General features: G+C 44.6%; 3 protein-coding genes and 1 pseudogene across 18 annotated transcripts; 3 read left to right on the forward strand and 1 right to left on the reverse strand.

Annotated features, from left to right (window-relative positions):
• Nucleotides 1-7,627: 7,627 nt before the first annotated feature.
• LOC117185934 (heterogeneous nuclear ribonucleoprotein L-like) lies at nt 7,628-201,095 on the reverse strand. 15 transcript variants are annotated; one of them, XM_033398660.1, is made up of 11 exons: nt 200,851-201,095; nt 126,683-126,820; nt 94,517-94,699; nt 94,386-94,449; nt 69,952-70,002; nt 27,969-28,016; nt 17,479-17,660; nt 17,103-17,195; nt 10,260-10,541; nt 9,984-10,188; nt 7,628-8,416 (listed from the first exon to the last, which is right to left on the reverse strand). In XM_033398660.1, the coding sequence occupies exons 1-11, from the start codon at nt 200,995-200,997 to the stop codon at nt 8,280-8,282; spliced, it is 1,530 nt and encodes a 509-aa protein (XP_033254551.1). In that variant the 5' UTR covers nt 200,998-201,095; the 3' UTR covers nt 7,628-8,279. The 15 variants fall into 15 exon arrangements, with proteins under 15 accessions (XP_033254551.1, XP_033254549.1, XP_033254550.1 ...); XM_033398658.1 differs by having other exon boundaries at nt 69,931-70,002; XM_033398659.1 differs by having other exon boundaries at nt 94,371-94,449.
• Nucleotides 33,493-34,368, forward strand: LOC117194032 (protein TsetseEP-like). Its single transcript, XM_033398674.1, has 2 exons — nt 33,493-33,603; nt 33,657-34,368. The coding sequence occupies exons 1-2, from the start codon at nt 33,595-33,597 to the stop codon at nt 34,344-34,346; spliced, it is 699 nt and encodes a 232-aa protein (XP_033254565.1). The 5' UTR covers nt 33,493-33,594; the 3' UTR covers nt 34,347-34,368.
• LOC117194031 lies at nt 116,236-119,268 on the forward strand (annotated as a pseudogene).
• A 7,690-nt stretch (nt 201,096-208,785) lies between the features above and the next one.
• LOC117193755 (ubiquitin carboxyl-terminal hydrolase 32-like) lies at nt 208,786-209,353 on the forward strand. Of its 2 annotated transcripts, none has more exons than XM_033398486.1 (2): nt 208,786-208,922; nt 208,975-209,353. In XM_033398486.1, exon 2 carries the CDS (start codon nt 208,983-208,985, stop codon nt 209,163-209,165), a length of 183 nt encoding a protein of 60 aa, XP_033254377.1. In that variant the 5' UTR covers nt 208,786-208,922; nt 208,975-208,982; the 3' UTR covers nt 209,166-209,353. The 2 variants fall into 2 exon arrangements, with proteins under 2 accessions (XP_033254377.1, XP_033254376.1); XM_033398485.1 differs by having other exon boundaries at nt 208,788-208,922; nt 208,979-209,352.
• The last annotated feature ends 35,087 nt before the right edge of the window (nt 209,354-244,440 follow it).

The raw sequence follows: 244,440 nt of genomic DNA on the forward strand, positions 1-244,440 counted from the left end.
TTCCTCTTGTCGAGTGGCGTCAGCTTGGTGTCCTTGCCTGGGCCTTCCGCGCGCGCTCTTCTCCTCAGTTCGGGGTGTTGCCTCGCTCTTGTGGGCTCCTGATGCCGTTTGCGTCGCCTTAGTCGCACTGGGCTTGGTCATCCTGGGTAGGGGGCCAGTTGGGCCTGCAGTGTGATCATGGCACTGGCATCCTCCTGGCGCTGCCCTTTTATCCTCTGGCGCCTGCAGATGGGATTTGACTTCCACTTGCAACTCCTTCATGCGTGCTACCATCTTCTTGATGGCCATGTTGATCGACCTCTGGCCCTTCTCGTTCATCTGTTAGAGTAGGTCGTCCAGGATTGCGCCAATCTCGTCTATGTCCTGTAAGCAGTTCCTGCTTCGCTTGGGGTGGGTTTTTCTCCCGCTACTCGATGGTGTAGGGGGGTCCCTCGGCCTCTTCAGAGTATCAGTGCCCTTGCCGCCGTCCTGCGTGGCCCCACTGGCAAAGCTGTGCAACGAGCTCTGCTTCATTGGCGGTGTTAAAGCTGCTTGTGGCGGTGTTCGGGCCACCTTTGAGGCTTTTTGGAAAGCCATTGCTCCTTGGCTTGTAGCGAATTTTGCTTCGTCGGCCAAGTGTGCCACCGGCGAAGCAGGATTCGGGGGAACATCTCTCAGGGCCTCCAGGGTCCGCGCCCCGGCCCGGGATTCCTCCACGCGTGTGAATTTGGGATGGAACTTATGCGTAGGTGTGTGTGCGGTTTGCAAGTGATCCCGCCTAGGAGTTAGGCAGTACCTTCCCTCAGGTGCGGTCGCTGACAGAAGCTAGCTGCTGTGGGCGCAGTTATCTTCCGGAGCGGGCTCTGTCGAGGGCTGGATGCTTTGGCACCTAGTGCCCCTTCACCGCACTGCAGTCGATCAGCTGGTTAGTGGCCTGCACTATCCAGCCCTGGTACCCCAGTCGATCAGCTGCGAGGCCTGGAGTGAAGAAGAACGGGAGAATAGGCCCAAAGGAGAGAAAGGATGAAAAAAGGTGGGAATCTCCAAGTGACGAGTGAAAAGCGCCGTCCAAAGCACTCACGGTGGGCCCCAGCGCCCCTGCCCCCTTTGGGTGACCGTGGAAGTGCAACGCGCAGCCCGGATCAGAAGCCAGTCGGGGTGAGACTCGATCCTCCCAGGTGAGCACGCGGTGTCAGCAAGAGCTTGAGCTAATTTCGGGTATTTTTTTCCAGGTATCTTTCGCGATTTGTCTGTGTCTTGCAGAGCAGCTGTTTGGCGCGTCCGCACTCGAAAAATTCGCGGGTGTAACTCGCGTGTGTGTGTGTGTTTGTGTTGCCGTGTGTTGAAAGGTGAGTAGATATTGCGGCTTGTGGGATATTGGGAAACGCCTTCCGTCACACAACTCTAAATTAAAGTATAACTAACTAAACTAAACTAAACTAAATCGATCAACAGAAATTCAACTAAATTGCTTACTAACATTGCTATTACTATCAGATGAGAGCGTGTTAAATGAACACAGGTCAAATCATATTGCACACGGTTAACGAAACAACTTCCCGTCTGCCCAGCGCTTTGAATGTGTGTCTTGTGTGTGTGCGTTTCCGGTAATCGCTGTGGGTACCTGCTTCTGTGTGCTTACAACCGGTCATCGTTGAGTGGAAACTACATACTGTGGTGCTGTGCCGCAGACGTGGGCAGCTATCGGTATTGGTATCGGTATGTTCCTAAGCTGCTTTGGGTGGGCTCAAACTCTGAACCCAGAGCAAGGACAGTTGTGATTGCAGCAACAGAGAAACACAATACACCAACTAATTGGAGCGTAAATGTAGGAATCGTTCCGTAGAGGGGGGCTTAAAAATGCTAATCAATTATTTAGAGCCCTGTGATCCCAGGTCCCAGTGTCTCCTGGGCCTGTGCTGGTGTTGGGGCCATTGGGTGGGTGGATTATTTATGCTGCATGTCAGGAAACTAAATAATGTTTGCTAGATACAATGCCTAATTCAATAATACTCGAACACTGGTAAAATTATTTCATTTACTCGTAATTTCGTTTCTTGCATTTTCGTTAATGCTCCGCTGTGGCTTACATTTGTACAGACTGCACACTAAGACATTTATGTATGTTTGTTTGTTTAATAAGGAATCTTCAATATATATATATATATATATGTATGTATATCTACATAATAGACATCTATTGGAAATTCAAACGTGCTAGAATTTGCGTGTATTATTGCTCATACGAGCATTGATTTGTTTAGATTTTTTCAAAATTATCACCAGTAATTACGCGTACGACTACACTATGCAGTTGTCCGTTTGCCTTTAAAACTTGACTTCGTCCTTCGTCTCTCTGTATCTGTATCTGTCTGTGTCTGTAACTTTGTGTCTGTTGTTTAGTGTGTGTGTGTTTTTGGCTATGCCTGCCATCGCACTCCCCTGCTCTCATACGAGTAAAAGTAACCACAATACTCGTAATACTCATAGTCTCGGGTTCTGGTAAAGTACTTTTGTTTGTTTTTGGGGTTCGCTTGCATTTAAAATTGACTCACGCTGCTTCGTTTTATTCCTCCTATTAAAACTATATGTATATATGATGTATATGTGGATGAGTGGTGTCTTATCACCTCGTTATGCCCTCTGATATATATATAAATATTTATGTATATAAGTATTTGTAAGTGTGTATGTAAGTATAAACTATAAGCCTATAAGAATATAGTTGATCTTGAATTCGTTTTTATAGTTTTATTCTTTTTCCATTTTTAATTCATGTTCGATCTCAATATGCACATGCACTGTAGATAATTATGAATTCGTTTCGGTGTACAGAGTTCTTGGTTTTGTTTAGTGTTTCTCTTTAGCTTTTTGGGGAAATATATAACTCAAATCTTCGAAAAGGTTCGTAGCAACTAAAAAATATCTCTTGACCGTAGAAAATGTTTAGCAAATTGAGTATATCCTGTAATTGTTAGGCTTGTTAGGTGGTAGGCTTGTAGTTGTAACTCGTGTAAGCAGCATGGAAGGAAAATAGGTGGAAAAGCGGAATCCGGGTGCTCCGAAAAGTTGCAGTATAAAGCTCACTGAAAGACACATCGGAAACAAAAGGAACTGTTCTTCTGTTTCCTCCTTCTTTCCCCTATAAAGTATTCTTGTAGCCAGTTTTCAACTCGTGTGTGTGTGCTGTCGTATTGCTGTTCTTGTTTTTATTGGACGGTTTCACAAATTTTCATAATTTTGTTTTTGATTCTTGGTGGTTGTCAATTCAATACTGGATACTGAATAAACTTATCCATTTTGTGTTGCTGGTGTGTTCAGGCGAAGCGCATGAGACTACCATCAAATTCTGGGATAGACTCTGCCAATCGGCCTTCGTCAATCGAGCGCATTGCCATCCCAGACGAACAAATCATGGATTGGATACACAAGTGTGAACGAATCGGAAGAAATGCGCATTTCCTGGAGTTGAAAACTACAAGGCAATTGCAAACGCAGAAAACCAAAGCAATGGAACGGAAAACGAAACAAAACAAAGCAAAATAATTGGTACTCAACATTCAGTAGCATGCAAATACCGAAAGCCAGCGGACTATGCGGCCTTTCTTCTCGTAACAAGTTCTGGCCGCTAAAAGCCTTAAAGTGATTTACAATTTCAATTTACCACAAGTGGCTACGTAACGAAATTTGACTAATTTTCTTTGATTTGATTTTGAATGCGTTCAACTCAAGCTTAAATAATTGCTACTACAAAATAACTTTCCTGCTAAATTTCAATTTGAGAAAAATTATCAAATGAACTAAAAATAATTGTCCTAGTTTTTCATTTCTCTTAAATTTTGTTTTAAAATAATACTTTGAAGTAGTCGCTAATTACAACGTATGGCTTAGGCCCATAATGGTATTCCTTCGATTATTTGTTTAATTTGTTTGCTCTATATGCTTACTCGTATTTACAATTGTGGTTGGCGTTTTCATAAAGGATTGTTGCAAGGATTATGTTCGTTTGCCATTTTCCTGATTATTGGAAAATGTTTGGGTACCTTGGATTATCCTTTTAACATTTATAATGCCTAAAGTGTAAAATTGCCACTTGGGCCGTTCTCTCTGAAAACTTCTTCAAAATTTCGATATGTTAAAAATTCAGGATAGCTCGTTAAGTTATTTGGCATATCTTTTGGTTTTGGTTTAGGTATAGATATATTTCTTTAGTCGCTGATCGTAATGCTCGTGAATGAAGGGAAAAGGGCGTGAGGGATGTGCGTCTTGGTATGCCATGACTCTAACTTTCTTCTTTAACTGCATTGCGAGTGTTTTACAGTTTTTAACCAAATTATTTGTCACCTTCTTCTGTCACCGCTTCTGTAGCGGTGGTGGTTATCAAAATAAAAATGCAACTGCCAGATTCTTTTACATATATATTTATATCAAAAAATGAGCGCGCATGTTACAAACTCTGGGCTTAAAGGATACGCGTTAAAAAATAACAACAAAATTTAAATATTAAATAAAACAAATCATATATAGTACATATATCATATACGGACATATATGCAATATACACATATATATTTAACTATAGTTGCCGTTTCATTCGCAAACAGCAGCTAAATATATATCTTTTATTTTGTTTTGCTATTTCAAACTAAATGTACGATATTAAAAGCAATAAAATACGCAATAAAAATAAAACGCACAGACACTCCCTCTCGGGAGAAGCCGAATAAAACTATTAACAATTAAAAATCCATATTATCAGATGTGTGTTTATAAATTATATAGCTACCAAGTTTGTTATATATAGTTTGTTATATTTTATATTTTATATATTTAATATTAATTTATTTTTTATTGATTGGATTATTACCTAATAAGGAGCTTCAAGATCGTTGTTGCTTTATGTTCTTAAAAATTAATATTTATCAATTAATTATTAACGAGATTTTCTTTTTGTTTTGCAATTTTTTCTCTCTTTTTATTGTATTTAAGCTTGTCAATAAATCATGTTCGTATTTTAAATTAAGTACAATAATACTTAATCTTTACAAAAATATTGTACAATTAATGATTAAAAAACAATTTACATAATAACTAAGACTGTAAAGACACTTGAAATAATAACACGAACTAGATTTCGAAATGAGAGGGAGTTGCAATAAATAAATAGAAGGAAATAAAGTCTCGCTTAAAGCCCAAATTGCACATAGTTTGATTGTATTGTTGTTTAATGATGGATGAAACACAATCTGTATGGAAGCAAATGATTCCGTCAAGCGGTGAATGGTGAATGCTAAATGATAAATGGTGAATGTGGTTGGCGAAGTGTGCGGGAAGGGGGTGTTGAAGAAATTCGATTCGCGGCCGTGGCATAGTGTAAGTATTCGTATTCGTTGATTTGAATTTAGGATATATGGAACAACGCCCTGTATAATGTACAGACAGGCGCTGCCAGCTGAGACTAACCGGGTCTCGCATTGCCGCCTGTTCGGGTTCGAAATGATAAAATGATAAACGTAGGTGAACCGATTAGATTAGAATTTCTGGTTTATATTTAGTTAAATGTCATTATAGATAATTTAACATACGCCTTTGATATGGTGTTGTTGCTTTTGCTTTATTGCTGATATCGTTAATTAATTCTTTTCTTTTCCTTTCTTTCATTTTCTTTACTGTTATTTTCATTACCATTATCCGCATTTGCAATACGCCCTAATCCTCCTCTGCGCGTCGTCGTTGTCGCACTGCTTTTGCTAACTTTACTTGGAGTTCTGAAATGTTTGACTCTTTCTTCTCTTACTTTAAAACGCCTCAAAAATATGTTCATTTTTTATACCCGATACTCAAAATGAGTATTGGGGTATATTAGATTTGTGGTAAAAGTGCATGTGTGTAACGTCCAGAAGGAATCGTTTCCGACCCCATAAAGTATATATATTCTGGATCAGCATCAATAGCCGAGTCGATTGAGCCCTGTCTGTCTGTCCGTCTGTCCGTCCGTCCGTCTGTCCGTCCCCTTCAGCGCCTAGTGCTCAAAGACTATAAGAGCTAGAGCAACGATGTTTTGGATCCAGATTTCTGTGATATGTCACTGCTACAAAAATATTTCAAAACTTCGCCCCGCCCACTTCCGCCCCCACAAAGGACGAAAATCTGTGGCATCCACATTTTAAAAGATACGATAAAGCCAAAAACGCAGAATCGTAGAGGATGACTATATCTTCTAGAGTGCAAAATCTGAACCAGATCTTATAATTATTATAGCCAGAATCCAGAAAACAATTTCATTCTTTCTCGCTCTGTCTCTCTCTAACACACAGGTTTCATGGTCGGCTTTGCCAATTGCAAAATATGAGTTCAAGGATCTCAGAACCTATAAAAGCCAGAGCAACCAAATTTGGTATCCACACTCCTGTGATATCGGACCTTGACCGTTTCGTGTCCAAATTTCGCCACACCCCCTTCCGCCCCCGCAAAGGACGAAAATCTGGGGCATCCACAAATCTCAGAGACTATTAAAGCTAGAGTAACCAAATTTGGTATCCGCACTTCTGTTAGATCGCACTATAAAACGTATATCTCAGAATTTCGCCCCACCCCCTTCCGCCACCACAAAGGACGAAAATCTGTTGCATCCACAATATTGCAGATTCGAGAAAACTAAAAACGCAGAATCATAGATAATGACCATATCTATCAGACTGCTGAATCTGGATCAGATCGGATCATTTTTATACCCAAAAGGAACAAATCAATTTGCACTGGCTACGCAGCGCCCGACGTCACGCTCAGACTGATTTTCTGTCTCTCTCGCACGCACTCTTTGTCGTGTCGTTTAATATTAGCGGCGTCTGCCGGAGGAGAGCCATACTGACTTCGTATCGGGTATAACCGTAGAGTTGCGGTGTCCGCAGCAACTCACAACGTTCCCACTCGTTTTTGTTTTATGTCTGCGGTTGGCATGTCTGTCTCCCCACTTGCACTTAACTTAATTTCTGGTAGGTTTAATATTTTTGTTTTTGTTTTGTTTGTTTGTTGGTTTTTGTTTTTAGGTTTTTTTACATTTAGTGTAAAATTAATATTAATTTTAATGTAAATACAAATACAGCTCATACACATAAATTTATGCCTTTTTCAGCTTTGTAAATTAAGCACAAAAATTATGTTTATCGTCTTGTCTTTTCTTGTTTTGTTAATAGTTAAAACATTGGCTTGTGCAAGTTTTTCCTCTTCCCTCTGTGGTTTTCCTTTGTTTTCTTTCCTTTCCTTTTCTCTTCCATTCTTTTTTAATTCTTTTTGCTAAAGTAAGAAATTTAAAATGAACTGCAAGTGCTGCAGCAGCAGTGCGCAGTGTTTGCCTTTCTCATAACTAAAATTAATAAATTTCATTTAAATATGCTAAATTTTTGGATTAAATTTACACATTTATTTCGCTCTCAATAAATAGTTTTGTTAAGACTTTTTCTCACGCCCGAATACTTGTCGAAATATTGTTCAAGGAAATGTTTTTTATTTGTTGCATATTTAACCGTATCCGTATTCCGTTTCAAAATCTTGATATTAACTAAACAGATATCTGCCTGTGGGATAGGAGGTTTGTGAGAGGGATCGGATCATGGGATCGCGGGCAGGGGATCTCATTATTTTAACATTCATTTTATTATTTTTGTTTTATTCCGGTTTATATCGTTTCGTTAAACGTTACATATCATACAATTGGATAAAATGGATTCAAGTGTGAGAAACAGGAAGCAGTACAAAAAATGGTAAGTGTGCTTTCTGGCTTGCGTTTTGTTGTGTGAGAAAGTCGTCGTCTTCCATTTTTTGTAGCCCTATTAGCATTTTCATTTGTTTTCCAGTCGCCACGCAAACGCATGTAATGTCCTGTAATATTCTATATAGTGTGCATAGCGTGTTGGCTTTTTAACGAGTCCGTACCATACATAGGACGAAAAATAAAGGGTGTCTGAATCATTGAAGATGAGTTCAGTTGTTCTATGTAAGTGGCTCGTAAAAAAGTACATGCGTTTGCGCCCCCGTGGTCTTCTGGTTGGATTTGTCTGGTTCTGAGTTCAGTTTATCAATCAATTGGATGCCTCAGCATTTTCCCCTTTACTGCTGGCACTGGAGTGTTGTCGCGTGTATAAGACCTCTGAATGTTCTTGTTGTAGTTTTATAATTTTTGTAGTTTTGTAGTTTTTGTAGTATTGGTTGTCTTATGCCCTCTGCTTCTTGGTTGTTGTGTAGTGTGTTCTTGATGGGCCTGTTGTTGTTGGCCTCGCTTACACAATCGTTATCAAATCTCAATTGTAGATGTCCACCTTGGAGTCGACCGCATTCTCCTTCTCGATCATGCCCTCGTTGGTCGCATTGTTCCAGGCTCCGTTCATGCTTTTGGAGGAAGAAAAGCACAGCTTCATGATGAATGGGAATTTGGTGCCTATGTGGAAAGGATAAAAGAGATATAAAGCGATGTGGTTCCTTCACAAAAACATTGATTATAGCACATATATATTTAGATTTGGTGTGTATAAGTGTTGTATATTCTTGAATTTAGTTTTTCATTGATTTTGCTGGAGAAGTCTTCGATTGTGTGTTTCACGAATGGATGGATGGTCGGATGGATGGATGGATCGAAGGGAGGGTTGAATGAAATGTGATTATAGGCTGAAATATATATTAATTAACCCCCAACTGCCTCCTCAACCCTGCCCTGACCGATGCAATGCAATCAAGGCCTGAAGTCGTTGGGTACACAGCCCGCAGTTATGATCCCACAAATATACAATATGTGGGAGCACTGCCTAATATTAGTATATATGCCGCATATCAATGGAATCGAAATCACTCATATGTGAAAACTGTTACACAATGCACACACAAATACCTCACAGCATAATTCTGCTGCCTGAAAGTAGGCAATGTCCCTTGTTTGCACTCGGCATTTCCACTCTCGTTTCCATTTGCATTTGCATTTCCCCATTTGCTTCAGTACGATTGCGTGCGGCGTGTGGTGTGAGTCATGGGTGTGCATACGTGCACGAGTATTTGCATTATTTACACTTTTAATTACTGTTTGCGATGCACTCGAGCGGCACTCGGAGCAGCAGCAGCAGCGTCAACAGCAAATAACCAAACAAGGATATCGACAAAATTATGCGAAAGGGAATGCCACTCTACCAAGATGTTCCTAAGCGCTTTCCCCACAAGGTGTAAACAATGATAATACTGGAAAATGTATGCCAATGCCAAGCCCATACTCGACTGAACCAATTTTCTGGTGGCTGGGCTTGAAGAGACAGCCGATAGTGGCAGAAGAAGGCCGGCGGGGCAAGACTTTGGCATAGTTGATTTTCATTGCGGTCAAATGATGTTGCCACATTTATATTGCCCATGTATACAAGGCTAATAACAAACGATAGAGTGGCGGGGGCAAATCTGCAGCCCCAGTCGTATGCGGGAACTGGTGCTGGTGAAATTTGTATGTGAAAACTTTTATTGGTCGTCCCGGGTCTCGGGACTAATTGTTGGAGTAACGCCTCCAGCGAGCGACCCATTTATGAATAACTGCCAACTGGAATTGTTTAACTTAATGACCAAATTAAAATTAAAATTTTCATCGCGGGCAACGAAACTGGAAAGTTTGCTGGCCAGAAATCAGCCAAAGAAACATGAAAGGTAAAAGTTTGCATTGCGTGGAATGGGGCTGGGGCAGGAGCAGGGGCTTGGGGTGGAGGTGGGATGGTGTAGAGGGGACGCGGCTGCACAACAGTTGAAAGTCAAAAGGCCATGCGAAATAGCTGGCAAAACTTTTGACTGTCGAGCAGGAGGTGAAGGACTAAAAGAGGAGTACAAAATAAAACAAAAATTCATGTTGCCTACTTATTGAGGCGTGTTTTTGGAGGTTTTGATGAAAAAAATTTCGTGTAACTTTTGGATTCTGGGGTGGCCATATAAATTTGACTTTCTTTCTTTTAAAAAAACACTTAAACACAAAACTATCTCACCTTTACCCTCAATAGGCAGATGGTTGCACTTCATGATGGCCAGGACCGCCTGCGAGATGTTGGGGAACTCGATCAGTCCCGACGACGAGCGCTCGGTCTTCAAGGGGAACAGGCGCACCGATGTGGCGGGCACATCCTTGATGTTGAAGATTCCAATCAACTGGTCCGCGGTCAGACCGGGCGGTGTGTTGAAGAAGTGCAAGATCTGTGGAGAATTAAAGGGGAATCAATGAGTTTGCGATATGGGCACATATGGAGGTATATTGCGGGTCTTACCTTGCTCGGTGGTTGAATGCGATTCTTACTGGCCTGGGCCGGCGATAGGAAACGATTGTTTTTGGAGCCAGTATACTCTTTGAAACTGGGTGTGTGATCCGGCAGCAAGAATGGGTTGATCACCTCGGATAGGAAGTTTTGCTTGGAGAAAGCAATCTGTATTTTGCCGCCAGCAAAAATTCCAACGGGAATGTTATTCAAGTGCTGTACGCAACGCTCAACGGCCACTGAATCGCCCATCTGGACCATGGCTGTGCCCTCTTTGGTCTTTAAGAACTTGATCTGCAAGGTGGAGAAATACGAGTATGTGAGGTTAAATTTCCGTCAATATGGAACGAGTTTCTCCCTGCAAGCGATGTCACCTCAATGCAAATAAATTCAATTATAGTGTATAAGCGTGTGTGCACCCCACCCCCATGTGTTCTCCGTCCGTGCCACAGTTGACCTTTGGCTATGGCTTCTCCCTGGCTGATTGAATTGCCACTCTTGTCGCTGCCCTCTCCCCGTTCCTGCCTCGTTTAAGCCAAGCTACGTTCCAAGCAATACACTTTCATTGAATTCAATTTAAAATTTTTTTTCAAATGCAATTACATGACAGAATGGTGCCCTTAATTCTCCGCTCATTGTGAGGGGTCTTTCCCTCTTACATATATGTTTGGGGCGGGATGCCCGTCCACCCCCCCCACCACCACACCATTATGTCATATCCGACTCTCCCTTATTGGGTCATCAAATTCTATCGTACGTGCCCAATTGCCAGAAATAGCTGAAAATATTTTCATTGCCTGTAATTTTTACTTGACAAATATTCGATGTCAGTCGACACTCTCGTTGGAGTCTGTCAGATATGGATAACGCTGAGCACTAGCCGCTGAAGGGGACGGACAGACGGACGGACGGACGGACAGACGGACAGACAGACAGGGCTCAATCGACTCGGCTATTGATGCTGATCAAGAATATATATACTTTATGGGGTCGGAAACGATTCCTTTTGGACGTTACACACATCCACTTTTACCACAAATCTAATATACCCCAATACTCATTTTGAGTATCGGGTATAAAAATGGTGGAGCCCCCTCTGCCGTCTTTTGGTTGTGCAACTAAAATGTTTTATTGTTGGCTAAGAGTTGCATGCATTGTTTAATTCTTGAGAACTAGATCACATCATGTGTTTGCATGGCCCCTTTTTAATTGTCAATAGTCCAATCGACTGGTAAATATTTAAAACTAAATAAATGCCCGAATGTGGTTTCATGTGTGAGGCCTGCTACAAGTCTCAAGGGGTCGCAATCGAAACAAATACGCTCGAATCGAGTTTAGGCCTGAACAGAGGGATGGCCCAAAGTATATAAAACGCAAATGGGGCTTATCGAACACGAAACACAAAAGCGAGAAACGAAACGAATCATAAAAGTAAAACAATGTATAAAAGTAAATATAGACCATAAATCAGTCAAGCAGAAAGCGGGCAGATTGCCTCTGGACTCGCCCCCCCCATTCCCAGTCGGCGTCCCGGAAAAACAAAGGGATAATGAAATTACAAACATGCAAACAGAAGGCTAACACAGACACACACCAAACACACATAGGCAAACAGCAGTACATCAGGACATCAGGACCAGAGCCACGGCCACTGCCAGGACTCTGGGCAAATCAAAGAGAGCTTCATGCCTGGATGTCCATTGCTGGTCAGCGGTGGCAAACATTCTGTGCGTGTCTAATGAGCTGTGCTGTTGCGTGGTGCCACCCGTTCCTGGCCCTCCTGGCGCTGCTTTTGCCACCCCCGCGTTGCGTTAATTAAAATGCGACCCGCTCCCCCGGTGACCCCATCGCTTTGTTGTGCAATGTTGCATGGTGTCTGCTCTGCCATTTGATTTAATTGCTCACGCGCTGGTCGGCATTAGAGGAACCAGCCGCGATGCCTGACTTCTGGCCCCGCCATCAGCCTCAACCCCAGCCCCAACGCCATTTACACTTCCGTTTCCCCCCAGAATCTATCCAAATGTTTTTTTAATGCGCATTTAATTGGGTGCGTTGTGTGTGTGTGTGTGTGGGAGTTCGTCTTTAAAGACTTCCTCGATTTTGCTTTCGTAGCTTTTGGCCCTGTCAGCACCGACCTATTTGTGTCATGCCATTTAACCTGAAAATCAATTTGATGATGACTTCATCGCCCAGCTCCAAAAATAATTACCCAGCTTGCCGCTCCTTCAGCTCGAATGGCAACGGCCTCAAGAATATGCTCCAAATACCAGCGGAATACCGATACACCCGCCCGATACACATCGTCTAGAGGCCTCCATCAAATTGTAAATCACAAAATGCAAACACAATCCAATTTTGTCGCCTCTCCTTCTCCGCCCATGGCCGTACCTGGGTCTCGGTCTGGGTCTGGTCTGTCACATTTGACAGCTATCTTGCCAAGCTTCGACAGGTTGAAATTCCATCTACGGCCTACGTTTTTCGGCAGGTTAATGCCAAACCCTGTTAGGACTCTTTCGCTTCTTGAAATCGAATACTTTCTGGCGTCGCTACAACATCCGCTATGGCAGGGATGTTTTCTTTTAGCCAACACCATTCGAAATGAATTCCTCTGCTTATATAAGGGTAAGGATATGCTGGCTTCGGTTAGGCGCTATCCCTAATTTACAGAAGGTCTCATCCCGAATACTTTCCCATGGCATTCCCATTAACACCGACCCATCGGGGGTCGGACAAAAGAGAGGAGAAGGAAACTCACTTTGATCGAGTGGCCATCAATTCATCATTCGCAATTCAAACATGTCGGACCATAAACCGACACACACGCGGGCGACCACCCTCACACACACGCCGCAGATTTTATAATGAGACAGCGGCCCACCCCCTTGCTGAGGCGTGTGGGTGGACCGACTCTGTGTGGGTGCATCGATGCGATGAGAGAGGGAGGCAGAAATGGCGAGAGACAAGCCAGAGAAAAGAGACCAGGAGAGAAATGTATGTGTTTGCGGCTTAGCCGGCCAGTGAATAATGTTTGCGCATAATCATTTTTAATGGCTAATGAGTAGTTTCCGTCTTGGACAGGAAGTTGGCAATAAATTTCCACCACTCCCTCGCCCACCCAGTCCAGGTCAAGTGTCAGAGCCAGAGCCAGAGCCAGAGCCCAGAAATAAACCGAGCTAAATGGCCGTGTCCTGAATTATCGCCCCCCCACCCCACACATAATGGCCGGAGAAGAGCCCTGTCTTGAGAGTGGGCATAGTATTTGCATGGATAATTTATCTAATGCCGAGGTCCGCCAGATAAGGACTTCGATCGGGCATTCTCAAGGTGATTTTCTCTGGAGTCGAATGGAATTTAGAATGTATATGAAATTCTGACTGAAAAACCCCCGCTACGAAAATGCTTTGCCCTCAGCCACTTCAGTGTTTGGTGAAAGTCATTCCTGTGGTCCCCAGTCGCCTTGACTCGCTTTATCGCAGACATAAAGAAAACAAAACATGTAATGGGGACCGACGAAGAGAACCCACGTCGGTGTGTCCTTGGTGAGCGCAATTGTCAAAGGACGCACACCCACACTCCAGATCCCCTCTTCTGGCAAAAAAACAAGGAGGGGCGGAAGCTATAGTAGCTATAAACTGAAAGCAGTGGCAGTGGCAGTGGTACAACCCAAGAAAGTTTTTAGCATTTGACTTTGATGTCAGTGGCGGGCGGGGGGTAGGGGGTTGGATTCCGCCAGGCACATGGCACATGGCACATGGCAAAGGCGCTCCATTTTTCCACTAAACGCTCCCCAAGCGAGTATTCCTTTTGGCTTCCTTTTCGACTCACAATGAGAACATTTTGAATTGTCATTTGGCAAAGCTATTAAATGGATTCCTTTTTGGCCGTCATCGTGTTTTGATTTACAGCGACTACCAATCGTTTTCGCATTGTTGGAGGAAAAGCCGCCGGACTTTAGGATCCCAGTACCCCAGTACCCCTAGCAATCCCTAGCACTTAGCCCGCGTCCCCATACCGCCTTCAGATAAAGCTGATGACGCTGCACTGATTGTTGTCCCGAGGCATGCCACACACACATGTCCCTGCCGATCCGGCTGGCCAGAAGCAGTACCCTGCTAGTGCCATTGCCTCTCCAGGCGGTGGCCTGGCCTCGTCCTTTTATTGCCTTTCGTTTTATTTGCGCATTTGCAAATGGACCACAGACACAAAAAGTGTCTTGCGGTTCTCCATCCGCTCCGTCATCAAATCATCAAAGGCTCTGCTCTATTGAGTATTGTCATTGTGTTTCACTCTTTTTTGGGTTGGACATCACTGCATCGCTTGCGCGGTAATATATGTATGTAGGAAACGAAGGAAAGAGAGAGACACGAAGCGGTCGTGTTTTCGTCGTGTCGTCGGGATAGAGCAGTAATCGGCTCTGAGAGAGCCGATAGCAAGAGAGAGAGATTAGTCAGTTGTCAGTTCAGCCACGCATCAGACGTACACGCATATAATTAGTCACAAACATACTTGTAAAACTTGGAGCTGTTATAATTTTAAGTCCAACATACTTATCAAATAAATGTTACTCGTTGCCATCAAGCAACTTAAACTACTACAAATTGGGGGCTCGTCCGGGATAAGCCCAAGACAACAACATTTGCAAGTGAGATTTGTGCGTGTATTTGGAAATTTTGGCGAACACGAGGCTAGAGCTACAAGGAGACATGCGGCACAGAGACGACAATCTGAGCGCGTTCGTTCCAAAGAGAGCAGAAGCGACAAAACGACGGCAGACGGCAGCAAACACAGCAAGAATCAAAACCTTCGTTGTTGTTGTTGTGCATTGCGTCTGAGAGGCTAGAGCTACAAGGAGACAAGCGGCACAGAGACGACAATCTGAGCGCGTTCGTTCCAAAGAGAGCAGAAGCGACAAAACGACGGCAGACGGCAGCAAACACAGCAAGAATCAAAACCTTCGTTGTTGTTGTTGTGCATTGCGTCTGAGAGGCTAGAGCTACAAGGAGACAAGCGGCACAGAGACGACAATCTGAGCGCGTTCGTTCCAAAGAGAGCAGAAGCGACAAAACGACGGCAGACGGCAGCAAACACAGCAAGAATCAAAACCTTCGTTGTTGTTGTTGTGCATTGCGTCTGAGAGGCTAGAGCTACAAGGAGACAAGCGGCACAGAGACGACAATCTGAGTGCGTTCGTTCCAAAGGAAGCAGAAGCGACAAAACGACGGCAGCAAACAGCAAGAATCAAAGAACATTGATTGTTGTTGTGTTGCACTGCGTCGGACGAAGACTACAACTACAAGAAAAGACAAGCAGCAGTTCATTTTGTAACAGCAGAAGCAGCGACGATTCGGGAAGCGACAAAGAGTTATCGGCGAACGGCGAGAGCAAGGCAAGGCAACAAAGAGAGGACGGCAACAGCGACATCGACAGGCAAGCGAGATCTGGATGTGGTGGTGTGTGTGCGTCAAATTTGGAGTCTGGAAAGTTCTGCGCAGAAGCGAGAGTTAACAAGGGTAAACCCATAGTAAGGTGAGCGTTAACAGAGAGAGAGAAGCGATCGTTAACAGTGACGACTTTAAAGGCGTTTTCGGAGTCGATGTTAACTGGAAAATTGTTAACAGGCCAGCAGTAATAAGGTTGTTTAAGTTGATTTAATTACATTTTCTTAGATATAAGCTAATATCAATTATTTTGTATTTAAATCGTCACGATGCAAGTTGAAGAGATAATGACACTGAGAGTCGCACATTTGCGAGAGAAGTTAAGAGAGCTTGCGTTGCAGACGACGGGACGAAAGCGCGATTTGCAAGATAGACTATTAATACATCACGGCTTTCCAGTTGAGGATGAAGAAGAGTCAGAGAATGAGTCCGTAGTAACAGCAGTGGATGATACCGTAGCAGTTCAACCAGGTACGCGACAGGCAGAGTATAAATCTTGGTTTACGCTAAAAGACGTGGAAGGTAGTGTGTCACAATTTTCTGGTTCTAATAACCCCGACATCAATCAATGGATAGAGGAATTAGAAGAATGCGCAGCTACTGTTCAATGGAGTCAATTACAATTATTCATTTATGCCAAGCAGTTGTTAGTTGGTGCAGCAAAATCTTTCGTTCGTAGTTTGCGTGATATTCGTAACTGGAATTCGTTGAAGGCAGCTCTGTTGGATGAGTTTAGTGTTAAACTGTCGTCCGTAGAAGTACATAGAATGTTGCAAAAGCGCCAGCAGAAAAAAGGAGAGTCGTTGCATGAGTTTTTGTATGCGTTAATGGAGATAGCCAAGCCAATTAAACTAGATGATGAGAGTTTAATCGAATATTTTGTGGATGGTATACCAGACGCTAGGGCAAGTAAGGCAATGCTGTACCAAGCTAGAAACTTAAAGGAGCTTGAATTTCAGATCGATGTTTACCAGAAAGCTAGAGGCGGATCCAAGCCGATGAGTAAGAATTGGCCGCTGAGTAATAAAAGTGAGAGTTCGGTGAAAGGGTCGATGGCAGAGAATTTTAGGAAATGTTTTAAGTGTGGAGACAAATCGCATTTGAGGAAAGATTGTCCCAAAAATGATTTTTGTTGTTTCAAATGTGGCCAACCAGGACACCGTGCTGCAAGCTGTAATGTCAAGGTCGAAACCAGACAAGAAAAGAGATCGAATACGAACATTATTCGAGATAAGGAAGTTGTCAGTTCAGCCACGCATCAGACGTACACGCATATAATTATTCACAAACATACTTGTAAAACTTGGAGCTGTTATAATTTTAAGTCCAACATACTTATCAAATAAATGTTACTCGTTGCCATCAAGCAACTTAAACTACTACATGTATTTCGTAGTAAAGGTATATTCCGACTTACCCGGGCCACGTTGCCGTACAGGCACACCAAATTGAAGAGCTTATCCGTGTTCGAAGTATTATGGTCCAGGCCATAGACCATCATGACAGCGCCCTGCATCAGCGACATCCAGGAAGAAAAAGAAGAAAAAAGGGAAAAAACGGGAGAGAACGGGAAGGTAATTAAAATTGTGTCTGGCAGGGAGGATCCGGCTTTGATCCGGCTCCGTTCGATGGCAGCGTGCGCCCAGAGATTGCCGGAAATTCAAATAATATCCGTGTGATGCAATTCGTGGAAGTGCCACTTCAGGGGTGCACGCTGTCTTCGACACCAATGTGTGTGTGTGTGTGTGAGTGAGTGTACATACTTCCTCCTGCCACCGGCGGCGAGCACTCACCTGAGCCTGTCCCTGAGGTGTGAAGGCGACGGGAGCATTGCGTCCGGGCACCATGCCGGTGGGCTCCTTCATGAGTCCAGTGGGATGGATGGAGGCGCCCTTCCAGTTGTCCGGAGTAGTGGGATGATATTCGGGGGCTCCGAATGGCGGGAAGGCGGCGCCTGGTCCCAATAGCGGTGGCTCTTTAAATTGACAAAGATTGTGCGATTGAGCTGGGGCAACTAGTTGATGGTGTTGGTGGTGATGATATGGTTGTTGTTGTTGGTGGTGGTGTTGTTGTTGTTGTGGTGTTGCATGTTGCTGTTGTTGTTGTGGTACAACTGCGTTTTTGTTCATTGATTTGTATTGTAAGTTTTGCAACCGATTGCATGCAACAACAATAAACGTTAGGCAAATCAACAAAATGAAACGAAACAGAAAAGGAAACGTATTCGGATTTAAGCCAGAATTAACTTTAAGACTTAACGTAAAAGGATGGATGGATTTACGTTTGATTTTGTTTTGGTTTTGTTTATTATTGTTGCATGCCACGATAATGATTCTGTCGTAGTTCTTCTGAAGCGTTCTTCTAATGCCAAACCCAACCAGACCTCGAAAACCACGAGCCAGAGCTCACAGACAGGACACACAGAGATGCCCAGCCGCCTCGGCGGCATGGGTGTGTGTGGGTCTGATATTTTTGGCCGTGGTCAGATGAGCTTTTGGGTGGGTTTTCGAAGCGGTTTTGCCCCTCCTTATTGGCTATGTAAGTTAATTGAATTTTTAGGCTGGGAGGGAAAAAATGTAGCGAATACGAGGATACGCCACCAAATTGGTGTGGGCTTTTCTTCGATCTGCCATTTTGTTTTGCTTTATGGCGGCTGCATTGGATTTGTGTTTATGTTTGTGTGTGCGGAGACCGGAAATGGCCGAAAATAGCCCATAGCTCTGGCACTGAACGAGAGTCGCCTGGTTGATCTACAATCCAATTTTCGCCCCACTGTGCAGAAATAACAATAAACATTTCCGCAACGTCGACTTCTGTCAGAGCCATCGACAGGGCCCCATTCCAGCAGAGGCGCAACCACAGCCACAGCCGCAGTCGGGTAAATCTCCCACACACAACCCACTTATAATTAAAGCGGAAACGGCTACAAACTGACAAAATGTCGCGGAAAATATGGCGGCGGAAGCCCTGGAAGACATTAAATTAACTTTAAAAGTGTCGCACATGTGGCAAGAGCTGTTGCAAACAGCAAAGTAAATGCCGCGCACAGGAACGGCTGGAGGGGGAGGGACTGCTGGGAAAGGCGTCCCACAGAGTCACGTCAGGAACTGAATTTGCATGTTATGGTCTTGTTATGGCAGAGCAGAGCTGCACCAGGACTCCATTCTAGAGAGCTGGGTTTTTTCTTGTTTTGATTTGATTTAGTTGCAGCGCTCGCTGTCTCTCGCTCTGGCTCTGACTCTCCTCTGGTTATGCAACAGAGAATCCGAGCCCCGACACGGCTAGTTTGTTTTTGGACTTTGGGGCTACCTGACAAAATATTTGCATAAAAATCCACAACCCACACGCCCACTCGCGACGAATACTTCGACAGGCAACCATTTTTATGTTGCTTGTTAGTTTTCAGCTTTTCCATAGTTGTTTTTCGCAGGAGGGCGGAGGGGAGGGGAGAGCACACGGCACAAACAAACGTAAATTGATGCAATTTTTCACTCGCCCTTAATCCGTTTGAATTTGGGTGAAAATTTTAAAGCGTTTGCCACCCGAAAAGTTGGATCGGCACGTTTCAATTCAGCAAAGTTTTGCCCAAGTAAATAATCCCCAATGAAGTTCAAGCGGTTTGTTGGTCGGAGGGTGGCGGGCGGCGGTCGGACAGGCAAATGAATGAAATGTTGCTTAGGCCGTTCTCCTTTCTGCTTCTGGCTCTGACATGCATGCTAGTCCTCCGTGTCACCTCCAGAGCGATGGCCGAGAGTCAATAACAGCCAGAATAAACTGTAATAAGTTTCAAGGGCCAACAACATTGTGTCCATGGCCTGAAGCCGCCCATTCGGACCCAGACCCAGGGCCAGACATAGTCATTCATTTCAAGTGGGTGGCGTTGCCTGCTGCTTTGGCATTAATTGAAATTCACAGCCCTCGCTGATTTGCCGCTGCAACACGGGGCATATGCGTGACGCCAGCCAAGCGAACCTGCCAACAACTCCAGCTTCCGCCTCCGCCTTTCAGCTGGTCCGTCCGACGCTCCAGTTCTAGCTCCAGCTCCAGCGCCCGGGGGGGCAGGAGGTGGCACAAGGTACAAGGCACAAGGCACAAGAAGAAAATAAAATTCTCGCCCTGGGCTGAACGACGGTGTCGGAAGCGTGCCTAAAATGTTTAAGCATTTCGGGAATTGTTGCATGCAATTGCTGGAAAATGTTTCGCACGCAAGGCGTCGTCGACACCATCCCAGAATGGCGGCAAGTCCGAGCAGGTGTAAATTTTCAGTGCGCACAAATTATTTTAGATTATGTGCTGCCGCATCGGGCACGGGACGGGAGAGTGCGAGTCGGAAGTCGGAGTTTAGTTCTGTTTTATGGAGCGCTAAGTGTGTGTGGCCGCCATTTGCATATAGAAATGTTTCCATGCGGCTTACTTAAAGGACATGTGTGCCACAATTAAGCACTTTGTTGGTTTGCAATTAGAGAAAGTTGTGAAAGCGTATGCCAACGCAAACGCAAGCGCCAAGACATATACATCCGAGAGTATATGTTGGGGTTTGAAAGCCAACAATTTGTGGAATTCAGAGGAAAACGGGAAAACTTTTAGAAAACTCCAACAAAGAACCCCTTTCCCCGAACCCATTTCCCTGTAAAAACCCATAAAAGCTCTGTGTGTGGGTGTAGCCTAACCCTAACCCCAACCCACTCCACATACATACACATACTCGTGCATATTTGACGTTTAATGACAGCAAGGGGGGGGCAGGCTCTCAAAGTATTTGTGCTGCAAATTGTTGCATACATTGTGGCGTAGCCGATGGGAACTGGAACGGGAAAGCGATCCGCATCAACTGTTGCCTTTCGCTGGTCCACTGAGCAGGACAAACAAAACTGGCTCTGGAAGCAGCAGTATATTCCTTTGAATTCACCCTCCACTGTGCCCCTTAATTGCAATTTGCTTAAATGTGTGGGACAATATCTTTCAGTGAACCGCCCCCTCCACCACATATTCGGTTGTTTACAAGCCAACAAAATGCAGTGCATCCCTCAGCGGTTGCAGAGTTGCTTAGGCGAGCTTTTAAACCCATCGCCTCCCCACGCACCATCCACCCATATGCACCATCTCTGTTCAATGATTTTCAATTTGTTTGCGTCAAAGGGGAGCAGCGACGGCAACGGCAACGGCAGCAGCAGAACGAAACTGTACCGAGCTGCAAAATATGCCAAGCGTCATGACAACCCCCATCGGGGCTGTTGTACCGTTTATCTGGGGCGCCATGCACGGCCACGCCCTGGTCCGTACTCGCACTGGTGCAGCCTCCAAGCCCCTCTCTAGCTCCAACTACCCCTTGCCTTCTTCCTACAGCAGCAACAGCAGTGCTGTTTTTGCGACTCGTGCGCCCCCGTCCTGTCATGTGACATTAATTTTCCCCATCGCAGTTTTCCTCAACGTTCTCTGGAATATCCTTCCCGGCTATGGGCCCCCAAACAGTTGGCGTTCACGTCTCGCATAAACATTTCCATAAGCAGCTTCAAAATTGAATTTGTTTTCATAAGCAAAACTATTATGCTGACAAAGAGTTGTCCCTGGATGTGACATGAAACGAGAACGAACCTTCCTCCCCTCCCGCCCTCTGCTCCTGGTGGAAAAGAGTGTGAGGAAAGTGCCGCTGCTGTATGCCAGGGAAAAGCGTAGGGCAGGGGTCTGGTCTGATGAGCTGTGGGTTGATTATGTGACAACGCGCCTGATTGGTTTTTAATGCGCCCAAACTCTCTCCCTATCTGACTGGCAGTTTTCAGGCGGCAGGGCAGGATAGCGGATGGTTTCAGTGCAGTTTTTCAGAAACTTTTCCAGAACTAAACTGAAATTCAATGCGCTTTATCCAGGAGAGGAAATGCCATTGCTTATCAGAAAGAAATCGCAGGGTGGCGCAGAGCCACCTCCGGGCAATGAGCCAATTTATATGCGATACGTTCCGCACTCCCTCCCCAGCTACACTCCTCGAACCCGTTCTAGTAGGAGAAATTAGCCTAGAGACCCGATAAGCAGGGTTAGCAGAAACCGCCAAGGCGCAAAATGAGGGAAAAGGATTGCGGAACTGCTGGCCGGAGTGGGTGCTGGTGCCGGCTGCAAATAAATTTACGCTTAATTCCCATGAGCTTAATTACATTTACGGCGGATTTGAATAATACAAACGCATGTAATTGCTGTGTGCTGTGCTTCTGCATCCTTCTGCGCGGGCGCGGCACTTCTTTCCGGCTTCCCTCTGTCTGGGCCTGGGGTTATGGCCAAGTGCAAACATGGGCGAAAAACAGGCAACAGACAACAGGAATAACTGCCAGGAAGAACAAATACGCAGAACGTTGACGCCGGGCAAGGACAAGTAGTAGAACGGGGACGAGCACGAGCACGAGCACGAGCACGTGCACGAGCATGAGGTGGAGGTGGAGGTATAATTAGTATAACAATAGTCTCTAACATAATTAGAGACGCCAAATGGCATTTAAGTTGTGTGCCACTGTGTGCCATGGGCCCACAACGGCGCACCGATAAGGCCATGTGTATAAGGATTTATAATATAATTCATAATCACACACACCCCCCATGCTGTTGTGTGTGTGTGTTCTTTGCAAATTGAAGCTGGCGTTGGCCGGACCCAGACTTGGCCTCAGTCTGAGGTTTGCTCTTGGCCTCGCCTAATTATCGCATTGGTCAACATTTCGAAGCTTTTCTTTAATGGCATGCAAACACACACACACACGCCCACACATGCAATCAGACAGAATGTTCGCGAGTAATATGCTCGACGGATTTGATTTTAGTGGACTGTATTTATTTTGTTCTTGTCCAGTTCGATGTCTATTTGGTACATAGTTGAAAGTGCTTGATTGGATCGGTTGGATCTTCCCTCCAAACGATTCTCTGAAAATCTCGATGCTTATTGTAGACCCATATTTGGCGGAACATTTTCACAATATCCTCTGAGAATACAGCAAACAGATCGCGTTGAATGCTCGGCCCTGTAAAGAGAGTGTCGTTCAAAGTCTTACCATTGGCGTCGCGGAATGACCCGTCGAAAACTACTCGGAGTTTTCGACCCAACACAGTACAGACACCCACTTATAGGATCCGGTCATCTGGTCAGCAAAGAGTAACTGGGAATGCACTCAAATTCTTGGACAATCCACAAGCTTCTTGAGTTACTCAATCCCAGAACTACATATGTAGTGCCCTTCAACGTACATATGCACATATAAACACATATATTCTGTGTGGCTACATTTGCTGAAGAGAAAATATTACGGGGAGGCTGGCACTTGCTCGAGCGTTATGTCGTGAGGGCCATCGATATCCCTCAACTTTATTGGCTGGTTGGATCCTTGTTGTTTGTTGAGCAACGACTGGATGACGACGAGTGTATTCACTTTATGGGAAAGCAGGTTGCTGCTCCTCCCCCATACGACATTTTGAAGCGTTTTTCTAGTTAATGGCTCTCCTTCGTCTGCAAACAAATGCCATGGACATATCTACAGTGGAATTACCACTGAATATTTATGATTTCCACTGAAACTTCCCAACTAACTGGCGACCCATTAATCAAAGTTCCGCCCGTCGAAGTTATACTGTACGTACATTCATACATAAGTGGAATAAATATACTACATACATACAAACTCTTTTATCATATTAAACAAAGTGCCCCAGCAATGCGCAGGCTACGCCGCTCTCATAACGAATTCGTTCACGTTACTTAGTTTCTGCTTTGATAAAGTTTCTGGCTTTTTGTTCGACTGCCCCGCTGCTGGCGATACGATACGATAGATAGATGTGGCCCCGGATTTTCCCTAGTTGTACTTTATTATAATAAGTCTTTATTTATGAATATTATTTAAGATTAGTTATGATTACAACGGTCGCTGTGCTTTAAGTATATTTTGATTAATACAGATATTTGCGCTCGTAATTTGCGTGTGGCTGAGTGCATGATGCAATTATACAAGGTGGTCTCGTCGGCAAAAGTTAGTCCCTTAACGTATGCTAGCAATAAGTGCGAGTGAAGGGCACATAGTATAGTGAGTGTGAGTGAGACGGTATATGTTGATGTTGATTAACCCGTGGGTTTTAAAATTTTAAAATAAAATGATTTTACTGATATATTAATATTTAAATTTTATGCAGCTATTAATAATTTTTCTTCAACATTTTTAGTTATATTAAAATGTTCTTTTACATAATATATAAAGATTACTTCTAATTCTGTGGTATTTTTTTTATATGCTTTTATAATTTTGTTGTTGTCGGGACATAAGGGTTAAGAATATATCAAAAAATTCGTCCGTGAACAACCTTCATCATCAACAAGGAAGCATGTACTGACGATAAGGGACAACACGAACGAACTTCGGCTCCCGACGAGACCACCTTGTATAATTGCATCATGGCTGAGTGAGACTTTGGCACCGAATTAAATGGCGTCGATCGTTGAGGCTGTGTTCTCTCCTCTCTTTGTTCGACGGCCGCTTCTAGTCTCTCTCTCTGTTACTTCCTCTGTTATCTCTACAGACTCTGTTGCTCTCCCACCAAATCCCACATAGATAAGTGGGGAAAAGCGAAAATCGATAGTGCCATAAAAAATACAACAAACAGCAGCAAAGAAAAGCGAACGAAGCAAGGCTAAGTACAGAGTGCAGCAGCTGGGGGACAGTTTTGATATTGTAATTTGCGAAATTGCACGATTCTGGGCGGGCGCTGAAGTTGGGGCTGGCAAAAAATGCTAGTGGCAGACGCATTAGCAAAATTTACAATTAATTGCTGTGGAAAATTATACAAAAGTACGAAGCGGCGGACAAAAAGGCGGCCACCAAGCCAAACCGCCTTTTGCCGTCAGCCAGATGCACAAATTAATTACAAATTATTAGGAGTCGAAGCGAGAGGCCAAAAAAGCTGCAGAGCCACCAGCCAATGTCCTGCATAAATTAACCAAATTAGTTACAAAGTGGAGCTGGCTTATCGCCCTTCGCTCAAAATTATGCCAAGGAACGTTACACACAAAAAACTGTTCAACATAAAGCTTTTTATAGAAGAAAATTAAAGAGGGAAAGCCAGTATTGCTTTAGACGGTAATCTGGTCCTATCTCAGGCGAGGGGGGATTACGAGCCAGCGAACCAATTGAGAATGCAATCAAAACGGCAAACAATAAAGCCTTCAATAATACCGCAGACGCTGCTGAATTGCCTGGCATTTCTGGGCACCGACTTCGGGGAAGGAAGTTGGGCGGAAGTTTAAAGCAGCGCGGTGCGAGTACGCCTGTGGCCAGTGCTCTGCGATCTAACAGTGTCTTCCGCGCAAGCCAGCCCGTCTTCGGGCTCGTGATTGAAGATAATCGACGCAATATTGCGTGGAGTGGCAAAGTTTCCATATCCCTGGTCCACCTCCCACTCCTACCTACCACTGCCACTGCCACCACCCTGAAGCAGCAACTACATTGAAACATTTTTGGTTCAATAGTTTCCATTCGGACTATTGGACTGGTGTCCATTAGCGCTCGTTAGTGGGTCAGCAGTGGAGCCCTGGAGCGGTTCACCCATCCGGCGACAGCGACATTGTTCTTGTTCGACACGCCATCTAGCGACAGCCATATCATCGCCTTCGCATCCTCCACCGCCGTAGTCGTTAGCTGCGTGCGCCGTATGCCCCGCTGTTGACAACAATTTGATTGATCGTCCTTGATTGATTGATGCGCGCAGGATGCGGAAACGGAGGAGATGCTTCCTCTTAGGGATGCGGAGACGGACAGTCGGACAGACGGCAACTTTAAAACCATTTGCAACTTTTATTGATACTCGACGTGGATTTAATTATGCCCAGCATTCGATTCCCGCAAGAGCCGCTGGGCTTCGAGTGGGTTTTTCTGGCGTGCCATCCCAATGACCGCAACATGACACAATTTGACATTTTCAATTTATTGAATTTATTGAATTACCATAAACTACAAGCGACACAATTTATATTTTTGGTCATTCGGAATGCGGTTGCCTGGTTATTCTTGTTATTCTTGTTGTGCTGACTACCCCGATCTCCGAACCTCTCTCGACGGCTTTCCCGGTATTGTTATTGGATTTCACCATGAATTTATGGTGGGAAAGATGCTGTGTTTTTGTCGGTTGGCACATCTAGATTTACGGCCCGACAGTCACGAAACAGCAAAAGGTTTATGGGTGAAAATGTTACGAAAAAAACGTTAATTAAATTAAGTTTGGCTACCGCAGAACGGAGCAATAATGAAACCATCAAAAAGTGCATTAGGCGAACAAATATTGGGGAAAATGGGCAAAAGGCAAGGGAAAAGCAAACGAAATGCGCTGTCAATCAGGAAAAGTAAGGCACAACAATCGGGCCAGAAGATAAATAAAATGCGGAGGACCGTCGTTGTAATGCCACGAAATTAAGCCACTCCACGGGCCAGAGGCCATATGCATACTATATTTTGTATACCCGACTGTGTGTTTTTTTTGGGCATACAGCGGCGTTGGCCAGGGCAGGCATAAATGCAAACAAACGAAGTCGAGCACCCCATCGCAGCATTCGCATCGCCATATCTTTGAATGAGTATGAGTACTTATGCAAATATTCATTCGTTCCCAAATGACTCCGAGGGAGTGTGTGTCGTATTAACTAAGTGATTGGCCGTCTTTGCCCGTGGATGAGGATGTGGATGGCCCGAGGACGGATGTGCGTTTAATGAACGCCCACATAAATCTTTGAGTGACTCGGATCCGCTGATCCCATGGAAAACAGTCTTTGGGACAAGGGGCCATAAATATGTCAAGTGAAACGCTTCCCCCTCCCCTCGCATAAAATGCATACACACACATATGTACATCCCCATTGGTATTTTTATGTATTTTTAAGTGCTTCGCCATCATACTGCCACTTGCAAATATACCACAAAAGTGTAATACTATGTCGTGCGGCACGACATCTGCTGCGAGTGGTGCTGCCTCTGATGCTGCTGCTGCTGCTCGTGGGCGTGGCACGGCTCGTATTGGAGAGTCAGAAGCGGAACATTTAAAAATAAAATGCGCACACGGTCGAAGAAGGCGAAGAAGGAGGAGGCCCATGCGCACATTTTATTTTAGCCACTTTTGAAATATATTTTTAGCCACCCGCACCACCGCCACAGCCGACAGCCGACCTGCAATTAAAATTAATTTATTTGTCAATTATTGGCCATTGAAAGCATTTATTTTAATTATGGTGCAAATTTGTTCGGCTTCGTCGTGTGCTCTGCCGAGAGCAGAAATTATTCAAATGGCCATTTCATATTTTTATGACACTCTCTGACGGTGTGGGTGGGTTGTCATAATCTGCTGCCTTGTTGCTCGATTAAGAAAACGAGCCATAATTTAAATTGCTGCAGGTGGGGACAACATTAGCAAAGTACTCTATTAAAAGGCTCTTTGGGTCGATCCAAAGATCGCCACAGGCAGCTCTACCACAAGGATGCACTAAAAACAAAAGACCCCAACCCCCCGCACTCACAATGATTTTACTCGTATTTCTCCCCTGCCCGACCGGCTTCGACGATTACAATGAAAATTGCGTTCATTGAAAATTATGCAAATCGCCGGGCAATAACAAGACAATGGGAAAAGCAGAAAAAAAAAAACGTCGATAAACGAAACGTCAAGGGGAAACGTCAAGGGGAAACGTCAAGGGAAAACGTGAAAATCTTGCCAGATACAGCTGGTCTGTTCACGTCATCAACGTTACCCACTTTATGGAAATGTTAATGGAGCGCCGTGGAGATACGCGCCGCGAGAAAACGCAATTGAAAATTCATGCAAGACAAAAAATTTAAATTGCTTTTTGGTTGGAAAACAGAACCGAAATTGATAAATCCCTCGCAAAATATTTTCCACATTGAGATGCAAATATGGCCAGGCAGGCCGCTTTTGATCTATTTTGTTGCACGAGCGCGGCCACCAAGCCATTGTATTATTTTGTAATTGAACTTGGGCCGCCGCTACCCCATTCCGATGGTAATTAATTTTATAGTTTGCATTTCATCAAAAACTGCTTTTCATCCCCGCCGCCCCGACCAATTTCCACACGAACACAATGATTGATTCGTACGTCCGAATTTGATTTGTGTTCGGTTTTGCAGTCGTGTTTCTGCTTCGTATATGTGTGCTCGGCTTCGGTGCTTGTATTCGTGTTCAGTAAAAGCTGTGTGTGTTTGTGCTGGGAATCGTGTTTGGATTAGTGTTGGTAAACGGTTGTAGTTTCAAATGTACTTACGGCTATCAAGCATAACAACATTTTCGGGTATAGAAAACAGCGACTTACCTGCAAGTAAGAAGTAAGAAAATATATAGTTAATGATCTGTGCAACAGTCGCCAGCGGCACACAAAAATATTTAACAATTCGAACAGTGAGTGAGTAGTACAAGAATTCAATTTGAACAGTGCTTAGTGACAAATGTTGACTCGGGGGAAAATGTGAACTGGGAATTGTACAACACTGGAGGCAGGCAGTCAGCTGTCAGTTGTGAAAAAACGACTATGATGTCATCACTTTTTTCTGCCAACTCATGACTACCGAAATTTTACTTGTCGATGTGTGCGTGTCCCCTTTGCACTGCAAAAGACGCGATAAGCTGATTATTCCACTTGCTTACCGTTCGATTGGAAACCGCAGCCATTATAGGCCTGGTTCATCGGCTGCCGCTTGCGGTAGGCAATCGGAGTGGGCCCCATGTGGCCCCCGCCGGCGCCGCCGCCGCCGGCACCCATCAAGGGGCCGGCAGCGATGTGGGTCTGCACGTAATTGAAGTTGCCCTTGTTGCCGCCGAACTTGCGCAGCTGCGGCACGACAGCGCCATGCACCAGCTGCACGTGTTGCGGCTGCTGCAGCGGCTGGGCCGGCAGCAGCTGAGACTGCTGCTGCAACTGAGCCGACTGCCACAGGAAGGCAGTGGCATTGGCGTTCAAGTTATTCATGACTCCCGACACAAAAAACGCAAGCCGAACGAAAGAAAATAACGTAAAGAACGAAAAGTCCACAAAATCGGCGATCAAAAAAAAAAACTTTACAAAAAAGTTCACAACCGAAAAAAAAAATCAAGCAGCAAAACAGTTTCACTAACACAATCTCAACACAAATTTTTTCTTTACGGTTTTTTGTTCGTTTTTTCGATTTTTTTTGGTTTTCTTTTTATTTCGTTAGTTTGTTTTCCGAGTTAAATCCGTTCACCTCGACGATTTGGAGTCTAATGATTTCGGAGCTCGTATTTCCTTGACTAGAAAACCAATCCGGCCTACTATGTGTTTTATCAAATTTTGAAACTGTTCTATGTGTTCTGCCCCCCCCTCCCGACAAAAGCAATCGTGAAGTAAATATCGATATGCAGCCTGAGACAGTAATACTCGCATTCGATAGAAAGCGAAGAAGAAGTTGCCGGGTCGGAGGGTGGTAACTCTTTTCGTCGCAAAGCGAACGAAAGATTGAGAGGAAACGGGTTGTTGTGAATAATGGAAATTCGTGAAAATTGATGGCCATCGCAGGAATATCAAGGAGGCATTGCCGTTTGCTGTCACAAAGAGTTAATTCGGAGTGTTGTTGGTGGAAGGGGCAAATTCCTTAAAGCTGTTTTCCCCATTTGCAGTTCTTAAACAAAAGACACTTTGTCGCCGCGGCACAGTTGCCGGGCGAGAAAGAAATATGGCACATGACAAAGCAAAAAAGTTGCTGTTGCCAAAAAGCCGTAGCGTGGCCATCCCCACACCCCGCTCGGTTGCAAACGCAGCCCTTCGTTCCTCTGTCCCGCTGCCTTGGAAGAGTGCGCACCCAGAATGACTCGACAAGGAATGCATTTGTGTCTGCCTCGGCTTTTGTCGGTGTGCATGTGTGCGTGTACGTGTGAGTGGCAGTGTGTGAGTGCGGAACGTGGCCATTGTGGCAAGTGCCAGGGAATGCCATACGAATGAGAAGTCCATTTGGTGGATGCGGCAAGCTGTGGATGAGTGCGAGACCGGGACGAATACTTTTGGTGCAACAGCAACCCAAACAAAGGCGGCGGACAAAACTTTAACCGCAAAAGTTTTTATTTACTGGCTGTAGGGATTTTCCTCTCGGAGAATCCGCAGCAGGTGAAGCAACTTCTTGCTCGGTGCGTGGCCAGAAAAACATCAAAGTTGCATTAAGTGGCAGCCTGGAAGGCACATTAGGCAAAACACGAAAAAGACAACAAAAAACCCTTTCATTGTGTTTGCCAGCCAAATGAAATGCCTTAAATGTACCTACAACTGACAGCTACCTAGAGAAAACTGTCATTTTGATGGAAGCATTTATTGAAATAATTTAACCATTTGGTGCCCTCCTACATATATGTATGTGTGCTTTGAGTCCATCACTCTCGAGAGGTGGAAAGCGCTCGTGTAGAATCGCAAAATGGATTGCCTAATGAGAGCAGAAGTGCATTTCATTAAGCCTAGTCTAAGAGCAGGGACCGAGCTTCGCTCTTAGCCCCACTTGACCCAATTCCCCGTCCTCTTGGCCCTGGGGTTAGAGTGCGTTAATTGCTGGCACTGCCAAAGCTTCGAATGGGTTGACAGAAAGACGCGACTGACTCGGGCTCAAGGCTCAAGTGTTTTGGGCACTAACCGATTTACTGAATTATGCAACTGTCTGGTGAAAGGAGGGGGATGGGAATTGGAGCCTTTCGACCATAGATCTCTTACAAGCCATTAGGTATGCATGGGCCGGCCATCTATTTCTGTTGCAGATCCCATCAGCATCCGAGGCGCATTTGTGCTGCTCAATCATTGAATTCCTTTCGATTGCCAAGAATAGAACACAACAATGGGCCCACATTCGACAATGCAATGGCACAGTGGACACAAACACACAGAACAGGAATTTTTAATGAAGTGTATCTAATATTGAAATTAATTAAACCCAGCAACAGCAAACGACAGCAGTTCGGGCAGTTCAGCATCAGCCTCAGCAACAGCACCACCAGGGAGGGATCTGCCGTGGCGGTGGCGGTTGGGGGATTTCCCTCATCGTTGCCTTCACAGGTGACAGCACAAGTTCAAGGCGTTGAGGAAAAACAGCAACTCAGCTGGTTGCCACTTGCCCCCATTCATTTGCTCCTTCGTTCATTCATTCATTATGCTTATTAGGTTTTGCTGTCAGCGGGTGTCGGAAGACACGGAGGGAGCAAGAGGAAAGGAGAGGAGAGAGTTTTGTGTATTGTTTTTCTGGCATATTTATGGCATACCATACCCATACCTACATACCACATACAGACACAAAGCAGACAAAATCATCAGTCTGCGTTTAAAATTAATTACATTAAAATGTCGTCCACATTCTCGCGGCTATCTCAAGGCTATCCCCTCGGTGTCTGTGTCGTATATCATAGATTCTACATATTAATTACTGAATGAAAATCCTAGAAATCCGCCTAGAACGACACCATTTCGCATCTCTACTTCCTCCTGCGAGTACGAATATGTGTACTGGCCGCGGCTCAACAATTTCCGCAAAGAAAATTTCACTTTTCTGCCTGACATGTGACGACTATGGACATAAATGGGGGACGCGGAAAGGAGATGCGGGTGCTTCACCTCCAAAGACAGCGCCAAAAATGTGTGAAAGTTGCCCGAGAGTTTGTCGTGCAATTAGAGCAACATGCAACTGCGACTGCGACGACGACGACGTCCAAAAGTGGACGACGACAGCTCTAGGAAACTGGCGATTTGGCTGGGAAATGCGTTTTCCGCTGGCGATGGCACAACTTGAAAATCAAGTTTTACAATCTTGTTGCTGATGCTTCTGCTGTTGCTGGAGGGGAGTAGAATGCCCATGGTCAGGCCAGGCCAGGAAATGGTACAGCAACAATCAGGCGGCCAAAAGCGGTTTCCACCAACTCAACGTGTTTTTCGCTGCCTTTTCTTCTACTATTCGGTTTCTCTTCCTTTCTGACGACGATGCTGGTGCTGATGCCGATACAAGCAAATCGAACGAAATCGAAATCAATTTCGGAATGTGCGTGGTGGCCATGGAGCCATTGAACCGCGCTCATCAGGAGCCATTGGCCATTGGCCATCATCGCTATCATATCGTATCGGATCGTCGTGGAGAATAGCGCGTTATGTAAGCATCGGAAAACCCGTCGAGGCACATCTAGTGCGACGTTTATTTGTTTGTTTTCCATTGAAGCAGCGCCAATACGAATGCTACACATACGTATAGACGAGTGCGTGAGTGGGGAAACATTGTTGCGGCGAAAGTTTTCATCTGGCTCTGGCTTCAAACTCCAGTTGCGCGTGCCACCAGACACTGGGGAGGACATGGTGCCTGACCATCGTATTTGATAGCTCTTGGCCAACATGAGCCATCAAAACTGGAGCACAACTGCCAACCGCCGCATGTTTCTTTGGCTGTGGCTGTGGCAGTGGCACTGGCACTGGCATCCGAAGGAAGAATGTGGCCAACAGGAAGTACAGCAGTAATGCGGTGCGAAAACGGCAAAATTGGCGAAATAGGAAATGGAAAATGGAATATTGCGAGCACAAGTGGATGGAGAGATGGAAATTCGATTTGACCACAACTCCTTGAAAGCGCATTCAAAACTGATGAAATGAACCTCTTCCACTCCGCCGAACAAAGAACAAGGAAAGGCATTGGTAGTGGGGCAGTCGGAAGATATAACGATCCTAAGTATGACTGGACTATTCCAAGTATTCGACGACTAATTGAGTTCCCATGCCTTGGGTAAATGGTGCTATTTCAAATGAACAAATCCGCAGATAATCTAATAATCTAATAAGCCGCGAACATAAATCTGCACATAAATATTCGGGCCGTCATCTTTCTGTCAGCTGAAATGAATGCATTAATTGTCGAGCACCGGGCCAGAATGTGAAATATGCCTCAGAGAGACATATACACATGTACATATATACTCGTGGACAGATTTCAACGCCACGGCGAAAGAAATTGCACAGAAAAGATCTCTCTGCAGCGTTGAAATATCGTAAACAAATTCAGATTCGGATTGGGATTCTGATTCAGAATCCGATTCTGCTATATACAGATACAGATGCGGAGATGAAGGTGCATTTATAGAACACTAAGCATAGATCATTGCGATTTAAGTGCCCGAATATTTGCCAGCAGCCTCAAGCCAAAAGTAAACAAATAAACCAGAGAGAGAGGGACAGAGAGACACAATTGAGAAGCAGCGAGCAACCATATGCATATTTTTGCCAATTTTATTCGCCATGAATTCCATTCTAAAGAATTTCATTGAAAACAGCCACACGCAATCAAAAAGGAGAAAGATAGAATATCGTGTGCTATATGTGGGGAAACGGGAATAATGAAAATGGAAAATGTATACAGACAGTTTGGACTCCGGAGAGAAGCGGAGAGAGTCCGACACCTCAATTATCAGTTTTCATTAATTGCATTTCGCATCGAGTGTTGCTCCCCAATTTGTTCGCTCTGTTGTCTGGCTCTGTGTGGGGGATGATGGCCATTTTCCGGCAATCCGGTTTTCAAGTGCGAGGCAAGGTCAATGCCAGCCAATGGAGGATCGGATCGGATTGGGAAGTGTAATGCCATTTGAGGATCGGAATCGTTGTATAATCGTTTGCTGGTGGGTGCTGTAATTGTGGCAGTGGGACCGTGACCGCTCTCACAGGAGTATTTGCTTATGGGGCTTATGTAAGTCGCAGAATGCCCAACGCTTGCTTGATTATAGGTAAGCCTAAGGCGTGTCTAAGCGTTTCTTTCCACAACGAATCGAATCGGAGCATAGACCGATACAGTCAACAGCACAGCAAATATTCATTCCATTTCTAATTCCATTCTATACTCCAAACGTGAAGGTGAATGCCATAGGAGGATTGGTAAATGGAAATGGTAAAATATATTGGAAAAGTCTAGAGAATTGTGTGACATGATCTCCATTGCAGAAGCAATCTCTGTGGCTGCTGCTCCTTCTGGGCACAACAACTGGACTGCTGGACGTGGAGGCTAGAAGCCACCGTAGTCGCACTCGCATTCAACGGCGAGATGAAGGTGGTGTAGACCCCCCAATCGACGTAGCGACAATTCCGAAACCTAATGTTATTAAGCACTCGGGGGAACTGTGTGCGCCAGAAGTTACCAAGGACGAGCTGATGGAGGTAACAATTTTGGGAGCCACCAAGGTGATCATCAAGCAGGTGGAAAAGCACAGCTTAGATCAGCCGATGAGCACGGATGTGGTGACCTCCATCAGTGAATTGGTGATGAAGGAACTCTTGGCCGGTGGTGCCATCCAGAACATGATTGACAAGCTGCACGTGTGGTGTACTGTCAACAGGCCACCATTTGTTCCGCAACCCACGGAGGAACCAACGACACCAGACCCAGAAGGCCCGTATGTCCCTCCTGCTGAGCCTGAACCGGAGCCTGAACCGGAGCCTGAACCTGAGCCTGAACCTGAGCCTGAGCCAGAACCTGAACCTGAGCCTGAACCTGAGCCAGAACCTGAGCCTGAACCTGAGCCTGAACCAGAGCCTGAACCGGAGCCTGAACCGGAGCCTGAACCTGAACCAACAGGCGTAAATTCGGACTACGACATCTTTGGCAGTAAGTCTTGCCAGGGAGAGGCTTGCTAGGTAGACTCTCCAGCGTCAACCGCGAATTGGCATGACATCAGCTGGCTGTGCCTGATCGAAAATGGGAAGGTCAAGTGCTATTCGTACCACTACGATGCCAATAAGGAGATATCTGTGGAGGAAGTGGAGTTTTACGATGTGAATGGCCGGACGCTCGCCAGACATCGGTAACAGGTCGCGCGCCCGCCTTCACAGGAGGTCAAAGCACAAGAACCGGAAGCTGAAGCACGGCTCGCGCCGGAACAAGGCCAGGCTCGGCAAGCGTCGGGCCAAGCCCGGCCACCGTCGGTACAAGCACGGCAAACGCCGGACCAAGACCAGCAACCGTCGGAAAAGGGCCAAGACAGCCAAAGTAGCAGCCGAATCTCAAGTGCTGCATTCAATAAAGTAAACCTGATGTGAGCGTGGCTTTGTGGGCTTCTCTCCACAGCACACTGGGCGGAATTCCCAAATAAGTGGCATAAAGTCGAATAAAGCAGATATCGGGCTCAAACTTGGTGTATTTAATAAATATAGCACTCTAAATATTTGAACAAAATTTTAAGTTCATCTGACCACGCCTACCGCAATAGCCCATATATGGCAACAAGGCGAATACGTGATCACAAAGGAACGTCATGAGAGCTATAAAAAAGTACTACAATTTTAAGGGAATTTATTATTCTGTTGTAATTTTGATGTAATAGTGGTAAATATAAAAATATAAAACAAATATTTTTATAAACAATTCTTATTATGATCAAATTCTTATTCTACTATTTAACTATTTCTAATAATTTAGCTGATCTAAAAGTTCAAAGTACCGCAAGAGCCGCAAAAAGCCGCAAACCGGATTATTACTTACTTTTAATACACACTTTCTACTTTATTTTAACATACATTACATAACGCACAAACACGCAGAAGGTAAGTTTTTACTCCACACAAAACGAACACATTGGTTTGGTTTTCTTTTTTTTTTTTTGGACAATACAAAACAATTAATGACGGAGCTGACCCTGCCCGTAGTTTGGCCACCTTCATTATGCTGATATGCGAGTGGCCCTTCTTCCTCGGAACATGGTCTGCCACGATGGGTGATGAGCGGGAAGGTCGCAAACAATGGAGATTACCCCCTAAGCCTTCGTCGTCATGGGTAACAGCTTTCGAGAGCAGCGCGTCTAGACCACCTCAACTACCATTATGGAATAAACAACATTGCGGCAGCAATGGCAGATGTGTCTGTGATGCTAACCCAGCGTAACCCCCCCTTGTTTTTTGTTATTCAATCTACATACCCGGGCCTTTAAAATCCATATTTCACAATATTTTATTTTTGCAATGTGTGAATTTGCCAAGCGCTCAAAGTGAATAAAAATTTTCCGCCAATTTTGTCGCAGGAATCAGCTGACTAATCAACTGACTTTGAAGTTTGATCAGAATGACAGGGTTGCATTTTTAGCAACAAAATTTATTGATTTGTAATATATAGGGATTCTACTTTCAATATATTGAAATATAATTAATATTTGCTTCGACAAAATTTTCGACTTTATGCCACTTATTTGGGAATTCCGCCCAGTGTGCACAGGCCAATCAGCAAATTGAAAACTGTGCTAGCATTGGGGGATCGTTGATATAGCCACAGAATGCTCCTCGATGGGACCGTATATTAAAATCGGCAACAAATGAGAACCTATGGCAGATAAGCAAGAGAGGTGGCGAGATGGTGGGTTTGGGTGTCGGTTTGGGTCTGGGTATGGGTGGGGGTGGGTGGGCAGAGCCGTGACTAGTAGAGCAAAAATATTTCATAAACATTCCATTCCGAGAACGATGCAATTAAATGTCAAAGCGCAGCGAAGCCATTTTGGAACAGGACAGCAATAAATTGCGGCAGCCCGTTGAGGGTTTTGAGGGACATTGATTTATGTTCGCTCAGATATTTCCGTCCAATTTTTAAGTTACTTTTATTATGACAAACGCAGCTTCGGATGGCTTCCCTGCTCGCTTGCGTCCTTCCACCTTTCTGTTTTCATTATTCATGATTTTTGCTGCCAACTGTGAACAGCCAACAGTCCTGGCGTTTTCCTCAACATTTGGCAGCATCGACGGAGGAATTGATAAATGGCCCGCTATTAAATGAACACTTAATGGTGCATAACGTGTGATATACTGTCGGCAGGCAGGCAGAGGCAATGTGTCTGGCAAGGAATCGAATGAGCTAAGAAATGAGTCAATTAAGAGCCAGCTGGTTGGGCTCTAGATTCGGCTTTCGTTTCAGCTCCAGCTGTACATCCAGTCGCCTCTTGCCGTGTACCGGAAAACCCCAATCGCATTTCCCTACATCGCTTAAGCCGATGCAAAAGGCTCATCGCAAATTTGCTTTCGCAAAAATTATTACCACTTTTGTTGGCCTGCTGCAAATTGAATTGATTTTAATCTCCAACTCCATCTCCATGCGCACACATGCCGAGGGGGAACACGAACGGGGCCCCCAATGAAATTTGCATTCGAAATCGCTTTTCAAAAAACTTGCACAGGAACCTTCCAGTCTCAGTCCAGGGCCTCGCCTTCCTTTTGCGAGGAAGTGAATGTGCTGCGAATTTAATTCGAGACCCAATAAAAAAAAGTTGGAGGGAAAGGAAAAATTCGCATACACTCGGCCAACTTTGGTGCGTGTGCGAGGGATGATAAGACTCAGCAGCAGCAGCAGAAGGAGCAGCAGCAGAGGCTGACAGCACAGATACAGATACGGAGCTGGAGACAAGTGGCAGTGGCAGGGCAGGGCAGGGCGGGGCTGGGCTGGGCCGTGTGTCTACCCACAATCTGCCTGGTCGCAAATAAACTCGAAAGACATATGAAAATCAGTTTTTGAATATTGGCGAATGGCAAACACGAAGGCTGGAGGACCGTTCTGTTGCGTGCGAGTATCCTGCTGGAGCAGCACTTTGCCCTGGCACACAGCCAGTGGATGGTATGTCATGCCAGGGGATGGAGCCCAAGCCCAGGCCCCATCCCATCCCCTCGGGCATAGCATTAGGCCAGATATATATGTATGTTGTACGTTGTATGTAAATGCGGCCCAGAGGTTGTTCTGGCATACTATCTGCCCTTCGGCGTCGGCGGTCAGCATTAGGAGCAAATGTAGCAAGAGAAATTTAGATTTTTGGGTCATTACTTGCCAAAGGATACGCTGAAACAGAGCCAGAACTGCACGCATACGTAAAGCAGTAATCCAATGGAATATCCTGCATTCCCTGGCTCTCTGTTTTCGAGAATCGACGGATAGTCCAAGTCTCTAATGGCCAGCAATCACATTACTGATGCCGATCCATTCATGAGGCCAACTGCCACTTGCAGCACAATTACCGCATCATCAACACCACAAATGCCAGCCAAATGCCCAGACTTTGGTGTGAAAATCATCATAGCCTCTGGCTGCAGAAACAGTCAATCCACAAAGCACAAGAACAGGCAAAACATGTACGAGTACCGAAGAGAGATGCCAAATGCATGCACTCATACTGAATGCAAATTGCGGGCCCACAAACGAGGAACGACCCACAAATCCACATGGAGAAAATTAGTGTGGAAATGCAGGAACGAAGGAATGCCAAGGTAGGAGGATTTGCCCATGAAAAGGAGGTTACATTCATCATTGATATGAGCATACATATCTATGTTAATTATGATCATGTGCTGTCGTTTCTGGGGCTCTTGGAGTATTGAGTGGCCTTTCAACCAATGAAAGGGCAAATCTTCAAGCATTAAATAAAATCAATCGCTAAAAGGCTTTCAGACCAATTGAATCAAATGCTCAAAGCATTTGTATTAAATTCAGCAAAAAACATTCAATTCCTAAAACACTTTATTGATTTAAGTGCTCGAATTTTCCTGCCTAACTTCAAATGAAATTCAATTCACTGGAACCGCCGAGTAGTTTGGTGGTAAACAAGTTCTTCCGCGAGCAGCAGGAGCATCAATTAAAAAACCTTTTTGCCAAAATTAGTTCACTCAATTAATTTGAAAATGGTTCTCCCGAGCTGCGCTTCAGCTCGGTCCTTGCCAGCGTCCCTCCAACTCCCAGCTGGTTGCTGGCACGCCCACACAAGCAACCTTTTTGGGCAACCCCGAACACAGAAACACAAATACAAATACAAACACAAACACACGTAGTACACCTTGACAGTGAGTGAAATTTCAATTAATGAAGAGGTGAAAAGGAAAGGAGAGGATCCCTCTGGTCACGAACGGGTTAAGCCTTGTCTGCGCAGAGCCACTAGATTCGACCCAGACAGCGATAGAGTTCCCACAAGAGGAGGGAAAGGGGTCACGAAATTTCCCCACCAGAGAATCGAGGGAGAAAGATAGAGAGAAAGAGCTGGCACACCTTTCCCTTTAGCTTGCTGCTGCTGCTAGTGCATTAGTCATTATTTATTTTAAAATCAATTAGTTTGCCTGACATGAGAGGGCAGAGGTGGGAGAGGAGAACTGAACTGAGCGGGAGAGGACCATAAAAGTTCACGTCTCATTGGCAGGGAAAAACATTTTTGCACACAACTTTTGGCTTTGTGCTGAGTAATTGGGGAAATATTCGGCATAGGTTCTACCCTTTCCGAGGGCACTATGATTATTTCAAAGCACACCCTGCACAGAAAATAGAGAATCCATTAATATATGAATCTGCGAGGGTATCTAACGGCTCGGCAGGTTTCTTTGCTTTTGGCTTGATTGCCAAACGGATTTCACAAGCACTTTCGACCATTTCCATAGGCTGGCCATAACAATAAAGTCGTGAAAATGCACTTACATGTCCAAGGACTAGCCATCAATTAGTATGCCAAGGGCAGACCTCACCATAAAGGATATGATTGCCATTGTGTCGGGAAAAATTTGGAAAATCAATTAACTTTTGAAAGTTGTTGCAGGGGAGGACTTTGCAAATGATTCACTATTTGAACGTCGAATGAGGAAATGAATTCTGCATAGCTGATGGGCAATGAGGGCATCATCTTCTCGTTCATCGCCCGCCTGCCAAAAATGCAAAGCCAACAAGAGCAAAAGTCAGAGCGAGCGAAATGACCAGAAATGTAAAGCAGGAAATTAAATTTACAAGAAATTGCACATCCATATGCGAGAGCAGCCCAAGCTGAATGTTATTAGAAAGGATTCGACTCGGAGGATGTAAGGACGAGCCGTCGACATCTGGGATTAGTTCGACCAGCCTTACTTACGGCTTACGGAAGACGATGGCCAGTCCATTGCTGGACCAAGAGAACAGAAACTGAAGCAGAGATTGCATATATTTTATGAATGTTAAATGACTCAGAAATGAATAAGAAGACCAATTATTCATGCTGCCTTGGAAGGACCACAATAAAGCGAAACTATTAAAGAGCAACTACTGCCAGAGGATTGCCAGACAATATTCCTTGAACGTGTGGCACACTATGAACTTCTCCCTGCGGTCTCTGGCTTATGTGAGCTGAGCAAACGGCTCGGATTTCCTTTGCCCCAATAAGCTGGTCAATCTCTTTAAGCCCTTCAAGTGTTTGCCACACACAACAATGTTCCTGGCAAACAAATAAAGCTCACACACAAGTGACATGTGACTCTCCCTGCTGGCTGGAGAGCTCCTGGAATGTTGTCCTTTTTGTGACGTAATTGCTGGCAGGCGGTGGCAGGCGGGACGGGAGACAGGCAGCGGCACAACGAAGCTTATGAAATTAATCAAACAATATGACTGGCTGGATGGATGGGCGGTGGGGCAAAGGACTCATGTGGCAGCAGAACATGCATAAATCAGAGAGTTTTCACAGGGAAATAGTTTTGTTCAAACAACGTCCCCAGAGATTCGGATCAAGTTGGGGCTGTGCCTGTCGTCGGGGACTGGAGCCAAAAAATCAAATGCTTTCAACGTCAGCAACTGTCGTCCTCGAGAGAGACGGTGGAGCAGGAGCAGCAGGAGGAGCAGCCGGAGGAGGCGGAGTATGGGGCGGGTTGCGTGCCGCACAATTCCCATTCATCAGAGCCCCTTAGCCCGATTGCAGTGCAATATAATAACGCTCTAATTTGCATGCAGCAGCTGCAAGCTGCACAGATGCTGCATAGCAACCAGCCAACAGTCACCAGTCGCCACTCGGAGGCAGCAAGGATCAAGAGAAAAATGTATTTAAACGCATGCCACATGTGCCACGCCCCCTGTCCTTTGGAACACACCATGTCACCATGTGGGGGGCACCCGATGAAGCTTGGCCTCTGTCTCCGAGCAAATATTATATTTTAATGAATTTTCATTTAGAACCAAAGTTATTCTGTCCCCAAACCACCTATCACAGTCGGCGGTTGTGGCGACTGTCCAAGGCTGCCACCGTCAGAAGCACATTTCCCATTACGAGCACCAGCCAGGAAATGGCAAAAGTTTAATTGAATAAGTTCCCTTTCTCTCCTGCAAAGGAGATAAGGTTGATATCTTTTCGCTGTCTGCAATTAATTCGAGAAGTGCATAATTCACGAGGCCCTCTAAGGGTATCTCGCGGTATCCCCCACCAGAGCCAGTCCCAGCGTCCATTGTAACCACTTTCAAGCACTTGACTAATTCAATTTCCCGGCCATCAGTGACATCGCGACGTCTGCAAGTCGGATTCCCACTCGCATTCGCAGTCGCAGTCGCATTCGGATTTGCCCGGTTCGCATTCATTGTGTTTTGGACAAGTTGCCTTGTCTTTTGTTACAGTCACTCGTTAAATTTCTCAACGTCAACAGTTAACAGCAGTTTGTATCGGGTAAGGGCCAGGGGGCTCGACTCTGGGCCGCCATCATCCTCCTTCGGGCCTCGCTAAAATTGTCGCTGGCTGGGCTAAAATTAAATGCTTAGTTGGCCGACAACCGTCGATGACAGTTTCACAATGTCCCTGTCACTCCATTGTTTCCACTTGCATCCACTTGTGTGTGCTGCTGTATGCCTCATGAATCTCCTTGTCCATGTGCCTCTTTGTGTGCTCCACGCGTGTGGAGATGTGGCGATGCCAATTTAAGCTCCATGCATCTTTGAGCACTGACAGTGGCAGTGGCAGGCGACGGCCAATGACTGATGAAGACAAAACCAGGCCCCCAGGGACAAGACTCCCTAAAACTTTGGCCGGCCACCAGGGCAAAGTTTTCCCTTTTGGAAAATGATATAAAACTGGAGCAGACATCTAATAGAAAAGAGTCCATCACATGTACATAAAATAGCTTGAATATGAACTCCTATAAATTGATCAAAAGTCAAACCCTTGGTCTTCCTTCAGTCTGTAACCGACTGAATATCTGTGTGTCTGTGTGGTGGCACGCTTCATCACAATTAGCTGGCGAAAGAGGCATCTCTGTCAGAACGTGCAATTACACACAATGAAGATGACGATGATGGGATGCCAGTGATGATGGACAAATTGCTGGCCATATTGTGCCACCACGGGGGGACAAAAGTTGACAATGGATTGTCAGATTTATATTCGGATCGAGATGACCCTGGGATGGCTGCGAGTGTCAAAATGCGCCAATTATCTTCACCTAGCCACACCAGACGGCCAGGCAGACAAGTGCAGCAGCAGCAGCAGCACTTACACACACACACACACACACACACACACACACACGCACCCGTGTGGTGAGCGGGCAGTAGAATACCACCACAGCATGTCACAGCTTGTCGTATGAGGCGACTAAGAAGACACGGGGATGTTCTGCTCCCTCTAAAGAGCACTAAAGCAACTCGTAACCGCCGGCACAAGCCAGGTATCCCCCGGATAGGTCTAACACACTTGTGAAACACCTAGCTAATACGAGAAGGCGACTAAGACGGAGACCAGTAAAGTCTTAGGATAGGAACTGGACCCCCCTTTTTTTGGATTGATGACGCGACTGTACAACAGACAAGGACAACGGCTAACGAGTTGGGACCCAACAAAATGAGTAAAAGTATCACACCCATAACGACGAACGACTCAGAAGGCTTCAATAAAAGCAAAAAAATGGCGAGAACGCCAACTGGTGAGCGGACCGACGCCCCGCTGCCGGCCCTCCCTGGCCCGGAGCAGCACCAAAAAGCTCAGGGCAGCACAGCGCTGCGCGATCTAGGACGAGAGATCACGCAGCTAGTGGAGATGCTCGAGGATGGCAAGAGGCGATCCATACACCAACCCATGCGGGACTCGATCGAGAGCATAAGGGTGCTGTATGAGCTGGTTGCTATCCAGCTGCACGACGAAGGAGCTAAGGCGGTGATCAGGACCAACCAGTCCTCTCAGACGTCACCGATTTTCAGACCTCTCCCGGAGCCTAAGAGGAAACAGGCTGCAGGTGCACCAACACCCCGGACAAAGAGGACCAAGGCAGCGGTCGAGGTCCAGACCACACCAAGAGTAGCAGTTGAAAAGGACGCCCACGCTGAAAGGGAGAGAAAGGAGCCGGAGGAGACCCCATTTCTGACGGTGACCAACCGGCGCAGAAGGAAGAGGCCGCAAAAGCCGACTGGAGCGCTCGCGGACAAGACGCGACCAGACGCCATCGTCATTGCCACCAAAGGTGAAAAGACCTATGCAGAGATACTGCGCAAGGTTAGGACGGACGAAACCCTGCGTGGACTCGGTGATGCGGTCGCCAGGATCAGGAGGACCCAAAAAGGAGAGCTACTTCTACAGCTCAACAAGTCGGGAGAGGAGACGGAGACGTTTAAAGGCCTGGTAGCCAATACGCTGAAGGAGCACGCAGAAGTCCGTAGCCTGTCGCACCGGGTGACCGTAGAGTGCAAGGACCTGGACGAAATAACCGCCACGGAGGATATATGCGAGGCTCTGAGAAGCCAGGTGGAATTGGCGGAGCTGTCTGCGGATGACATCCAGCTGAGAAAGGCATACGGCGGAACCCAGACGGCCACAATCAGGCTGCCAGCGGAGAACGCTCAAAAGGCTCTGAAAATAGGAGTCCTAAAAGTAGGCTGGGTAAGATGCAGACTGCGTGAGCGAATCAGCGTCACCAAATGCTTCAGATGTCTCGAGTTTGGGCATATGGCACGACAGTGCAGTAGCAAAGTAGATAGGTCCAAGCTGTGTAGAAGATGTGGAAAGGAGAACCACCTGGCAAAGGACTGTAGCCTGGAACCACAGTGCATGCTCTGCAAGGGAACGAGCGCAGACTGGAAGCACGTGGCCGGCAGCGGTAGATGCCCCCAGTTTAGGAACGCCCTGACTAAAAGATCAGCATGAGGTGTACTCAGCTGAACTTAAACCATTGCGAAGCTGCTCAGTCTCTCCTGAGACAAGCAGTCAGGGAGAGGAAGACCGAAGTCGTGCTCATCTGCGAGCCATTCAGGGCGATACCAGGAAGCGGTTGAACCAGCAGCAGTTGCGGCAAGGCGGCCATCTGGGCCGTACAAATCCACCCCCAGGAGATATGCGCAGCCAACGAAGGATTTGTTAGAGCGAGGCTTAGAGAGGTAACCTTCTATAGCTGCTATGCCCCGCCGAGCTGGGACCTAGCGCGCTTCCAAAGTATGCTAGCGCATATAGCGGAAGACGCGCGCGGAAGAGCCCCCGTAATAATAGCGGGAGACTTTAATGCGTGGTCCGTAGAGTGGGGCAGTAAGGAAACCAAAGCCAGAGGCACGTGTCTGCTCGAGGAATTTGCGTCCTTGGACGTAATACTCGCAAACGATGGCAGGAAGCTAACCTACTTCAAGGCGGGTCGAGGGTCCATTATCGACCTAACCTTCATGAGCGTCTCACTCCATAGGGGAGCTACGTGGAGAGTAAGCGAGGAGTTTACGTTCAGCGACCACCACGCGATCCACTTCGAATGCGGAGCAGCAACGAAAAGACAGCTAGCCAAAGTTACCGGACCTAAATGGAAGGGCGACCACCTGGATGTGGAAACCTTCACGGAATATCTGCGCAACGCCAGCTGGAGCCCTGCGCGAGAAACGTCAGAGGGCCTGGCTCAGAAACTGGCGAAGCTCATGGAGGAGGTATGTGATGTGGCAATGCCAAGAAGGAAGCCTTGCAAAAGAGGAGCGCCCTGCTACTGGTGGAATGCGGAGGTTAACCAGCTAAGGAAAGCCTGCCTACGAGCAAGACGGTGCTACCAGAGAGCACGAGGTCGGCCTGAGTTCGAAACCAGGGGAGAGGAACCCCGATCAGCGAAAAGAGCCCTTAAACGTGCCATAAAGGAGAGCAAGTCAGCCTGCTTTAGGCAGATATGCGAGGAGGCGGACGTCAACCCTTGGGGGACGGCATATAAGGTCGTCACCAAGAGGATAAGAAGCCAGTCAACACCGGAAGTGACCTGCCCGATCCTGCTTCGTAGCATCGTGGAGGCCCTATTCCCACAGCACCCGTATAGGGAGGAAAGCGTCTCGAGCCAAGACTCCGAGCTGTGGCAACAGATTTCTGTTGAGGAGGTGATAGCGGCTACCAGGAGAATTGGGGATAAAAAGGCACCAGGACCGGACGGTATCCCAAACAAGGCATTGAAGCTTGGAGCAACCACCAGACCAGAAGTATTTGTTGACACGTTCAACAAATGCCTACGGGAAGGAGTGTTTCCAGAGCAGTGGAAAGTGCAGCGGCTAATACTTCTACCCAAAGGAAATAAGTCCCCGGAGGAACCATCAGGATACCGCCCAATATGTTTGCTGGATACGGTCGGCAAAACCCTGGAGAGAATCGTCTACAGGAGATCCAGGAGAAGGAGGCCTAATCGGAGTCCCAGTACGGATTCCGGATGGCCAAATCAACGGTCGACGCCATCAAGGCACTCACCGACATTGCATCCAGAGCGATCGAGGGAATAAGATGGAGATTCGGCACAAAGGAGTACTGCGCGGTGGTGACCCTGGATATCCGTAACGCGTTTAACTCAGCGAACTGGTCTCGGATAAACGAGGCGCTCGGGAGAATTGGAGTTCCCACCTACCTGCTTCGGATAATAGCCAGCTACCTGTCGGGTAGGGTACTGAGGTACGAGACGGAGGAGGGACCAAAGCTCTACAGGGTGACAGCCGGAGTTCCACAGGGATCAGTCTTAGGACCTCTACTGTGGAACATAATGTACGACGACGTCCTGAGACTCCAGCTCCCGCAGGGATGCACGCTTGTCGGTTTCGCTGACGATCTCGCCCTGGTCGTGGTAGCCAAAGAGCTCCGAGATGTCGAGGCGACGGCCAACGAGGCAATCCGGATCGTATCCAACTGGATGGAAAACGCGGGATTGGACCTGGCTGGCCACAAAACGGAGGCTGTACTCATCACGAGTCGGAAGAAGGTGGAGTACGCGACGTTTCGCGTGGGTAATGCGACTATTAAGACGCAGGAGTCAATCCGGTACCTAGGCGTGATGCTGGATAACCGATTGACCTACCGGGCCCACATCGAGTACGTGAGTCAAAAAGCCTCCCGGATGCAGGCAGCACTTGCAAGGATGCTTCCCAATATTGGTGGACCCAAGGCAGGTCGTCGCATACTCCTGGCGAGAGTAGTGGCCTCGATCCTACTGTACGCTGCGCCGGTGTGGTCTTCAACCCTATCCGGCAACATGAGTCTAAGAAGAAAGATGTCAGTGCCATATCGGCTCTGCGCTCTTCGAGTAGTGTCTGGATATAAGACGGTGTCGGATAACGCAGCCCTGGTCCTCGCGGCCATGATACCGGTGGATATACTAGCGCTCGAGATGACGCATGTATATGAAGCGCGCGCAGGGATGCGAACTAATGCATCGCTAGAGACCATCCGTGCGTCGGAAAGGCGGGCGTCGATAGAAAAATGGCAGGCAAGATGGGACACGGCCACAAATGGACGGTGGACCCATAGACTAATCCCGGACATTGAATCATGGATAGGGCGGAGAAGCGGAGAGATGAACTACCACCTCACCCAATTCCTGACGGGTCACGGAGGATACAGGAAGTATCTACATAGGTTCAAACACGAGGATACTCCCGAGTGTCCTGAGTGTTCGAATGAGAGCGAGGATCCGGAGCATGTGATCTACCACTGCACGAGGTACCGCTCAAGTGCAGAGTATTTCCCACGACCAGAGGAGCTAATGGCGTTCATGACGTAGTCCGACGAGAACTGGCAGCGCGTTAGCAACACCCTAATAGCACAGAGCGATCTGAGAAGATGCGAAAGGGAGCGACGCGTAGAGGAGAGTGCCTAACGTAGGCAACCCATCCCCCCGAAGTAATACTTTGCGGTGAGCCCGCGGGGAATGAGGTGTGCAGCTGTGCGTGGTGGTGAGTTTAGCTGGGAAGCCCCGAAGGGGTAGTCCAGTTCGTTGACTGGTACGGGCCGGTCGCGTCTCTTAGAGATTCTCACCCGCCGTGGCGTATCCATGGAAAAAAAAAAAAAACACACACACACTCGGGACCGGCTTCCCGTGTCCCTTCTCGAAGCTAGGAGAAGTAGCCGGAACAAGAGGATGGAAGTGATCCAGCTCAATCTGAATCACTGTAGGGCCGTACAGGACCTGCTCCTGCAGACGGTGAGAGAACTCAAATCGGACCTGGCCATACTCAGCGAGCCGTACAAATCAGGGGACAACGAATCCTGGGCGACCGACAGAACAGGGAAGGCATCCCTGTGGGCATGTGGAGGCGATCCCTGCAAACTCAGCAATGTGCTGGCAACCTATGGGTATACAGCTGCTACCTAGCGCCCAGTCTACCCCTCGAGTCCTTCGCCCGAATCAATTAGGAACTAGCTGAAGACGCAAGAAACCGCGGGGCAGTCCTAATCGCCGGGGACTTCAACGCGTGGGCACACGAGTGGGGCTGTCAAGTCACCAACGCAAGAGGCCGAATCCTGCTAGAAATTTTAGCATCGCTAGACCTAGCGCTGCTGAACGAGGGCTCCCAGCAAACCTTCTGCGGGGGTAGCGCTGGGTCAATCATTGACCTAACGTTCGCGAGCCCTTCGCAGCTGCGCAATGCAAGGTGGCGAATAGGAGACGTGTACACCGGAAGCGACCACGAAGCCATAGTATGCACCATTGGCGAACGCCCCAGACCCAGCAGATCAAGCGCGAGGAGCAAAGCCTACATCGTGGACACGCTCAACACCAGCGCTCTGGCTAGAAGCTTCGAGACGTGGGAGGCCCTCGGGGACACAAGTGCCAACGAATCGGCCAACCAGCTCGCCTTGCGAATGGAGGAGGCCTGTGACAGGAGCATGAGACAGCGGAAGCCATTCATGCGGCATCACGAGCCAATCGTGTGGTGGAACGCCGACATCGACAGGCTCCGGACAACGTGTCTAAGGGCCAGACGAGCTAGGCAGAGAGCGCGACGCACGACTCGGTTCGTCACATCGCATGAGGAGTATAGGACCGCCAGGAAGGCACTGAAGCATGCAATTCAGAGCAGCAAGCGGGAATGCTTTCTCCAGCTCTGCGACACAGCGGAACAAGACCCCTGGGGCAGGGCTTACAACATCGTTATGAAGCGGCTAAGTGCCGGGAGCAAGGCGCCAACGGACCCCAGCACCCTCGAGGACATAGTGCACACCCTGTTCCCCAGCGAGCAACAGAGGCGTCCAGGCCCCTTAGAAAGCGACGCACCGATCACGGGCATCGAAATGATCACGGAAGCGGAGATCCTGGAAGCCGGTAGGAGCCTGCCCAGTAAAAAAGCCCCAGGCCCGGATGCAATCCCAAATAGGGCTTTAAAACTGGCATTGGCACTACAGCCATCCGCCTTCGCCGAGGTCTTCAATAAGTGTCTGCTAGAAGGTACCTTCCCCGATAGGTGGCCAGGGAAACCACCAGGCGAGCCTTCCTCGTACAGACCAATTTGTCTCCTGGACAACGCGGGGAAGGTATGCGAAAAGCTCATTGCACGTAGGCTCAGCCGTGCCATTGAAGATGCCGGCGGCTTGTCGCCCAACCAGTATGGCTTCCGGAAAGGCAGATCAACCCTGGATGCCATTGGCATAGTCACCAACATAGCGGAGAATGCAATAAGTGGGACCCGCTGGAGAGCGGGCCAAAAGCAGTACTGCCTGCTGGTTACCCTGGATATAAAAAACGCTTTCAACTCTGCTAGCTCAACTCTTCAACGATGGAAGCCCTACGGAGGCTACGGATCCCGGAATACCTCCTGAGAATAGTGGACAGCTACCTCAGTGATCGGGTTTGCCGATGACGTCGCCATCGTAGTGGTAGCCAAGGACCTTGCAGCAGTTGAAACAGCTGCAAACGGGGCAATCCGTGCCGTGGAGACGTGGCTCGCCATAGCGGGATTACAGCTGGCGGCCCACAAGACCGAGGCTGTTCTGATTAGCAGCACGAAGAAGGTGGAGACGGCCCGAGTGTCGGTCGGCGGACACGACATTACTTCGCAAAGGGCTCTTAAATACCTAGGAGTAATGCTGGACACTAGGCTTTCATTTAGAGAGCACTTGGAGTACGCCAACACAAAGGCCGCACAGACTTGCCGAGCACTCTCGCGAATCCTGCGCAACACCAGGGGGCCAAAGCAAGCAAGGAGGAAGCTGATCACCAGCGTCGTCTCCTCTCAGCTCCTGTATGCTGCCGCAGTGTGGTCCAAAGCGACGAAGGTGCCGAGCTATATGCGAGGAGTCGAAGCAACGCACCGCTTATGTGCCATCAGGATCGCCTGCGCATTTAGAACCATATCTGACGACGCAGCACTGGTCATCGCGGAACTAGTCCCAATAGCAGAGCAAGCGAGGGAAAGGGCCGAGGTGTACGAGCTATCTCGCAGGGACACCCACAATCCTCCCACCGGAGTCGAGAGAGAATCACCCAGTCACGAGACCGTCAGGAGGTGGCAGATGAAGTGGGATTCCTCGACTAAAGGACGCTGGACCCACCAGCTGATTCCGGATATCAAGCTGTGGTTGGAGAGGAAGCACGGACAGGTGGACTTCCACCTAACTCAGATGCTGAGCGGCCACGGATGCTTCAGATCGTACCTGAAGCGGTTTGGACACGAAACGGAGGACTGGTGCCCATCATGTGGTCGAGGTATCGTGGAGGACGCTTACCACGTCTTCTTTGAATGCCACCGTTTCGAGTACGAGAGGCGCCAGCTAGAGGATGAGCTAGCCACCAGCACTAGCGTCAGAGGGATCGTGCCGCTCATGGTAGCGAATCCCAAGGCGTGGGATGCCATCACTAGGTTCGCCGCCACTATAATGCGGGAACTACGGAGAGCGGAGTGGGATAGGAAAGTGTCGGAGGAGTAAGGAGGAACGGCTGTGCGAAGCAATGCTTTGCGGCCGTACCGCATAGCTACGCCCCATTACCGCATTAACAAACCACAGTCCCAGACCCCCACAACTAGTTGCTAACCTTATATAAGAACTAGTATTAAAGCATAATAAAAGTAATAGAATACAAAAAACGCACATATCCAGAAAGGAGAGACGACTCCGACTAAGGCCACAAAATAATAAAGCAAAATTATTATCTGGCCAGAAATGTTTCAATACCAGAGACAGAGACAGAGAAAGACAGCTCCGACAACAATGGCAGCACACCACACACAAGATGGGGACGATAATGTGTGGGGGATGTGTGTGGGGCGGGGGGTGGCAGTACACGTTTGGCTTCCTCAATTTTTGGCAGACTGTTGCCAATAGTTTGTAATAAAAAAAACCCCGCCCCTTGGGAGCCCACAATCCATCCCAAAAAAGGTGCACAAGATGATGTGTTGATGGCAGATACGACGGCAGATGTGAGTGCTCGTGCTGTGGCATGCAACGTGGCATACGAGTGTACGATTAACAATTGGAAAACACTCAACAACTGAAATCGAGCTCTCTTTCCTTCACAATTGTCGGATAACGGCGGTGGTGTGGGGGAAAATTATGCCATTCCGCAGCAGCAGCAGCCGCAGCAGGGAGTTTTCTTTTGGATAGTTTTTCCGCTCCTCTGTTTTTCTGCTGATAACTTTAAAATGCAATGCCGCAGGCTGTTGTGGCAGGGAAATAATGCAAAACACAGCAGCGGAAGGAGCGGCAGAAGGAGCAGCAGGAACAGCAGCAGCCGCAGCCAACGAGCAGAGGCAGGCTCCGATGTTCAATTTCTCATAAAAGTTTCCCTTGACAGCTGAGCCAACATGGGAAAAATCAGAAGAAAAAAACAAAGGAAAACCAAAGAAATATATGACACACAATTCAAATCGGAAATGAATGGTAGCAGAACCCCTTAAATATTTCAGAGAATTCCTGAAGTCCTGAATGGCAAATGGCAAAGTGACCCCGATCCCTAGAGAGCAGCAACCGAAAGAGCGCCAGAAACAGCACTTGCATTAAAATTAAACAAATTTTCTACTGCGGCGGAAACGGCAGTAAAAAAACGAGTCGTAGTTACAGTTATGCCAGCCATCGCCGCAGCCGCCGAAGCCGCCACCGCCATTGCCAGAAGCACCACAACTTCCGGTCCGTGGGATGTTGGCCATTTTGTATTTACAGGCATTACGAGCACTGGTCGGATTTGCGGCTCATTGGAGTCTCCATGGGGGCTCGATGCTTTAACGCGTTTCGCCCAACGCCCACGGGACCAGGGACCAGGGACCAGAGACGGCTGTTGGCAGGCCCGACCCGTCCCGGCTTAGAGGTGTGAATGATTGCCAAGGAGCGTGGAACGTTCCCACAGGCTGGGGACAAAAGAGGTACAGCCCCGAGGCCATAAATATGTTAATCACAAAGAATTGCAATTGGGATTGCATGGGGTCGAGTGGAACGAGTCCCAGGTTCATTCCGTTAGCTTAGCATACTTTTCTGGAGCAGCTCTAAAGATCGCCTTGCTCCGGTCGCCTGCTAATTAACACAGTTTTAGGGACAGCCCTTCGTTAAATGCCTGCCTTCCGTGCTTCCTCATTCCTCAGCAAAAAAAATTTTATTTTAATTTTAATGAACCCCGCTGGCATATGCTAGAAGACAAACCACAGAGCAGAAAATTATGCAAAAAAAAAACAAAAGGCCACACAGAAGAGCTAAAAAAAAAAACAAAACAAAAAAATAAAGTTGGGGCACATCAGATTAAAAAGTAAACTTTTTAATAAAAATCACTTTAGCATTTCATTTGCTTACAGAGCAGCAGAAAGAAGAGCGAAAAAAAACTTTGTGGTAAAATTAAAAATACTTTTTTATGCAGCAGCAAAGAATAATCAAATAATAAAAGGAAAGGCAAAGGTTTTTCACAGCAAATAATGAAAAGCGCTCATTGTGGTTAAAGAAAAAACGAAGACCCACAGAGAAGGAGAGGGATGCGAATGCAGCCAAGATACAGCGATAAAACATTTAAATTAATTTTTTTAATAATATAGGAGCAAAGCCAAAACAAAGGAACCAACCCAACATATTTGCATTTTTGTGAGCGGGTCACGAAAGCTTGACGAAAATGGCTCGGAAATATGAAAACTTGGCCAGGCCTAAACAAAGACGGAAAGGGGGTTGAAAGAAGCGGCTGCTTCCACCCATGTATACATATGTAAGATATTATTTAGAGTATTGTTTATTCGTATTATTATCGCGGTGGCCTGGTATGTGTGCTTACAAAAGTTCTTAATGTTACGGTTTATTTCTGCTGATTTTCTGCTGCTGCTTGAGTCGCGTCCGTATGCTGCTGTTCTCTCCTTTTCACTGCTTCGCTCGGTTCCTCTTCTTCTCTGTCCGCTGTTGATCTGCTTCTGTTACTACTGCTGTTGCTGCTGCTGTTACTACTGCTGTTGCTGCTAATCAGCTGTTCCTCTGCTGCTGTTATTACTGCTGTTGCTTATCTCCGCTGCCCCCTCAATAGGCCAGCTGGCCCACTCCTTCTTACACTCGGTCATCCTGATGCGTCCTCGTTTTCTACAGAGAAGCTCCATAGTTTCATGTTATCATTGCTTGTGGTCGTATTGCTTGGTCCTTCGACGTCTGCTGCCTTCCGAACATTATAGCGTCCGCCTCGTTTCACGTTGGTTATTTCGTATGGTCCTAAGAATTCGCTGGCCATCTTTCTTCCGGTTACAAATTGTGTTCTACGTATGGCTACGAGATCTCCGACCTTGTATCCGTATTCGCATTTCCGCTTTTTATCGAATTGTTCCTTGTATCTGTCCTGGGCCTGCTGAATATTTTCTTTTGCCTCTTGTCGCATCTTTTGCCTCTCGTCTTCAAAATTATCAACCATCTCTTTTTCTATTAGCTGAAGTATGTCGCTATCCGGTCCACAACGCATTTTTACCCCGATCATCAGCTCAAATGGACAACGCTTTGTAGACACATGAACAGTGCTGTTAATAGCCCTCTGAACTCGCGGTACGAACTTATACCATCTTCCAGGTTCCTCCGACGACAACTTGGAAATGATGCTCAGAATAGATCGGTTTACGCGTTCAATTTGTCCGTTTCCTCTTGTGGTGCTCCATATGTGTTCGATGTTCTTTTCCTTGACAAACTCCTCAAAGCTTGAAGATGTAAATGCTGCTCCACGATCGCTTACTATGCGTGCCGGATTACCAAATACATCAGACCACTCCCTTAACTTCTTGAGAACTTCGTCTGCTCCTGTTGTTTTTGTGGGATACATCCATACGAACTTACTGAAGCTATCAACCATTGCGAAGATGTACTTGTACTGCTTTGAAGTAGCATCCATAGGCCCAAGGTGATCCACGTGTATAATATACAGCGGCTGTGATCCTTTGTCAATTTGAGGAAGAAATCCCTCTTTTTTGCCAAGCTTTTTGTTGTAGATTATACATTTCATACAGTTTCCTATGATCGGCATTACTTTTCCTTCCAGATGTGGAATCCAATAGCTCTGCTGTACGGTATGCATTGTTTTTTGAGCGGCAAAGTGTCCTGCGTTGTGAGCGTCGGTTATTATTTCTTTTTCTAATGACTTCGGTATTGCCAGCAAGTCCGTGCCTTGCACCACTTTGTATACGAGACCAGCTTTCAACTTGTCATATGGTTTACTTTTCAAAATTTCGGAAACTGCTTTGATCATCGTATCCTCCTGCTGGGCTTTCTTAATTCTTGCTGTGACTTCCGAAGATACCATCATGACATCAATTGGGTACTATCAGGCAATCCACATGCTTCAGCCGTTCTCCTGGTCTGTGTTCCACTTCAAAATCGTAGTCCTGCAAGTACAGGACCCATTGGGCTACCTCCCGCGGAACGTCCTTCATGCTTAACGTTTACTTGAAAGCAGCGCAATCCGTTACGAGCTTAAAGTTGGTTCCAAGTATGTACTGACGAAATTTTTTGCACGCTAGGAAAATTGCTTTGGCTTCCTGTATATAGCTATGCTGTCGTGCTTCAGACTCCGAGGTTTTCTTACTCCAGAATAAGATAGGATGCAATTGTCCTTCGTGCCATTGTAACAACGCCGCTGCAAACCCGTCCTTTGACGCATCAGTGTGTATCTCGGTTTTTGCATTCCTGCGATAAAGTTTCAAGACCGGCTCTTTCACCAATGCTTCCTTTAATGTAGCGAACGCCTGCTGCTCCTCCAGACTCATTTTAAATGGGACATCTTTTCGCAGCAGATTGGTCAGTGGTTTGGCGATTAGCGAATAGTTTCTTATGAATTTACGGAAAAACCCAGTTAATCCTAAAAACGACTGCACAGCCTTTATGTTTTTCGGCATCGGGAACTTGCTGACGGCTTTGGTTTTCTCCAATCCAGGCTTGATTTCCCCTCCTCCAACTTGATGACCCAAAAATGTAATGGTCGACTGCAGAAATTGGCACTTCTTCCACTTCATCTTCAGCCCGTATTCAGCTGCAGCATCAAAAACCTTCTTCAGCTTTCCCAGGCATTCGTCGGCGGTTTCAGCGTGTATAACGATAATGTCCATGTACAGGTCAAGAATGTTTTCATTTTTAAGGTTTTGAAATACAAAACTTATAAAACGGATGAAAAACCGAAAGGCGCACGGTTGAACTCAAAGAGGCCTTCCTTCGTTATGAACGCCGTATATTTTTTGCTGCTTTCTTCCACAGGAACGTGGCAAACCCATTTTCTAAGTGCATGATGGTGAACACCTTAGCATTTTCCAGTTTTTCCAGCACCTCTTCAACGATTGGAACGGGAAAGCAATCTTTCAAGACCATCTTGTTCAACTGATGATAGTCCACGCAGACCCGGCTGCTCCCATCCTTTTTCTTGACAATTACAGTCCGACTAGCGAAATTTGATGAAGAGCGTCGTATTATCCCAGCGTTGGCCCATTCATCGATCTGCTGCTTGACAACGTCGGTTTCGCTGTTGGCCACTCGACTTGGCGAATGTCGAAACGGCGCTATTTTCTCGTCCGGTACGATCTTCAGCATGATCGGGCACACTGCAGTCTGCTTCTTTTCAGTAAAGTCCTGAATCATTGATTGGACGGCATCTCTGAACTGCGATGGAATGTTTATGTCAGTATTTGCTTCGACCACGTTGTAAATACTTATCTGTTTGGTGTCCTCAGTTTCCTCCCCTGGAAGGGGGACATGTGTCCAGTCTGATTGCAGCGGAAACACTTTAATGCAGCTCGGCAATCCTTGCGTAGATGCTCCTGGGATCCACAATTGTAGCAGTCTTGCTTCCTTTCATATTTGGTGAAATTGGACTTCTTTCCGAACGGCTGTGAGTCTTTTTGTTTCGGGGCCAAACCCCCATCAACCGCGAGCGTTCTTTCGTAGATTTCGTACTTCTCTCGCAGCTGCTTGTATGAGCTGCATCCATACAAGGTGTACTTATAATCCGTTTTTAAATTGAGTCCGTCGACGATGTATCGAATCACCGACTCCGTGTCTGTTGTCCCACGTGCAGCAATGCGTTTCATCTGTAGTATATATTCGTGAAAACTTTCGCCGGCCATCTTCACTCGCATAGACAATTGATTGTGAATTTGCGCACTGCATAAACGCTCACACTCAAACTCCTGTAAAAGTTGGTGACGCAAATGGCCGTACTCATACACTGCTGTGGACTCGAGAAAAAGAGCGGCTGTACCTGTCATTTTTGCTCGGGCTTGCACGTATTTTTATACCCGATACTCAAAATGAGTATTGGGGTATATTAGATTTGTGGTAAAAGTAGATGTGTGTAACGTCCAGAAGGAATCGTTTCCGACCCCATAAAGTATATATATTCTTGATCAGCATCAATAGCCGAGTCGATTGAGCCATGTCTGTCTGTCCGTCTGTCCGTCCGTCTGTCCGTCCCCTTCAGCGCCTAGTGCTCAAAGACTATAAGAGCTGGAGCAACGATGTTTTGGATCCAGACGTCTGTGATATGTCACTGCTACAAAAATATTTCAAAACTTCGCCCCGCCCACTTCCGCTCCCACAAAGGGCGAAAATCTGAGGCATCCACATTTTTAAAGATACGATAAAACCAAAAACGCAGAATCGTAGAAGATGACTATATGTTTTAGAATGTAAAATCTCAACTAGATCGTATAATTATTATAGCCAGAATCAAGAAAACGATTTCATTTTTTCTCGCTCTGTCTCTCTCTAACACACAGGTTTCATGGTCGGTTTTGCCAATTGCAAAATATGAGTTCTTGAACTTGGATCCTTGGATCTCAGAACCTATAAGAGCCAGAGCAACCAAATTTGGTATCCACACTCCTGTGATATCGGACCTTGACCGTTTCGTGTCCAAATTTCGCCACCCCCCCTTCCGCCCCCGCAAAGGACGAAAATCTGGGGCATCCACAAATCTCAGCGACTATTAAGGCTAGAGTAACCAAATTTGGTATCCGCACTTCTGTTAGATCTCACTATAAAACGTATATCTCAGAATTTCGGCCCAACCCCTTTCCGCCCCCACAAAGGACGAAAATCTGTTGCATCCACAATATTGCACATTTGAGAAAACTAAAAACGCAGAATCATAGATAACGACCATATCTATCAGATTGCTGAATCTGGACCAGATCAGATAATTTTTATAGCCAAAAGGAACAAATAAATTTGCACTGGCTACGCAGCGCCCGACGTCACGCTCAGACTGATTTTCTGTCTCTCTCGCACGCACTCTTTGTCGTGTCGTTTAATATTAGCAGCGTCTGCCGGAGGAGAGCCATACTGACTTAGTATCGGGTATAACTGTAGAGTTGCGGTGTCCGCAGCAACTCACAACGTTCCCCCTCGTTTTTGTTTGTCATTTAGTCCGTATGCTTCAGCGTTTAGCTCGAAGTTAATAAACCACTGTGTAATGTGCCAGAAATTCATATTCGTAGAGGTGTGTGATTGTATGTACGGATGGAGGTTGTACATACTTTTTTTGACGGTCAGACACCAATAGTATAGCAGGATTTCGGAACGTGTACCTCTAGCTATGCTCTAACTAGCTCGCCGGAATGTCGTGGGATCTTTCCTACTCTCCTATCTGCTATACGAACACATTCGCAAAGATGTTTTAGGTACACTTGATTTAATGTTCAAAAGGAACTCTACAAAAGAAATCAAAAAAGAAAAGAATGTGAATTTTAACTAACTGTTTAACCGACTACCGACAAATAGTCAGGCTATATTCCGTCGCTCTTGGGGAACTCAGATGACTTTGACCCCTTCTCTACCCTCCCTACCTTTGTATGCCGTTTAATCGACAGCATAACCCTAATCGAGCGCATCTCTATTTGATCATCGGACTTCCTCAGGCTCTACTCAGGACAAACACGAAAGGTTTAATGTTCCATTATTATCTACTAATTATTATTTAATAATTCAAAATTTAAGGGTTTGGACTTCATGGTTTTCCAGATAAGTATAAACTTAGCATAAAGTAATTAAATAAAGAAGGAGGAAATAGTATCCAGTTATACCTAGTTATATGTATATATGTATATAGGACTTATGTGTAGAGAATATGGCGTAAAAGAAATTAAATTGGAAAGAAGAGAAAAATATGATAATTATATAACTAGAAGGCAAACGTGAAAGAAAAATTAGTAGCCGATCCGCTTTAAATTATGGCACGGATATGGTTGTTTTATGTACCGGAATAGAAGTTTTATAAGACAGATATATATTTCGAAAATACTCGAGAATTCCGTTTAAGGAAGTTTCGTAACTCACTCATACTTTATACGAATTATCCGGCGTGTCCGTTGAGCTCAAGGGGCGACGTAGGAACATATTCTGAGGAAGGGAGAAAAATTATGAATATACAGGTCTTCACTTCTAATTCGGATGAAACACCGATTTTCTTTCCATTTCCATACCCGTACGATGACGATTTGCCACTCAACGGCGTATCTTAAAAAAATATGGTTTTCATTTGCGCTAATTTCTAATTATGGGTAATTATATACATTATTGGTTTTTTTTTCTTTTTAAATCTAGACAATACAAAAATAGTTAGTGCGTAGCCTAATCTTTAATAAATGGAAAATCTCATGACGAGACTCAAGACTAATACTTTGGTACATTTTCACACGACGACTATTAAACGGCAGTGTGGATCGCCGCAGAATAATGTTTTATTTTCACAGTTTGAGAGCCACTCCACACATTGCGAAGAACTACATGCGAAAGCCTTAGCCGCGCGCTTAATTCATAAGCGAGAAGGGTGACGAGTGCGGCATATTAGTTTCTCCGAATTTGCAAGAAAACTATTCTTCTCGTCTTACTCCAAAATGTACTTCAGCTCAAGTATGCCTCCACATAACTTCGGGTTTCACTCTAGTATATCTTCGGACGGCTCTTTCTGGTTTATTTGGTTGTAGTTATCGTTGGTTTATGTAGATGCTGGTTCCTGGGAAATCCGAGGTCTTTCCCAGATCTACTAAGAAATCGATGGACTTTGACGACCTCGTTCTTGGAGGGGGGGTCAATTGGTTTTTCTTTCCCAGTGTCGAACGTAGTAAGATTTCCAGCCCTATGATACGAGACTGTTAAAGCTGTGTCCCGATTGTAAGGTCCAAATACCTTTTATTTTTTCTTAATCCAAAAGGAATAATGTAGTCCACCAGAACGTTGATTGCACAACGTTTTCAAATTCACTTGGATCTATATATTTGTATAAAAAGACACATCCGAATTCGCACAGCTTCACTATAGCAATGATCTAGCCAGAAGTTCTATTACTTGCATTAGCCCTTACGATCGGAACTTTACCTTCCACAACCAACGGGGTAATCGTACGATTTTAGACAAAGCTTACACCTTGCTTCCCTAGATAACGGAGTAATCGTACGATGCTAAGCAAAGCTTACACATAGCTTCCACGACTAACGGAGTAATCGTATGATTTCTAGTAAAGCTTTAAAACATAACTCCCACAGATCCACGCTGCTTCTCTAAATTAGACATTAAGCTCTTCAATGGAAGCTTTAACTACTGCTCTCTTGTAATTGATCTCTTATCTTGGGTTTGTAAAGAGCAGAGTTAATGTTAAACGCGAGGGCCGTACTTCCCAAGCTGTTCTCTGGAGTTTTAGAGTCACAACTGGCCACTACACCACAGTTGAGGAAGCGCTAGTTTTAACTGGCGAAGCCTAAACGGAAAAAGGACAGTTGCCTAGTGTTTCACTTGTATGTCTTTGAGGTGAAATATTCCTAAGTTTTTACCCTGTTCGTTCTTCAGTTGATAATAGGATGAGCCAACTCGTCTAGATACCACGGCTGAAATAAAAACCGGCGCTAACTTTGCATTGAACTTTTTAATAGCATTGCTTTGGCAGAAATTGCGGGCAAGTACTGGCTCTCCAACCTTACACTCTACTTTCCGACAGCGTAGATTATATCGCCTAGCATTTTGTTCATGTGACTCTTTCACCTTTTTCTTTGCCGATTCGCGAATAATTTGTAGTGCTTCCGGATAACTAATGCGGCTATCCTCCGATAAGAGTCTTAAGTGGCGAAGCAACTCATAGTCTTTGCCAATGAGCTACATACTCACGTATTTGCTTGTTCATTTTTGGCCAAAACAAATATCTTTTAATCTTTTCGATGGTTTTCCCTCCTCCACTGTGAGCGGCATTGGGCGGATCATGAGCCCGCGAGATTACACCTTGGGTGAGTTCCCTAGGAATCCACAATTTCCAAGATAGATTATCTACACCATTATTTCCCTGATCAGGTTCGGTTCTTTTGTAGACAAAATCATTGAGAATCTTCAAGTCTGGTAATTTGTCTTGCTTAGCGCGAATGTTATCAATTAAGGTCATATATTCTGGTGATTTAAATTCTGCGGCAGACAGATCAACCATCGGACCCTGCTCTTCCATTTCAGAAACAGTAATTTCCTCTTTACGCGATAGGGCATCCGCTACCACGTTTAGTGAGCCCTTCCGGTGCGTTATCTCAAAAGAGAATCCCTGTAGTTTTATGGCCCATCGAGCTAATCTACCAGACAACTCCTTCTGACGCATAAGCCATTGTAATGAGGCATGATCGGTTATCACCTCGAATGCCTGACCTTCTACATAAGCACGAAACTTTTTAATTCCCTTTATCACCGCTAAACATTCTAATTCCGTGACTGAGTAGTTTTTCTGAGCTTTAGATAGCTTCTCGGACATGAATGCTACGGGTAATTCTTCTCCTTCTTCGTTTTTCTGAGCTAACACACAACCAATTCCTACAGTACTAGCATCACATAACAGCAAAAAGGGTTTTGAGAAATCAGGAGTAGACAAAATGGGAGCTGACGTCAGGCACTGTTTAAGTTTTTCAAATGCCTGATTGGCCAAAGGGTTCCACGCATACGCTTTCGGTTTCTTTAATAGTTCTGTGAGGGCGCAACTTACCGTTGCATAATTGTCAACGAAACGACGGTACCACCCAGCAAGACCAAGGAATCGTCGCAATTGTTTTACCGTCTTGGGAACGGGGAATTCTTTAATAGCTTCGATTTTACTCGGATCCGTCTTTACCTGTCCGTATCCAATGATGAACCCCAGATACTTAATCTCACGCATGCAAAAGTGCGACTTGGCAATGTTTATCGTAAGATTAGCCTTTCGTAAGTGTACTGCAACTTCTCTCAGTAACATTAAATGGGATTCGAAATCGTCTGATAAAATTAGTAAGTCATCGAGGTAAACAAACACTCTCGTACGCAAGTTAGCAGGTATTACCTTATCCATTAAACGACAGAGGGTTTGTGAGGCATTGGTTAGACCAAAAGGCATAACTTTGTATTGATACAGCGGTCGGTTAGGTATGGTAAACGCGGTGTATTGGCGTGAAGACTCCTCTAGGGGAATTTGCCAATAAGCATGCTTCATATCGAGTCCCGTTATGTATTTGGCAGGTGGCAATCGACTGAGTATCCCATCTATATGGGGAAGGGGGTATGCATCTTTTCGGGTATATTTGTTGATCTCTCGAGAATCAAGGCATAACCTATTCTTGTTCCCTTTCTTTACTAGGACGCAATTGCTACTCCATGGACTATTTGAAGGTTCTATCACGCCCAGCTTAATCATCTTCTCTACTTCTTCGAACATCACTTTCTCTTTCGCGGGGGAAATGGGCCAATGTCGTTGTTTGACGGGTACTTCGGCATTGATTACCATAGAATGTTGTATTAGGTGTGTACGACCTAGTCCGTCGCATTCATATGACGGGAAGGTTCTTATTACCGCCTCTAATTGGTTCCTTTGTTCTTCATTTAGGGAATGCATTTTAGGCGTTTCCTTCATAATCGTGTCGTCTCTATTCTCCAAACAGCTCACAGTTCCTTCTCGGGTCAATAATTGGGATAGAAGACCGAAATCTTTCCAAAAGTCAACTCCTAAATAAACATCTTGCTTTAAATCTGGTATGATAAAGAACTCTACTTCCTTAACTATTTTACGGAATTCAATCGGGACCACCAATTTGGACACTACGGTACAAGCTTCGTTGCTGGCAGTGCGTATGGTTCCCAAACACTTCTGAGACTGTGGGTGATGTGCTAAAAAGGTTGCTGCTCTTCCACCCAAACAACTAATAGTTGCTCCTGAATCCAGCAAAGCCTTATAAGTTTGCCCTTCGATCATTACCTCCGTGTACAATCGGTTATCTGAACTCAGAATAACTGCTGAGACTAAACGTTTTCGAACAGATTGGACCTTTTTCCAGAACGCTCGTCTCCGGACCGTTGATCGTTTGGGCTTAACTAACAATTTAAACCACGTATTCACATTTTCTGAATCTAACTCTTTGCTCTCCATCGTTTGAGTCGCTACATCTATACCTGTACAAATTTGGTGTAGTATCATATCCGGTTTTACGTCAACTACCCCTTCGGAAAGCCCTCTTAAGGTAGTTGGTTTACTTTCGTTTAGTTGCTGTTCTTGGTCGGATGTACTGACTGGGCTCCGGTCGGTACATCCCGTTTCAAGTTTTTCGCTGGGTTACATTTGACGCATCGAGGTTTATAAATATCCTTAGCACCACACCCATAGCAGAAAATTCGCCTTTCTCCTAAACAATCATCAAAACGATGCCCTTCCTGGTCGCAGTTCCAGCATACCAGTTTCTTACGATAAATCTGCGAAACGTTTTCTTCCTCCATATCTTCATTGTCCGTAAGTATTTCTGCTACATTCGGTTTGCTGAATTTACCTCGTGGAAAAGGGTTATGGTTGTCTTTACAGAAGTTTTCATGCTTGCGAACTTCTTCTCTCAGGCCAGTTCGATCGCTGATTTTGAGATGCAAGAGTTCATATCTGAGGGCCGTTTTTGCGTTACGTTTTAAAATGTCTACTAACTTATTTTCGCTAACCTCGTGTGAGAGCCTGGACACTAATTCTTCGACGGCCGTCTGGTAATCGTCAAACGATTCACCCTCTCTCTGACGGCGTTTTCTAATCAACTCCCACAAGTCGAAATCATCTTTAGCATCATCGAATCGTTGTCTAAATGAGGCAGAAAAAGTTTGCCAAGAAAACTGTGGGTTCTTTCTATGGAAGTTCCAAAACCAATCGCTGGCTTTAGACGAGAAAAGCAGATGCATATTGTCACAGAGTAATTCGTAATCGTTATTTAAAGTGGAGGATGTAAGTGAACGAACCCTGTACAGGAATTCGTCGACGTGCATAGCGTCTTTGGATCCGTCAAACTTTAGTCGCCAACTGGCTAAGATATTAGCGGCCTTCCCAGGAGCTATTGCCCTGTTAGAGACATTTGGATGTGGTAATCCCCTTTCCCTTTCATTTTCTGAAGACAACGAGTTTCCTGTTATATTAGGCTCGTGATTTTGCCTTGTCGCTTGCACAGGCGTGCTATCTGAAGCTATAGTCATCCTACCTAATTGTCCGCGTAGATTTTCTTCGATCAAATTCTTAACGAATGAACTTAGCTCCACCATCATATCTTTCTGCTCACCTTTTATCAGGGCTTGTATAACCTCAAGGGTTCTTTCCGACATATCTCCTTCGCCCGACCTATGGCTGATACTGCCCAAAGAATTATCCCGAAATTGTTGAGACTGCAACCTAGTATGCATCCCTCTGCGCGATGTAGTTCCTCGTTCCTGTTTAGGCCTAGCCCCTCTTGACTTTTGAAGTCCTCTCCCTGAAGCGTTTGACTCCGGGTTGGATCCCCCTTCTAACGGCACTATACCCGAACACATGTCGGGTGGTAATTCGGCTGCTAGAGTATTCTCATCAAACGAAAGTTCCTCCGGATTCAACTCCGCCCTACATACGGGGCAATTTCTGTTATTTTTCACGAATTCTTTCATGCAAGTATCATGATACCTGTGCCCACAAGATGCAGTACATATTAGTTGACTTCTTCTTATGGCTTCTTGACATATACCACAGATCTGGGCGTCCACGTCACCCGACGCCTTGCCCCCTGGGGTACGTTGTACTGGTGACATGTTAAGGTAACCCAGTAATACGAGTTCTGATCACTAAATGTGGAAATCTCTAATTATAGGACCAAAGCTTCAATAAATTCTACCAAATTTTCCTAAATACCCAATATTTGTCCTTTTCGAGCTTGACTCCGTCCGATATACGCTTTCTCTTGTCGCCGGAATATAACCTCAATGAAATCTAATTTGGTCTATGGTATGTTTATGTGGTCAGTAACCTTGGCAATGGCTAATTTCCAAATCTATATCTAGAAAATTAGACTTCCGAAAGCCATCGATACTCTTCCCTCATAAACTCTTTTGGGGTTATCCTATTATAATTTGGCCGACCTATCCGCCGTTGTGAATAGCTGTCGTATATTCGCAAATTAATTCTGGTGACAAAAAAAAAATCAGTTTCCATCCCTTGCTACCTGGCGGATTCTATTTGGTTAGGTATTCCGAAACTCAGAATCTTAAACCCAAAATTCCATCAATATCCTCCGTTACAGTAGTTGGACGGGAAGTATTAATTTTAATGTGGAATTTAAAATTGCAACGAGCAAAGTTTTTGGGGGTTTTAACCAGTAGTAACTCGTACTCTGGCCCCACGTTGGGCGCCAATCTATGTAATGTGCCAGAAATTCATATTCGTAGAGGTGTGTGATTGTATGTACGGATGGAGGTTGTACATGCTTTTTTTGACGGTCAGACACCAATAGTATAGCAGGATTTCGGAACGTGTACCTCTAGCTATGCTCTAACTAGCTCGCCGGAATGTCGTGGGATCTTTCCTACTCTCCTATCTGCTATACGAACACATTCGCAAAGATGTTTTAGGTACACTTGATTTAATGTTCAAAAGGAACTCTACAAAAGAAATCAAAAAAGAAAAGAATGTGAATTTTAACTAACTGTTTAACCGACTACCGACAAATAGTCAGGCTATATTCCGTCGCTCTTGGGGAACTCAGATGACTTTGACCCCTTCTCTACCCTCCCTACCTTTGTATGCCGTTTAATCGACAGCATAACCCTAATCGAGCGCATCTCTATTTGATCATCGGACTTCCTCAGGCTCTACTCAGGACAAACACGAAAGGTTTAATGTTCCATTATTATCTACTAATTATTATTTAATAATTCAAAATTTAAGGGTTTGGACTTCATGGTTTTCCAGATAAGTATAAACTTAGCATAAAGTAATTAAATAAAGAAGGAGGAAATAGTATCCAGTTATACCTAGTTATATGTATATATGTATATAGGACTTATGTGTAGAGAATATGGCGTAAAAGAAATTAAATTGGAAAGAAGAGAAAAATATGATAATTATGTAACTAGAAGGCAAACGTGAAAGAAAAATTAGTAGCCGATCCGCTTTAAATTATGGCACGGATATGGTTGTTTTATATACCGGAATAGAAGTTTTATAAGACAGATATATATTTCGAAAATACTCGAGAATTCCGTTTAAGGAAGTTTCGTAACTCACTCATACTTTATACGAATTATCCGGCGTGTCCGTTGAGCTCAAGGGGCGACGTAGGAACATATTCTGAGGAAGGGAGAAAAATTATGAATATACAGGTCTTCACTTCTAATTCGGATGAAACACCGATTTTCTTTCCATTTCCATACCCGTACGATGACGATTTGCCACTCAACGGCGGATCTTAAAAAAATGTGGTTTTCATTTGCGCTAATTTCTAATTATGGGTAATTATATACATTATTGGTTTTTTTTTCTTTTTAAATCTAGACAATACAAAAATAGTTAGTGCGTAGCCTAATCTTTAATAAATGGAAAATCTCATGACGAGACTCAAGACTAATACTTTGGTACATTTTCACACGACGACTATTAAACGGCAGTGTGGATCGCCGCAGAATAATGTTTTATTTTCACAGTTTGAGAGCCACTCCACACATTGCGAAGAACTACATGCGAAAGCCTTAGCCGCGCGCTTAATTCATAAGCGAGAAGGGTGACGAGTGCGGCATATTAGTTTCTCCGAATTTGCAAGAAAACTATTCTTCTCGTCTTACTCCAAAATGTACTTCAGCTCAAGTATGCCTCCACATAACTTCGGGTTTCACTCTAGTATATCTTCGGACGGCTCTTTCTGGTTTATTTGGTTGTAGTTATCGTTGGTTTATGTAGATGCTGGTTCCTGGGAAATCCGAGGTCTTTCCCAGATCTACTAAGAAATCGATGGACTTTGACGACCTCGTTCTTGGAGGGGGGGTCAATTGGTTTTTCTTTCCCAGTGTCGAACGAAGTAAGATTTCCAGCCCTATGATACGAGACTGTTAAAGCTGTGTCACTATTGTAAGGTCCAAATACCTTTTATTTTTTCTTAATCCAAAAGGAATAATGTAGTCCACCAGAACTTCAATTTACTTGGCACGTGTTTGATTGCACAACGTTTTCAAATTCACTTGGATCTATATATTTGTATAAAAAGACACATCCGAATTCGCACAGCTTCACTATAGCACTAAGCCAGAAGTTCTATTACTTGCATTAGCCCTTACGATCGGAACTTTACCTTCCACAACCAACGGGGTAATCGTACGATTTTAGACAAAGCTTACACCTTGCTTCCCTAGATAACGGAGGAATCGTACGATGCTAAGCAAAGCTTACACATAGCTTCCACGACTAACGGAGTAATCGTATGATTTCTAGTAAAGCTTTAAAACATAACTCCCACAGATCCACGCTGCTTCTCTAAATTAGACATTAAGCTCTTCAATGGAGGCTTTAACTACTGCTCTCTTGTAATTGATCTCTTATCTTGTTTTTGTAAAGAGCAGAGTTAATGTTAAACGCGAGGGCCGTACTTCCCAAGCTGTTCTCTGGAGTTTTAGAGTCACAGCTGGCCACTACAACTGCTGTACCGACATATTTTCTCCGTTGAATTCTGGAATAATTTTGGCAAAATTTTCCACTACCAGCTTTGCATCATTTTTCTTGTCTATTTCATCAGCATTTATTTTCATCGAGAGCAGTTGAACCAGCTGTTGGAGCGTCTGTGTGTTTTCTTTTAGGAGTGTTGACCTCATCGCTTCCTCGTTCGCGTTTTGCTGGCGATTGATCCTGTTTTCTTCTGATCCACTTGGGCCTTCGTTTTGCTGCATATTCTCGTCTGGTGGTCCACTTGTATTTTCCATTATAATTCTACTGCGCAATACTCTTGTGGGCAGCCGGCTTGAAACAACCCTTTTTTCTCGGTTTTTCTTTTCACCCACTCGCTGTCTCGCTTCCTCTGCTTGCGACTTCTGAGAGTCTAATGCGCAGTTTTTTTGCACCGAATTGTTTATTTTTTCCACTTTACACAGGCAGTACGCGACTGGTTGAGCCTCCAAATGTAAGATATTATTTAGAGTATTGTTTATTCGTATTATTATCGCGGTGGCCTAGTATGTGTGCTTACAAAAGTTCTTAATGTTACGGTTTATTTCTGCTGATTTTCTGCTGCTGCTTGAGTCGCGGCCGTATGCTGCTGTTCTCTCCTTTTGACTGCTTCGCTCGGTTCCTCTTCTTCTCTGTCCGCTGTTGATCTGCTTCTGTTACTACTGCTGTTGCTGCTGCTGTTACTACTGCTGTTGCTGCTAATCAGCTGTTCCTCTGCTGCTGTTATTACTGCTGTTTCTTATCTCCGCTGCCCCCACAATAGGCCAGCTGGCCCACTCCTTCTTACATATATATTATTTTTTTCTTGCAGAAATCCCAACTAAAGTGAGTCCGAGTCCGAGAACAAGAACGATACGGATTCGATGCAAATTTAACACGAAATTGAATTCTGCTCATCATAATTTCCCCAAGGATGCTTATTAGGCAGCAGGCCAAGCAAAACTGGCTACAAAAAAAGCCCCAATGAATTGAATCGTCGAGGACTCCACTCAACTCCACTCCACTCCATCCTGCTCTGCGTCTCCGGCGTTTCCATAAGTGCAGCTGAGATGCGATTGCTGTTATTTTCTGATTATGCATGGGAGGAGACCCGTAAGCCAGGAGGAAATTGACAAAGGGAAAACCAGCGCCTGATCAACTATGCATAAACTCATTTGGCAGGACAGCGCAAACCTTGAGGGGAAAGCGATGGAGAAATGTTAAATGTAGACACGGTGAAGGTGAAATAACAAATCCTACAGTTCAATTCCATTTACCATTAAAATAACTTTGAAAAGAACGAACCGAAGCAACAAATTGCACAAAAAGCCAAGTAAAATAAAACAAGAGCTGTGGCATAGGAAAATATTTGGCAACACGAAGCATACAATATTCACGTGTATTTTGTATGTTGTGCTTAACCACATTTATTTGGCCGGAGGCATGCCAACAACCAACAACCGACCACCAACAACCGACAAACATGCAACCAACAAAAGAAGAGGGTAAAAATTACAATAAAAATAGAATAAAACAGAAAACAAACCCAATGAATCCATTACACTTTGAACTCTCCCTTTATCTACACTTGGTCCTCGTGGTATCTGTCTCTGCCCCCTCTCGAATCAATTGAATTTCGACTTTCGACTTTTCAGCTGGAGGCAAAGGAAAACTTTATCCCAGCGAAACAGGATTGCCAACCAGGGGTGAATTACAATGCCGAATGCCTCGGCCATGGCCAATTATCAAACAAACAGTGAACGGTGAATAGTGAACAGTGAACAGTAAAGAAAATTTGGTTGTGAAAGTTTCTCCTGCTCGGAATGGGGGAGAATGCGGGACTCCCGAGCAGAGTCCGATAGTACTCGAAAATCAACGAAATAACTCCCAAGAATATATCAAGAAATAAAAGAAAACGGAGGGGTAGCTACACTGCTCGAAGCCTTAGATACCCTGGCACATCAATCGATTAAGGCTCGGTAAGGTTTTGCCCCTTCTGGGTGACAAAGTACTGACCCAAAATACTAATGCCCCCGGAAATGCCAGTGTATAACCACTAAAAGAAGCAGCTGGCGAATCGCTAAAAGTTTTTCCAACTCGCCACCGTATTTGCTGTAAGGAAACTTCGCATAGGGGTGGGGGGTTGGGCTGGCGAAAGATAGCAGCCAACCCCCAAGACCCTAATTGAAACCTAGGCAACGAAGAGAACTTAAACTTTTGCGTAAAATGCAATTAAAAGCAGCAGCCAAGCATCAGTTAGAGACGGATTTTTACTTAATCTTCTGCATCAGTTTGTCCCCAAAGCCTCAACCAGACAGCTCCGGCAAAGGGAATTGCAACAGCCGAGGCACCACAGCCAAGTTCCAGCAATTGTTGTTTCGGTGTGGAAAACTTTATGCCTGGCCTAATGCAAAAGCAAAGCAAAAGCGAAACAATTTCAAATCTTATTTACGCAGAAAATTAAACATCAACTCGGGGCAGGCCACAGAGATTTTGGTCTTGCTAAAGCAGAGTCTCGAGCAAGGTTACATAAGTTTTGATAACCAGAAGGCCGGGAAGCAGCAGGCAGCAGCAGACAGGAGGCAGTTTTTTAGTTTATAGTTTGCTGTTTTTAGATAATGCAAAAGTTGTAACTAGATGCGTCCTCGAGGCGTTCAGTTTCCTTCAGTTCGCTCCTGGGTGGCCGGGTACGTAGGTAGGAAAAAGTTTTACGTAAAAGATCGATAAGTAATAAAGTTTAGGGTGGTGGTGGTGGGAACAAAAGTCCGTTCTGATTTGGCCAGAGAAACGGCGGCTCCGGCTGAAAGGCCTTAATTAAGGGATTAATTTTATCTCTCTGCGATGGATCCTTTCTTCTGAATTGTGGCAGCCGACATTTATCATTATGGCCAAGAAGAGAACTTTCTTTGCCATCCGGCTAATTGAAGCAAACGGTGAGAATTTCACACTTGGATTCTCGCAATTGAACTTGAAATGCTGCAAATACTGGAAATGCCATAAAAAATCAATTAATTTTCCACTTCGCAAAGAGTGGGGCAGGAAAACGAATCGATTGGGGGGTTTGGGCAGGCCACAAAGTCGACAACGAAATGAAGACACATGTTCTTTGAATAATATTGAGCCAGGGTCTCCAGCCATTTCCCACTTCCCACTTCTTACATATTTCATTTCCTTTGCAGGTCTCTGGCGTTGACACCAGCCAATTTTCTGCAAGGCAATCGGAAAACACTCAAGACTGTGGATGCTGGGCACTTTCCACATCCACATCCACATCTACATCCAGTCACGTTTTAGGGCCCGGGCCTGGACTCCTCTAGCATTAGATTATTTGTTGACTCAAAAGTTGTCTGTTCCCCCCCGCCCACAGGCTCTCGTTTCTGTTAATGGAATAGGCAGACCCACGAAATGGGGTCGAGAGTGTGTCGGTCTCATAACCTAGTTAATTAGGATGAGATTTTTTCTTCTTCTGCTGGTAATTGCGCATATGTCGCCAGGAAGCAATGGCTGTGATGATTGCTCCGTAAGTGGCAGCAATTAGAGAAACTTTTCACCAGCCAGGTCTTCGGCGAATGCTCTGTGCTGCACTGCACTGCATAAATGAGAGGAGAGAGAAGAGGAGGAGCTGGGTAAAGGTCAGGTCAGACTGATTTTCTAGAGATATTCCAGCCGGCTTTTCGTGTAGAAACAAACAACAAGCAACGAAACGTACAAATAATTGAAATATTTAAGAACATAGAAACACACACCAAAATCATTTGGGTTTTTAGATAACATAACGAATATCGGGGTTGATGTGAAAGTTTGTGGTGGGCTGTAGGGCTGGGCTAGATGGATAGATAGTTTCGGTTGGGTGATAGGGGGAAGTACAACATTTGTCAGCTAAACAGAAACTACAAATGAATAGGAGCCTTCTACTCACTGTAGGGCTGAGGTCGTGTACCGTATAGGGGCTCCTGCAGTAATGGCGAGCGACCATTTCCGATATCCTTAACTGAAATGAGACAAGAGCAAATGGCAAACAGATTGCGCGTGATAAATGTTTCCACAAATTTGTTGAATTTCTGTTTGGGTTTGGTTGCTGGGTGGTTGTAGTTGGTTGTAGATTGGTTGTTGTTTGATTGTTGTTTGGTTGTTGATTGGTTGTTGTTTGGTTGTTGATTGCTTGCTTTTTATCGTTGTTGTTTTTGTTGTTGTTGTTGTTGTTGTGGTGTGTGTATATGTGGCGATCTTTCTTCCTCAACATTCTCCTCCTCTCGGTTGTGATTTCTTTCGTTTGCTAAACGCTAACTTTTGCTCAACACACTATTGTTCTCAGTGTACGTAGGTGTCTGAGTGTGTGTGTGTGTGTGTGCTTAACTTCACAGACATAACAAAAACGAAAACAAAATGAGAACAAAACGAAGATCTTCGGGTACCGGGAATCGAATACCGGGCATAGACCATATGGGACCACTGAAAGGTCTGTTTGCCGCACTCCATTCCCGGAAAGAGAAAAAGCCTGCACAGAGGGGCAGGAGGAGGGCAGAGAAGGGAATAAATTCAAATTCACGCTAATGGTCCCGCCTGTTCAGCTGCTCCCTCCTGGTTCATTGCCTCGAATGCCAGTGAATCAGTTTTTATACACACATAAAATATAGTAAAGTAAGGTAGAGAGGAGACAAACCAGACAACAAAGTGGATTTCAGAGTTGGGGCAGGTCAGAGTCACGCTTGGCTACAGGGAACGAGCAAACAGGAATACATAGTCGGAACGCGTCGCGTTCGAATAATAATATTCATTCAAAAATATATAAGAGAGAAATGCCGAAATTCTTATTTAATACTACATCTAAAGTGGATTAATTTATGACAGCAAACAGTTTTAGCGAAATGAAGAGAGCACCCATCCCCCATCCCCAGCACATACGTCACCAGCTGAGATAAAAGGCGACAGCCACATAAATCAAGAGCTTTTTGAACAAGATTATCGAGCTATTTACGAGAGACAAAGAAATATACACAAATATGTAGAAGGAGAATGGCAGAGAGTGCCATCTAGCGTGGAATAGATCACGATAGCATAGTGTATGGCCAGGTTCTGGCACACTTTCGCTAGACCGTTCACACGCTCGGTCCGAGTTGGTGCACTGTCAGTGTTTCAGGGCCAACTTCTAGTCCAAATCGAAGCAGTAGTAGCAGCAGCAGCAGCAGCAGCCAATCATTCAATGGCGACCCCAATAGCCGCATACTCGTATAACGGCTAAAAGTCCGACGACTTGTTCAGAACCTGTTTCAAATATTTATTTACTTATTTTCGCTGTTGTTTGCCCCCAGCGCCCACCCCAACACCAACCCCCAACCCCTGCCATTGCCAAACTGTTATGTTTCGGCGTGGTTCAATTAATTTTTAGGTGTGGCATTTGCGTTTGTTTTATTGAGTTTTTATGGCTAAATGGGCTAATGATTTACATCGATTGTCGATTTTCGATGACCGATTCGGGAGATGGAATAAAAACATATATCCATCCATCCCCACATGAACCACAAAAGGATCCCAATCGATGAATGGAATAGTCATTCTAGTCTAATACAGTACATATATGGTATATAACGAGTCCGAGAGTATTTACAGACATTTGTTCTGGGATCGCATCGGATCGCTTTGGCACTTACAAGCTATGAAATTGTATGGTACTTAGACATAGAGTTAGATTAGAGTGCTTCACCTGCCTCACCTCCGGCACAGTCGCTGCGTAGTTGAGACGCCGACGCCTGTCTTCTCCGTACCACCACTCGTCTGATACGATACGATACATGTATGGCCGGCCAGCCAGGCCCCGCGGGTCACAACTGGGAGGCTTGTGCCCGGCGGAGGCAGAGGCGTTGGCGGTGGCGGTGGCAGAGGCGGAGGCGGAGGCAGAGGCGGAGGGAACGGGAACTACTCGTACAGACATGACATACACTCGTATACCGACCGACTAATACCACTCACTATACTATACACAGTACATGTCCCGGAATCAGTAGCAATAATAACACGAGAATGGTACAAGGCTAGGGCTTACATAGCTTTGAACAGATCCCAATGGTAAAATTGTGATTAAACTAAACAAAATTCAAGTTTGAATTGAAATGTTGTGGTTCATGGTATGACAAATAGAACAAAAATATATATGTATATATATATTATATACCATATAGCATATATAATATATGGATTTAGCAAATAGTTCTATTTTGATTTTGTTTGATTTATCTCATGGGGGTACTCTCTCATTTTATACGTCGGATTGTCAGTCAACACATCAGGAACAGCAACAACCACATTTGCCAACATCTATGCATTTCAAGGAGTATATCATGGTACTCCAGTGATATCGGTTATCAATTGTTTTTCAGATTTATGCAACAAAACTCAAAAACTTTTGGCGTTCCGCCTCAGCCGGCAGGCAAACAACATTTCAAGGATCTGTTCAAATACGATTTCGGCTTATAAAGACTACTAATTTCTGGGGCTGTAATGACAGTAGTAGTAGTAGTAGTAGTAGTAGTAGTAGAAGTAGTGGATAGTAGGATGGTAAAAGTGGAGAATCTAAGCTTTGATATTGATCCCGCGATGCATCGCTGCCTCTGCTCCTCCTTATCCTCTTCGATATTCTCCATATCCATATTCTCAACATCTTTATCCTCATCATCCTCATTATCCTTATCAACAACAACCATTCTGGATTTGTCGGAGTCGCTGCCCGTGCCATGCATCTGCATCTGCATCTCTCCTGCACACAGACAAACACAAGCGAGATAGAGATAGATAGTAGATAGTGTGTTGGTTGTGATATTTTACTGATTTTTTTTTTTTTACTTAGTTTTTTTTAAACTTATTTTGAGTGAGAGAGAGAGGTAGACAGATAGAGAGAAGAAGAGAGAGAGAGAGAGAGACAGTGAGAATTCTTGCAAAGTTTCGGTATTTGTTGTGATGCTTTTGGTCCTGCCCAAAGAGTTTTATTTATATATAAATATCTATATATTTTCATGTTTTTTTTTTGTATCATTTTCGTGGTTTTTTAATTTGAGTTTTACCTTTTTTTTTTGTCTATATATATTTATATTGATTTGTTGTAAAGATTGCATAAAATTGAATGATTTTTTCAAAAGAATTTTCAAACTTTGAATTTTTCTTGAATTTCTTGTTTTGGTGCGTTCTTGCAGAGATATATATTATTGTTGTTGGTTGCATTCTGTTGTTGTTGTTGCTGTTGTTGTTGTAGTTGGAGTTGTAAGTAGTAGTTTTTGTTGTAGTTGTACTGGTTTTAATACTTTGGTGGACAATATCTATATATACATATAATGGGTGTATGGTGTAATTCCCCACATCCCATACACATTATGTTTATGTACAATTCATCCACCCCATCCACACAAGTAACAGGACCCCACTCAAGAATCAATAACTGTTTCTTCCCATACTCCAAGCTAGGGCCCCCCATAATATAAACAATGGACCACATTGTTTCATCAACATTAGAATCACGCCACTCTCGAGAAATCGATTCTTTAGAATCACGCCACTCATGAGGACCAATCAAAGCTAGACATAAAACCAAGGAGTATCACATTCCTAGCTCCGTCATGTAATGCAACACCGATCGCCAGCAGGCCAGATCATCAAAGCCGACGCATCCCCAAGTATCGATCCAGACACGTACGCCACCGACACGAAGATGCAGCCGAGGAAAGCAACGCCCGAAGCCAGAGTCGGGAGTTCCAAGAGAAGGGCTCATTGAAACTAGCCAGCAGCAGAGAGATCAGTTCCGTTTGAGACAAGCAGACGTAAAGTTAAGTCGGGGAATTCAACCAATCTTGTGACATAAAGAAATTAAGTACTAAAAATAAAATCTTTTTTAAAAACTAAATTTCGAGTTGCGGATATTTAACTGGCGCAGTCGGTAGGATTTCGTTTAAAATTAACTCCTATATTTCGGTAATGGTCAGCTTGTGTAATTTCTAATTACTGTGATCACGTAATCCCGGAATCGTTAATAAAATTGTGAAATCCGCCAAAGAACCTATGTGTTACGAGCACATACGATTTGCAAAACTAAAATTAAGTGATTTGAAGTAAGCGGAGATAGTGATCCACCAAGAACAGTGAAACACTAAATACAAAATCAAACGAGGGGGAACGTTGTGAGTTGCTGCGGAGACCGCAACTCTACAGTTATACCCAATACTAAGTCAGTATGGCTCTCCTCCGGCAGACGCCGCTAATATTAAATGACACGACAAGGAGTGCGTGCGAGAGAGACAGAAAATCAGTCTGAGCGTGACGTCGGGTGCTGCGTAGCCAGTGCAAATTGATTTGTTCCTTTTGGCTATAAAAATGATCTGATCTGATCCAGATTCAGCAATCTGATATATATGATCATTATCTATGATTCTGCGTTTTTAGTTTTCTCGTATCCTCAATATTGTGGATGCAACAGATTTTCGTCTTTTGTGGGGGCGGAAGGGGGTGGGGCGAAATTTTGAGATATACGTTTTATAGTGAGATCTAACAGGAGTGCGGATACCAAATTTGGTTACTCTAGCCCTAATAGTCTCTGAGATTTGTGAATATCCCCAGATTTTCATCCTTTGCGGGGGCGGAAGGGGGTGTGGCGAAATTTTGAAGTGTGGATACCAAATTTGGTCACTCTAGCTTTTATAGTCTCTGAGATCTAGGCGCTAATGTTTTACTCTAAGCAAAGCCGGCTATGCTACGTGTGTGTTAGAGAGAGACAGGGCGAGAAAAATTGAAATTGTTTTCTTGATTCTGGCTATAATAATTATACGATCTGGTTCAGATTTTGCACTCTAGAAGATATAGTCATCTTCTACGATTCTGCGTTTTTAGTTTTCTCGTATCGTCGAAATTGTGGATGCCACAGATTTTCGCTCTTTGTGGGGCGGAAGTGGGCGGGGCAAAGTTTTGAAATATTCTTGTAGCAGTGACATATCACAGAAGTCTGGATCCAAAACATCATTGCTCTCGCTCTTATAGTCTTTGAGCACTAGGCGCTGAAGGGGACGGACAGACGGACGGACGGACAGACGGACAGACAGACAGGGTTCAATCGACTCGGCTATTGATGCTGATCAAGAATATATATACTTTATGGGGTCGGAAACGATTCCTTCTGGACCTTACACACATCCACTTTTACCACAAATCTAATATACCCCAATACTCATTTTGAGTATCGGGTATAAAAACTTACAAGTGAACCAAAATAAAGTTAAAAACTACTGAAAACAAAACAAAACCCAATCAACACCAACAACATGGCGTTACTACCACTATCATTGAGCGAAATCCACTTGAACCAGGCACTGCTGTCGATCAGACAAATACCTGCCTATGACGGTTCATCTGGACAGCTAAGCTCACTTATCAAACGAATCGAATATGTATGCGGATTATATCCAACTGAAGATCTTCGCCAACAAAGGATCCTATTTGGAGCGACCGAGATCCAACTGTCAGGAGAGTCACAACGCATATCGCAAATGATACAACCCAACACGTGGCTCGAACTGAAGACGGCGCTGATCAACGAGTTCAAAAATCACACACCATATGAAGAACTATACACCACCAGATTCAACGGCAGTCTTCGTAAGTTTATAGAAGAATTAGAGATAAAAGCATTATTAATAAACAATAAGCTAAACTTAGAAAACATACCAGAAAATAATGTCATTTATAAAAACGCTTTGAACAACACAATTAAAGATGTCATTACTCGAAAACTTCCTGACAGAATGTTCATGACCTTAGCAAGAAAAGATATTACCACATTGTCTAATCTTAAGAAGGCAGCACAAGAAGAAGGATTGTACGAAGCTAGTACAACAGATTCAGGTACAAATAAAGTTCAATCGAAATCGTCTCAATCAAATCGAAAGAATGTTGGAAACTATTATCCAAATTATAATACTACTAACTATCACAATCAAACTCAGAGTTCATCTGGAACAGGTCAGACTAATCGAACAAATCAAAATCAAAATTCCCAAAATCCTGGATTATACAATGAGTTAAAAAATTCCTTGAATCAAGGTAGGGCTCAGAATCCATTCAATCAGCAAATATCTCAAAACCAAGCTAGTGGGAGTGGACCCAACCAACCTACTAAAAGAGGGAGGGAGAGCCAGAGTGGCCAAACGAAGATGGACGTAAATTTTCATCAAGCCGCCTCGGAAGAAACCGAGGAGGACCCTATATAAACATTACCATTAATAAAAGAATATTAAGGTGTGTCGCTGACTCGGGATCATCGATCAACATCATGAAAGAAAATTATACAGATTCCGAGATAAAAGACGATAACCTTACGGTCCATACCATCAATGGACCTGTCCGTTTAACTAAGAGTATAATGAGGAATGCGAACAAAACATGTCCGTCCGAACAAAAGTTCTACATACATAACTTTTCCGAAAATTATGATATTTTATTAGGAAGAGAATACTTGATGGCAAGTAAAGCCGTCATCGATTACAGAAATGACACTGTAACACAAGGAGCTAAGTCGTACCCAATCATTCAGAGTGGAGAAGCTATTAAAGCCGGCAAGACCGCACAGAAGTGCACTGATCCCTCTACAAAAGAAGAGAAGAGCGCTCCTAGGTGCCTTGACCCATCTCCAGAGGGAGATCGATACTTCGCTTCCGCTCTAGACAGTGAATTAAGGGAATGTAATCAATTAAGATTGGAACACTTAAACACTTCCACTTCATTGGAAGAACACTTGTTGTCACTAAGGAGAGTATTTGGAAAGTTGAGAGACGCCAACTTGAAGCTACAAATGGATAAATGTGAATTCATGAAAAAGGAAACTGAATTCCTAGGTCATGTAGTCACTACTGAAGGAATAGTACCAAATCCAGGCAAAATCTCTGCCATTGTCAAATTTTCCAATACCAGAAACGACTAAGCAAATAAAGTCATTCTTAGGTCTGTGCGGGTTCTACAGGAAATTCATTCCTAATTTTGCAAACATAGCAAAACCCATGACACTCAAACTAAAGAAAGGAGCTGTCATAGACCCCAAGGAAGAAAAGCACGTCGAGGCATTTGAGAGACTAAAAGTACTCATCACCTCAGACCCTATCCTTGCGTTCCCAGACTTTGACAAAATGTTCACGGTAACAACCGACGCTAGTAACATAGCATTGGGAGCGGTTTTGTCACAAGAACACAAACCGATCTGCTACGCTAGCAGAACCCTAAATGAACATGAAATAAACTATTCAGCCATCGAAAAGGAATTATTAGCGATCGTATGGGCAACCAAGTATTTCCGTTCATACCTGTTCGGTAGAACATTCGAGATACAAAGCGATCATAAACCCTTGATTTGGTTGAACAACCTCAAGGAGCTAAATATGAAATTACAAAGGTGGAAAATAAAACTGAATGAGTTTGATTTTAAAATGAAATATCTCCCAGGCAAAGAAAATCATGTAGCTGATGCCTTATCAAGGGTAAAGATTAATGAAAATCTTTTTGGAGAAGCTTCCAATAGCGTTGGTGCAACTGTACATAGCGCACAGGAAGACAATCTAAATCACATTGCTATCACGGAAAGACCAATTAACTATTACAATCGGCAAATTGAGCTAATAAAAGGCAATGAAGATAAGGTAGAAACAATTCGTTATTTTCACAAGCTAATCATCAAGATCACGTATAAGGAAATGACTAACACCTTAGCGAAGGATATAATAAAGGAATATCTATGCACCAAAAAGAGCGCATTATATTTTCATAACGAAATAGATTTTCCTCCATTCCAAAAAGCCTATTTAGAAATCATTAATTCTAACAATATAACCAAAGCTATTAAATCAAGCACGAAACTCCTAGATATTCAGAATTACGCTGAATTTAAAGAAACCATATTAAAGAATCATAAAGGCTTACTCCATCCAGGGATAGAGAAAACCGTCAATTGGTTTAGGGGAAAATACTATTACCCGGATTATCAAAAAATAATCCAAAACATCATAAACGAATGTCCTACTTGTAATATTGCCAAAACAGAGCATAGAAATACGAAGTTGGCATTCGAAACTACACCGGAAATACTCAACATCAGAGAGAAATACGTCATAGATTTCTATATGGTTGGTAACCAACAGTTCCTATCATGTATTGACGTATACTCGAAGTTTGCCACTCTTGTAGAAGTAAAAAGTCGTGACTGGTTAGAAGCAAAAAGAGCCATCATGAAAGTTTTTAACGAGATGGGCAAACCAATTGAAATCAAAGCCGATAAAGATTCAGCTTTTATGTGCACAGCATTGCAAGCATGGCTGAATGCGGAAAACGTCAAAATAGAGATCACTTCCAGCAAAAATGGAATATCTGACGTAAAAAGATTTCATAAAACAGTAAATGAAAAATTAAGAATAATATCTAGCGAGGATAACCCAGAAGATAGATTCACGAAGTTTGAATTAATTCTTTATACTTATAATCATAAAACCAAACATAATACCACAAATAGGACACCAGCTGATATATTCATTTATGCAGGCTCACCTGATTATGACACCCAACTAAATAAAGTGAATAAAATCACTCAATTAAATAAAAACCGCATAGAGTATGAAGTAGATACCCGCTATAAACTATCACCTCTAGTTAAGTCTAAGGTAACAAATCCTTTCAAAAGGACGGTTGAAATTAGACAGGTAGACGAAAAACATTATGAAGAAAAGAATAGGGGTAGGAAAATAACTCATTATAAATCAAAATTCAAGAAAAAGAAGAAATCTAATAGAAGCAAATATAATAATTCCAGAGAAACCAAGGAAGTTAATGGAATCGGCGAACTTCAACACAATTAAAATCCTCATCTTCCTCATAATTACCATCGTAATGGCACAGGGCCAAAACATAGAAATAAATCCTATAAAATCCCGAACGGATATATGATATTCAAAACTGGATCGATTAACATACCTATCAATTACGAATACCATTATCTAACTGTTAATGTAACTAAAACCGAAGAACTATACTAAAATTTATTAATGCAAGCCACTAAAATCCAGGACATAATCCAAATAAAATATCTAGTAGACAAATTGCAAAGAGAAATGAACGGGCTAAAAATAACCAAAAGAAATAAAAGAGGCCTAATCAATATAGTAGGAACAGCCTACAAATATCTCTTTGGCACACTAGATCAGGAAGATAAAGTCGATTTGGAACAAAAAATAGAAAATTTAGCCAGCCATAGCATTCAAATGAATGAACTAAATTTGGTAATAGATGCAGTTAATAGCGGAATAAACGTTATAAACAAACTAAATGAAGAAAAAGACAGGAATCAACAAATAGAAATTTTGATATTCAATCTACAACATTTCACAGAATATATCGAGGATATAGAACTAGGTATGCAATTAACTAGGCTCGGTATATTTAATCCAAAATTATTAAAACAAGACTACCTGGAACAAATAAATTCTGAGAAAATACTAAATATAGAAACCTCCACATGGCTAAAATCCGATACCAACGAAATTCTAATAATTTTCAACATTCCCAAAGACATTACAAAAGTACCAATCTATAACATCGTTCCGTATCCAGACGAATTAAATAACATGTTAACAGATATGACATACGACAAGTACTATATAAAAAATGAAGAAGTATTTGTTAAAGAAACTAGATTGAAAACCAATGACAATTGTATAAAAGGAATTTTAATGCAAATTCCCACTAAATGTCCATATTCCAAAACTTTTCAAAACTTTGAAATAAACTTTATTGAACCCAATATACTAATCACATGGAATCTTCCAAAAACAACGCTAAGCCAGAATTGTGTAAACCAAGAAATTATAGCGGAAGGAAATACCATTATAAAAATCTACAACTGTTCAATCCAGTTAAATGAATTTACAATATCAAACACAATGTTAGATTTTGCCCAGAATGTTTATGTCAACAACAACATAACTAAAATAAAACCACTGTCGTATGTCCAAACTAATGAAATAAATTTGCAATACACCAAATATAGTAACCTATTACAAATAAGTCTACTAATTTCATTTGTCATAATTATATTAGTACTACTAAGTTATGTAGCTGTTGAATTTAAGAAAACTTCTAAAAGAGTCACGGTTAAATGTATTAACCCTATAATAGAAGCAGAAGAGGAACCAACCTCAGCCACCGCACTTGACACCCCGTCACTATACCCGAGGGTAATCGCCTAGGGACAGGCTAATAACAAACGTTGGGGGAGTGCATATCCATAATTCCCCACATCCCATACACATTATGTTTATGTACAATTCATCCACCCCATCCACACAAGTAACAGGACCCCACTCAAGAATCAATAACTGTTTCTTCCCATACTCCAAGCTAGGGCCCCCAATAATATAAACAATGGACCACATTGTTTCATCAACATTAGAATCACGCCACTCTCGAGAATTAGATTCTTTAGAATCACGCCACTCATGAGGACCAATCAAAGCTAGACATAAAACCAAGGAGTATCACATTCCTAGCTCCGTCATGTAATGCAACACCGATCGCCAGCAGTGGATGCCTTTCATCAAAGCCGACGCATCCCCAAATATCGATCCAGGCACGTACGCCACCGACACGAAGATGCAGCCGAGGAAAGCAACGCCCGAAGCCAGAGTCGGGAGTTCCAAGAGAAGGGCTCATGGAAACTAGCCAGCAGCAGAGAGATCAGTTCCGTTTGAGACAAGCAGACGTAAAGTTAAGTCGGGGAATGTAACCAATCTTGTGACATAAAGAAATTAAGTACTAAAAATAAAATCTTTTTTAAAAACTAAATTTCGAGTTGCGGATATTTAACTATATATATATAGTAGTAATATATAGTTCTGGTTCTGGAACTTTCAACGCACACAGAGACGCACACAAACACAACAAAAAGGTATTAGTAAGTATAATGTTACGGCTACGGGCTGGTTAAATCTTGTTGGCAATGCAGCCTCAGCAGGAAAGGGAATCGGGGTTAGTGCACTATACTGCGCTCTGGGCTCAGCTCGCCGGATGGGGTCGGGGTCTTTCCTATCCCTATACTTCCTTGTTCTCGCCAGATTATAAAAATTTAAGTGCACTGACACAGAATCTACTTTGATCAAAACAAAAAAGATCAAAACAAAACAAAAACAAATGTAATCAATCCCCGGTCGGCCTAGATGGCAAGAAGGAATCCGGTAGTCACGTATTTAATTTAGTGATCCTAGGTGTAGGAGATCACTAGTTCCTCTATACCCTCCCTACCTTCGGCAATGCGTGGAACGATGTTGGCATGGCCCCTAACGTAACTACCGCTGCATTATTACACTCGATGCATCATTGGCATTATGTACTTAGACAGAATGGTTGTTATTTATTCCAAATTCATGTTAATTCAAAATAGTTCTATTAATCAAGATTCAAAAGATTCATATATACCAAAAGGTTCATTAACTTAAGAATATAAAATACAATTCATAGCAAAACTGAGCCTTTTTACTCACGAAGGTCAATATTTCCATTCAATACGAAATTAATGATCATTACCAAATTCAAACACTTTCCTTGACGAGCTCGTTGGGCCCAATGAACTGCTTCGGTAGCTGTGGAACACTATTAATTATATAAAAATAGTAAAGAATTAAAGAATGATATTTTGGCCGACATTGCCAGAGTGAATCAAGGCTTAACATTGAGTTGATTAGGAAAGGACTTAAGACATATGATAAAGAAATTAATTCTATAGGAAAGATATTCCTTAATATAACTGTATATTTTTATATGATTTTACATTTAAAGTCAAATTTAATTGAAGTGCAAACACAAGAATGCAAGCAAAAGAAAAGAACAAGACAAAGCAAAGAGAATGTCGATGATCAAATTAATGCACGTTTATATGTGTGTGCATACGCACGCATATGTCCGAATTCTCTTCGAACGAAAGCTCGCTCTTGGCGTGTGAGCTATCACGCTCTCCCTTTCATTACGCTGCACCGCTGCTATACCCTGCTATTTCGCGGGTATGTTCGTACTCACGAATCGATGATCACATGTTGTCCACGACCCAGGTCACCCTAAATTCCGATTCCTGATCTTGTATTCACATCTTCTGCACAATTTTAGCTGACATAAATTTCCACTTTAATTCCTAGGCGTTGTCGATTCCGCATCAAGGATGTTGAGTTGCATCTCGCAAGATACGCTTAAAGGGCATTCAAAGGTCGATACAGATCGTCCGTACAACGGAAACGCTGGTAATTCGAAGCGGCCAAAAATAAGACACTGGAGGTTGCGTGGGGGGTTAGGCGTGAGAGCGCCAAAGCACGGCAGACCTCCAGTGACCAAGAGATTCTGTAATAGATTCGGAATTCAGTGAATGTACCAAACCTGCTTTCCTCTATAATCACCTTCTTTTTCTCTACGTAGCACTTTGCACTTTCACCACACAATATAGCTTGATCTTGCTTTTTAGTCGATTCTCCGCCGACTTGCAGTTATGTAATTTGGTATGTATTATGTAATACAGGGACACGTGAACTTCCACTAGAGTTTGCCACTATTGGCACAGGCACAACCGAAGTGTTTTGGGAGAAAAATGGAATTGATCCGCGTGTTCCCCGTCGCTGTCGGCTTAAGCGGCATAGACGAGCTTCAACGGGACCCTTCCATGGAATTCGGTCTCGAGAGACGAAAAAGAACATTCGAGCAATTAAAGCTCCATATTCGAAGTAGCTGTTTTTAAAGCCTTGGTGTTGGAACTAATCAAGTTGGCGCGTGATTTGAATCTGCTTTATATCTGGGAAATTATTAGGGAATTTAATCTGGGTTTGCTTCACTGGCCACTACACTCTCCACCACCAGATTATGTTCCGGAGTGATCGACAGGGATCGTAATCGAAAAGAAAAGAAGGACAGTGAATTAGCGGTTTTGAATATCTTTTACGTGGTATACTCCCATTTTCTTTCCTTTCTCGTTCGATAATTTTTAATAAACAGGACTTAGCTTTTTCGTTACTGTTGCTGTCACAAACACCTGCGCTAATTTATGGCTGAATTGTTTAGACGCGTTGCTTTGGGAGAAATTGCGAACGTAAACCTGATCTCCGACGTTGAATTGTATGTTTCTACTCCTCAAATTGTATACCCTCGCGTTGGTTGCATGAGCCTTTGCATTGTTGACCTTTGCTGCATACCTTGCCAACTGCAGAGCATCGGGGTAATTAACTCTAGAATCATCTGATAGCAAGTTAAGTTTCCTGAGCAATTCGTAATCCTTGCCATTCAAAATCATGTTTTGCCCAAACGTAAGGAAGTAAGGAGAATATCCGGTGGTTGTATGTAGACTGGATCGAATAGCACCGTTAATCTCATTCAGTCGTTGATCCCAGGTAGTGTGATCTTTCCCCACGTTCGCACGGATCGCCGCCAAAACCGATCGGTTTAAGCGCTCGCTTGCATTCGCTTGAGGCGAATAAAAAGCGGTACAAATATGTTTAATTGAAAATCGAGTTAGAAAAGCCTCAAAGAATCCTGATCGAAATTGAGAACCATTGTCCGTTAAGATGGATTCCGGCACTCCAAACGTAAAGAAAATGGAATTTTCTAAGTACTCGCAAATCTTTCTGGAAGTGAATCGTTTCAATGGACAGAGGACATGGAATTTTGTACAATGATCCCCGATTATTAATAATCCGATATTCCCTGCCTTTGAACGAGGGTATGGACCTAACAGATCCATGTAGAGTCGTTGAAACGGTCTCTCTGATTGCATTGGCTTTCCCAATGGTGGTCGTAATACAATATTGGGACTTTTGGTCTGTTTACAAATGACACAATTATTCACATACTCTCGGATTTGAACCAACATCTTGGGCCAGAACAGGTATCTCTTAAGTTTTTCAACGGTTTTACCCATCCCGCCATGTGATGCGCTAGGAGAATCATGGGCTTGTTTGATAACACTACTGACTAGGCCAGAGGGTACCCATAATTTCCACGACTGGTGGTCAGATTCAGAATCTCCAATCGAAACTTCGGTGCGTTTGTATACATAGCCATCTGTTATTTTTAAATCTGGAAGTTTCTCTTGGTTCTGCTGAATGCGTTCAATTAAATCCAGATATTCCAACGAAGTGAAATGCTCGGACTCTAAGTCGATGATCGGCCCTAGATCTATAAACTCATCTACTGACGATTCATTTTGCCTTGACAGAGTGTCAGCAATAACATTTTGTGAACCCTTCCGGTGTTCAATGCGAAAATCAAAACCCTGTAACTGTATAGCCCATTGCGCGAGCCTTCCAGACAAATCCTTTTGTCGCATCAACCACTGCAATGCTGCATGGTCGGTTATTACTAAGAATTCCTGGCCTTCTATGTAAGCTCGAAATTTCTTAATTCCCTTAATAACTGCTAGACATTCTAGTTCTGTAACGGAATAATTCCGTTGAGCTTTGAATAACTTAACCGACATGTATCCAATTGGCATTTCGAAGCCTTCTTCATTCTCTTGAGCTAGGACGCACCCGAGACCAAAAGAACTAGCATCACACAATAAGATGAATTTCTTAGAAAAATCAGGAGTTCTGAGGATTGGAGCTGATGTTAATCGTCGTTTCAATTCTTCAAAAGCATTGGTTGCGGTTTCATTCCATATTAAGGAAGTATTCTGTTTCTTAAGCATCTCGGTCAATGGATAGCTCACGGAGGCATAATTCTCGACGAAACGTCGATACCATCCGGATAAACCGAGAAACCGTCGTAACTGCTTTACCGTTAATCTTAAATGAATCAGTCTTGATCTGACCATCCGAAATTATGAAACCGAGATATTTAATCTCTCTCATGCAGAATTTAGATTTTCGAACGTTGATGGTGATATTCGCTTTTCTTAAGCATAGTGCGATTTCTTGCAAAAGAATCAAGTGCGAATCAAAGTCATCCGATAGAACAAGCAAGTCATCGAGATATACAAAAACTCGATTCCGTAAATGTGGGGGTATGACATGGTCCATTAAGCGGCATAAGGTCTGAGGTGCATTTGTCAGACCAAATGGCATGACCTTATATTGGTACAGTGGACGATTCGGAACGGTAAACGCAGTATACGGTCGTGATGGCTCGTCCAATGGTATTTGCCAGAAAGCATGTTTCATATCAAGACCAGTTATATACCGCGCTGGAGGTAAGCGGCTTAAGATCCCGTCAATATGTGGTAAGGGGTAAGCATCCTTCCTCGTGTATTTATTGATCTCGCGAGAGTCTAAACACAACCGAACCTTATCACCTTTTTGAACAAGAACACAATTACTACTCCAAGGACTGCAAGAAGGTTCTATGATATCGAGAGCTAACATGGTATCTACCTCAGCAAACATAAGTTTTTCGCGCGCAGGGGAGATTGGCCAGTGTCTTTGTTTAATCGCCTTAGCATCACCTACGTCGATCGAGTGCGAAATAATGCTGGTTCTGCCCAATCCGTCTCGTTCGTACGAAGGAAAAATTTCGACGACACCTTGCAGTCTCTCCTGCTCTTTACTAGAAAGTTTGTGTAACTTGGGTGAGCTTTCCTCATCCTCCGTGGGACCTATATCTAACTCAGACACACTTTCGCTCATGAGTCGATCAGCAAGTTTAAATTTCCTAAAAAAGTCAATTCCTAAGTAAACCTCTTGGGTTAAGTTTGGTATGATGAAAAAATCTATACTTTCCGTGAGACTACGATATGTAATAGTCGCTGTGAAAATGCCCTCAACCGAGCATTTGGTTCCGCTGGCTGTTTTAACCCTTCCCGAACACTTACGTGATTTCGGATGGTTAAGGAGAGCACGGGCGGCATTGTTGCCAACGCAACTAACCGACGCTCCAGAATCTAACAAGGCGTTGTAAACCTTGTCTTCAATCGTGATGGGTGTGTACAGACGGTTATCTCCCGTACTGAATATGGAAGCAATTAAGCATTGTCGAGTGCTAACAACTGTTTTCCAAAATTTGCGTAATCGAAGGGTAGATCTTTTAGATTTTGTCGTAGTTGATATGGTACAAAGATCGCCAAATATCCTATTTCTAGCTTTCTTGTAATTTGACAGTCTTACATGTAAGGGTAAATATCTAGTTGGTCGTTTATCCGATAAAAATCCTGAGTCCATAGCGGTTTTAGCTAAACCCTCATCTATAGTCTGACTGATGCTTTCGCTATGTTTTGGTACGGATGTGCCTACAGGGGGTTCGTTGACACATCCCGCAGCCGGTTTTCCGAAGGATGGCACTTAGAGCAACGTGGCTTGTAAACATTCTTGGTTCCACAACCGTAACAAAATATGCTTCTAGGTTCCACACAATCATCCCATCTATGCCCTATCTTATCACAATTCCAGCAGGACATCTTATTACGCATGATCGCTGATATTATTGGTTCAGGCTCCTCAAGGTGTTCCCTCTCCGGAGAGATCTCGGAGATGTTGCGCCGGTTTACAAAAGGCGTTTTGTAAGAAGGGTTTCGAAGTTCCGAATAAAATTGTTCGTGCTTTTTAACCTCTAAAAGTAATTTCTTTATCGAAGTGATATTCAAATGTAGTAACTCGTGATGAAGTGTACTTTTCGAATTGTCAATCAACAGCTTAACAAGGTCGCATTCTGGTAGGCTACGCTCGAGTCTATTCACCAACTCTTCTATACTATTCTGATAGGAATCAAAAGGTTCATTTTCCCCTTGCTTTCGTTTCGCGATTCTACGCCATATGTCGACATCAGTGGCAGCATCGTCATATTTATTCCTAAATGCCAGACAAAAAGTCTCCCACGCGAACTCTTCATGTTTACGATGGAACTGCCAGAACCAATCACCTGCTTTTGCGGATAACAATAAGTGCAAATGATCGCAAACCAGCTGGAAATTGTTTCCCAGGGTCTGTGCCGTCAAGGAACGTACCCGGTAAATAAATTCTGTGGCCGATAGACCGTCCTTACTACCGTCAAACTTTACTTTCCAGTTTTGAATAACATGTCCTACCTTTTCTGGTGAAATTGAAACTGAAGAGCGATTGCTAGTATTCCTTAAGTCTGCCTCTTGGCTTGCTCTACTCCTAACGTCTGCTGGTACATGCTGATAATTCGAAGCCTGCTCCGCAAGTCCCGATCTCAATTGAAACGAACTCAGCTGATGGCTCAATGCTGTCTCTATATGAGCGGTTAGCTTCTCCAACAACGTCTTTTGTTGGGTGCCCATCATTGACCTTACCAAATTAACAATTTCACTTTTATCCATGGCGTTAGATGAATTCAGCGATTGGCTAGTTGGGTCTGTAGGGGTAGGATTTCCCTCCCTTTGCTAGATCTCGTTACTATATTTGACTTGGGAATAGCGCCTCTGCCTCTACCTCGAAATCTACTTCCACTTGGCCCTGGCGCATCGAGGGGAATTCCTTCAGTGTTCGAATCTCCTACCTCTGCAAGGTCCGCGTTATTTAATTCCGTCGCCAAATCAACATTTCCCCGAACTAACAATTCTGTAGTGCATAGTCCGCGACAGGTTGGACAACTCGGTGAACTCTTAAGCCAATCGGTCAAACAGGAATGGTGAAATTGATGTTGACACGGTGTCGTGGCAAACAATTGATCTTTCTCAAGTTTATCGTGGCAAATGCGACAATAGCCATGCTGATTTAATGCAGTTTCAAAGCTATTATCTTTACTGGCCATATTTCCTCTTAATTTTTTTTTTTCCAATCAGCAAAATATTTTCTGTCTTTTCCACAAATGCCAATTCTACATCGATGTGTAACTCCTCTCTTCTGCCTCTATGATTATTGAATTAAATGGATATTAAAGGTTCCTATTAGACTATGTCTGATACTCGTCGGGAACTCAAAGTTTCTCGAAGACCCGCCATTCCAAGTACCGAACAAGTCATGTTCCTATAAAGTTGAAAGTGGTCGTGCGTCTGGTTGGGTCGATCAATACAAAATCCTGAATTGCAATCGCAAATACCACAGCTCAGATACACGGCACTAACATCTTTATTCTACTAAAATATTTTCTTCAGACATCTATACAGTTCACGCCGTCATTTCTTGGTAGACCAATCCCTACTCAGTCGAATTGAAATCTCCATTCCAAAAGCTGACTACACGTCTACACGATATACCGAATTTTCTAATTAACAGGCTAATGGATGTATTAACAGAGCTTAACCGTGAAGCACGAAGGTTACTCCAACCGTTCGGAATTATCCTCATCTGGAAATAATCGTATCTTTTCTACACTTCGGCCCCACGTTGGGCGCCATTTTATAATGTTACGGCTACGGGCTGGTTAAATCTTGTTGGCAATGCAGCCTCAGCAGGAAAGGGAATCGGGGTTAGTGCACTATACTGCGCTCTGGGCTCAGCTCGCCGGATGGGGTCGGGGTCTTTCCTATCCCTATACTTCCTTGTTCTCGCCATATTATAAAAATTTAAGTGCACTGACACAGAATCTACTTTGATCAAAACCAAAAAAAACAAATGTAATCAATCCCCGGTCGGCATAGATGGCAAGAAGGAATCCGGTAGTCGCGTATTTAATTTAGTGATCCTAGGTGTAGGAGATCACTAGTTCCTCTATACCCTCCCTACCTTCGGCAATGCGTGGAACGATGTTGGCATGGCCCCTAACGTAACTACCGCTGCATTATTACACTCGATGCATCATTGGCATTATGTACTTAGACAGAATGGTTGTTATTTATTCCAAATTCATGCTAATTCAAAATAGTTCTATTAATCAAGATTCAAACGATTCATATATAACAAAAGGTTCATTAACTTAAGAATATAAAATACACTTCATAGCAAAACTGAGCCTTTTTACTCACGAAGGTCAACACTCCCATTCAATACGTAATTAATGATCATTACCAAATTCAAACACTTTCCTTGACGAGCTCGTTGGGCCCAATGAACTGCTTCGGTAGCTGTGGAACAATATTAATTATATAAAAATAGTAAAGAATTTTGGCCGACATTGCCAGAGTGAATCAAGGCTTAACATTGAGTTGATTAGGAAAGGACTTAAGACATATGATAAAGAAATTAATTCTATAGGAAAGATATTCCTTAATATAACTGTATATGTTCATATGATTTTACATTTAAAGTCAAATTTAATTGAAGTGCAAACACAACAATGCAAGCAAAAGAAAAGAACAAGACAAAGCAAAGAGAATGTCGATGATCAAATTAATGCACGTTTATATGTGTGTGCATACGCACGCATATGTCCGAATTCTCTTCGAACGAAAGCTCGCTCTTGGCGTGTGAGCTATCACGCTCTCCCTTTCATTACGCTGCACCGCTGTTATACCCTGCTATTTCGCGGGTATGTTCGTACTCACGAATCGATGATCACATGTTGTCCACGACCCAGGTCACCCTAAATTCCGATTCCTGATCTTGTATTCACATCTTCTGCACAATTTTAGCTGACATAAATTTCCACTTTAATTCCTAGGCGTTGTCGATTCCGCATCAAGGATGTTGAGTGGCATCTCGCAAGATACGCTTATAGGGCATTCAAAGGTCGATACAGATCGTCCGTACAACGGAAACGCTGGTAATTCGAAGCGGCCAAAAATAAGACACTGGAGGTTGCGTGGGGGGTTAGGCGTGAGAGCGCCAAAGCACGGCAGACCTCCAGTGACCAAGAGATTCTGTAATAGATTCGGAATTCAGTGAATGTACCAAACCTGCTTTCCTCTATAATCACCTTCTTTTTCTCTACGTAGCACTTTGCACTTTCACCACACAATATAGCTTGATCTTGCTTTTTAGTCGATTCTCCGCCGACTTGCAGTTATGTAATTTGGTATGTATTATGTAATACAGGGACACGTGAACTTCCACTAGAGTTTGCCACTATTGGCACAGGCACAACCGAAGTGTTTTGGGAGAAAAATGGAATTGATCCGCGTGTTCCCCGTCGCTGTCGGCTTAAGCGGCATAGACGAGCTTCAACGGGACCCTTCCATGGAATTCGGTCTCGAGAGACGAAAAAGAACATTCGAGCAATTAAAGCTCCATATTCGAAGTAGCTGTTTTTAAAGCCTTGGTGTTCGAACTAATCAAGTTGGCGCGTGATTTGAATCTGCTTTATATCTGGGAAATTATTAGGGAATTTAATCTGGGTTTGCTTCACTGGCCACTACATAAGTTAGCAAAGAGTATATACATATATATAGTGGGTGGTTTTTTCTCTCTCAATCGATAACTGCTGTACTGCTTTCACTCGGTTCTGATTCTGGGGGTTAGTATTGTACGAGTATATTTAGTGGGATCGAGATAAGTTCGGATGGCGTGGCAGGCAAGGCAGGCAGGGGTTTGCACGGGTTACAAATGGTGCAGGGGTGTATCTGGTTTCTGGTTTCTTTTTTCTGATTATTAATGTTTTCTGTTGCATATTGATATGGCTGTATTTTCTTGTTGAATTCTCCTTTTTTGGTTAAGCAGAAAATCTTTTTTGGTAGCGTGGCGTGGCTGTTGTTGCTGGCTTTGATGTGGTTGTTTTGGTGATTCTTGGTCGTATGTTGCACTATGTTGCAATGTTGTGTTCTTTTGCATATATATAATGTATTTTACAAGTGTGTTTCATATTTAAGGTTTTAGTAGTTTTAGCAGTGATTACTATATATTTTTGTTAATTTTTCCTATTCGGGGGGTTGGTGTTTTTCTTTGTTTTGTTCTTGTTGTTATTGTTGTTGCAGGTTTAGTAAGACGCTTTTCATGTGTTGGAATTGTAGTTGTTGCTGCAGTTGTGCTGAGATCTTTGAGGCTTGAGCTGATTTTCTGATGGTTTTTTCTTTTTTTGAAACACTTTAATCACTGAATCAGAGACATTTTGAAGGCAAACAAATGAAAAATGAAAACTCAACGAAAAGAAACCCCATTCAAGAAATTACATTGTGTTTTCACTAAAAGCAATATATATATATTGTATATTGTATATTGTAGAATATTTTCCCATGGATTGTCAAAGATATGTGGATATGTGAGTGAAGTAGTAGCATTCGTTTATTCCTATGTATAGCTTAGCTTAGATATTACATACATACTTATATATTTATCTAGACCCTCTATCAAGGCCATGTATGCGTATGAGAGTGTGAGTGTGCGTGATGGGTGTGTGGGTGACGCTGTGCGGTAATAATGATTTACTCTTGAGATCAGGCACATAAATAGGCTGCGGCGGGGATTGAGTGCTGTGGAGAAAGCTCTGGCAATGCAAATGTTTTCCTATGTGGTTATTTACGGCCAAGTTCCTGCGGCTATCGGGATACCCAATCAGGGGACATTAATTTGGTAAATGGGCAACCGTTTTGGCCAGCTCTGAACATAACCAGATGTAAGCTGCTATATGCTGCACCATTCCCCCTTCAGTAAATCGTCTCGAATCAATTTCAAGCGCAGACTATTCCTCAGCAGAAGCCAAATTAACTCGGAGACAAACTATTCGGTAAAACGAAACTGTCACTTTGCATCAGGTCGACGGGCGAACGGAAGGGGAGAATCGCAGTCCCTAAACGTATGAAAATACACGAAGTTTTGCCAAGTCGCTGGCTCCACATTTAGCAGGGGCAAAAATGCAGAAAAAGAAAGAACGTCCTTGGGCCAAAAGAGAACCCAAAAGAAGGGCGAGGGCAAAGGATGAGCAAAAACAATTTGCAATCAAATAAAGAACAACGGGGCGGCGATGGGTGATGCGGTATGGAGGATGGAGGAGGGGTAACCTAGCAAGAGAACATCGCGTGACAACACGAAGCAAAATGCGACTCCTGATGAGCATGAATCCATCTGAAGGCGGGGCAAGGATAACCGCAACCACAGCCGCAAGACGCAGCCCGAGAGGATGACAGCAAAATGAGTAGAAAACGCGAATAGACAGAAACAGGGACTGAGACAGAGTGCAGGATAGATGATAAGCCACCACTGAAAATATCTCTCAGATATGCAGCAGGACGACGATGCAGGACGACGATGCAGGACGACGATGCAGGACGAGGACGAGGACTAGGACGAACCGCATCGGTGGCAACTGTGGCAGCCACGCGGTTGTCAAATGCAAATGCAAATACAAATTTTCGGTGTGCACTTAATGAAGTTTTGAGCTGCAGCATGAGCTGGAAGCCACTGCAGAAGTTTCCTCCAAGCTTCCTTCTATCCTTGCGACGGGCAGTGAATGGGTGAATGGGTGGTTGGGTGGCTGGGTGTTTGGGCACTCAAGTCAACTTGTTAAAAACTTCTTTGCTACTTTGGACGGTTTCGGCCAGTGCCAGTCATTTCGAATGCTTTTTTGACCAAGCGGAACAGAACGGAGGGAGAGCGAGAGGGAGGAGCCTTGTTTACCCAAGGCGGTGGTTCAGTCAGGAGGACACTGCCATTACCAGTGGCACTGCCTTCACGTGCTGGCATTTTGTATCGATTTCCAGGAAAAGGTAAGAAAAGCGACAGCTACAGAAAAGGATAGAAGGACGAAAGGCGACAGAGAAAGACAGAGTGCTGAGGATTTACAGAGGGCGAGTGAAAATCTTATGCAAATATAAGGTTTGCATTTTCCACTTTATATTTAACTTTCTTCACTTCACTTTTTGTTTTCCCCCTCTCCACTCTGTCCACTGTCCCCTGTCTCCTGCCCCCGTCCGTTGTTCGCTTTGTCCGCTTGTTATTATTGTTAAGACAATAGTTTAGGACGAAATCGACGTACAGCCCAAGTTGTGGGCCTCCGGCATTGGAGAGGCGTGGATTGTCACATGACTACCATGATTTTTAATGAACTCTATTGATTTTCGTGGATAAATATCCACAGCCATCGAATGGTTAGAGGGTTATGGTAAGCAATTTGCATTTGCCGATCGATTGAAAGGACAGGAACTCTGCCAGCCCCCTTATCCGTTCAATTAGCCAACCACAAGGATTGCGGCTAGCACACAGTGGCAGAGAGGGAATTGGTGGATGTGGCATGCAAATGCATCGGAGAATCAGGAGGAACACCAGCAACAGTAGCCAAACTTTGTGTCTGTCGGTCCATTGAACAGAGCGTGGCTGTGGCTGTCTGAGTTATTGTGGCTTTGGTCATCCTGCTTTTTCCCCTCAGTCGCAGCCAGGGACAGTTCCTGCCACGTTGCTGTGGCAGTGGTTGCGGCAACGTTGACACTTTTCCACAGCAGCAACAGCACAACAACAGCATTAATAGTGCGTTGGCCTGGACGGGACAGGATCCGCTGGTGGCTCAGTTTGTCGGCCTTTTGATGTTGCCCGTCTGTCGACCTCTTCCAGCTACAAATTGCCAAACAACAACGACAAGGATGACAACACTGACAGTGTCGCCTCGCTGTCTGCCCCAGACGAGAGTCGGAGTCGAGAGAACAAGAGAGCGGAAAACCGGGGCAAAAGCATTTAATTTCATTTTTATTCAAAGTGAAATATACAAATTAAAAATGGCATTTAATGCGCAACTTTGTCGCCTGTCATAAGCACAGAGAACATGTGAAATGCGCAGTGGAGGGGCAAGTTGGGAGCAAGAGGAGTGGAGTGGCACTAGCGGTGACAGTGGGAGTGGCACTGGCACTGGCAGTGGCTGGGGCTGTGGCGGTGTCTGTGTCTGTGGGATTGTGGAGGCCACACTGTGACTCGCAAACAGGTGGCACTATTGCTTGGACGTAGGCGACTTTGCTGGTGTTCGTGGCGGTGGTGGCAATGTTGTGTATCTTAAATGCCAGCTGCCACATGCCAGATGATGATGGTGATGCGGTCTCCTCTTTGTGTCTGAGTGTGCGTTAAGACATTAAGTATACGCCCGGGGGGTGTCTACGGTTAGAACTTTGAAGCGTCGAAAATTGTTAATAAAAGGATTACGGCAATGCTTCGGGAAACAACGTAATATGAAGTAGAATGAGAAGTTGTGCATACGCCACGTGTGTCAGCCAACTAGAGTAAGGAGCAAGGAATATGTGGGAAGGGTGGGGTTTTGGCCAATTAAAATGTGGATAACCAAAAAGAGTTCAGCACAGCAAGCCGGCAACTGGGGATATTTCTACAGTTTATTTTGGACTCGGTCTCAAGTGTGTCACAATCATCTCTCCGTGTTCGTGTGCGTGCGACAGAGAGTGTGTGTACTTCCGTGTGTTTGTGAGTGTGTGTGTGTGGTTTTGGGCAATGCAAGTGTCTATGACAGAGTGTGGGTGTGTTTGTGTGTGTGGGTGCTGCAGTATGTGGATGTATAGGTGCATCACTTAGAGGCTATTTCTTTTTAGGGGGAAAAAAGTAGTAAAAAATGTGAACGCACTTAGTAGAATCTCACCTGTGCTCAGCGTATAGTCCCAGCTGGTATCGGGCTCGTTCTTGTACACATTCAATTTCTCTGGCTGCAAAACGGTCACAGAATATATCACGATATACATACGAGCCTGTAGAGGCCGGGATCAATCTTACCTTGGCATAATCAATTTTCAATGTGCAGCAGCCGGCATAGATGTCGGCCCCATTCAGATTCTCGCGCGCCCTTGTGGCCGCATCGAGGTTGTCGAACTCTACCATGGCCTGGACGCCGTTCTTTTTGAAGATGACAATGCGCAGCACTTGGCCATGTGGATGACAGATTTTGTGCAAGACATCCTGCAAGAAAATTCAAAGATTCGAGTTAGTAATCGTTAATCGTTTTAAAAGGCCACAGAAGTGAGTGACGACTAATTGACAGAAGAGGCTACGAGAGACACAATTGAAACGAACTGCTTGCCCTTGCCACTGCCATGTCCTTTCACTTTCCGTGGCTTTGTTCTGCTGACGACCCTGCCACAGGCCAGACGGCTGTTGACAACTTCCCAGCGTTTACGGTCTCAGTTTCATTTGTTTTCGCTTTTTTGTCAGAAATAATTGGAATTTCTCATTTGTCTGGCCCACACCGCATAATCCGAAGAAAGTTCCTTCCAAGCTCCATCCAGGACAGCTGTGTAAGCTGTGTGTGTGAGGCTCAGGAACTCATTAGCATAATTTAATAAGCACTTTGCTCGGCTCCACTATGCCAAAGAAATTTCCCAATTAACATTCATAAATTTTCGAAAATTACGTTAATGAGTTTCGAGTGTGCTGAGGAGGCGGCCAAAGCCAAGGCGTGCCAGGTCTAGCCCAACAGGAATGGGGGCAGCAAAATAAAGAATACCTCTTCGTGGAGACAGAGGGGGGAGTGGGAAAAAGTCTGGCTGGTTGCTATTTTGAGAATTAATGCCAAATTATAATGAGCATTGGTCGTTGCCATGGAAATTTATGGAAAATTTAAGCTGCCAAAAATTTCTTGTTCCCATCATCCGCCCTCCTTCCCCACCATCACTCACTCTCGCTATCTCTGACTTCCGTTTATTTATTTCACAGGCAAAATAGTCCAGAAATTTGATGATGGAAGGCTTTTCGGGGAGCTTGCATTACAAAAGCAACTTTCTGGGGTAGCAACTTCATTAAGCCGGACTTTTAGCCTATGCAAATTTTCCATTTCCGAAAATTATTGGACTGAAGACAAACACGGGGGGAGGGGGGGATTTATACGGCTCACCAAGGAGTACGTAGAGAAAGGTGCCGTCACTGGTACTGACACACTTACGAGTTCTCTTTACGTTTTTCCCGTTTTTCCTGCTGTGCTGCAACTCCTCTTACATGAATCATTTTCTCACTTTTGCGCCCCATCGCCCCATCACCCCATCGTCTCGTTCTGCTCTATAATTGTGGATGTCTGTGTGTGTACTATTACTTAATTATTAATGCAGCTGCTTTCTTTTTTGCCCCCCTTCTGCACACACTTAACGCTTTCCGACGACTCTGGCTCTGCCTCTGTCTCTGGCTCTGGCTCTGCCACTGCCTCTATCAACCGCAAAAGTTTTCTAATTAGTTTTTGTGTGCACACTGCGCTTTATAGTTGGATGGTGCGCCATTCTACTCCATTGAAATGTGCTACTCCATTGACATTTAACAATTCGTTTCTGAAGCTGCATTTAATGCGATTTGCACAAGGTCCTAAAGCAGGACAAGGACAGCACAGGAAGACGGAGCGAGAGGTAGGGGCAAAGTTAGAAAAAGAACGAGATAGCGAGAGGGAGAGGAAGAGGGTGCACGATGGAGCTGGAAATGTCTGCAATTATTGTAAATAGCGCAATCATCGAGCAAGCCAATAGCGTCACCAAGCACCAAGTCAAGGAGCGAAAACGGGAGGTGGGGCCCAGAAAAATTACTCTTGTTTATGAGAGCCGCTTATTGAATAAATGAGGCGCGTGCCCTCCGATGGCAGCTGGGGGAGACCTCCTCGAACCTCGAAAAGGATACGATACGGATACTCGCCGCTGTTCAGTCATTGTTGGCTGGTAATTCGAGCCCATTAGGCGAATGGCGAGTCAGAGAGTCACAGAGGATGAGTGGGTGCGGCACAGCGATCCCTGAATGATTGTGTGCTGATTAGACCAAGCCCAGGGGGAAAAGCGGATGTGCCAGGGTATCCTCCAGAGTATCCTCTAATAAAGTACAGTTGTGCCCGAGCCTCTTAAATTCCTGAGACTGATTGAGGGCTTTAATCAACATGTAGATACCCCAAACTTGTGATTTGCTCAACAGAATTTCGCCATAAAATCTCCTAACTCCCAAGTGCTCTTAAATCCTGAAAGAGATGCAGTGCATCAGCTGGCGTGCATATCAAAAGGTTCAACATTTCACGAGATGTTGAAATTAAAAACTAATCCACAAGAAGGCGAGAAATAAACGAGAGGAAAACAGAGGGGGAAAGAGGAGAAACAAATAAACCGCATCCAAAATGAAAGTATTAATAAAACACAAGAGGGGGCTGGGTTTTCCTGGGGGCTGGTGGTGGTGAAACAGTTATTTAAAATATAAGAGCCGTGCTTTCCAGCGATTCATATCGTACGAGTACGTGGCATTTTATGAGGCACTATAGCTTGTTCGCACTGGCCGCGGGACAAGGGGCGTCCCCACCACCCAAAAGAAGGCTGGGGAAAAGGACAAGCTAACAACACGGCGAGGGGAGGAGGGAAAAATAAATTAATATTTTATCTAGAGCAGAGATTCGCATTGCATGCCGCCACCCTCCGTCCCCCCGCACCCACCGCCACCGCCACCGCCATGCATTTTGTTTTGCCATTTTATGGCCATCATCAAAAGCGCATTAAAATTTTACTAAGGCCTCATGGCCGAGGGGGTGGAGAGATGGAGCTTTTGCCCAGGAGGTGGGGAGTGTCCAGGCGTGCCAAATATGAAATCAGCGAAATGCCACCAGCAACAGGGCGGGAATGAAAGCACAGGCAAACAACAAACAACAAACATCTCCGCTGCATCTCCGTGTGGCAGGGAAATATTTTAAGCGGCTTTCCCCAGGTCCATCAGCTGACCAGGTCCCACATCATTCGCCCTCATGAAGCGGACAATGGGGCCTGGCAGCAGTCCGGCAAATCGCATTAAATATTAATAACGTTGTGTACTCGGTGGCGTTATCAACAATTTTGTGGTCAGCCATTGTTTTGTGATTTGAGATGACATTTTCTCAGCGTAATGCGTACTCCCTCTCCAATGAGTACTCCCTAATTCTTACAAGACTTACAAATAGTCTCCAGTCTACCACAAATAAATTATGAGCATATATGGTTGCTCGGTTTTGTGGTTTCATCAGAATAGACAGAAGGCAGAGCAAAGCACATCGGATCAAATCAAAGCCATATTTGTGGCTTCACAGCCTTCCGCTTGGATACTCTCTTGGCCCTGGCTTCGGTTGCAACATCTGCTGGGCCCTGCAGTTCGATTGATTGATCGAACCGGAGAGAAGTCATTGAACCGACCGCAAATTGAGCAGGAAACAAACCGAGAACGGAGTTCATTCCCCCGCCAGCAGTTCCCTTGTTTTAGTCTGGTTCTTCGCAAAAAAAAACGAGGGGGAACGTTGTGAGTTGCTGCGGACACCGCAACTCTACAGTTATACCCGATACTAAGTCAGTATGGCTCTCCTCCGGCAGACGCTGCTAATATTAGACGACACGACAAAGAGTGCGTGCGAGAGAGACAGAAAATCAGTCTGAGCGTGACGTCGGGTGCTGCGTAGCCAGTGCAAATTGATTTGTTCCTTTTGGCTATAAAAATTATCTGATCTGGTCCAGATTCAGCAATCTGATAGATATGGTCGTTATCTATGATTCTGCGTTTTTAGTTTTCTCAAATGTGCAATATTGTGGATGCAACAGATTTTCGTTCTTTGTGGGGGCGGAAGGGGGTGGGGCGAAATTCTGAGATATAAGTTTTATAGTGAGATCTAACAGAAGTGCGGATACCAAATTTGGTTACTCTAGCCTTAATAGTCTCTGAGATTTGTGGATGCCCCAGATTTTCGTCCTTTGGGGGGGCGGAAGGGGGTGTGGCGAAATTTGGACACGAAACGGTCAAGGTCCGATATCACAGGAGTGTGGATACCAAATTTGGTTGCTCTGGCTCTTATAGGTTATAAAATCCTTGAACTCATATTTTGCAATTTGCAAAACCGACCATGAAACCTGTGTGTTAGAGAGAGACAGAGCGAGAAAGAATGAAATTGTTTTCTTGATTCTGGCTATAATAATTATACGATCTGGTTGAGATCTTACATTCTAAAACATATAGTCATCCTCTACGATTCTGCGTTTTTGGTTTTATCGTATCTTTAAAAATGTGGATGCCACAGATTTTCGTCCTTTGTGGGGGCGGAAGTGGGCGGGGCGAAGTTTTGAAATATTTTTGTAGCAGTGACATATCACAGAAGTCTGGAAACAAAAAAAAAAGCTCTTATAGTCTTTGAGCACTAGGCGCTGAAGGGGACGGACAGACGGACAGACGGACGGACGGACAGACCGACAGACGGACAGACAGGCATGGCTCAATCGACTCGGCTATTGATGCTGATCAAGAATATATATACTTTATGGGGTCGGAAACGATTCCTTCGGGACGTTACACACATCCACTTTTACCACAAATCTAATATACCCCAATACTTATTTTGAGTATCGGGTATAAAAAACCTCAACAAGTTTTTTTAGCATTTGAATTTTCTTATTGACCCATTTCTTCGGGGCAACACCAAAAGCACAAGCCCAAACAGAGCCAGAACCCGAACCCGAACACGAACCCGAACCCGAACACGAACCCGAACCCGAGTCCGAACCCCAATCGCAATCGCAATCCGAGCAAAGCCCATTCAAACCCGTTTCAAGTCATTTGCAACACTTTCGGGGCTGCAGCTGCAGGGGAAAGGGAAGCGAGGTAGAGACCAGTGAGTAACTGCATTTTGGCCTGGCTCTCGCCATGTGCCGTTAGCTGCTGGCCCAAAGCGGGGCAAGGCAGCGAGGCAGAATCGGCAACGCGGCCCTTGAGTGCAAAAGTAAATTTCAACAACTGGAAAGACGGGTTTGCTTCCTCGTTTCTTTTCCCATTTGAAGGCACACGACTTTGTGGATTTGTTAGAGCCGAAAGTGAAGCCCAGCGAAAGAGATTGAGTCCTCGCGAAAGCAAAATAAACACCAACTTAAGCCAGCAGCTTGCTGCACAGTTGTGTTCCGTGCTGGCATCGATTCAATTTATTCGATGGCAAATATTTGCGGCCACTGATTGGCCGATCACTGTGGAAGCGCTAACAAACTTAACACATTCGCAGGGTCCATAAATCAACAAAATGCTATATATTTTTAATAGGTCTGTAAATATAACATTAAATTTATGCTGCAGGCGATCGCCCGGACCCAGCCCCAGCCCCGGGGCGACTCCGAGTGGCAGCAAACAAATCATAATGCACAGGAAAAAGTGTGCACAAATATTTTCCTATCATTACGATTTCCAGTTCATTCTCATTTTCCCCTGACATGTACACACGGCTGACTTCCCCCCTTATCGGAACGATCTCTGAGGGAATGGCAAAATTAGCACAATACAAATTATCAAAATTGGAAAATGGCAGGGCCGTAAAATATGCATCCACTCGATGGGAGGATGGTAGGATGGGCGGAGCGGTGGCCAGGCAAAAAATGGTAATAGAAACCTAGCTTCGGGTCGAAACTTGAGATACCGGGCAGTTACGGATTGAACTCTGTGAGCCGCGGCAAGGCCCGAAGCTCAACATTTATACTCCGCCAGAGGACGCACACTGCATGAGGAAGAGTGTGTGAAAGAAAGAAAAGCGGGTAGACGGGGTAGCATGGTCACAGCGATATCACAGAAGTCTGGATACAAACTTTGGTTGCTCTAACTCCTATAGTCTCTGAGATCTAGGCGCTCATCGGGACGGACAGACAGACATGGCTATATTGACTCGGCAATTGATTATGATAAAGAATATATAAACTGTATGTGGTCGGAGACGCTTCCTTCTGGGTGTTACACCCATCCACTTCCATCACAAATCATATCTACCCCAATACTCTTTGAGTATCGGATGTAACTAAAAGAATTATGTTGTAAGATCAGGAATATCAGAAATATATATAAGTACACACTATATTTAATGTATTAAATCGAATGAGCCTCCTCTTCTATCCAAAATCATACGAGTAATCCGAGTGAATTCCTTTGCAAGGGTATAAAAATGCATAGAGAAAATGTATGTGAAAGTAAGTGACTGTACGATGCATGCAACCACATTGTTTTTTCTTTTGTTGTTGTTTTGGTGAATATTAAAAGACGAAAAGGAAAATAGCCGAGACAGAGGCGAGCTGTTAAGACACTTTCGGTGGCAGTGGCGGTGGCGGCTGTTTGCTGCTTCTTCTGCCTCTGCGATGTAGTTGAAAATGTGGGCAAAATGTAAATGAGGCTCTCAAAGATGCAGAGACTGAGATGGGGCCGAGTGTTGGCAATAAAATATTCCCATGGAAACTCTCGAGTTGGCCGGAAAGTGGTTTGTTTTGTGGGCGTGAGAGGGCGTCAAACTGTGAAATTGAGAATGGCATAGAGTCATTGAGGAGCCCATGGATGCCCCAATTAAATGGAATGCTAATGGCAGACAAATCTGCGAATTTGAGCAGATAGAAATTATCTTCAGCTCAGTAGAATTTTTATTCACTTTTCCGATTCAATTACAAAGGTAAAACTTGGCAAACTCCCCCCGACATTGATATACAGATTCTGGTAAGCAATTTGGGGACAAATATTCTGTAAGTGGCAGCATCTCTTATCGCACCTTAACGCGGCTCTTAAGTGGCTATTGGCCGGGCCAGCAAGAGGCTGCTAATTTTTTCCAAGAGCCCATTGTGCTCCACCCACCGCGCCCCAGCAGTCCCCCAGCCTACCGCTGTCCGTCCTTCTCCCTCTCCCTCTGCCGCTGCAGCTCTTCAGTTTCAGTTTTACAACCAATAAAAAGAATTTTATGACCACAAATATTAAATGTTCATATTGAAAATAAGCGCAAAACCAAAAGCGACATGAAAGGAGGGATAGGCAGTGGCTGCTGCTCCAGGGTACGCAAGGGGCAGCCACGAGAGAGAGCATGAAATACATTTTACAGCAAAAATTTATGTCTCACAAAGGTAGCGATTAAAGCAGAAAGGGGAAACGGAAGCTGGAGAAAGGAAAGAGAGCTGAGGCAGAGAGCCGGAGGAGAGGTTACCAGGGGCTAGTCTCCTGTCAGTGGCACACAGAAAAGTCCAGAGTCAGAGCCCGCTTAATGTGTTTGTTTGAAGTTGGCCAAAAGGAGAGCAGCAGCAACAGCAGGGGCATCAGGTAGAGACGAAGGCCAGGACGGAAGACAATGGAAATTACGAAAGCACAAGAGCCAATTCGAGCATGAAAATGTAAACAAGCAGAGCTCGGGGAAAGACGACAGAGAAAATGAAATCCAAGAGAATGAAAATACCCTCATGGAGGGTCGCAAAATGTGTGCCGGAAAGTGGGGGTAGAGCAGAACACGCAACATGACAACAAAATCAACAGTTAGCCAATGAGCCAGAAAGGACCGAACGGGCCGAAATGGAGGCCAGCCATCGAGCAAACCCGTTAACGTGACAGAGCTAAAGGTAAGCAGAAAACGGGCCAAAAGAGAAAGAAAAAGAGCAAAAGAAAGAGAGGCACATGTACCCATCTCAAAAGAGCGACTGAGGGAGAGAGAGAGAGAGAGAGATCCATGTCTCTGGCCACCTAACGACTTGGGTGGCGCCATGTGGTGGTGTTGCTGTTGCTCTTTCTGCTGCTGGCAGGTGGCGGTGCGTCCTGGTGGTGCGTGGGTGAGAAGGTGCCACAGCGGCAACGGGAGCTGCCAGAAGTTGCACAAGACAATTATAAACGTAATGGCAACAACAGCTAGCCGAATGGGCAGAATGAAAAGGACGGGGGAAGGCCAGGACAGGAAGTGAACAGGGGAAAAAGAGAAAAAGGAAGAAAAAGTATCGTTAGCTAGAAGGAGCAGCAGCTGAACGCATAAATTCTGGTTAACAATGCGACGGACAAGAGGGCGGACGGGGAGGGTGGCCCCGGACTGGTCGAGGGCCGTCAGAGCAATCGCGTAGGTGTTGCGTCGTTCTTGCTCGTTTGGCTAAAAAGCCAAGGGAGATAATGTTCAGCCAATTCTCCATCTCCATTCGCCTCTCGCTCTCTTTGTGTATATGCCACTGAATGTTGCATTAGACTTTACCTTTGTAAAGGAGGAGGGCTGCCCCTGTATCCATAACAGGGTTGCAAAGGATTGCAGAGGAAATTAAAAAGTGATAAGAAAAGATGATGGTGGAAAAGACCGCCGTTACAGCCCTGGAGGGAAATGGAAAAAACTTAATCAGTTATAGCGTTGGGAAAAATTGAAAAATATCCGAAATTGTTTTCCGCCATTATCGCCAAAACAAACGAGGGGGAACGTTGTGAGTTGCAGCGGACACCGCAACTCTACAGTTATACCCGATACTAAGTCAGTATGGCTCTCCTCCGGCAAACGCCTGAGGATGGCTGCCAATGGCTGCGTAGCCATTGCAAATTGATTTGTTCCTTTTGGCTATAAAAATGATCTGATCTGATCCAGATTCAGCAATCTGATAGATATGATCATTATCTATGATTCTGCGTTTTTAGTTTTCTCGTATCCTCAATATTGTGGATGCAACAGATTTTCGTCCTTTGTGGGAGCGGAAGGGGGTGGGGCGAAATTTTGAGATATACGTTTCAAAGTGAGATCAAACAGGAGTGCGGATACCAAATTTGGTTACTCTAGCCTTAATAGTCTCTGAGATTTGTGAATATCGCCAGATTTTCATCCTTTGCGGGGGCGAAAGGGGGTGTGGCGAAATTTTGAAGCAAACTCGTCTTGGTCCGATATATTAGGAGTGTGGATACCAAATTTGGTTGCTCTAGCTTTTATAGTCTCTGAGATCTAGGCGCTAATGTTTTACTCTAAGCAAAGCCGGCTATGCTACGTGTGTGTTAGAGAGAGACAGGGCGAGAAAAAATGAAATTGTTTTCTTGATGCTGGCTATAATAATAATACGATCTTATTCAAATTCTGCAATCTAAAAGATATGGTCATTCTCTACGACTCTGCGTTTTTGGTTTTATCGTATCTTTAAAATTGTGGATGCCACAGATTTTCGTCTTTTCTGGGGGCGGCAGTGGGCGGGGCGAAGTTTTGAAATATTTTTGTAGCAGTGACATATCACAGAAGTCTGGATCCAAAACATCGTTGCTCTAGCTCTTATAGTCTTTGAGCACTAGGCGCTGAAGGGGACGGACAGACAGACATGGCTCAATCGACTCGGCTATTGATGCTGATCAAGAATATATATACTTTATGGGGTCGGAAACGATTCCTTTTGGACGTTTCACACATCCACTTTTACCACAAATCTAATATACCCCAAAACTCATTTTGAGTATCGGGTATAATAATAACGATGCCAATCATGAGATAAGAAAGGTAATGGAGAATGGAGGCACTCTAATGGAAAGAAAACCTTCAGCATATAGACAAAAAACATCAATTATTCAGGGTTTTCTTATTGCAGAAGAAAAGTCCACAGACTCGACAACCCTGCTTCTCTAAGGCAGCATTTTTTACTGTCTTCCTGCACCTTATGCAAGTGCTGTGGTGGGGGGAGGGGAGGTTACTTCCTGCCCGGCAGTAACTCCGCCAGTAAGTTCCTTCTCCTCCTCCCCCGACTACCCTTACGCAAAGAGAGCAAAGAAATTAGCAGGCAAACACGAGCGAAAGAAATAAATAAGACGAACGACGGCCAGGCACGAAGGCGAAGCGAAAGGATGGCAATCCCGGCAGTAAAAAAGGATAAACTGCGTCGCCCACTCCACGAGAGAGAGAGAGTTCCTATGCGAGATGTGATGGGATGTCCTGGAACGGAAAGGAATGGAAGGTACAGCCAGTATCCTGGCAGCCACACACAGGCGACGTGCTCCCAACACTTCTTGAGTAATTAATAGAAAGGTCGTAAAAGTCGAGTCAAAGTAATTATGCGAGAGCCGGCGCAAAAAAAAAACACACAAAGAAAAATGGATAGGGGTCGAGGGGAAACAGGAGTAAGCAAGCCAAGATCCAGGACCTGGGTCCGGGGTGCCGGGTCCCGGGACCCGCTTTCAGGCCAGAGCCATTTAGATTGTATGCAAGAGTTGTTAAGCCAAATACAAGTAGAAGTGCGCACACAGACACAACTACGACACACCCCGCTCCCCCCTTTCACCCTCTGATGACATGCGTTAATTGAGTGTGCCGTGTGCCTGTGGCCGGGTGGCTGCTTCGGTGGCGTTGAGAAGACGGCAAGGATGGACGGGGCGTGGCAGCGCCGCACGGCCTGAGCGCGTTAAAGTGGCAGCCGCGCTGAAGCCGCCGCACAAAAGTATGCAACAATTTTCAAGCCACACCCACGCCCCCTCTAACGAGAGACCAGCTGCGGGCCGTGGATGGTGCGGGGTGGGGCTGTCGCTCTATAAGGAATTACAATGCGGCTTTAATTGCTGAAAGGCCACAAATTACTGAGAAAGACGTTGGAGCTAATGAAACATGTGGGTGAAACGTGAACGGAAGCAGGCCCCTCCACCCACCCGCCACAACTCAAAGATTGCGAACGGAATTAAGCGAAACTGAAAGCTCTCTGATTCGAGTTGCATATAAAGTGGAATAACGAGAAACAGGACTCAAGAGCTTACACCAGACAGACAGCAGAACAGAGCTCATTCTCGTTTAAGGATATCGACAATAATACGACAGCCGGTTCCCAGCTGTAAATCTACTGCAAGGGCAATTCTCAATCTGGATGCGGTAAACAGAGATTTCAATTACGGCTCGTCCCATTACCCTTTGGGTATTAATTGCTTTTTATGCCATTACGCCATGTCATTTCGCTCAAGGATACCATCCCCATGCACGTCAATAAATGCACTTCAAGGGCAGTCTATTGGCATTAACTGAAACCCTCCCAAGCTCACTTGGACCTGTAGAAGGTCCGTTGTGGTGCCGCATGGGCGTGTGCCCCTTCCCAGTGCCTAAAAAACCGTGGAGAAACAGGCTGTTGCAAATTAAGGGCAGTCCCATCCGGAGGCTTGGATGAATCTGGACAAGGTCCCCGGTTTGATTTCGGACAGGTCCGAAATGTCTGCGAGGAAAGCGGCCCCGAGAATACGAAGACGACGATTTCCAAGGGCCGGGCAGTGGCAGAAGAAGTGGGGGACCGATTCCTCCTCTTCCTCGTCGCGACAACTCCTGCAGAAGTCGTTATGAGGGATTGACAGTCTAGAGGCATGAGTGCCAATCTGCCAGTGTTCCGTAATGGCTCGAGTAACTGCAGAGCACTGTGCTCTGCTGAGCCTATACAGCTCGGCTGAGCGCTTCTTCGATCGATATGGCCATATCAATCTTGAGATTTTACAGGAAACGGTTTGCTGCCATCTCCTATTGGCATTTTGCTCGAACAATTCGTGCGTGAGGAGCCTGCACGTAGCCAGAGGCATCGCTACCTGCTCCCTCTCCATAAGGAGAGGAATTGTAGTACCCTGCCTTGCTAGCTCGTCGGCGGCGTCGTTCCCCTCGATGTTCCTGTGGCCTAGGACCCATATAAGGAAAAGGTCTAACTGATCTGCGATCTCGTGCAGAGACCTGCGGCAGTCATTTACAGTCGCTGAGTTCGACGATATTGAGCCTAGAGCTTTAATAGCTGCTTGGCTGTCCGAGAAAACGCACACTAAGTGCGTGTCTAGAAGTAGTTTGGAGACGATGGAAATGGCCTCCTCGATGGCTACAACCTCCGCTTGGAACACACTGCAGTGGTCCGGGAGCGTGAAGCAATGACTGATGTTCAGCTCGCTGCAGTAGACTCCGCCTCCCACGCGGCCGTCTAACTTTGAGCCATCAGTGTTCGCCCATCTCCCAGTCCTCCCTAAGTGGGATTGATACCTGGAAAGGCGTCGAGAGGTGATCACTAGGGACACAATAATCTGTCCTCTCTGGTAATTGCGGGTGTCTCGTCAGGATTCCCGAGTGCCCAACCGCGGACGCTTTCCACAATCTGGCTTCTCTCATTCTGAGTGCGGAAAGTGTTCCCACTTTCTTTCCCATGAGATCTATGGGGAGGAGGTCCAGCACAGTATCCAGGGCTTCCCCTGGAGTAGTGCGTAGCCCGCCAGTTATGCATAGCTCTGCCGTGCGTTGAACTCTGCTGAGTTTATTGAGGCATGTCCTTTTGTCTAAGGCTGGCCACCATACTACCGCTCCATAGAGCATGATCGGTCGTATGATGGTGGTGTAAAGCCACCGAACTATATAGGGGGTCATTCCCCATCTTAGTCCGATGGCTTTCCTGCAAGTATAGAGGGCTACTGTGGCCTTCTTTACTCTATCCTCTATGCTCAATTTCCAATCGAGCTTTCTATCGTTCACTGCCACGTTCCATAGGAGGAGCGAGAGGCCCCGCCCTGCGGGGTGCCTCTACTGACAAATCTGGTGGACGTTGACGTCCCCAGTGATGCCTCAACCGTCCTGCATTGTAGCATCTGATCGATCAGGCTCACCGTCCGGGAGTCAACCCCCAGGTCCGTCAGTGCACCCGTGATGGCGGTCGGGAGGATGTTATTAAAGGCGCCTTCTATGTCGAGGAAGGCCACCAGGGTGTACTCCTTACAGTTGAGGGACGCTTCTATGATCGATGTGATCGTGTGTAGGGCCGTTTCGGTGGATCTTCCTTTCCGATAGGCATGCTGGGAGTCTGAGAATAGACTAGGCGGAATATTTACCGTGAGATGCATCCCCAAAAGCCGTTCCATCGTCTTCAGAAGGAAGGACGATAGACTTATGGGTCTGAAATCTTTGGGGGCAGTGTGCGAGGGCTTGCCTGCCTTTGGGATGAAGACGACTTTGGTGTGAAGCCAGGTTTCCGGGATATATCCATGGGAGAAGATTCCCTCGTATATCCTTTTGAGCCAATTAGTGGCTTTTTGTCCAGCGTGAATCAGTTGGGCAGGGATGATGCCATCTGGTCCCGCGGATTTGTATGGTTTGAAGCTTTTTATTGCCCAGGAAATGTTCTCCTGGCTTAGCAGGTTCATGATAACACTTGAGGCAACGGAGGGAGCCGCGATGTAGTGTGGTCTGTTTTCATCGCAGCCGGGAAAGTGGGTGTTAAGGAGAAGATTTAGCGACTCATTGCTGGACGTTGTCCATGATTGGTCGGCGTTCTTCAGGTAGCCCAGAGTGGGTGTAGTCTTCGAGAGAACTTTGCGCAAGCGCGAGGCTTCCGAGTTATTCTCAATGTCGCTACAGAACTTACGCCATGAGGCGCGTTTGGCTTTCCTCAGCTGACAGACTGGCCTTGTAATCGGCCCAGTTCTGCTCAGCGTTTTCAGCCTTAGCTTTATTGAAGAGTCTTCGGGAGGCTTTCCGGAGTTCCCTCAGTTTCGGATTCCACCAATTCAGGTCAAAGGAACTTAAATTATCAGACCAAGGCCCAAGAGGCGGCAGTACCGTGTTGTCCTGTGTCCTGCGGCCTGTTCCCTGTCCTGTGCGTGGGGCACAAAAGGTTGGTTTCCAAGAGATTAATTGCGTGAATAATCACTCTTTGTTGAAGGGTTTCCTCCGACTCTCCGACTGTCTGGCTGTCTGGCATCTTGGCTGATTTACGTTGCGTATGCGCTATATTTATGGCACCTTCAATTAATTGTCCGTTAGATTATTAAACACGAGCACACACTTTATGTGGGGCCTCCTGCGGGCCCTTGAATTATTAGGAGGCATTAATTTTTCAGGCGCCTGGCTTAGCCATAAGCATAAACTTTTCCCATTTCCCATTTGCCATTTGCCATTTCGCCCCGCTCGCGTGTGTGGGTGTTTGTTCTTTAGCTGGTTAGCAGTGACAGTTTAAGCCCTTCACGTTGATTGACTGGAACTCTGTGTGTGCCCCCTCAACGGGGCTTTATTGTTGCCCCTGTGGCAATGATTCCCAGGCAAACAATGGCTGTGGTGAGAGGGGAGAGCTGAGCGGTGGTGTCCTGGCAGATAGGATTCATGGGAGGATTGGGACATACATACATTCTCCTGCAAGATGGAACGAAATTTATATGCTCTGATAATCATTCGTTTTCCATATTTCCTTCACGTCTCTGGCTCCCATTTGATATGGTTTTTCAGATTCAAAGCAAATGTTATTTTCTTCACTGGATTATCTTTCGGAGGGTAGGGGCGAGGAATGGAATCATTCGCATCATTTATTCCAATCAGTTGCTGGTGCAGGCTGCAGCACCTGCCACATGGCTCATGTGCACCAGCTCTCCGCTCAATTCCATCCGCAAATCCACTCGCATTGTTCTACAAATGCGGGCTGGACATAATTAAACCCACAACTAGTGATGCTCGTAATGCCCCATCATCATCATTATCATCATCATCATAATCATGATTATCGTTGGCCATGGCCGGGCAGGGCAGGGCCTGCACATCCGAGTAACAATGAGCAGCGATGGTCAGACATTGTCTATCCTGCTGAGGCAGCATATCCATTTCCACTGCCACTGCCCACTGCCCACTGCCCACTGCCCATGGAATCACTAGCCACGGCTGACATACGAGCCGGAGACACACAATGCGCCTTTCTTTTCTGCATGCCGCTTGCCACTCCCGCAAGCAAACATATGCCACATTTACTGCGTACATATCCGAATTTTAATTATGCGTTCTGTGTGCCGCTGGCAGTTAATTACACTGCACGAAAATGCGTTAAATCAACATGGCAAACCGCACATTGCGTATACGCTCCGTTAAACCGGTTATTTGTATCGGATTTTCATTTCATGATTTCGGCCTCGGACTGATCCCCTGGCTGCTGGCTCCTGGCTGCTGGCTCCTGGCTAACAAAACCATTCTATCAATTAGCAAAATTATAATATTCGCCCCGCAGCCACGACCCCCTGCGGCGGGATTTCCCATCTATGGTGGATGGTCCCAGTGGCGGCAGTTGCACATTTTCCCAGTTAATATGGTTGGGGGTTTTCGGCTAAGAGGATTTGTGGTGTGGGTGTGTCGACACCAAAGCAAATGAGTTTTACAGTTATATTGTATAAGCAGTATCTCGCGACTAAACGATTTCCCGCTTCACGAATCAATTTTTGAAGCTATTGCGGCTCTTTGGCGCTTGAAACATTTGCTTATTTTGAGATGAAGTTCCCTTCGGTGCCTGTGAGCATCTACTAATGCTCGTATCATCCGCCATCGCCGAGGAATTACATGGTAAGATCAGTGGGGGTTTCTCTTCTACATTCGATTCCATTCCATTCCCTCGTCTAGAGTGTGTCTGCAATGACGTGAGGGTCAAGTGTGTCCGCTCCTGCCAAAAGCTGTGCGTGGATAAACTTTATATACGCAAATGCAGGTACGTCCAATGCAAAAGGGGCTGTGCCTGTGCCCCCGGAATGGTGCGGAAGCGCGACATCACTGGCATGTGTATTCATCGAAAGGATTGCCACCGCTGGATCATCTAGTCGTTTCTCAATAAAGACGAACAATATAAATAACTTGAATTTCGTATGCCAATGCGTCGGATGGGTTCTTTCCCATCTGTCAGCGACAGGTCGGGTTCTGCTGTTCCAATTTTAGACCTGATTTTATATGGTTTTCAATGACCTTTCATGAGCGAATTGCTCTCAGCAGTTGTCTCATTGTCTGTCCCCCAGTCCCCCATCCCTCTGGTTGTTCGATTTTCCGCTTTTCCGCATTTTCTTTTCTCTTTTCCCTGGCTTGTACGCAGTGAAAATGTCATGTCCATGTCAAAATCTTGTATTGTGTTGACTTGCATTTGACAACTTAATGAATTTAGCTTTTCCACTCGGCGCATAAATCATTCACGCCACTGGCGCCCTTTACTCTACAGATCTTTATGCACCCGCCCCCGCCCCCGGAATTATCTTTTTGGCAAGAATACGTGCCGATATTTGCCCAACCCAACCCGATATTCCATAAGCCCCACCACATCATTGTCGCGTATTATAAGAAAAGTTTCTCAAAAGCGAGAAATATAACCCAAAAAAATGTCCGAACCGAAATATTTCTATACCTACACATATTTTAGTGGCCGCAATTTCCCTCTTCTTTGCTTCTATTTTTGACAATGTACAAGTTTTTCTTTTTTGGTGGAAAAACTTTTTCATTTTTGTGTTGTAGCGGCAGCAGCAGCACGAACAAGAATACCACTAACTAGGTACAGCAGCGGCGGCGGCGGCGGCAACAGCAATGCGGCATGTGGCAGCCAGGAGCTCAAGTGTTCGTCTCGGAAGTCCTGAAAGGGCCCGAGTTGTATGTAATTTGGTTTTATGCTTTATCGCTTGCTTGATTTTTATTATGATTACCGTGGGAATTACGATGCAACTTTTGGGTTACACCCACCTCATTGCCCCTGCCCCTTGGCCCTACTACCACCCCTCTACCCACGTAGCATCTAGCATCCTACCATCCCGAAGGAAAGTTTTTTTTGTGATTGCTGCTGGGGTCCCCATATTGGGGCTTCCTGGAAATTTCCAACTGATTTATTGAGCTTTTCTAAGCCCACACTGCCCTGCCCTGCCCCGCCCCGCCCTGCCCTGTCGGTGGATGGAGGATGATTAGGATGATGATAGGCCCTGTGTATGAGTACTTGATGTCTTGATGTGACTTTGATTGGCTTCAGGCTTCAGCACACACGGCAGCACTACATCTGCTGGAAAAGCTGTTTAATGGGTCACGAATAAAGGGGGTGAAAGGTGAATCTTCAACCACAAAGGACTCGAAACCGAACGCAAAACAAAACATTAGAGCGGCACTGAAAGCAGCACAGAGTGGAGGGCACTAGGTGGGGTGGGGAGTGTGGAGTGGAGCGGGTAAAGCAAAACTGATGTTGAAAGAGGGGGCAGGACATTTTCCACCTGCCCTTCTTTCCCTTCTAGCTTTTCTTCTTGATCTCCTCAAGCGTATATGCAAAATGCCTTGCCAACAATGGTGGCAGGTTTAAGCCACATCGGAGGGGCAGTGGGGACAAAAGCTGAGGAGCACAAAAAGGCCACTAAAGAGATGTAGCACATGTGTGTGTGTGTGTGTGTATGTCCTGCTGTGTGTTTGTATGTATTTAAGAGCAGAGTCAAGCGCTTGTGATATGCACAGCGCAAAATCCAAATTTAATGACCAAGGAAAATAGACAGCAAACGAGAGGCTAGAGCCAGGACTACTAACAGGCCCACAGGACACCTACCCCTACCCCGCACGTGTGGGTGTGTGTTTTTGTGTGCATGGGGGCGTGGCACTAATGTTAGTTGAATGTTTGCCGAGCCTTTGTTATCGGCATGCGTCTTTTTGCAATTGGATATGCCTTTTATGCCTCTGGGCTGTGTTAATGTTGACAATGCTCGACAGAGCCAAGGACATGACATGAGCTGGCCCCCACAGCCCCACCCGCACCCCTTTTCCAACCCCACTGCTGATATGAAGTGTTGTCATGGCCCCGGACGAGTGACCGAGACCAGCACAAGGACCCTGTCGACCACGCCCTCGGGCAAAACAGCATCAACATCGACATCAGGGCAGCAGGGCATTCTCCTCCTCCTCGACATCTATTGATGCCTGTCCAACTACTCCTCCACTAGTCCATAGCCATCGCCATCGTCATCTTCATCTCCATCTCAATCCCGTCCTCTGCCTCTTGCCTTGTCCCCACCCACTATGGCAAATTATGACATTGACAAGCGGCCCAGGAGCTGGCCAGGAGGGGTCACATTTCCCAGTCGGCCCTTTCTGCCTGCCAGCAATTTGTTGCCGGCCTGTCGGTCACACACGAACTATGTGATACCGTACCGCCTTCCCGACCAGCCATAAAACTTCTTGGCAAAATACTAACTCTAATTTTAAGAGATCACTCTTACATCTAAATCTGAGTATCTGCCAGAGGATCTGTCTTGTGGGGAGACTGGCTTTCCATAGTTTAGCTTCCATCTTTCTCAAGGGTCTCGTAAGTGCAGTAGCCGCCAAAAGTGCTGCATACTTTGCAGCGTCTTCTACTTGGTCTTGTCCTTGCTGTTAAATTGTATTTCCATTACGACTGTGTGTGTTTTTTGTTTATACACCCCAAATACACACACACACACACCACCCACCACTATTTTTCTCAATGTTTTTGTTGTCGTTTTTTGCATTACAAATAACTTTTCTGTGTGCTGCCGTGGAACGTGCGAGCACTTTTAACATTTCAACATTTTCATTGCGTCTCTGGCAAGGGGCAAGGGCAGAGGGGGAAAGACGGCGAAAGAGGGCTAAAATGTATGTGCATATATGTATGTTGTTTTTGGGGGTTGTGGGGGAGGGGGGAGGCGCATCCATTCAAGCGTTGCTTGTGATTCATGCATAATTACGGCAGGGGGGGTGGGGGGGGAGGGGAGGGATACGTGAGTGACAAGAACCAGAAAACAGATTTCTATGACAGGCATACTATAGTATAGATATCTATATTTAAATCCAAAATAGAATTCGAAATGGCGTTCCACACGAGCATAACTCGAATTGATAGGCATTGCAGGCATTAAAAGCTTTGTCGGAGGGATTGAAGGCTTCAAGGAATTGGAATATAAATTGGAAATGAAATGGAAAGTCATCAAAAGTTTTCCGGAGAAATATGTTTAATCGCGGGATAAAATGACCGAGAACTAGGACCTATAGATATTCAAATTTAAATTAAAGCAAAAACTTATGCCTCAAAATGTAAATTGAATTCAAATGTGGGTGCAAGATTGGTCCACTTGACCCTGCCGTCTTTTGGTCACTTGAAAGCAATTAAAATGGGAGTTTTTGGCACTAGGAAAAGTTGCAGAGCCGGAAAATATGTTGAAGCGGCAGCAGAAGGAGGTGGAAGCAAAGTGGGTGGGTGTGGGTTCAACAATGAAGCATAAAGTGGAATTAGGGCATGAATGGAGATTCTTATGGGAAGAGACAGCGTGGAGAGGTGCCACAAGATGATGATGATGTTGTTACGCGCACTGTCCTGTTTCTGGTTTCTTGTGGATCTTCTTAAGGATTTATGAGGTTTCCGAAGTGCGCAACAGGGGAGGCAACAGCAGCAGCATTAGCCCTGCCCTGTGCCTTGAGGCTTCAGCTGCAACCCCCTGAGCTTTGAGCATTGAGCATTGCTCTTGCGTAAACTTAAAGTCATCCGCAAAATGGCTGCCAATGCAAATACAAAATGGCTGCCAGCCAATGCCTCGTTTATCCTCTTATGAACAATAATAGTTACACTGCCGCCGCCGCCGCCGCTGCCACTGACTCTTGCCACACACATACAATGTGTTTGTATTTACTTCTCCCACCCCGGGATGCCTGGCTGCCTGCCAGTAATTAAAAGATTAATTTTTAATGTGCGCTTAGTCAAAATGCGACTGTAACCATGTGTGTGTGTTTTTTTTTTTTTTTTGTTTTTATTCATAGTAAAAATAAAATTTATATTCATTCCGCAGAGCAGGTACCACATCCATCATAGACCTCACCTACATAAGTACTCGACTTGCAGCGAGCACGTTATGGCAGATCAGCGAACAGTACACCGCGAGCGACCACAACGCTATCCTCTGCAGTATCCAGACCAGAAGAGCCACCCAGAGTATCGCTACGAGGGGGCACTACAAAGAAAACACGCTGAACACACCAGCCTTCAGGGCAGCCCTAGCAGGACTAGCCGACGTGGAAGGCGAAGACGATCTAGTAGCTAGGTGTTTCACAGGTGTGTTAGACCTATCCGGGGGATACCTGGCATGTGCCGGCGGTTACAAGTTGCTTTAGTGCTCTTTAGAGGGAGCAGAACATCCCCGTGTCTTCTTAGTCGCCTCATACGACAAGCTATGACGGGTGTGTGTGTGTCTGTGTGTGTGTGTTCGTGGGTGTGTGGGATCCTTAAAAATAAAAAAATAAACACACTCTCGTTCCACACACATTGTAATTTATATGCTGGGACTGGGGGTTTTCCCGGGCTTTCCATCATCATCAGCAGTCGGCAGCAGTCAGTTTTATGAGCCATTTTCACTGCTGATCGGAAAACTCCGCATCCCATTCCCCATAAGATTTATTATTGTAGCTCCTGCCGATGCCGGTTTTTCTTATTTTCCTTTTGTTTAATTTTTTATTATTACACTCTCGGGGTTTCCCCTTTTTTCTCTCCTTTTTATTCTTTTTTTGCTTTTGCCTTTGCTGCAACTGCAAATGAAACGTGCCACACGTGGCACACCTTTAAATTATTAATATTCGTACAGTTTGTCGAACGCCCCCGATTTTGCACTCATTTCATTTTCGCTGGCTTTATTAGGAGCGGGGGGAGGGGATGTCAATTGAGAATTCAACAAGAGATGGAAAAATATTTATCTGTTGATAAATCTGCAACCGTCACAAAAGTGTCAAATATTCAATCGGTTGCCAACGATTTAATATTTACATAAATTATTTCTTTCATTGATGCGAAATAATTTGCGCATTTCTTTTTTTTTTTTGCATAAAAAATCAGCTTTTAAATAAATAAATAAAGTAGCCCAGAGTTTTCCTCATTAATTGGAATTTTCCTTTAGTTTCCCAGCCGCTTATCGGCTGCAAGCTGGATGCTGCCCTTTCTCGTGTCAACAGGACGCCACCCCTGGCCCTGCCCCTGTCCCTCCCCGTACCTTTTTGTTGACGGTTCGTGTACTATCATTAATATTTCAAATGTAGAAAACTTTGGGCTGCTGCTGTTTTTCCGTTTGCTGTTGTTCCTCGTCTGTTTACCCGTGTATCTGCAACTCTTTACACGACAAAGCGTCCGCATAATTAGCTGCAGAACAGGAACAACAAAAGAAAGCATGTAATGGACAGACAGACGGACAGACAGACAATTAGAGAAGGAGTGGACTCTAAATGGAAGCTGGAGATAAGTGAAACCAAAAGCGTTACTCAACCAAATAAACTTGATATATTTCATGGTTAGCTGCCATCCGATCAGATACTATTTCAGGCGCAACAATGGGAATAATCGGAATTGCATTGCATTTCTACAGGGAAAGAGGGAGAGAGAGAGAGAGCAAGGGAGAGTGATTCTTGACCCGCATGGATCACTCACTTGGGTCTCCAGCTCCAACTCCATTCTCGGGTTAACCAAGCGTGTGATTCACTGGCATTTACATACCATACCATACCATACCATATACTCTGGAGCCGGCTGGAGGTGTACTTATTGCTGTCACTGTAATGATTACATACTCAACAGTAGTGGCTGTTTGTGTGTCTTTTGACATTCGACTGCCTGAACTAATAACCGCATGGGGTCTAGAGCCAGATTAAGCTGCGGTTAATGAGCCACACCTCCAGACACAGCCACAGCCACAGCACCAGCCACATCAATCTAGCAATTCCAGCCTACACTAAGAGAAAAAACACTTCTTCTGCCTGGCTTGGCGAGAACTTTCCCTCAGTGTGTCGTTACGCATGCATCTTGTGGGGAAATGTATCTCTGAGCCGAGGCACTTGTATCTCGCATGCGGTGGCAAGGTGATGTTGCATAAGTTTTCCTCGCGGTTGGTAATCGATTTGGTGGCATATCAAATGTCAAACAGAGCGCAGCGCAGCGCACTTGACATTGTCACCGAAGATGACGACGATGGTTGAGGTCGCCCTGAGGTCTACGGGGGAGGCTGTGTGTTCAATGGAAATCACAATAGATATATCAAAACTCAATGTTACGAGTGTCTCCAATCATCAGGATTTTTATTTCCCAAATTAGAGAGCCCACGCGGAACAGGAACGGAGTAGAGACAATTAGAGATCACAAATGCCTCCGAAGCAGAATGCAAGGACGCGTCGCAAGCTCGTCAATCAGTACACGCGCTTCTTCGATGCCCAGAAGAACCTACCCCTGGACCCCAATCGATCGCATCCGACCCTCTACCGGCGCGAGAGCGTCTACGTTCTGCCCAAGCAGCGCCGGCGCCTCCTGCAGCAGCAGCTTCAGCCGCCCCACCAGGGGCAGATCAGGCAGCTCGAGCTCGTGCCCGACTGCGGCCCAAAGGCGAAGGGCAGACCCGCCTGGCGCCCCCGCAACGATGTGGATCACTTCATGGTCGTCACGGAGGACCACACACAGGGCGACCAGCAGCTGGGCAATAGCCAGCCCCACCTGGACGCCATCTGCTACGATGTGATGCTGGAGCCGCTGCCGCAGGTCCACATCGAAGGCACCGACATAGTGCCCACCATTAGGGGCACACGCCTCAGCCTGTGTGCGGAGCACACCCACTTCCCCCTGGTGGCGAGGATCGCGCGCAGCATGGGCTTCCAGCAGGTGCCCGAGCATCGTCTGTGGAACGTCCAGTGGACCGACTGCACGCCCCACCATGATATGCTGCGGAGTATGAAGCGCTTCCAGCAGATCAACCATTTCCCAGGGATGATGGAGATCTGCCGCAAGGATCTACTCTCCAGGAATCTCAATCGCATGTTGAAGATGTACCCGGGCGACTACCGCATCTTCCCCAAGACCTGGCTCATGCCCACCGAGTAGGTTTCTTCCCCGATCCGATCACTGGTTCATCCTTGTACATGCTTGCATGCTCCTCCTTGCAGTGCCTACGACGTGGCCACCTATGCCAGCAAGCACAAGCGCACCTACATCCTCAAGCCGTACTCCTCCGGACGGGGACGCGGCATCTGGATAACCCCCGATCTGAGGACCGTCAGCAAGCGGGAGAAGCTCATCTGCCAGACGTACATCGAGCGGGTGAGTCTTGGACCAGTCCACCCACCAGTCCAGCCCTTCAGTGGCACTTCCTTAAGCGTGCCGTGCCTTCCCCCCGCAGCCCCTCCTCATCGATGGCTTCAAGTTCGATCTGCGCGTTTACACGCTGATCACCTCCGTGGATCCGCTCCGGATTTTCGTGTACAACGAAGGCCTGGCCCGCTTCGCCACCCACAAGTACGTGGCGCCCACTCTCGGCAACAGCCACAACGTGTACATGCACCTCACGAACTACTGCCTGAATCGCCGCAACTCCAACTACAATGTGGGCGAAGGCACGGACGGGGGCTCCAAGCGGAAGCTGAGCGCGTTCAACAAGTGGCTGACGGTTCTGGGCCTCCGTGGACGATGCCATCGTCAAGACGATCATCAGTGCCTGGCCGGTGCTGAAGCACGACTTCCACGTGTGCTTCCCGCGGCACGACAAGATCCAGGGCTGCTTCCAGCTACTGGGCTTCGACATTCTGGTCGACTGGAAGCTGAAGCCCTTCATCCTGGAGGTGAACCACCAGCCCAGCCTGAGCGCGGACGAGGTGGTGGACAAGGAGGTGAAGCGACCGCTCATTCGGGACACTCTCAATCTGCTCACCACGGCGCTGGTGGACATGGAGCAGATCGTACGCGACGATCGCATCGAGCACTGGACCCGCCTGCTGCGGAAGGTGTACAACAAGAAGAGGCCCCAGACGCCCAGCTCCTTTCCCAGCCCTGGCAGGGAGGCGGGCGGCAGCGAGATGAGGATGGGACAGGCATGCTCCATCGGTGCCCTGGCCCAGCAGATCGCCTGGGAGGAGAGTCACCTGGGCAACTATCGGCGCATCATGCCGCCCATGGACTCGGAGAAGGTCCACTACTACTGCAAGTTCTACGACCAGACCAAGCAGCAGTTGCTCTTCGCCAACACGGAGTCGAGTCGGCGGCGGCAGCAGCTCGCTCACAACGCCATGGAGCAGCACTACAAGGAGCAGCAGCAGGAGATGCTCCGGCCGCAGCGCTCAATGAAGAGTTCGCAGTGGCCCGGCGCAGCGCTGGAACCTCTGCTGTCCGTCAGCCCCGTCGTGCTGCAGTCGCGGCGCCGCAAGGAGGAGGCCGAGGAGCAGAGGCGCAAGCATCGTGCGCTCATTGCCAGGGAGATCTACCGCCAAAGGGAGCTGCTGCTGGCCCCCACCTGCGCCAAGGAGCACCTCGGCATCTGGCAGTCTGTGCAGCGGGACCACAAAAAGGAGGCTCTATCGAAACTCAGGCCCAGTGTCCGGATCGTAAAGTGCACTAGCGGCGCCCCCAAGCCCCTCCGGCGAAAGCAGCATCGCCACGTCACCCTTCGGGTGCGCCACCAGCGGATGCTCGAGCGGGAGGCCCTGGACGACAAGCGGTTCGTGGAGCATGCCATAGAGCAGAGTCCTCGCCTCAGGGGCGGCAGCTTCAAGCTGGCAGGGCAGAAGCCCCGCAAGAACAGCCAGAGGGAGGTGTCGGAGCTGCCCGGTGTCGCTCTGGACTCTGGACGATTAATGGGGCTTTGGAGCCCGGAGCCCATCAGCGATGGCGAGCAGGAGGAGTACAGCAGCTGGCTGCAGGAGCGCACCAAGGAGCTGAATGGCTCCAATCTCCGGGAAATGGTACGAAGTATTCTGCTGGCCTTTTGGCTATCATTTTTAATCTCCTTCTCCTGCAGATCTTTTCGAAAATGTATCAGCAAGGACATCTGACCAAGAATGACATCAAGTGCTTCCCGGATCTGCTGTATAACCTGCTCAGCTCTGGTTCGCCCGAGACCGAGCCAAAAACCGAGCCCGAGCCCGAACCCGATACTCCCGATTGCGAATTCTGAGCCAGGATCTGTTGCTGTATCTGCATCTGTAAGTGTATCTGTAGCTGTGGTGCATTTTCTCTCACTATCGCAACAATTCGCAATAAAGTCCACGTGTGTATATTTCTCAAGGAACTCTGAGCACCATTCTATTCAGAATATGATACCAATCAATACGGAATCTGTATCGTCATCGGGAGCGGAGCCTCTCCTCATCCTTTGACGGCATCTCGTTATCTATTCCCTGGAATATTCCCACATAAAATCCATAAGCTTTATGTGCGATATTCTCTCTGTCACAAACGGCACCGACACCGACACCGTCGACCGTAAAAAGAGCACTCACCCACACACACAGGCATAAAAAATAATGGTGGCAAACACCAGGACGAAACCCCATCTCATCGATTTGTCAAAAGTTCTAGGCGGAAACCTGGAGCCACACCCACTCGCAGCCCCAACCGCCACTCGAGTCGCTCCTTTTTCTGGGATCTTTGTGGCATATACAGCCAATACAATACGCGGGGCGATGGCTGCGGCTTCGGCTGGGGCTCGGGCTGTGGGGAGCCTTCAACCCTTCATTATTGAAATCCACAGTTGGCCCAGCAGAAGAGGCGCCACAAGAAGGAGGTGGGTTTTTTTATCTTGGACGTTGACATGCAATGACTGCATCTTTCAAGAGGCGATGCAGTTACTGCACCGTCAAGTGGCCCGTGTGAAACCAGCAGAAGACTGTTACGCGCGGATCCCAGGCAAAACGCAGCCCTCCTCCCGCCCAACCGACCGAGGGGCGCTGCCGCATGACGAACGGTTCGTAGTCGAATCGAACGCGAACATGCAAGAAAGATAGCTATTAGACTAACATTCGAGGAAAATTAGCACTAAACTTACTAAGAAACTAAGCATGCAATCAAAATACAAATACCACTACAATTACTAATTACTAGAAAGGTGTGTAAGGATTAGTAATTTAAGAAGAGGAAAAGAATTAGTGGTGGATATAATATGGTAGAGGGAACTATAATCCGAGCATAAGACCCTAAACGGTTCATGCAAGGAATAATTCGATCTACAAAGTGGAAGGAACAACGGTATAAAATTTCTAGTCAGTCTAATAGGAATCGTGAAGTTTATGCGGCTCAACAGCTCAGGGCTGTCTATGTCACCCCTGATCAAGTTGTGCATAAATATCACACCAAGCATTTTTCTACGGTTAACTAAGGATGGGAGGTTTACTAATAGTAGTCTACTAGAGTAAGATGGGAGTCTTACACCCGCATCCCAGCTAAGGCCCCGCAGAGCAAAAAGTAAAAAGTTTTTCTGTACTGATTCTATACGGTCCTGGTGTACTTTGTACTGAGGGCACCATACACAGGAGCCGTATTCTAAGATCGCACGAACAAGCGAGGTATAGAGAGTCTTTGTTATATAGGGGTCGTCACATTCCTTTAACCACCTCTTTATAAACCCAAGCACGCCCATGGCCTTATTTGCCATGGTAGAAATGTGTTCGGAAAACTTTAACTTGGGGTCCAACATAACACCCAGATCATCCACCAGGGTAATTCTCTCAAGAGAACCACCAAATAGGGTATAGGGAGCCAACAAAGGGCTAAAACGATGAAATGTCATAACTTTGCATTTCGAGGCATTAAGGTGTAACAAGTTTGAACAACACCATGACTGAAACTTATTGAGATCTGATTGCAAGCGAGAATGAAATGAGATGTCCTTGTACTGGACACAGAGTTTAACATCATCCGCATACATAAGTACTAATACTGAAGGCAAGTCATTAATAAAGAGTGTGAAGAGTAAGGGGCCTAGATGGCTGCCCTGTGGTACTCCCGAAGAAACCTTTACTGGTAAAGAGAGGGAGTTTTTGAAGAAGACTCTTTGAGACCTGGAACAAAGATTTCAAGTTACCTTGAAAGCCTTTAATAATGAAAGAGGTAAACTCTAACAAGTTCGTGGTGGTTGATCGCCGCCTTATAAATCCATGCTGAGTTGGAGATATAAGTGACTTGCAGAGATGTTGCAAGTGCGGAGTTAAAAGCTTCTCAAACATTTTAGGAATAGCGGATAACTTTGCTATACCTCTATAATTTTTTGCATCAGACTTGCTACCTTTTTTATGGAGAGGAATTATAAACGATTCCTTCCAGATCGGGGGGAAGCAAAAAGAATCAATGGACAGGGTGAATAGTTTAAGCAAAGGTCCACACCGAGCCTCGGCACAGTACCTGAGTACACAACCTGGAACCCCGTCTGGACCCGGTGAAAACACCGGCTTAACTAGTCGAAGATCATGAAGTAGGGAACATTCATTTAACAAGGGACTGAAAATGCTGTTCGACCTCGGTAAGCCGTATGGGTACGGATGACCAGAGTAGCTTTCCTCAGAATAGGTGGTTTGGAAAAATTGGGCAAAAAGATCGGCAGTTGCCTGATCATTATTTTCCGACGTATTACAAAATGATAGCGAGGATGGCGGACGTCCTACGCTTACTGTTTACGAAGCAGTAAAACTGTTTAGGGTCCTGAGAAAAACGTATCCTGCATCGAGATAGGTAGTTCTTATAGCATTGAGCATTAAAAACTGAAAAGTTTGACCGAGCTATTACATAGCGAGAGTGAGAAGTAGGAGAACCCACTTCTTGAAATTTTTTATAAAGTCTTGATTTTAAGTTTTTTAGACTGGATAACTCTTTGGTAAACCAAGGGGGTTTTCCAGATCTAGTCGGAAAAGAAAGCGGGACACAAGAATCGAAAAATGTGCCAAGAGCATTGTAAAAAATGTTTGTGCCTTTTATGACATCAGTGCACAAGTACAAAGCGGACCAATAAAAATCCCTAATGAGGTTATTAAGCTTCGCAAACTCGGCTTTACGAAAGCAGCGGACACGTTCGGGTAGCCTACTCGACCGATCCAATACAGTTGGTCCTATATCTAGCGACACCTCGAAAGTAGGGTGGTAGGCGTCTTCAGGGATAGTGAGCGGAAGGGCTCGGGTTAACAACACTATGGTCGGATCCGATACAAAGCACAGATCAAGCAATCGACCCAAGGAATTTTTCACATGGTTGACTTGAGACAGGGACAGGTCAAGCAAGCCGTCAACAAAGTCATGTCGTGACATGGGCACTAGGATACTAGACTCGTTTACCGAAGACCAAACAGTTCCTGGCAAGTTGAAGTCACCAAGAACCATCATACGATCTTTATCAGATAGCGAGGAAGAAACAGCGGTTAAAGCGGACAAGTGCTGCTCATAAATTGAAATATCCGAAGAAGGTGGAATATACGAGCAAGTAATGAATATAGCGAAAGCGGGAAGAATCAGTTTTACACACAGTTCCTGTTGAACTTGGACTGTGAAGTGTTCCGACGTGAAGTAAGAGTCCACTGCAATTAGAATCCCCCCTGCACGTCGAGACGAACGGTCCTTTCTAAAAGTTGTGTACCGACCTGCCAAAACCTCGGAACTAAGAATGTCCGGCTTCAACCAGGTTTGTGGGCGGCTTTGCTCTTTCGGGCGTGGTTTAGGTCTATGGCTTTGGCTTTGCCACATGTCCTTCGCTTCGTGCACACAACGACGTGCCACCACAGCATGCCACCCCTTTTTTTTCCATCGACGGTTTTTGTTTGGCTTTTGCCAGGCCACGCAGTATGGTCTGGTGGCTTCTGCTCCTGCAAGTCCTGCTACTCCTGCTACTCCGAGTGCTCCTCTGGCTGCTACTCTCCCTGCTGCTGGCGGTCCTCTAGCATGTGTCACATATTGCAAAAGCTGCAGCTCCAGCTGCCGTTGCATTCCAGGGCTTTGGCTTATGGGTTGACTCCGGCATCTCACCACTCGCCCCTCGCCCCTTGCCACCAGCAAAAGTCGAACATCGCTCTGATAAGCTGCTTCAAAGAGGGTTTTACATATGCCAGGCCTCCGCATCAAGGGGCAACGACACGGGGCACGGGTCAGGGTTGCATTTGCATCGTTGCCGCACCCGCCCTAATACTTTATTGAACATTGTTGCATCCCCTGCTCGTTGCCCCAACGTGGCTGGTGTCAGACCGACAGAAGCAGAACTTTTATTGCATTTTCCCTTCAAGCCAGAAGCCTCATGGTTTTTGCCTTGCCGCATGTGCATCTGCCTGCAACGAGGCGGACTGGAGTCGGAGCGGAGTCGGAGAAGCATTGTTGACGAAAGTTGCGACTGCTATTAGAGGTCGTTTAGTTTGCGATTAGTTAGACCACAGCCAGTTGGACCGTGTGATGGAACGCCGCCTGCCTACGGACGAATGTACGGAAGTACGGACGTACGTGACCAGGCGCCCCAAAAGTTGCAGCCGGAACTTTTGGAGAGCACTTTGCGTCGTTTCTTTGGGAATATTTTCGTTCTAGGTGTAGGGGAAATAAATTAAATTTCAGTTTAGAAAGTTTCCAAAGGCACAAAACGATGTATGAGATGGTTCCTTGGTTCATTGTATCTCAAATATCCCGAATGTCTGGGGGGGTGCTTATCCTTTGGCCATCATCCGATTCCGTTCCTTGTCTTCTGTAATATCCAGCAGTTACACCCGCATGGCACTGCACTCTCGCATCTCCATTAAACGATTTCCGGGAAATGCAGCGGATAAGATGCAAAAAAGAATGAAGATATCTCCCGGATACGGCTCACAGATACCCATAAAGCGAGAAGGGTGAAGAGCAGCGTAAAGGGAATTGCTTAATTCCACGACAAACACGCCCAGTGACGACGATGACTTGAGCCAACAGAAAAGAAAGATTTATGCGACGAGGCAGCAGGGGCAGGGCTAGGGACAGAGGCGCGTTGCAAGCGCGGACTCCAGTCCCGGGGATACTCCGCGCGTAAATCCATTCAGTCGGACTGTGACTGTGACTGTGGAGTACTGTGAAAATCCAGGCAGCCAGCAAAAAGGCAACAGAGCAGCCATTTTGTCGGCTGCGAATTAACATGTCTAGGCCTGGTCCTGGACCTGGTCCTCGGCCTGGGCTGGCCCTGCAGTACCAGCAGTGAGCGATGACGAATGTCATCTACAATGTCATCTAGGCGTTGACGCCAGCCAAATCGAACCCATGATGCAATTATATGTATAATTGCATCATGATCGAACCCTTCGTTTTTTCTTTTGTTTCTTTCTTTTCCGCGCGTGCCGAACGTAATTCGGTTCTGCCGACCGTGCGCAGTAGCAGAGAACTTCGTTTTATCTTTTCGTCTTCTTTGCGCCTGCGTAGACAGAGCTCTTTTTCTTTCTTCGCTTTGCATTTGCTATTTGCAATCGTCAAATTGTGCGCAAACGAAGCGAAAGTGCTGTGAATTTTATTATTATCAGGTAAGTGCAGTGTTTAAATAATTAATAATATGTGTGCGCGTGTGCGTGGTAAAGAAAATCTCAATTGTATAAAAAGTCAAATATGTGAAAGAACTGTGTTCAAATTATATTAATGTTTCGCTGCATTCACATTATACTTTATTCTTCTCGTATGCTCGGGAATAAAAGAAGAATAAAGAAATAGAATGTAAATCCGTATTAGCGAATTAAATTGTTATAATTTGCGGAGGGCACGAAATTGCAATTTTTGAGCAGTCCAGCAGCAAAACAAACAACAAAAGAAAAGCAACTAAAAGTAACCCCTTTTTGTGCGGCTTGGCTCGAGCAGGTACATTTTTTTGGGCGTGTTTTGTTTTTGTTGTTGGAGGAAATGAACAGCCCACCGCTGACCTACAGTGAACATTGTTGTTTTTGTTGAAACAAACAACCGTTTTAAAAATCGAACAAATTCTTTCTTTTTATACAATTGAACCAAATTAATAGTAATTGTACATATATATAATATATCCATATTATTTCAGCGGCGGTGAAGATGAAAATACCCAACGAGCCAACAGGAAAAAGAATAGCTATTTTTAAAAGGGCGCAAGGGACAAAAAATACAAAGCTCTGGCATCCTTAGACAATAATTAATAATAATTTTTAATAAATAAAACTAATTGGAAAAATAAACAATTGAATGTATTACTTTTTTATATTAAATGCATGATTTTTCGTGAAAAATCATCACTTATTAAGTGCATGATTTTCGGGAAAAATCATCACCTATAAAATTCATGATTTTTAGGTAAAAATCATCGCTTATTATGTGCATGATCTTTAGGCAAAAATCATGCATTTAATAAGCGATGATTTAAGCCAAAAAATCATCACTTATAAAATGCATGATTTTTCGTGAAAAATCATCGCTTATTAAGTCATGATTTTTCGGCAATGCTCGATGACAATGTCATCGATTATGCCCTAGGACATCTCCATGTTAATGTCATCAGCTTAGCGTATGGCCGGTCATCGACTATGTCATCGGGGTAGTGACGCGGTCATCGACGTGTCAGCAGCTGAGTCATTAATGACCCGTACTGCAGGGAAAATACAATTGCCTGGGCACACACACAAGCACGCATGAACACACAGAGGCAGAGAGTGAGGCATGCAACATTTCCGCATTTGTTGTTTTCTTTGGCTTTGTGGGGCAACGGTGCGCTGTGCCGCCAAATGTTTTTCTTCTCTTTTTTTCCCCCTCTTTCCTCTTTTTGCTTAAAAGACAATAAACTGTGTCCATGTGTGTGTACAATGCGTATCCTATATAGCGAAAAGATATAGGGTAACAATAGGGTATGCCTGCTTAAGCCAAGAGCTGCTTGATCCACATTTGAATTGAATAACTTCTCATGTTTTCTCCCCTCCCCGTCCAAAAAACAAAAGAGGAAAATCCTGCTTTTTCCGCTAGATGAGTTTCTAGTTTTCACTTTTTCCAGCAGGAGAAAACAGGACTTTATTCAAATCTTTAAAGCGAAGAGCAATTTGCATCTGCATCTGCACGTATGTATCTGTATCTGTGTCTCGATTTAGGTGTATCCCCTCGCACTAGAGTACTTTATGCATATTTACGAGTTTCCCGGGGCATAGTGTTAGTTTTTTCCCTTGTATTCATAATTGTTGCTGTTGCAGGTTGGACATGGACTAAAACCTAATACCCTGCCACACGCACCATCAGATGCTGCCCCACTGTTACTCTCCACTTGTTGTTGATGCTAGACACACACAGGAAGAGTGAGAGTGAGAGAGAGAGAGCACTTTGTAGCCATTTTGTAGCTAAAAAGTATCAAATGTTGTGCTAAGACTAGAATGCCACATACCACAACGTCAAAGCCGTTGCTGAGGACAGAGGACTTGGTGGCACGGAAGATGCAATCAACACACAGTCGTCTGAAGCCTAAGCCCCCCCGCTCAACCTCCTCCTTCCATCCAAGTTGCCACAGCAACAAAACGAGTTGCAATGGATTTTATTTTATTTCTGTTTTTTTGTACTGCCCAAAACTGTTTCCAACACTTGCTTCCATCCACTCGCAAACCGCAGGAGCAACAGGATTTATATATGAACACGCTATAATATATATGTATATACGTACATATATAATGTATGAAGAGGGGGGATGGGGAGAGTATATATAGCCGTATAGTAGTATAGTATTGCTGTGTGTACTTACAACTGTGATGGGATAGAAGGGATTTATGATGGTGAAGAGTAAAATGTGATTTGGCCGTGTAGTCTCGGGACGCTTTCTCCGTAGGTCGTCATTTGACTTGTTCATAAGTGCTTGCTGCTGGTTCTGTTGTTGTGTGGACTGTAAAAACATAGTATATATCATATATCGGTTTATATCGGTTCTCTTGTGAGTTATCAATATAGTTCGAGTACAAGTAGTTGAGTATACGTAAATACGAGTATGCCTTGAGGACGAGTAGGGAGGGAGTGTAGGGGGTTTTTGCGGGGCCAGGGATTACCTTTTTTTGGCCAGATAGGAGCAGCCTGAAGCCTTTGCCAGGAGTTCAAAGATCTAGAGAGCTATTGTCGGCATTCCGACAATGAGATAAATCTGCTATAGATATCAACGGAAAACTGAATGAAAAATGTATTTCCTTATCCGAAGTCGAAAACATTGTGGTATGACATTGTGAATATTCGACTACCTTTAAGATTTAGCTTCATATCATTCCACAATTTCGTATCTATATATCTTTCAGCTACGAAACGCACGATACGGCTCTAACGTAACTTTTCCGATAAGCGAGTTCATTTTTCTGGTCTAATGACATTATCAGGCCTCCCACCGCTGAATCCCAGTTTTGCACCGATTTTCGCATTTTTGGGGCTGTTAGTGGGGCCTATGATGCTGTTAAAAAGGCCACATAATTAACAGCGAAACAGAATGGTCTATAGTCTATCGTCTAGCTGGCTGGCTGCAGCAGGCAATGCCAGAGCATAATTTCCGTTTTGTTTTGTCGGTTAAAAGAGGTTTTTATAAATAAATTACGGAATTTAGGTGAACCATGTACATGTCACGTTCAAAATGTCAATCAATGGACGACATTGCGTCGACGGGGGGGAGTGAACCGAACCGTGAGAGCCGTGAAGGGAATTTCAATTTTCGGAATTTTCGCACACACTGCAGTCGCAGGAAAACAAGATGTGGATGTGTATGTATGTAAAGGACAGTGTATCAAGCAGTTAACACTATCCCATCTAAATTAACATTTGAACTTAAGATACCATCGATAAGACCTAACCGATATAACCAGACTTAACCGATGTTTAAAAGACCTAACCGATAAGGTTATCGATATGGGAGTCGGTTGTTGGAAGTAGAAGCAGAAAGTTGAACAAAAAGTCGGAAGAACAGACTCATTAATTGCACATCTTAAATCATACACTTTGTACTCTTTTTCGAAAAACACTATTAATAAACGATACATTATTATTAATCTTACATTTGGGGGCTCGTCCGCGTCGAATACAGAGCTCGGAGTGTGTGAAAAAGAAAAACAGAAGAAAGCAGAAGCTGATGCAAGAAGAGGATTGTTGAAAAGTTGTTAAAGTTGTTGTTTGTAGCTACATAAAGTTGTAAAGTTGTTGTTGGTGGCTATAAACATTAAGTTGAACAATCCAAATTCTGTGAGCCTAACAGTAGACACGGAGTTTAATAAAAGATCGGTCGTTTAATTCGGTTGGAAAATTGTGAAATTCATTGTCGCGCCGCAGCGTCGCCTTGTCCGTGCGCAGTACGTACACAAGCATAAAAAACACGCACAGACACGTTGTGTGTGATACACACTTATAAACAGAAAAGACAAGCACTCGTCGGGTACACAGTCACAAGTCGAAAAGAGCCGCAAAATGATGCAAACACCGCCGCCGTTGCACTGGAAAGAGAGAGAGAAGGAAGAAGCTGTACCAGGAACGTCGCGCCCGAGTGCAAACGAGATGGAAGATTTAGAAAATGCAGAAAACAATAGTGTGGACGTTGACATGCAATGACTGCATCTTTCAAGAGGCGATGCAGTTACTGCACCGTCAAGTGGCCCGTGTGACACCAGCAGAAGGCTGTTACGCGCGGATCCCAGGCAAAACGCAGCCCTCCTCCCGCCCAACCGACCGAGGGGCGCTGCCGCATGACGCGCGGTGCGTAGCCGAACCAAACGCGAACATGCAAGAAAGATAGCTATTAGACTAACATTCGAGGAAAATTAGTACTAAACTTACTAAGAAACTAAGCATGCAATCAAAGTACAAATACCACTACAGTTACTAATTAATAGAAAGGTGTGTAAGGATTAATAATTTAATAAGAGGAAGAGAATTAGTGGTGGATATAATATGGTAGAGGGAATTATAATCCGAGCATAAGACCCTAAACGGTTCATGCAAGGAATAATTCGATCTACAAAGTGGAAGGAACAACGGTATAAAATTTCTAGTCAGTCTAATAGGAATCGTGAAGTTTATGCGGCTCAACAGATCAGGGCTGTCTATGTCACCCCTGATCAAGTTGTGCATAATTATCACACCAAGCATTTTTCTACGGTTAACTAAGGATGGGAGGTTTACTAATAGTAGTCTACTAGAGTAAGATGGGAGTCTTACACCCGCATCCCAGTTAAGGCCCCGCAGAGCAAAGAGTAAAAAGTTTTTCTGTACTGATTCTATACGGTCCTGGTGTACTTTGTACTGAGGGCACCATACACAGGAGCCGTATTTTAAGATCGGACGAACAAGCGAGGTATAGAGAGTCTTTGTTATATAGGGGTCGTCAAATTCCTTTGACCACCTCTTTATAAACCCAAGCACGCTCATGGCCTTATTTACCATGGTAGAAATGTGTTCGGAAAACTTTAACTTGGGGTCTAACATAACACCCAGATCATCCACCAGGGTAATTCTCTCAAGAGAACCACCAAATAGGGTGTAAGGAGCCAACAAAGGGCTAGAACGATGAAATGTCATAACTTTGCATTTCGAGGCATTAAGGTGTAACAAGTTTGCACAACACCATGACTGAAAGTTATTGAGATCGGATTGCAAGCGAGAATGAAATGAAATGTCCTTGTACTGGACACAGAGTTTAACATCATCCGCATACATAAGTACTCGAGAGTATGTTAATACTGAAGGTAAGTCATTAATAAAGAGTGTGAAGAGTAAGGGGCCTAGATGGCTGCCTTGTGGTACTCCCGAAGAAACCTTTACTGGGAAAGAGAGGGAGTTTTTGAAGAGGACTCTTTGAGACCTAGAACAAAGATAGCTAGAAATCCATCTCAGGAGGTTGGGCGGAAACCCTAAAAGGTCAAGTTTATGCGCTAAAAGGGAATGGTTTACAGAGTCGAATGCTTTACTAAAGTCGGTGTAAATAACATCCGTCTGTAAGTTACCTTGAAAGCCTTTAATAATGAAAGAGGTAAACTCTAACAAGTTCGTGGTGGTTGATCGCCGCCTTATAAATCCATGCTGAGTTGGAGATATAAGTGACTTGCAGAGATGTTGCAAGTGCGGAGTTAAAACCCTCTCAAACATTTTAGGAATAGCGGATAACTTTGCTATACCTCTATAATTTTTTGCATCAGACTTGCTACCTTTTTTATGGAGAGGAATTATAAACGATTCCTTCCAGATCGGGGGAAGCAAGAAGAATCAATGGATAGGGTGAATAGTTTAAGCAAAGGTCCACACAGAGCCTCGGCGCAGTACCTGAGTACACAACCTGGAACCCCGTCTGGACCCGGTGAAAACACCGGCTTAACTAGTCGAAGATCATGAAGTAGGGAACATTCATTTAACAAGGGACTGAAAATGCCGTTCGACCTCGGTAAACCGTATGGGTACGGATGACCAGAGTAGCTTTCCTCAGAATAGGTGGTTTGGAAGAATTGGGCAAAAAGATCGGCAATTGCCTGATCATTATTTGCCGACGTATTACAAAATGATAGCGAGGATGGGTGTGCGGACGTTCTACGCTTACTGTTTACGAAGCTGTAAAACTGTTTAGGGTCCTGAGAAAAACGTATCCTGCATCGAGATAGGTAGTTCTTATAGCATTGAGCATTAAGAACTGAAAAGTTTGACCGAGCTAATACATAGCGAGAGTGAGAAGTAGGAAAACCCACTTCTTGAAATTTTTTATAAAGTCTTGATTTTAAGTTTTTTAGACTGGATAACTCTTTGGTAAACCAAGGGGGTTTTCCAGATCTAGTCGGACAAGAAAGCGGGACACAAGAATCGAAAAATGTGCCAAGAGCATTGTAAAAAATGTTTGTCCCTTTTATGATATCAGTGCACAAGTACAAAGCGGACCAATCAAAATCCCTAATGAGGTTATTAAGCTTCGCAAACTCGGCTTTACGAAAGCAGCGGACACGTTCGGGCAGCCTACTCGACCGATCCAATACAGTTGGTCCTATATCTAGCGACACCTCGAAAGTAGGGTGGTAGGCGTCTTCAGGTATAGTGAGCGGAAGGGCTCGGGTTAACAACACTATGGTCGGATCCGATACAAAGCACAGATCAAGCAATCGACCCAAGGAATTATTCACATGGTTGACTTGAGACAGGGATAGGTCAAGCAAGCCGTCAACAAAGTCATGTCGTGACATGGGCACTAGGATACTAGACTCGTTTACCGAAGACCAAACAGTTCCTGGCAAGTTGAAGTCACCAAGAACTATCATACGATCTTTATCAGATAGCGAGGAAGAAACAGCGGTTAAAGCGGACAAGTGCTGCTCATAAATTGAAATATCCGAAGAAGGTGGGATATACGAGCAAGTAATGAATATAGCGAAAGCGGGAAGAATCAGTCTTACACACAGGAATTCCAGTTCCTGTTGAACTTGGACTGTGAAGTGTTCCGACGTGAAGTAAGAGTCCACTGCAATTAGAACCCCCCCTGCCCGTCGAGACGAACGGTCCTTTCTAAAAGTTGTGTACCGACCTGCCAAAACCTCGGAACTAAGAATGTCCGGCTTTAACCAGGTTTCAGTAAACACAATAACGTGGGAAGCAAATGCAACACTATCCCGGAAAAGAATGCTGAGCTTACTACGCAAGCCTCTTACATTCTGATAGGTTACTAAAAGAGAAGTTAGTTTTTTGGAAAGGTGGAAGCTAGACGGGAAGTTGAGGAAGAGGAAGTTGAGGTTGAGGTTGAGGGTGGCACACTGGAAAGGTTTGGAAGGGATATGGGGGGCCTATTCTTCTTCTTAGCCTTAAACTCCTTCACCACCAAATGCTCCGGCCAAAATTTGGCGGAGCAAATGGTGTCAAATTGAGTTGGGGAGATGCTTATCTTAAACGAGGCTATCTCCCTGGCATAAGAGAAGTTAAATTTCTCCACCTTTAAAGCCACGGCTTTTATTTTGCTTTGAATAAAAGCAATTACATCATTAGATGTGAGGTCAGGGGCCAGCCGTGAAACAAAAACTTGTCGTTTTGGTGGGACTCCCACCAGTGGTTTAGTCACCACAGGCCTAGTACCTGTGGTGGCAATATCCGGAGGTCCGGAACGTCTATTTACTGGTGGGATCGGTATAGACGGGACAACTAGCGAACTTGCGGACACCACGGACACGGACGCTGCAGACGTACTTGGCTGCACATTCTCCGAGGCGATGAATTCGGCTACCGAATCTGCGTCGCCAGCAGCTGTCGTTGCCCTTGGAGTGGCAAACGAGATCAACTGCTGCACACTTGGAGTGGTCGGAGTCAGTTTTTCGGCGGCGCACGGCTGAGTGACGGTTGGCAATTGCAGATCCCGCGGAGTGAGCCTCCATGGCTAGGAGCCGATCGTATTGGTTTTTAAAACCAACGGTCAGCTCCTTAAAGCCACTCCGCGTCTGCCTCATGAAAGCCACCATGTCTTTCTCCACCGCACGGCATGCCTCGCAACTGTAATGCAAGCCATTACGTTTGGCTATAGCATCACTCACGAGGCCAGAAAATCCAGCGCATTTTGCGTGCACTACGCTGTCGCAGAGCCAGCAGGGGACATTCGGCTGATCGTGGGTGATCTGCTTCTTACAGCTTTTTTTGGCACAGACCACAGCGTATTCCATTTTATTTTATTATTTATTTATACATATACTATTGTTTGCAAAACAAATTGGTATCAGACCAATGTGCCAGACAACGCTCAAAGCGGAATTGGTAAAAAAAAGAGAGCAGAGTGGAGAGCGGTTATAGCGAGAGCTACTAAGCAGAGAGCGCTATTGCTCAGAAAGTTTAAAGAGCGAGAGAGAAAGAACAGTTATTGAAGTTGAGGTGATAGCGAGAGAGTGATAAAACAACAAAAGCTACCAGACGAGAGCGGACTGCAATGCAATGTAATGCGTACTCACTCACTGCAACAACACAAACACAAGCACAAGCACAAGCCGACGCCGAAAAATAAAAAGTTAAATAATGTTTTAACACAAATCAAAAGGCATGCACTCGCGTAATAGAATAGATTTCCAGATTGTCGTCTGGTTAGGAAGTAAATTTAGAATTTAGTTAGGAAAACACCGGCTGTTTATTCAAAACAAAAGGAAAAAATGCGGAGCGCAAAACAAAAACACGTCTGATCACTACGAAAGACACGAATAGTGATGACAAGATTGATCAAATGATAAAGTTGCTAAGTTTGAAACTGCTTTGCGATGAGCAACGAGAAATGAAGATCGCTCCAGATAATTTTACAAAAGTTGTGAGCGATTGTGATGGAAAATCGGTTCCCATAGAAAAATGGTTTGAGATATTCGAAAAAAATGCCGACGCATATGAGCTTACTGAAAAGCAAAAGTATGTGCAGGCCAGAGGAAAAATGACCGGTGCAGCTAAGCTTTTCCTTGAAGCTGAATGCGTGTGCACCTATGAGGAACTCAAGAACGTATTATTGGATGAATTCACATGTAGCTATAACAGTGCAGACATTCATAAGCTGCTGCAAGAAAGAAAGAGGAAGAGTAGTGAGTCGATGCACGAGTACTTGCTGCAGATGAGAAAAATAGCAGCAGTCGGACATGTTGAACACGCGGCTGTTATAAGCCATATTGTGAACGGTCTGGACATAAGAAACGAGTATAAGTATGCCATGTATCGCTGTAAGACCTTCAGGGCCTTGAAAGAAGAGTTCGATATCTATGATCGTTTGAACATATCGGAGAAGAAGGGCAATAACGAACAGCATAAAACGAGTTTCAAGCAGCAAAGTGGGCAAAGCGGTAAAAAAGAATATTGCTATAACTGTGGATCAGGAGAACACAAACGCAAAGACTGCAAAGCCGAAACGAAGTGTTTTAAGTGCAATCAGAATGGTCACATTTCGCGTAACTGTCCTTATGAAGCTGATAAAGTTGATAAAGTTCGCGTCATTTTGGATCGCAGTCGCATGAAAAAAATTCAAATAAACGGCATTGTTGTTGACTGTCTTGTGGATACAGGGTCAGATGTAACCATAATCAAAGAGAGTATGTTGAAGACCATGAAAAACGTTAAACTTTTGAAGTGCACAACTATGTTGCGCGGTCTGGGTCAGATATCAACAAAGCCTGTTGGATACTTTAATGCAGAAGTTACCGTGGATAAGTTGCTGACCACACAGAAGTTTTTAGTAGTCCCCAGTAGCCAGATATATTTCGAAGCACTTTTGGGGCATGATTTCATTAAAAAGTTCCGTTTCGTCGCTGATATGCAAGGATACACGTTTTTGAAGCATGACGCAGATCCTGTGCCAACAGATGAGCATGCTCTTATATATAATGTAACTGAAGAGTCATCCTTTGTGGCTCCGCCGCAATATCGAAAAGACGTTGAACAGATGATAAGAAACAGTTACCAAATGCCCACAGAAGTTGCAAAGCAGTCTCCAATCCAACTGAAGATAGTTCCCGACGGATTAATCAAGCCGTTTCATCACTCACCGAGTCGTTTATCAACAGACGAAGCCAGTGCCGTAAAGAAGCAAGTCGAAGAATGGATCGAGCAAGGAATCTTGCGCAAGTCGTCTTCAAATGTAGCGAGCAGAGTTGTCGTCGTGAAGAAAAAAGATGGTACACTTAGAGTTTGCGTAGACTTCCCAGTCCCGATCATGGAGGAAGTCTTGGAAAAGCTGCAGTCGGCTAAGTGGTTTACCATAATGGGCCTTGAAAACGGATTTTTCCATGTGCCTATGGAAGAGCAAAGCAAGTCGTATACGGCCTTTGTTACAAAGGAGGGATTATTCGAGTTTAATAAAGCGCCTTTCGGATTCAAGAACTCGCCAGCTGCGTTCATTCGGTTCGTAAGCTATATTTTTCAAGAATTAATCAACTCTGACATTATGCAGCTTTATATGGACGACATAATTGTTTACGCCGCGTCGCCCGAGGTATGCATGAGGAAGACAAAGTTGGTCCTGGAGACAGCTGCGCCGTTTGGCCTAAAGATCAAGTGGAAGAAATGTAGCTTCATGCAGCCACGCATTAGCTTTCTGGGCCATATCATTGAGGACGGGAGAATCTGGCCCGGCAAAGAGAAGACAGCAGCTGTCAGTCGGTTTGCTACGCCCAAAGACATTAAAGCAGTTCAAGCATTTCTGGGACTCACAGGCTTTTTCAGAAAGTTCATCCCTGGCTATGCACAAGTTGCCCGGCCGCTCACGAATCTACTCAGGAAGGAAGCAGTTTTCGACATTGGCGAAGCAGAGCAACAGTCGCTACAAACCTTAAAGAATCTGCATGTAATCGCACCTGTATTACATTTATACTCACGAGAAGCGCCAACGGAACTCCACACGGATGCATCCAAAGAAGGTTTCGGAGCAGTTCTGTTGCAGCAGTCTGATGGCAATTTCCACCCGATTTACTATTGGAGTAAAAAGACTACACAAGCTGAGTCCAAACGTCACAGTTACTATTTGGAGGTCAAAGCTGCATACCTCGCACTCAAGAAGTTTCGTCACTACCTGTTGGGGATCAAATTTGATCTTGCCACTGACTGTGCGGCGTTTAAGCAGACAACAACGAAAGCAGATATACCCAGAGAAGTTTCCCAGTGGATTCTGTATATGGAGGACTTTACATTCAAAGCAGTACACCGCCCAGGGGACAGAATGAGACACGTGGACTGTCTCAGTCGTTTTCCGCAGACATGCATGTTCGTGACGACGGAGCTAACAGCTCGGATAAAGAAAGCACAGCAGGATGACGATTTCATCAAAGCCACAGTTGAGATCCTGAAGCAGCACCCATATCAAGACTACAAGCTTAAAGGAGGTCTTCTCTTCAAATCTGTAAGTGGCAATGACGTATTGGTGGTTCCAAGGCTGATGGAAAGGGAAATCATTCAAGGATCGCATGAAGTTGGTCATTTCTCCACAGCGAAGACAATGCACACAGTTCAGCAGCAATACTGGATTCCGCACCTTGAACGGAAAGTAAATAAGTTGTATAATTTTCAGCAAAAAGTTGGGCAAACAAGAAGGCTATCTTCATTGCATTGACAAGGGTGACACACCACTATACACGCTGCACGTTGATCATTTGGGACCAATGGATGCGACAGCCAAGCAATACAAGTACATTTTTGCTGTGGTAGATGCATTCTCCAAGTTTGTGTGGCTGTTCCCAACTAAGTCAACAGGTCACGAAGAAGTTGTGAAGAGGCTGAGCGATTGGTCATTTGTGTTTGGTTTTCCCAAGCGCATAGTCAGCGACAGAGGAGCAGCGTTTACATCCAACGCATTCAGCGAGTTTCTCAACGAGAACAAAGTCGAACATGTGTGTACAACGACAGGTGTGGCGAGAGGCAACGGTCAGATTGAGCGGGTGAACCGCTCAATTTTGGGTATCATCGCAAAGCTCTCAGCTCAGGAGTCAACGAAGTGGTACAAGCATGTGCCACAGGTCCAGATGGCGATTAATTCGCATGTGCATTCTACGTTGAAGTCGTCGCCATTCGAGTTCATGTTTGGGACAAAGATGCACAGACAAGCTGAAAGTCGACTATTGGAGGTGCTCAACGAGGAGTTGGTTACGCAGTTTAACAACGAGCGCCAAGAACTGCGTGACCAAGCGAAACAAAACATTGAGAAGGCGCCAGAGGTGTACAAGCGCAATTATGATAAAAAACGACGACGTGAGCACGGCTACAGACTAGGAGACATGGTCGCGATCAAGAGGACGCAGTTCGTCGCAGGACGCAAGTTGGCCAGCGAGTATCTAGGCCCTTATGAAGTCACCAAGGTAAAGCGGAACGGTCGCTACGACGTCAGAAAGGTTGCTCAAGTCGAGGGGCCAAATATCACAGCAACGAGCATTGACAATATGAAGCTATGGCGTTTTGTCTCAGAGAACGATGATATATTATCATCTGGGACAAATGAAGATGAGCAGGAGGGCCGAATGTAAAGGACAGTGTATCAAGCAGTTAACACTGTTCGGAGCAGAACCCAGCCGATTAGCTGCTTGCCAAATAGCACCTATGTCACTCATTTGTTTGTTAAAGCTCTGCGCTTGCTTGCCCTGCTAAACGCTCTCTGCCAGCTCGCTCTTCGCTATCTCCGCTTTGCGTCTGCCAACCGACGTCTGCCGAGCGAAGCTGCGCTTAGCGATCGGAGCGGCAATGTAAAGGGCAGACAAGCCACACTTGCAATTTGGATGTCACGCATTAAAGAACATATCGTAATTTTATTTCTGCGCCGAGTTTTATTTAATTCGAAATAATTAGTCGGCCGATTGGGGATAAAAAACATTATCTCCACATAAAATTTGGTGACCCCGACGTGATCTCTGAGTTGCAGTGTCAATTAATAATCATTGGCGATCGACATTCGTTAGCCCTAGCAAATTTTCGGCGGCTAAGCACAATTCGGTGCTAAAACACACTTACACCTTATATACACTTAGTAAACCTAGCACCCTAATCACCTCCATTAACGATCATAATAGCTCAACATGCAAGTATTGCAAATCCTCCGATCACTACGTATCCCGATGCCAGGCATTTATAGATCTCCCTGTTTTTTCTCGATACAAGGAGGTGAAGAAGCGCCATTTATGTCTAAACTGCCTCAACAAAGGCCATTCATTGCAACGCTGCAAGTCAGGGGCATGAAGAAATTGCCAAGCCAAGCATCACACACTGCTCCACATGCAGTCGGGCGCTGACGCTGAGTTGCCGTCGCCGAGCACGGAATCGACCCAGCATGATCCTGCAAGTGCCCTAGTAGCAAGCAAATATATTAGCCCTCCCCCCTCGAGTCAAAAATCTCTGCCTAGCCAAAACGTGCTGCTAGCTACTGCAATCGTATATGTCAGGGGCCGTTTTGGATCGCTTATTCCATGTCGTGCCATTTTAGATTCCGCTTCTCAGGTTAACTTTATAACATCGAGACTCGCCAATCAGCTGCAGTTAGATCCTCACCCGTCTCACGTTCAAATCGCCGGTATTGGAGAGTCAATTCTACCATCCAGCAAGGCTGTGGACATCGTCCTGCAATCTCAAGACGAAAGCTATCACGGTTTCCTCTCTGCAATTACCACTGCCTCAATCACAGGAATGCCCCCTAACTTCGGCCTAGACGCAAAGGATTGGCCAATGCCAAATAATCTAAAACTGGCTGATCCTAATTTCGCCAAGCCCCAGCGTGTCGATCTGTTGATAGGTGCTGGTTTTTTCTTCGAATTAATGTGCGTTGGACAGATTCGACTGTCAGACCAATTGCCAACATTGCAGAAGACGAAACTTGGCTGGATAGTGTCAGGAAGTATTAAAAACTCTGAGAAAGCCCGTGCGGCGCTAGCAGCCGTTGAAGATCCCCCTGTCATCTCCGCTTGCGAGACTAATTTGTGCGATATTGTAAGGCGGTTTTGGGAAGTCGATGGAGATTATTCGCCCTCATCAATTTCGGAGGAAGATGTTCATTGCGAACAGCATTTCGTCACAAACTGCATTCGCCTAGAGTCCGGAGCTTACTCCGTGCGTTTGCCAACCAAATTCAGTCTAGAGGAATTAGGAGAATCGTATCAGCAGGCGCTACGTAGATTTCTCAATTTGGAGAGAAAGCTAGCAAAAAATGCACAGCTTAAGGCAAAATATATGGAGTTTCTCCAGGAGTATCTTGATTTAGGACACATGTCGCCAGCTTCGCGGCAGTCAGACCTCCCGCAGTACTTCTTGCCTCACCATTGCGTCCACAAGCAGGATAGTACAACCACCAAATTACGCGTAGTGTTCGATGGATCTGCCAAAACAGCGTCTGGAGTATCACTGAATGATGCGCTAATGGCTGGACCCACCATCCAACCTAAAATTCTGATAACTCTGCTTCGATATCTGCAAAATGTACCGCTGTGTACGCGTTTCCCATCCCGATACGCACGTGCAGTGCATCCTATGGCGCAATGACCCGAAGGAGGAGATTCAGGTGTTCAAGTTGGAGACTGTTACTTACGGAACCAAACCTGCCGCTTTCTTAGCAATTCGTGCTATGCATCAATTGGCAAATGATGAAGAGTTGCGTTTTCCGCTTGGCGCTGATGTTGTTCGAAGAGATTTCTATGTCGATGATCTCATATCTGGAGGGGACAGCATTGATTCTGTCATCAAGATTCGTCAGCAGGTAAAGGAGCTACTTTCGAAAGGATGTTTTCCCATACGTAAATGGTGTTCCAATGAACCCGCTGCTTTGGAAGGCGTATCGGAGGCGGATCGCGAAAAGTTCCTTACCTTTCATGACGGGACTGAAGTAACCAAGGCGCTTGGTCTAGTTTGGGATCCCACCACGGACAATCTTCTGTTTAGCTTCGCTCACGTCGGAACCGCTGCAGGCCCAATATCGAAGCATTCGGTCCTGTCTACACTAGCTAGGTTCTACGATCCTCTAGGGCTCATCTCTCCCATCATCACAAAAGCTAAAATATTTATGCAGTCGCTATGGAACGAAAGCCTAAAGTTGAATTGGGACGAAAGCCTGCCCCAGGATCTACATACGACTTGGATTGAGCTGACTTCGCAGTTGTCGATGGTTGAAAACTTTAAGTTTCCACGTTACGTGCTTCGGCAGCAAGCCAGATTAGAAATGCACGCGTTTTGTGATGCGAGCCAAGCAGCATATGGCGCCTGTGTATACATGCGTTCGGAAGCTCTTGGCATTGTGCAAAGTCATCTCTTATGCTCTAGATCAGAGTCGCGCCCTTGAAAAGTATCACTATCCCCAAGCTTGAGCTATCCGCTGCCCTCGTATTAGCCGAACTAGTGTCCACCATAGTTAAGGGATTATCAGCTCCATGCCAAATACATTGCTGGTCGGATTCGTCCATAGCCCTTGCCTGTATTCGAGAATCACCATTGAATTTTAATATATTTGTTTCTAATCGAGTTCAGCGGATTCAGGAGCTCACCGCTGGAATGACTTGGCATCACGTGCCCACAAAGTTAAACCCTGCCGACATCATATCACGTGGATCCACGCCAGCTGAACTAATGGATAGCAGCCTTTGGATCTCTGGACCACCATTTTTGCGTCTTGAGAGCTCAGAGTGGCCTGCAGGCTTGCAATTGCCGACCGATGTACCAGAACGTCGTCATGCAGCATTGGTTGTTTCAAACGAAAGGGATGTATCGTACGATTGCAAATTTCAAAACTCATTCGGATCCATGCAGCGCGTCTTTGCTTACATATATCGATTCTACATTCTCAAGGACAAAGGCATAGCGCGGTCGAAGGGTCAACTACCGTAATCGACATCAAAAATGGTACGCATTTGCTCATAAGGGCAATACAGCAGCAACAATTTTCGGAAGAGATCAGGGCCCTCGCCAGCTAACAGGCCCTACCCCCAAAAAGCACGATGGCCTCACTGAATCCATTTCTGGATAGCTTTGGATTGCTGCGTTTTGGAGGCCGCCTCCAAAATGCCGATTTGGACTACGACGCGAAGCACCCGATCCTGCTTCCTAAGGGACATCCTGTCACTGTCTCTATTATTATCTTCTTTCACGAAAGGTTTCTCCACGCAGGAGCTCAAGGATTGCTCGGACTGCTTCGGCAAAAATTCTGGCCTATTGGTGGACGCAAATATGTTGCGGGAATCATTCGCAAATGTGTTAGATGCTTTCGTTTGAAGCCAGTGCTGAGGGAACATATCATGGGAAACTTGCCGGCGGATCGCGTAAGGACTAATCCAGCATTCCACACAACGGGCGTTGATTTTTGCGGACCCTTTTATCACAAGTCGGAAGTCAGAAACAGGCCTCCTATCAAATGTTACATCGCTGTCTTCGTATGCTTTAGCACCAAAGCAACTCATTTGGAAGTCGTTCGGGATCTATCTACAGAATTCTTTCTGGCAGCATTAAGGCGTTTTATAAGTCTACGTCCCAAACCTCGAATCATCTGGTCAGACAACGCTACAAATTTTGTAGGAGCAAAAAATGAGCTTTTGGAGCTTCGGCAAATGTTCCTCAGCGATCCTCATACGTCGGCTGTGTCACATCTCTGCGTTTCTAGTGGAATCGACTGGAAATTCATCCCCCCTCGCTCACCTCACGGCTGTTAAAGCAGCTAAATATCATTTTCATCGCATCGTCGGGACCTACATTTTTACTCTTGATGAAATTCAGACCTTGGCTTGTGAAATCTCTGCTTTGTTAAATTCTCGTCCGCTTTATGCAATTACAGAAAGTCCCGATGATCTAGATGTGCTCACGCCAAACCACTTTCTTAATGGAGCCCCGAAAGCTGCATTCGACGAGCCAGATGTGGCGCATCTCCGGGTCAACCTACTTAGTCGATGGCAGCGGCTGTGTCAAATGAAGCAGGCGTTTTGGAGAAAATGGAGCACGGCGTATCTTTCGATTCTTCAGGAGCGGAGCAAGTGGCGGTCATCGTCTCCAAACATCAAGCTAGGAGCGCTCGTCATGATCAAGGAGGAAACGCTGCCACCATTAAGGTGGACGCTTGGCCGCATTGAGAGCGTCATCCCAGGAAAAGATGGAACCATTAGAGTAGCCGTCATCCGCACTCAAAAAGGCCTTTTCAAGAGGGCCGTTGGAAAAATAGCGGTTCTGCCCCTTCAGGATGGATCTGTTGAAAGCCTTTGCCTTCCAACGGGGGGTGAATGTTCGGAGCAGAACCCAGCCGATTAGCTGCTTGCCAAATAGCACCTAATTCTTGGCCCTCAGCCGCTTATTTTGTTTGTTACTTATGTCTATGTCACTCATTTGTTTGTTAAAGCTCTACGCTTGCTTGCCCTGCTTAACGCTCTCTGCCAGCTCGCTCTTCGCTATCTCCGCTTTGCGTCTGCCTACCGACGTCGGCCGAGCGAAGCTGCGCTTAGCGATCGGAGCGGCAATGTAAAGGGCAGGCAAGCCACACTTGCAATTTGGATGTCACGCATTAAAGAACATATCGTAATTTTATTTCTGCGCCGAGTTTTATTTAATTCGAAATAATTAGTCGGCCGATTTGGGATAAAAAACATTATCTCCACAAACACTTTCCCATCTAAATTAACATTTGAGCTTAAGATACCATCGATAAGACCTAACCGATATAACCAGACTTAACCGATGATTAAAAGACCTAACCGATAAGGGGTTATCGATATGGGAGTCGGTTGTTGGAAGTAGAAGCAGAAAGTTGAACAAAAAGTCTGAAGAACAGACTCATTAATTGCACATCTTAAATCATACACTTTGTACTCTTTTTCGAAAAACACTATTAATAAACGATACATTATTATTAATCTTACATGTATGCGGGTACGGACAGGTGTTTGGGCCACGTACAACGCGCATTCGAGCCGATATATTTGCACTAATTAACTCGATAGCGATAGCGATAAGATCCCCTCCGCTCTGCATGCAACACCTTGACATTTTCTTAACCGCAAGAGGCAGCTAGTCATTAACTAATTGGTTTTCCCTAGACTTTAACTAGCTTTAAGGACGGTTTCTGTTTTTGTTTTTCAAGTAATTCCAAGTAGATCCGTGCAGAGTGGCGCTCTCTCTCAGCCCTATTTTGTTTATTGTAGCATCCGCTAAGAGCCCCCAAAGAGGTGGGGCTCTCTGTTTTCATTGCCATCTAAGTCAGGTCAGGTGCTCGTCCAAGTTCTCGTTCTGTATGGGAAAACGTGCGCACAGAGAGTCCGAAATGCTGACCCAAATCGAAAGTGGAAGTGACATTCGCGGCATTCGCGGCACTCGGGGAACGGCCAAACAGCCAAGGTGCCAGAAATACTGTTTTCACGAAGAACGACTTCTCCCCAGATACAAATATCTATTGATCCACCCTCTGGCAGCATCATTATCTACGGATTAATGGGGGAGACCTCATCAGAAGATGGTAATCCAATATCTAATACCCACAGACGGACGGACGGACAGACGGACGGACAGACAGTTTCCTCCTTCAGGCAAAGCAGACAGCGTCCTTGGCTCACACAAGGTTTAATTCAAATTTCAACAACTTTTTTACACACAAAAGAAAAACCCGGAAAAACTCAGAAACGAAGAAATTTTTGTGTTTTTTTTTATAATAATAATACTCTCTCTCCCCTCTCTCTCTCTCTTTCGTACACCATGAATATTTTCTTTTTCCCTTTCTTCCACCCCCGCCCCCACCCACTCGCGCAGGCCAGGAAAACTGTTGATTAAATTACAACAACAACAACAGCAACGTACTAAAATGATTGATGGCTGATCCTATGAAATTTGTACAATTTGTAGTCGTATTTTGGTTTTGGTTTTCTTCTCTTTTTTTTTAGTGGGGGGGGGAAACATTTGAAACATTTTTAGCACAGCGGCGGACGAATGAAAATAGTCCCCGCCGCAGAGAGCAGAGAGGAGCAAAAGCAATAAGCAAAAAAAAAAAAGCTGTGACAGAGGCCGTGCTGCAGCGGTGTGGCGGTGGTGCAGTTTCGCGGCTACATACCGCACCGCATTTCAACTCGAACCGCAACGAAATGAAGATGAATTACCCACCGAAAACCCCGCCAGCCCAAGGATTCAAAAAAAATACAAATCATTGCAAATCACAAATAAATTTCGCTTCGAGAAATTTGCACTCAGTCGATCAAACGGTCGCCTATAAAGTGCAGTCTCACCCCAGCATCCACGGCAGATACAAAGATACATAGATACACAGATATAAGTGCGTTTGCCAAGAAATAAAAAACCGAAAAAGAAAGATGCGTCTGCAGTCGCAGCGTAGATGCAGATGAAGAAATTGCCGCTGCCGCTGCCGTGGCGTGGCCCGGCCTGGCCTGGCCTGCCTGGCAATCGCAATGAACTGCAAGTCGACAAAATCTCAGATAAAGAATCGGGAGGTTGTAAAAATAGCAAGAAATATAGCTGTATAGTCAGTCAGTCCGTCAGCCCGTCAGCCAGAGCCAGAACAGACGAGATGTCGACTGGGCGCCCCATCATCCCATCGACATTTATCAAAGTGTGCTCGCAATGGCACTGGCACTGGAATGGTGTTGGCGTAAGGATGCCCAAGGATGTGCATACGATGGGGGAATCTTCACACTCTCTCTGTCTCTGTCTCTTCCGCAGATGATCCATCTGTAACATTTGTTCAGCTCATTTGCCGCCTGTCCCAGGTGCTGGCTAATCAAAACAGCTCCCAAACTGTCCATCTCTGTCCCATCCATCGGTCAGGCAGGCAGGCAGGCACATGTTGCTGCCCTTCATTTTTGGCCAGAACTCAGAGAGTGAGAGATATGCCTGAAACAGAAATGTCTGGCGACAGCAACATGAGGCAGCATTTGTTACTCGCAATTAGATGCACTGTACTCCGCGCGGCAGTCGTGCCCCAGGGACACAGACAGACGGACGGACAGACAGACAGACAGACGAGAGACGAGAGTGCCCGGCAAATGTCGAACGAAAATTGCACATAAAATGCAATTTACAAAATGTTTTCTTCAACGTTTTTCCCTTGCTAAATTTAATTAAAACAGCAGAGCAGCCACAGAACGGCAACAGCAACAGCAACAGCAGCAACAAACGACAGCAACAACAACAACAACAACGACAACAATCATGAAATTAAATGCTGCAGATCAGTGAGCGACAACGGCAGCGGCATCGCCGGATTGGGCCAAGTAAAAACATCAAAAGTCCAAGTCAAGTGGCGGGCCCCAACAGAACATCATAAAATGGGGAAACAAAAGCGAAATAGACTCAATTTTCGGTTTTACAAAATAGCCAAAATAATGAAGCAATGTGTAAGTTATAAACGGCGAGTGTGTGTCTGGTCTGGTCTGGTCTGGCCAGCGTACTGCATTTGTATCTGTTGTACGATATCTGCGTTGTATCTGCGGGATACTCGGCCTATATATATATATATATAGAGGAAAATCGCATATAGTCGTACACCCCCGATCGCATGCTATTGGCATTGCTCATCACGAGAATACGAATACGAATACGAATGCCTGTGGCCACAAACGTCAGAGATCAAATGTTGGCCACTCGCAGCAGGGCATGACATAAGTACCAATACGTGCATATATCTGTATCTGTATCTGTATCTGTATCTGCTGGCTGCTAAATCTCTTGGTAACAAAACCGAACGGCAATTGCTCTGGACCCGTACCCGCACCCGTACCCGTAACAGATTCACCATTTGGCCAGATCTCTTATCTCAGTTAGCCACGCTCATTAGACACGGCGGGTCGGCGAGGGATGTGCCTGTGGCTGGGGGTGGCACCTCCACGAGCACGTGGAGCATTGAAAATTGTCATTAGTTCGGCGATTGATTTTTCCGTTCCCCGCCAAGGAGGGTGGGGGCTGTCTGCTATGAGTGTACAAACAATCTGTGTGACGGGGGGATGGAAAAAGTATTGTATGTGCTTTGGTTCCTAATGATTTTCAATTAGAGTTTCAGTCGGCTGACTCTTTTCCACTTTCCCCGCCTCACACACGCACTCTCGACCCCCGCCTTCGGCCGGGGATTAAGGCCAGCGAATGGCTGTGCCTATTGATATTAAAGTTTATGTTTGTCTGGTTTCAATCCCCTGGATTGATCCCCTCTATATCTGATCATTAGGGAACCCCTGGGCCCGATACGAGAGGGAAAAACTCAAGAAGGCCAGACACCCACCCACCCTGCCACCCTGCCAGCCATAAATCCATCTATCTTTTCAACAAACTCTGCTGTTTTCTATTTGCTTGTTTGCTGTTTGCTGTTGATTTGCGTTTTCGTCATTATACCCGATACTCAAAATGAGTATTGGGGTATATTAGATTTGTGGTAAAAGTGGATGTGTGTAACGTCCAGAAGGAATCGTTTCCGACCCCATAAAGTATATATATTCATGATCAGCATCAATAGCCGAGTCGATTTAGCCCTGTCTGTCTGTCCGTCTGTCCGTCCGTCCGTCCGTCCGTCCGTCCGTCCGTCCGTCCGTCCGTCCGTCCCCTTCAGCGCCTAGTGCTCAAAGACTATAAGAGCTAGAGCAACGATGTTTTGGATCCAGACTTCTGTGATATGTCACTGCTACAAAAATATTTCAAAACTTCGCCCCGCCCACTTCCGCCCCCACAAAGGACGAAAATCTGTGGCATCCACATTTTTAAAGATACGATAAAACCAAAAACGCAGAATCGGTGAGGATGACCATATCTTCTACAGTACAAAATCTGAACCAGATCGTATAATGATTATAGCCAGAATCAAGAAAACAATTTCATTCTTTCTCGCTCTGTCTCTCTCTAACACACAGGTTTCATGGTCGGTTTTGTCAATTGCAAAATATGAGTTCAAGGATCTCAGAACCTATAAGAGCCAGAGCAACCAAATTTGGTATCCACACTCCTGTGATATCGGACCTTGACCGTTTTGTGTCCAAATTTCGCCACACCCCCTTCCGCCCCCGCAAAGGACGAAAATCTGGGGCATCCACAAATCTCAGAGACTATTAAGGCTAGAGTAACCAAATTTGGTATCCGCACTTCTGTTAGATCTCACTATAAAACGTTTATCTCAGCATTTCGCCCCACCCCCTTCCGCCCCCACAAAAGACGAAAATCTGTTGCATCCACAATATTGCACATTCGAGAAAACTAAAAACTCAGAATCATAGATAATGACCATATCTATCAGATTGCTGAATCTGGATCAGATCGGATCATTTTTGTAGCCAAAAGCAAGAAATCAATTTTCAGTGGCTACGCAGCGCCCGACGTCACGCTCAGACTGATTTTCTGTCTCTCTCGCACGCACTCTTTGTCGTGTCGTTTAATATTAGCGGCGTCTGCCGCAGGAGAGCCATACTGACTTAGTATCGGGTATAACTGTAGAGTTGCGGTGTCCGCAGCAACTCACAACGTTCCACCTCGTTTTGTCTGTTTTCTTGTATTTTGAGATATTGATGAGCTCAGGAAACACGGACATTAGGGGATAAGCAATATGTTTCGAGAAAGTTTTTTTGTGTTAGTGAATTAAAAATAAATGGCTAAAATGCCTGTTACTCATAGTAATGAAAATCTCGATGGCATTCGCGAACAAAGCGATCCGTTTTGCTTTATTTGTAATGAAGTAATCTTGGTCTCTGAATTAGTTGCAAGTACTCCGTGTAATCATAGATTTCATAAATGTTGTATAATAGAAGCAATCACGACCACACCGGCTTGTCCGATATGTGCGGCATGCTGCCTTATTTCGCAACTACGTTGTGGTAACAATACCCTTGCAGCGGAACTTGGTGACGCAGCCGAAGAGGCAGAGACAGGAATCAAAGATATTTCAGCTACAGACCCAGGAGCCCATACTCTGAGAAGAATGGGCGGCCTTTATAAGAACCGAGGCAGAGGTAGACCCATCAGTTCGAAAGGAGGCGTGACCACTAGATCAAAATCGCGACATACAGATCCTAGTCGGTCAGAGCAGGAAGAAAATTTATCGGGAAAATCGCCAGACGACATAGTAAGTTACATACAGAACGCCTTAAGCGTTCAACAAGAAAATATGATAGATGACATGGTTGATATTTTGAATAAAAACATCGAAGAGACAATTCAGAGACAACTGGCTACACTCAATCTAAACATCGCCACACAAGCAGTGGGAAATGTGGAGACTGGGAATAGGCAGTCCGGCGTACGTGCTTCGTTAGCAGGAAACATCTCAAGTCACAGTAGTGGTAGAAGTAGGTCAAATGCACAGTTAGCACCTGCAAAGGCAGCTAACATAATTCAAAGTTGGCGGATAAAGTTTGACGGATCGAAGAATGGTATGAGGATGGAAGATTTTATATATCGAATACGCTCTTTAACTGAACAGAACTTAAGTAATGATTATAAGGTACTTTGTGATCACCTGTATCTCTTGTTCGCTAATAAGGCCAGTGATTGGTTTTGGAAATTCCACCGTAACCATACCAATTTTTCTTGGGAAACCTTTTGTTTTGAATTTCGCAAACGATTTGAGGACGCTGAAACTGACCTTGACATATGGGAAAAGATAAGGAAACGCAGACAAGGCGAAAATGAAGTTTTTGATGATTATCAGTGCGCAATAGAGGATTTAGCAGATAGACTTCAACAAGGCATTTCCGAAAGTCAATTAGTCGAGTTGCTGATTAGGAATGGTAAACCAAGTTTGCACCATGAGCTACTTCATTTAAGAATATCAAATAGGTCACAATTACGTGTCGAAGTGCGAAAACATGAACAATTCTACAATGACATAAAAGCTTGTAAGCCACGAACTTTGCGTTCCTATATTAACGAGCTAACTGACGCGTACGAGAAACAAACTCAGATAGAATCGAATGCGCCAGATCCAGAAGTCCTCGCGATTCAACGGAAGCCATCAAACCTAACCTGTTGGAACTGTGAAAAACCTGGTCATCGATTTGATGATTGTCTAGAGCAGCGCTCTATATTTTGTTATGGTTGTGGCGCTAAGGAAACGTTCAAGCCGAAATGTCCCAGATGTAATCCAGCGATCGACAAAACCTGGACGCACCCGAAACTGTGAAGACTCCTAGTATACCCGTAAAATTGTCAAATGAAACAAAGGCAAAAACTAGTTTAGAAAATAAGTTAGAAGAAGCCAAACCCCATTTCTCTACTATTCCATTACATGTAAGGATAGCTAATTACAATAAGCTTCGCGATAAATTGTTTGGCGAGACTATAAATTCCAAAATCCATCAGACCCAAAGAAGGTCGACGAAACGATTAAGACAGTATTGGAAATCGATTCGCTCTGACAGAAAAAAACTGGTAGCCGCGATTTTTAGTAAAACTGATAACAGACTGTACACAGAAGTATGCATTGTAGTAGACTCTGGGGCAACCCTGAGTTGTGTCGGAGGCAAGGCAGCACTGGAGTTCCTAGCGTTAGGAAAAACCAAAAAGTGCTCCTGCAACATACGAACTGCTAATGGAACGCCAAGTAAGGTTGTTGGCAAATTACAAACTCAAATTACTTATCGAAAGAAAACAGCATGGTTAGATCTTTTTATTATCCCAGGTCTCAAACAAGATATTTATCTCGGGATAGACTTTTGGCATCAGTTTGGATTAACAGATAGCATCAGCAACGCGCAGGTTTCCAAGCTAGACGTGGGTGGAGAGACTCATGACCAAGAACTCCCCAAGTGGCATCTTTTGTCAAATGAACAACAAAGTCGCCTAAAGGCCGTTGTAGAAGTTTTTCCATCAATTGCCAAACAAGGTTTAGGCAGAACAAATTTGATAACGCATAAAATAGAAGTCGGATCCGCAACACCCATCAAGCAAAGACATTGGCCAGTGTCACCAGCAATAGAGAAACTGATATTTGCCGAAGTCGATCATATGTTAGCCCTAGACGTAATTGAAGAGTCTTCAAGTCCATGGAGCAGTAATTGCGTGTTGGTGCGGAAAGGGGAAAAGAACAGGCTTTGCTTAGATTCGCGTGAGGTAAATAAGGTCCCTATAAAGGATGCTTATCCGTTACCTCATATAGACGGTATTTTGAGTCGATTGCCGACAGCTAGGTTCATAACAGGCCTAGATATGAAGCACGCCTTTTGGCAGATACCACTCGACGAAAAGTCACGGCAAGGTACGGCCTTCACAGTGCCAAACAGGCCACTATATCAATATAAAACAATGCCGTTCGGGCTCTGCAATGCTGCGCTGTTAAAGAACAAAAAGTCTATAATTTGGAATGATGATGCCGAAAAAGCTTTCAATCTTCTAAAATCGCGTTTAACATCAGCTCCGATTTTGATTACCCCAGACTTCACAAGCCAATTTATCTTACTGTGTGATGCAAGTACCTACGGGATAGGTTGTTTCCTGGCGCAAGAGCGTGAGGGTGTGGAACTCCCAATCGCGTATATGTCGGAAAAATTATCGAAAGCCCAACGGAACTACACCGTTAGCGAACTGGAATGCTTAGCCGTTATCAAGGGTATAAAAAAATTTCGTGCATATATAGAAGGTCGAGATTTTGTGGTAGTAACGGATCATGCGTCTTTAAAATGGTTGATGAAGCAGAAAGATCTTTCTGGAAGACTAGCGAGGTGGTCGATGAAATTACAATCATTCAATTTTTCTATTACACATAGGCGAGGGTCAGAAAACGTTGTTGCTGACGCCCTGTCTCGACGTAACCAACCTGCTATAGAAGAATTCGTTGCCAGTAGTCCCATGAATGGGAAAAAAATGTGTGAATACCTGGAAAGCTCCATATTCTACACCTTTGGAGTGCCGGAAGTTGTTCTAACGGATAATGGTTCGCAGTTCAAATCTAGTTTTTTCGAAGCTTTTCTTACAAGTTTTGGCATTACACATCGGTGTACGGCTATATATTCTCCTCAGGCCAATGCTAGTGAACGATTCAACAGATCGGTTCTGGCAGCCATCCGCGCTTATATTGGAAGTGACCATTTCAATTGGGACGCTAATTTGAACGCTATCAATGGTGCACTTAGAGCAGCGGTGCATCGAAGTACTGGTTCTTCACCTTATTTCCTTGTTTTTGGTCAGAACATGATTCTGAACGGAGAATATTATACCCTATTGCGAAACATGGATCTGCTAAGCAACGACGTCCGATTAGAACACTCCGATCTGTTACAACTGGCAAGACAAGACGCTAAGAAAAACATAAAGAAATCATATGAGCTTAACGCGAAGAAATATAATCTACGGAGTAGGAACGTACAACTTAAAACGGGTGACGAGGTTTTTGCTCGTAACTTTACCAGAGCAACGCGAGTAAGAAGTTTAGTTCGAAGTAAGCTCCGGTTTTCATTTCTGCAAAGGTTCTCAAAAAAAGAAGCCCCTATTATTATGAGTTGGTGAACCCAGCAGGGAAAAAGATTGGAGTTTTCCATCTGAAAGATGTTCAGGTGAAGAATAAATAACAGCATTTTTTTCTGATAATGTACCTTCGAGCAGGTCTTGTTTCATTATCTGTGGTTGTAGTGTCCAACTATTCGAAAATCAAAAGAAAAATCGCTAGCATAGCTCGAAGAAATTGGTGGAATGCGCCAGATCCAGAAGATCATCCGATTGCACAGTTATGTTAAAGCTTAAAGCTCAGCTTAGGAATGCAATAGGTACTGGCGAATATACTTTATTCATGTGAAATCATTCCCCTGCATAGTTTCACTTACGGCACACGTATATATAGATTTTCGTGATAGCAATCGCAGAGTGAATGGTGAAGACACGTGGAGTTACATAACTTCCAATTTTTCGCTATTATCCAATCATCCACTGTTTATTTGGATTAATAAACCCCAAGAGTGGCGTTAGCTGAACTACCCGAGGGAAAAGTGCAAATAAAGTGAAATTCTTGAAAGAAGCAAAGGATAGGAGTACTGGAAAATCTTAATACAGCCAAGCCGGCCAACCAATCTACGGTATCAACTACTAAAACAACAAAGCTGACCGTTTGGGAGTTAGTGCAGTGCACATCCACGGCGGCAAAGTGAAGGCTGAACCGTTGACGTTGGGCTAGCTCAATATCGGAAATCATTTACGGCTCGTGAAAGACCAACCACCATACACCACTGCTGGATGTCCGAACTTCAGTTTGAACCTGCGGATCTCAAAAAGCCGGAGGACATAATCGTCACCAACCTACGAAAATTTACAAAGGATTGAGTAATTAGGCTAGCCTAAACCACATTGCCTCAGAACCACTCTTGCTGTCAGCAGATTTTTGTTTTATTTTGATTCCCGTGTTTCTCAAGTTAAAATTTCAAGTGCAAGTTCCCGTTTGCCTTTATCATTATCACATAAAAATCTATACGCTGCTGCTCTAAGAACCAGCTGTTTAGATCCACATATTCATATCTCGTTTATCATTGTGTTGATTAATGTAGTAACTAAATAGCTTCCTCCAATGAGTAAATTTGTAAAGTAACTGAAGATTTTGAAAACTGAGCAATATGAGTTTGGGATAATGTGTTTCTCTTTATATATATATATATATACATTTATACTGACCAACCTCTAAATTACACAGCGTATACAAATGAATCCGTCAAAGTCATCTTGGGCCCAACGATACACCGATGAGTTTAACCAATTACTGTGAGTACCACTAGTGGCTGAAACCACAATGCCTATACCAATGCAGGCGTAAGTTTGTTAAAGTAGATATATATATACTGATTTGAAAGAATATTTCCCCCCTCAAATTCTCAAATAATTAAGTTTTTTTTTGCTTATCCAAGAAGAAGGAAGTTTGTATATTTTTGTTTATTTGTAAATGTAAGGTATCGGATTATATCTGTAATTTATGTAAAAAATATCAATACAACCTCTTATGGTTAGGGACATTTAACATAAAAAAATAAAATGAATTGGTAATCATGAATATGTCTGCCTAAACTAAATATTATCTCCGTCCGTCAAGTACTTATGCTTATCTCCCTCAAAATGCACTAGAAGATGTTGAATCTTTGAAATGGGACAACGCCGGAATGTAAACGCGTTTGTCATGGTTGGGTGGGTAAAGACTAGGGACATACATCACCGCTGTTCCCTCCATCAGACAGAAGACGAACTACACTTTTTCTAAGCGTTTTCTAAATGCGTATCGGCGCAGAGTGGATATGAGTTTTTTTTTTTGGTTATTGATATTAACGTCGAGATCCTGTTTATTTTTTTTGAAGCGCATTATATTGATTTGTGTCAGGAAAACTGTGTAGCTAGGGGAGAAAGAACCCCGACCAATCCGACGAGCTGGACCCGAGCACAGCAAGAATGCGCGCCTTCGAACCTAGCTTCCTATTAACATGAGGTCAGGAAAAAACCATCTATTGGCCAATGTCGGAGTTAGAGCCTAAATAGGCTCTGGCCCTAACTCACTGGCGAAGACTGAACACTACAGTCAGTATGGCTCTCCTCCGGCAGACGCCGCTAAAATTAAACGACACGACAAGGAGTGCGTGCGAGAGAGACAGAAAATCAGTCTTAGCGTGACGTCGGGGCTGCGTAGCCAGTGCCCTTTGTTCCTTTTGCCTATAAAAATGATCTGATCTGATCCAGATTTAGCAATCTGATAGATATGGTCATTATCTATGATTCTGCGTTTTTAGTTTTCTCGTATCTGCAATATTGTGGATGCAACAGATTTTCGTCCTTTGTGGGGGCGGAAGGGGGTGGGGCGAAATTCTGAGATATACGTTTTATAGTGAGATCTAACAGAAGTGCGGATACCAAATTTGGTTACTCTAGCCTTAATAGTCTCTGAGATTTGTGGATGCCCCAGATTTTCGTCCTTTGCGGGGGCGGAAGGGGGTGTGGCGATATTTGGACACGAAACGGTCAAGGTCCGATATCACAGGAGTGTGGATACCAAATTTGGTTGCTCTGGCTCTTATAGGTTCTGAGATCCTTGAACTCATATTTTGCAATTGGCAAAGCCGACCATGAAACCTGTGTGTTAGAGAGAGACAGAGCGAGAAAGAGTGAAATTGTTTTCTTGATTCTGGCTATAATAATTATACGATCTGGTTGAGATTTTACACTCTAGAACATATAGTCATCCTCTACGATTCTGCGTTTTTGGTTTTATCGTATCTTTAAAAATGTGGATGCCACAGATTTTCGTCCTTTGTGGGGGCGGAAGTGGGCGGGGCGAAATTTTGAAGTATTTTTGTAGCAGTGACATATCACAGAAGTCTGGATCCAAAACATCGTTGCTCTAGCTCTTATAGTCTTTGAGCACTAGGCGCTGAAGGGTTCGGACGGACGGACGGACGGACGGACGGACGGACGGACGGACGGACGGAGGGACGGACGGACAGACGGGCAGACAGACAGGGCTCAATCGACTCGGCTATTGATGCTGATCAAAAATATATATACTTTATGGGGAAGAAAACTGTTTTTTGTTGACGTTACACACATCCACTTTTACCACAAATCTAATATACCCCAATACTCATTTTGAGTATCGGGTATAAAAATTCGGGGTTTTGGGTAGAAAAATATTGAAATTAAATGGAATTTACTTTCATATAATCTAAAAATAAAACACAATGAAATAAATTCAAATAAATTCAATTTGTAGGAAAAATATTTAATCTAAATATGAAATATGTATTTTTTTAAATATAAAATATATTTTTACAATTTCCACTCCCGGAATAGAATACTTTTGTGAACAGATAATGGAATGGTACTGCATTCGACGGACCTTCAACACTCCTGAGCTTCCCTTCACTTTATTCTCAAAATCGAAAGCTCTCAAGCTCCCTCCCATGGCTTGGGCCTGGATCCCTAGATTGGAACCCTCTGTCGAGTGTATTTAGTGCTTCGGTTTCCCTTCATTTCATGGTTTCTTTTGTCTTTTTTGCCCCCTGCCCCTTTTCTATGTGGTTTTGTTTGGAGCATTTCTACGTCAATGACGGAAATATTTGCGCTATATTTTTCTATCTTGACAATTGGCAGGCCCAGGGGTGAGGCAGTGGGGGCAGCAGGAGCCGACAAGGCAAAACTAACCAGCAAGATGCGTAATGAAGCCTTTCTAGAGGGAGAGAGAGATGAATATGTACCTCAATATTCATTTTGTAGCGAAATTGCCAGAGGTATAGATAGATACAGTACGAATTATGTAAGGGAATGGCACGTGCTGATCTACAAAAAAATGTATCTGAGTATATATTAAAGATACTATTCAATTATTGCACGTTTCGTCCAGTGTTCCTTTTGATCTATTTTACGTAGGCCATCCAAAATTCTAGGCCAAATGCCAAGAATCTATATTTGGGAGGGAAACAGGCGTCTGCCCGATTTAACTTGGGCATTTATCATTTTACTTAATGATCAGTTAATGAACTTTTTGCTATTTTGCCAAGCGTTATGGCCCGCATCTAATTAGAGCTCGCAAAAATATCTCAATAAAGTCAATTTTCTGTGCAATTAATATGGAAATGCCCCTGTACACGTTTTAGGATCCTATATAATATTAAGTAATGATTTCTTTGGAGTGCCACTCGATGCCCGAGTGCTAGGGAGTGCTAGGGAAATTTACGGACAGACACGAGACAGGGAGACGAGAGACGAGAACGGGAGCAATTGCAGTGCGATAAAATTTTCATTTAGCAGCTTGTTAAGATATTAAGCGTTTTTAATAACTGTTGCAATTTGAAGTTAATGAAAGTCGAGAGGCTGTTTATAATTCACAATTTATTTGCATATGTAAACCAACTTATCGCGTATGTACATATGGGGATGTTTGGGCGAACGATTGATGCGAGGATGTTAATCTAATAGCTGCGACGATTAGCTCAAGACTGCTCATGCAAGGGCTGACGGGCCAATCTTCCGGGCCCTATGCAGCAAGCTTAGACGCGAGCGAGAGCGTATGATAGCCCGAGAGCGTTAGAGCTGCTCTGGGACGCTGTTAAGCCGAGACCGAGAGATTGCGACATAAGGAGACGCAAGAATTTCGCTGCATGCGCATATGCGGTAGCAAATGATCTTTGCAGTGGGGGCATTGGAAACGACAACACCAAAATGCATTTCCTTTGGGCCGCACCACTGGCAATAATTTAAAATATTTAAGCTGCTTGACCCGACATACTCCCCCGTTGGAAGCCTGACTTTCAACAGCATCTTTAAGGGGCAGCAGGCACAGCTTGTTGACGGCGCGCTTTGTGATTCCAGATGACGTCTTCAGCACAGCAACTCGGGAAACGCCATCTCGTCCAGGCAAAAGCTCGACCACTCTCGCCAGTGGCCACTTCATGGGAGGAAGATTCTCATCCTTGACAAGAACCAAATCTGCGACAGCTAAACTAGGCTTCGCAGGGCGCCACTTTGAGCGCTGCTGCAGTGACGTTATGTACTCCTCCTTCCACCGGGACCAAAAGAGCTGCTGCAGGTACGAAACGCGCTGCCAGCCGTCCAGGCGATCGAAGTTTAGCTGCGTGACGTCAGGCTCAGCGAACGAAGCAGGAGGGCCACCATTCAAGAAATGCGCTGGAGTTAGAACATCTAGATCGGCTCTCTGCAATTGAAACTAAAGGTCTTGAATTAATCACTACCGTGATGTGGCACAACAGCGTCCGCAGCTCGGCAAATCCAAGAACCGAGTTGCCTATCGCACGGTAGAAGTGGTACTTGGCCGTCTTCACTGCAGCCTCCCATAGACCACCAAAATGAGGGGAGCGCGGAGGAATGAAATGCCAGTCTATAGCCTCGACCAAGCAAAAATCCAGCAGCGCCTTCTGATGGTCATCGCTGAGGACCAGGTGCTTTAATTCCATCAGCTCATTCTTAGCGCCGACAAAATTGGTTGCGTTGTCTGACCAAATTTGCCGCGGCTTCCGTCTAGTACATATGAAGCGCTTTAGTCCATGTAGAAAAGCAACTGTGGATTAGTGTTGGGTCGTTCATGAACGAACGAACAAAAATGAACTATTCATGGAAGTGAACGAACTGAATAAGTTCATCTTATTCGTTCTTTTTCGTTCATCGTTCTTTTTTGTTCATCGTTCTTTTCCGTTCGTTCTTTTTTGTTCATCGTTCTTTTTTGTTCATCTGTCGTTCTTTTTTGTTCATCGTTCGTTTTCGTTCGTTTTTGTTCCTCATGTTCGCTATGTTTGAGCTGGTATGGCAGCTCTTTTTGTTTTGCTCATTTCGTTTTGTTCGCTATTTATACCCAAAATGAGTATTGGGGTATATTAGATTTGTGGTAAAAGTGGATGTGTGTAACGTCCAGAAGGAATCGTTTCCGACCCCATAAAGTATATATATTCTTGATCAGCATCAATAGCCGAGTCGATTGAGCCCTGTCTGTCTGTCCGTCTGTCCGTCCGTCCCCTTCAGCGCCTAGTGCTCAAAGACTATAAGAGCTAGAGCAACGATGTTTTGGATCCAGACTTCTGTGATATGTCACTGCTACAAAAATATTTCAAAACTTCGCCCCGCCCACTTCCGCCCCACAAAGGACGAAAATCTGTGGCATCTACATTTTTAAAGATACGATAAAACCAAAAACGCAGAATCGTAGAGGATGACTATATGTTCTAGAGTGTAAAATCTCAACCAGAACGTATAATTATTATAGCCAGAATCAAGAAAACAATTTCATTCTTTCTCGCTCTGTCTCTCTCTAACACACAGGTTTCATAGTCGGTTTTGCCAATTGCAAAATATGAGTTCAAGGATCTCAGAACCTATAAGAGCCAGAGCAACCAAATTTGGTATCCACACTCCTGTGATATCGGACCTTGACCGTTTCGTGTCCAAATTTCGCCACACCACCTTCCGCCCCCGCAAAGGACGAAAATCTGGGGCATCCACAAATCTCAGAGACTATTAAGGCTAGAGTAACCAAATTTGGTATCCGCACTTCTGTTAGATCTCACTACAAAACTTATATCTCAGAATTTCGCCCCACCCCCTTCCGCCCCACAAAGGACGAAAATCTGTTGCATCCACAATATTGCACATTCGAGAAAACTAAAAACGCAGAATCATAGATAATGACCATATCTATCAGATTGCTGAATCTGGATCAGATCGGATCATTTTTGTAGCCAAAAGGAACAAATCAATTCGCAGTGGCTACGCAGCCCCGACGTCACGCTCAGACTGATTTTCTGTCTCTCTCGCACGCACTCTTTGTCGTGTCGTTCAATATTAGCGGTGTCTGCCGGAGAGAGCCATACTGACTTAGTATCGGGTATAACTGTAGAGTTGCGGTGTCCGCAGCAACTCACAACGTTCCACCTCGTTTTGAGTTGGTATGGCAGCTCTTTTCACATTTTGTTGTGGCGGACTCTGGCAAAAAAGTTGAAAAGAAATTTAAACTGTTTTGAAATGTCGCTTAAATGTAAATTTAGTGCTTTATGGAATCACTTCGATGCCATAGATGACAAAAAGGCAAAGTGCAAGTACTGCAAGTCGGATTTGAGTATGGCCGGAGGTGCACAGAGCAATTTAACACGGCATTTGAAGTTGAAACACCCAGCTTCTCTCGATGAAATTGAACGACAAGGAAGTACTGAAGCCAGTTATTCTGCCGCCACAACATCGCAGCAAGAAATAGCTGCATTTGTTCAGAAGCCACCGACAGCGCGTAAAAGTGAGCAATTAGACAAACAGTTAGTGCGAATGATTTCCAAAGGCCATCATGCTCTCCGGATCGTGGAGGAGCCGGATTTTAAGAAGCTGATAGAGGACGTTTCAAATTGCCCTGGATATAAGTTGCCCACACGTAAAACGCTGTCTAATGTGCTACTTCCAAATATACACAGTGAGTTAATTGCCAATGTGAAAGAGAAGATAGCATCTGCATCTGGAGTTTGTCTCACAACTGATGGATGGACATCGCTCACCAATGAGAGTTACATAGCTGTAACCGCACACTTCATAGACAAGACGAATATGGAACTATCTTCGCATATGCTAGCTTGTGAAGCGTTCGGTGAGAGGCAAACAAGCCTCAATCTTTGCTCTTTTCTTCAGAGTGTTGCAGCTGATTGGAAAATTTTAGATAAAAATACTGCAATTGCATCAGACAATGCTGCCAATATCGTATCAGCGATAAAATTGGGAAATTGGCGCCATATTCCATGCTTTGCCCACACTTTGAACATCATTGTACAGAAAGCACTGGGACCAATTGACAGTGTAAGGGTCAAAGCAAAGGCAATTGTAGAATTTTTCAATCGCAGCTCATCCGGATTCAAGAAGCTCAAAGAAATTAATAGCCAATTAAATCTTCCCGACCTTAAGCTGACACAAGATGTGCCTACACGTTGGAACTCAACATACAAAATGTTTCAGCGCTTGTCTATTTTAAAAGATGGAGTTATGGTGGTCATTTCCCTTCTACGCCCTGAACTAGTACTGACCCAGGCAGAATGGGAAATTATTGATGGTGTATTGCCAGTGCTGAAGCCATTTTCTGAAATAACAACTGAAATTTCAGCAGAGAAAAATGTCACCTTATCAAATGTTATTATAATGGCCACATTGCTGCATCAATCCATAGCCAAAGCTATTCCAAAAGATGATTTTCTACGGGCAGTCGTAGAAAAACTCAAAGAGCAGTTGACCGTACGTTTTTGGGATTTGGAAAATAATATTTTGTATGCAGAGAGCACCATACTAGACCCAAGATTTAAAAAACGGGGTTTTCGGCCCGATGAATGCTATGAAAAAACAGTTGCAGCTCTACAATGTAAGATCGCTCAAACGGGATTGGTTGATAATGTTGCTGATGATCTGTCTTCACAAATCGAAACCGTCAAAACGTCGCCAACCAAAAGTGGCATTTGGGACGAGTATGACAAACAGTATAACCAAATAACAAAGCCAAGCTGTAACACGGCTGCTGCCATTAGAGAGGTAGATAAATACCTAGCAGAAGAGAACATCAATAGAAAGCAGGACCCTTTGATCTGGTGGACGCAGCGAAAAAATGTATATCCACGACTATACGAATATGCGTTGAAACGTCTTTGTTTGGTGGCCACGTCGGTGCCATGTGAGCGCCTATTTTCTGCAGCAGGAGAAATAATCCGCAAAAGACGAACGCTTTTGACGCCCAATAAGGTTGAAAGCCTTATGTTTTTACATAATAATATGTGAAATACATAAAAATGGTGTGTATTTTATAGGTTTTAAAATTATAATGGACAACATAAGTAAAATTGATTATTGTTTTTCAGCCCCGACTTCTAAAACATAAAAAATGGAAAACGAGATACTTAATTGAAACTGTTGGTTGTGTCCTAACGATATCAAGTACTAAGTACGAATTAAAATAAATTTAAGAAGTTAAAACGTCAATGAATTGTAGTGCATTATTTACATATAAGCTTAAAACTAGATATGAGACTTTAAAATTGAACTAAGAACAAAAAGACTGTTTGAGATGCCAAGCTTTTTTGGCACCTATGTGTTTCAAAAATGAAAAGAGATTTTGTGTTAAAATTTATAATTCGTATTTAATCTTGGTGGCTTAGCGGAAGCCGATTGCTTGCTCTTGCCAGATAAACTTTATGCGAGATCGATATGCAACCAATGCGCAGAGGGGTTAGCATAGAACTAAACTATAGACGACGGCGTTAGATCAAAGTGATTTCCGAAGTGGCGGCAGCAGATCAAAGTAGTTGCCGAAGTGGCGGCGGCAGAGAGCCCCTTTAGCGGGAGAGCGCAGCAGCTCTGCAGAACGTCAACGTTTTACAACATAGGCGGCTCTCTCTGCTCATACAATAATAATGTTAAAGTTACGGTTATTCTTCAGCGGCTGGCCCGAACATACTCCCCCCGTTGGGAGCTAGTCACTCAACAGATTCCTTAAGGGGCAGCAAACATAGCCGAGTGACGGCCCTCCTGATGTTTCCTGAGGATGTCTTCAGGTCAGCGACGCGACACACTCCGTCCTTGCCCAAAACGACATCGACCACTCTAGCCAGTGGCCAACGCATTGGAGGAAGATTTTCGTCCTTCACCAGAACGAGGTCGTTCTTGCAGATGTTTTGCGCGGGGGTACGCCACTTCGCGCGCTCTTGCAAAAGAGTGAGATACTCTTCGCGCCAACGGCTCCAAAATATTTGCTGTAGTTGGGTGACCCGCTGCCAGCCATCCAGACGATTGTAGTTCAGCTTCGTTAGGTCAGGCTCGAGGATTTGCTCATGGGGGCCGCCTAAAAGCAGATGAGCAGGAGTCAAAACGTCTAAATCATCAGGATTTTCTGAAAGCGAGAGCAAAGGGCGAGAGTTAACAATTGCAGTGATCTGACAGATCAGAGTGCGCAGCTCGTCGAAGCTAAGCACAGATGGTCCAACTGAGCGATACAGGTGATATTTTGCGGTCTTCACGGCCGCTTCCCACAACCCGCCAAAATGCGGAGAGCGAGGTGGGATGAAACGCCAGTCGATCGAGTCAGCCAAGCAGGATTCGTGGACCTCCTTCATATGCGGTTCGCTCAGACAAAGCTTCTTTAGCTCCAGAAGCTCGTTCTTGGCCCCAACGAAGTTTGTCGCATTGTCCGACTAAATTTGACTTGGCCTTCCTCGAGTGGAAGTAAAACGCTTTAGTGCGCCTAGAAACGATGCGGTGGTCAAATCCTTTACGAGCTCCATGTGTATAGCCTTAGAAGTGAAACAGATGAATACGCTAATGTAGCACTTGATCGGAGGCCTCGTGCGGATTTCTGATCGGTTGAAAAAAGGTCCACAGTAATCTACTCCAGTGACTTCAAAAGCTCGAGATCCTTCCAAACGCTCCTTAGGTAGGTCTCCCATGATGTGTTCGACCATACGCGGCCTAGTCCTGAAGCATCTCACACATCTGCTGACGACCCTTGACACTGCCTTAACACCTCCAATGGGCCAATATTCCAGCCGAATTTTGGATAGCAAAGCGCGAGGTCCGGCATGGAGGTTTCTTTCATGATAATATCTTATCAGCGCAAAGGTAATGGAATGTCCCTTTGGCAGAATGAGCGGGTGCTGAGCGTCAAATCCTAGCGATGAGTTGCCAAGACGACCTTGAACTCTAAGTAGTCCAGAATGATCGATGAACGGGTTGAGCGAACTAATAGAACTGGATTTCATGACTTGACCATTGCGCCGAATCTCCTTTATGTCCATCCACAAATTTGCCAGCTGAATGTGTCGAATTAGAAGATGCGTTCCTTGCCGAATATCAGAAACGGTGAGTCCTGGATGCCTAAGACGATGTATAAATTTATGCATGTAGGCGAATGTGCGCTGCATGCGAAAGAATGAATTCGCAAATTTGCATCCGGACGTGAGATCGGCATGTGGAGACGTGATTAGCAATCCTCTCTTGCGAAGCTCCAAAGTTGCTATGTTGTTAGATGGAGATACAGGCCACTTATCCTTGGAGCCTAGCAAAAAGGATGGGCCGTGAAACCATAGCTCTGACTGGATAAGATGGTTGGGAAGCGAGCCTCTCGAGAGAATATCAGCAGGATTTAAAGATGTGGGAACATAGCGCCATTCCATGGCTGCCGTCAACTCTTGAATTGATGCCACTCGATTTGCCACGAAAACTTGAAATTGAGCTGGCTCGTCCCTTATCCAAGATAATGCTGTTGACGAATCCGACCAGCAATAGAACCGACCTGTAAAGATTCCCATGTCCTTTACATTCTGCATGATTTTCGCAAGCAAATGGGCTCCACTTAATTCCAGCTTAGGAATCGATATAGTCTTTAGCGGCGCCACTCGCGACTTTGAGCACAAAACGTGGCTCAAAGACTGGGCTTCCCTGGACACGACATACACGCAAGCGCCATATGCTTCTAAGCTGGCATCACAGAATCCGTGAACTTCTGTAGCCACACTAGAACGAAGAACCAAGCGAGGAAATGAGATCCGAGAAATGCTTGCCAAACTATTTCTCAAGTCCATCCAAGTTGAATGCAACGCTGAGGTTAGGCTTTCATCCCAATCCAAATTTTCTCTCCAAAGCTGCTGAAGGAAGATTTTGCACCTGACAATGACTGGATTTATCAATCCAAGAGGGTCGTAGAACCGCGCAATCCTGGTGACTGGAGCACCATTTCCTAAGTCTAAAATTACCACGGGACAGTAAAGCTGATGTTTGGCGCATCTTGTCCATGACCTGTGCGACCGAATTACCGCCCGAAATAAGGTCATCCACGTAAAACTCCTGCCGCAGAGCAGCTGAGCCAAGAGGTTAGGACTCTCCCTCGTCGATGGCCAGCTGGTGCATTGCGCGGACCGCTTAAAATGATGCAGCCCTCGTCCCGTATGTGACGGTGTCTAATGTGTAGACTTGAACCTCGGACTCGATGGAATCTCGCCATAGGATGCACTGATACAAATTGTCGGGTGGAGACACTCGTACGCAGCGGTACATTTTACAAATGTCCCCAGTGAGAGCGACTGGATATGTTCGAAAGCGAATCAATATGTTAAACAATGCAGGCTGAATAACAGGGCCTGTCATCATCACATCATTTAGAGAATATCCAGTTGATGTAGCTGCGGATCCGTCGAAAACGACACGGAGTTTTGTCGTCGTACTGTCCTCCTTTAGGACACAGTGATGAGGCAAGAAATATTTGCAGAGACTACGGGAATCAGGGTTGACTTGTTCCATATGATGCAAATCAATGTACTCCCTCATAAAGGCGGAATACCGCTCCTTGAGTGTAGGATTACGCTCCAGTTTTCGCTCCAGACTGATAAACCGTCGATAAGCCTGAGCATAAGATTCTCCTAAACGATCAGCATTGTTATTTAGCGGCAGACGAACTGCATACTCCCCGGATGGCAACCGTGAAAGGTGGCTTACGAAATGTGCTTCACAATCGTCTTCTTCTTTGGTATTCAACCCAGCCTCCACACAATTCTCGACTTCCCAAAACATACGAAGAGTTTTATCCAACCTTGCTTCCATCTCAGCTATCGAATCTGGACAATTGTGCGTAGCCAAAAGCGCCGAGCTTGATACCTTCTGTCCACCGCCAGATACGATCCACCCAAGCCGGGTCTTCTGCAGAAGAGGCAGTCCATCGGTGAGTTTGATTTGCCCTACGCAGAGGAGATCATAAAAAACGCTCGCACCAATGAGAAGATCAACCCGTTGAGGATTGAAAAATGCAGGATCAGCGAGCTGAATGTTAGATGGAATACGCCAATCGGATACATTTACTGTCATACTTGGTTGAGAATCGGTAATCGTGGGGGCGATGAGAGCAGTAAGTGTAGTTGTGTAAGCAGAGGTGCGAGAATGCATACAAATGCTTATGGTGGATCCCTCAGTAGAAACGCTGGTATCGCCCAGCCCAGACACAAGTGCAGACGATTGAGTTCTCCTAAGCTGAAGCTGCTGGGCGAACCTGGATGTGACGAGATGCAGCTGCGATCCTGAATCTAAGATGGCACGACAAGGAACTAAAACGCCAGACCGATTCTTTACGAGAACCACAGCTGTAGCCAGAAGCACGACATCAGAGTGAAGACCTTGGGCAGCAAGAGAGGTAGACGAAGATAGAGACGAGCTGCTAGCAGAATTTTGAGCAACGGAAAGAGTGTCCGGTTGAACGGCCAGATCGGGAGGAGTAATACCTGGGCAGCCTTGTGTTGTGGGCTGTATACTATCGAAGTGCATCAAACTATGATGACTACCGCCGCATACTCGACATTTTCCACTATTGCATGCGCGGGTCCGGTGCCCCGGCCTTAGGCAATTGAAGCATAGGGAAAGCTTCTTCACTTCTTTGTGGCGCAGCAACGGTGAGAGATTTCCGAATATCTTGCACGAGTATATTCCATGGCCTGCTGAGTGGCAAAAGACGCATACAGACGGGTCGGCGGAAGAGTTGGAAGCTACAAACGTTTTCTTAACCTGCGTATAGGAATGGTTTTTTCCCACCTGATCGCTAGTAGCGTGTGTCGCTGTAGCATATTCCAACCGCTCCATTTTCTGGCAGCGTTGCTGCAAGAATTCGAAGAATTCCTCTGCGGTAGGTATAGCATCCGACGATGTGTGCTCCTCCCATTTGGTTTGCGTCTTCGAATCCAACTTCTACAGCAGCATGTTGATGACCATGAATCCTGAAATCTCCTCAGCAGTTCCCAATGTCTGCAACGCTCGCATGTGTAAATTGACTGCATCCGAAAACTCCCGAAGCCTTTTAGCAGAAGGCGAGTCTACCCTCTTTAGCCCAAGAATCTTCTTGATGTGTGCCTGGAAAACAAGTCTTTTGTTATTAAAGCGTTTATTAAGGATATCCAGAGCCGCACGATAATTGGCACTGGAGAGCTCGAACGATCGAACCGAATCCAAAGCCGCATCACCGAGGCAAGAGCGAAGGTGCTGGAATTTCTCGATGTCACTGAGATCCGCATCCGCTTCAACCACCGATTTGAACATTGCCATAAATCCGAGAACTCGACGTATCCACCAGAAAATTTAGGCACCTTCAGCTCAGGAAGTCGCTGCTTGTGAGCCATGATGATGGTAATATGTCCGGAATGGCTTGGCAGAGTCGTAGAATGGGCAGCGGCGTGTGACTGGCTTACTTCAACAGCAGCCAGCAACTCAGCTTGCAACGATATGAAAAGAGTATCGAAGATTTCGCGCAGCTCACTCCCAATCTGGTTTTGATCGAGAGCCTCCAACTCATTATGGGCCTTATTAAATTCCTCTCGAATTTCTGCCAACATATCAAGGCGCACCTCGACTTCCGCGGCGGTCAGCTTATCGATTTTATTCCCCGCGAAGGATTCGCCAAGCCTGTGCAATCGATCATATAATGACTGACTTTTACGCTTATACAGACTCAGTCTGGAATCAGCCACCACAATATTTCCGCCCGCGCCTGTATTCGGATCGTTGTCCATGTTAACCGTTGTGCAATTCGACACAACAACGGAAAATGAAATACCGCTTAAGCGACGATGTATAGACGCGAGAGCGAGAATGCAAGACACGAAAAGTCAAGAACCGCGGCTGCAGCTGCGCAGAGAATGAGAGATTCGACGCTTAAAGTACCGGAATTTGTCTATAAATATTCCAGCCGCACTCTCACTGAATTTGCACTTTAAACTGTTTTTCAACGTGCACCCAAATGTATTTGTTGGTAGTTAAACTACCCAACAGCAAAATATTGTATAAATAATAAGTGTTTTAACGGAACGCTATTAAGCAATGGTTTTATATCACGTCGGGGTCACCATTGTTTGAGATGCCAAGCTTTTTTGGCACCTATGTGTTTCAAAAATGAAAAGAGATTTCGGGTTAAACCTTATAATTCGTATTTAATCTTGGTGGCTTAGCGGAAGCCGATTGCTTGCTATTGCCAGATAAACTTTATGCGAGATCGATATGCAACCAATGCGCAGAGGGGTTAGCATAGAACTAAACTATAGACGACGGCGTTAGATCAAAGTGATTGCCGAAATGGCGGCAGCAGATCAAAGTAGTTGCCGAAGTGGCGGAGGCAGAGAGCCCCTTTAGCGGGAGAGCGCAGCAGCTCTGCAGAACGTCAACGTTTTACAACATAGGCGGCTCTCTCTGCTCATACAATAATAATGTTAAAGTTACGGTTATTCTTCAGCGGCTGGCCCGAACAAAGACCGATAAACAAAACAGGCCAAAGAACAAAAAAGAACGAACTAAAGGGACAATGAAAAAAAGAACGATGAACAAAAAAGAACGAACGGAAAAGAACGATGAACAAAAAAGAACGATGAACGAAAAAGAACGAATAAGATTAACAAAAAGGAACAAACTAAAAGAACAACTTAGTTCACTGCATAAAAATGAACGAACGAACTTATTCAGTAAATTGAACGATGTTTGCCCAACACTACTGTGGATAAGTCCTTTATAAGCTCCAGATGAACAGCCTTGGTAGCGAAACAAATGAAGACGCAGACGTAGCACTTGATTGGAGCCTTGTTGCGTGCCTCCGGTTTGTAGAAAAACGGCCCACAGAAGTCCACGCCTGTGATCTCAAAGGCATGAGAACCATCGAGCCGCTCCTTTGGAAGATCCGCCATAATATGCTCCAATACCCTGGGCTTCAGTCGAAAGCATCTTACGCACTTGTTTACTGCCTTGTTTACCGTCTTCCTCCCCCCAATAGGCCAATATTGGGATCGAATTAGTCTAAGCAAAGCTCGAGGACCAGCGTGCAGATTCCGCTCATGAAAATGGGAGATTATTGCAAGAGTCAGTGGATGGCTGCTGGGCAAGATGATGGGATGAGCCCCTCGAGACAGAATGTCGGCTGGGTTTAAAGCTGTGGGAACATAGCGTCATTCCATTTTTTCGGTCATTTCCTGAATCGTTGACACTCTATTTGCAACAAAAATATTAAATCTTGACGGCTCGTCCCGAATCCAAGAGAGCGCAACGGCAGAATCACACCAACAGTAACACCTTCCCTTGAATACATTCATTCCAGCTACCTCCTAGCCAGAAACTCCGCTCCACAAAGCTTCAACTTTGGTACTGTAAGTGTCTTCAAAGGAGCCACACGAGATTTGACACAAAGTAAGTGACTGCTGGAATGCTGACCCTTGGACACGACATAAATGCATGCAACATAAGCCTCGATGCTGGCATCGCAAAATCCGTGAATTTCCAGCGTAGAGTCTGGAAGGAGTACAAGCCGAGGAAATTCAAGTCGACGAATCTGACCAAATCTGGTGCATATTTCCTGCCACTCGGTGTTCAGTGCGACTGGAAGGCTTTCATCCCAGGACAACTTCTCTTAGCACAAACGCTGGAGAAAGATTTTGGATTTAGTAATTACGGGACCAGCTAGTCCGAGAGGATCGTAGAATCGCGCTATGGATGACAAAACAGAGCGCCTGCAGGAATTCAAAGAAGATTGAAGGGCCGAGAACGAAAATAATAGTAGATCAGAAACCGGATCCCACGCAAGTCCTAAAGTTTTAGTCACATGGCTGCCATCGTCGAACTTCAAAAATGTTTCCTTGTCCTCTTCCGGAACTCCATCCAGCACAGCAGGGACGTTCGAACACCATTTCCTCAATCTGAACTGACCTCTAGCCAAAATTCCAGTAGTTTGCTTCCGAATTCGGATAGCCTCCTCCTGCGAGCTGGCTCCAGATATCAAGTCATCCACGTAGAAGTCACGGCGAAGGATTTCAGCTCCAACTGGAAACGCCATCTGCTCGTCCATTGCCAACTGATGCATCGCTCGCACAGATAGATAGGAGGCAGGCTTCGTCCCATAAGTAACGGTGTCCAATTGAAACACACGCAAGTCTTCTTCCCTGGAGTTTCTCCACAGAATACACTGCAAGTTGCTATCCTCGTTCGAGACTCTTACACAACGATACATCTTACAGATATCTCCCGTAATCGCAACGGCGTTGGATTACGGGACCAGCCATTAAAACGTCGTTCAGGGAATATCCAGATGAGGTTGAAGCGGATCCATCAAAAACGACGCGAAGCTTGGTCGTAGAACTATCTTCCTTCATGACGCAATGGTGAGGCAAAAAATATCGGCAGCTGCTGATTGACTGGGTAGGAACCTGAGACATATGGCCTAAATCAAGGTACTCCTTTATAAATGCTGCATACTGAGATTTAACATCAGGGCGACGATCTAACTTTCTCTCAAGGGTCAGGAATCTACGAAGCGCTTGATTGTAAGATTCTCCAAGGAGATCCAAATTATATTTTGCTGGCAGCCGAACACAATAATCGCCTTTATGTAGTCGACGGAAATGCTGCACAAAGTGTGCTTTACAATCTAGCTCTTCTTTGGTAGACTTTATTATTGGTTCGATGCAATTTTCTACCTCTCAAAACCTCCGAAGAAGCACCTCAAGCCGATCCTCTGGACTATTATCCTCAGCAGCTACGGCCCGAGGGCGAGAGACCATCAACGAGGAACCTTTTAAACGCGAACAACTTCCAGACATGACCCATCCCAAGCGCGTTTTCTGAATTGAAGGCAATCCTGGCAGTAGCTTGACCTGACCAACACACAGGAGCTCGAAAAACAGACTTGCGCCAATTAGCAGATCGACGCGCTGCGGCTTATAAAACTCCGGATCAGCTAGTGGTATGTTAGATGGAATGTTCCAGTTTTGAGTGTCAATTCCAAAGCTTGGCTGTCGATCGGTTATGCTATGGGCTACAATGGCAGTGATGAGAGTTGAGTAATCCGATGAGCGAGAGTGCAGGCTAACGTTGACCGAAAATCCATCCGTGACGAAGCTAGAGTCGCCTATTCCCGAGACTGCAGTCGATGATTTCATTTTTCGAAGCTGAAGCTGATTCGCGAAACGAGAAGTTATTAGATGCAACTGGGAGCCGGAATCCAGCAACGCTCGGCAGGGAACTAAAACTCCGGAATGATTTTTGACTAAGACCGTGGCCGTGGCAAGTAGAACAACACCATTCCTGAGATCTTGGGCAATAAGGGCAGACGAGGTAACCGCTGAAGTAGAGGGCTCAGTGGTATGCTCAGACGGCGAAGACTCAGACAGCGCAGACTGAGATGGAGTATACGGCTCTGATTTCCCTTGGACTGCGGTATCTTCAGGGCTACCAAAATGAAGGAGGGTATGGTGTCTACCCCCGCATGTACGACAGTTGCTCGAGGTGCACTAAAGTAATCGATGCCCTTTTCTGAGACAATTTATACACAACGAAAGCCGCTTGGCTTCTTTATGGCGAATTGTTGGGGACAGCGCTTTTAACTTCTGACAGTGCTGGACCTCGTGAGCACCATCGTTGCACAGCGCGCAGCGTGCTACGGTTTGGTTCGTTGTAACCAATGTGGACCTAGAATTATTATGCTTTCTACTTCTGCCCACCTGATTGCTCAACGCATAGCTTGCCATAGAAAAGTCCATCGTCTCCAATGATCTGCATCGCTGCTCCAAGAACGAGGCCATAGATTCCCACGACGGAATTAAGTTGGCGAATGCGGGGTCGTTGAATCGTTCCTACCACTTCTCTTGGCTCGCAGGATCCAGTTTTCGGAGAAGCTCCTGCACGATGATGCATCCTGCGATCTGCTCAGTGATGCCCAAACCCTGGAGCGCGCGCATATGTGAATTAAACTTGTCTGAAAGCTCCCGAAGCATGACCACTGACCCAGGTTCCACAGCCTGAAGCGCCAAGATCTCATTGATGTGTGCCTGAAAAACCAATCGCCGATTTTTGAATCTGTTTTCCAACAAATCTAATGCCACAGCATAATTGCCATCTGAGATTTCCAGCGACCGAAAAGTCTCCAATGCCGAATCCCGCAGACAGGAACGCAAATGCTGGAGCTTTTCTATGTTTGTTAAGTCCGGATGGCTGTCGATGATGGTGACAAACATTGAATAAAAGTCCGTCCAGTTCGCATACCCGCCGCTAAACGTCGGCAATTGTATAGGAGGCAGGGATGGTACTTGTCTACGGTGAGGTAGAAATTGCGAGCCGGCAAAATCAACCGTAGTGTTTCCTCCAGCCAAGGTAGAATGAAACGGCATGCGGCCGCTACTCTTAGCCATTTCCCTCATAATCGCCGCCTTCAGCGAGCTTGCAAGTGACTCAAAAATGTCACACAAACCACTGTGAATTTCGCTTCGATCCAATTCCTCAAGCTCGCCGTGAAACGTCTCAAATTTGCCAATCAACTTCTCGACTTGCTCTTGCTTTACCACGAGCATGTAGTAGTCACAGTCCAATGACTCATTCTGCCAAGCGGTAGCTAACCTTTTCATTTTCTCGCATAATTCCGTTGACTTAAGCTTCAAAAAAGACACCCTGTTTTGCTCACTGGTCATTGGAATTTCGTTAGCAGCATTAATTTCCATGGCAGCGTTAGCAGAAAGACCAACGTCTCTAGCGGGAAGATGATCGCAAAAAGTAACACGAGCAATAGACGACAAGAACCGAGCCCAGCAAGCGAACAGCTATGTACGAACTGTGTAAGAAACGTTTCTTGCGGGAAGATGACCGAAAAGAGAAGCGCAAGCCAACAGCTATGTACGTGCACTACCGAATATGCAGGGGAGGCGGGGTGTATATATGTGTGGATAACTTATGTGGTCGATGACACTGGTTGAGATGGCAATTAGTTTAGATCTTTGAATGCTATATTAGTTTGTGATTGCACTGATGGATTATTTATTGCACAATCACGTCGGGGTCACCAAATGTTAAGCTATTAAGCGTTTTTAATAACTGTTGCAATTTGACGTTAATGAAAGTCGAGAGGCTGTTTATAATTCACAATTTATTTGCATATGTAAACCAACTTATCGCGTATGTACATATGGGGATGATTGGGCGAACGATTGATGCGAGGATGGACGGGGGCAAACAAAAAGGCGCGTGAACTCCACGCGCCAGGAGGTACGAGTGGTAAGAGTACTCCAGGGCAACAAAAGAGGAAATGGGGGAGGAAGGGAGAAAGGGAGAAAGGGAATAGCCCCGTCGCTCTATTCAAATGTTTACTTTGGCCGCGGCATCTTCATCGTCGTTGGCGGCCACTAAATTACCGAGTCGCATCGCTGGCCCCGTAGCCAAGGAGCCACATCATTACCCATTAGCCATTCCCCGTTGCCACTTCCCTCCCCCGCAGCCCAACCTTCTGGTTAGCCATAACTATAGACCCTCAATGTGTTAATCATCAAATGGTAAAAACGGCGAAAACGGGAGCCTCTGGGATGTGTTTGTGTAAACACAACAGGCAGCGAGAACTTTAGCGCGCACCGCACCGTCGCACCGCCACATTGCACCACTTTGCACCTGACGCAGTCCGAGACAGAGCGTCCGTCCGTGTATCTGTAGAACCGTAGAACCGATATAAGCAAACGGAACGGAACCGTATCGTTCTGAGCCCCGACATGCATTAAATATTTGTCAGGGCAAAGTTTGCCCCCGGGGAGGGGGCCAAACGAACACATGTGGCAAGCAGATGCGACGAGTGTGCTGGAGCGTTCTTTTGGCTTGTGTCACAGCCATGGCTGTTATTCTTATTGTTATTATCAATATTAAAACACATTTCACTGGGTTGTTGCTTGTGCGGCTTGCACCTCGAGATAGAGACATCCAGGAATCCCCGGCGAACGGTGACACATGTTCAATGCATAGAAAAGGAGGTGGCCTGCCCAAATGAAACGTGTCATGTTCCACGTCAAAAGATACTTTTTGGGTATCCGGGAAGGAAATTCAATTGAAAACAATCATACAATGATGGTAATTGCTTGCTTTTACTGGAAACTTGTAGGTACTAAAAATATCTCATCATCTTATCTTTTTGCTGATAGGCTGTACAACTTACTTAAATATGCACTTAATTATTGTTAAAACGGGGGGGAACGTTGTGAGTTGCTGCGGACACCGCAACTCTACAGTTATACCCGATACTAAGTCAGTATGGCTCTCCTCCGGCAGACGCCGCTAATATTAAACGTCACGACAAAGAGTGCTTGCGAGAGAGACAGAAAATCAGTCTGAGCGTGACGTCGGGCGCTGCGTAGCCACTGCAAATTGATTTGTTCCTATTGGCTATAAAAATGATCTGATCTGATCCAAATTCAGCAATCTGATAGATATGGTCATTATCTATGATTCTGCGTTTTTATACCCGATACTCAAAATGAGTATTGGGGTATATTAGATTTGTGGTAAAAGTGGATGTGTGTAACGTCCAGAAGGAATCGTTTCCGACCCCATAAAGTATATATATTCTTGATCAGCATCAATAGCCGAGTCGATTGAGCCATCTCTGTCTGTCCGTCTGTCCGTCCGTCCGTCTGTCCGTCTGTCCGTCCCTATTAGCGCCTAGTGCTCAAAGACTATAAGAGCTAGAGCAACGATGTTTTGGATCCAGACTTCTGTGATATGTCACTGCTACAAAAATATTTCAAAACTTCGCCCCGCCCACTTCCGCTCCCACAAAGGACGAAAATCTGTGGCATCCACATTTTTAAAGATACGATAAAACCAAAAACGCAGAATCGTAGAGGATGACTATATGTTCTAGAGTGTAAAATCTCAACCAGATCGTATAATTATTATAGCGAGAATCAAGAAAACAATTTCATTCTTTCTCGCCCTGTCTCTCTCTAACACACACGTAGCATAGCCGGCTTTGCTTAGAGTAAAATATTAGCGCCTAGATCTCAGAGACTATAGAAGCTAGAGCAACCAAATTTGGTATCCACACTCCTAATATATCGGACCGAGACGAGTTTGTTTCAAAATTTCGCCACACCCCCTTCCGCCCCCGCAAAGGACGAAAATCTGGGCATATTCACAAATCTCAGAGACTATTAACGCTAGAGCAACCAAATTTGGTATCCACAATCCTAATATATCGGACCGAGACGAGTTTGTTTCAAAATTTCGCCACACCCCCTTCCGCCCACGCAAAGGATGAAAATCTGGGGATATTCACAAATCTCAGAGACTATTAAGGCTAGAGTAACCAAAGGACGAAAATCTGTTGCATCCACAATATTGCACATTCGAGAAAACTAAAAACGCAGAATCATAGAGAATGACCATATCTATCCGGTTGCTGCATCTGGATCAGATCGGATCATTTTCGTAGCCAAAAGGAACAAATCAATTTGCAGTGGCTACGCAGCCCCCGACGTCACGCTCAGACTGATTTTCTGTCTCTCTCGCACGCACTCTTTGTCGTGTCGTTTAATATTAGCGGCGTCTGCCGGAGGAGAGCCATACTGACTTAGTATCGGGTATAACTGTAGAGTTGCGGTGTCCGCAGTAACTCACAACGTTCCCCCTCGTTAGTTTTCTCGAATGTGCAATATTGTGGATGCAACAGATTTTCGTACCTTGTGTGGGCGGAAGGGGGTGGGGTGAAATTTTGAGATACACGTTTTATAGTAAGATCTAACAGGAGTGCGGATACCAAATTTGGTTACTCTAGCCTTAATAGTCTCTGAGATTTTTGAATATCCCCAGATTTTCGTCCTTTGCGGGGGCGGAAGGGGGTGTGGCGAAATTTTGAAACAGACTCGTCTCGGTCCGATATATTAGGAGTGTGGATACCAAATTTGGTTGCTCTAGCTTTTGTAGTCTCTGAGATCTAGGCGCTAATGTTTTACTCTAAGCAAAGCCGCCTATGCTACGTGTGTGTTAGAGAGAGACAGGGCGAGAAAAAATGAAATTGTTTTCTTGATGCTGGCTATAATAATAATACGATCCAATTCAGATTCCGCAGTCTTAAAGATATGGTCATTCTCTACAATTCTACGTTTTTTGTTTTCTCATATCTTTAAAATTGTGGATGCCACAGATTTTCGCCCTTTGTGGGGGCGGAAGTGGGCGGGGCGAAGTTTTGAAATATTTTTGTAGCAGTGACATATCACAGAAGTCTGGGTCCAAAACATCGTTGCTCTAGCTCTTATAGTCTTTAAGGCGCTGAAGGGGACGGACAGACGGACGGACGGACAGACGGACAGACAGACAGGGCTCAATCGACTCGGCTATTGATGCTGATCAAGAATATATATACTTTATGGGGTCGGAAACGATTCCTTCTGGACGTTACACACATCCACTTTTACCACAAATCTAATATACCCCAATACTCATTTTGAGTATCGGGTATAATAAAAATACACTAGACATGATCTTCACCTTTCGTTGCACTCAATCTTTAATCCTTAATATCTACGAGTATTGTTTATTGAAAGGAACTACTTGTTGGACAGAATTTCGCTGCCGTTGCAAGGGAAGTTCTTGTACCGAAAAGTAAAAACGCAACCATTCATAAATATGTAAGGTTTATTTGTGACTAATAAATGCTCTGCTCGCAGGCAGATAGTGACCGAACGAAAGGGAGAACAAAAAGGGAGATAAGAGAACTTCGCTTCGTTACGTCTGTCACTCATACATACGTCTACATACTCATATTTCTGTCAATACATGCGTGCATTGCTAGAGATGGTCATTCTTCAACACCCTTCCTCAATGCGTGCATGCTTACGAATTCCATTTAACTCAATTTAAACTTAACAATTTTGTAAATTCGACATGCTTTCTCTTAGGGAGATTCTTGGTCAAGATATCTGCAATCATATCTGTTGTACCTAGCATACTTTAACTTAACTTGACCTTCTTCTACAATCTGTCGAACAAAGTGATATCTAATATCAATATGCTTGGTCCTTGAGTGATGCACTGGGTTCCTAGCTAGCTCTTGTGCGCTCAGATTATCGCCATATAAGGTAGTTGAGGTAGCTTCATCTACACAGCCAATTTCAATGATTAAGCGACGTAAGAATATGGACTCCTTACACGCAGCCGACAGTGCCATGTATTCTGCCTCCGTGCTGCTAAGTGCCACGCTGCGTTGTTTCTCAGATCGCCAAGAAATTGGGCCACCTGCCAAAAAATAAACATAGCCCGTATACGACTTCCGGTTAGTTCGATCGCCGCCCCAATCCGCATCCACATATCCAGTAAGTGGCTGGTGACACCCTTTGTAGTGTAGTTTGAAGTTCATCGTCGCTGCCAAGTACCTCAGAACGTGCTTCACACCAGCCAGATGCTCTGCGTGCGGATCTTTGTTCCTCTGGGCCAACTTTGCAACTGAATGCAAAATGTCCGGTCTGGTTGTGAGTGCCAGCCACATCAGCTCACCAATCATGGATTGATACATGACAGGATCAACCTTTTGACACTGCTCATTAGTACAATCCACCTGGAACCCCGCATCCAACGGAGTAGCCACTGGTCTACATTTGTCCATGTCGTGAGCTTGCAATAGTTCCTTGATGTATTGCGAGTGGCCTATGGTGATAGGCCCAAGCTCACCTTCACGGTGCACCTCCATGCTTAAAAACAGCTCTGGAACACCTTTGTCGATACATTCGAACGCATTTGAAATAGCCGATTTGATACCGAGCATGTCCTCTTTGGACTGGCATGCTATAAGTAAATCGTCAACATACCAAGATTAACGATAAGTTACCTTTCCCTCTCTGCTGGTAGAGGCACGGCTCGTTGTCACAGGAAACAAAACCCAGATTAGTCAGGACGCCATTCAGCTTCGAATTCCATTCCCTTCCTGACTGCTTCAATCCATATATTGCCTTTTTAAGCAGCATAGCCTTCGCTGGATAAGCTCGATCAATGTACCCTTGTGGTTGCTTCATGTACACCGTATCGCTCAGGTCACTGTTGAAGTATGCCGTACATACATCCATTTGGTTGACATATAATTTCAATTCTGCTGCTAGCGCAAGAATAAATCGCACGCTCTCCAGTCTGCAGACTGGAGAAAATGTTTCCGCATAGCTTATGCCGTACTGCTGGGAGCAACCTTTTGCCACCAGCCGCGCCTTGAATCGTTCGATTTGACCATCTTTGTCGCGTTTCAGGCTATATACCCATTTGCATCCAACTGCTCGTTGTCCTGCCGGTAAGTCTGCCAACTGCCATGTCTCGTTTGCCATTAATGCCTCATATTCGCGTTGCATCGCTTCGGACCAATGTGATGCATGAATACTGATCAACGCCTCCTCGTAGGATACTGGAATCTTTACGTCGCTGGCAACCAGAGCACCAAGAATGTTGTACTCCTTTCTCGGACGGCCAGGTTTGCCGGTCCGAATCAGCCTTGGTCTGCCAGGTCCAACGCGAGGAGCTGGCTCATCTGACTCAACCTTTTCTGTTGCGCTCTCGTACCCATCAGTACCGCTGCTACTGGGATTCTCCCCGTCAACGCTTGCACCATGGCTGCTGTCTCCACCGCTGCTGTCAATGTCATCAGTATCGCCGCCTGACTGCATGCTAACTTCTGCCTTCGGAAGTTCGAATGTGACTGTATCCTTGTCGTCTTGGATCTCGTCAAAGAGAACATCTCGTCGGTATCCCTTAGCCGCTACTGAATATCCAATCATGCGATATTCTTTGCCTTTTGGTTGAAGTTTACTCTTCCTTGGACCCTTGTCCAAAGCTACTGCAACGGAGCCAAAAACCTTTAGATGACCAACAAAAGGTTTCTTACCAGTCCACGCTTCCATAGGCGTGATACTGGTCAGCGCCTTGGTCGGTGATCGATTCCGTACATACACAGCTGCGTTGACTGCCTCAGCCCACAAGGATTCGCCTAATCCTGACTGGACCAGCATACATCTTGACATTTCCACCAGAGTGCGGTTTGCCCTCTCAGCAACGCCGTTTTGCTGTGGAGTGTACGCCACTGTCAGCTGCCTCTCAATCCCATTAGTTTTCAGAAATTCATCAAACGATTTGTTGACAAATTCACCGCCATTGTCGCTCCGGATACATTTGAGACTTTTTCCCGTTTGCCGTTCAACCAGGGTTTTGAACTCGACGAACTTCTGGAAGACTTCATCCTTTGTCCGCAGGAAATACACAAATATACGCCTTGATTTGTCATCGATGAAGGTTAGAAAATACTTTGATCCAGCAAGCGACTGTGTGCCAAAGGGCCCGCACACATCTGCATGAACTAGTTCCAATATATCTTAAACTCTACTGGTGGTTGCAACAGGAAATGGTTGCGCATGAATCTTGCTGACCATACATGTTTTGCAATTCATATTCGCCGGGAAAACCATATTTTCAATGCCGCGCACCATTCCTTTGCTGATCAAATCTTTCATACTGCTGATGTTCAAGTGGCCGTACCGTTTATGCCACAGGGCCCCATCAGCCTTAACCGCCGCAAAACAGTTTTTTTGTTTTCCTCGAAACATATACAAGTTTCCAACTCTGTTCGCCTTTACAATGCATTCGCCATTTTGGATAACTCGTGCATATTCTTGTCCAAAAGTGACGAAACATTTATTCTGTACAGCGCTGCTCACCGAGAAATAATTTCCATTCATTTCGGGCACATAGAGAACATTCTTTAACAGCAGCGTGCATATCTCTGTCTTCAGCTCTACTTCCCCTTTTCCTTCAGCTTTTAGGAAACCGGAGTCAGCCAGACCAATCATTTCTGTGTGTTTCTCGAACTTTGTGAATAACTGTTTCTCACAACACATGTGGCTTGTGGCACCACTATCCAAACACCACATACTCTTTTTCAAATTATCTGCGTCCAACGCATTTAATAGACTGCACTGCTTGTTCTCCACTCTTGCTGCCCTTTCCACATTTGCGCTCTCCTTCTTACACTGAGCCTTCATATGCCCGCGCTCACCACACTTGAAACATATCATTGTATTGTTTCTCTTCTTTTGCGCTCTGTGCGCGGCCGGCTTATGTACTGCGGTATATGCCTTTGCGTATTCCTTTTGATCTTCTGTGTTTCCCTTTCGTTCGCCTTCTTCCTTCAGTTTTACGCATAGAACATCGAAAGTCGGCAGACTGTCGCGCGTCTCTATGGCGACAACGAAATTTTCGAATTGTTCTGGAAGACTTGACAACAAAACAATTGAGCGCAGTTCATCATTTAGCTCGATTCCTACTGACCCAAGGCCATCAAGAATATCCACGAACTCATTAATGTAGCTTGAAACGCTTTGCCTTTGATCCATGCGCTTGCTTAGCAATTTCTTGTACAGTTGAACCTTTCGTACAGGTCCACTTGGTTGATGAACACTCTTTAATTTGTTCCATGCTTGGGACGACTTACTGCAATTTTTAATGTATCCCAACTGTGAAGTTTTCACACTCAATGTGATCATGGCCAGCGCCTTTTCATCCTTGGCCTGCGAATTCACACCTTCGGGAACATTCGTTGGTAGCAGGTCACCAGATGCCACACTCCACAATTCAGCGTGCGCCAACACAGACCGCATTTGAATACACCAGGAGTCATAATTTCCCTCCTCTAATTTGTCTATTTGATACATCCCGCTCATTGCTGATTATCGTTTAGTCTCTGAGTCACACCGATGTTAATAGTTCGTAACTAAAACAATCACTTTACTTTTAATTTACAAAATCCGAACCTGGGCCCATAACCTATTGGACAGAATTTCGCTGCCGTTGCAAGGGAAGTTCTTGTACCGAAAAGTAAAAACGCAACCATTCATAAATATGTAAGGTTTATTTGTGACTAATAAATGCTCTGCTCGCAGGCAGATAGAGACCGAACGAAAGGGAGAACAAAAAGGGAGATAAGAGAACGTCGCTTCGTTACGTCTCTCACTCATACATACGTCTACATACTCATATGTCTGTCAATACATGCGTGCATTGCTAGAGATGGTCATTCTTCAACACTACTTTGTGCAAATTGGCTTCATTCTGAGGCACTTGTTGGCTGCCTAATGGATTCCTAAGCGTCTGTTTGCGTTATAATGCCATTCAAGCTGTTGTATTTCGTTGAATCCTTCAGTGTCTTTATTCTCTACCTATACATCTGGTATGTTCCATTGAAATGCTTTCAAGTGAGATACAATATGCAAAGGTATTGTCATTGTCTTGGTCGCCTCTTCGCGGAGCTTGATCTATTCCATCCGCCATCCAATCTCCCATTCCTCTGCCCCGTGCCCCACTTGTTTTCTTGGCTGTTTTCCCTGCTTTTGTAGCCGGGCTTCTGCTGCTCGTCGAATGTACTATCAGTCGCTAAATGTGCCAGGGAACAATTTAAATATTTCACTATAAAACGCGACACAGATAGGGGAAGCGAGAGAGAGAGTGATAGCGGGGAAGGGATATTTTTGTTCTGTCTTTTATTGCGTATTTGAACGAACTGTCGCTCATTTTGATGCGCCGTTATTCCAACAACGCAAAGTGCGCTACATAAATAACCGCTACCCATAGTATTGTATTTTTATACCCGATACTCAGATACTCCAGAAGGAATCGTTTCCGACCCCATAAAGTATATATATTCTTGATCAGCATCAATAGCCGAGTCGATTGAGCCATGTCTGTCTGTCCGTCTGTCCGTCCGTCCGTCCGTCCGTCTGTCCGTCTGTCCGTCCGTCCGTCTGTCCGTCCCCTTCAGCGCCTAGTGCTTAAAGACTATAAGAGCTAGAGCAACGATGTTTTAAAGTGTGGACGTTGACATGCAATGACTGCATCTTTCAAGAGGCGATGCAGTTACTGCACCGTCAAGTGGCCCGTGTGACACCAGCAGAAGGCTGTTACGCGCGGATCCCAGGCAAAACGCAGCCCTCCTCCCGCCCAACCGACCGAGGGGCGCTGCCGCATGACGCGCGGTGCGTAGCCGAACCAAACGCGAACATGCAAGAAAGATAGCTATTAGTCTAACATTCGAGGAAAATTAGTACTAAACTTACTAAGAAACTAAGCATGCAATCAAAGTACAAATACCACTACAGTTACTAATTAATAGAAAGGTGTGTAAAGATTAATAATTTAATAAGAGGAAGAGAATTAGTGGTGGATATAATATGGTAGAGGGAATTATAATCCGAGCATAAGACCCTAAACGGTTCATGCAAGGAATAATTCGATCTACAAAGTGGAAGGAACAACGGTATAAAATTTCTAGTCAGTCTAATAGGAATCGTGAAGTTTATGCGGCTCAACAGATCAGGGCTGTCTATGTCACCCCTGATCAAGTTGTGCATAAATATCAGACCAAGCATTTTTCTACGGTTAACTAAGGATGGGAGGTTTACTAATAGTAGTCTACTAGAGTAAGATGGGAGTCTTACACCCGCATCCCAGTTAAGGCCCCGCAGAGCAAAGAGTAAAAAGTTTTTCTGTACTGATTCTATACGGTCCTGGTGTACTTTGTACTGAGGGCACCATACACAGGAGCCGTATTCTAAGATCGGACGAACAAGCGAGGTATAGAGAGTCTTTGTTATATAGGGGTCGTCAAATTCCTTTGACCACCTCTTTATAAACCCAAGCACGCTCATGGCCTTATTTACCATGGTAGAAATGTGTTCGGAAAACTTTAACTTGGGGTCTAACATAACACCCAGATCATCCACCAGGGTAATTCTCTCAAGAGAACCACCAAATAGGGTGTAAGGAGCCAACAAAGGGCTAGAACGATGAAATGTCATAACTTTGCATTTCGAGGCATTAAGGTGTAACAAGTTTGCACAACACCATGACTGAAAGTTATTGAGATCGGATTGCAAGCGAGGATGAAATGAAATGTCCTTGTACTGGACACAGAGTTTAACATCATCCGCATATATAAGTACTCGAGAGTATGTTAATACTGAAGGTAAGTCATTAATAAAGAGTGTGAAGAGTAAGGGGCCTAGATGGCTGCCTTGTGGTACTCCCGAAGAAACCTTTACTGGGAAAGAGAGGGAGTTTTTGAAGAGGACTCTTTGAGACCTAGAACAAAGATAGCTAGAAATCCATCTCAGGAGGTTGGGCGGAAACCCTAAAAGGTCAAGTTTATGCGCTAAAAGGGAATGGTTTACAGAGTCGAATGCTTTACTAAAGTCGGTGTAAATAACATCCGTCTGTAAGTTACCTTGAAAGCCTTTAATAATGAAAGAGGTAAACTCTAACAAGTTCGTGGTGGTTGATCGCCGCCTTATAAATCCATGCTGAGTTGGAGATATAAGTGACTTGCAGAGATGTTGCAAGTGCGGAGTTAAAACCCTCTCAAACATTTTAGGAATAGCGGATAACTTTGCTATACCTCTATAATTTGTTGCATCAGACTTGCTACCTTTTTTATGGAGAGGAATTATAAACGATTCCTTCCAGATCGGGGGGAAGCAAGAAGAATCAATGGATAGGGTGAATAGTTTAAGCAAAGGTCCACACAGAGCCTCGGCGCAGTACCTGAGTACACAACCTGGAACCCCGTCTGGACCCGGTGAAAACACCGGCTTAACTAGTCGAAGATCATGAAGTAGGGAACATTCATTTAACAAGGGACTGAAAATGCCGTTCGACCTCGGTAAACAGTATGGGTACGGATGACCAGAGTAGCTTTCCTCAGAATAGGTGGTTTGGAAGAATTGGGCAAAAAGATCGGCAATTGCCTGATCATTATTTGCCGACGTATTACAAAATGATAGCGAGGATGGGTGTGCGGACGTTCTACGCTTACTGTTTACGAAGCTGTAAAACTGTTTAGGGTCCTGAGAAAAACGTATCCTGCATCGAGATAGGTAGTTCTTATAGCATTGAGCATTAAGAACTGAAAAGTTTGACCGAGCTAATACATAGCGAGAGTGAGAAGTAGGAGAACCCACTTCTTGAAATTTTTTATAAAGTCTTGATTTTAAGTTTTTTAGACTGGATAACTCTTTGGTAAACCAAGGGGGTTTTCCAGATCTAGTCGGAAAAGAAAGCGGGACACAAGAATCGAAAAATGTGCCAAGAGCATCGTAAAAAATGTTTGTGCCTTTTATGATATCAGTGCACAAGTACAAAGCGGACCAATCAAAATCCCTAATGAGGTTATTAAGCTTCGCAAACTCGGCTTTACGAAAGCAGCGGACACGTTCGGGCAGCCTACTCGACCGATCCAATACAGTTGGTCCTATATCTAGCGACACCTCGAAAGTAGGGTGGTAGGCGTCTTCAGGTATAGTGAGCGGAAGGGCTCGGGTTAACAACACTATGGTCGGATCCGATACAAAGCACAGATCAAGCAATCGACCCAAGGAATTATTCACATGGTTGACTTGAGACAGGGATAGGTCAAGCAAGCCGTCAACAAAGTCATGTCGTGACATGGGCACTAGGATACTAGACTCGTTTACCGAAGACCAAACAGTTCCTGGCAAGTTGAAGTCACCAAGAACTATCATACGATCTTTATCAGATAGCGAGGAAGAAACAGCGGTTAAAGCGGACAAGTGCTGCTCATAAATTGAAATATCCGAAGAAGGTGGGATATACGAGCAAGTAATGAATATAGCGAAAGCGGGAAGAATCAGTTTTACACACAGGAATTCCAGTTCCTGTTGAACTTGGACTGTGAAGTGTTCCGACGTGAAGTAAGAGTCAACTGCAATTAGAACCCCCCCTGCCCGTCGAGACGAACGGTCCTTTCTAAAAGTTGTGTAAAAGTTGTTTTGGATCCAGACTTCTGTGATATGTCACTACTACAAGAAAATTTCAAAAATTTTCCCCGCCCACTTCCGCCCCCACAAAGGGCGAAAATCTGTGGCATCCACAATTTCGACGATACGAGAAAACCAAAAACGCAGAATCGTAGAAGATGACTATATCTTCTAGAGTGCAAAATCTGAACCAGATCGTATAATTATTATAGCCAGAATCAAGAAAACAATTTCATTCTTTCTCGCTCTGTCTCTCTCTAACACACAGGTTTCATGGTCGGTTTTGCCAATTGCAAAATATGAGTTCAAGGATCTCAGAACCTATAAGAGCCAGAGCAACCAAATTTGGTATCCACACTCCTGTGATATCGGACCTTGACCGTTTTGTGTCAAAATTTCGCCACACCCCCTTCCGCCCCCGCAAAGGACGAAAATCTGGGGCATCCACAAATCTCAGAGACTATTAACGCTAGAGTAACCAAATTTAGTATCCGCACTCCTGTTAGATCTCACTATAAAACGTATATCTCAAAATTTCGCCCCACCTCCTTCCGCCCCCACAAAGGACGAAAATCTGTTGCATCCACAATATTGCAGATTCGAGAAAACTATAAACGCAGAATCATAGATAATGACCATATCTATCAGATTGCTGAATTTGGATCAGATCAAATAATTTTTATAGCCAAAAGGAACAAATCAATTTGCAGTGGCTACGCAGCGCCCGACGTCAAGCTCAGACTGATTTTCTGTCTCTCTCGCACGCACTCTTTGTCGTGTCGTTCAATATTAGCGGCGTCTGCCGGAGGAGAGCCATACTGACTTAGTATCGGGTATAACTGTAGAGTTGCGGTGTCCGCAGCAACTCACAACGTTCCCCCCGGTTGTTTTTTTTTTTTATCTTATTTGCTAGCTCGCGAGGTATACGCGCAGCTCTTTGCTATCAATATGGCGATGCATCAGAAGGGAACAAAAACCAAAAAAAAATGGGGTTTAAAAAAAGACATATTAAAACAATTTGTGCCATATTCAATAGCCAACAGTTATTTCATTATCGTTGGCAGTGGCATGCATTTGCTTCCGGCTTCGGCCTGGCCATAGAAACTTTTCAACTCTGACTGTGACTGCTTTCGATTTGGACTCCTATGCGAACGCATTAAGCCGAATCTCGGTCATGAAATCAGTGCAACCTACATACCTACATGCCATAAATTATGTACATTCGTATCGGGCCTGGAGATATATACCATCAAACTTACCTAAAATGAGAAAAACGAAAAAAAGGGGAAGGGATTAATTTATTGCAATTTATTATTAAGCTGTTGCCGCTGATAAAAATTGCACAAATGGCATATGTGTTATTCGTGTAAATTAATTAAAAGTGCTTATCCTACTCCCCTTCTCCCTGCGATAGTTATTGAATTCAATTTATGGCCCTTTTCGAGCGGCATTTAAGTGCAGAGAGACATATAGTTCTGCCCTGATTCGACATTAATAACATGATTAAGTCTAGTATTCGTTTGCGTTTACAAATTAATTTCATTTGGTCGGAACAGAGTGCACAGGCGCCGCGGGCAAAGTCAAAACCATAAACAACTCGTTTTTTCCACAACTTTTTCTGCATTTGCAGCAATAAAAAATACTATCAAAGGCAAAACAAAAAGAAATCTCTTTTCGGAATTGCAACCGCAAGAATAATATTGTATACAAATTACGTATATTAAAAAAATATTGCGTTCTACACGTGGCAGCAACCATTCCCGTAGGGTGTCTGTATCTGTATCTGTGTGCATTGATGCAGTTTATTCACTTTTCCTTTTATGCCAAGGCAGCAGAAAATTGTCAAAATGATTATCAAAGCCAAAAAACGGGTATTTGATTGGTTGAATGTTGGCAAAACCAAAACCGAAAACCACAACAACAAAAAGAAGCGTGCACCGAATGTGCTGCTTTTGCAATACAGTCGTCGTCGTATTCGTCGTCGTAGTCGTGGAAGCCTCTGCTGCAGTGCACATGACTTACGGACGCAAGGTGTATAAAAACAAAGTGAGGCATTCGCAGAGAGTGCTCTTCCAGTCAAGTTTCAAATACGACCACAAAAATATCGTTAGTTTGGCCAGAAGAATAGTCAATCAGGGAGATGTGATCAGTAATTCCTCACCTTGCATGAATACACCTTGGACTGAGTGACGCTCGTTTTTGCTTGCATTCTGTTACGCTCTCACGCGTCGAAGAGCCTGCTGCTAGAGCTGGGCTTTTGTAAATTGGCAGCACTGCAGTTACTGTTGTTTCTTTCTTTATTGCTTTTATCTTTTGAACTTTGCCTCACACACACACCAAGACTGGGACAGAGGGAGGGAAAGAGACAGAGACAGACACGCACGTTTAATTATATTTGGCTGCATTTGTTTTTGTTTTTTTTTTAGTGGGTCAGCGAAATTATTTTGTTGTTTCTGTCGCTGTTTGCCTCGTAACTGATGCGCGACGCGACTGCGCTTTTTATTCGCCTGTGCTGCAGCTGCGCAAAACTGGATTTCAAAAGCAGCAGCAGCAAGCAACAACAAGACTGACGCTGGGGAGAGGGCTGGGGAGAACATTTACTGTGGAGGTAAACCGGCGCATAAAAAAATGATTAAGAAAGAGGGGATCTGCGGAAGAGGGGAAAAACTGCATTGATTTGTGTTTTTGCTGTTGCATAAAACACGTTTTTGACGGTGCAAAAATTTCCATAAAAGGTGAAGCATTTCCAGAGAGAGAGAGATCGTCAAAAGAGAGCCACACACCACACAAAAAGAGAGTGTACAAAAAAAAGTTCAAGCACCTGCCAAAAAAAAGAAAAGCAAAACGAAAGAGAGCCAAAAGACAAAAGCCGAAATAACAATTCCATTTGTTGTTGCCTTAATTATTTTTATACCCGATACTCAAAATGAGTATTGGGGTATATTAGATTTGTGGTGAAAATGGATGTGTGTAACGTCCAGAAGGAATCGTTTCCGACCCCATAAAGGATATATATTCTTGATCAGCATCAATAGCCGAGTCGATTGAGCCCTGTCTGTCTGTCCGTCTGTCCGTCCGTCCCCTTCAGCGCCTAGTGCTCAAAGACTATAACAGCTAGAGCAACGATGTTTTGGATCCAGACTTCTGTGATATGTCACTACTACAAGAAAATTTCAAAAATTTGCCCCGCCCACTTCCGCCCCCACAAAGGACGAAAATCTGTGGCATCCACAATTTTAAAGATATGAGAAAACCAAAAACGTAGAATTGTAGAGAATGACCATATCTTTAAGACTGCGGAATCTGAATTGGATCGTATTATTATTAAAGCCAGCATCAAGAAAACAATTTCATTTTTTCTCGCCCTGTCTCTCTCTAACACACACGTAGCATAGGCGGCTTTGCTTAGAGTAAAACATTAGCGCCTAGATCTCAGAGACTACAAAAGCTAGAGCAACCAAATTTGGTATCCACACTCCTAATAGATCGGACCGAGACGAGTTTGTTTCAAAATTTCGCCACACCCCCTCCGCCCCCGCAACGGACGAAAATCTGGGGATATTCAAAAATCTCAGAGACTATTAAGGCTAGAGTAACCAAATTTGGTATCCGCACTCCTGTTCGATCTTACTATAAAACGTGTACCTCAAAATTTCGCCCCACCCCCTTCCGCCCACACAAAGGACGAAAATCTGTTGCATCCACAATATTGCAGATTCGAGAAAACTAAAAACGCAGAATCATAGATAATGACCATATCTATCAGATTGCTGAATCTGGATCAGATCAGATCATTTTTATAGCCAATAGGAACAAATCAATTTGCAGTGGCTACGCAGCGCCCGACGTCACGCTTAGACTGATTTTCTGTCCCTCTCGCACGCACTCTTTGTCGTGTCGTTTAATATTAGCGGCGTCTGCCGGAGGAGAGCCATACTGACTTAGTATCGGGTATAACCGTAGAGTTGCGGTGTCCGCAGCAACTCACAACGTTCCCCCTCGTTTTATCTACATATGTACTTAGCTGAAATGCGAAAGAGGAAGAGAAGAAAAAGAAGCGGAGGCAAACGCGAGGTGAGGCAGAGAAAAACATTGCGACGCTGGCTGCGCAGCTGGCGCTATCGGTGGCATATGAGCAACTGAGTAATTACAATCGACAGTGGGCCACAGAAACAAGCCGAAAACGCCACGAACTATTTTCAAAGAAATTTTGAGAGCAATTAAATAATGGCTTTAATAAACAGATCTTTTCGGGAGAGGGAGAAAACACGCGCGCGAAAAGAAATGTGCTAAAGAAAGCTTATCGGAAGAGAGAGAGAGAGAGAGAGAGAGAGAGAGAGAGAGAGAGAGAGAGAGAGAGCGCGCACAGGCAGCAGAAGAAAGCAGAGCAAGCAACAGAAGCAACCGCAGTCTTGTTCTTTTCCCCTGCCATCGGCATGCATGACTTGAGACTAGTGTTGTGTTGCTCATGAGTGAGTGAACAAAAAAGAGTTGTTCACTTAAGTGAGCAACTGAACATGTTCCTTCGAAGTTGTTCTTTTTTGTTCACTTGTTCTTTGTTGTTCACTTGTTCTTTTTTATTCACTTGTTCTTTTTTGTTCACTTGTTCTTTGTTGTTCACTTGTTCTTTTTTGTTCACTTGTTCTTTGTTGTTCACTTGTTCATTTTTACTCACTTGTTCATTTTTACTCACTTGTTCTCTACTCACTTTTTGCGCAATTTTGCTCCTCAAAGGGCATTTTGCGATCTGGCAGCTTTGCTCATATTTGCGTTTACTTCACACTTTTTATATTACGGGCAAAGCTGTTTGCAATTTTGAAAAATTCACTATGTCGCTTATTCGGAAGTATAGTGAGATTTGGAACCATTTCGAGGAAGTTGGACGCCAGGAAGCCAAGTGCACGTATTGCAAATCTATTTTGAGTTGCAAATCTCAAAGCAACTTAAGCCGCCATTTAAAGAGCAAGCACCCGGCGTCTATGGAGCCCGTTATCCGGCAAAACACCGATGGCCCGATTTTTGTGCAAAGTGCGCAACCAAAAATAACAAGCTTTGCTGAAAGGGTTGTACCAGCGAGCAAAGCGCAGCAGATTGATCTGCAACTTGTACGGATGATCGCCAAGGGTCATCACGCCTTGCGCTTGGTTGAAGAACCAGAATTTAAAAAATTTATTCACGATGTGTCGCACGCCCCAAACTATAAGCTTCCGACGAGGAAAACATTAACCAGTTCCTTGATTCCCAAAATTCGTGACGAGTACACTGGGACGATAATAGAAGAACTACGAGCGGCCACAGCGGTGTGCTTAACTACAGACTTTTGGACATTTATAACCAACGAAAGTTATCTGGCTGTCACAGTACATTTTATCGATGAGGAATCAACGATGCTGACGTCCTATACAATTACTTGTCAGGCCTTTGAAGCGTCGCACACTGCTGCGAATCTGTGCAGCTTTTTGGAAAAAATTGTGAATGAATGGGATCTCAAAAACAAAGTCGCAGCAATAGCATCCGATAATGCACACAACATTGCTCTTGCTATTAGAACCGGCAATTGGAGTCATATACGGTGTTTTGCTCATACCCTAAATCTAATTGTCCAAAAAGCTCTAGATAAAATGAGCAGTGTGCGCAGAAAAGCTAAAGCTATAAGCGAATATTTTCATCGCAGCTCATCAGGCTTAAAAAAGCTTAAAGATATGCAAGCGCTGCTTAAGTTGGCTGACCTCAAACTAACACAGGATGTGCCAACACGTTGGAACTCAACGTACAAAATGTTTGAACGGCTGTCTATCCTGAAGGAGGCAGTCGTGGCAGCTCTGTCAACAAGGACAGATTTAATTTTGTCACCAGAAGACTGGGATGTCATTGATGGAGTGCTTCCCGTATTAAAGCCATTTTATGAAGTTACAGAAGAGATCTCAGCTGAAAAAAACGTAACTGTTACGTTACGTTACTTCAAAGAAAAATGGCTCAAATATATCCAACAGTTAAAAATAACCTAGTTGCCGAAGTAATCAATGAAATCATAAACGAGATGGACGGCAGGTTTAACGATTTCGAGGCTAATATTTTGTATGCGGAGAGCACTGTTCTGGATCCCAGGTTCAAAGGACGCGCATTTAAATCTGCGGAGGCCTTTAAAAAGTCAGTAGCGGATATCAACAAAAAATTGGCTCAAACGATACGGTCACTCCCTGAACCTCCACAAGAAGCTATAAGCAACAAAAAACAAGAAGAGGACACAATATGGGCTGAATTTGATACCACTTTTCAGCAAGTAAGCCAACCCACCAACAATACGGCAGCATCCATAAGAGAAATGGATAAGTACCTGGCTGAGGAGTACATCAGCCGAAAAGATGATCCATTGGTATGGTGGAATCAGCGGAAAGCGCAATACCCGCTACTTTATAACTATATGCTGAAGCACCTCTGCTTAGTCGCCACCTCAGTGCCATGCGAGCGCATATTTTCAAGTGCAGGCGAAACCATACGTAAAGTCAACAACCGTTGAAAATTTAATTTTTTTGCATAACAACATGTAAATCGGAAGTGAGTTCAACCTAATTTGTACTTGATTGCTTGTTTGCTTGATTAACATTTTTTTCTCTTATAGCGCTAAAATGAAGAAAACGAAAAGTATAAGAATTCCTATGAAAGGATCTCCTTTTTTTTAAGTTAGTATAAGAATTCCTATGATAAGGATCTCCTTATTTTTATGTTAGTATAACAATTCCTATGAAAGGATCTCCTTATTTTTAAGTTAGTATAAGAATTCCTATGAAAGGATCTCCTTATTTTTATGTTAGTATAAGAATTCCTATGAAAGGATCTCCTTATTTTTATGTTAGTATAAGAATTCCTATGAAAGGAAATAAAATGTTTGATTAATAATGAAATGTAAAGTATTTTATTTGTGTAAAAGTCTGTGGTGCTTAGGGTTCTGTGCATGAATAGTGAACAACTGAGCAAGTCAGCAACTGAGCAAGTGAGCAACTGAGCAACTGAGCAAGTGAGCAACTGAGCAAGTGAACAACTGAGCAAGTGAACAACTGAGCAAGTGAACAAGTGAGTAACTGAGCAATCTAAGAGAGCAAGTGAGCAAGTGAGCAATATGAGTGAGTTGACTCACTTACTAAAAAAGAACAAGTGAACATGTTCACCAAAATGAGCAATGTTTACCCAACACTACTTGAGACGTAGGCAGCGGAGCGTCGATGAGTCAAAAGCAGCGCGGCCATAAAAATTGAGCGCCAAATAAGCAGCGGAAGAGCGAGGCGAGCATGGCAATGCGAAAAGGGTTTACGGTAAATGCCAGCCACAGTGGAATGACGCGATTAAAAAGGAATCCCTTCAGCATTACTAAATAAACTAGACCACAGCTGTATCTTGCATCTGTGGGATACCTGTTAGCTGTTGCTGCTGCGAACATATGAACATGTGCAATTGCCAACTAGAACAACACGTTCACTTGCGGCAACGTAGTACGTCATACCCGTGGACGGGGTAAACGATAAAGAAAAAACGTGTTTTCTGTTCTGTTGCAACGGTGGCTCGTTGCTATTTATCGCTATACCCACCAACAGCCCCCCAGCACTCCCCCCCGCCATGCGACACTGCATTGTATCTGAGGGAAACGGGCCCAGAGAACGGCATTCCAAACCAACTGGAATTGTATCTAATTAGTCTACCGGTCTACTGAAACGAGTAGTTCTATTGTAGCAATAGCAACCGCCTAAGATATTGTATCTCCACGCCGCCCAGCCCCCCACTACGAGTAGATCTCCTGCCGCCACACATTGAGACGCCCCCATTTCGTCGGATTTTCTTTCCCCTCTTCGATCCCAGTCGAATCCATTATTTATCTCCCGACCCCTCCACCCCCGCTGGCCGATAAAATAAATTCAAACGAGACAAGCTGTATGCCCCTCGAGTGCATAAATATACTTTGGGGCTGCGGCAAATTGTCGGCTTGTTATGGTTGCAACAAATTAATAATAAACGAGGGCTGCGGAGACCGCAACTCTACAGTTATACCCGATACTAAGTCACTATGGCTCTCCTCCGGCAGACGCCGCTAATATTAAACGACACGACAAGGAGTGCGTGCGAGAGAGACAGAAAATCAGTCTGAGCGTGACGTCGGGCGCTGCGTAGCCAGTGCAAATTTATTTGTTCCTTTTGGCTATAAAAATGATCTGATCTGATCCAGATTCAGCAATCTGATATATATGATCATTATCTATGATTCTGCGTTTTTAGTTTTCTCGTATTTTCAATATTGTGGATGCAACAGATTTTCGTCCTTTGTGTGAGCGGAAGGGGGTGGGGCGAAATTTCGTGATATACGTTTTATAGTGAGATCTAACAGGAGTGCGGATACCTTATTTGGTTACTCTAGCCTTAATAGTCTCTGAGATTTGTGGATGCCCCAGATTTTCGTCCTTTGCGGGGGCGGAAGGGGGTGTGGCGAAATTTTGAAACAAACTCGTCTCGGTCCGATCTATTAGGAGTGTGGATACCAAATTTGGTTGCTCTAGCTTTTGTAGTCTCTGAGATCTAGGCGCTAATGTTTTACTCTAAGCAAAGCCGCCTATGCTACGTGTGTGTTAGAGAGAGACAGGGCGAGAAAAAATGAAATTGTTTTCTTGATGCTGGCTTTAATAATAATACGATCCAATTCAGATTCCGCAGTCTTAAAGATATGGTCATTCTCTACAATTCTACGTTTTAGGTTTTCTCATATCTTTAAAATTGTGGATGCCACAGATTTTCGCCCTTTGTGGGGCGGAAGTGGGCGCGGCGAAGTTTTGAAATATTTTTGTAGCAGTGACATATCACAGAAGTCTGGGTCCAAAACATCGTTGCTCTAGCTGTTATAGTCTTTGAGCACTAGGCGCTGAAGGGGACGGACAGACGGACGGACGGACAGACGGACAGACGGACAGACATACAGGGCTCAATCGACTCGTCTATTGATGCTGATCAAGAATATATATACTTTATGGGGTCGGAAACGATTCCTTCTGGACGTTACACACATCCACTTTTACCACAAATCTAATATACCCCAATACTCATTTTGAGTATCTGCCGGAGCAGAGCCATACTGACTTAGTATCGGGTATAAATGTAGAGTTGCGGTGTCCGCAGCAACTCACAACGTTCCCCCTCGTTTGTTTGAATTTCAAAGTTGTGAAATGTTTTGGGTGTAAATGGATTGCCGAACGATTGCACGGCTGTGAAGGGAATGTAGGGGAAGGGAAAGTGGCGGGGGGTCGAGTGTGGTAGAGTGTGAAAGGGCCCACGGGGGCGGGTTAAGTAGATGCTAAACAGCATCAAAAATGACTTAATTACAATCATCCTGACGTATCTCTCGATCAATTAGTGAAATGGCTATTTGCAAACAGTATCCGAGGGATACACTGCACTTGACCCCTTTTGAAATGTCTCCAAATCTGCTCGGAAAGGAACAGCTATTCGGATTGCTTGTGAAAATGTTAAAAACCGAACGTTTTGTATCTCCAAAGTGAAGCTTAAATGTATAACATTTTAGTGTTAAAGTGAAAGCCACAACAAAGCGTCTTAAAGGGAATTCTAGCTTTCATAAGCTAGAAGAATTATCCAAAAGCGGTTGCATTCTCCTGCAGCATGAGCTGAATGAAATTTCATTAGTCAGCGGTTGAGGCAAAGCCCCAAGCCCCCCTCCCGTCCATACCTCACCAGACCTGGCTGGCATTCCTCTACGCACCGCAGCACAGCGCTACATAGCACAGAACACAGCAGGAAGCCAACCGGCTCAAGAAGCTGACCATGCGGCTTTGGCTGCAAAAATAATAATTTAAAAAAAAAAACATTCAACAGAATATCAGAAATATCTGGGCCCAGAACGGGGCCTTAACTGAACGAAAACGGGAGTTCAAATACTTTTCTGCGCTGGAAAATCTCCCAATGCGTGCCTTTTGTTTGTACTTGCATCACGATATTTCACTCACGAAATTCATTTCAAAGCCAAACCCGATATTAGAATTCCCAACGAAACTGCAGACAAGAACCAAGGGAAAGAAGGAGAGAAGGAGAGAACGTGGCACGCAATAATCGTAATAACAATAATACAGCAGAATGAAGAACATGCCAAAATGTTGTAATGACTCAAAGTGAAAATAAACTTGCCCCAAAACGGGCGGAGGAGTAGGAGGATGAAGCGGAACACTCTTAGCCAGTTCTTGGGGAGGGGTCTGGCTGGATGGCTGGAGTACGAGAAGGGAGTAGGTTGTGGGACGTGGGGACGGAGATGAGCAGCGAGAAGAAGGTGGCACGGCCAAATGAAAACTAATTGTACCGCAGCGAATTATTCGAGAGCCCCAAGTTGGGGACCCAGCGATGGAAAAGGAATTCGTAGAACTACAGCGACGACAGCGCGACTAAGAAACAAAAAAAAATATATATAAGAGAACAAAAATTACATTTCTATGCAAGTCACGGCGTTTGCCTCCAGCCTGTCGCTGTGTCCATGCCCCCGCTCCCGCCCCCATTCTCTAACTCTCTCTCTCTCTCCCGCTCTTCCCCTTTAGTTCTCCCGAAACGCACAAACACATTTGTAATTGACGCAAGTTTCCAAAGTACCGCATTACATGGGTCCCGACTCTCAGTTTGGGTTCGGGTTCTGGGCCTCGAATTTGGGAGGTGGCAGGCAGCGATTGTGCCTGGCATATTGAACGAGTACGAGGGGGAAAAAAAAGACAAAAGGCAAAAGTCAACGGCAAAGTAGAGGTTAGCCATAATAGAAAAAGGCTAAAGAGAAGCGGCACGAGAACCGTTAGCAGTCGTTCGTAATTGGCATTTAAAAGTGTGTCGCATGTCGTCAGAAATACAGATACAGATACAAACACAGCAGCGAAGGCGAGGCGTTGATCCATTAATGGACAAAACTTCAGAAGTACCCCTCAATAATGATATAATTACATACGCAGGTTAGTCCATGAATAAATCTGCATGCAGCTGTTGAAAATCTCAAGAAGGAAAGTGCGTGAGGGGGTGGGCTCTACACTTTACAGGGTGGTTATTACACCGCCCCCCCGGACGGGAGGTCAGTGGTTGGTTCTTAGACATGTTCATATTTACAACGAAAATTGAATAATCAAAAGAGCACTTGGAATAGCAGAACCAGGAAATATCCTCCATCGGAGGACAGATATTTTCCAAGAATTCCCCCCGGGTTCTTCCACGTCAGCCACTTCTCATGTGGAAGGGAAGAAACATCTCTGGATGACCTTGTTCAACTTTGTACTCTATAAAAAACACACTATCCTGACCCCCAGAGAACGCAGAATAAGATACATTTACAGATACAGTTGGTGAAGCTGTAGCTGTATTTGGTAGATGTCCACCAGAAGATGGCAAAATGACAATGAGCCATATATCAAATTATATACAATTATATATATTATATATCAAATTGTATAAGCGTGTACTTAAAAAACTACACTTCCGACCTTCGAGAGAGGGGGATACCCAGCACGACATCCGGCAAATGCACGACAATACTGCCCCCCGCTCAAGGCGATGTAAGTAAACGAGAATAAGAGACAAGAAAAGAATCAAAAAAGAAAAACATAAAGAAAGCAGAAGTAACAGCAGGGGCAGCAGAATGGATAGGATCGGAATGGGATAGTGGCCACAAGGGGCATAAATTGAACTTTTTCTTTTTCTGTTTTCTTTTTTTTTTGCTGAGAAGAATATTCACATCTCTCACTCTCTCTCTCTCTCTCTCTCTTCTCTACTATACTTTTTTTCTTTCACCACACGATTCATAATTTCTGGTAATTGGTGTTTAAGGCGGACACCTCCGCCGAACAGAACGAAAACTGAAAAGAAATTGCCTGACAACTTATTTTTGGAAGCGTGTTTTTTGTTTTTTTTTTTTTGTTGGTTGTTTGTTTAGATTACGTTTTCCTTATGCCAACAAATCGCCTTATTACGCTGTCGGCTGTCTGTGCAGTCCACCGAATGAAACCAGAATAAAACATAATGACAAGGTGTTAATTTGAGGCCCAACCAAGGAGCTAAATAGGCATCAACAGCAGCAAATGTGCTAATGTTACTTTTGCTACGAGAACACTTTCTTGCGGAGGCATTAATATGCTGGGCTCCACACTTACGCACAAGAGCTCGTACAAATACCTGGGTGTTGTACTCGACAGGTCACTAAATTTCAAAACCCATACTACCATGGTTCGACAGTCTGTGATGGCGAAAGCGGGAAAGATGGCGTGGCTACTTGCACCAAGAAATAAGCTATCGCTGTACAGCAAAGTCACGATATACAAGTCCATCCTCAGCCCCATATGGAAATACGCACTTCAAGTTTACGGCATCGCGTCAAAAACCAACTTAAATAAAATTAGAGTTGCTCAGTCAAAAATTCTACGACGAATATGCAATGCTCCATGGTACATACGAAACAGCGACATCGAGAGGGACCTAAAGGTTCCCAAAGTGGGCGATGTTATACAATTACATGCAGCAAGGTACTTGCAACGACTTGGTGGTCACCCTAATGCGCTAGCCAGACGTCTAATTAACCCGCCAAGGAAAAGAAGACTCAAAAGGAGTCATCCACTGGATCTCCCTACTAGATCCCTCCTATAACATCTCATTAACTTTTTGTAAATATTCTAAATAATGTATGTACCTACTCCATATATGTAACATTAAGTTTAAGTATGTATCTCCTGTGATCAATTGTTTTTCCCCTTAAATGTAAAACTAGATTAAGTTGCCACGAAAGGTAGCAGTAAACTTGTTTACAATAAAATACAAATTTTCCACATGAAAAAAAAAAAAAAACCAAGGAGCTCGTCAGTCGCATCATCATCATCATGGCTGTGGTTTCTTGGGAGGCAATGAAGTTATTAAATCCAATTCTAGGAGATGATAACTCAAAACTTTAATTTTGGATGCAGAAATTAAAGCTAATAAAAGCATTTTCATCATTCGTGAGTGTTGCATATTTTATTTATTGGATAAATATTTGTCTGCATACCCTCGGAGAAAAATGGCGTAGTAAAAAGAAACACACGGATATTGAAATTAAAAATTCGGTTTAAAAATGCAAACAGTGAAATTATATAGAATTCACTTTGATTTGAGAATAAATTAGATAAATAAATATAAATATTAAACACCTTAGGAAATATATTTAATATAAATATTAAATGTATTTTAAAACACTAAATATTTAAATAAAATATTTTCATATTCACGCAAAATATAGCTGAAACACACTCATTTTGACAATTTCCACTCTCGGAAAAAAATCGATTGGTATATATTTTAAAATATACATAGGTGTAAATATTAAAATTTCATGGATTTTTTCTTTGGTTGTAGGAAAAGAGGAAATTAATATGATTTCTTAAAGGCTGACAACATTTTTTTCGCTAAGAAACTTAAGAATTTTCGCGAAGCGATAGAAAAAGCCATCAAACCTTTTGCCAAGTCAACAATTTTTAAATTTAGGACAATAAAAAAATATAAAATATATAGATTTTCAATTTAAACTACAAAAAATAATGGCTTGAACGAATAAGAATAATAATGCAGCAATTGGAAACTGAGTTCCCCAATGCTACTGATTTACAGGTCATTCGAATAGAAATCCCAAAGCATATTTTGCCGAACATGCATGACTTTCCATTCGATTTTGAATGGCTTTGACCGAAATATGAGCAACAGAACTTATTATTCACAGTGTCGTCCGACAGTCACAGCCACAGCTGTCTCCGACTCATTTGAAATGCCAATCAGGCAGGAAATTTCATTTGCTGAGGCAAAAAGAAGAAAACTTCTGTACGGCATACGGAAAATCAATCAAAGAGATCGAATGTCAGTACCAGAAATAGAAAACTTCTTAGCGGTGCCAAAGACTACAATCGAAAGTTAAAGTTCCTTAGAGTTACATGCGGTAAGGTGGAGATACTCGTGCAGGAGATACTCTTACGGTAACTAGCAGCGACAAGCTGCACTGTCAATTAGCCCAATTACACAACCCTGCAGCAGCAGCAGCAGCAGCAGCGTCAGAGGGTGTAATAAACCCCCAAGGATGGACAGCTGGACAGATGCACGAACAACCCTTTCAGCCACCTAGCCCACCCTTCCATACACGCGGACATTCGCGGACCAGAGACAATGAAAATCAATTATTTCTAGTAAAAAAGCCAGCGTTGCAAGTTCGCCAAAAGGTAAAAACAAAGCATGATTAAAGAGAACTTGCAACCCCCGTGGAGTGGAGTGGAGTGGAGTCGAGTGCATCTCCAGTTGCTGCACAGCCCCCGTGTTGCCCGGAGTGATGCATTCAATTAACAGCCGATGCCCAGAGGCCGCAGCCCAGAGACAGACAGATTCTGGCAAATGCATTTTGACTGTTGCATCAGCGACGAAACGGGGATGGGTGCCCGCCCAAAGGGACGGATGTGTGGATTGGTTGGCCTTCAGACGCACCACCAAAAAATACCTTCTGACTTTTTGCACCACTCTTACTCCTACTCCTACTCCAGCTGCCAGGAGGAGTGTGTGCCCCTTCTATTTATGGCCTCCAGTCTGGATGCAGAATTTTACGAGTGGAGTGGAGTGGAGTGGAGTGGCATGCGTCATGCTCCCAGACACATCGGCGACAGTGGAGTGAGTGAGTTACGTTGCCGCATCCCAACGTATTTCAGAATGCATCAATGGAAATGGCAGTGGCAGTGGCAGTGGCAAAGTGCAAAAGGCAGACATGCTGATGACCCGCATGGAATGATGAAGATTTAATCAGTGGACGTGCACTTTACATTTGATTTGACCGAATGCCCGAAAGGAGATGCCAGATGCTCGCCTGCTTGAAGCTCTTAAATCCAAGATCTTTCGAATCCTGAAAACTTCTTTTTTTTAACGCATTCAAGTACGAAGAACTTGTTCCTCCCGAAACCTGTGTCTGTGTGGCATTTCCGGGCTCAAGTGCTCGTTCTTTCCCATTTGCTATTGGATTTCCCTTTCGGTTCGTTCGCGTGCCACCATTAGTAGGTCAGGCCTGGGCGACACACGGCAGCACCCCTAAAGGGGTACCTCTTCAGGGCTGCCACAATTTCTGATCTCTGGTTCAAGCGGCATTAGCAAAAAGGGCAAGAACTAAATCGTTTAACCTGCCCCTCTCTCTCTCTCTCTCTCTCTTTAGTCCATGGGATTCAGCGCATCCGACTACGAGTGCACTTAATCACATGGCTGCTTCGCTCCTCCTTTGCCCGCTGCCTTTTGGGCACGTAGGAAGTGACGTTTAAGGCACGTACGCAACGGCAACGCTCGCTCGCTCCTGTCCGCGCTGGGGCGCCTACAGGTATGCAGTGCAGTGGCAGTGGCAGGTCTAGGCAGGAGAGCGTAAACGATGCCAAGTGGCAGATGCCAGGCAGTCCGGCAAAGGGCTTGCGGAGCAGAGAGCGACAGACAGGCGACGGTGACGGTGACGGTGACGGTGACGGTGACGACCCAAACGACACAAGTTAAGTGTGGGCGACGACAACGACAACGAGGAGGAGCAACATCAGCAGCAGAAGCAGCAGCAACAGCAGCAACATCAAGCGGAAGCAACAGCTCAAATGCCAAATGAGAAATGAGGCATACACCAACACACCAGCACACAAACACACTCACACAGGCAATACCATTAGTTAAGGGACGGGAAAAATTGTTGCATACTTTGCGCGGCCGCAAGAGCGTGCTCCTTTCATGCACGTGCCACCCAGCCATCTTTCCATGCCACAACTGGCAACCGAAATGAAGTAATATCCATGCTGGGGCTGCCTCCAGGCCTTGCCCCACAGGAATCAATACACTATCGAACACGGGCGCGAGCACGCCTTCTTGGGCCATGTTTTATCATGTTTTCGGTTTTTATTTGTCGACTCTGGCTGGGCTCTGTGCATAGGACCAAATGTTATTTTTATCGGCTCGAGCAGATAAGGGGCCGGCGAGCAGCAGACAGCCGATGGCAATGGTGGAAGTCGATTTTTCCAACCCTCCAACCAGCCCCAACAGCAACAATTGCCACACTGCCGCGGCTGTTTCTGTGCTGCCACTTCTCTGTTGCTGCTGCAGGCGTCGTGGGTGCCAGTGCCAACAGAAAGCTTGGGCTTGGGCTTCGGCTTGGGCCGTGGAAAATTACAGCTGTCGCCACAGAATGCTGCAAGCCAATTGTAAAAGCCACAGGATGTTTCAATTTAAGTTTAAGTTTAAGTTTCGTTTCCATTATAGAAATGTGATTGAGCCGGCAGAGTCCAAACGAATTTAGAGGCAAGAATGAATTCAATTTCCTGAAAACATACCCATCTGATTCTAAAGAATGATTCTCTCTATTGGAAGATTCTCTTCCTGGAAGTGGTGACAAATGGTATCCATGCTTGAAGATTTCTTCATAATTCCAACCATATCAATGCTCGCTTTTTTATACCCGATACTCAAAATGAGTATTGGGGTATATTAGATTTGTGGTAAAAGTGGATGTGTGTAACGTCCAGAAGGAATCGTTTCCGACCCCATAAAGTATATATATTCTTGATCAGCATCAATAGCCGAGTCGATCGAGCCATGTCTGTCTGTCCGTCTGTCCGTCTGTCCGTCTGTCCGTCCGTCCGTCTGTCCGTCCCCTTCAGCGCCTAGTGCTCAAAGACTATAAGAGCTACAGCACCGATGTTTTGGATCCAGACTTCTGTGATATGTCACTGCTACAAAAATATTTCAAAACTTCGCCCCGCCCACTTCCGCCCCCACAAAGGACGAAAATCTGTGGCAATCACAATTTTAAAGATATGAGAAAACCAAAAACCGGAGGAGAGCCATACTGACTTAGAATCGGGTATAACTGTAGAGTTGCGGTGTCCGCAGCAACTCACAACGTTCCCCCTCGTTCTTTATTGAAAATGTGTTACTTTGTATCCAAGAATATTCCAATTGCTGCTTTATTTCTACCCTACGAAATGTTATCAACATTATGAAATGTTAGCGACGGTCTCTGCGCTATATTTCGGATAAAAGCAATGCAATCTGCCATTAGAGAGAGAAGGAGCTCCATGCATTTGGGAACTTCAACACCAAAAAAAACGAGGTGGAACGTTGTGAGTTGCTGCGGACACCGCAACTCTACAGTTATACCCGATACTAAGTCAGTATGGCTCTCTCCGGCAGATGCTGCTAATATTGAACGACACGACAAAGAGTGCGTGCGAGAGAGACAGAAAATCAGTCTGAGCGTGACGTCGGGGGCTGCGTAGCCACTGCAAATTGATTTGTTCCTTTTGGCTACAAAAATGATCCGATCTGATCCAGATTCAGCAATCTGATAGATATGGTCATTATCTATGATTCTGCGTTTTTGGTTTTCTCGAATGTGCAATATTGTGGATGCAACAGATTTTCGTCTTTTGTGGGGGCGGAAGGGGGTGGGGTGAAATTTTGAGAGACACGTTTTATAGTAAGATCTAACAGGAGTGCGGATACCAAATTTGGTTACTCTAGCCTTAATAGTCTCTGAGATTTTTGAATATCCCCAGATTTTCGTCCTTTGCGGGGGCGGAAGGGGGTGTGGCGAAATTTTGAAACAAATTCGTCTCGGTCCGATATATTAGGAGTGTGGATACCAAATTTGGTTTTGTAGTCTCTGAGATCTAGGCGCTAATGTTTTACTCTAAGCAAAGCCGCCTATGCTACGTGTGTGTTAGAGAGAGACAGGGCGAGAAAAAATGAAATTGTTTTCTTGATCCAATTCAAATTCTGCAGTCTAAAAGATATGGTCATTCTCTACGATTCTGCGTTTTTGGTTTTCTCATATCTTTAAAATTGTGGATGCCACAGATTTTCGTCCTTTGTGGGGGCGGAAGTGGGCGGGGCGAAGTTTTGAAATATTTTTGTAGCAGTGACATATCACAGAAGTCTGGATCCAAAACATCGTTGCTCTAGCTCTTATAGTCTTTGAGCACTAGGCGCTGAAGGGGACGGACGGACGGACGGACAGACGGACAGACAGACAGGGCTCAATCGACTCGGCTATTGATGCTGACCAAGAATATATATACTTTATGGGGTCGGAAACGATTCCTTCTGGACGTTACACACATCCACTTTTACCACAAATCTAATATACCCCAATACTCATTTTGAGTATCGGGTATAAAAAAGGGAAAACTTTATCAGGGAACTACCACCCCGTAGCGGGAATTATCAGCTAGTCCAGCCGCCCAGAGGCCACCGAAGGTACAGGCGGGCAGGAAAAAGGTGGTGAGAGCCGATTGAATGGATGAGTGCCGGGAATACTATTGTTTGTGTCTGATAAGGGTGGCAAGAGAGATCTTCCCATCCACCCCGTGCTGCTATCCACCCACCCGACAAGGACATTGAGAGAATTGCGGAATGTAGGTACATAGATTCTGGAGATACTCACCCTAGCATGCATGTGCACATCATTCTCGCCGGGCTGTTGGACACCGGTGCGGATCTTTTTGTTTTGGGGCCCCTCGCTGACGACTATGGTGGCCCCTCCGCCGCCGCCGGCTACTCCGCTTCCGTTGCTGGCGCCGTTGTAGGGCATTGTGGTCGCCGTTGCGAACTGGAGCGAAATCTCGGGGCTGATTAAAGCTTGTTGGTGTAGAATTTTGGCGATTTTTTGGGGCCTAAGCCTCGACTCCGCGTCCGATAAAAGGGGGGTTATACAATAGATCGGAACGATCTGGCGACTACGCGACCTCTTCTTCTTCTTCTCTTCAAAGCTCTGTCTCTGCCTCCACGTGAGACCTGAGACTTTATTTCTTTTCTTTGTATTTTTTGTGTCGGACAAACGCTCGTGAAACGCGCGCGATTGTTGTTGTTGTTGTTGTTGTTGTAGCTGTTGTTATTTGGTGTTGGTGTAATTTCTGTTAATGTTTCTTGTTTGTTTGTTAGTTTGTTTGTTTTTAATATTGCTAATGTTGTTGTTCCTGTTGGTAGTGTAGCTCTCTTGCTTGTTTGTTTATTCTCAGCTTCGATTCAGCTTCCTGTAGCGCAGTGTAAAACACTTTAAAATTTTATTGCACTTTTGATTTGCGTGATAAATTTTCCGTTTTCATGTGGTTTCTCTGTGATTGATTGTGGAACCAGCTGCAAGACGGATACAAAAAGAGATAGATAGAGAGAGAGAGAGAGAGAGAAAGAGAGAGAGAGAGAGAGAGAGAGAGAAAGGGAAAGCCTTTATTACAAACGGATCAAAGGAGGGGAATATTTATATTATCATCTCTTAAATTTATGTGTCATTTCGCCACCGTGTGCTCCACTTGAGCACGTTTTCCCGCTCCAAAATTGTGAAAATCATTTAAATTGCAATTATTTTCCATTCATATTCGTACTTCAAAGAGTGCCCAAATGAGATCTAGTATTGGAAGAGCTGCTAAATGATGAAAACTATTCAATTGGAAAAAAGTTATAACCAGAACCAAATGAAAAGAAAAGTAGTAAAAACGAGGGGGAACGTTGAGAGTTGCTGCGGACACCGCAACTCTACAGTTATACCCGATACTTAGTCAGTATGGCTCTCCTCCGGCAGACGCCGCTAATATTAAACGACACGACAAAGAGTGCGTGCGAGAGAGACAGAAAATCAGTCTGAGCGTGACGTCGGGCGCTGCGTAGCCAGTGCAAATTGATTTGTTCCTTTTGGGTATAAAAATGATCCGATCTGATCCAGATTCAGCAGTCTGATAGATATGGTCATTATCTATGATTCTGCGTTTTTAGTTTTCTCTAATAATAATTCTCTCTGAGATATACGTTTTATAGTGAGATCTAACAGAAGTGCGGATACCAAATTTGGTTACTCTAGCCTTAATAGTCTCTGAGATTTGTGGATGCCCCAGATTTTCGTCCTTTGCGGGGGCGGAAGGGTCAAACGGTCAAGGTCCGATATCACAGGAGTGTGGATACCAAATTTGGTTGTTCTGGCTCTTATAGGTTCTGAGATCCTTGAACTCATATTTTGCAATTGGTAAAACCGACCATGAAACCTGTGTGTTAGAGAGAGACAGAGCGAGAAAGAATGAAATTGTTTTCTTGATTCTGGCTATAATAATTATTCGATCTGGTTGAGATTTTACACTCTAGAACATATAGTCATCCTCTACGATTCTGCGTTTTTGGCTTTATCGTATCTTTAAAAATGTGGATGCCACAGATTTTCGTCCTTTGTGGGGGCGGAAGTGGGCGGGGCGAAGTTTTGAAATACTTTTGTAGCAGTGACATATCACAGAAGTCTGGATACAAAACATCGTTGCTCTAGCTCTTATAGTCTTTGAGCAATAGGCGCTGAAGGGGACGGACAGACGGACAGACGGACGGACGGACAGACGGACAGACATGGCTCAATCGACTCGGCTATTGATGCTGATCAAGAATATATATACTTTATGGGGTCGGAAACGATTCCTTCTGGACGTTACACACATCCACTTTTACCACAAATCTAATATACCCCAATACTCATTTTGAGTATCGGGTATAAAAATCATATTTTCTTATAGAAGAAATATCTATCCACTAGGAACGAACGGAAAGAAATTCCCGTTTTAATTGGAACTAAATCGGAACGCATTAATCAACAAGGAAACCCAACTAGGAGCCTCCCAAAACCATCGAACAACCCTCGAAAAGTTGTCAAAAAAAACCAGGAGCAGAAAAGCGCCGGCAAATAACAAAAACGAAGAAAGGCAAAAGAGAAACAGAAACAGAGCAGAGAGCTCTGACGGAACAAAAGGGAAAAATGGCCGAAACGTCAGAGTGACTTGTAAAAAGCGAGTCAGAGGAGGGGGGAAATGAAAAGTAAAACAGCAGAACAGAACGACTGTGGAAATCGCATAAAAGTAAACTTGAAAAGTTTTTCGGCCGCCTGTGTGTGATGTGCAACCTTTATGGAAAATGGAAAATGCTCCGACCCGTCCCGTCCGCACACACAAACGCACATCTAGACTAGAAAAGCACACACGCACAGCAGACAGAGGGCAAAGGGCGACAGACGAACGGACGGACGGACGGGGCCGCCGCTGCTTCTGCTGCCGACTTTGTTTTACTTGTGGGGGCGCGCTCTGGATCCGCGCCGGGGTGGATTTTTCATTAATGGAACACACGAAAAACCGGAAACAGGCAACAGCCGAACGATGGGAACAATGGGCGGTGGAACGCGGCGTCAGCGGCAGCGGTGAACGGAGGACTGAACTTTCTGACGGGCGCTTTTCCTTTTTTGTTTTTGTGCGACGGCAACGGACTGATTGTTTTACTTTCTGTTCATTTTCATTTTCCACATCCATTTCCACTCTGCTGCCGCTTTCTCCTCTCTTTTCGCATTTCGCTTACAAAATGGTGGCGCGGCGGCAACAACAGTAAATTTTGATCAACGTCTGTGGCCGTGATTTTCAGTTCAATTTCTCAAAATTTAATTTGGATTTCACTTGGGTTTTTATTTTTGTCTTTCGAGTTACAATTTGGATAATTTCACATTGTTGAATAAAAGGGAACTGCAAAAATTTAAGAAACTGCACTCTCAGTGTTCGGACGTGCGAATGGGGTTCTGTGCCGTTCTGTTTTCTGCTTTTGACAGTTCTGCTGGGTTGCCGAAGAGACGTGGGGTTTGGTGGGGTGGCAGAGTTGCCAGTGGGCCTGCAGTCCGCTTTTCTTACACTGCAAAATATTCGATAAGTATTTCGCAAAGTGCCAAAACACCACTCACACACGCACGTACGCACACGGACACACGGCAGAGAAACAGAACTACGAAGGTACGAACGGACGAACAGAGTGAAAATTTGTACCGTTAGAGAACCTTGATCTGTTGTCAGCCGAATGCAAGAATGAAGCCTGAGAGTCAAACACAGCCAAGACACGAGACGAGCATCGCGCGACAGCGTCAGACAGAGACGGCGCACACTCACAGGTATGGAACGCAGCGAGAGAGCGCACAGTGTTTAGGGGTTGCAAGGTGGTCAGAGAGCACGGAGAGACAGGCCATTACTAGCACAGAGCGAAGGAGAGGAAGCAACGCAACGCAACGCGTGGCTGCATTTCCAAACTCGAAAACTGCAATCTACTACTTTTTCTGCTGCCACGCGCCTGTTTCTTCTACCTTTCTGCGTGCCACAGAGAGAAAGAAGAGAGAGGGAGAGAGCCCAATCAATGCGCCGCCGCGAGAAGAGTAACTTCTGGCCCCTTTTTGTGGCGTTGTTTCGTGGGTGGCAACTCGCAGAAATATCTTCCGGCTACCAATTCTGCTGCTGCTTCTTCTTATTCAACATTTGTTGTTGCTTCTTCGCACAGCGCGAATGGCGAAGCCAAAGCAAATGGGGGAAAAACTGTTCACACACACACACACAGCACACTCTTTCACTCATTGCGAAAAATCACTTTCACCGCTATGCAGCCCCAACTGCTTTTCCTGTTTGGCTTTACCTTTGCTGGCTGTTGTGATATGCTCTTTGCACCTGTCCTAAAGCGGCGGCACCTGGTTTATTTACTATTTTCCACAGTCTCCTTCTTTTGTTGCTTTCTTTACCGCGGCGGCCCTTTTCCACACATACACAAACACAAACACACTAACAAAACGCGACGGCGACAGCGACGCTGGGACTTCGACGGCGACGACGACTGTGGCGAGACACAACAAACAAGAACAGAACCAACGTACGTGCGTGCGAGCGGGACAACGAGAATCGATAACCGTAGAAAACGCCGACACCGACACAGCAACGACGATGGATGCCGCGGAAGTATTTAATTAAGCCAAAGTATTTAATTTAAATCCGTATCTGTGTGTATGCAAACTGCACAACACACCAACACTCACTAGCACACAATAACACACTGTCTCGTAGCGCTTACAATGCGGGGGGAGAATGAGAGGCGGCACAGCGATGCTTTTCAGTACGCTTTTCTTCGGTGACGACCGTTCGTTCGCTGATTTCTGCTTCTGGGGAGCAAATTAACCGTTAAACCGAGCGCCACAGAGTGAGTTTCGAGAGTGCGCTGTCCGCAGCAGAAGAAACAGCGAAAAAGTAGCAGCAAGTGCGCTTGTAATATGCGCTCTTTACAGATACGCGCACCACGCACAGGCTACAGATACACTGATACTCACGCAAAGCAACAACATCGTAGCGTGAGAGATAGTGGAAAAGAGAGTGTAGCAGCGTTATTACGCTCTGGCGATGTATTCTATGTCTCTTCAAAATGAATATTGAAGTACATCTCCCGCTCTCTCGCTCTCCCTCTCTCTCTCTCCTCTCTCTTTACGTCTCTCTTGATGTTGTAATGAGAACGAAAAATTCAAATTCGACGCTGAACAGCGCACAGTGGTTCAAGGGTTATCAAACTGCGAAATAATCATGCCTTGTTTAGAAAATCTGGGAAGATCCGGTAGATTTGTGAAAGGCTTATCGCTCTAAAATTTGTTTTCCGTCTAGCTCTTGATAACATTAGTTTTCTTGCGTATTACTACAATAGTTAAATTTTACCTTCGAATTAAAAATTGCGCGGGAAGAGAATTTCCCGCACTGTCATTTAAGAGAGCCGGACTGACTGAAGAGAGTTCACTTTCTGCTGCGCTCACTTTCTCTCACTGTCACTCACCCTGGTGTACACCCAACGAAAGTGTCGCTTACACTTTAGGCAATGTTACGATCTGTAGCGCGCATGGGTTTCAGAAGAACAAGAAACAGTTTTGGTTTGTAGTTTTCTTCTAATTTAGATTTTGATTATCGATCGGGCGGGAGATTTAAACACATTACGTTGGTAATTAAGCAAATTTAATCGCGAAGTATTAAAGGCATCCGTGGATATTTTAAAAAAACTCCCGGTATTATTTGTAGTAAAAGAATTTCAAGAATTTATTCCCGAATAGTTTTTGGATGGCCAAGGCGTTTCCAATCATTTTTTTTTTGTTCACCAGACGGAAAAATTACGGGTTTAGTGGAGATGTGAGAAAAACAAGGAATTTTTCTCTGCGATGAAAATTCGGACATAATCTTTCCTTAAATAACAGATCAGATTTTAGTCAGCAGCAGGAAAGCCCTAAGAAAGCGGCTAGGCTTCCCGACGCATCTTTGATTCAGAACGTTGCAGAACGTTTGGAGAAAGAAACGGCGAGAACATCTGGAGACAAAGCAGAAAGAAAGCAGAGCAAAGTCGAGGCCATGACAGCAGAATTTTGCTAATCGTTAAAATCGTTAAAAAAGTTAAAATATAGAAAACCAGAAAACAAGATCACAAACATATTCACAACCGGACCAAAAAAAGAAGAAGGGAAAATTAACTGTAACAAGTGAAAGAAAATGCGAAATGATTTGTAAAACGACCAAAAACCCAAAAAACAAAAACCGATCTTCGAGAAGGCCTTTGTGGAATATCTGGTTAAAGCCCAAGAAAGAAAAAATAAAATCAATTGGAGACACAGCACGAACATCGATGCCGGCATACTCTCCTCTGCAAGTTAGAGTATGCAGTAGAGCGACGTGTAAGCGAAAGAGAGTGTGGAGAGAGAGAACGATGCAAGCAGCAAAACACTCGCACCGATTCTTACGGTGTTTGTTTTGATTATTCCGTTTGCTGACTTCTTCGTCTCGTTGGTGGTTAAATTATAAAATATTTGCATTTCATCTTTATATATGTATGTATGTATGTACATATGTATGTACAATGTACTATTATTAATATTCTTTTGCAACTAAAATTCCTTTTCTGCCTTTTGTGTTATGTGAAAGTGAAATTAATAAGTATCAAACAAAAAGAAAGATGAAGAAAGAGAATTGTTAAAGAAGAAGATTGAAGGAAGACGAAAGAGGATAGGAGAAATTCACTTTGAGAATTGCGATGAGGAAAAATAAACCTGATTAAGTTTGCAAGCATATAAACGAATGCATTTATCCAATTACAAATGTTACAATTATCTAATTACGAAGTAGGAAAAAAGTAAAAAAGTAGTAAAAATAAAAATAGTGCGTTTTAGTTGGCAATGGTGGTGGTTAGTTTTAGTCAGTTATGATTACTTTTTATGAATTAAATATTTAAGAATTAAAGATAATTCCCTGAAGTAATGTGAAGAAAAAGAGATATAATAGGTATCGTTTTTGGGAGTTTTTCAGATTTGTATTACGCGCAGAAAATCTCAAAGGGGGAGGGTTGTGACGCGTTGCTGCATAACATCAAGCAGACTCACGAATCCTCGCTGATGATCTGTGTTGGCTGATGTTAAACAAAAGCCGCTGGAAGGCCAATTTGATTCTGGAGACCGAACATTAAGGACCGCACAAGGACAAACAAATAGTGGGACCTGGAGCACCCCACCCCCTTACACACAGCACCACGGCACTCTTTGGCAATGTCCACTACGTGGTCTGGACCGTGTCCATGTCCGGGGCGTTTCGCTTAATGTCAAAGAGCAGGTTAACAGCGGCAACAAGCTGCCATGCAAACAGCATAAACTATTTAATCTGTGTGTGCGCAGATCCTTGGGGGTGGGGGAAAGTTGCAAATTCGGGACGGCACCTACTGCAGTTTAAGCCCCGAGGACCTTGGGCCCAACTCCTGGGCAATGTTTGAACCATTAAATATGGATATGGCCATATGGCCGGGATGCATGTGCGTATGTGTGCACAAGTTGGCGTCGGTCTCAACTTGTCGATGCTGCCACACCACCGCACACCTCCCTCACTTGTTGCCGCATACCCCAGAAAACTCTATAGTAATCCCTATATGCCTGGAATGTTACGCCTGGAAATTGAGGAGCCCCCACCAGATTAAACAGCTTAATGTATGTACATTTCTGTACACGTATCTAATGGATACATATGTACTTATAGGTATTTTCAAAAGGTACAGAAAACGTTCAAAAAAGTTAAACTCCATGAATCAGGAAAAGTCCATCCAGGCCCCAGGAGGTAACAGACAGAAAACAGATCCAGCATCAAAGAAGAGGTGACATGTTTTCTATTCTGTCGTGCCACAAGAACAAGCCAGCTCCACTGGAAAGGAAAGGCAATCAGTTGAATTCATTTGGAATGAAATTAACGCCCATCTCGGGATATTAAACGGTGAGTAGTGAAAAACGGGTGAAACAGCTGCAGCTTTTAGACAGGGGATTTGTATATATATTATAACACACCGTTACCCGCATATTCCTTTCTTGGACGTGCTAACAGCGAACAAGAACCTTGATTACAGCCAACAAATTGTATATCTACGTGATTTTTACATCAATTCTACATCCAAATTGAAGCCAAAAAGCATGATACGAAATTCGGAAACGACTTTATATGGTGCATACTTTTTGGCGGAGCCTACAAATTTGTATCCCTGGCTTCGACAATCAAAATAGGCGAACTAAATCTAAAAAATAAAATAATAGGATTGTAATTTAATTTAATTTATTTGTTTTATTAATGGCAACTACATCTACAACTACATCGCTGTGAGGAAGGAGGAAAGGGCATTAAAGCTCAAAGTTGGAAGGTTGTGGTTGTGGAAGGCCGGGAATGGCGTCATTAGTAATTATTTTACCAAGGCAGGACAATGCCGCCGTCTGAATTTCTCCACGATGTGGATCGCGATACAGAGCTGAGCCATAAGGAGACCATGCAAATGATCAATGTTCTGCTGTTTGTGACTAAGGAGAACCGGGACTCTCAGCAGTACGAGGCTCCTCGATTTTGGGTAGCGCAAGAGTCCGAATGGGGCACCCTGCAACGTCACTGACGGACGAGGACTTTATGCTGTGGAATGTGGAGTAAGAACAGCTAATGCAGCCTTATGGACCTCAACTTTGAGCTCTGCCATCTCAACCCTATAGAAAATGTTTACTTTATTTGTTCTTTAAAAATTATGCCTTTTTCGGGCCAGGACCATTAAACCCTAAGAATATTATCGAATTTTGTTCTGAATGAGAAATGCAACGGATTAAGACTTAAAGCTGACTATTGAAGCTGGTTCCTGTTGAAAACTGTACATGTACATGTATTTTCGCAGTCTCACTCGCCCATGAATCCTTATTGAATGGCTGATATCCCGACTTACGCTTTGAAGAAACCCCTTTGAAGGTGAGGTAACCATACTTAAGAGGGAGCTAAGTAAGTGGCTGCGTCCTTGCCACCAACTTTCACTTGACTTCCGAGCTCCAAGCCAATCCACTACACTCCGCCACTTTAATGTAATGCTCCTTTAATACCCGCACACGCAATGTGTCCCCAGGCAGGATGCTGGCGGTAGCAGCTCCTGGCCCTTGGTTCTTGGTCTTGGCTCTAACGAAGCTGATAAGCTGCCGCTATCAACGCCTAGCATCCGCGCGTGCCACGCTGCTGTCTTAGCAGCTGCCTCCTCCTTCTCCTCCTTCCTCATTCTGCATCCTCAATCTCATCCGCATCCACATCCGCTTCCGTTGCGCTATGCTGTGCTGCGCTGTGCTGCAGCTGCCGGAGCCTCCCATCCTGTTTAGCACAGATTTACAGCCATGCCGACTCCTTGAATTTCGCCCTCTGCATGTGTATCTATGTATCTGTGTGTGAGTGTGTTTGTCTGCGGCCCTGCCGGAAAGTGAATCACTTATGAAAGCGTCCGGCTTGAGTGGCGAGTGCAACCCACTGCCCTGCTCCCAGCCCTGCCTCCATCGGCCTGACCTTCTTCGCAGTATTTGCGATGCAAAATTTAATATGAGTTCCCTGCTAATTTCCCCAGCTGAAGAATGCTCCAAAATATGTGTGGGAGTCCACTTTTCCGCTCTCCACCAAAACTTACCGAAAACGATAAGCAACAAAGTCTTGAACTAGTTCAGAGCTTGCCCCATGCGCTGCCCTTTGTCATCATCGTCAGCATCAGCATCGGCAAAAAGTGTTAGAGGTTGTCTCCCGCCCCGAATCCACCACCAATCCAGCCCCAACTTGACATACAACAAACGAGGGGGAACGTTGTGAGTTGCTGCGGACACCGCAACTCTACAGTTATACCCTATACTTAGTCAGTATGGCTCTCCTCCGGCAGCCGCCGCTAATATTGAACAACACGACAAAGAATGCGTGCGAGAGAGACAGAAAATCAGTCTGAGCGTGACGTCGGGCGCTGCGTAGCCACTGCAAATTGATTTCATGCTTTTGGCTACAAAAATGATCCGATCTGATCCAGATTCAGCAATCTGATAGATATGGTCATTATCTATGATTCTGCGTTTTTAGTTTTCTCGAATCTGCAATATTGTGGATGCCCCAGATTTTCGTCCTTTGCGGGGGCGGAAGGGGGTGTGGCGAAATTTTGACACGAAACGGTCAAGGTCCAATATCACAGGAGTGTGGATACCAAATTTGGTTGCTCTGGCTCTTATAGGTTCTGAGATCCTTGAACTCATATTTTGCAATTGGCAAAACCGACCATGAAACCTGTGTGTTAGAGAGAGACAGAGCGAGAAAGAATGAAATTGTTTTCTTGATTCTGGCTATAATAATTATACGATCTGGTTGAGATTTTGCACTCTAGAACATATAGTCATCCTCTACGATGACTATATGATATGGTTTTATCGTATCTTTAAAAATGTGGATGCCACAGATTTTCGTCCTTTGTGGGGGCCGAAGTGGGCGGGGCGAAGTTTTGAAATATTTTTGTAGCAGTGACATATCACAGAAGTCTGGATCCAAAACATCGTTGCTCTAGCTCTTATAGTCTTTGAGCACTAGGCGCTGAAGGGGACTGAATTGGATCCAATCTGAATTGGATCGTATTATTATTATAGCCAGCATCAAGAAAACAATTTAATTTTTTCTAGCCCTGTCTCTCTCTAACACACACGTAGCATAGGCGGCTTTGCTTAGAGTAAAACATTAGCGCCTAGATCTCAGAGATCTCTCTCAAAAGCTAGAGCAACCAAATTTGGTATCCACACTCCTAATATATCGGACCGAGACGAGTTTGTTTCAAAATTTCGCCACACCCCCTTCCGCCCCCGCAAAGGACGAAAATCTGGGGATATTCAAAAATCTCAGAGACTATTAAGGCTAGAGTAACCAAATTTGGTATCCGCACTCCTGTTAGATCTTACTATAAAACGTGTATCTCAAAGTTTCGCCCCCTTCCGCCCACACAAAGGACGAAAATCTGTTGCATCCACAATATTGCACATTCGAGAAAACTAAAAACGCAGAATCATAGATAATGACCATATCTATCAGATTGCTGAATCTGGATCAGATCAGATCATTTTTATAGCCAATAGGAACAAATCAATTTTCAGTGGCTACGCAGCGCCCGACTTCACGCTCAGACTGATTTTCTGTCTCTCTCGCACGCACTCTTTGTCGTGTCGTTTAATATTAGCGGCGTCTGCCGGAGGAGAGCCATACTGACTTAGTATCGGGTATTACCGTAGAGTTGCGGTGTCCGCAGCAACTCACAACGTTCCCCCTCGTTGAAGCTTAAGTCAACGGAATTATGCGAGAAAATGAAAGGGTTAGCTACCGCTTGGCAGAATGAGTCGTCAGACTGTGACTACTACATGCTCGTGGTAAAGCAAGAGCAAGTCGAGAAGTTGATCAGCACATTTGAGATGTTTCACGGCGAGCTTGAGGAATTGGATCGAAGAGAAATTCACAGTGGTTTGTGTGACATTTTTGAGTCACTTGCAAGCTCGCTGAAGGCGGCGATTATGAGGGAAATGGCTAAGAGTAGCGGCCGCATGCCGTTTCATTCTACCTTGGCTGGAGGAAATACTACGGTTGAGTTTGCCGGCTCGCAATTGCTACCTCACCGTAGACAAGTACCATCCCTGCCTCCTATACAATTGCCGACGTTTAGCGGCGGGTATGCGAACTGGACGGACTTTTATTCAATGTTTGCCACCATCATCGACAGCCATCCGGACTTAACAAACATAGAAAAGCTCCAGCATTTGCGTTCCTGTCTGCGGGATTCGCCATTGGAGACTGTTCGGTCGCTGGAAATCTCAGATGGCAATTATGCTGTGGCGTTAGATTTGTTGGAAAACAGATTCAATAATCGGCGATTGGTCTTTCAGGCACACATCAATGAGATCTTGGCGCTCCAGGCTGTGGAACCTGGGTCAGTGGTCATGCTTCGGGAGCTTTCAGACAAGTTCAAGTTCGTGCAGGAAATTCTCCGAAAACTGGATCCAGCGAGCCAAGAGAAGTGGGAGGAACGATTCAACGACCCCGCATTAGCAAACTTAATTCTGTCGTGGGAATCTATGGCCTCGTTCTTGGAGCAGCGATGCAGATCATTGGAGACGATGGACTTTTCTATGGCAAGCTATGCGTTGAGCAATCAGGTGGGCAGAAGTAGAAAGCATAATAATTCTAGGTCCACATTGGTTACAACGAACCAAACCGTAGCACGCTGCGCGCTGTACAACGATGGTGCTCACGAGGTCCAGCACTGCCAGAAGTTTAAAGCGCTGTCCCCCACAAATCGCCATAAAGAAGCCAAGCGGCTTTCGTTGTGTATAAATTGTCTCAGAACAGGGCATCGATTACTTCAGTGCACCTCGAGCAACTGTCGTACCTGCGGGGGTAGACACCATACCCTCCTTCATTTTAGTAGCCCTGAAGATACCGAAGTCCAAGGGAAATCAGCGCCGTATACTCCATCTCAGTCTGCACTGTCTGAGTCTACGCCTTCTGAGCATACCACTGCGCCCTCTACTTCAGCGGTTACCTCGTCTGCCCTTATTGCCCAAGATCTCAGGAATGGTGTTGTTTTACTTGCCACGGCCACGGTCTTAGTCAAAAATCGTTCCGGAGTTTTAGTTCCCTGCCGAGCGTTGCTGGATTCCGGCTCCCAGTTGCATCTAATAACTTCTCGTTTCGCGAATCAGCTTCAGCTTCGAAAAATGAAATCATCGACTGCAGTCTCGGGAATAGGCGACTCTAGCTTCGTCACGGATGGATTTTCGGTCAACGTTAGCCTGCACTCTCGCTCATCGGATTACTCAACTCTCATCACTGCCATTGTAGCCTCCAGCATAACCGATCGACAGCCAAGCTTTGGAATTGACACTCAAAACTGGAACATTCCATCTAACATACCACTAGCTGATCCGGAGTTTTATAAGCCGCAGCGCGTCGATCTGCTAATTGGCGCAAGTCTGTTTTTCGAGATCCTGTGTGTTGGTCAGGTCAAGCTACTGCCAGGATTGCCTTCAATTCAGAAAACGCGCTTGGGATGGGTCGTGTCTGGAAGTTGTTCGCGTTTAAAAGGTTCCTCGTTGATGGTCTCTCGCGCTCGGGCCGTAGCTGCTGAGGATAATAGTCCAGAGGATCGGATTGAGGTGCTTCTTCGGAGGTTTTGGGAGGTAGAAAATTGCATCGAACCAATAATAAAGTCTACCAAAGAAGAGCTAGATTGTGAAGCACACTTTGTGCAGCATTTCCGTCGACTACATAAAGGCGATTATTGTGTTCGGCTGCCAGCAAAATATAATTTGGATCTCCTTGGATTATCTTACTATCAAGCGCTTCGTAGATTCCTGACCCTTGAGAGAAAGTTAGATCGTCGCCCTGATGTTAAATCTCAGTATGCAACATTTATAAAGGAGTACCTTGATTTAGGCCATATGTCTCAGGTTCCTACCCAGTCAATCAGCAACTGCCGATATTTTTTGCCTCACCATTGCGTATTGAAGGAAGATAGTTCTACGACCAAGCTTCGCGTCGTTTTTGATGGATCCGCTTCAACCTCATCTGGATATTCCCTGAACGACGTTTTAATGGCTGGTCCCGTAATCCAACCCAAACTGTTTCATATTCTTGCTCGATTTCGGTCATACGCCGTTGCGATTACGGGAGAAATCTGTAAGATGTATCGTTGTGTAAGAGTCTCGACCGAGGATAGCAACTTGCAGTGTATTCTGTGAAGAAACTCCAGGGAAGAAGACTTGCGTGTGTTTCCATTGTTTCCTATCTATCTGTGCGAGCGATGCATCAGTTGGCAATAGACGAGCAGATGGCGTTTCCAGTTGGAGCTGAAATCCTTCGCCGAGACTTCTACGTGGATGACTTGATATCTGGAGCCAGCTCGCAGGAGGAGGCTATCCGGATTCGGGAGCAAACTACTGGAATTTTGTCTAGAGGTCAGTTCAGATTGAGGAAATGGTGTTCGAACGTCCCTGCTGTGCTGGATGGAGTTCCGGAAGAGGACAAGGAAACATTTTTGAAGTTCGACGATGGCAGCCATGTGACTAAAACTTTAGGACTTGCGTGGGATCCGGTTTCTGATCTACTATTATTTTCGTTCTCGGCCCTTCAATCTTCTTTGAATTCCTGCAGGCGCTCTGTTTTGTCATCCATAGCGCGATTCTACGATCCTCTCGGACTAGCTGGTCCCGTAATTACTAAATCCAAAATCTTTCTCCAGCGTTTGTGCCAAGAGAAGTTGTCCTGGGATGAAAGCCTTCCAGTCGCACTGAACACCGAGTGGCAGGTGCATATTTATGCACCAGTTTTGGTCAGATTCGTCGACTTGAATTTCCTCGGCTTGTGCTCCTTCCAGACTCTACGCTGGAAATTCACGGATTTTGCGATGCCAGCATCGAGGCTTATGGTGCATGCATTTATGTCGTGTCCAAGGGTCAGCATTTCAGCAGTCACTTACTTTGCGCCAAATCTCGTGTGGCTCCTTTGAAGACACAGTACCAAAGTTGGAGCTTTGTGGAGCGGAGTTGCTGGCTAGGCTCATATCTGAGATAGCTGGAATGAATGTATTCAAGGGAAGGTGATACTGTTGGTGTGATTCTGCCGTTGCGCTCTCTTGGATTCGGGACGAGCCGTCAAGTTTAATATTTTTGTTGCAAATAGAGTGTCAACGATTCAGGAAATGACCGAAAAAATGGAATGGCGCTATGTTCCCACAGCTTTAAACCCAGCCGACATTCTGTCTCGAGGGGCTCATCCGACTGAGCTGAATGAGTCACCTCTTTGGGCTCATGGTCCTCCATTTCTTTGCGGCTCCTCAGATGACTGGCCACCCACTGTGCTACCTGATAAGCCAGCCCTTGAACTTCGTCGGAAGGCTCTTCTGGTCAAATCGCCCTACATGGACAATATTGCTGATTCCAAGTATGCGAATTCATTTGCTTCTTTGCAACGCGTTTTCGGATACATTCACAAGTTTTGCAACCGAATTCGGCGCCCCGGACTTACTGTCTCAGACATTGAACATGGAACCCAGGTATTAGTACGACTAGTCCAGCGTACTCAGCTATGGGAGGACATGAAGTCACTGCGGGCAAGGGGAGCAGTCTCCTCATCGAGCTCAATCGCATCGTTACCGCCATTCATGGATCAGTTTGGACTTCTCAGGGTAGATGGTCGACTGAAAAACTCTTCGTTGGATTTGGATGGCCGTCATCCCATCATCTTGCCCAGCAGCCATCCACTGACTCTTGCAATAATCTCCCATTTTCATGAGTGGAATCTGCACGCTGGTCCTCGAGCTTTGCTTGGACTAATTCGATCCCAATATTGGCCTATTGGGGGGAGGAAGACGGTAAACAAGGCAGTAAACAAGTGCGTAAGATGCTTTCGACTGAAGCCCAGGGTATTGGAGCATATTATGGCGGCCAAAGGAGCGGCTCGATGGTTCTCATGCCTTTGAGATCACAGGCGTGGTCTTCTGTGGGCCGTTTTTCTACAAACCGAAGGCACGCAACAAGGCTCCAATCAAGTGCTACGTCTGCGTCTTCATTTGTTTCGCTACCAAGGCTGTTCATCTGGAGCTTATAAAGGACTTATCCACAGTTGCTTTTCTACATGGACTAAAGCGCTTCATATGTACCAGACGGAAGCCGCGGCAAATTTGGTCAGACAACGCAACCAATTTTGTCGGCGCTAAGAATGAGCTGATGGAATTAAAGCACCTGGTCCTCAGCGATGACCATCAGAAGGCGCTGCTGGATTTTTGCTTGGTCGAGGCTATAGACTGGCATTTCATTCCTCCGCGCTCCCCTCATTTTGGTGGTCTATGGGAGGTTGCAGTGAAGACGGCCAAGTACCACTTCTACCGTGCGATAGGCAACTCGGTTCTTGGATTTGCCGAGCTGCGGACGCTGTTGTGCCACATCACGGCAGTGATTAATTCAAGACCTTTAGTTTCAATTGCAGAGAGCCGATCTAGATGTTCTAACTCCAGCGCATTTCTTGAATGGTGGCCCTCCTGCTTCGTTCGCTGAGCCTGACGTCACGCAGCTAAACTTCGATCGCCTGGACGGCTGGCATCGCGTTTCGTACCTGCAGCAGCTCTTTTGGTCCCGGTGGAAGGAGGAGTACATAACGTCACTGCAGCAGCGCTCAAAGTGGCGCACTGCGAAGCCTAGTTTAGCAGTCGCAGATTTGCTTCTTGTCAAGGATGAGAATCTTTCTCCCATGAAGTGGCCACTGGCGAGAGTGGTCGAGCTATTGCCTGGACGAGATGGCGTTGCCCGAGTTGCTGTGCTGAAGACGTCATTTGGAATCACCAAGCGCGCCGTCAACAAGCTGTGCCTGCTGCCCCTTAAAGAAGCTGTTGAAAGTCAGGCTTCCAACGGGGGAGTATGTCGGGTCAAGCAGCTTGAATATTTTAAATTATTGCATTTTGCATTAAATGCATTTTGGTGTTGTCGTTTCCAATGCCCCCACTGCAAAGATCATTTGCTACCGCATATGCGCATGCAGCGGAATTCTTTCGTCTCCTTATGTCGCAATCTCTCGGACTCGGCTTAACAGCGTCCCCGAGCAGCTCTAACGCTCTCGGGCTATCATACGCTCTCGCTCACGTCTTTGGCCCGTCAGCCCTTGCATGGGTAGTCTTGAGCGAATCGTCGCAGCTATTAGACAAACATCCTCGCATCAATCGTTCGCCCCAATCATCCCCATATGTACATACGCGATAAGTTGGTTTACATATGCAAATAAATTGTGAATTATAAACAGCCTCTCGACTTTCATTAACTTCAAATTGCAACAGTTGTTAAAAACGCTTAATAGCTTAACATTGATCTTTCGGGAGTTATCCCTCCGATCTGATTTGTTGGTTCTTGTTGATTAAATTTAACAATTGTGTTTGGGCTTTCATAAGCCAAAAGCCGCGGAGCTGCGCTGCCAGTAACGCCGGCAGCGGAGCGGCAGAACTATGTGTTCTTATCTTTTATATGTTAGTATGTATATGTGTGAATATGCTCTGCGCTGTTGGTAGCGAGAGCGCGAGGGAAGATAAATGTGTGTATGCATGTAGATTAGTGCCGTCAAGTCATGGGAACATGCTGACGCTGCACTTGGGTCGCTCGAGGCATTCTTGAGTGAATCGTAATACGATCACCCAGAATGTCTGGGACTTTATTGTTACGTAAACACTGCAACAAAGTGTTACGTTATGTTTTATGTGTTATGTTTTATATTTATGTATGGCCACACTAAAAATGATTAAGAATTGCAAATCTTTAACCTATCCTTATGGACTTTCTGAGTTTTGTTTTTATTATCGGAGATTATGACGTTATCTCTTTCTCCGATACTTTCTACTCTATATGGTCCTATGTATTTAAAATCTAGCTTATGACCTGTTTCATTTTTCAATAAAACTTTATCTCCTACAGCTAAATTTAAATCTTTTAACTTTAAATCATATAGCTGTTTATTTTTAATTTTATGCTCCTCGAGCATAATCCTTGCTCGTTTATATGCTACTTCTTATCTATATTTACTCTCTTTAGAGTAATCATCTATGTTATATAGAGGTGCTATTTTATCTATACTATTAAATTGAACTGGTAAGTTTGAAGTCTTACCGAAAACTAGCTCATATGGACAATAATCATGTGCCTTAGAGGGGGTTGTATTAAAACAATATACGAAGAATTGCAGCCATATATCCCAATCTGATTTGTCAGCTGAGATGTATGAGCGTATGAGCTCGTTAAATGTTCTGTTGCTTCGCTCCACGGTTCCTACAGTCTGGTGATGATGTGCAGTAGAAGTTATGTTTTTATACCCGATACTCAAATTGAGTATTGGGGTATATTAGATTTGTGGTAAAAGTGGATGTGTGTAACGTCCAGAAGGAATCGTTTCCGACCCCATAAAGTATATATATTCTTGATCAGCATCAATAGCCGAGTCGATTGAGCCCTGTCTGTCTGTCCGTCCGACCGTCTGTCCGTCTGTCCGTCCCCTTCAGCGCCTAGTGCCCAAAGACTATAAGAGCTAGAGCAACGTTGTTTTGGATTCAGACTTCTGTGATATGTCACTGCTACCGCCCACTTCCGCCCCCACAAAGGACGAAAATCTGTGGCATCCACATTTTTAAAGATACGATAAAACCAAAAACGTAGAATCGTAGAGGATGACTATATGTTCTAGAGTGTAAAATCTCAACCAGATCGTATAATTATTATAGCCAGAATCAAGAAAACAATTTCATTCTTTCTCGCTCTGTCTCTCTCTAACACACAGGTTTCATGGTCGGCTTTGCCAATTGCAAAATATGAGTTTAAGGATCTCAGAACCTATAAGAGCCAGAGCAACCAAATTAGGTATCCACACTCCTGTTATATCGGACCTTAACCGTTTCGTGTCCAAATTTCGCCACACCCCCTTCCGCCCCAGCAAAGGATGAAAATCTGGGGCATCCACAAATCTCAGAGACTATTAAGGCTAGAGTAACCAAATTTGGTATCCGCACTTCTGTTAGATCTCACTATAAAACCTTTATCTCAGAATTTCGCCCCAGCCCCTTCCGCCCCCACAAAGAACGAAAATCTGTTGCATCCACAATATTGCAGATTCGAGAAAACTAAAAACGCAGAATCATAGATAATGACCATATCTATCAGACTGCTGAATCTCGATCAGATCGGATCATTTTTATACCCAAAAGGAACAAATCAATTTGCACTGGCTACGCAGCGCCCGACGTCACGCTCAGACTGATTTTCTGTCTCTCTCGCACGCACTCTTTGTCGTGTCGTTTAATATTAGCGGCGTCTGCCGGAGGAGAGCCATACTGACTTAGTATCGGGTATAACTGTAGAGTTGCGGTGTCCGCAGCAACTCACAACGTTCCCCCTCGTTGATATTTAGATTTTTACATAAGTCTTCAACTATTGAATTTTTATATTCTGTTCCCATGTTCGTAATGAACGCCTTCATTGGACCGTACTTTAGAATAAAATTTTCAAAAATAGCTTTAGCTACTGTATTTGCACTTTTGTTTCTAATAGGTATGGCAACAAGGTATTTTGTCAGGTCACATATTAAGGTGACTGCATATTCATTTCCTTGTTCTGATTTAGGAAGTGGACCGATCGTATCCACTTTTACCCTATCAAAAGCCATGTATGGTGTTTCTGTAATAGTCAATGGAGTTATTGTGTGCTTGGTTACTTTAGCTTTTTGGCATTTTGGACATTTTCGTATGTAATTGGTTATTTCTTTAGTCATACCTTTCCAAAAATAATGTCTTTTGACCTTGGCCAAGGTTTTTTTTATGCCTGTATGTCCTCCTTGTATGGGATCATCATGTAATGTAGACAGTATTGCTTCTTTTTCTTTTTCATTTTGAATTAGGGTCACCGGGTTGAGTAGCGCTACTCTTATTGTTCGTAATATTTTATTGCCCATATTTTTAAAATTATCTATTGAAATGTATTCAAAGATATTTTCCCACGGTGCGACTTTGAGTTGGCTGATTTTTTGTTTACCGGCTTGCGTTTCAAGCCTTTGGAAAAACTGACCTAAGTCAAGGGTTCCATTACAAATCGCTAGCATCATATCTTGCAGTGATTTTATTTCCATGTTTGAAAAAACATAAATTATTATTTACATGCAAGGTCACTACTTTTCGTACTTCGTCATTGTTGATGACTTCATATACGTTGGGCTTTGAAGCTTTTGTTAGAGATTGCCTAGGCAATTCTATTTGTTCTTTTCCTGCGCAGGATTTCTGTCTACTTTGTTGCCTGGTAGTGACTTTCAGGACTTTATTCGTTGTTTGTATGTGTTCAAAGTGACCGCCACGATAATTAGATATTGATCTCTAACAACACTGCGCATGTGCCCTGCTGCATATCGATGTTCTCATATCGATGTTCTCATATCGATATTCTTCTTTCGGCGTCTGTCTCTTGCGTATGTTACTCGGAAGCACATATAATTCTGTATACTGATCTTCTGCTGTCTTACAAATAAAATAACTTTAACAGGTTATGGGCCCAGACACCAATACACCCAGAAACAGTATAAAACAGAAACAGTGAGAAACAATAAACATTGTTTGGTGCTTAGTGAAAAGCAGTGCTAAAAAAATGGCATAGACTCATTAGTGTATGTGTGTACATAGAAAGGCAAAAGAACAAGTTGAACAAATTCAACGGAGATTCGCATTATGTTTTTTTGATTAGAATTTTGCAGCGAATCGGACCGTTGCCGTGGTTTAAAGTCCAAAATAAAGCAGTCCCAACGGATCAAGAAACACAAAAGCGAACGGAGACTCAAGTGTGTATACCCAAAAGTGTGTATACCAAGCCTTAGAAAATCCCGAGTGTGTGTGTGTAAATAGCAACTCGGAGGGATACTTAAGAGAAAACGAAAAAACAAAAGAAAGACACGGACAACAGTATTGTCGTCGTAGTTGCTTTGTGCATGAGACGATCGACAGTTACAAATTTTGCACTGTGGGACAATAAGTATAAAAAATGAGTGGAAATATGAATTTCAATATTGAGAAACTGGACGAAAACAATTATAGCACATGGGAAGTTTTGATGAGAAGTGATGAGCAACGTGCAGCTTTTGAACTAAAGGATCAAAAGGCGTTGGCGTCAATTTTACTTTGTGTTAAATCGACCCAACTAAACAATATTAAAAATTGTGTATCGTCGTCACAGGCATGGCAAAAGCTAAATAAAATTCACAGGCCAAGCGGACCAGCAAGGGTAGTGCTTTTAATTAAACAATTGTTGACGTTAAAAATGTCGGATGGTATAAGTGCACAGGAATATTTGCGGAAATTCCAGGTGGTACACGAGGCTTTAGCAGAGGTCAACATAAAGGTTGATGAAAAGATCTTATCAGTTGTGTTGCTAAATGGTTTGCCTAAATCGTATGAAAGTTTTGTTGTTGCGATTGAGACGTGAGATGATTTGCCGAGCTTGAGGATGCTAAAAATAAAAATTTCTGAAGAAGCGAATAGGCAAGAAGATAGCATTAGCAAGGAAATTATAAGTAGCGCGGAACTACACGTCAGTTATGACAACAACAGTTTTAAGAAAAACTTTAAGAAGCGCAAAAAGTGTTTTAAGTGCGGAAAGGAAGGGCATTTTAAATCGGAATGCCGTGCTAAAGGCAAGCAGGAAGGAGCAAACAACAAGGGCGCAAACAGTAAAAGCGGGGAAAGATTGGGTACAATGCTTTGCGTAACCGAATATGCCAAAGTGGAACCAGAAAAATATGTACCAATCCTAAATTTAGCTAAGCCAAATGACCAGATGTTAAATGCATGGTGCATAGACAGTGGCGCAACGGCGCATCTATGTTGTGACGAGGAACGCTTTGTGTCGTTCACGGAAGATAATCAAAAAGTATTTTTAGCCGGCGGTAAATCACTTATTGCTGAAGGGCATGGAACTGTTCAAGTAAAGTTCGGTGATAGATCCGTTACGCTGGAAAATGTTATCTTGGTACCAGATTTGCAGTACAATTTTATATCGGTCACAAAACTATTAAAACATGGAAAAAAAAATTGTGTTTGAGAAAAATCAAGCGATGATTTTTAAAAACGGAAAAATAGTTATAAAGGCACATCTGGAAAATGGATTGTTTATGGTTCAGGACAATCAGGAAAAGTGTATGAACATTGTAAATGTTGAAGCAGATGCATTCAAATGGCACAATAGGTTCGGCCATGTACATTTTGACGCATTAAAGGAAATGGTTAACAAGGAGATGGTAATAGGTCTCAAGGGCATATACAAGCCAAAACAAGTGTGTGCAACATGCGCAAAAAGTAAAATTTGCGTGCAACCATTTCAATCGAGCACAAACAAACGAACATACTGATGTATGCGGTCCAATGCAAAAGCAGTCAATGGGAGGCAATCGATATTTCGCCACATTTATTGATGATTGTTCAGGATATGTATCAGTAAGTTTCCTAAAAACCAAAGATCAGGTTTTCGAGGCTTTTAAAAAATTTAAAAGTCAAGTTGAGTGCCAAACTGGGAGAAAAGTCAAGGTTTTACGAAGCGACAATGGCCGAGAATACATATCAAACGTTTTTGATAATTACCTAAACCAAAATGGAATAAAGCGAAACTTAACAGTGCCATATACACCTCAACAAAACGGAGTTGCAGAAAGGGCCAACAGAACATTGGTAGAAATGGCAAGAAGTATGCTGCTGCATGCTGGGTTAAGTGAATGCTATTGGGCAGAAGAACTGCCACGTATTTGCGAAATAGAGTGGCAAGCAGCTGCTTGAGCGGGGTGACACCTTTTGAAATATGGTAGAAAGCCAGTGGTATCGCATTTAAGAGTTTTTGGCTCAGTAGCGATAGCTCTAGATAAAACAACGAAATCAAAGTTCGCACAGAAAGGCTTAGAGTATATAATGGTGGGCTACTCGGATACGGCCAAAGCATACCGTTTGGTCAGTAAAGAAACCAGGAAACTCGTAGAGAGTAGGGATGTCATTTTTGTAGAACCTGAAGGGGGCAAACTAGATGCATCATGTTCCAATGACATGGCATCAATTGAGGTTCAACAAAACCAGGACTCTGAACCCGAAATGGATAGCGAGCAATTTAAAGATCCAGAAAATGAGCCAGAAAATCAGGAGGAGATAAGGTCTAGTAATGACATTCTTGTATTTCCAGAACCAATAAGAGGACCAGGACGCCCAACCATAGTACGGACGGGCAAACCAGGATGACCAAGGAAGCAGTATCATATGCTCAATGCGATACTGGCAGCAGACGTACAAGTTCCACAAAACTACGCACAAGCTGAACGGTCTACTGAAGGCGAGATATGGAAAGCATCAATGAAGGACGAGTACGAATCTCTCGTGAAGAACGGCACGTGGTCGCTTACTAAATTGCCTAGCGGGAAAAAGTCCATTGGATGCAGATGGGTTTACGCAGTTAAGTCCAATCCGGATGGAAGCGTGAACAGGCTCAAATCACGTCTGGTGGCGAAAGGTTGTAGCCAACGCTACGGGATCGACTACAAGGAAACATTTGCACCAGTTGTACGCCACGCAACTATCAGGTTGATAATTGCACTTGCAGTCGAACATGGTCTCCACCTACATCAAATGGATGTTTTCACGGCGTATCTCAACGGCGAATTGGAAGATGAGTTTTTTATGAGACAACCTGAGGGCTTCATCAGCGAAGTTCACCCAAATCACGTTTTGAGGCTTCACAAAAGTATATATGGCCTAAAACAATCAGGAAGAGTGTGGAACTCTACGTTGGATGCAACGCTGAGACGCATTGGTTTTATACCGACTGTCAACGAACCCTGTCTGTATTGTAAGCCAGGTAAAAATATGTGTCTAATAGCTGTCTACGTAGATGACATTATTTTGGCGTGCAAGGACCAAGATGATATATCTGATATCAAGATAAAGATCGCAGCAGAATTTGATGTGGTTGACATCGGGCCTATGCAATACTTTTTAGGTATTGAGGTGAAACGTGAAGGCAGTACGGGTGCGATTTCAATCAGCCTGTTCGGAGCAGAACCCAGCCGATTAGCTGCTTGCCAAATAGCACCTAATTCTTGGCCCTCAGCCGCTTATTTTGTTTGTTACTTATGTCTATGTCACTCATTTGTTTGTTAAAGCTTTGCGCTTGCTTGCCCTGCTAAACGCTCTCTGCCAGCTCGCTCTTCGCTATCTCCGCTTTGCGTCTGCCTACCAACGTCGGCAGAGCGAAGCTGCGCTTAGCGATCGGAGCGGCAATGTAAAGGGCAGGCAAGCCACACTTGCAATTTGGATGTCACGCATTAAAGAACATATCGTAATTTTATTTCTGCGCCGAGTTTAATTTAATTCGAAATAATTAGTCGGCCGATTGGGGATACAAAACATTATCTCCACATAAAATTTGGTGACCCCGACGTGATCTCTGAGTTGCAGTGTCAATTAATAATCATTCGCGATCGACATTCGTTAGCCCTAGCAAATTTTCGGCGGTTAAGCACAATTCGGTGCTAAAACACACTTACATACACCTACATACACGCATTGCTGGCTATTAATTTCTCTGTCGCGACAATTCGGTCAGTGCAGTGCGGTAGGCAGTGCAGCGAACTCACTAATACACACAAGCGGAGTACAAAGCGGAATCGGACAGCTCGCACAGCCGCACAGCTAAAGGCATTAGCTGTAATCCCTTTGCTTTCGGTTCCCACGTTTATACGTATACAGGGTGTCTTTTTCGGTCGTGCTGAGTGACTCTTTTAAAACCTCAACATGGCAGCACCTGAGCCTACCAATGTCGCGAACGCAGCAATGCCGAGTGATGTAGATTTCTACAAGCACAAGGCCGAGTCCATCGCGCGACAACTAAAGGCCATGGATCGCTTTCTCACCAAGGAAGAGCTTGCCGAGTTAGATGAGGCAGAACTTCAAGCTCGCTTAGAGCAAATCGAGCGAATGAATGCGGATTTCGATGCCGCTCAAACGAGCCTTGAAAGGCTGGATTTCCTGCAGTTAGCCCATGATGCCCGGCTGGACTTTTCGAATGTTTATGTCAAGGTTAGGTCCAGGCTGTCGCGGGAGTTGATGGCTGCTCGCACGGTAAATGTTGCCAATTCAACGGCTCGGCATACTCTCGAGGGGAATTCGTCGTTGTTCGCCTATAATAGTATAGGCCGTTCTCGAATGCCCGAGTTGCAGCTTCCGCGATTCGGTGGGATTGGCTACATGGATTGGCCAGAATTCCACTCGATGTTCTCGACAATGGTGCACAAAGACCATCGTATTCCAATCATCGAAAAATTCCAATATCTTCGTGGATGTCTAGATGGTGCTGCGCTGGATACGATTCGTTCCTTGGAACTTTCTGAGGAGAATTACGACAAGGCGTTGAATTTACTAATGTTGCGATTCGATAATAAACTGTTACATTTTCAGGCACACGTCAAGGCTATTTTCGGGCTGCAAGGGGTGGAGAAGGGCTCGGCTATCGGCTTGCGCGCGCTCAGCGACAAAATCAATTCGCACTTGCGTGCACTTCAGACCTTGGCGACCCCGCAGGAGATATCCGATGGGTTGCTGATCTTCATCATAGGCACGAAATTGGACCACAAGACCAAGGAGAAATGGGAAGAGAACTTGCCGACGTCAGGATTGCCTCGGTGGTCAAGCATGGCCTCATTCTTGGAAGCAAGATGTCGGATGCCGGAAAATTTGGGATCGGCTATGGTAACAATTCCTAGCCAGCAGGTGGGAGAAGACAAACCTGTCACCCTTATCACCTCCAGTAAGGACCATCCTAACCCCATATGTAACCATTGCAATTCCTCCGAGCATTACATATCTAAATGTCAGGAATTCCTGAATCTCTCTGCGTTTGAACGATACAAAGAAGCAAAGAAGAGCCGCTTGTGTTTGAACTGCCTCAACAAAGGCCATGAATTGCAGAGGTGCAGGTCAGGACTTTGCAGGCATTGCCAGGCCAAACATCACACGCTACTCCACATTCCATCGGGAGCTGGTGCTTCATCTTCCTCTTCACCGGCCGAGGAATCGATACAGCAAGTGGCCGCGACTGTGCTTCTAGCAAGCGGGTGTTCTAGCCCTCCCCCCTCGATCCAGAAATCTCAGCCTAGCCAGAACGTGTTGCTACCTACTGCCCTCGTCCATGTAACAGATCGTTATGGAGCACTTATCCCATGTCGTGCCATTTTGGATTCTGCATCACAGGCAAACTTTGTAACATCTAGACTTGCTGATCAGTTGCAGTTGGATCATCGCTCGTCTTATGTTCACATCTCCGGAATCGGAGATTCCATTCTACCTTCGAGCAAGTCTGTACATATAGTTGTACAATCCCAGGACGCAAGCTATCGAGCTTCCTTCGCTGCAATTGTCACCAACTCAATTACGGCAATGCAGCCTAACTTCGGCGTAGACGCAAAGGATTGGCCAATGCCGAATAATCTAAAACTGGCTGATCCTAATTTCTCCAAGCCCCAACGTATCGATCTGTTGATAGGTTCTGGTTTGTTCTTCGATTTAATGTGCGTCGGACAGATTCGACTATCAACCCAATTGCCAACATTGCAGGAGACAAAACTTGGTTGGAAGCATTGATAGCTCGGAGAATAGGCGTGCAGCTTTAGCCGCTTTTGAAAATTCCTCGTGCATCTCTATTGACGATTTTCGACCCACAACGCTGGAGTACCAAAACTTAGAGCAGCAATGCAGAAAGCAGCTGCTCGAGTGCCAGGTGCAAGTGGAAAAACTGCGATCGGAGAATCAGGAACTGCAGCGCGAACTTTTCCATATATTAAAAACCTACATATCCACGCCAAATGAAATTCAACTTTCAACAGTTTCTACATTGCCAAATTTCCTGCCATTCTATGCAATTACAGAGGCTCCCGATGATCAAGACGTAATCACGACAAGCCACCTTCGTAAAGAAGCGCCGATTGCTGCGTTCGACGATCATCCCAGCGTAGCCGCCAGCTGCGCCCAAGCAAGCATCTTCAAGAGGGCCGTTGGAAAAATAGCAGGCCTGCTCCAGCTGGGTGGATCTGTTGAAAGCCTTTGCCTTCCAACGGGGGGTGAATGTTCGGAGCAGAACCCAGCCGATTAGCTGCTTGCCAAATAGCACCTAATTCTTGGCCCTCAGCCGCTTATTTTGTTTGTTACTTATGTCTATGTCACTCATTTGTTTGTTAAGGCTTTGCGCTTGCTTGCCCTGCTAAACGCTCTCTGCCAGCTCGCTCTTCGCTATCTCCGCTTTGCGTCTGCCTACCGACGTCGGCAGAGCGAAGCTGCGCTTAGCGATCGGAGCGGCAATGTAAAGGGCAGGCAAGCCACACTTGCAATTTAGATGTCACGCATTAAAGAACATATCGTAATTTTATTTCTGCGCCGAGTTTTATTTAATTCGAAATAATTAGTCGGCCGATTGGGGATAAAAAACATTATCTCCACACAGCCAACGAAAGTATATTAGAGAGTTGCTCTAACAGTACAATTTGAAAGATTGTCGACAGACGTCCACGCCTCTTGAAGCTGGTTACCAGGTGGCATGCAACAAAGAGGACTGCCGCAGGGTCGACATCACATCGTTCCAAAAGCTAATTGGAGAGTTATCTTATCTTGCTGTTATGACTCGTCCGGACATTGCGCATTCGGTGAACAAATTAGCACAACGTAACAAGGATCCTCATTCCGAGCATGAAGCGGCAGCCAAGCACATCCTTCGATATTTGGCAAAAACTATCGACTGGGAGATATGCTACACAAAGCAAGGAAAGGCAATTGAGTGTTTTGTTGATGCAGATTGGGCAAGTGATATGACGAACCGAAAGTCATTCACTGGCTATGTATGCATGTTGGCAGGAGGAGCGGTTTCTTGGGAGTCAAGAAAGCAATCGACGGTTGCCCTCAGTTCCACGGAGGCAGAGTACATAGCCTTATCATCTGCAGCAAAAGAGGCGATATACTTTCGCAGCCTACTGATTGACTTGAAGCTGATGTCCAAGGAGTCAGCTATTCAGATGTACGGCGACAACATTGGAGCACAGCAGCTTGCTAGAAACCCCATGTTTCATGCACGTACAAAGCACATCGACGTCAAGATACATCATATTCGAGAGGTTCTCAAGAGAGGTGAAGTCAACATTGCGTATCTGCCAACCGATGAGATGATAGCAGATGATTCGCATTTGGTTTAAAAGATCGTTTATAAGTGCTTGACATGTTATTGAATATTAGTTAAGTATATTTAAAGTTTGTAAACATGCGTTGTGTTGAGGAGGAGTGTTCAAAGTGACCGCCACTATAATTAGATATTGATCTCTAACAACACTGCGCATGTGCCCTGCTGCATATCGATGTTCTTTCGGCGTCTGTCTCTTGCGTATGTTACTCGGAAGCACATATAATTCTGTATACTGATCTTCTGCTGTCTTACAAATAAAATAACTTTAACAGTATATTTTTCAGGTCTGTGATGGTTATTCTTGATAACGCATCTACTATATGATTGTCTTTACCCTTTAGATTCTCGACTGTAAAGTCGTATTCTTCTAATTCGAGCCGCATGCGTGTGAGTTTTGAGCTGGGATTGACCATTGAAAATAGGTATGTTAGTGGTCTGTGATCCGTTTTTACTGTAAAGTGTTTACCATAGATATATGGTCAAAAATGGGTAATTGCCCAATGAATTGCTGCTAATTCCTGTTCTGTAGTACTTTTGTTACTTTCACCTTTTGTGAATGAACGTGCATATGCTAATGGGAGTTGGAGTCCGTTATAGTTAAAACCGCTCCACATGCTTGTTTACTAGCATCGGTGATTATGCAAAATTCTTTCTGAAAATCTGGGTACTGTAACAGACTGGGTTCCATAAGTTTATCTTTTAAATATTGGAATGCATTTTGACATTCAGTTGACCACTCAAAGGGAACATTCTTTTTACATAATCTAGTTATGTGCCGGGAATAGTCGGCGAAGTTTTTAATAAAACGTCTATAATAATTGCAAAATGCAATAAATCGTCTAACGCTGTCCGCATCATGTGGGACTGGATAGTTTTTGATGACGTCATATTTCTTGTCATCTGGCAAGATTCCTTTATCTGTGCATTTATGACCAAGAAAGGTCACTTCATGCATAAAAAATGAACATTTTTGTGGATGTAATTTTAAGTTGTGTTTCCTACATATCTCAAAAATATCTGTTAAGTTTTTAAGCATATGTTTTTCGGAACAACCCATGACTATTAGATCGTCCATATACACGAAGGCCTGCGAAGCTTCAAGTCCAGAGAATGCTATAGTCATCATTCTTTGAAATGAATTCGGGGCTATTTTTAAACCAAATGGTAGTCGCGTGAAGCGATATGAGCCATTGCTCGTTGAAAAAGACGTTCTATTTCGCGAACTTTCTTCTAGTTCGATTTGATGAAAACCTGACATTAAGTCAAGGCATGAGAAATACTTTGCTCTACCTAGTTGATCCAAAATGTCATCAATTCTAGGTAGTGGAAATTTGTCGGCCAGGAGTTTTTTGTTTATTTGACGATAGTCAACTACTAATCGCCATTTCTTTTGTTCTGAACCCGGAAGTGCTTTCTTTGGGACAAGTAGAAGTGGGCTGTTGTATTCTGATACGGATGGTTCGACAATATTGTCGTTTATTAATTTTCCTACTTGTTTTTTAATTTCCTCAACTTGGCTATGCGGGCTTCGATAGTTCTTTATATATATAGGTTCATCATCCCTCAATCTCAATTTCTGTTTATAAAAATTATTTGTTGTGATTGATTCGGTTTCAAGCCCGAATACGTCACTAAAATTGGTGCATAGTTTAGTTAATTGCTTCTTGAATTGTACTGGGAAATGTTTGCTTAATTCAGCTATGACAGTTTTTTCTCGGATTTTTTGAGTGGTTTGGGTTCTTGTACTTTGGGTTCCACCGTTATTACGGTTATTTCCCCTATAGCCACCACGATCTCTATTGTTATTATAATTATTGTTGTTGTAAATATGGTTGTGGTTGTAGCCACGACCCTTTCCTCTACCACGATAGTTACCTCGAAAGTTAATACCGCGGTAGACTTGTCCTTGTCTGTACTACACTGTATATATTTTGTTACGGCATCATTCATTGTTGGGAATGTGCCTGCTTCTAGTATTGTTTTTAGTCTGCCGTGCTCGCAATTTTTAACCATTGTACTAATGGCCTATTTGCAGCTGAACTTATCAGCGTGTTCCGCTGGCAGACCCTCATCAATGTATGATGCTTCTAGAAGTTTTCTCATATCATCAATCTCTGTTGTGAATTGGGCGGCTGTTTTGCCTTTTTGGCATACTTTTGCCATTTTAGCCTTTATAACATCTAAGGACTCACCGACAATAGTGTCTTGCAATTTCTTTATTATTACGTTAATGGTGGTTTCATCTTGTATTTTATATAATGTAGTTCCTATTACTTTTGATTTAATTACTTCTATAGCTAAATTTCGTATGGTCCTTTCGTTAGATTGACCAATTTGACTGCCGTAATGAATCTTTGTAAATGGAGTTTTTGTCCATTAAATTCCGGAATGGCGTGCGAAATATCTTTGATATATGCCCGTTGGGCAATTGTTTCGTCTGCCATTGTGGTTGGTTCTTGCCCAACCACGCTGTTTGCTGAACTAGTCGACGGTTTGTCGTCGTTTACGGGATGGTTCGATCTATTTGATCGAGAATCGTCTTCCGATATGATGATAATATTTTTTACATTCGGGGGCCTGGGACTTATTGGCCTTGATTCCGATTCTACAGCTGGTATATATGTCGCAGCTGTGTTTAGAAGATTTTGTATGTGTATGTCTAGATTGAGTTTTTCTCTAACGAATACTAATCGTTCCCTTAGACGTTTGAAAATGTCTGTAGCTTGAAACCAATGTATATCAGTAAGTCTTTGTTTGTTCTCTAGAAAAATTTCTCTGACCTCATTATATTTGTTTACCAAATTAGTTGTATGTTTAATGACCGTACTATTTTGAGTAGGTCTGTTCTGCGTTAAGCATTTATATGACTTATCGAATTCTGCTCTTAGAGTGCAATTTGATTTGAAGAAAATCTAACATTAGCAACCACAATTCTTCCTAGAAACTCATTTTCTATTATTTGGCTGTTTACGAGGATGCCGGGTATGGTTGATAATACGATACCCTTTTGTGTGGCATCACAATGAATTAGTGGTGAAAAAGGTAAATTATATTCGTTCATATATGAGTACTCGAACTCGTATATGCTAATTGGATTGGGGAATACGGCTAAGATTGCTTTAGCTCTATATTCGAAATTTTCATTTTTATCGTGGGTAGCCCTAATGGCTGCTGCTGCTCTACAAGACATTTTTTTTTGGCTTTGTAACAGTATATTAAAGGCGGGAATTCTACCTGAAATGTACCCATGTACATGTATTCGAGCTCTATTATGCTCCTAGGGGTCATTGAGACCAATTTTTTTAGACTCTATCTAAATTGTTTGCCCTACTCATATATCTCTTTTTATACCCGATACTCAAAATGAGTATTGGGGTATATTAGATTTGTGGTAAAAGTGGATGTGTGTAACGTACAGAAGGAATCGTTTCCGACCCCATAAAGTATATCTATTCTTGATCAGCATCAATAGCCGAGTCGATTGAGCCATGTCTGTCTGTCCGTCTCTCCGTCCGTCCGTCCGTCCGTGTGTCCGTCTGTCCGTCTGTCCGTCCCCTTCAGCGCCTAGTGCTCAAAGACTATAAGAGCTAGAGCAACGATGTTTTGGATCCAGACTTCTGTGATATGTCACTGCTACAAAAATATTTCAAAACTTCGCCCCGCCCACTTCCGCCCCCACAAAGGACGAAAATCTGTGGCATCCACATTTTTAAAGATACGATAAAACCAAAAACGCAGAATCGTAGAAGATGACTATATCTTCTACAGTGCAAAATCTGAACCAGATCGTATAATTATTATAGCCAGAATCAAGAAAACAATTTCATTCTTTCTCGCTCTGTCTCTCTCTAACACACAGGTTTCATGGTCGGTTTTGCCAATTGCAAAATATGAGTTCAAGGATCTCAGAACCTATAAGAGCCAGAGCAACCAAATTTGGTATCCATACTACTGTGATATCGGACCTTGACCGTTTCGTGTCCAAATTTCGCCACACCCCCTTCCGCCCCCGCAAAGGATGAAAATCTGGGGCATCCACAAATCTCAGAGACTATTTACGCTAGAGTAACCAAATTTAGTGTCCGCACTCCTGTTAGATCTTACTATAAAACGTATATCTCAGAATTTCGCCCCACCCCCTTCCGCCCCCACAAAGGACGAAAATCTGTTGCATCCACAATATTGCAGATTCGAGAAAACTAAAAACGCAGAATCATAGATAATGACCATATCTATCAGATTGCTGAATCTGGATCAGATGGGATCATTTTTATAGCCAAAAGGAACAAATCAATTTGCAGTGGCTACGCAGCGCCCGACGTCACGCTCAGACTGATTTTCTGTCTCTCTCGCACGCACTCTTTGTCGTGTCGTTTAATATTAGCGGTGTCTGCCGGAGGAGAGCCATACTGACATAGTATCGGGTATAACTGTAGAGTTGCGGTGCCCGCAGCAACTCACAACGTTCCCCTCGTTTTTCACTAATTTATTTTTCACAAAGGGTCCTGTCACGGTCGCCATGTGGAAAGAAGTATAATTCTTTGTAAAAATATATGTGTATTTCTTTATTTTGATCTTTCGGGAGTTATCCCTTCGATCTGATTTGTTTGTTCTTTAAATTGATTAAATTTAACAATTGTGTTTGGGCTTTCATAAGCCAAAAGCCGCGGAGCTACGCTGCCAGTAACGTCGTTAGCGGAGCGGCAGAACTATGTGTTCTTATAAGAACAGATAGATATATCTTTTATATGTTAGTATGTATATGTGTGAATATGCTCAGCGCTGTTGGCAGCGAGAGCGCGAGGGAAGATATATGTGTGTATGCATGTATATTAGTGCCGTCAAGTCATGGGAACATGCTGACGCTGCACTTGGGTCGCTCGAGGCATTCTTGAGTGAATCGTAATACGATCACCCAGAATGTCTGGGACTTTATTGTTACAGAAACACAGCAACAAAGTGTTACAGTGTGTATTCTTTAAGTACCGTCGGTACAGTGGGTATTCGAAATAATGAATACTTTATGTGAATGTGTATATTATATTTAATTTAATATGAGCATACTACACATTACCCAAATCTATTTTCCTTTGATAAATTCTTGTTTGCTTCACTTCCTCTCCAACAAAAAAACGATTTTTCTTAAACAAAGAATTTTAAGCAAAAAGAAACACCCAGTCGCACACACGTACAAACTATAGGCGGCAGAGGTGGATAAAAAAGTTACGAAAGCAAATAAAATCACTGCAGCACTCGTCCCCCACCACCTGACTGGAGCTGACTGTTCGAAGCAAATGAAGGTGTCATAAAGACAAGCAGAGACAGAAAAAAGAAACGAACGATTCCCCCCCATACGAACACACACGCACACACAGATCCAGCTTGTACACAAAACACTGAAACACTCAAGTAGAGTTGGGTTTGGCTGGACGTGCGATGGATGGATAGATGGCCGGATGGCTGTCTGCCTTCCTGGTCCTGCCTGCCCTCTACTAGATGGCAGATCCCTGTGTAAATGGCAAAGCGACAGCAACATTTGCTAACTTTGCTGCAACAGCGACAGCGACAGCAACAGCAAAACCAACAAGAACAACAACAGCAACGGATACTACATAAATGTATCTGTATCTATCTATTCGATGGCCGTGCATTGTATTGCAGTTACGTGCTCGATGGTCCAGCAAAATGGAGACTCGAAAAAAAAATCTAAAACAAAATCGGCAAAAGAGGGCGAAAAAAATACGAACATTTTCCAAATGGAAAAACTTGTATACACTCTCTGAATAAATAGAAATCGGGGGAAACAGTAACTTATAGAATATGTCCCTTCATATGGCATTGATTGGGTTCCAGTTTGTGAAAATACAAATAGGATTTAATGTAGAGTTTCCGAATTTAATTTCTGTCTGAAAGCCAACGACCCTTGGTGTATCTAGAGAGACGGCAATGGAGACAACGAAATGGCTTAAAGACTTTGGCATTGCCAACTGCTTACTCACTTGCCGAATCGCAAAGGGGATTCAACATGTAGCGAAAAAGTTTAAATGAGTTGAAGTGGATTTTCGGTTTGCACTTCCCGGATTCCAGGCCCTCCCCCAGTCACGCCCTTTCTTGATGACTGGGCATTGGGACGCTAATGAAGCATAATGATGATGCTCTCGCCTGATTGATTGATTGATTGATATACAAAGGCAGTGGTGCAGAAGGCAAAAGGCAGGAGGCACTGAGTGTTAAAACAATTTGCACTTGAAACTTAAATAGGCGGTGCCGCCCACAAACTATTTGACGACAAGCAAACAAGAATTTCAAATTGCTCATACGCCGCGTCATCCGTGTCGTGGATAATTTTAGTTGCACGCCGATGCACCTATGTATGTATGTATGTATGTATGCCAGAGCCTACGTCGCACTACACGACCAATTAGATCTGCCTGCCCGCATATGTATGTAAGATTAATAATAATGTATCGTTTATTAATAGTGTTATTCGAAAAAGAGTAGAAAGTGTATGATTTAAGATGTGCAATTAATGAGTCTGTTCTTTCGACTTTTTGTTCAACTTTCTGCTTCTACTTCCAACAACCGACTCCCATATCGATAACCCCTTATCGGTTAGGTCTTTTAAACATCGGTTAAGTCTGGTTATATCGGTTAGGTCTTATCGATGGTATCTTAAGTTCAAATGTTAATTTAGATGGGATAGTGTTAACTGCTTGATACACTGTCCTTTACATTCGGCCCTCCTGCTCATCTTCATCTGTCCCAGATGATAATATATCATCGTTCTCTGAGACAAAACGCCATAGCTTCATATTGTCACTGCTCGTTGCTGTGATATTTGGCCCCTCGACTTGAGCAACCTTTCAGCCGTCGTAGCGACCGTTCCGCTTTACCTTGGTGACTTCATATGCGGCGAACTGCGTCCTCTTGATCGCGACCATGTCTCCTAGTCTGTAGCCGTGCTCAGGTCGTCGTTTTTTATCATAATTGCGCTTGTACACCCCTTGCGCCTTCTCAATGTTTTGTTTCGCTTGGTCACGCAGTTCTTGGCGCTCGTTGTTAAACTGCGTAACCAACTCCTCGTTGAGCACCTCCAATAGTCGACTTCCAGCTTGTCTGTGCATCTTTGTCCCAAACATGACCTCGAATGGCGACGACTTCAACGTAGAATGCACATGCGAATTAATCGCCATCTGGACCTGTGGCACATGCTTGTACCACTTCGTTGACTCCTGAGCTGAGAGCTTTGCGATGATACCCAAAATTAAACGGTTCACCCGCTCAATCTGACCGTTGCCTCTCGCCACACCTGTCGTTGTACACACATGTTCGACTTTGTTCTCGTTGAGAAACTCGCTGAATGCGTTGGATGTAAACGCTGCTCCTCTGTCGCTGACTATGCGCTTGGGAAAACCAAACACAAATGACCAATCGCTCAGCCTCTTCACAACTTCTTCGTGACCTGTTGACTTAGTTGGGAACAGCCACACAAACTTGGAGAATGCATCTACCACAGCAAAAATGTACTTGTATTGCTTGGCTGTCGCATCCATTGGTCCCAAATGATCAACGTGCAGCGTGTATAGTGGTGTGTCACCCTTGTCAATGCAATGAAGATAGCCTTCTTGTTTGCCCAACTTTTTGCTGAAAATTATACAACTGATACAATTAGTAATCAACTTGTTTACTTTCCGTTCAAGCTGCGGAATCCAGTATTGCTGCTGAACTGAGTGCATTGTCTTCGCTGTGGAGAAATGACCAACTTCATGCGATCCTTGAATGATTTCCCTTTCCATCAGCCTTGGAACCACCAATACGTCATTGCCATTTACAGATTTGAAGAGAAGACCTCCTTTAAGCTTGTAGTCTTGATATGGGTGCTGCTTCAGGATCTCAACTGTGGCTTTGATGAAATCGTCATCCTGCTGTGCTTTCTTTATCCGAGCTGTTAGCTCCGTCGTCACGAACATGCATGTCTGCGGAAAACGACTGAGACAGTCCACGTGTCTCATTCTGTCCCCTGGGCGGTGTACTGCTTTGAATGTAAAGTCCTCCATATACAGAATCCACTGGGAAACTTCTCTGGGTATATCTGCTTTCGTTGTTGTCTGCTTAAACGCCGCACAGTCAGTGGCAAGATCAAATTTGAGTCCCAACAGGTAGTGACGAAACTTCTTGAGTGCGAGGTATGCAGCTTTGACCTCCAAATAGTAACTGTGACGTTTGGACTCAGCTTGTGTAGTCTTTTTACTCCAATAGTAAATCGGGTGGAAATTGCCATCAAACTGCTGCAACAAAACTGCTCCGAAACCTTCTTTGGATGCATCCGTGTGGAGTTCCGTTGGCGCTTCTCGTGAGTATAAATGTAATACAGGTGCGATTACAAGCAGATTCTTTAAGGTTTGTAGCGATTGTTGCTCTGCTTCGCCAATGTTAAAAACTGCTTCCTTCCTGAGTAGATTCGTGAGCGGCCGGGCAACTTGTGCATAGCCAGGGATGAACTTTCTGAAAAAGCCTGTGAGTCCCAGAAATGCTTGAACTGCTTTAATGTCTTTGGGCGTAGCAAACCGACTGACAGCTGCTGTCTTCTCTGTGCCGGGCCAGATTCTCCCGTCCTCAATGATATGGCCCAGAAAGCTAATGCGTGGCTGCATGAAGCTACATTTCTTTCACTTGATCTTCAGGCCAAACTGCGCAGCTGTCTCCAGAACCAACTTCGTCTTCCTCATGCATACCTCGGGCGATGCGGCGTAAACAATTATGTCGTCATGCTTCAAAAACGTGTATCCTTGCATATCAGCGACGAAACGGAACTTTTTAATGAAATCATGCCCCAAAAGTGCGTCGAAATCCAACAGGCTTTGTTGATATCTGACCCGGACCGCGCAACATAGTTGTGCACTTCAAAAGTTTAACGTTTTTCATACTCTCTTTGATTATGGTTATATCTGACCCTGTATCCACAAGACAGTCAACTACACTTCGTTTCGGCTTTGCAGTCTTTGCGTTTGTGTTCTCCTGATCCACAGTTATAGCAATATTCTTTTTTACCGCTTTGCCCACTTTGCTGCTGGAAACTCGTTTTATGCTGTTCGTTATTGCCCTTCTCCTCCGATATATTCAAACGATCATAGATATCGAACTCTTCTTTCAAGGCCCTGAAGGTCTTACAGCGATATATGGCATACTTATACTCGTTTCTTATGTCCAGACCGTTCACAATATGGCTTATAACAGCCGCGTCTTCAACATGTCCGACTGCTGCTATTTTTCTCGTCTGCAGCAAGTACTCGTGCATCGACTCACTACTCTTCCTCTTTCTTTCTTGCAGCAGATTATGAATGTCTGCACTGTTATAGCTACATGTGAATTCATCCAATAATACGTTCTTGAGTTCCTCATAGGTGCACACGCATTCAGATTCAAGGAAAAGCTTAGCTGCACCGGTCATTTTTCCTCTGGCCTGCACATACTTTTGCTTTTCAGTAAGCTCATATGCGTCGGCATTTTTTTCGAATATCTCAAACCATTTTTCTATGGGAACCGATTTTCCATCACAATCGCTCACAACTTTTGTAAAATTATCTGGAGCGATCTTCATTTGGATTTCTCGTTGCTCATCGCAAAGCACTTTCAAACTTAGCAACTTTATCATTTGATCAATCTTGTCATCAGTATTGTTTTCCGCATTTTCAAAATCTTCCATCTCGTTTGCACTCGGGCGCGACGTTCCTGGTACAGCTTCTTCCTTCTCTCTCTCTTTCCAGTGCAACGGCGGCGGTGTTTGCATCATTTTGCGGCTCTTTTCGACTTGTGCCTGTGTACCCGACGAGTGCTTTTCTTTTCTGTTTATAAGTGTGTATCACACACAACGTGTCTGTGCGTGTTTTTTCTGCTTGCGTACGTACTGCGCACGGACAAGGCGACGCTGCGGCGCGACAATGAATTTCACAATTTTCCAACCGAATTAAACGACCGATCTTTTATTAAACTCCGTGTCTACTTTTAGGCTCACAGAATTTGGATTGTTCAACTTAATGTTTATAGCCACCAACAACAACTTTACAACTTTATGTAGCTACAAACAACAACTTTAACAACTTTTCAACAATCCTCTTCTTGCATCAGCTTCTGCTTTCTTCTGTTTTTCTTTTTCACACACTCCGAGCTCTGTATTCGACGCGGACGAGCCCCCAAATGTAAGATTAATAATAATGTATCGTTTATTAATAGTGTTATTCGAAAAAGAGTACAAAGTGTATGATTTAAGATGTGCAATTAATGAGTCTGTTCTTCAGACTTTTTGTTCAACTTTCTGCTTCTACTTCCAACAACCGACTCCCATATCGATAACCCTGTACGAGCTAAGTCCCTCCAACAGTTTTCCAGTGGAATCCGTCTACACAATTAAGACCTTCCTTAATCCGCTCGATGTAGTTCCTTGCTCGTTCGTTTTATTTCGTTTGTCTCTTAAATCTAGTGATCATAATTCGGATCGTTTTTGCCAACTTCAAATTAATTCACAATTTTAGTAATATTTACATATTAATTCAAATGTTCAAATTGTTAACCTTTATAAAGTAGTTTAATCCTATATTCTATTAAGGGGCGTCAACATTCTCCCCACCTTGGAAGCTCCTTCCAACATTAAGTTCATCGGCATCTGTAGGCAGCGGGCAGAGCTTATGTACGTTGCGCTTAAATAATCCAGTCTTGGTCCTGAGTGTTACAACCCGAACTGCACCATCAGCTCCTGGGTGTAACTCTGCAACTCTTCCCAGCAGCCATTGTCCGGGCGGAGCGTTGTCTTCCGCAATAAGGACCAGTGTACCAAGTTGAATGTTGTTGGCTACAGTGCTCCACTTTGTCCGCTTCTGCAGCAACGTCAAATATTCCGACGACCAGCGGTGCCAGAACATGTGGTGTACCATAAGAATGCGTTTCCAATGGTTGCTCATGGACAGTTTCAACAGTGCGTCGTCTACTGGTTCTACTAACGCGTTCAGGGGTCGGCCAACCAAGAAATGACCGGGAGTTAGCGCCTCGAAGTCATTCGGGTCCGATGACAAGGGATGCAGAGGTCTAGAATTCATCACCGCTTCTACTTGTGTGATGGCAGTCGCAAGATCTTCGTAGTTAAGTGCTGTGCTGTTGGTGCATTTCACCAGCAGCTGTTTGGCCACCTTCACGGCGCTCTCCCATAATCCTCCAAAGTGAGGGGAGCGTGGGGGATGAAGTGAAACCTGACTCCTCGCTGGCTGCATTCGTCGTCAATGAGCTTCTGACTTGGCGAGTCGAAAGCTCTGTTGAGATCTCGTGACGCACCTACAAAATTGGTGGCGTTGTCGCAATATAGGTCAGAACTCAATCCACGTCTTGCAAAGAACCGTTTTAGCGCCGCGATGAACGCATTTGAGCTTAAGTCCGACACGATCTCTATATGGCAGGCCTTTGTTGCAAAGCATACAAATATGCACAGATACGTTTTCCTCGCATGTGAAAGTGCATCCATATTGGTCCAGCAAAGTCCAGTCCAGCGCGCTCGAAGGGGTAGATATTGCCTCGCACTCGGTTAGCTGGCAGCGCTCCCATCAGCTGTGTTGCAGCGAGCGGCCGACGACGAAAGCATGGTATGCAGCCACGGATCACCCTGCGGGCAAGTTTCCTGCAATTGATTACCCAATATCTCTGTCGCAAAAAGGCACATAGCGATTGTGCCCCGGCATGTAAATTCTTTCGATGTGTGAGTTCAACAAGCGCCTCTACCACTTTATGGTTGCTCGGCATTAAGATGGGATGCCTTGTGTCAAATGGCAGTTCGGCATTGGACAACCTTCCGCCGACTCGAATAATAGTTATTCCTTCTTCCTCTTGTAAAAACGGGCTTAAACTCTGAATTCTCGCTGATTTGATCACCTTTCCCTCTTTAAGCTTAATGAATTCCTCATGCAAGCTCAACTGCTGCACATTATATACAATATAGCGCAATCCGCCCTCCATTTCAGCTGCAGTAAGGTTGCCTGTTTCATTTGAGTTTGATCTCAACGATATTCTACGCCAGCGAAAAATATAGCTAAAAACTCGCTGCAATTTGAGGAAATCATTTGCAAATTTGCATCTCCCCACGACATCTAACTTCTCATTACTTTCTACCTTTCCAACTATCAGCGAGAACTTACATTTCCTCTCCTCTGGAACTGTTTGTATTTCCTCACTCCAATTAAATTTGGTCCAGTCATCTACTGCGTCCATTAAAAATTCTGGACCGTTCCACCACATCAATTCGGTTACCAATAATCCCCTAGATACAATATCTGCTGGGTTTGATTTGGTGTCGACCTTGAACCAATCCTGTACATGTGTGAGCTCTTGTATTTGAGCCACCCTATTGGCAACGAAGGTGGTCCATCGACTAGCATGTGACGACAGCCAATTTAACACAATTGTGGAGTCCGTGAAATAGTTAACCTTCTTTACTGGTATGTGAAGACAGGCGCATACCTTTGCCATTAGCTTGGCCACTAACAATGCCCCTTGTAACTCTAAGCGTGGCAATGATGTTACCCTAACTGGGGCTACTTTGGACTTGGCCGTTACCAGTCGCACCGAAATTCCTCCCCCTTCATCCCTAACACGAGCATAAATTACGCCGCCGTAAGCTCTGTTGGATGCGTCAGAGAAACCAAACAGTTGCAAAGTGCATGGGTCGGCCGTAATTGGAATTGAGGATCGCGGAATTGAAAATTTGTCAATTAGTTTCAGTTCTTCTCTATATCGAAGCCATTGAGTTGCGTAGCTTGCTGGTAACTCCTCGTCCCAATCCTGCTTTAGAAGCCAAAGTTCCTGAACAAAGATCTTGCCCAAGATCAGCAAGGGACTCAAGAACCCTAACGGGTCAAACACCTGAGCCAATTCGGACAGCACTGATCGCTTCGTGGCGATTGCGTAGACCTTTATGTTAAAGCAAAATTGGAATTTGTCCTCTAGACTTGACCAATATATCCCCAAAGTTTTTGCTGCGTCCTCTGTTTTTATCATCAGGGGCTCTAGGCTGGTGTTGTTGTCCATTCCTTGACAATTGCTGCGCCATTTGTGCAGCTCGAACTTTCCTAGCCCTAATAATTCGGTCACTTGTTCTTTCAACTTTGTCAGTTCCTCTTTTGATTCGGCTCCACACAGCATATCATCCATATAGAAACTTCGCTTTACTGCCTCTCTAGCTAACGGAAATTTTTCCGCGTACCTATCGACCAAGTAATAGAGGCAACGTACTGCCAGGAACGGCGCCGAATTTGTTCCATAAGTGACCGTGTTTAGGCGTAGCACCTGGATAGGATCCGAAACGTTGCATCGCCATAGAATGCATTGATAGTTTCTATGTGGTTCCGCAACCAATTTTTGACGGTACATTTTCTTTATGTCGGCCGTAAGGGCGTATCTATAGAAACGGAACCTGGTCAAAGTCTCAAACAGATCAGGCTGCAACGTTGGACCAACCAAGGTTGCGTCGTTCAGTGACCTGCCGTTGCTAGATCTACATGAGGCATCAAATACGACTCGTAACTTGGTCGTCAAACTCTCTGGGCGAATAACCGGATGATGTGGCATGAAGTATTCGACCTTTTCTTGTCCGGCGGGCTCTATTGCCTTTAAATGCCCTAACTGGCGATATTCTTCAATAAATTGAACATATTGTTCCTTCAGCGCTTGGCTACGATTTAACCTCTTCTCTAAATTCAAGAACCTGGTAAGTGCGATTTGATAAGTTTCGCCTAACTCAACTTTAGGATTCTTAAAGGGCAGAGCTACCACTAAATGTCCTGAGGCCTCCTGCTTCACAAAACAATCTTCGCACTGTTTTTCTTCCTCAGTGAACTTATCTACTGTTTCAGGGACTTCTTCACACTTCCAAAACCTTTGTACGAGCTCTTGCAGCTGATCATTTTTCGATACCTTTCGTTCAATGTCAGTTGCTAACAGTGCAACTTCAGAAGATTTCGTGAATTCACCTACGACGACCCAGCCTAACAGAGACTTTTGAAGCCTTGGAAGGTGTGCTCCTAGTTTTATTTGCCCTGCTACAATTAGCTTGAAAAACAATGTGACTCCAACTAGCATGTCAATATCTTCCCCGGACTGAAATGTAGGGTCGGCCAGCGTAACTCCCTTGGGTGGAACCCACTCCGAACAAATTCCTGAGCTTGTTGGGTTATACTGAGTTATTTCCTTCAGCACACAGAAGTCCTCGGTAGTCATATATCTGGTGACTCTAGATTTAAAAGTCGCTTCCACCTCTCCCATAACTTGAGATGTTGCATTTCCAATACCACTGAGTTGTATGACTGAGTCGCGCATTTCTAGGCCCAGGGCCGAGACTATCCTAGCCGTCAGAAAATTTAATTGACTACCGGAATCTAACACGCACCTGCAATTGCGATATGCTCCGTCTATAGCTTTGATTTGAACTACAGCGGTCGCAAGAAAGTTGGTGGATGATCTAGACAATAGGGAGCTATGCAGTGCATAGCAACTCCTGCCCTTTGAGCCCCGGCTCATTGGCAACAATAGGTATCTCTCGATGCAGAAGTTCATGATGCGGCTTGCTGCAAATCCTACAAAGCGGACCATTACAGTTTCTAGTTGTATGTCGCTTGCTAAAACAAATCAGGCACAGCGAATGCTTCTTCGCCTCATGTTAACGTTGTACTGGTGATAGTTCGTTAAACCTTTGACACCCTTTCAATCCATGGGTCCCAGGATAAACGTGGCAGCCATTGCTGCCTATTGTTGCAGCTAAGGTCGCATTTTTCATCTCACCTTTACCACTGGGTCGGGCTCCATTGCCTCGCCGAACTTCCCTATTTGCCATATTGACTCCTCTGTTTATCAGAAACTGCGATAACAATGACCACGACGGTAACTTTTGGCAATCCCACTCAACTTCCCACCTATCCGTTGTATCTTCATCAAGCTTTGTGCGAATCAGATGGAAAATTACTGCATCCAGAATCTCCTTATCGTCGCTTAACGACGTGAGTGCTACTAATTGGGCATTTACATTGTCTACCAGCACTCTCAGTCCCTCTGAGTCGGGTCTTTTTAGCCGCCTTAAGTTGAATAGCTCCTGTACATGTGATTGCAGAATAATTGCCTTATTTTCATAGCGATCTTTCAATAATCGTAGTGCCTTGCGATAATTAGGCCCTGTTAATTCCAAACCCTCAATCGCACTTAACGGTCCAGCTCCTAACGATGATCTCAAATGAATAAATTTAGACAAGTCATCCAATTCAGAGTCTGATTCTATTAGAGTAGCAAAGGTGTTGTACCAGCTGGTCCATTCCGTAAACTTTCCAGCGAACTCAGGCAGCTTTAGCTTGGGAAGTCTCGATGAACGAGACACCTGTGTGCTATTTAGAAGATCACCTACATTGGACTGCCGCCGTCCCCTATTTCCAAGACAGCTTAGTAACTTGGCCTTTAATTCGCAATAAACCTCCTCAGCTTCATAGCGGCTTTCATATTCGCTGGCGTCCTCGCTATCGTGTTCAATTTTAGCCTGAATGTTGCAGAACTGATTAAAGTTTGTCTCAATTAGACTTAACCTGGCTTCCAGCTCCGCAGCCGTCATGGAGTCGCTATTTTTTTCGATATAGACCTTGTTACGGACAAAGGAATTCATTAACGCCGTTCGAGAAGTGAGCACCTCCGCATCTTTACCCTTTCTAGGTGCCATTTGCACTGACTATTTACACCGGTGTTACCCTTGACAATTTAACAATAAAAAATACTCAATATTGGCATGAGTAAGTAACACGGTACTAAGTTTAGCCACTCTATTCAATAATCGGCTAACTTTAAATTCTCACTACACTGCCCAATTCAATAATTGATCAACAATTGACAACTGTGCGCCACTGTACCAAAATGTGTACTTGCGCCCCAACGAACCGGCAGGCAAAGAAGAAACGACTACAAAGTTAAATCAATGTCAAATAGCAATTACTGTTCTTTAGGTGCCGGCTTGTAACTGCATATATATGCAAGTATGTATGTGCCTTGCTTCAACGTACAGCAGTGCACGCAATAGGCTGTATG

Source organism: Drosophila miranda (genome assembly GCF_003369915.1).
Source record: "Drosophila miranda strain MSH22 chromosome Y unlocalized genomic scaffold, D.miranda_PacBio2.1 Contig_Y2_pilon, whole genome shotgun sequence".
NCBI classification, from domain to species: domain Eukaryota; kingdom Metazoa; phylum Arthropoda; class Insecta; order Diptera; family Drosophilidae; genus Drosophila; species Drosophila miranda.

What these genes read in the sequence shown, in the direction of transcription:
- LOC117193755 (XM_033398486.1), top strand. Translation starts at nt 208,983, where the DNA reads ATGCCGCCGTCTGAATTTCTCCACGATGTGGATCGCGATACAGAGCTG.
- LOC117185934 (XM_033398658.1), bottom strand. Translation starts at nt 200,997, where the DNA reads ATGCCCTACAACGGCGCCAGCAACGGAAGCGGAGTAGCCGGCGGCGGC. An exon ending in ATGTGCACATGCATGCTAGG is followed by an intron (nt 126,821 to 200,850) that starts GTGAGTATCTCC and finishes ATGTTTTTACAG; the next exon opens with TCCACACAACAACAGAACCA. An exon ending in TCTGCCTATTGAGGGTAAAG is followed by an intron (nt 8,417 to 9,983) that starts GTGAGATAGTTT and finishes CTTTCCACATAG; the next exon opens with GCACCAAATTCCCATTCATC.